General features: G+C 47.6%; 3 protein-coding genes, 3 long non-coding RNA genes and 1 pseudogene across 12 annotated transcripts in view; 3 read left to right on the top strand and 4 right to left on the bottom strand.

Annotated features, from left to right (window-relative positions):
- The window catches only part of Tgfa (transforming growth factor alpha), an 83368-nt gene extending 36403 nt beyond the window's left edge, over window positions 1–46965 (bottom strand). For 3 of the 4 annotated variants that reach the window (XM_087656004.1, XM_087656003.1, XM_087656005.1), the window contains exons 1-2: window positions 46694–46965; window positions 11669–11722 (exon numbers count right to left, since the gene is read on the bottom strand). In XM_087656004.1, coding sequence (XP_087512130.1) covers window positions 11669–11722; window positions 46694–46733 — 94 coding nt within the window. In that variant the 5' untranslated portion in view covers window positions 46734–46965. 4 annotated transcript variants of the gene reach the window in all.
- Window positions 46966–111654: 64689 nt separating this feature from the next.
- Window positions 111655–116833, top strand: LOC147994939 (uncharacterized). The gene is made up of 3 exons (XR_015686057.1): window positions 111655–111795; window positions 115620–115727; window positions 116434–116833. It is a non-coding gene; the product is annotated as an uncharacterized LOC147994939 (long non-coding RNA).
- A 2615-nt stretch (window positions 116834–119448) lies between these two features.
- Window positions 119449–218980, bottom strand: Add2 (adducin 2). 3 transcript variants are annotated; one of them, XM_087655829.1, is made up of 16 exons: window positions 218762–218980; window positions 160653–160751; window positions 157466–157682; window positions 155379–155517; window positions 150083–150234; window positions 149592–149672; window positions 146600–146749; window positions 144714–144857; window positions 142139–142237; window positions 138528–138704; window positions 136344–136601; window positions 135448–135567; window positions 134935–135024; window positions 133060–133213; window positions 131952–132077; window positions 119449–125038 (listed from the first exon to the last, which is right to left on the bottom strand). In XM_087655829.1, exons 3-16 carry the CDS (start codon window positions 157646–157648, stop codon window positions 124734–124736), a joined length of 2178 nt encoding a protein of 725 aa, XP_087511955.1. In that variant the 5' UTR covers window positions 157649–157682; window positions 160653–160751; window positions 218762–218980; the 3' UTR covers window positions 119449–124733.
- Window positions 197095–198130, top strand: H3f3c (H3 histone, family 3C; annotated as a pseudogene).
- A 7666-nt stretch (window positions 218981–226646) lies between the features above and the next one.
- Figla (folliculogenesis specific bHLH transcription factor) lies at window positions 226647–230888 on the bottom strand. The gene is made up of 3 exons (XM_087659877.1): window positions 230607–230888; window positions 229030–229182; window positions 226647–227128 (listed from the first exon to the last, which is right to left on the bottom strand). The coding sequence occupies exons 1-3, from the start codon at window positions 230820–230822 to the stop codon at window positions 226910–226912; spliced, it is 588 nt and encodes a 195-aa protein (XP_087516003.1). The 5' UTR covers window positions 230823–230888; the 3' UTR covers window positions 226647–226909.
- An 8664-nt stretch (window positions 230889–239552) lies between these two features.
- On the bottom strand, window positions 239553–250244 carry LOC148006310 (uncharacterized). Of its 2 annotated transcripts, XR_015686732.1 has the most exons (4): window positions 250031–250244; window positions 247635–247816; window positions 245630–245734; window positions 239553–241135 (listed from the first exon to the last, which is right to left on the bottom strand). It is a non-coding gene; the product is annotated as an uncharacterized LOC148006310 (long non-coding RNA). The 2 variants fall into 2 exon arrangements; XR_015686733.1 differs by lacking the exons at window positions 247635–247816; window positions 250031–250244 and adding an exon at window positions 246571–246656.
- On the top strand, window positions 246693–262534 carry LOC102549328 (uncharacterized). Its single transcript, NR_185101.1, is given in 3 exon segments — window positions 246693–246830; window positions 254680–254891; window positions 257036–262534. It is a non-coding gene; the product is annotated as an uncharacterized LOC102549328 (long non-coding RNA).
- Window positions 262535–277921: the final 15387 nt, after the last annotated feature.

Genomic DNA, 277921 nt, shown 5'->3' with positions numbered 1-277921 from the left:
ACATGCTATCCATGTATGCACATACATTGGTGATTACACACATGGTTTGCTTTAAGATGAGTATTTAATTTTATTTTTATTACATTTTGATTCATTTATCATATGTGTGTGTGTGTGTGTGTGTGTGTGTGTGTGTGTGTGTGCATGTGAGTGTTCATGATGCTATGGGATGCACGTGAGGTCAGGAGACTTTTGGAAGTCAGTTTCTCTTTCATCATGTGGAACCCAGGGATCGAACTCAAGTAGTCAGGCTTGGTTGCAAGCACTTTTATCTTGAGCCATCTTACTGGCCCACGTTTAATTTTTCATGAAACAGAAAATAAACAACAACAGTAACAGCAACAAAACTCTAAGAGAGAGAGACTAGGAAACACACACACACACACACACACACACACACACACACACACACACACACACGCGCGCGCGCGCGCGCATGTGTAAGCAGAGGTTAAAATCACAGTGGTTAGGTACCCAGAAGCCTGCAGCCCATCATCACCTGAGTTTGAGTCCCACTTCCTAGTGACCTTGGGCACTTTTCACAGCTCCTCTGTGCCCAAGTTTTGTCAAATAAAAGATGCAGCTGCCTTCTCTGAGTTGCAGGAGTTAAATGATGCTGGACAGACTAGTATCCAGCACATAGTAAATTCTGTCAGTTCACGCTGGGAGTATGTGACTTTAACATGACCAATCAATACAAGTCTGTTGTGACATGTTGGACTCTCAGAGCAGTTTTGGACATTATATATGTTAATTTAATAAAATATAATTAATAAATACTCAACTACTACTTGTAGGGCTTATGCTTTTGATATTTGCTGAGACAGGAGGATTGCTACAAATTCAAAATCAGCCTAGGCTACATATGGGTTCCAGGCCATTTGAGCTATAGAGTAAAACCATGTGTGTGTGTGTGTGTGTGTGTGTGTGTGTATACATACATAGGAAATATATTTCTTACAAATATAATTATCTGTCTGCCTGTCTATCTAGGGGGGCTTATTCTGAAAAGGTTGGGAAGTACTCACTCAGTGATCCCTATGGTCAGGATTCAGGATTCTGCCTTCTCTGTGCTGGCTTTTATTTGTCTAGGTGCCAGTTGCAAAGTGCTGAAAACTGACTTTAATAGAAGATGCCAGACTTTTACAGAGGCACATCATAGCCTGTCACTGTATCAGGAAGATTCGTTGGTGGCAGATTTCAGAGTGACACATGTGACACCTTTCCTTTCTGAGACCTCAAAAACACCTTCCTACATCTACTGGGTAAAGTGCGGAGGGGAGCTTACCATAGTCCAAGCCCCTCAGGGTAGAGATGGGAAAAGGCTCATGGGAAAGGCTGCTGAGTGACAGAGGGGAAGGAAAAGACGTTGCTCCAGCTCCAGGCTACAGTTGCTGCACGAGGCCTCTGCTCTGCCCCCTCTCACTCCTTTTCTCCTAGGCTCACAGATTAGCCAAAGGTCACGGAAGGGTCAGGCGTTTGAGACATCTGGGAATTGGGCCATGACTTCAAGATAAGACACTAGACCTGCAATTCTCAACCTGTGGGTCGTGACCCCTTTGATTATCGAATGACCCTTCCACAGGGGTCACCTAAGACTTATCAGATAATTACATTATGATTAAGAATGATAGCAAAATTACAATTATGAAGTAGCAATGAAAATAATTTTATGGCTGGGGTCACACAACATAAGGCACTGTCTCAAAAGGTCACAGCTTAGGAAGGTCGAGAACCCCTGGGCTAGACTCAAGATGAATCTGTGAGTTGTAGGCTCTGAGGTTCCACAGCTTAGAAGTTGCCCACTCTGGCTTGAGACCCCAGGAAACAAAGCCACTGTGTACTTCCTGTCATCCCAGAGATGACACCTCAATGGGGAGAGGTGGCTTAGAGGTGAGGGTCCTAATTCACTGCAGACCCCATCCTGCTTCATTCCAGAACCCAACTGAGGGGAAGCAAGGGCTCCGGGGATAGGGGACTGTCACTCAAAGCCAAGAACATCTTAGCTTCTAGGGCAAGCACCATTCAGCCTCTGCTTCCTCCCAAACTCTAGCAAAATGTGACTAAGGCCTCAGAACGCAGCTCCGTGGGCCCCATACTAATGGGAAACTTGGTCTATGTTTTTCAGTGAGGTGACTGTCATGGCACTGAAAGGTCAGATCCGCTGCCTCTGTGCTCAACTGCTGGGGATAAAGTAGCCTCATAAAGACAGTCTTACTTCACAGGACCCGCTTCTCCAGCAAGGACACATAGCATGGAGAGCAGCAGGGGGCGGCAGGGGAGAATGTGGGAGGAAAGCTTCCGTGCCCAGGGAGGCTACACCATCCTCCCCTCCCATCGTCAACCAGTTGCCCACTGTCTGCTTCACAGATAAGAGACGCGCCTAGGGTTGGGGATGCAGAAAGACCTTCCACTTTTGTTAAAAGCAAGGGTTCTAGAGTATAATTCCCATGCCTGCAAGAAGGTGAGCACTTGGTCGGATGGTCCATGGGAAACATAAGTTGAAAATGTATTTAGTGTGCTCAGCCGTTGGACACCCGAGTTTGGATGTATTCAGAGCCCTTACCTTAGCATACCACCGAGCAAAGCCATCTAACAGAGGGCTGGGTGAGATGGGCTGGGTGAGACGGCTCAGCTGGCACAGAACTTAACAGGCAAAGCCTGAGGATTGGCATTTGACCCCTGGCTCCCATGTGAAGTTTATCATTGAGAACCAACCGTACTAAGTTGTCTTTGGACTTGAACATGTGTGCTGTAGCATGTCCAACCCCAAACACCATATGCATAATAAGTCAAATTCTTAAGAAGTGCTAAATATTTCGTGTGATTCATTTACTGCTCCTGAGCACAAAAATGCTGTAAGGCAAGAAGCTAGAAGAAGGACCATCACGATCTAGGAATGCCTGTGCTTAGTTTCTGCAAAGAGGATTGTGACTTGGGAGCCACAGGACCACTAAGGAAAGCTCACTGACAGGGAGACACTCAACTGGATGCCCAGGCCACAGGGAAGGCTGCTGTGTATCGACTGGGATCAGGACCTGGAGCCAGTAGGGGAGCTCAGGGCTTGGGCTAGCCTTGGCAACCACAGCAGCTGCTCAACACCAAGGACACAGGGAGCGGCAGGCTCATCTGCTGTAAATGTGCCTGTGCCTGCCCTTTAATTTTGCTTCTGGTCATGCATTTGTAAATCTCAGGTCCATCTTTCAATTCCACTGTTCCAATGTGGACATCACGCGTGTTTTCCTTTATTATTGTACATTTTATTTCTTCATCAGTAGAATTTTTAAAGGCACATTTGTATCCTTGGAATTTGGGAGGGAGAGGCAGGAAAATCATCCCCAACTATACAGTGAGCCTGAGGCTAGCCTGGGCTCCTTGAACGTTTGCCTGAAAACAACCAAGATGCTTTCTTTTCTATGTATAGCCCAGACTGGCCTCAAACTCCTGCCTCAGCTTCCCAAGTGCTAGAACTGCAGGCATGAATCATTCTGATTGGCTCATTAATATAATTAAAAATTAAAAAGAAAAAAATGTATGTGTATGGGTGTTTTGCCTGCATATATGTTTTGTGCACCACACGCATGAAGTGCCCTCAGAGGCCCTGGAACTGAAGTTACAGGGGTTTGTGAGCTGCCATGTGGGTACTAGAACTGAACTCTGGCTCTCCGAAGAGCAGCCAGTGATCTCAGCCAGAGTCATCACTCCACTCTCTCACCGACAGTTTTGAGGGCCACCTCGGAGCCCTCTGTCACCTGTTCTGGAGCTGCTTCCCCTTTTTGGACATTTGAAGACTCCCCTTTCCACTCCCATGGGGGAATATCCTAACTTCTCTCATTGTTTCTACAGTGCAGATTTCCTAGAAGGGCTAAGGTGGGCCACTCGCTGTGCACAGTGTTAAACGTCTTGTTTAACAGGTTAACACCAAGCTGCTCTTAAGGGCCAGGCTGGGCTACGTAGGAAGGCCCTGTCATGATCTGTCAAATCTCAGAATGGTCACTTTGTTTTCCTCACCCATCAGCAATAGATGCTACCATCCCATGACAAGTACATGGGATGTCCCAAACTCTGGTATCATTGTCGACAATATTTCGGCTTATAGAGTAAGATCCATGATGTCTGTCTCCTCATGGGAGTGGAAATTCTTGGGGGAAATGGCTCATTTCATTGTGTCCTTCCAGATCACCGTCCATCACTGAGGAAGTCAGGGCAGGAATGCAAACAGCAACGTGAAGTAGAGGCCATGGAGGAATACTGCTGGCTTGCTCAGTGGCCCCTGCTTAACTAGCTTCCTTATATAGCCCAGGACCACTGACCTAGGGATGGTGCTGCCTGCAGTAGGCTAGACCCTCCTATGTCAATTAATAATTAAGATAATCCCTCACAGACATGCCTACAGACCAACCGAATAAAGACAATTACCCAACTGGAGTTGTTTACAGGCAATGCTAGGTGGGGTCAATAGACAGTACTACGACAATCAGGACATTGAAGGCAGCTCAACAAACATCGGCTGTGAAGAACCATTCCCAGGTCATTTTGGACTTGGGATGCTGGGCTCTTCTTGTTCAGGAATAACTATGGAATCTGCTTTCTTTCTCAGCCTCACTGACCTCTTGTCCTTTGTCACCCTACAGGTTTCCTCTTCTGCTTCTGTCAATCGAATTCTTTACTAAGAATCAGACTTCACTAAGGCAGATGCAGAATGGCAGGCCTAGGATGTTCTCACAGAAGACAGAGTAATGGCCCAGCCTGTGCATGGCCCCCGGGTCTCTGCATGTGTCCCTATGTCTGTGTTCCTTGGGCCAGCTGGGGAACCCAGTATCTTCCCAGCAGGACGCTGAAGCCAACTCCTTAAGCATAGGCAGATGGCGGGAGGGTGCTGGGTTTTCTTGTTGTTGCTTTTCTTTTCTTTTTTTGTAGGACGTGGGCTCTGCTTGTGACAGGATTTCCACCGAAGATAGATGCTGTCCGGGGCCATGCCACAGCCACAGCTTGGGAGAGTGGCCAGTCAGATGGGAAATCTGCTTAGCACCCAGTTGTAGGAAGGTACAGTTTAGTGAACCGTATCAAAACTGTCCATTTGAGAACTGAGACTAGAGCACCGAGTCTTCACAGTGTGTAAGTATGGCTTTCTTGAGAGAAGTCTGTCGTGATCTGCCCTGGCTCTGTCAGCTTCTGGGATGTCACGATCATCGCCATCAGCCAGGCAGGTTGGCGTCACCCTGTAACAGCACTTGAGAGGCGGAGGCAGAAGGATCAGGAGTTCAAGGCTGTTGTCACCTACATATCAAGTCAAAGGCCAAGGCTAGTTTGGGCTACACATGACCCTGTCTCCAAAGACCAAACCAAAGCAGACCAAACCAACCATCATCCCTTCTTTGGCTAACACTTAGTTCTCCTCAGGGCCCTCTGCCCTCTGGAACAATGTTCTCAGCTGTGTGTGTAAAACGAAAGTCAAACTCTACAAACAACAATATAATAAGGCATCTACAGGCCTGGGTTTAAAATCCTATGAATTTTAGCACTCGCCCTGCTTCCCAAAGTCGATGGCTGCTCTACTATTCTAGCTCTACTAAAACTCGCCCTTAGGACACCCAGTATCAAGCACTCTCTTCCTCTGCTGGCATTGGATCAAGGCCCTCAGCCCATACAAGCTTAGGTAGGTGGCTTCCATAGTTGACAGCCTATTTATTTCTGTTCTTACCAGTCAGCTCAGATGTTTACCAAGTGGCCACTGTGTTGTGCTCAAACCTGTTTATGTGAGTTGAACTCATTATTGTATTTGCGTAATTTAATTATACATTATGTAAATTGGTGAAATATCTGCACAGAAGGAGAACTGTTCTTGTGTGTTTAGGGTTTTGAATGGCAAGCACATTCAAACTGATCTGCTGTCAGGGTCCCACATGGGGGGAAAGGAGGGGCAGAGATGGGAGAATCCTTGAGAGCACGTCGGCCAGTTAGCCTAACATACAGCAGAAAAAAAGTATACCCTTTCTCAGACAAGGTGACAGTCACGGATTGACACCGAGTCCTTGCACTGAGCACTGACTGCCTCTATTCCACGGGAGGCCATGAGTGCTTTTGAATGTCATTCATGTCCCTACTGGAGTCACTCTAACTCAGAGTTTGAAAAGCCACCGACTTAATCCCTTTCCTTTACTTCACTGAGAGGAAACCGAGGTGCAGGGAGAGTCAAGGGTTTTGTAAGTGTCTCTTAGCCAGCCCCGGGAGCAATTTCTTCCCGTGTTATGTGTTCTGTTTTCTCCTGGAGAAGGCTTTTTTTTGCAAAGCCACAGACGCAGCACAATTTCCTCCACAAAGAGTAACAGGCAGGGCTGTGGGGATGGCTCACTTGGTAAAGCGTTTGCCGGGAAAGCATGAAGGACTGCGCGCGCATCCTCAGCACCGGAGCGAAAGCCAGGTGCAGAGATACGAACCTGAAATCCCAGCCCCGGGGAGGCAGAGACAGGAAACCCCTGGTGCTTGCTGTCCAGCGGGCCCGACTGTATCAACAAACTCTTGGTTCAGTGAGAGACTTTGTCTCAAAAAGTGTGGATGGCTTAGCAGTTAGGAATGCTTCCGGTCTCACTAACACTGGGGTTTAAGTTAGGGTTCAGTTTCCAGCACCCACCTGGTGGCTTCCCAACCATTTGTAACTCTAGTTCCAGGGAATTCAACACCTTTTCTGGATTCTGCAAACTCCGGTACACACAAAGTCAACAAGCAAAGGTAGGCATATTCACAGAAACGGAGAGAAAAATCTTAGAACCAAACCCGGGAACAAAATGAGGTGGAAGCCATTGAGGACGACAGTGTATGTCTGTCAGCCTCTAGTCTCAACATGTGTGTACAAATACACAAGCACATAAGCACCTGTGCACACACGTGCATACAAACATGAACATGCACAGGCACGTATAACACACACACACACACACACACACACACAGAGCACACAATGAGGAAGTAGCTGACGAAGGAGTGTACCTCGGAAGGCAGGAAGGCTCATGCCATCCTGCTTCTCTATGCAAGCGCTGTGCAACCGCACATAGGTGTGTGGTTTTATCCCTCGCCGTGGCATAGCAGGCCTCTTGTTCGAGAGGCAGATTTGAAGCAGGTGAACCGTGTACCTGGGTCAAACACGTGAGCCTTCTAATTTTAGAATGACTTCAGCTTCCCATGTGGGAAAACTGCAGACAAAGGAACCGGGAGGCAGTTTGAAGTTCTGAAAAGCTTTTGTTGAAGGAGGTGAGCAATGAGGAGAGACCTGGCTGGCTGGCTAGCTGGCCGGCCCATGTTCCTTCTGCTTTGTAAACAAGCAGAACCTTCAAAGGCTTTCGCCTCTAATCTGACCTGCCCTCCTTCCGTGCAGCCCAGCCTGGATTCTCAACCGAAGTCCACAGTCCCCACTGATGCCTGACCTGGGCACCACCTCCCCAAGCAAGTAAGAATGGTGATAAGTCTCACCTACAAAGAACCCCACGGTGATGTTTCTATGTTCATCCATCATTTTTGAAAAGTCTTCCAGATACTAAATCCAACAGGCTAGTAAACACAGGGAGGCCAGAGTCCATAGACACTGGCCAGGGCGAAGCACAAGGAATCAGTACAGAGAGCCAATCTGAAGAGTGTGCAGGTGGGTAGGAACTTGGCTCCCCAGGGCCCAGAGGGGCCTTCGCCACACCTTCTTGGTCATTACAGGGAGTCTCATGAGAAAAGCACCAGATGAGTGGCCTGGGAATGTGCAGTCCTGCTGAGGGCGAGGCAAGCGACTGCCCCACATCTTTGCGACTGGGTGCATTCTGTTCTTTTAAGGGGGCATTGAAAAGGTGCTTTTTGAAGACAGGGTAGAGCTTTTCCTGGGGAGGGTGTAGCCGTGTTCTAAGCTGTGGGTGCCAACGCCCTCCCCTGCCTCCGGCTGATGTTTCTCTTTGACTTTTATAAACAGACGAGGATAAAAGTTTATGTTCCAAACTTGAGAACACTGATTTCACTCCTGTGGCATTTTATGGTCTAAATGACACAGTAAGCATTTAGTGACACTCCCAAGAAAGGTTCACGAGCTGTGTAGTTACCTGCCAGGTTGGCCCCTGGAGGGTCAGGGAAAGATGTCTGATTCTTTGTAGGATTCTAGCAAGCAGAGGGTTAGGGTCTGAAGATACAAGAGCACCCTAGAGATGCAACGTCCCAAGAGAATGCATCTGTCCTGTATGAAGCAAGGACCCAACTGTACTGAAACCCAGATGCTCAAGTCCTTACAGGAAATGGTGTAGATTATACATGGACATTACACTCATGTTCCTATACATTTATTTTGTGCATGCACATGTGTGTGTGTATGTGTGTATGTGTGTGTATGTGTGTATATGTGTATGTGTGTGTATGTATGTGTGTGTGAGTATGTGTTTATGTGTATGTATGTGTGTGTGTGTGTGTGTGTGTGTGTGTGTGTGTGTCTGTGTGTGCATGGAGGCCCAAAGTTGCTATCAGGTATCTTCCTGTATTCTTCTTCACTGTATTTTTTGAGGCAGGGACTCTCACTGTTTCAGCTCATCTAGCTTAGCTTGCCCTAAGCTTTCTCACTTCCTATGTGCTGGGATCACAGGGAACCGTGCCTGTCCATTTCATATGTGGGTTCTGAGGAGCTGCACCACCCCATCTCCCTAGCCCCTCCTGTGCATTTAGAACAGCTTCTTCGTTACTCTATACATGAACAGTACAGAAAGAGTGGCCATCCTGTTACTTTTGTAAGCAGTTTGGGGAAGAAAGTCTATAGTGTTCCCTATGCTTGTCGTTTTTCCAGGTATTGTTGATTAGTTTACCCTGTGGCTTTAAGATGTGGCACTGTAGATATAGAGGGCCAACTCTGCATGACAGTTAGACCACCCCTTCCCTACCTGGCTGTGTGCAGGCATCACCAATTGATCCCTGACACAATGCTCCCTAAAAATGTGAAAGCATCCTCAGGACCTCCCTCCTAGGCCTCCAAGGCCTCTTTCCCTTGTCCATCAGGAGAGCATGTGGAGATTCTCAGGCCACTGCTCAGCCCAGTCCCACAGACGAGGGAACTAATCTAAGCAGATCCTTGAGGACTAACATACTAGGAACATGGAAAGTCTGAAAGCAAGTGGGCCCCACCACAGGATCCTGGCCTCCTCCCCAAGGCTCCGTGCTCTTCCCTGTCCCACCCAAAGTAAATGCCTGAGAAGTGTTCGATGATGCAACCCAGTTTCCCACACCTCTGGGCCCCTCCACCCTCTGTATTTGGGGATCTAAGAAAAGGGAACAAAGTAAGATCTTACCAAGGAAGGCCCAGGGCAACTGTGTGCTCTAATGGCAGCCATGCTTCCCCCAATGCATAAAAAAAGCTCCTGGTCAGACCCTGGGCTCCTCTGAGCCCGTGCCCCACCCTGGGTTGGCACATGGAGCCTGCAATTTCCTCTCCCCAATGCTCTGTGATGCTGGGTTTCACCCTATGAGTGCCAGAGGCCCTTCGCTGCACAGCGGCCATTTGGGGATTTATAAAAATTGAAGGTAGACCCATTTGCTTCTACTTCTGGCCAATGGAGTGGAGATCCATGCCCATTTGCTACAGTTCTGAAATTCCTTGCCTTAACACCTAATGGAAGCTTCTGGAATTTAGTATATGAGCCCACCAATACCCAGGGCACAGAAGGAGGGGAGCTCAGTTACTGAAGTCACTCAGTATATAAATAAATACATTTCCCCAAAACAGTGTTTACCTGAAAAGAAATACAAGTATCGGACGACATAAGAAAACTCCAAAATATTCACAAATTAAAACTGAGGGCTGGGGAGATGGCCTAGTCAGTAGAGTGCCTGCTGTTCAAGTGTAGGGATCTGAGTTCAATCCCCAGAACTGCTTTTAATTCAAGTGCCCAGAGGCAGAGACAGAAGGACTTGGCTGGCCAGCTGGTCTAATCCAATCAGAGTGCTCCAAACCACTGAGAGACCCTCTCTCAGAAAAGATGGATAGCGTTTCTAAGGATGATATTGAGAGCTGTCATCTGGCCTCCACATGCATGTGAACACGTGCATACTTACGCACACATGAACCCGAACATGCCCAGGGACATGTGAGCTACCCCCACCTCAGGAGTTCAGCCCTAGGGAAGGCAGATTGGGGTGGGACAGACTAAGCAGTCCTATTGTTAAAGTCACTTAAAAGAAGAGAAAGTGAGACAGGCAAGCCCTGCTTAGCCAGCCAGCCTTTGGTGAGTTCACTATGACCCAGTCACCACTGTTTGAACTTGAATGCTGCCCCCACCCCCCACCCCGAGTCCCAGGACCCAGGTTATAAAGTGTGCAAAACCAGAGAGAACCAGTCTCACATCTAAATCGTCCACCCAACTGAGAGCAGCCAGAGACTGGACAGGTAGCCACCTTGCTTATCCCCAAGAGAAGTGGCTTGGTGGCATCTGTAAAGCACACAGTGTGGCCTCTGTTCTGGCCTGCCACCCTGTGCCTTCAGGAGTGCTCAGCCATGACAGTCTCAGACAGCAGAGCAGGAGACTGAGCAGATTTCGGGGGCCTCTGTGTGAGGGGCTAAACCCTAAATACATTCTGGTGTTGGGCACATTCCCTCAGGAGGAAATCCAGAAGGGAAAGAAGGAACTGAGGCATCTGGTGGGGAAGGCACTGCCATTTTTGTCTGCCAGGAGGGGCTGCAGCGCTTCGAAGAGGCTCAGCATGAGCCACTCCCAGGCCCCAAGGGAGTAGACTCAAGAGGGATATCCCCAGACCCTGTGTATCTATGTGAACAGATAGAGACTTGACGGGGCAATGTTGTCAAGAATGCCTTTACAACTGACGGCTACATTAGCATTTGCCACCATTCCAGGACTCAGTAGCCAGCAGGTCCTCCCTGGCTGCCCCCCCCCCCCAGAGCCTGCATGCTTGAAGTGCACAGTTGGGTCTAGAAGGGTGTAAGGCAGAGCAGGGTCACACATACACAGCATCTCAGCTCCCCAGAGCGGCCTGGTTATATTCCCATCGGGTACCAGAACAAGTGGCCTCGTGTCCTGCCTGGCCTCATGTTCCCTCACACCCAGGCTGTAAGTATTGCTATGGCATCTGGTACTTGCCAGATGGCTCAGTGGTAAGTGCCTGTCATACAACCGTGAGCATCTGAGCGCATGCCCACAATCCTGTCCCGACACACAGAAAAGCAGGAATCAAAATCATTAAGACCGACACTACTATGCACAAACAGAAACCAGAGAGAGAGAGAGAGAGAGAGAGAGAGAGAGAGAGAGAGAGAGAGAGAGAGAGAATATAACTTAGCCTAAACAACAACAACAAAATAAACCTAAACATAGTGTCACTGGACAGAATCAGGCAGGAGCTTCAGAAATCTAATCATCACACAAGCTGGTCAAGTATGAACAGCTTCAAGCTCTTCCTGCAGGGACCATTTCACTTGCTCACACTGGGCGTCTAGACAGGCAAAGGACTCTGAATAGGTGGCCCCTGAGGCAAGCATGCACCAGCCCCCTTGGGCCACGAAGGCCTCCTACTAGTCTCTCCTCTGCCTGCTCAGAGGAGATAGATAGGGTTCAAGGTCAGGGGAGTGACCCAGGGAGGGAGCTCTCCAGAGAAGAGGCAGGATCTGCACCCTATCCATACCCAGGGAAGATGGACTCACCACTCAGGGGGGACGTGCTGTTCTCCAGAGCCTGACACACAGCTACCAGGATACCTGTGGGGGAAGCAGAGAGGGTGCGTAAGTATCTCCTCAGAAATGGACTTTTCTTTGAAAGGCAAAGACTTCAGAATTTTATGAAGGGGTCGATAATTGTGTCTGACTACCTTCTTTGAGGGACTAGGTGCAAAGGAAAGCAGAGGGTCCTTGTGCCGAGACCGGGGATATATGCTCATGGGAGGGAGCAGAGGGGACTGTCCTTGTCTTTCTCTGCCTTAGTCTCTCTCCACCTGTTGTGGAGTTTCCCCTTTGCTGGGTATGTTGTTGCTGCCTTTTGGGTGTGAGGATACAGGTTGGGTACAGCACCTTCATACTCACACAGGGGCCGCTGTATGACGGTTAGACTCCCCTCTAGCTGAAGCAATGTGCTGAGACATAGCTGGGGGCTAGTAAGGTACCCATGCTTCTCTGAGACTGCCTGTCCCTAGCCATGGAGAGTGGTGACCTCAGAGCATTGCACCATCACAAACAGATGTATGAGGAACCTGGTTGAGGACAGATGACGAGAACTGTCACCACACTCTTCCTTGAGAGGTCATGGGGTATATTCAGGCATGTCCAGACCCTATTAGGTGCTGAGCACTGTAGGGACAATGACCCATGAATGGAAGCCCAATGATGGCACTAGGCAGAACCCTGGGAACTAAGTCTCCTTCCTATTGGCTTCTATCATGAGACACAGACTCTAATATAGTCATGAGAACTCCAAGACAGCACAGCGTCAAACACACACACATGACCCGTAAGGCCACCTCTGCCAACAGGTGACCTGTACATGTCCTCATGTTACAGTAGTGGAAGTTTCTGGGAACAGAGTGGTAAGTTTCCATAAAAAGGAAGCTCTTACAAATCTTGAAGGCAGAGATATGCCTCGGGCTGCCCTGCAAAGGAGGCTGTCCCTCAGGCAGATCATTCTAGAAGGCTGATTCCCTAAGCCACTGCAGAAATCAAGATAGGTCTTGTCTGCTTCCTACCACACGATCTTTGAGGGTCCAACAGTGGGCTCCTGTTTCTCAGAGAAAGTGTTTCCTTCCCACAGCCCACTTGTTCATAGGCTCTAATATATATATCGTCATACAGTCACATTTCAAAGGGACATCTGCCATGCATACACCCAGTTCCGTTCCTGTCAGAGCCAGGAAAAGTTGGAGGTTGTGCCTTTAGAGCTGTGGGACAGTCACGTCTTGATGCTGTGGGCCCTGCCAAGAACCACTGTGGGCTGAAGTCAGCCAGTGACCCATCATCAGTCAAAGCTGACATGGAGGTGGCTGGCATATCTCAGGACAGGGAGTATGACCAGCCTGTCAACAACTGTCCCCAACCACTGAGTGACCCCGATGGCACTTCTCTGCCTGAACCCTTCCTGTCAGGGCAAATTGCATAAACCCTGCACCTAGCCTGGCTGTACCAGCTTCGGGACCAGAGACAGGAGATTGCGTGTGTGCTGGGACCAGTCCCTGCCTGGCACAAAACTCCTTCATCCCTCTGCTTCTTTCTCACCTGTCAGCTGCCAATTACCAAACTCATGAAGGCATTTCAGGAATTAATTAATGACTACAGAGAACACATGTTCCTCTGAGGAACGAACAACACTTTGCTTTTATTTATGATTCTAGAGAGGCGACAATAATAGTTCCCTTCTGTACTCTCATCTGTACTCTCTGTTCCCATGATGCCCTAGTTCCACTCTAGCTGCTATGGGCCTTGGGCCAGGCAGAATGAGGCCGAGCCTCTCTTTGCAGGTGGGGTTCCACCATTCTGCAACCTGCCCAGGTTCCTGCATTCTTGCCCTGTCCATTTCACTGCCCTAGATGTAGGTTCTTCCCAGCCTCCCTACCCTTGGGGATGTCCAGGAAACAGAACCTTAGAAACATTCAGAAATCTGCCCAGGCTCCAACACAAAGTTGAGGCTTGAGTCTGACCACTTGCAATGTGCAAGACACTGGTAAGTGACTGTGCCCTGACTGGTCTGACACACCAACAGGTGTGTTTCCACCGGGTATGACCCTCCTGGCTTAATCCAGAGACCTAGAGGTCTTCCAGAGGCTGCAACCTCTCCTCTTGAGATTTTTTCTCTGTGCCCTCAGTTTCCCCATGAACCAGGCCTGAAGGTTGCTCTATCTGTATGTGCTGGGGACCCTGCAATCTCCACATGTGGCCTGGTGTCTGAAGGCCTTCTAGGAACAAGTGGCCTTGGCAGACACGAGGCTCTGAGAAGCCAAGGGGCCACCACAGCACTGGCTGTCACCACCAGGGCTCAGAAAGATATAGTGTAGGCTCAGATTCAGCAGCAGGAAGGAGCCATTAGTCCCTCTAGGCTGAGTGTCAAAGCCACCTGGCACTGGTCCTGAGGATGGGAAGGCAGGCTGTAGGGCCACCCAGCCAGCTCTCCTCCCTCGAGGACAGGCATCCTTTCAAGGCTGTCCTGCCAGGGTTTCATTCTCATGCCTAAGTATCTACAAAGTGGGAAATCCCAACTGCAGACTTCAAAAAGAAAAGGAGGCCAGCGGGTAGTGCTGAGGGAAAAGCCCACGCAACGGAAATGTATCTTTAGGGAAGCCTGGTCTCTGCTCCCAACACACACCGGGACCTGGGCTTCGAGGCAAGGTGAACTCTCCACACTTATAATATTGCTGTTTGCCACTCAGAAACTCTTGATAGGCTGACCCAGGTGTTGTGGGGTTGCAGAAGTGGAGCCGACTCCACGTCTATCCATGATGGAGTTTTAGGAAATGACATTTTGAGAGGCTGGGCATTCCTGTTCCCCTAGGTCTTAAGGAGGGGCATCCATGCTTTAGTCCCACGCCTGAGATTGACAGTTCCGCACAGGGACCCAAGCTGTTCTTTCAGTCTGGGACAGGATCCTCTAATCGTCTGGCAATTACCTCTTCTGGGGATACTCAGCTGTAATACCCAGTTCTGAGATGGGCATCTTCAGGCTCCTGGCTGCCCCAGCAGAGGTGTGTCCTAACCTGTCCTCTGTTGCAGCCTGTGTTTGCTCCTGGACTCTCACCTCCTCAACTGAATGGCTCAGTGGGAACCCAGCAAGAGCTCCACACCACTCCTGTGTTTGTACTTCTGTGCTTGGCTTCAGAGGGAAGGACTGGGTTGGGTGAGGTTCTGGGATCAAAGAAAGATGGGGAAGTGGATCACGGTCACAGCAGGTACCTTTGGGTGCAGATGTTCTGGGTTCAAGAACAGCATCGGGTGGGGGTGGACAGGAGCTGGGCTAGAGTGGGATGGAAGGATACATGCGCCCTTGGGGGGTGGTTGCTAGCCTTTTCTTCTTCCTGTCTCTCATTTGAGGTGAAGAGCAACTAGGAACAGAGGGGAAGCCACCGAAGATATGGACGCCCCCGCCCCAGTGGGGCCCTGTAGCTTAGCACAAGGTCACCCAGGCTCCCAGTGGCACAAGAATTCTTGTGAATGGGTGACCCAGATCTGCCAACACAGACCAGTGAGCATCTTTCTTGCCTTACAAATTCCAGAGTGGAGAAGAGCCTCCCCATCTCTCCTGGGAGGAGGTGTCAGTCTGCACTTGGCCCTGCGCCCAGGGGTGCTGTGCACCAGCTCCTCGAGGAAGTCAGGCAAAGCCGCAGAGGAACCTTAGAGGAACTGGCCAAACAGGACAGAGAGAACGCCGGGGACCGTGAGGCAAGGTGTTTGGAAAGACAAGAGACCCAAGAGTGAGTCACTTAGACAGATGGCCTCATGAGACAGAGGGCTCTTTCCATAGCCACCCAATCTCCAGAGCAGCCCTCCAACTCATAGGAAGGACCTTGACATCGAGAAGGAGAATTTGGTGGGAACTCACGGGCAAAGGCCAGCACCGCGTCATGAGGTGGGTGGGTCCTGATACGGTGTGGAACTGGAGTTAAGGATGGTTGTGACCTGCCAAAAAGGCTCTGAACTGCTGAGTCATCTTTCCAGTCCTTTGTTAGTTTGTAGGGACACAGGGCATTTGCCTGGCCTGGATCTCCAGTGAGCCCCAGGGAGCTGTCTTTGGCAACCACCTTAACGATCAAACAATCTTCCTGGACCAGTGATTTTTTTAAATTTTTTGGAATTTTATTTTGGAATATTTGTATGCAGATATTGAGAAATCTTGGGGACAGGAGCAAAGTCACAAATAGAAAGTTAATTTGTTTCATATGTATGTCCTATGAAGAGACTCAGTGTCATTTGGTTCAGTAACTTTAGGGTGCCGGCCTGGTGACTGTGACCCATTCCAAACGGTCAGATGTAGACTCTTCCCCTTGAAGCCCCATGTGAGCACTTAAATCCTTTCAGGCTCTGGGCCTCAGGTTTTCAGACTAGGGATGCACAGCTTGCTTGGTGCCTTATTCTGTAGGTAAGAAGGTGCCACACAGCGTCAGGCTGTAGACTCCTTCCCAAGCACTATGTAAACCAGGTGTGGCCGTGCCTTCTCTAACCCCAGATGGGAAGTAGAGATGAGAGTATCATAGGTTCAAGGCCATCCTCAGCTACATAGGGAGTGTGAGGACAGATCTGCTACTTGAGTCCTTGTCTCAAAAGGAAAGAACCAAAACCAACCCCCTCCAAAGCCAAATACTCCTTTTCCCTTTGGCTGAGGTAAGACATGCTCAGTAGAATGGGGAGTCTGGGCAAACAGGAGGTTTCTTTAGGAGGTCCTCCTCCTCTCCCTCTCCTCTCCTTCCTTCTTCCTCCTCCTTTTCTGCCACAATGTCCAGGCAGGTCTTGAATTCACAGCAATCCTCCTGTCTCAGTCTCCTAAGAGCTAGGATTAGAAGCATGTGCCACCATGCATGGGCCAGTTTCTTTTTTCTAATATAAGGTCTGTCTTTAGGTGGCCGAGCTGGTTGAGACTGGCCAAGTCTCCAGATTATAGGCAGCTAAGAAGACAGAGGGCTGTCCACCTTCTTAGCCAGCTGGTGGGGACAACCAACCTTGTTTTGACCCCTTCTGAGTAAGTCCTCTGCCTGGAATTAGGGGTCAGGCAATGGTCACTGTGGACACATAGTCTTAGCAAGGGGTGCTTCTATGATAATTTTATCTTCCATTTTTACATGGAATAATGCAAACTAGCAGGCTCTGGGTGAGACATCAAATCGGGGTTCTCCCCACTTCTCTGTCTTTGGTACAGACTCGCTGGTTTACTCGTCCATCTGGAAGTCACAACCCATAAGAGGCAGTGAGCTTGGATGCCTCAGTTGCCTGTCCTACCAACCTCTGGGGTCCCTTAAGCAGCTAATATCATATTGGCAAGTCGAAGGCAGTATCTTCTGGTGAGCTGGTGATTGTATGTCAATGGTCCTCAGCCTACCCTCCAGCATCACTTGAAAGCTCAAAGGAATTTTCCACATCCTTCTAGGTCTAGGAGAGATTCTCAGGGACAGAGAGGTGAAGAGGCAAAGGGGTTGGGCATCTCAGCGTCTGCCAGTTTCTGAATTCTGATTTCCGTATACCCTGACTTTGCCACAGTCCTGGGTTCATGCACATCATGCCCTTATCAGTCAGTAAGCGGGAAGCTTTGACACACTCTAAGTAGGCTAAGCCTTGAAATCCCTCTGCCAAACAAGAAAAGGATCTCCTCAGAGGACTGCGGCAAAGGCCAAGTGAAATGGTACGTTGCCTCCTTAGAGCACTGTAGCCCTTAGCCCTGGCAGCTGACTGGATTGCCCCTGAGGTTGCTTCTTCATGCTCCAGAACTCCCCAGAATCCAGGGGAGCAGCAACAAAGACCACATGAGCTCCAGGGTCATAGTGCTGAAGCCCACTGGTATGCCAGGACACTGACCTTCTTTAGGATGTTAAAAAGTCACTATTTATCCCAATAAAATCAAACATTGAGCAAACATCTACACAACAAGAAAAGGAGGGTCAGACTGGGAGGAAGATGTGAGGCAGCAGGAAGGAGAGGGGGAAAGCAAGAAAAAGAAGGGGAGGAGGAAAGGGTGTGGGTCTGGAGATGGCACAGCGGTTGGCAGCAGGTACTGCTGTCTGAGGCACTGTGTGTGGGTCCCAACACCCACATCCTGTGGCTCACAGTCTCCTTTAACTCCAGGGGATCCAGCAGCACCTTAGTACCTGAGCTCAGGTGTGTACACAGACACACAGACATACTCGTGCACATGCACACATGCAAACACACTCACACACACACATACACACACTTAAGAATTAAAATGTCTTTTTTTTTAAAGTAAAAAAGCAAGCAAGAAATCTGAGATCTGTGATCTTTCCTCTAAATATTCAAGACACTTGGGCCAGTGGTGTCCCCAACTATTACACTGAAGCAGAGGCAGACAGTAAAAGCAGCTGAGTTAACTAAGACCTTCCCAGATGCTTGTCCTGACTCCCTCCCCAAACACCAGCATCACCCTCCAACAGGGCCTGCTCCCCAAGTCACAAGGTCAAAAATAAACTCATGCCCTCCTCCGCCTCCTCCTGTTTCGGGCAGGGCTGAAGACCAGGTCAGCCCCTCCCTCTACATTGCAATCCAAGCCAAGCCCTCCTACACAGCCAGCCCCCACACGGACACTTCATCCATACCAGATCCCAGCCTCCCCAGTCTAGGCCTCAGTGCCTCTCAGGGAAGCACAGCAGTTGCCAAACCGGTTCTTCTGAGGCCTTCCCGCCTTGCCTTTTTGATGGCTGCTGAGATGAGGGAAGAGGGTTGGGGAGAGGGGGAGGAAGAGACACAGAGACAGGGAGGAGGGAGACAGAGACACAGAGGCTTAGAGAGACAGAGAGACACAGAGAGACAGAGAGCACAGAAGAGCCAGCACTCTGGACCAGGTTCCTTCCCAACTCATAACCCAGGCTGGAGTCCTGAACAAGATTTAAAGCACATAGCCTAAGAGCCAGGCATGGAGGTGCTGGACCATGGTCTTAGTACAGGTGATTGCGATTGAAGAAGGAGGGTCAACCTCCTTCAAGATCATCCTCTGCTACATTGTGAGTTTGAGACCAGCCTCTCCCCAAATTTCCACACACACACACACACACATAAACACACACACACACACACAAACACACACACACACACACACACACACACACACACACACACACACACACACACACCCATCAGTCCCCAGATGTACTCTCTCTAGTGCTTAGACTCTCACTGCCTACCCCATTTGCAGTCAGACATCCAAGGCCCTCTCTCAGCCCACTACTTGGGGTCCTTGCAACTCTGACCTGTGTGTAACTGTTGGGGGCTCTTTTCCTTCATTGTAAAAGGTCACAGAACCCATCTCCTGGACAAAGTCATTGTAACACAGGAAATAGGGCATTTGTGAGAAACCTGCAGGCACGGAGTGAGCATTTCTTCTCATTTATTTTATTTTAGAGACAGGATTCGATTATCAAAGCCTGGGCTGACCTTCAATGTCCTATGTAGTCAAGGTTAACCCTGGATTCCTGATCCTGCCTCCATACCCCTAGTGCTGGGCCTCAGGCTTGTGCCCACCACACTTGCCTGCTCTTATCAATAGCTGTTTAGGGCAGTGGATTGCTAATCTCCTCAATCACAGCCATACTTTAAAACATCACAGTGTGCTTGGAAATACATGTGACTTGTGTATGCACACGGGCCAGTAATACTGTCTCTAAAATGTTCTCTCACATACTGGCACCTCACTCCCCCACACCTCACTCCCTGAGGAGGCCATGTCTGACACCCCAAGGTCAGCTCACCCATGGGAAATGATCTTGTCCTTTTCAGCTCCCCCTTCCTCTACTCCGCCCTGAGATTTGTCCCACTTATCCATCTGTCCCTGGAGTGTGGTATTTCCTGCATCCACTATCCCCATACTTGGCCTAATATCTGGTACCCACTTTGGTTTGACTGAGTGTCTCTAAGAAGTCTCCCCGTTGGGAAGAGAGCCGGAGTTGATAATGGGGAACCTGAGAGGGAATCCCAGAAACCCACCCTTACCCAGAATTCCTGCTTAGACTCCTTGCCTTCTACGTCTCTGGGTTTTCTTTCTTATTCAGATTTCATGGGAAATGAAGCATACTTGAATCTCTCTCTCTCTCTCTCTCTCTCTCTCTCTCTCTCTCTCTCTCTCTCTCTCTCATTCTTTCATTCAAGTAGTAACTGAGTATTTATTACCATGGCCAAATAGGTGTTGGAGAGATGGGGGACATAGAGGCCCATCACTCACAGCCCACACAGTCCTTTTCCTGTAAGCCACCTTCTAGTTTAAAACAACCCCAACTGAGGAGCTCAAAGTGGAGTGAGGTGATTCGCCTGCCCTAGTGGAGCCAGAGCGCTCCTGCCTCTGTCAGCCCATCCCACAGTGCCATATCCATCTGTCCGTGTCTGTCTCTCTGACCCTTTGCTCAAGTCCAAATCATTGGGTCGGAGGCAGGAAGCTGGCCTGTTGAATGACTAGTCTGAGCAGCCGCAGATAAAACCTACCCTTGGGTAGAAATTCAAATAGTTGTATCTGTTTCTTGGCAGTGTTACATTGTCTCCCTCGATATGGAAAATCATGACTCAGAGGTTCTCCTCTAGGGTGGGCTGTGGAACTGGCCTGCCCAGTGACCCCTGATCTTCCCCAGGGAAGTTTTTGTTTCCTCAATCTTGGCTCTCTCAGACCGCTCCAAGGAGACCAGAGTGTATTACATGGAAGCCAGTGTGACTAGTGTGCGCTCAGGCTCTTTTGTCACTGCTGGAGGCGGAAGCAGTTCCTGATACCAAGAGGCACCCCACAGACAGGAGCTGCAGTTAGAGCATCTGAGGGGCTCCTGTCAGGTGTACTTCATAGTCTTTCTTCCCAGGTCCAGGGACTTGTTCCCCATGACACTCTGCCCCGTTTCCTAAGCCCAGCTAATGCCCCCACTTCTTGCCACCTGCCCATCACTCCTGCGAGCAGGGCCTTTGACTTCCCTGAGCTACCGGATGCCCATTTGTGGCACACATTTGGCTCACATTTGGCTCACATCCAGAGACCATCTGGGGTTCCCAGTTTCTCTCTCCCTCTCACAGCCCAGACCCTGTTCCCCATAGTCTCAGATTTATAAAAGCTACCTAGGAATCGTCTTTCCCTGTGTCAAAGGTCGCCGATGCTTACAGTGTACTTTGAGCTGTTAGAGTTTAGGTCCGATCCTATAGATGCCTAAAACTGATGACATCACAGACCCGAGGTTGGCAGAGCCCACCTGATTGCAAAAAGAGGTGGTGCATCCTGACCGGCTGGAAAGCCCCCCGAGGTAAATCAAACAGCAGAAACCCAGCTAATGGGAAAAGTTGGAGAGGTGCTTGCAGGAGACCTACCCTGTCCCACTGAGACGCTTCCATTCGGAAGGACACGTGAGAGGCCAGAGATAGTGCATGTCACAAAGACCCCAGTCCTTGCTCCGACCCCTCACCCGCTCAGCAGCCCAGCTCACTGTGCTGCTTGCTGAGGCTTGCCCACACACACCGTGTACACGCCTCACAACAGAGCTCTGGCTCAGTCAGTTACTCGCCAGGTCGCAGAGCTGCCTGTGTGTCCTGGGGCAAGGAAGGCCCTTGGCAAGGTCTATCTATAAGATCTGTGCCGTGCCCTTCTCTGCCAGGAGGGAGCCCATCTCTAGATCTCTTCCGTACAGTCAGGTTTATCAAAGGACTGGGCTGGGTCCTGAGTCAGGCTTCCTCTTCCTCGGGGGCCTCTCCAGCCACCCCCATCTGGGTTCCTGGAACTTCGAGGTAGCCATGTTGGCTGGAGTCCCCAGGTGCTGAGTCACCAACAAGATTTACCTGGGCTCAGCTCGGAAATGGCAAAGACAGTGTACCAAGGTGAGTGCTCCAAACACCAGTGCCAGCTGACTGCTGTTGATTCAGATCTGAAAGTGTCTCTGGAAGAGGCCCAAGAAGGGTGAAGACTAGGGTTCAAGTGGCCAAGGCTATAGTATCAGCTACAGAGCCCAGGGCCTTGGAGTGTGAAACAGGCAAAGAAAGAGGCAGGCTAGAAAGACAGGGGAAATAATAGGGACCTTCGAAGGGAAAGGAGCCCCTTGCTCCAGAGCCAAAAGCTTCTGGCCGGGGAAGAGGCAAGCTTTATGATGCGGTGGGAAGGTTTGTAACATAAGCAATAGAGTGAGGGGGCAGGCTTAAGGCCTGTACATGGACGACTTTGTGCAGGGCCGACTATGCTTCCATTTCCTGGGACTCTCAAAAGAGACATCGGTTTACAGTGGCGATAGTCTACCTTCCAGCAGCCCTGTGATCTAGACTTTTCCTGGCAATAGCCTACCTTGCTGAAGCCCTGTGAGCTAGACTTTTCCTTTATCAAGTGTGATCTTGTCTTCGGGAACCACCGGTGATCTCACTGTGGTTCCTTCGACATCCTTTGAAGATAACAACTTCAAAACCACCCAAATCCTACATACGACTACTGTAATGACCCTGGTTTTTTTAAAGACGTATTTGTGTATTATACGTAAGTACACTGTAGCTGTCTTCACACACACACCAGAAGAGGGCATCAGATCCCGTTACAGATGGTTATGAGCCACCATGTGGTTGCTGGGAATTGAACTCAGGACCTCTGGAAGAGCAGTCAGGTGCTCTTAACCGCTGAGCCATCTCTCCAGCCCACGACTACTGTAAAAACGGTGAAGGAGGCTCTCTCTCTCTCTCAGAGAAGCTCACACACTCATCTCTGAGTGTCTTAACTGTATCACTTCAAAGTCTATATTTTAAAATACCTCTAAAAATATTGGTTCTGCTTTATCTTAGCTCACCCAGAAATCCTTTCCTGTGCCAACAGCAAGGATCTGCTTCACCTGAACTGAAAAATGAAGGAACTGTCCCTGGCTGCTACTGTGACAAGTGAAGTTGTTCTTATGTCCTTGCTGCTACGAATAGAGTACACTTGCTGTCAGCAAATGTGGAAGCCATTGCTAGTCTCTGAGGTCCACAGAGATATGAGTCCTTTCCCCCGTTTGTGTGGTCCACTGGGACATCTCAGTCTTCCTGGCCTGTTATGGTCCAAATCATCCTTTGAGCCCGACACTGACCAACACAGTTAGCCTATGTTAGCCTATTGGTAGCTTCATGCTTGCTGGGTATACTCCCCTCTTGGTGGCTAGCCCATGTTCTGATAGCTCACCTGCCCAGGGGCTTAGCAGTCCTCAGGAATGTGCAAACAGTCCCTGAACTCTGCTCCATTTCCCAAGTGAGTGACAACTCCCCAAGACTCAGGACACCCTGGCACCGCCCTGCAGAGGGTGTTTCTCGGGCCAACACAGATGCAAGTATAACTTGGCAGGATTAAAGTCAATGCAGTATTAGGCTGGGTATGAAAGCAAGTGGGAGGAAGGGACAGTAGCTAAACGGGTGGTCAGGAAGCACGATCATAGAGAGGAAGAAGCAATGCCTAGAAGGCCCCCTAAGCTCAGCGGGTCCATTTTACACTGCAGACTGACAGGGTACCAGAAGTGGGAAGTGGGAGTGACCCAGAGGAAGACAGGAAAGGACGGGTAAGAAAAGGTAAGGGCTGGAAGGAAGAAGGATATGCCCATGTGCGTGTGTGCGCGTGTGTGTGTCCATGTCTTGCTGCCTTTCACCAGGAGACCCTAACCAGCAACCCCCTCCTTTTCCTGCCAAGGCTTCTTCCCACTGGCAGTGCGCTTACAGGGTTATCTGAACTCCACAGGGATTTCATTACTGTACCAATGACAAAGGCCACTCTTGATAGTCAGTGGGGTAGGCCAAGGATACTACATTTCCATAATGCATGGGGCTTTGCTCCTCGTAGGATGCAGTTGTAGTCTCTAGCTAAGATACTCTAGACCTTAAAGGGGAAAATCCCTTCACCCCAGGCCCGTCAGCCCCCAACTGTGCCTGAGCAGAAGTAGCCAAGAGGCAGGGGAAAGGAGCTAGGGACAATCACACAAGCTGACACGTCCCTCATCAGAGACTGGCAAGTGGTCTTCTAGAGGCTAGACTGGGACTGACTCCATCCTGGAGGGTGTGGGATGCTCTTATTCCTGCCAGCTCTGACCCCGTTCCATGTCCATCTGCATTTGTATGTCTGTCTTTTTTTTCATGAACCAGAGGCACCTCAGCTGAACAGCACAAAGCCTGCCTGGATAGTATGGAGGCTGACAAAGGCCACTCTGGAGCACTGTCCCTTAGGGTCTTGAGGGACAGAGCATTCTGCTCTCCTGGTCCACAGCCTAGTTTGGGGGGCCCTGATGTCCTCAGGCCACGTGCTACATGGCCACATGTAGCAATGCTGTTCGGTGCCTTACATTCTCTGAGTCTCCAAGACTCATCTGTGAGTCCTGATGACACTGGTAGGGAATTAGGCACGCTGCCCACTCAGTTTGGGGACAGATGATTATGTGACTTTTGTTAATGTCAGTTTAGAACATCAAAAAGAAAAAAATAGAGCTACAGTTAGAATCCCTCAGGTTTATGGGAGACATCATGGAGGGTGTGGTGGGAGCACCTTCTAGCCCCCCATCTTCTCTATAGTCACCCCCTTGTTGGGAAAGAACAGAGAGAGAAGGAGGAAAAGGAAGGTGGGATATTTGCTGCTAGGCTGGTTCAAATCTCACGATAGCAGGGAGCTCATGGGAACAAGGAGGGACGGAGACAGGACTCCATGTTGAAACTGCAGAGGAAGGTTCATGGGATAAGGGTCTTGCATCATCCCTGTTTGGGGTGCTCTTCAGGACAGCCTAATGGCCAGACCTCATTTCAGAGAAGCTGACGAGGTGAGGCCACTTCAAGCTTGAGTACCTGAGTCCTGCTAGGGGGTCAAGCCATAACGCCTCTTGCTGTGTATCAAAGAGAGGAAAAGGTACCTTCCTCAAAGTGTCTGTAGATGCTGTCCATTAATTGTTGAAACCTAGACACCATTAAGATGTCTTCCACAGGTAAATGATAAATGGTGTTATGCTTACACAGTGGGTATTATGTAGCAATGAACAGGTCTCTCTCATACATGTCTGTCTGTTTATCTATCTATCTATCTATCTATCTATCTATCTATCTATCTATCTATCTATGAATGTATATAATATCCATATGCCACCATACATACACATACACACACACACACACACACACACATACACATACACATACACATACACATACACATACACATACACATACACATACACATACACATACACATACATCAACAAATAGAAAGCTATCAAGAGACAGGAGAGTATGAACACCATAAGGTTCCAGAAGTAAATGAAGCTGAGCTGGAATGGCTGGGAATTCCCTATGGGAACTGAAAAAGACACACGTGTAGAGGTCTGAAGAGGTCCATGGTGGCTAAGAAGTTAGGAGAGGGATGAGCAGCCGGAGACAAGGAATGTTGAGACCTTGAAACCACATTGAGTGATGCTCTAATGGCAGACTGTAATCAACATTACAAGTCTTTCCAGGCCCCTGCAATGTACACCACCATACATAAACCTTAATGTCAAGTAGAGCCGTTGCCTATATTTAATTGTAGTAAAATTGTGTGTGTGTGTGTGTGTGTGTGTGTGTGTGTGTGTGTGTGTGTGTTGGGGTGACTTAGTGCACATAGCTCTATCAGAGGACCTGAGTCTGTTTCTCAGCACCCTCATGAGGCAGCTTACAACTGTCTATAATTCCAGCTCCAGGGGAACCAACACCCTCTTCAGGCCTCTGAAGGCACTTCAGTCATACATGCATACACACACACACACACACACACACACACACACACACACACACTTAAAGTAAAATAGATCTTTAAAGCAGTTTTAGGTAAATATTATTAACTTAGTAGTAACATATCAGCATTGGCATGTCAACTGTAACAGACATAACAACCAATGAGAGGTCCTGGTAGCAGAAAAGGCAAGAGAGCGTGTGGAAGCTCTGGGATTCTTGATCCATTTCTTTTGAAACCCAAAACTGCTCTAAAAAAATAGCCTATTCAGTTATAAACCAGACCGAAAAAGACATCCATTGGTAATGATGTCATGGTAAGGGCATTCCCCTGTCTTCTGTCTAGTTGCTCTAATGTCCTATCTTCAGGTAAAATGTCCCCCTCCGAAGAAGGCTACATCCTGAACAGTTGGATGGGCTCTTCCAGACATGCAGAGACCCTACTGAGATTAAGGGGAGGTCCTTAACCATCCAGGTCCATTGGCTCCCTGACTATGAAAGTGGAGACATATCAGCTATGCCTAGAGTCCACTTGGCATCCAACAATGAGCAGTGATCAAGACTTGGCCATCTCCTGTCAGTCCTGGGTCACTATGGAGTCTGTGTTCAACAAGCTGCTGCTGTGGAGGATTTCTGGCAACAAACAATGGCCAGCTTCAGTTGGGGACTCATCTCCATTGGCAGGACCACCTATCCCCACCCTTGATCTTAACCATAGAACATGTTGGAAGAGAGGGAGCAGAGGAAAACCCCAATCTCTAGAACAGAGGGCACAGAAAAGGTGTCAGAGAGGATGGGGAAATGGGCAGATCTATATGCAAGGAGTCTTCCAGAGAAGCCTTCCAGTGTGGAGGCGGACAGGCATCCTAGCAGCCTTGGACACAGCAAGATAATCCAGCATCCTGGTTCAGGGCCATAGGCCTTGCTCCTGTGGCCTCTCCTATCACACAGTGGTGCATACTAGAGACATTCCTTCTCAGGACCTGGTCAATGCTTTTATATTAGTTGTCATCACACCGTGACAGGGAACGGTGGCTAATTAACCTCTTGGTCTTCCAGGTATATGTGAGTGGGGCTCCTGAGTGGGCATCCCACACAGTCTTCATCATAATATGAACCATAGCTATGGAGACTTTTGCTACCTTCTCTGCCCTCTGAGATCCCCAGGGACACCTAGGCCATCTTATCTCTGGAAGAAAATACCAACCCAAAGGCCTTTTGGAAGCTCACCCAGAGTACCATCCTGCTTGGTGGTGACCTCAGCACCACCAGGGGCTGGCACCTGAGACTCAGATGGGAGGACACAGCAAGTAAGCTCAGTCAGCAGCAAACCCACAGACTCGAAGACTACACTCTGCTCTGCGTGTCCCTGTGCTAAAGACACCAGCTTGGAAGCAGCTTTAGGTCCATGTGTGGGTCACAAGTTCCTTCCATCTCCTGTGACATTTTCATATGGAGAGAACTGGACAGACAATTGTCCCCACTGATGGAGTGCTACGTGTCTTCAAGGGAAAGGAATTGTCCTCTCTAGAAATGGTAGAGTCCAGAGTTCCTTCTGGTAGGAAGCCATTGGAACACCCTTAGGGGTACTTCTGGAAGACCTAAGAACTTATCAATCCAATCTTCATACCCAGCACCTCTGCCCCTTTCTGTTCTTGACTTTGAGGACAGCAAATGCCTGAGACTATCATGAAGGTGACAGGCCAGACCATCCCCTCACAGGCTCTTTGCCCTGTTGGGATGCCAGTCCTGTGTTCTCAGGAGTTCTTCTATATGGCTCACGCCCTTTTAAAGAATCCAAGCACTGTTAAAAAATTTCCTAACAAGGCAGGTGTCATAGTTTTGTCAACTTGTCACAAATCTAGATCTCCGGTAAGAGGTAATATTTGTTTTTTTGTGAGTTAGGGTTTCTCTGTGTAGTCCTGGCTTTCCTGGAACTCAGTCTGTAGACCAAGTTGGCCTCAAACTCACTGAATTTGCCTCTGCCTCCCAAGTGCTGAGATTAAAGGTTTTGTGCCACCACTACCTGGCTAAGAGGTAATCTTAATTGAGGAATTGTCACCATCAGATTGGCCTGTAGGAATGTCTGGGGGAATTTTCTTGATTGCTAATTGATGTGGGAGGGCCCATATCACTGTGAACTATGCCATTCCTGGGCAGTGGGGTCTGGACTATAGTAGAAAGGTATCTGAACAAGCCTTGAGGAGTAAGCCAGTAAGAAATATTCCTTTGTGGTTTCTGTTTTGGCCTTGCCTTCTTTCTGTGATAGACTGTAATCAGGAGTTGTAGAGAGAAAAAAATCTCTTCTCCTTAAGTTTGTTTTGGTCAGCATTTAATCACTGCAACCAAGGAACAAACAAGAAATGCATCAAAAATAAGAAGCATAAGTAAGAATACTTCCAGGCCTAGGAAATACATCTTTTTTTCTCATTCTAAGAAAAATGGACCAACATCTTGACCAATGATACAAATAGGTTACATACATAGAGATACCTCCATGCTGGATCCCCAGCAGACATTACTAATCAATCACAGAATTCCCATTGAATTCAACTACAGCTCCCAGAACCTTCTAAGCAGTCATATCCAAGAGATCATAGTTGGCCTAGAAGATGAAACTGTTTCCCAAGTGTGCTAAGGCAATAACTATCTGCTGCCATGATGGCATGGGAGTCAGATATGGAGGGGGAAGGGAAGAGGAAGATTGGAGAAAGCCTCTGGGGGTAAATGCTGGCCAATTGTGCAGAATTACCATGAAAGTTGAGCATAAAAACAGAAGAAAGTCACCTGTCCCTTATATCATCAGACAGACTGGGTCATCCAGATACCCATCAATTTAACTATAAACTGAAAGAGGAATTTACTAACCCCGCCCCAACACGGGAGCTGCTGGGACCAAATAGCGATAGTGATTCATGCAAATTTCCTCATCTCCCCAAAGAAAAGGTTTTTATAGAATGAGATTTTCAGAAAACTCCTGACATCTCTGAAAATAGCTCCTCAGGTGACAACCAGCACAGGTGAAACATCCCCTGAAATCTTTGTGCACAGAACTGAAGCAGCCACGAGTTAAGGGAGCAAGAGCATTGCTCTGCACTTTCAAATGATCTTTCGGAGTTTGTGCACGCTTTTCCACACAAAAAGCAAATGACCTTATCTTCAAGGCCATTCATCCACTTTTTGTCTACTCTCTGCTGAGTCAGAGGTCACCACGGCCCCAGAAAGCATCTTTGGCTAGGTTATTCCCAGCCTGTGTGTGTGTGTGTGTGTGTGTGTGTGTGTGTGTGTGTGTGTGTGTGTGTGATTGGTAACTCCAGAGACGAGTGCCAGTCTAGTCAAGATGGGGTGAACCGTCGTGTAGACACCAGGCCCACTCACAAGGGAAGACATATGTCACATCTCATATTTGGGATGGGAATTGAGCCCCCACCTGACAGCAATCCTGTTCTCAAGGCTGAGGTTCAGATAAAGCCTGTCCTTGGACAGTCTGTCTCTATCCTTGGCCTACAGACTATGTCTGGCTGCGGGCTGCTCTCTGGCCTCTTGGGCATTCTCCACAGAGGACGGGAGCCAACAGGGAAGCTGTGTTCTCGGTCTTTCAAGCATCTCAGCTATGAAGCCTCTGGCTTTTCTCCCTGTTGGAAGTGAGACTTATCTTGTCCTGTCTTCTTCCTGTTCTAGCAGTTGCCAGCCCTGTACTGTTTGGGTTCAAAGGAACAGGCTGAAATGACAGAAGGCTTCAACTAATGGGAGCTGTTCTATTCCTAAAAGTCAAGCCTCTTCCTCCCTTCAGGAAGATGCATCAATCAGGCCAAGAAGAAGTGACAGGAAGTAGGTCATAGAGAAACACAGACCCTAATAAAGACCACAGATGTTGGCAGAATCATGGGGCAAACCTGCAGATTTGGAGGGGTGGGGCAGACCCCTGCTGTGGCGGAGTGGCATTTGTAGAAGGAGCATGCACATCTTCCAGAGGCTGGTGTCCTCTCCTGACAATGGCTCCTCTCTCCCCACTGAGCCACCAGAGTGGGATCTGTCCACAGCCACCAGCAAGCCAACTTCTTACCTTTGCAGTAGACACAGCCTATCTTAAGCAAATGTTTAACTTAAGGGAGATTGTTCCAGAGAATGACTCCCTGGTAAGGTCCTTTAAATATGATGTAGACCTTTTCTTTTATGAGATGGAAGGACTTACTGTGTAGCCCAGGTTAGCCTTAAGCTGTTAGTGCTCCCACCTTGGCCTCCTCAGAATTATAAGCAGGTATAAGACTCGAATCTTAAAGGTTTGTTTATTCATTTATGTATTTATTTAGTGTGCATGTGTGTATATGACCAAGTGCATACATGCATATAATTACTGGCAAGTTTTTATTATATTCCTATAGATAAATCTCCAGAAATGGATTACTAGACCCAATAATCGATACTTTTAAAAAATGATTTATTTTTATTATTTTTAAATTTGGTGGTGTGTGTGTGTGTGTGTGTGTGTGTGTGTGTGTGCGTGTGAGAGAGAGAGAGACAGTACACTGCCTGTGGAAGCCAGAAGAGGGCGTCAGATGCCCCTGCAACTGAAGTTACAGGGTCTCATAGCCATCTCTATGGATACTTAGTAATCTGAACATCCACACATGCTCTCACCTGGTGAGCCATCTCTCCTATCCCAAGAATCCTATTCTTTTTAAGATGCTCACTCATTGTGAAGAGGTCCATCCTCTTCATGATTTGCCAACATGTGCTTAAAGAAACAAACAAGAAATAAAAACAAAATCAAGAATAACCAAAGACCAAAGCAAAAACCCTGATCGGCTTTAACAAATATTTGTAGGATGCCCATATGTGGCGCCGACATGAATCACATACTACACTGTCTGTCTATTCTGAGGACACAGCATGTCCAAAAAAAAAAAGGAAAGAAAAGGCACCACCTGGACGACGCTCCCGTGTAGGCGTGAGTAGCACATGTTCCTTTGTTCTCATCTGCTGCTCAAGGCAACAGCAGTGCCTGTGCTTTCCCTGGGCACAGGGCGTCACAAGGGTTGGGGGTGAAGAGGCTAAAAGAGAGGCAGCCTTTGGCAAACCCGCTAATACAGGTTCTATCTTTAGTTGGACTGTGAGGAACTACGAGTGTTCACGTGAAGGCGTTAGAGTTGCTTCCGCTATGATTGACTAAAGGTTTAGGGGTTGGGCGAGGAGAGGGGTAGGGGATTGGGGGGCTGGGGAGGGGAGGGTGGTGATGGCAGATTGTAGAAGCCAGTGAAAGAGAACATCCTTCCAAGCAAACACCTTTGGAAGGATTCAGGGTAGAAGGATAAACAGGATCCTACTAACGGATTTACTATATGTTTCCTCTGCAAAATACACACTTCAAATGGGACCTTAGGTGAGCTTCTGTCATCTGAGCCTGAACCCCACACAGGAGGAGAAAGCTTCTGCTGTGCCTCTTTATGGTACTCACTTGTCTGAGTAGCAGCAGCCGCAGCCGCAGCCTCTGCCACCGCTGCCGCCGCCACCACCACCACCACCACCACCACCACCACCACCACCACCACCACCACCACCACCACTGTCCTTCATATCTAGCATGGCGACCCACAGGATGATCTGCGTGATGCAAATGCAGGGAATGGCAGTCTGAGAGCCTGACAACACCGACCAAAGTCAGCCAAACGATGGCCCCTCGTACACGACCGACACCTTACATATGACCAGGGCCTGGGCTCCCACAGGCCTCATGGCAGATCCTCAGCCCCCACAGCCTTCAGTGCACTCTAAGACATGGCCTCAGCCCTCACCACATTCCACAACAAGGCCTCAGCCTTTATAGCCCTCAGTACCTAGTGCCTCAGCCTGCATGGCCCTCTGCGACCTGATGCAGACAACTGAAACAGTGGGGTGGGGACAGGACAGCGTACAATGGCCCACATCCTGGTTCTGGCACTTGCTGGTTACAGTAGCTTGAGAAAATTTCCGTGTGTGTGTGTGTGTGTGTGTGTGTGTGTGTGTGAATTCATGTGTGTATGTGTGTATGTGTGTATGTATGTGTGTGTATGTGTGTGTGTATGTGTGTGTGTATGTGTGTGTATGTATGTGTGTGTGTATATATGTGTGTGTGCATGTGTGTATGTATGTATGTGTATATATGTGTGTGTATGTATGTGTGTATATGTGTGTGTGCGTGTGTATATATGTGTGTGTATGTGTGTATATATGTGTGTGTATGTGTGTATATGTGTGTGTATGTGTGTATGTGTGTGTATATGTGTGTGTATGTGTGTATGTGTGTATGTGTGTGTGTGTGAGAATGCATGTGTGTGCATGTGTATGTGTATGTATGTATGTGTGTATGTGTGTGTATGTGTTTGTATGTGTGTATATATGTGTATGTGTGTGTATGTGTGTATGTGTGTGAATGCATGTGTGTGCATGTGTATGTGTGTATGTGTGTGTATGTATGTATGTATGTATGTGCATGTATGTATGTATGTGTGCATGTGTATGTGTGTGTATGTATGTGTGTATATGTGTGTGTATGTGTGTATGTATGTATGTGTTTGTATGTGTGTATATGTGTGTGTGTGTGCCTCAGTTTCCTCATCTATGAAAATGGGAGAGCTGCCATGTCTCACAGAACGGCTAGGTGGGGCCGGTGAGTTTGTATAACAGGTGGAGCACTTGGAGGACTTAAGGAATGCCAGCCCCTTCTAAGAGTGGGTGTTGTCTCCTCAGCACTCTCACGACTCCTCTGGGCCTGGTCCCTATGTCCTTTTGTAAAAGCCCCTGTACTCACATGTGCCATTTTTTGGGAGCCAGGGTTAGGTCATCCTTCTCTTTGCAATGTCATCAAGCCCAGCCCAATACACAGTTATACGCCAAGGGCAGTGATAATCCGTGAGACGCCTCTCTGCTTTATGCTGGCCAACTTTATGTTTGTGATCATGTCACTGGCTCTATAATACACCATGGCTGAAATAGCTATGTTGGGTAAGTTAAGTACCAAATGGCACATTAGAATTGGGCCACAGAAATCACAGAGGCTGCTTGGTCACGTAGATGCATCCTATGTGGGATGGGAGCTCCGAGAGCTCATTGCTTCCCTTTAATCTGAAGTCCAGAAAATCCAATTTAGTTGAAAGGGCTGTTTTGCTTATTTCCACTCATTGCACACTATGGGAAAGAGGCTGTTCAGAGGAAACCGAGCTCACGTTACATAATGAGTTGATGTTGTTTTCCTAAGGGTGCGTCTCTTAGCTTTCAAGTGGTTCACCCGTGCAGAACTGGTCCGTTATCCCACAACCTTCACCTGAATAGAGCCTCAGTCCAGGAAGCTGGGATAAGACCTTTTACCTCTTTCTTTCTCTCTTTCTTTCTTTCTTTCTTTCTTTCTTTCTTTCTTTCTTTCTTTCTTTCTCTCTTTCTTTCTCTCTCTCTCTCTCTCTCTTTCTTTCTTTCTTTCTTTCTTTCTTTCTCTCTTTCCAAAGAACATAAAAATAGAGGAGGGAACTGGACTCACTGAACCCCCCTCACAGGTGACCGTGGAAACGTCCATCCTGGGTAGGACTCAGCACTGGTAAACCCTGAAATAGCCCCTCAGGCTCCAGAGATGAAATGTGTACCCAGCAGCAGGGTCAGAGTCCATATACCAAAAATTAGTGAATCGAAAGGAGACGTCGAAGTCACTGTGGCAGTTAGACACTTTGAAGATCCTAGACCAGAAACCAACAAAGACAGTGTTGATCTAAAAAGATTACCAGTCAGGCTGGTGATGCAGCTTTGTTGACAGAGGGCTTGCCTAACACGGGTGAATCCTTGACTTTGTTCCCAGTTCTGAATAAACTTGCTGTGGTGGTGCACACTGCAGTCTCTGCACTTAGGAGGGAGAGAGGGGCAAGAGGATCAGAAGTTCAAGGCCAGCCTCAGCTACATAACAAATTCAATGCTAGCCTGGGCTACATGAGACATTGTCTCAGAAGAAATTGCCATCAATCAATTGATCTAAGAACATCTATTGATGATTCTGAAAACAAGAGCCAAATACACGACTTTCCCACACCCACGTGGAGCGCCCACCAGGATGGACCACATTCCGAGACATTAGATAAAACCAATGGAATCAGAAATCAACACAAGGCAAATGACTAGAGGACTGGAGAGATGGCTCAGCAAGTAGGAGGCCTTGCTGCTCTTGCAGAGGACCTGAGTTCAGCTCCCATCACCTATAACTTTAGCCCTAGAAGACGCTACACCTCTGGCCTCTGTGGACAGTGCACGAGAGTGCACACCACCGGTGCCTCACATGCACATAATTAAAAAGTGATAAAAGTGTTTGAGAGATAGCTGGAAATCCCCAAAGTCCTGGGGATTGGGACAACATGTTTCCTAAACAAAGCATGGATCAAAGCAGTAATGCTGAGAGGAGCCAAGTGTATTTTGAAGCAAGTGAAGATTCGGCTCATTGAAGTGTGTAGGATTCCAAGAGAGCAGTACTCAGAGGGAGAGCTGTAGAACGGACTGACACCCCACACAGGCTCTGCGGGCTTTCATCTCAAGAGATGAGGGAAGGGATGAGGAGAGGTGAGGGGAGGGGATGGGAGGGAGGGAGAGAGGGAGAGGGAGGGGGAGGGGGAGAGATGCAAAATCCCAAATGAGCAGAAGAATCATAACTTCGTTTTGGTTAGTGTTTCCCTCTAGGTGTCCGAAAGTTAGTCATTCATGTAGCAGATGAGATGTCTCCAAAATTTCTGCCAGCACTCCCTGAATTGCAAAGAGTTGAGCCCCATGTCTATCCTGAGTCTTGTAACTAACCTGGCTGGGGCAGGAGATGATATTTTTCCTGAAGTCTTGTTTTAACCTAAAAGCCAACTTTAGTGTTTTCAGTCTTGCCCTCCTTTCACTAATGTCTGAATTTGTTTTAACATAGAAAACAGTGTCATGGCTTAAGCTGCTTACATTCCCTTCCTTTGAATGCCCAACTAAACCCATGTTCCAGCAAGATGTACCAGGTTGGGCTGAGGTCTCAAGTATGCCGGGGCAGATGCTGCGTGCTCTCAGCTGAGGAGAAAATGGGAAGGAAGACAGTTTCAGTCCTCCAGAATGTCCCATAGAGGATGGCAGGCCTGGCACATGGCTTTCAATTCCCAGAAAGCCCATCATTAAGAAAGGCTAGCAGGGATGTCCCCTTGGTCGTTCAGGGCAGTGAGACCCGGTGTCCACCAGATTCTAGCTAAACAACAGGGTGAAGTGATTCTGCTCTCTCCAGGAGAAGTACGGGAGGCCCCCCTGCAGCACCATGGAGGTGGCAGGAGATGGAACTCTCATCACAAGGGTGTGCAGGGGAGGGCATCCTCTGTGATGCACAGTTACCTTCCAGTTCTCGGTCATGACCCAGTTCCCGGGAGCAATCATGCACTCCAGTCCCTACAAGGGTGGTATATTATAACCTCAGTCCTCAGAATTGTGGGACAGAACAAACCCCACAGTTCTGTCCCACAGACAGACCCACATCTCCTACGGATGAATTGGCAAAATGGAATTTGAAACCAATAAACGCAGAAGAAATCATCCAGCGGCCGGCGAACAGCAGAGGCATTATTTGACAAAAATGAAAAACATTCGACTTTGACCTCAAACCCAAACACATTTTCCAAAAGAATGAAGATTCAGACCAGCAAATGAAAAAGCCCAAAAGAAAATAACACTTGGCATTGCTGTAGAAAACCCCTTCATACCCTCTGCTCTGGGCTTCACCACAGCAGAAAGCACCCAGGAGTTATGAGCAGATTCCAAGCCCTCGTAAACCAAAACAAAGATGATGCTACAGATTTGTAGGTCTAAAAAACAACACACACATCTACAAGACAGGATGGAAAATATACTTGATGGGCAGTGTAGAAAACTGTCTGCAGGTCAATAAGAAAACAGCCAACCCCAACACAGACACAAGAAAATCAGCTCAGCCGTGCTGAAATCCTGAGCGAGGAAGGAAACAGTTTGGTCACATTTCGTGTGACTTAGAAATGACCGTAATCACCACAGACCACTCTGCCGCCCGAGACGTGGGCATTCACACACGGGTGGTGGAAAGGCGAGTGTGTTCAGCTTTTCTGGAAGCCAGGTTGTCAGATCACATTAAGAGGAACGACTGTGACTCTTGGGGGCCGGAGAGAGGGCTGAGTAGTTACGAAGTTGGCTGCTCTGGCAGTGGACCTGGGTTGGCTTTCAAGTGCCTGTCTTGGGGGGCTCACAACTTAACTCCAGGTATTCTCAGGTTTGCATATTTAAAAGCTTCAAAAATCCCCGTGTCCATGTCAATAGGGGGCAGATAATAAATGATGGACGTGACAGAACACCTAATGGCCATCGGGTGGACGTTTAGCCGTATCTGTACATTTGCAGGAGAAGTGTCCTTGTGCACTGTGAGTGGCGGATTTTATAACACAATCTCCTAAGTGGCACTTTTGATGGAAAACAGGTCAATTTACAAATATCTATGTTCACTGTCCAGGAAAGGGGCGGGTAGTAAAACTCAGTAAGCTGAGGGTGTCTGAGAGTCATGTTGGAGTGCTTTTAGATTCCCTTGTTTGTAGATTTCTGTTTCTGTTTCCTTTTGGAAAAAGACTCAGCAGGTCTTAATGAGGATGGCAGAGGAGAGGTCCTGGCCAGCCCACCTGGGAGGTGACAGCCACAGGGACACAAGTACCTGGAAGTGGCCTATACCTCACCTAGCACCGGGGATGTGTGTATTGAGGGTTTCCTTTAGAGGGCAGGGAAGCGGAGGGTGAGGCCGAGAGAGAGTCTAAATCCAGAGGGAGTCTTCACCTGCATGATCTATGAGCTGACCTCACATCCCTGAAAAAATGATCAGGCTCCAGGCCAGCTTTCATCCCAGTGTGGGGACCCATGACTCATCCCCCTGCACCTCAATTATAACACCCAGGTCTGCAATGCGCCTAAAACATCTGTCACTGTTTCAATCTGCTGCAAGTATAGCTCACAGACAGGCCTGAGGACACCTTTCCATGGTTCAAAACCAGTCGGTCAGACACCCGTGCCAGCCAGAAGGGTTCAAACCTCAAGCTCGGTGGCAGGTCAGTGGACAGGTCCTGTTCCGCTATCACACAAGGACAGCTCCTTGGCTTTCTTTAAAGCCAACAAAAGTCTCCTGAGTCTGAGAGTTTCTGGTCAACTGCCAAGGCTGCCAGCCTCTCATTCATCATTGGTGGCGGGTCCTGTGTCACTGTGTTCTGAATCCCATGTAGCCAGCTAATCCTTGGAACCTCTCATGGGTACAGGAATGACACAGAAAATGCTTTAGCTTGGCTACAATGACCTGGTGAAGACATGGCTGCCCTCTTGGTGCCCAGAGAACTGCTGGTTTACCTCATTCAGACTCTTATGAAAGGCCCCAAAGAACCCAAGCTGAAGACAGGCTCTCGCTTCAAGGGCCTAATATCTGTGCCTGGAAGTGCCAATCACAAAAATAAAAGAAATTAAACAGAAAAACAAAGCTAACAATAACCCCGCATCCCAACCCTGGCTGTGCTATGGTGGCATCTCATAGGCACAGCAGCGTTTGGAGACAACAGGAAGCCTTTTAAAGCTTAAGGTGGGACTGAGACGATGGCTTGGTTGGCAAAGGTTCTGCCTTGCAGGCCTGAAGACTTCAATTCACTCCAGAACCCCCGTGTAAAAACAGCCAGGCTTGGTAATGCACACACGTGATTTCTGTGATGGGGAGGTAGAAGCAGGAGGATTCCTGGGGCTTATTGGCCAGCCAGCCCAGCCCAATGGGTGAACATCAGGACAGTAAGAGAAACCCTGTCTCAAAACACAAGCTAGAGAGATGGCTCAGTAAGAAGAGCTTCACTGTCTTCCAGAAGATCCAGGTTCAGTTTCCAGCACCAAAATGGCAGTTCCTGAGCATCTGGTAACTCTAGTTCCAGGGGGAGAGGACACCCCTTTCTGGTCTTGACAGGCACTGCCCACACATACATAAAAGCAGGTGCACACTCACACATAAAATAAAAATAAAATCTAGAATAACTTGAAAGAATTCAAGGTAGATTGGCTCCTAGCAAATGACACCAAAGGTGACCTCTGACCTCCACATGTAACAGCACATAGACACTCAGGCTTAAAGCATACATGTGTTATTTATCGGTCTCTGCTGGACACCATCTTGCCAGGCGCCCTTCAAATCAGTAGATGGATAACAACTCCATTAAGTACTCTGTATAAAGAAAACGGTTGCTTACCTGGACTTATGGGAAGAACATCAGCTATGAAAACTTCCCTTGAATTTTACTTAATGATTTAAAAGACATTTCTTCCCTCAATATAAAGAGAAACAAATTTTAAAATCCATTTTATTCAGGGGTCCTAGTGTTCACTTTGTTTTACTTTATTCTAAGGGCAGTTTCTATTCCTAAATCCATTCTAAAGTTTTAGAAATTCGAGTTGAATAGAGTCTAAACAAAAGTCATAATTATAAAAGCTGGCTTAAGAAATAGTGTCTTAGTCTGTGTTCTATTGCTGTGGAGAGACACAATGACCAAGGAAACTCTTGCAAAAGAAAGTATTTAATTGGGGAATGGTGGGAGGATGGTAACACTGCTCATGGTGTTGGAGCAGTAGCTGAGAGCTATAGCCTGCTCCATGGGGGGAGGGTAGGGAGAGAGAGAGAGAGAGAGAGAGAGAGAGAGAGAGAGAGAGAGAGAGAAAGAGGAAGAGGAGGAGGAGGAGGAGGAGGAGGAGGAGGAAGAGGAGGAGGAGGAGGAGGAAAGGCAGTAGGGAGAGGGAGAGACAGGCATGGGCTTTTGAAACCTCAAAGCCCACCCCTAATGACACACTTCCTCCACAAGGCCACACCTCTTAATCCTTCTAATCCTTTCAAACAATTCCACTCCCTGGTGACTAACATTCAAATATATGAGCTTATGGGGGCCATTCTTACAAATAGGAACCTGGAACCAACTACAGAAGAAGGATCTGGAGCCACATGGATTGGCCATTCACTTTACTCTTCCATGGGATTTCCAGTTTCTATTATTACTTCAACCTTCAGCCTAAAAACATGGGATCCTTAAAATCTGTTTTATAAAGTATACTTAAAGCTGATGCCAAAACCTGAGAACAGAAACGAGGAAGGAGTGGTAGGGTTAGAGATGGTCCAGCAGCTAAGAGTACTGGCTGCTTAACTGCAGCACATGCATACACAACCCCCTGTAATTTCTGGTGTCAGGGGGTCTGACGCCCTCTACTGGTCTCTGTGGGTACCCACATATATGGCATATGGGACCACACATACACATACAAATAAATCTTAAAAAACAAATGCAGAGACACTTCACAGTGGATGTATTTATATATTTATATATTACATTTATATAGCAATATTCACAGAGAGTAATGTTATACTGATGATGACATTTATTTCAAGATTTGAAAGATTGTTTTAACATAATGGAGTCAAACATTTGAACTTCAGCTCACATTATCTCTTCTTGCTTTGTAAACCAAGAGACGAAAAATGCTGGATCCTAGTGAGTTATAAAACACGCACTCTATAGATATGCCAAACATATATAAAACCAAAAACTCTTTCCCATACTTAACTGTTAAATGCATAAATGTAAACCTATAAAAAATACCCAAGAATATCTACTGCTCTTTAAAAAAAATGTTTTTCAGGGGCAAAGAGATGGGTTGACGGGGTATTTGCTACCACACCTGCAAGCCTGATTTTGAGCTGCAGGACCCACACAGTGGGGAAAGCTGACACCCACAAATTGTCCTTTAATCTCCACATCCACAGGTGGTTGTAACTTCCTATGTGTATGCATGTGCTGTATATGTGGGTACCCATAGAGACCAGTAGAGGGCGTCAGATCCCGACTCCACGTTCACACTGTGTCAGGTGAGCATTGATTAATTAACTAATCAAAAGCAACTAAACCTTTTAAATCTTGTTCTTAAAATCCCAGTTGGCACCATAGAGTAAAAGGAAGATAGAAGCAACAGCTAAGAATTCGGAAAGCCAATGGTGGGTTTTATTAATCAAGAATACATAATCATCTACCTGAAACTCTAAAGGAATCCACTGAAAGCCTCTTAGAGTTGGCAAAGTCTGTTACAACATAGAACAGAAGCTCATTTGTGTCACACACATCCAGATGCCCTAAACAGAATAGTACGAGGTGGGGATGAAGAAGAGTCTTGGAATACGTGGCTGTGAGGGGAAATGCTTTCTCCTAAAGAGCCATGAAAAGAATGAGCGATCGATTCAAAGCCACTATAAAAATGTTAATACTGATACTTGGAGGCAACAAAGAGCCAGTGTGCGAGTGTGTGCATGGACTCGCCCCACTAAATGGCAAATCCGAGGACTTGGCTGAGATCTTTTCCTCCAACAAATGTTTAATCTGTGATGTTCTAGAAGACCAAAGAAAGCGGGCCTCTGGGAACGAGGCAGAAGCACAGTCAGTTTCTGGGAATTTATCTTAAAAATCAAAGATGAATCCAGCATTTCTGTGGAAATATGCCTGTTGTCTGGGCTGTCTTTCTTGACTTTAATTATTATTTGTTTATGCATATGTGTGTTTCCATGTGGATATATGAACAGAGGCCGGAAAAGGATGTCAGAGTCCCTTCATCTGGGGTTATAGAGCTGGGATTGTTGGTGGCAGTGATCTGTGAGCTGTGGTGGTGCTGGGAACTGAACTTGGGTTCCTTGTAAGAGCAGCAGATGAACCACTGAGTCACCTCTCCAGCTCTGACTTTCTAGACTTCAGACATTACAAATTTAATAAATTTAATATGATTATTATTAAAAGTTAACCAGTGCCTGAGGATGTACGCATGAGGCCCTGAGTCCAATCCTTATTACCACAAAAATTTTCAAAAGACTATTTTGAACCAAGGCACAGCACCATACATTCAGCTCAGGAACTCACCTTTCAAGTCTGAGCGTATTGTGAAAACCCTCATTAAGCAGCTGCCCAGTGAGTCACAGCCGTGACGACAAAGAGGAGGATAACTCACTTAATAACTCCTGCATCCCAACAGTTCAGCAAGCAGCATCTTCGCCTTTCTCTCCCTGCTGGTTTACAAGCACGGGAGAGAACAGTGGGGTGGGGTGCATTCTCAAGTTATGCCCACTTGTAACTGATCAGATACTATGACCACAGTGACCTCAAAAAAGTGTGTGTGTGTGTGTGTGCGCGTGTGTGTGTGTGTGCGTGCGTGCGTGAGAGAGAGAGAGAGACTACACATTAGTATACATCACTTGAGAGTCATATCAAAGTGTATAAACGATCAACCTACTCAAACAAATAAAAATATCATGAGCCCATTGGGTTTTGTATACTCTCTTAACACTGACCCAGACTCCTGCAGTGAGCTTGAATGCAGTGTTAATTGTGGTTATGTTGTGGTGGTTATCCAAATACCTCTCATACTCCTCTTAATTTTCCAAATAGTCCAGAGGAAAAAAACAGTTTTTGCAATCATAAAGACATGCCAGAATTTTTTTATGTATGTGTAAGTGCACACACACACACACACTCACACATACATACACACACATACACAGACACACACTTACGCATACACACACTCACACATACACACACATACACATACACACATACACATACACACACACTCACACATACACACACATACACACACATACACACACACTCACACATACACACACACTCACACATACACTAACACTCACACATACACACAAACTCACACACACACACACACACACACACACACACACACACACCCTCCATGTGGCATCGTCATGGAGGTCAGAGGACAACTTTTAGAAGACTCTCCAGCTCTCCCATCTTTTGTGAGTTTGGGGAATTGAACTCAGTTCATCAAGCTTTTATGGCAACCCCCTTTACCCACAGATTCATCTCACTGGCCCCATAATCTGTTTTTTAAGACAGCAGGAAAACAACATCCCAAAGAAGAGTGGCACTAGTGACATGGGATTTGCACGCAGCCACCCCGCCCTTGATTATCAAATAAAGAGCTGTCTGGGATGAATGTTGACAACTGGGCTGGTGTTTGGCAACCGAGATCTATTTGAGTGTCCTGGGTAGACATTCCATGAGGTCATGCTGACAGGTATGAGATGAAGAGCATGGAGCCCGAGATCATCAGAGAAGAGGAACGAGACCCTGGCTAACATGATCCAAGGCAGACTGTCTGTCAGGCTGAGGCTCCTGCCATTGGTTTTCCAGGCAGAAAAGGTGAACAAGGGGAGATTAAAATCAACAGCCAAGCACCAGCAGGCTAAAGCGGCCTCATCCAATTTCTCTTTGAGGAAGTCTCGACCATCGTGGTGTAATTGGAAGGCCAAAGGCTCAAGTGGTGTGAACTGAAAGCCCTTTGTGGTGAGAGGTTTCCAAGCAATGGAATGCAAAACCAGCCAAGGCAGCACACATCTGTGATCCCAGCTCCCAGGAAGCAGAGGCAGGAGATGGCACATCCCTGGGTTCCACAGAAGAGCCTGTCAATCTACCCCTCCAAAAATACTAGATGCAGTAGAGTGCAGAATTCACTAGACTAAGACATGACTCCATAATTAAAAAAATGTTTTTTCAGGTTTAAAACAAGCAAACCAGTATTAAGTAGAATACAGTTAGGTTTTAGTAACTTTCTGGCTTTTCCTAGTCCCAGGGAACAGTTTTTATTTCCTTTCTTTCTTTTTTAAATTATTTTTATTGTTATCGGTTTCCTTGCATGAATGTCTGTAAGACTGTCAGATCCCCTGGAACTGGAGTTACAGACAGTTGTGAGCTGCTCTGTGGATGCTAGGAATTGAACCTGGGTCCTACCGAAGAGCAGCCAGTACTCTTAACCACTGAGCTAAATCTCCAGCTTCAGTTTTTATTTCTCAAGTTGTATTTAATATAACACATTCATAATGCTTGAAAGAATTAGCCAGGGTGGTGGCGCCTGCCTTTAAGCAGGCAGATGTCTGTGAGTTCAAGGCCACCCAAGTCTACATAGTGAGTTGTACCCTAAAGAGAGAGGTGGGATACCTAGACATGAATGTGTGGGTCAAGGGAGCATGTGTGTGTGTGTGTGTATCACTCTTTATAACAGAATAAAGTTTATATCTTACAACAATATGATCAGAAATATTTGAAAAGGCTGTATAGTAAGTCATTTTTGCAATTAACAAGGAAGCTAACATGAGCTGCTAGATGCTCTTGATAGAATGTGGGTTCAATTCTCAACACCCCTATGGTGGCTCACAATCCTCTGTAACTCCAGTTCCAGGGAGTATGACACCCTTGCGGCCTCCTCGGGTCCTGCACGCACGCGGTGCTCAGGCATACATGCAAGCAAAACACCGTACACATAAAAATAAATAAAACTTTGAAACTGGAAAGAGTGAAATGGCTGGTGTTGCAAGCTGACGTTTAACAGCACAGGCTGAAGGCAAAGCAGAACTGGGAACTCTCGGTGAGGTTCCAACTCTGCCCCGGCTGGCAGTACAGGCCAGAGCAGCTCTAATGAGAGCTTCGGAGTCAGCAGCAGCCTCGCTTACAGCCATGAGGAAGGCTTGGAGGCAGAAGGTCCCCAAAGCACATGAGGAGCAGGGGTTCTTGAAGAGTCCCTCCAGCCACACGGGTCACACCTGGGAACTTGCTGAGCACGCAGGCCCCTCCACCTGTGCTCACCAGGCCTCCAGATGGTTCTGACATAAGCATACCGGTGTAGAAGATGTTAGTAAGGTTTCTAGTGTGGGATGACCTGATGCCTGCCTGCTTTAGAGGGCAGTGTGGTGACTAGGGCCTCGTTCCAAACACATATTGCAAAGGTCCTTGGAGATCAGGCCAATGGAAAAGTCATCTGTTTGTCATGTGTTACCATAGCAACAATAGCGCAAAGCATCATTTACTCCTATAAGAAAAGTCTCCCTTGTAGGAGACATTACTTAGAGAAAGATCACCTTGTCCTGAGGAGACCAAATGTTGGAAGAGCAAAACGGGGTCAGCAGGCTTGCCAACATCTATCCACACCTCTCCAGCCCTCACTGCTGGTGAGCACACCCTAACTGCCCATTACGGAAGGCATGAGTTTGCCTCAGGCAGACAGTGGAAGCCTGAAAGACAGACATTTCCACATAAGGAAAACCCCCCTAAAACACCTCAGCATAAACCTCAACGATTACCCCTCTGTCCACGACAGCCTTCCCTGAGGTCTACAGGCAGCCTTCATCTATGGGAAGCTAAACAAGCCTTATCTCTACACTACAGAGCCCATCTCTGTCACCAAAATCAATTTTATTTTCAGCATGACCTTATTTCCTTTGCAGTGGTGGGGCTTTGTGATGCCAGGCAAATGGCTTTACCAGAGCCACACCCCCCCCAGCCCGATTATCTTTATGGTTTGTAAATCTGTTGACCATCTCATCTGATTTCCTAGCAGCCTGGGAGGCGGGGCTGGCTTTGTCATTCCCATTTTACAGGAGAGAAAACAGCCGGCCACTCAGGACTTCAGAGTAGGCATAAATGCTTGACATAAAAAGGATTTGCAATGTACCTAAGAATGCCTAGGTTTGCTTGAATCTGTTGTCTCCCAGGTGACACTGACTAGAAATCACTCAGGTAGGGTTCCTGGCAGAGAAAGGTCGAGGAGCTTGAGGCTCAGCTGGTGATCTGTGGGTCATAGAACCCACATAACCTGCCGTGACATCTAGAATTCTCTGGGGCTCCCGACAACCAACAACAAAGGGAGGGGTGGCATTAAGGTTAATTAAGCTCTGACTACATACCAGACATTAATCTGCAGGTATCAAATCTACCCAAGATTCCTTTTAACATACCCATTTCACAGACAAAAACAAGGCACAGAAAGGTGATCTAATGCCAGGAACCTAACCTCTTGTTCCCTTGGCACAGAGGAGGTACCATGCACAGGAGAGCCCCGCCTGGGGAGGCTGCCACGAAGGAACCTGGATAAGATTTCCAAAGTTTGCACTAGGGCCACATTCTCCACATTGTCCCCCAGAACAGGAAAAAGTGTCAGGATCCAATCCTAAGCCTCTACAGACAGCCAGGTCGCTCTCAGATTAGCCTAGGTTGGATTTTTTTTTTTTTTTTTTTTGGACTGTGTTTATCGATGTAACACTGGCTGATTTGCCTGGAGCTGTCTAAGAAAAATCAGAGAGGCAAAGAGCTTCAGAGGAAATACCGCAAATTAAAGACGTGTGGGAGGCAGCCGTTTGAGTAAAGGCACAAACCTAACGGCTGTGATTTGTCTTTTAAAGAATATTGAATGAAACGGGATCCTCACTGCTGTGAATTGATCCCCTCCCCCACTTTAAACTACCCTTTCTGGGATGGTACAGGTCAGCTTTTAGAGATTGGTCGATCATACGGTTATCTTTTTTTTCCCCTCTGTGTTCTTTCAAGGAAGGGTGCACAGAAGAAGCTGGATGAAGCACTCAGGCAGGGAGAAAATGACAGTGTGACAGTGTGGGGTCTGCTCCATACTGCGAGCTAAAGGGGCTGGGAGAGCACCGCTGTCAACAGCCGCCTGGAGAAACCACTTATCTCATTCACACTGAATAAACCATCTCATCACCATAGAGCTCAACCACAAGAAATCGAACAGTGAGTTCTAGGGTTTCTCACACCGTCTCTCCTCAAAGTCACATCCCCAACCCCAGAGATGGGACTAATATGTTGACCACACGTGTTGTGACCTTCCACATCTGCACTCCTTGGTCTTTAATAAGGCCGGCCCGCCTAGGACAGTGGCTCTTTGCACCGTTCTTTGTCTGTGAAATGGGGACAGGATGGCTTCCTCATGAAGTGAGCGTGCAAGCCAAATGGGTGAATGAACTGCTTGGCAACACCCGGCAAGCATTCCCAGGGTTCTAGTTAGTAATACTATTCGGAAAAAAAATAAACATTTGGGTGGGGAAACAACCTGCAGGCTTCCCACCATCTGCACGTTCCACAGCTTTGAATTATGAAGCTGTTGTATGTGAAGTGAAAACCAACGACAGAATACACTTGAAAGGCAGTTCTTACAAAAGGTGGGGAAATCTGCTTCTAACTCACTTCGGGTGAGGGCAAAGCCGGGAGGATCTCACTGTGTCCCCTTCTGCTGCAGAGGGAACCTTTCTAATGCAGGATTGCCAGAGACCTGTGAACCCTTCCTCACCTTGGCTATGACAGGCTGCTCTGGGCATATTTTGGGGAGGCAAGGTCCAAACATCCTCTGGGGTCTTTTGATCCCGTAGCAAGCATCTTACTTTATAAGGCTTTAATTATTAATAAATAATTAGAACCAGGTTCTCATATAGCCCAGGCTGGTTTCAAACTCCCTATAAAGCTGAGGATTGTACTATGATTCTATTTCCTCTACCTTCTGAGCACCGGGGTCACCAGCACAGCTTTACATGGTGCTGGGGATTCTTTTCAGGATTTAGTGCCTGGAGTTCGCTGGCCACTGACCTACAGTCTCAGCCTCCTTACAGGGTTTTAAATGCTGAAATATCAGACAGAAAGATTCACAAGGAGGCAGCAGTGTCCGGGACACCTGGGTACTTCGGTCCGCTCTGTCAAACAGACTGCACCCGGTAGCTGGGAGTAGACGCTGCGAGTGGAAACACACACACACACACACACACACACACACACACACACACACACTCACGCACACCTGCGAGCTTCACGGCGGCAATTCTCTCCCACCACCCAGACACCGGGAGTGGGGGAGGGGACACTCGTCCCCTCCCCCCAACCCGCGCTTATGTCCAAGAATCTACTCAGGAAACTGGTTACACTCAGGTGTCACTCCCGCCTTCTCTGACAGGGACACCAAGACTCCCAGGGAAGCTCATTAACAGAACAATTAATCCGCACAAAAAAATCACAAACCCACCCAACACCGAGGAGAGCTTCAAGTCGAAGGCGAAGGGTGCGGGCGCGCAACGTGGGCTCCCGCCCCCGGGACACGAAATATGCTAAGGCTAGGACCACCAGGGGACAACCGGCGCTCAGGAGGCTTTGGAGAAGCCGGATCGGCGACCGGCAGGTAGGCAGGAGGGCGTGGGCACCGGCGAGCAAACGCCGCGCAGAGTAAAGTTCAAGCCGGATCTCATGGCCGGGCGGCCACCTCGCTAAGACTGTCCCCCCCTCGCTTCACAGTTCTCGGTGACTCCGGGTGGCTCGTACACTCCCACCCACTCCAAGCACCCGCCTCTCTTCTGCTCTCCCAAGCGGACTCAAGAGCACCACAGAAATCTTTCTAGAGCGGGCCCGGGGACATCGAGTGTTGCCTACGTACCCAGCGCTAGCAGAGCGAGCTGTCCGGCCGCGGGGACCATCTTCCGAGCGCAGGGCGCTGCAGCCACCGCGCTCTTTGCGGTTGGCGAGTGGCCGCGCGCCGCCGCGGTGTGCGCGGGGGAAAAAGGCGCAGGCGACAGGGCCGGCCCCCGGCGCGCGGGCGGAGGGACGACCGCGCCTCCCGGTGGCACTGGCCAGCGCGCTGCCCGCGGCGGAAACGGGAAAGAGGTGGAGGTTCCCGCCACCTCTCTGCCTTAGGCGACCGGGGCGAGGCGGACCACCCTCCCGCGTTGGGGCGCCCCCGAAGGCGCAGGGGTGGGGACTGGGAGCCGGGGGCGGGGACCTGCGCCCCGATCGCGACAGCCAGTCACCACCCTGGGCCAAGGGCCAGGCAGGAAGCGCCGGGCTTCAGACACCTCCCTGCAGTGCTCGCGCCCAGGGTCGCCGCCCGAGTCCCCTGCGCAGTAGCCGCGTCCAGGCTGTAGGCGGCAGAGCGGAGTCGCCCAGGTTAGTCACCTGTGCTAGGGGCTTCTCCACGACACTCTTGAGCAGGAGCCTGGAGACCCACGAGCTTAGCCAGCCACCTGGGAAGACTTGACCAAGAAAAGCTTTCTCCATAGTCAGCCAAATACTCATTTAAGTCGAATTTCCACCTGTGTCCCCATCCATGCCAGCCCCGGGACACCTGCCACCAACTAGGGGCAAAGCCACTCTGCGTCCCCAGATACATTGTGAAGATCAGGGAATCTCTGTCTACCATGAACTTAATCACGCATCAACCCTTCTGTCCCACTGCTTCGGGGATACAGGAGTCGGAATAAGAACTGGCTTTGATACAATTAAGTGCGGAACAAAAGAGGAGCGGGCGGTGGGGGTCAGCTAGCTGGCCTGTTCAGAGGTTGTGTCTTTGAGATGGCCCCTGAATCTGAACTAGGCAGAGGAACACAAGAAGGGGGAAGGCTTCTTTGGGTAGAGAAAGGATGGTTCGTGGGTATTGGGGGATGGGGCATACATAGGGGACAGTAACCCCAGAGAGACCACGACTAGCCAGAGTCTAGCCTCTCCTGCTTCCTGACATCTAACTGCTCCAGAGAAGACCCACTCTCTCCTAGCAGGCGGAGCCTTGGTGGTAGGGTGTGTTGGCCTTGGGATTCTCTTGCCGACTTCTTAGATGGATGCTCAAAGTCTCAGGGATGAAAATCTCAGTTTATTGTAAGAACAGAGGACCTTAATTCCAAAAGAAAGCCCAAGCCATTGGCCCAACGTGTGGGTACTGGGTTAATTAATCATCTTTCTGTTGCTGAGACAAAATGCACACAGAAATCAACTTAAAAGCAGCTTTGGTTTTCTGTTCTAGTTCATGTTCACTTGGACGGCCCTGTAGCTTTGGGTCTGTGATGAGGAAGGACAAAATAGGGGGGAGCATATATCTGAGCTCAAAAGCAGGGAAGGGGGGGGGTCCCAATATCCCCTTGAAGGATACACTCTCAGCGTTCTAACTTTCTCCAGGGCCCCACCGACTGAAGTCTCCACCATCTCTCTCTAGCGCCACCCACTGGGGGCTCAACCGAACAACAAATGAGCTTTTATGGGAAAAGCAAAAACCAAAGCCAAAAACCAAACCAAACCAAACCAAACCAAACAATAACAAAATGGTGTTAAATCCAAGCATCTTTTTGTCGTAATTAATTAATTTTATTTTGGAGACATGGTCTCACTACATAGTCTTGTCTGGCCTTGAACTCACAGAAATCTACTTAATTCTACTTCCAGAGAACTGAGGTTAAAGGCCTGCAGAGCCACACCAAGCTCCAAGCGCCCTTTTTGGAAAAAAAAAATTATATTGCTTGTGTAAGTGTTTTTTTTTCTTTTCTTTTTTTCGGAGCTGGGGACCGAACCCAGGGCCTTGTGCTTGCTAGGCAAGTGCTCTACCACTGAGCTAAATCCCCAACCCGTGTAAGTATTTTGACTGCATGTAGTACATGTATATCTGGAGTCTGATCCTCTGGAATTCTATAGTACATGATCGTCTGGCATCTGACCCCCTGAAACTGGAGTTACAGACAGTTACATATTCCTATGTGCTGAGATCCTTTGCACGGTAACAGGGGCTCTTACCCACCGAGCCATCTCTCGGGTCCCACATAAGAGGAACATTTAAGATCTGCACCATAACATGGGGTGGTCCATTATAAAGAGAATAATTTGAAAGCGGTGTGAGTTTACATAGAAAACCATCACCGATTAGAAACTATTGTACTCCCTTCTCCCGATGCTAGTGAGGTTTCCCTGACAGTCATTTTCTCCATCCACTGCATAGAACTTTCCTATGGCCTTCAGCACGTGGGCTCACTTCCTTCATTTTGGTCTGGTCCTGTCCTGGGACTTGCCTTTTCCCTTAGCTACAAGAGGCAAGGAATCAGGGCCGGGGACTGAACACGTGTGGAGCAGCAAGGCCGTGGTTGGCTGCCAGCTGTCTGGGAATCAGACGGTCCTGGTTCTGCCCACTGCCCACACACTGTTGGGGCTGGCAGAATCAAGCAAGTGGGCTGGTCCGCTGAAGGACTGGAAAATATTTTTAATCAGAAGATAATTTGTGGGGCTGTAGAGATGGCTTGGAGGTTAAGAGCACTTGCTACTTTTACAGAGGACAAAATATGCACCCTGGGAATTCCAGCATTCACGTGGTGGTTTGAAAGCATCCATAACTCCAGTTCCAGAAAACCCAGTACTGTCTTCTGACTTCCATGAGCACTAAGCACGCCCATGATATGCATACACAGATGCAGGTAAACACACACATATTCGACGAATAAATCTAATTAAAAAAAAACTAACAGGGAAAAAGATATTTTGCCAGCTCGAAAACTAAAAAGTACACAACTCCAGTATGCTCTTTCTTTCTGTCTCCATTCCTTCCTTGCCTCTGTCCTCACCCCCCCCCCATCCCGTACCTTCTTCTCTTTCCCTCTCTCTCTGTATTTCTTTTTTGAGGCTGGGTCTTGTTATACAGCTGGGAACTTTCTATTCTTCTGCCCTTGCCTCTGGGACAACAGAAGTGAGCCACCACACCTGACTTAGTGTACCCCCTAATACTTGAAAATCATTCGTTATTCCCCAAGATTTTCTTGAGCTGGTGTAATACGGTTTTAGAACATTCCAGTTTTTTTTTACTTTTATGTGCATATGTGTGGTATGCTTATGCGTATATGCATGTTTGTATGTGTGTGGGTGCCTGTGCACATTTGTGCATACATGTGGAGGCGAGAGGTTGAGTCATCATCGCCTTTTTCCTTCTACCTCATTCATTCATTAAGGCAAGGTCCCTCAGTCAAACCCAGAGCTCACTGATCAGGTTAGTTGGCTAGCCATCTTTGTGATCCCCTGTCTCTACTTCCCAAGGCTGGAGTTTCAGGAAGGCTATTATTCCACCCAGTATTTATGTGGATTCTGGGGCTCTGGACTCTACTTCTCATGCTTGCCTGCCAAATACTTTAACCACTGAGCCATCTCTCCAGATTCCTCCCAGTTAATTCTAGTGAACAGATAAGCAGGTTTGGGAAGCAAATAGCAAGAATGATGTTGAGAGCAAAGTTTGTTCCAAGGTTACTCTGCTCCACTGCCTCAGATTCTCACATTTTATTAAAGATAAGACTTAACTCATTGAGATTATAGGAGAATTAAGTGCCAGAGTTTGTCCGCTTAACAGTGTTTCATCTGAACAAAGCTGCCTATTAAAGTTCCCCTGGTGGGCTTGCCTCTCCGCTCCACGTTCCCTACTCTTCCGTTGCTTAATCCATGTCAATGTCCTTGCTCATGGGTGTACATACATGCATGGCCACACCTATATACCTATACACATCTGCATGTGCACACGACCACACTCATATGTTTCAGCTGTACAGAATCTGTTGCTCTATGAGCTAAGTAAGTCCCAGTGGTGTCCTTGAGACTGCAAGGGGACTCGGTGCCCTCCTTCCCCTGCAGACTCGGCTATGCCTGTCCCCTGCATTCCTGAGACTCTCCCTGTGTGCATGCAGAGCCCTCTTTACAAGAATAGACCCTGGATCGAGCAGGGGGGATTCACTCTGTAGAGCCAATCATGCCTGCCCCTGAGCAAACAGAACACTGGCAGAACTGAGGCAGAGGCCATCAAGCCTCAGCTCAGGTGCCTTCCATCCTCAGTCTGAGGAGTGTTTAGGGGGTTCTTTGCCCAATTCCCCAGCCTCCCCTCATTCCTGATGATGGGGAGTCACAGATCCTAGTGCTTTCACCTGGCATTCAGCCAGCCAAGCTGGCCTTGAGTAAATGGTGCCAGATGTTTCTAGAAGGTCTTGAGGAGGAAACAGCCATGGGTGTGAGAGGGAAGATGGCTCTCATAAGCCAAGTCTCAGAGCCAGTGGCCTGCTGGCTTCAGCATGTACAAGGCCTTCACTTAGGAAGCAACACATAGCAAGGGGAGAGGGGGATAGAGAGGCACTTGCCAGATGGTAAAGGTCGGAGGTTATTGGTCATGGGGGACCCTTTTGGAGGACTCTGGTAATAGAGTTTTGGTGCTATGAGGAGATTCCACCATGACAAGGGATTTAGGGAGAGAAATGGATGCAAAGGGAGTAGATTGTCTAAGTTTCAGCACCGTGGAGGCCTCAGCTGTCAGCATGTCCCCTGCTCTAGAGGAGGACAAAGAAGGCGCACACGCTGGGCTCGTTTTGAGTCTTCATTGCTGTGTGCAGCTCAGCCATTGGGCACCTGGGTGATTTTCATTGCCGGTGCTGTTCAGCACTGATGTGGTTTCTGCTTCCCATCTCCTGCCTGGTGCTCCCGCTGGCCTCAGATGTAAACACTGGACAAGTCCTGCTATCCTAGACTACAATGTCCCCAAAGCCTGGGGTGGAAGCTTGGTGTCCATGAATATGTAGGTGGCGTATGCTGGAAGGCACTGGTTTAGAGAGATTCTCATGGACTTTGAAACACCTCCAGCTGCCACAGCAGGGGCATTGCCATCTAACACAGTTTGAGAACGTCTTAGGGTCTTGAAGGCAATGCAGACAAACCTACTCTGGACTCAGCACATCATGTGGCAGCCCCCCTCAGTCCCCACATGCTCAGAGGCAGGAGAGTAATTCATCTGGCCATCCAGCTATGGGTCCGTTGTCTTTGCTGCTGTGCCCTAGTAGTCTGCTACACCTTTCTGGAGCGTGAGAAGACGGCCTCTGGAATTCTCAGCAGTTCCTATGGGAAAGTCCCAAATCCAGTACCCAGAAACCCTTAACAGGTTCAGCTCAGGACACGCATAGAAATAGTGGTGCTCAGAAGTAAGAAGGTAGGATAGTGGAAGGAGAAAAAAGGCAGGGGAGGTGGTTCAGTCATCGAAGTACTTGCTATGGAAGTTTGAAGATCTTCCATCTCTAGAACCCATAACGTGTGTGTGTGTGTGTGTGTGTGTGTGTGTGTAAAATGTACGCAAATGTGTAAAAATATATATGTGAGTATGTATGTAAAGTTTGTGTGTACATTTTACATATGTAATATATATGTGAGTATGTATGTAAAGTGTGTGTGTGTGTGTGTGTGTGTGAAGTCAGGTGTGGTGGCTTGCACCTGTAACTGCAGGACAGTGGAGATAGAGAGAGCTGTGTCCCTGGGGCTCTCCGGTCAGCCATGGAGGCCTATTTGTCAAATTCCAAACCAATAAGAGACCCTGCTGTCTTAATTAACAAGATGAACAGCCCATCAGGAACCAAGGTTGTCCTGTGGTTGCCTCACAAAATTATGTGCATGGACACACACACACACACACACACACACACACACACACACCCCTAAAGAATAAAGGAAAGAAAAATCAAGCCAAACGGGACTTGCTCATTTGCTTTTCAATGATGAATCTGTCTACCTGATGAACTCAATAAATTCTCCCCAAGGTCAGAGGAAAGGGGAAATGAAAAAAAAAAAAAAGAAAAAGAAAACCAGGTCAGATAAGACAGAGAAAGACAGCAACAGTCAAAATATTTTTAACAGGATGCTCAGGATGACAGCAGAGGGTGACAGGAGAATCTGGTCTTCTGTCCCAAACCAGAGGTAGCAGGAAGGAGGGAAGAGTTGCATCCCAGATCTCCATGGGAGATGGAGACTTTGTTCAAAGAGACTGCAAATGTAAGGCCATATGTCCACTCTGACGGGCAAGTGTGTCCTCATGGCCAACATTTGAGCTGCAAAAGGAGTATGTGCAAAGTAAGGACAGAGTGGAACCTGTGGCACTGACCAAAGTTGAGAGTGGAGAGATCTGACCAGCACATCAGACACCAGCGGGATAAGGGCAGCTGGAGGGGAGGCTTGGCAGCCTTCAAGTTTATGAGGAGAGAACCCAGGGTGTTTGGAGTCCCTGTGGCAGGAGTCTATGCAGACAATGGCTCCTTCACTGGGTCCTCTCACCTTTGTGATACAGCTTTCACTGGCAGTCTGTTGTGTCCCAGGCTCCTGACATTGGGCAAGCCCTTCTGCTCTGTGGGAGACTACGAGGAAGAGTCAGGATGCTTCCAAATGAAACTTACATTGACGTTTGTCAGATAATGCCAAAGACCACAAGGACATTGCCAAGGAATTTTGAGAGGATATGCCTGGGATTCAAAATTCGGTTTCTTATCAAGACAGTTCAGATAAAAAACTATAAAAATGTCAACCACCTGTGTTCCGCCCTGACTGAAAAATATTCTGCAGAAAAGACCCCAGCCAAGTCAACAAAACAGACTGAACAATGGGGAAGAATCAAGAGCCAGTGTTGATGGATGGTGACCAATGCGAACTTGATGTTGACCCAACTCACATTTTTAATGTTTGTCATGCCCGCTGCTGTTGCCAGAAGCACAGTCAGGTTCCTTCCTTTCCCACAAGATTGGCAGCAGGTCTTGAACCACAAGATGAAACAAGACAGTCCCTGGATCACTGCTGAGGATTGGCTTAGGGGTGGGCCTGGCCAGTGAAGCATCAGGGAGTCTCGGGAAGCTTCTGGGGAAGAAAATGTCCCTTTTGATAAAGAGAATCCCGAGGTAGCCTTTTCTCCTTCCCTGCCTCTGGATGAGAAGTATGTAGTTTCACTGTTTTGTGACCATGAGGAGGGGACTGTCAGATTTGGGGTGGAGGATGGACTCAAGAGGGTACTGAGCTGAATTACTGGGGTGTATGGAGCTCATTAGAAGAATTATTAACACTGTGAGCAGCTAGAGAGACAACAAACAGCACGGCAGGAACTCTCAGACGAGTCCAGGCCTATCACTGAGACAGCCAGCGTGGCAGGAGCTCTAGAAGGAGGAACTCAGAGTCCATGTAGCAGAAGCAGAGGCTAGCCTTACAGCTTCCTGAAGATGGGGACGTTTCACAGCCAGGCGCTCGCTGGGACTTCCAGGCTGGAGGCAGGAACAATGGAGAGCAGAAGTGTGGTCTGACACCCCTTCAATGTTCAATCATTTCCCCAGGTGACAGCTGCTGACCCTGTTAGCTATGGGCTCACTCCTGATGCCTCAGTAGGGTGCCCGTGAAATGGGAGGGGAGCCTAGATCTTTTTTTTAATTACATTTTTACAACCAGGAGACTCAGAGAGCTGTCCACCCTGTACTGGGCATTGGATTACTGCTGAACTATCCCTCATCTTCTCTTCTCTCTCTCTCTCTCTCTCTCTCTCTCTCTCTCTCTCTCTCTCTCTCTCTCTCTCTTTGTGTGTGTGTATGTGTCTGTCTATCTGTCTGTCTCTCTCTTTGTTCTCTCTCTCTTTGTTCCTCTCTCTGTGTGTCTGTCTATCTGTCTGTCTGTCTCTCTTTGTTCCTCTCTCTTTGTCTCTCTCTCTCTCTCTCTCTCTCTCTCTCTCTCTCTCTCTCTCTCTCTCTCGCGCGCGCGCTCTCTGTTGATATGATTGTGCGGAGAATAGGGTGCATTTTTGCACACATGTGGAGGCCACCTTGGTGTCTTCCTCAATCTTCTCTTCAAGGTCTCCCATTAAGGCTGGGACTTTATCAATCCCAGGAGACCACTGGCCAGTGAGCTCCAGGCTTCCTCTGTCTTCATCTTCCCAGTGCTGGGCTTACATTGGGCAGACGCCACCGTGCCTGACTTTCTATGATGCTGGAGATCAAACTCGAGTCTTCATGCTTTTCCAATGAGCATCTTACCCATGGAGCCATCTCCTCAGCCTATTCTTGCCTTCTTTCCTGTGTGGTGTGGTTAAATGCCCTTAATGCCCGAGACACTGAAGAAAACTCTCAGAAGAAAACATATGATAAGCCATGGGTAGTGGCACACACCTGCATTCCACAGGACATGTAATCTCCTGTGAGTTTCAGGAGAGCCCAGAGTCTGTGGTGTTGGGATTAAATCTAGGGCCTCATGCATGGTAGGCAGGGACTCTACCAACTGAGCTACATCCCCAGTCCCTAGGTCCCCTTTTCTAAAAGCTTAATATTATTGTGTTTGTGTGTGCGCATGCATGGCTGTGGAGGTCAGAGAACGACTCTGTGGAGCTCCCTCTGTCCCTCCGCTCTGGGAATCAAGCTCAGGTCATCAGGCTTATGCAGCCCCTTTATTCTCTGAGCCAACTTGCAGGCTCCAGCACTCTTTTTAATGTGAAAATCTAACCAGAGGATTTTAAGAAATATGCCAAGTGAAAATTGTAACAGACAAAAGCAGATATCTCATAAAGTCACCTGGGGGAGGGGTTATGGGAACTGCGAAGAAAATTTGCAGCAAACCAGAAAATGACACCTCCCTTCCTTTGTAGTATTGAGCTGAATTGCCAGCCCTAGGAAGCAATCCTTAAATAAGATTAGTTTGGTTAAAACTGCTAGAAAATAGGAAAACCGTAGAGACACACTATGCCACTCTTCCCGGTGCCTTGTGGCCCACTAAAGAACACTTCCTGTTTCCTGTGCCCTCCTCATTCTCCTCCCTTAGGAAGTTAGGTCTGACCCTGTGGCTTTCTTTGAACATATTAGAGCCATATTAGAGCCTGCCACGTTGGATTTTGTCTAGCAGAGCATGAGAGCGCGGGGATCAGAGACAAGCCCCCACTCCTGAGCGCAGCCTACCCATGGAATTGGGCTTCAAGCTTGCCGATCTCAGAGCTGTGAGAAGCCGTAGAAACGTCAGTTCCAAAGTCGTAATTCCCCGTGTGATGTACAGCAGCAAGTGAGGGACAGACTGAGACTTCAGTGTTCCTCACTCTGGGTGACCCCACAAAGGGATGGAAACAACAAGGGCACCACGAAGTTCAACAATCCAACCCCACTAACTTAATACACACGGCTCAAACCTTTCCGTTCTTTAAATACACGCTCATTTTTTCGAAGACTTTTTTTAGAAGATTCAAGAGAAGTAAATGCTCATGGCCCATTGAGTGAAGACATTTGGCTACCACCTGAGTTTAATTTCTGGAAGCCACATGACGAAAAAGGAGGATTTTCTGCTGAGCCCCATGTCCGCCTGCATCAGAACATAAGAATCACACACGGAGGCAAACAAAGAAATAAATAACAAACAATCAAATAAAATCCAAAGCTAAATTTGGATTATTGCTAGACAAGTTCTCAGTTAATGGATTTTATTTTATTAGAACACTGGGAGAGGCTGTGGTAGAGGCCAGCATGAGTGCTGACTTAGTCACTGTTACACTACGTTTTCCAAATAATTTGATTCGTTGATGACACCGTTTCTCTTAATCTACCTTCCTCCTTCCTTTCCCCAGTGATTTGAAATAATCTCTTTATCACACTGTCACCCTCCCTTTATAGTTTATGTTTGCTTTTTTTTTCTAACTCACACCAAACTTCTACTGTCTTAGACTGTTTTAACTTCATAATTTGGTTACAGTTATTTTTCCCCTACAGAGAACTTTTCCTAATTAATATTCTAACAGTGGTCCACATTCATTGAAATTATTTCTTCTTTGGGTCATGCACATTGTAGTGATTAGCCTTAATTATCAGTGTAACAGAGATAGAATTACCTGGAAAGAAATCCCTTAATGAGGGATTGTCTAGATCTGTGCTTGTCTGTAGGGAACTGCCTTGATTACATTGAGATGATGACTGTCCACTGTGGGTGGCACCATTCTCTAGGCAGGGAATCCTGGATTGTATAAGAGTAGAGAAAGTGAGCTGAGCACCAGCATGCATGTATTTGTTGCTCTTTTCTCCTGACTGCCAATGTCATGTGACCAGCTGTTCCTGATGCCTTGACTTGGTTGCCTCAAAGATGGAGTGCCTCAAACTGTGAGTTACAGTGAACCTTTCTTTCTTAACTTGTCTTTGTCAGGCTATTTTATTACAGCAGTAGTAGAGAAACTAAGACACATATCCTAGAGAATATGAAAAAGACTATGAATTGTTGTCCTTGTTTCTCTAGATCTGCATTTAGATGCGTGTCCTAATCTCTATAAAAATACAGATTATTTCATCAGTGCTGAAAGACTCTTTGAAGTTCATAGTAACAACTCTTAAAATTACCCCAGAACCTTTACTTTTCTTGTGGAGGCTAGAGGGAAAGGCTTCACTCTGTGGCCCAGGCTGTTACTCACATTGTAACCCAGGCTTGCCTCAAACTTACTATTCTCTGTCCTCTGCTTCCCAAGTGAGAGGGAATGTGGCCATACCCAATCATAGCTTTATATTTCACTCTCTAATACAAAAGAAATTAAACTCAGACTATGATACATGTCTGAACAATGTATCTTGTGGTCACATTCTGTCCTTCCCATAAGTGTATTAATGCATGGACACAGACAAATACAAGGTTATAAATATACCAAAAAATGTGGACAGATTGCAGGACTGGATTCCTCATCTTGATTTTCCTTGTTTAATTTTCTGTGGTAAGCATCTCTTCTTTTGCAAGAATTTTTGTTTCAGAAGAAGGGTGTTGAGGGTCATGGCTGGGTTTGGGTTTCAGGGAATAATGGGGGAGAGGGTTTCTTCTTTTGTAGACTTACAGAGGGTCCTGAGCTCAGGGGCAAGTGAAGCTTGGGTGTCAGCTGTTGGCACTGCTGGGCAGGGATTTGAGGCTGCTGAGGCCACCTCACTCCTACACACAGGCGCCTCAGTGTGAGCTTGGGCTAGGATAGCCAGTCATGCTGAAAGCTGGAACAAGAGTCCTGTGTCTGCCAGTGTCCGGCACAAAGGACAGAGGTCTCTTGTTTACTTTGGATTAGAAACGTTAAAATGAAAGACAGAAAAAACATTTGAGTTTCCCCTCTTTTTGGTTTTCTACAAAACAAATTGTCATGAGTTGGGGAAGTTTTTGGCATCTTGTGGAAATAAAAATCAATCAGACCGATGGCCGAGGGAGCCGTAGAGAGCCTCCCTTGTTTATGGTTTGCTTTAGATTTAAGGCTTAAAGGTTAAGAAGTAAAAAGGACCAAAGAGGCCCCTGAATTGTTCATTCATTTCCCAGGAAGTGGGGCATTCTCAGCTCATTGGTCAGTTGGGCCAAGTAACATTTGACCTTTTGCAATGAGCTCGCTGAAGGCTGAAGCAACACATTATCATGGTCGCCCCTCATGCTCTCTCTTTGTCTCCACTCCAGGTTCCCACACACTGGGATGGAAGGGTATTGTCAATCAAATACCCTCTTAGATGATTGGGCTGGCCGTGGGACAGGTTACTTCAGACACAGCAGTTCATAAAGCATGAAGCTCAAAATAGTCCTATGTTGAAAGACTGCCTGAGACTCAGGGGAATGAGTCCTTGAAGACCTTTGCAGCATGAACCAACAGTGGATGAGAGCCTGAAATAAGACCACAATTCTGCACTAATGGCCAGGAAAACATTCTGAACCTTTCTTTGGGCCATTCACTGACCTGCAGAATGAGGGCTACTGTTCTAACCAGCAGAGTCACCATGAAGACTCCAGGAGATGGTGGGAGTTAAAGGTTCTAAGTTCGAGCCTGTCACAGGAAACAGTGCTTGGTGGACAGAGAGTGCTTAATTTAGGAAGATGGGCTAGCTCATGGTACACATAGGCACTGCACTATGGGAGCTCACCGGGCAGACTTCTGTCTTGTGTTGGCTTGTTCTTGAGCTGTTCTCAAGACATCAGGGGCTTCTGTGGCGTTAGCCCCCAGGATTAATCCTCCATGTCTGATGATGCCCAGCGTCTGACACACCTACTGAGGTGTGGCTACCTGCGATGAGAGAGGGATGCCCTCGGCAGGGGGCATGGTGTGCGCATCAGTGGGCAAGAAAAGGAGAGCTGGGACATTGATTTACATCCATTTTGTTCTTTCTGTCGCTCTAACTGATGCTGACCCATTGCGGACAATATGTAGAGAGGTAGGTATCTCAGATTGAAAATTAATTTCTTGTGTGCCCTTGTCTGGATGAAGGGGTGTCCAGAGAGTCAGTGTGATGCTTAGGGCTGTCAGCTGAACAGTCTAGAATCACTTGGAGAGATGGGCTTCTGGGCATGCCCATGGGGAATGATCTTGTGTTAAATGAGATGGGAAGATCTTACCCACTGTGGACGGAACCTAGAGGGGAGCAAGGGAGCAACAGACATTTACTGCTTCAGGCTGCTGCTGCTTTGACTTTCCATCATGATGGATTGAATCCTTGCATTGTGAGCTGATTTAAACTTCTCCTTGCTTAAGTTGCTTTTGTCAGAGTATTTTTATCAGAACAACAGAAAAATAAACTCTAAGGCAACTGGTGAAGCAGTTGAGGAACAACCCCCCATGTGTGCACTGAGAAGGTGCGTGTTGAAGAGTATAGCATTGGAAGGGGGAAAGTGAGTTGAGATCAACTTATGCAGTGTGGGTGAAATTAACCCAATGAGGGTCTGGTTAGAGTAAAAAAAGTGGGGGAATCTGGGGAGGCAGCACAGGTGGTAGAGCACTTGCAGGAAGCCGGGGTGGGGGTGGTAATCACCAGCACTTCGTAAACTAGGTGTGGTGCTACACGCCTGGAATTTTGGGGTTAGGTAGGTAGTGCAGGAGGATCAGAAGTTCCAGGTCATCCTTGATGACTTAGTAAGTCTGAAGCCAGCCTGGGCTTCATGAGACCAAAGACAGCTCTCTGAAGAGATGGCTCAGAGGTTAAGAGTGCTTGCTGCTCTTACAGAGGACCCAAGGTCAATTCCCAGCACTCAAGTAGATAGAGTAGCTCACATCCACCCACAATTCCCCCTGTAGGGCTTTTGACACCTTCTTCTAGCCTCTGAGGTTACTTCTAGGCATGGGCATACACACACACACACACACGCGCGCGCGCGCGCGCGCACACACATCCTTAAAACAACAAAAACAGGAACTGGAGAGATGGCTTTAAGAGCACGTGCTGTTCTTCCAGAGGACCTGTGTTTGGTTTCTAGCACCCACATGGCAGTTCACAACCATCTATAATTCCACTATCCAGCGCCTTCTTCTCTTCTGTCTTCTAGGGACACTGCACACTGCAAACACATGGTACACTGACATCTGTGCAGGAAAAACACTCATGCAAAATTTTAAGAAAGCAAACAACGAAAGGTAAAGGATGCTTCCACCAGAGCTGGCAGGCCCGTCTCCCGCCCTTGGACATCGCTGCACCTGGTTCTCAGGTTCAAAATGTCTTACAGTGACATTTTGCCGACTTTCTCTTCTTTCTCTTCTTCTTTTCTCCCTCCTTCCTCCCTCCTCTTCCTCCCTTCATCTTCCTCCTCCTCTTATATTAAAGGCAGGTTTATTGAGACTGTACTGGTGGCAGGGGGTGGGGCAGGTTCACTGGCCCCAAGGACCTAGGCCAGGGAAGTTGCCATGGGGAAAGGAGGCAAGGGTAGAGGAAAGAAAGGGGTGTGTGGAGAGAGAGAGAGAGAGAGAGAGAGAGAGAGAGAGAGAGAGAGAGAGAGAGAGAGAGGGAGGGAGGGAGAGAGAGAGAGAGAGAGAGAGAGAGAGAGAGAGAGAGAGAGAGAGAGAAACAGGGGGGAGAGGAGAAGAGAGGAAAGAGAAGACGGGGTGGAGAGGAGAAAAGAAGAGAATAGAGGGGAGAGAGAGGAGAAGAAAGGAGGTGAGGGAGGGAGAAAGAGAGAGGAGAGAGAGAGAAACAGAGACAGAGAGACAGAGTGACAGAGTGACGAGTGACAGAGAGAGAGGATCAGACATCAATTTCAGCTGTTACTCAGGAGCTCCCCACCTTGTTTTTTCTTGTTTTTTGAGCTAGGCCCCTGGGTCTGGAGCTTGCTGGTTCAGATAACCGGGCTGGTTGGCAAACTCTAGAGATCCACGTGTCTCCACGTCCTCAGTGATGGGCTTACTGACTCAGGCCACTACACCGAGCTTCATAAAGTGGGATGGAGAATTGACTTGTGGTCTTCATTTAACCACTGGTCTGACTCTAGTCCAGCCCTTTGAACCTTTGGCTGTTCCAAAGATATTTTAGGGTGCCTTTTATTTCTCGCCTTCAGATGCCTGGGCTTTGGGGTCTTCAGGAATTTTTCCTTGTGAACATTTGTACAAACTTGGTTGGGTCTGTTTGCGAATCTAGCAGGAAGCTACTCGGCATAATCCAGTTTTTGTCATGACACAGCATCCACCAATGGCCTGGAACTGCACCTGAGAGCTGTGAAAAATGTGTCTGCCCAGGCTCCATTTAAATATCCCTAGAGATCTGGCAGCTGGTGGTCACAGCCATGTGTCCATGCCAACCTCTATCAGTTAAGTAACCTGTTTCTCCAGTTGGGCAGGACTGAATGCTGGAATTCCCCTGGAAGGGGACAGTCCCTCAGGATGGCCGCTGGATCACACTGAGGAAGATAACCCAAATTCCCCTCCCCTGCTTACAAAGAGCTTCCGAAGACTCACTGGCCTCACGGGATTTCACGTCAGTGCAGTGGGAGGAAGCCATTGTGATTCCCGTCTTACAGATGTGAACTGAGATCTGGATGAGTTGCCTAAGGACCCACAGCTGGAAAGTGTCAGAGCAAGGTCTGGAAACCTGGGATTACAGGGACTCACGTAGTGTGGGTTCAGGAAACATCTCACCCTCGCGCCATATCTGCCTCAAGCTCACCAAAAGGCTCTACTCAGGGGAGGGAGACTCACCAGGATGAGAAGGGATGGAAACACCGTGCTTCTGTGGTATCTCATCTCAGAGCCTCCTGGGCTCTGTGCAGTCCCAAGCCCCTGAAGCAGCAGATGAACCTGATGTGTTCTATTCTTTCTCCAACAGAGAAGAATCCCCACCACTTACAGAGGATAGCAGGCAGGAGGCACGGCCGCGGTTTAATGGAAACATCAGGAAACAAGTTAGCCAGGCGTGGTGGCTTCTGCCTGTGATGTAGGCATTCAGGAGTTAGGGGCAAACAATGGGACTGGCAGAGAGCGAGTGGATCTTGGAACAAGTTAAAAAAGATGTCACAGTGACCGTTGTAAACCACGTAGAGCCTGTGGTACCGTTGGTTAGGCTTAAGCTTGTTATGTGCTGGAAGTTTCTTGTTTTAAAAGAATGGTGTATACATGTGTGCATGTGTGTGTGTGTGTGTGTGTGTGTGTGTGTGTGTGTGTGTGTGTGTGTGTGTGTTGGAGGCATGGAGGTCTTTGTGCTCACAGAACAACATGAGACGAGCCTGGAGTGTTAAGCACTAAGGATTGTTCCTTCAAGGGAAGGAATGCAAAACCTGTCATTACCCAGAAAGCTGGTGGAGGACAGCATTCTTATTAGCATGGTGACCTTTGCATTATCTGTGTGGCCAGAGACTTTTCCTGCATTGAACCTTCCCCAAGAATCTAATCATGAAGCTGTTTTTCTCAGTGTATAGAAGCTCTCTGTGTGGACCTAGCAAAGAGTTTCAACCGAGTCCTGTCTGACCTGTATTTAGATTACTTTATCCCCCCCATTGATGTGTGTATTTATTTATATAAAGGATTGAGTTATCATCAGGGATGTTTTCACCCAACTGTGCTGTGCTTAAATATGCCTAAGATACATTACTCAGGGTTGGACTCCCAAGTTTGCACCAACACTCACTGCTAAATCTCGCTGAACTGAAATGCCTTCTTGCCTCGCACATGTCATCTCTCTGCAGGACTATGTGCATGTATGTGTGTTCACCTGTGTATACACACATGTGCATCTGTTTGTGTTTGTGGAGGCTTCACCCTGCCTGTGGATCCTCCAGAGCCTTCCTCCTTTGAGTCTGGATACTGCAACCTGGAGCTCACCAAGTAGGCTGGCTCACTAGCAAGCCCCAGGGACCCAGCAGCCTCCACCTCCCCAGTGCTGCGATTTAATGTTGGTCTGGGAATTGAACTCAGGTCCCCCAGAACACGAAGGAAGCATTTTACCCATTTAACTTCTTTCCCACCCCAAGCTTTCTGTTTGTTTTGTAATTTTATTGTGAAATGAAATCTGGTTTTGTCCACATATTATTTTAAAAACTTGGAGGAGAGAATGGGGGAGGAGGAGCACTGAGAGAAGGGGTGAGGAGGAAGGGGAGGAAGAGGGAGTGAGAGAGTGAGTAGACCAGATGGTTTTCCTGTAAACGTGATAAGAGGAAAAAAGCAAGAGTAAGGCTGGGCAGAGCTGGTGACTAAGGGATCAGGAATGGGGAGAATTCTCTGGAAGGTTCTGTGTGTGCTCACCAGGGGATGGCAACACCGGGCATGTTCTTGCGAGTTCAATGTTAATGACTGATTTGAAAGAATTCAACACAGAGGATTCTAGAACATGCTTACTGGTTTATGCTTGGATTCAGTCTGAATGACAGGGTTCTCCGTGGAGTTGGTGAGGGTACCCAGTCACGGCATCTCTTGCTAGGTCCTTTCATCCTTTCAAGCATCCTGAACTATTAGGAAAAAAGTCCCCTGAGGCCATGGGGGTTGTGGGCTTCTTGAGAAGAAGAGAGCTATGGCTGAGACCACAGAGAGAGTTGCTCATCCTGGGATCTCAACTACACAGTGCCTTCTTTCCCACAGTGACCTGGACAGATGGTGGCAGCTGTACTGTGAGTGCAGACATGAAGCCTACAATGGGGTCCTTCAATGGGGGTCACTGTGGCTAAGCTTGGAATGAGGGAGAGGGGCTCCTGAAGACTAGACAGAAGGGAGAATGGCACAGGTAAGAGCCAAAGTGAAAACCACACAGCCAGAGAGAAAGTCCCATGGACCCTTTAAGCCAAGGATAATACCAACCACCTGAGACAACTTTTCATTTGACTTTGGGAGAATAAAACACCACTTCTCTCATCTAGATCCATGGCTGCCATTGACACAATTAAAATGTCCAGAGCATTTCCAAGATGGCTGGGCCTTATGTCTACTCCATCCTGTTCAAAATTTTATATCTACCAAAGAAGTCTAGAAGGTGCTTGATTCTTAATAAACACTCATCGAATGAGGGAATTAATATTTGGAAAGATCCTTGCACCTCCCAACATCCCCAAATCCACCCTAAAAGCTTTTGTCAGATCAAAATCATGAATCCACATCATCCGGTCAAGTCTGAACCTACAGCTAACTTTGCCTCTTTGTGTTGTCTCTAGACAGAATCTTCTAGCTCAGAATGCAGCTCAGGGTGGCCTTGAACTTGATACGTAGGCAGAGATCATCTTGGACTTCTGAACTTCCTACCTATACAATGCCTGGTTTCATGTGGTCAAGCCCAGACGAGCCTCCACCAATTGAGTTACATTCCCAGTTCCAAAAAGGAAAAAAAAAGAAATGGTAAAAAATTGCTTTAAAAATAAACACATAGGCAGAAGACATGGTCCAGCAAGCTAACACACTTGGGGTCAAAGCTGATGGCCTGAATTTAATCCTTGGACCTACATGGTGAGAAGAAAAAACCAACTCTGAGGGCTGTGTTCGCATGAGCACTGTGGCATGTGTGTGCTTGTGAGGATATTCATGTACACACTTGTACACACACAGACGCATACATACACAGGCATGAATACGCATATGCAGGCACACAGATACACATACATACAGACACAACATTGAAAACATAAATAAATCAGGAAGAAAGGTATTTTTTGTTTGAACCCAGCCTCCAGCTGCTGTGGTTCTGTGGCCTAGAAGTTCAGCCCCCGTCCCTGGTGTTCTGCTAGAGTGATGCGACTGTCTGATCGAATGGCTCTACAAAAACACACGGAGGATTGAACCTTGAGAGATAAGTGGCTGAGATTAGAGTCTCAGGAGAAAACGTCCTGAGTGGAGTTTTACTGATGGAAGGAACAGGAGCTGTGTTCTGAAATCTAAAGCAAACGTGACCACAAGACCAGAGATGGGGGACGGGAGGGGTCCCTACACACTTGTCCCTGAATAGTGAGGTCAGTATGTGGCATCTGGTGTACAGAGAGAAGCAGCATCTCAGACCTCAGCTACACCCCCTCCTGGGGGCAACAAGGCAAGAACATTCTCAGACATATGGACTACTTCCTTCTGCCCAACTCAGATTTCCAGCATGTTACCTCCCCTAGTGCTGGATCTAAATACATATCTACACAGACGTGCCAGTGGGGAAGGAGGGGTAAAGACTGCTTTCTGCAGTCATGACGACCACCGCTGGGATCCATGTAACAAGCAGGGCATCCTGAAAATTCCTGTAACTCTAGCTCTGAGAGAGCTATAGCTATCTTCAGGGTCTGAGCATACATAGGCAAATGCACACACTCGTGCATGTGCACACGCGCACACACACACACACACACACACTCACCCATTCACACACATTCAAACACTTGCACACATACACTAACACACACTCACATACACATACACATACACACACTTACACATACAAAACACACACACATTCATACACTAGTACATATACACACATACTCATTTATACACACATTCACATTCACACATTCACAATACTCACACACATTTATACACACATTCACATTCACACACACTCACACATTCACAATACACACTCACATACACATACACACACATTCACACATACAACATATTCACACACAAACACACTCACACACACACACACACACCTACATACAGTCACACACACACTCACAGAGGAACATCCAACACACATAAGTAAATGAATGACTGAATAAATGGAAGTTTAGGTCATCACAAATAAACGACTTCTGTCCTTAAAGGTCATTTGCCCAGGAGACTCTCATAGCAATCTCTCGAACCTTCCTCATGACATTTATGTAAATGTCAAATATGGCGGCTCATGCCTGTAAGGAGCATTCTCTCTTATTTTTTTTTCCCGGAGCTGGGGATCGAACCCAGGGCCTTGCGTTTGCTAGGCAAGCGCTCTACCACTGAGCTAAATCCCCAACCCCGTAAGGAGCATTCTCAAGGCTGAGGCATCCTGCCTTAAAAGACTGGGATATAAGCTTACCCCGGACCGTATTGTGAGTTTGATATAGGAGACAGTGGTTCAAACAAAGAAGGAAAAAGGGAATGAGGACTCGGCCCTGGGAGCTTGGACCCTGTGGATAGCTTACCCAGAGTCCCATAAGCGCATTTACTGCTAACAGGTGGGACGCATCAGATTGGTACAAACCTATCCTGTTCATGCCTCCTCATACAATAGAGGTCAGTGGGAAGCCAGGTGCTCTCTCTGTGATTACAGATGGTCTAAGGCATAGGCAGACTGGAACTCCAGGAGCAATCAGCATCCCAGCCAGTCCCACCTTTAATGGGTACTAACACTGTGTCTGACGGGTGCCAGAGCTGCCAGGAAGTAACTGGCCAGAAAGTGTGTGTGTAGGGGGAAGGGCGGAAGGGAGGAGGACCAGCAATTTTGTACTGTATCCTGGGATCTATGATATTTACAAGACAAACACCACAGGCCAGGGCGTGGGCAGGAAGATTCCCCGATGGTAACACAATCAGCTGCAGGTTTGCAGGTGACTGGGGGTCAGAGGAACAGAGAACCAGGTAGGGAATGTGCTGCTTCCATAGCCCTCCCGTCCTACGTGTTAGCTGTTTGCCTGCTGTCAGATACAAAACTTGTCTTCATTCATGCATGTGCACTCAGACACTGTGTTGGAAAATGGGGTGAAGAAAAGCTGACCAGATGTGAAAGATTTATTCTCTCTCTCTCTCTCTCTCTCTCTCTCTCTCTCTCTCTCTCTTTCTCTCTCTCTGTGTGTGTGTGCACGCGCGTGAGTGCACACGTGCTTGTACATGCATATAGGTGTCCAAAGCAGTTAGAAGAAGGCATCATAGCCCTTGAAGCTGGAGTATCAGGCATTAAGTAGTGAACTGAAGACCAGGCTGGTCTCAAATTCACAGAGATCTACCTGTCTCTGCCTCCTGAATGCTGGGATCAAAGGCAGGTGCCATCAACTCGCAAATAAAGATTTTAAAATGAAGTATAAATACTATATTAGGTAGCGCAAGGTCGTTAAATACTCAAGATAAATACAACAAAGTAGGTTGAGGATCTCTACATTGTAAACTAAAATATGTTGATAAGAAAAATACCTAAAGACCAATATAAGCAGAAACCTAACATTTTAGGGTGTCCCAATTCAAATTGCACTGTTCTTTTCTGCCTTTGCCTATCATCAGGAGTCCTATGTTTTTCTCTGCATCTGTGTGGGTTAGAGAGTTGCAGCCATAACTGGCCATCCGGTAGTAGTGTGACTCTGTAGAAGTATGAGGCTTCGAAAAGGTCCAATTAGCTTATGTGGAGAGAGTATAGGAACCCTGCCTGGTGCCTAGACAGTCCTTGATGCTCTGTTCTATGATGTTCCAGCACCACCCACCCAGCTGTAATTGTCTGGGAGATCCCGATGCACAGAGAAGGCCCAGTCTACAGGCACAGTGAGGTGTGGTAAGCAATAACTGATGATGTAAAGTGCCCACCACACACACACACACACACACACGCGCGCACGCATGTATCACTTCTGTGGAGATCAGAGGACAACTGTGGGCTCCAGGATTCAAACTCAGGTTGTCAGGCATGGCAGCAAGCCCCTCTGCTTGCCGAGCCATCTCTCTGCTCCTAGTTATTGAAATAACATGTAGTCTCCAGGCTATTGTCGTTAAAAAGTCCTTATGTCCTCCCGTGAAGCTGGAGGTGAACTTAGAAGCCACAACAGGTTCGATCCGCCCTGATCCAGGAACGCTAGTGCAGCACAGCTTTTCCTGAGTCCCGCTATAAACTACAGCCATCATATTTAGACCCTTACTTTGGGCCAAGTTACTGGAATCTGAGGATTTGCTTGCTTTAGGGACGGCAAGGCAGAGGGAATACTCATGGACAAGATCGGAGGCTCGCTACACTGCAGAGCTGCTGTGGTTACCCAGCAAAGGTGACCATGAGGTTTATGAGCCTGCGCTCCAGCCTCTGCTCACATAGCCTGAGTGCAGTGAACATTTGCCACAGCAGCCTTAAGAGGCTAAAGCACTAAACTGTCATTAGAGGGAAGGTGGTGAGTTAAGGCATGGGCTCAGCAAACCACCGTGAAAACAAGTGGATTAAAGTCACAAACAGCAATGTGTGTGGATATCAAAAGCCAGATGGAGAGCCAAGCAGGTGAGTCCTGTGAGTCCTGGCAAATACGGGAGTCCGAGTCCATTCCTAAAACATGTGAAGGTTGGGTGAGACCAAATGAGATGCACCTCCTCCCATCTAACAGCTGACCCCATTCTTCAAACTGGAAGTAAAAGGCAGTACATGGCGTTTTCACCAACTCTAACTGGAAAAACTACAGCACCACCACAACCTGAGACACAGATGTGTCAGAGCAAGGAAATACATTAACCAAGCAGCAGCAACAACAATAAAAACAAGTTCTCAAAGGAGGGAAAGCCCACGTTCCCTAACTGCCATGTAACTGAAGCCAGTCAGGACTGTTACTGTTTAAATCGTCTTCAAACAAGAACCATTGGAACACTCGTCCTGTACCTTCTCAAAGCTGGCAGAACCCTGAAAGCGAACATGGCATGATGTTCAAGCAACAACCAACCAATGCCACCGGCATTGCAGCCAGCACAATCCTGCGACCCCAGCATTCCAGAGGACCAGGAACTCAAGTTTCTTTTCTGCTAAAGTTCACGAGCAGCCCAGGCTGTGCGAAACTCTATCGCAAACCAGCATCAAGCACATGGATAGGATCTAAACCGTTCTCATCCTTGATTATAGATGCTTTAAAAATTACATCAGGTCAAAACAAAGAAGGACGAAACTCTCAGATACCAAAAGTAATTCCCCAGAAGCCCAGTGTATGTGGGGGTGGACCAATGGCTAAGTGGCAAAGAAAGCTTTGCTGTTTAGAAAACCCAAGTACAGCGTTGGTACTGGGACACTCACAAGAGCCTGTAACTCCAGTCTCAGGAGTTCCAATTCATTTTTTTAGCCTCTGTAGGCACCTGAATACTTGTGTACAGACACATACAAACACACACACAATAATAAATTAAATAATAATAAATTAAATAATAAAAATTAAATAATAAAAACTCAAAGTAGATATATACTTTTGATTAATCTCATCTATATCTATATCTATATCTATCTATCTATCTATATATGTATATATATATATATATATATCTCCAACTGGAGGGTATTCATCCGAACTATAACTTCATGGTTCATTCCTTTGACTTTCCTGAATATTTTACTTAGTATAATATTTAGAAAAGTAGACGCCTGGGTTGGAAAGGCAGAGAAAAATGTTATCAATTTAAAGTGTATGATCAGCCAGGCCTGGTGGCACACACTTTTAATCCCAGCACTAGGGAGGCAGAGGCTGGCAGATCTCTGTGAGTCTGACGGTCTTGTTTACATAGTGAGTTCTAGGCCAGGCAGTACTGTATAAGGAGACCCTGCATCAAAAATATAAAATAAAATAAACCAAAAAGATGTAATGCATTTTTCTACCTAGACAAGTTTCAGTTGGGTGAACGGTGAATGGCTTCTGTATAGACTTTAAACCCCTGATAAATGGAATAAAAATCCATTGTTTAAAAAACTCTCCCTTTAAAAATTTATTTCCTTAATATTTTAATTCTTTTTGAGACAGGGTCTCATGTAGCCCAACCTGGTCTAGTTTTGAACCCATAATCCTCCTGCCTCCACTTCTCTCATCACAGGGCCACAGAGGTGAAAACACCCCACTGTGCCTGCTGCATTTTATTTTAACACATGCGCACAAGCAAACAAAAAACAAAAGCCAAAAACAAGGTAAAATCCAAACCAGGTTTTTCTAAAGTAACCCAGTCTGGCCTAGAGTTCTTGATTTTCTGCCTCAGCCTCCTGAATTCTGAAACAACAGGCAGGTCCGCACCAGGCCCACTGGTTGTTATTATTTTCACTAACAATTCTAGATGACTTCAGCGATAAAATGTTCTTCTCTGAAAACATAACACAATGGAAATGCAAACATTTTGTCTAACTTCTTTTTTTCTTTCTTTTTTTTTGGTTCTTTTTTCCGGAGCTGGGGACCGAACCCAGGGCCTTGCGCTTCCTAGGCAAGCGCTCTACCGCTGAGCTAAATCCCCAACCCCACATTTTGTCTAACTTCTAAGCAACTGTTACAAGTCCTTTTGGACAATGCAAGCTTCAAATCAGCAGGTTTCCCTTTGATTTGGACCCTAGAGCACTGTATCCTAAGTGGAGAGTCAGGAGAGGTCCCTTAGCCTGATGACAGGAGCCCCTGGGTCCCACCCCAGCACCACGAAAGATAAACAACAAGCCCACCAGTAGACACAGTGAGAGGAAGGTCACAGGGACTGACACAATTTAAGTGAAGTCAAATTGGCCACGTGACTACTGTGAGACCCTGAAGGAGCTAGGCTGAAACATACCTGTCATTTCATCAAGAGCTAGGCTTCTGTTCACATAGCACTATATTTTTCATTCATTTACTAATTTATCCACTTTACATCCCCTTCGAACCTCCCTCCTCTCCTCCCAGTTTTGCCCTCACAAATCCTTTCCCCTATTACCCACTCCCCTTCTCTGAGAAAGGAAACCACTCTTGGCTAACGCCCCCCACCCCCACATACATTCTGCCTTTGGAGATTTAGTCCCAGCAGGACCAAGCACTTGCTCTCCCGCTGAGGCTCACTCAGTCAGTCTGGCTAGGGGAAGGGGATCTAAAGGCAGACCACAGAGTCAGAGACAGCCCCTGCTCCAGTTGTGAGGGGACCCACATGAGGACCAAGCTGCTACAAATGTGTAAGGGGCCTAAATCCAGCCCCTGCATGCTCTTTGGTTCGGTTTCTGTGAGCCCCCACGGGCCCAGGTTAGTTGACTGTAGGTCTTCTGTGCTGTCCTTGACTCCTCCAGCCTGCTCGATCCTATTCCCCAATCTTCCACAGGACTCCCTGAGCTTCACCTGGCCTTTGGCTGTGGGTCTCCGCATCTGTTTCCATCGACAGCTGGATCAAGCCTCTTAAGAGACAGTTATGCTAGGCTCCTGTCTGCAAGCTTAGAGGAGTATCATTATTTGTGTCAGGGCTTGGCTGTCTACCATGGGATGGGTCTCGAGTTGCGCGGTTCACTCAAGCTCTGCTCCATTTTCACCTCAGCGCGTCTCGTAGACAGAACAAATTTTGGGTCCCAGGTTTTGTGGGTAGATTGATGTTTCCTCTCTCCACTGAAAGTTCCCCTGGCTACAGGAGGTGGCCCCTTTGATCTCTATATCCCCTACTGCTAGGAGTCTCAACTAGGGTCATCCCCACAGACTACAGGAAGCCTCCTCTGTCTCAGGTCTGAAGCTAGTCCCAGAGATGCCCCCTTCTCAGATTTCCATTCTCTCTCCCAGCCTACTTCTGTCCCCCTTCCTCAACCCCTCTCTCACTCAGCTTCCCATCTCCATACATCTCTGATGTCTATTTTATTTCTGCTTCTGGGTGGGATTCACATATCGTCCTTTGAGCCCTCCTTATTACTCAGCTTCTTTGAGTCTGTGGATTATATCACGGTTATCCTGTACTTTATGGCTAATGTCCACTTAAAAATGAGTACATACCATGCCTGTCTTTCTAGGTCTGGTTTACCTCACCCAGGATGGTATTTTCTAGTTCCATCCATTGGCCTGAAAATTTCATGATGTCTTTGCTTTTAATAGCTGAGTAGTATTCCATTGTGTAAACAAACCACATTTTCTGTATCAGTTCCTCAGTTGAGGGACATCTAGGCTGTTTCTAGTTTCTGACCATTATGAATAAAGTTGCTGTGAACATAGTTAAGTGAGTAAGTGTCCTTGTGGTACAGCGCGGCTTCTTTTGGGTATATCCCCAGGAGTTGTGTAGCTGTGTTTTGAGGTAGAACTATTTCCACCTTTCGGAGAAATGGCCAAGTTGATTTCCAGAGTGGTTGTTCTGCAATGGAGGAGTGTTCATGTGCTGTCACCTGAGCGTTTGATCTTAGCCATTCTGACAGACGTAAGACGGGATCTGAGCCATTTTGATTTGCATTTCTCTGATGACTAAGTATGTCGAACATTTCTTTAAGCGTGTCTCTGCCATTAGAGATTCCTCTGTTGAGGCTTCTGTTTAGCTCTGTCCCCCATTTTTAAAATAGGGTTATTTGGTTTGTTGGTGTCTCATTTCTTGAGTTCTTTATTAGTCTTCAGTCAAATGTAGTTGGTGAAGATCTTTTCCCATTCTCAGGCTGCCATTTTGTCCTATTGGCTGTGCCATTAGCTTTGCAGAAACCTTTTGAGGTACCATTTATTAATTGTTGATCTTAGTGCCTGAGATATTGGTGCTGTGGTAAGGAATTTGACTCCTGTGCTAATGAGTTCAAGGCAGTTCCCCACTTTCTCTTCTATTGGATTCAGTGTGTCCAGTTTTATGTTAAAGTCTTTGATCCACTTGGACGTGGGTTTTGTGCAGGATGATAACAAGCATGGGTCTATTTGCATTCTTCTACATGCAGACATCCAATTAGACCAGCACCATTTGTTAAAGATGTTTTCTCTTTCCATTGTAATATTTTGGCTTCTTTGTCAAAAATCAAGTGTCCACAGGCTTGTGGGCTTATTTCTGGGTCTTTGGTTCTATCTCATTGATTAACCTGTCTGTTTCATGCCAGTACCATGTGGTTTTTATTACTACTGCTCTGTAGTACAGCTTGAAGTCAGGGATGGTGATACTTTCCAGACATTGTCTTACTGTACAGGATTGTCTTAGCTATCCTGGTTCGCTTTGCTTTGGTTTTGTTTTGTTTTGTTTTGTTTTGTTTGTTTTTTTTGGTCTTTCCATATGAAGTTGAGAATTGTGCTTTCAAGGTCTGTAAAGGATTGTGTTGGAATTTTGATGGTAATTGAATTGAATCTGTAGATTGCTTTTGGTAAGATGGTCTTTTTTTTCCCCCTATTTATCCATGATCATGAGAGATCTTTCCATCTTCTGATTTCTTCCTCAATTTCTTTCCTCAGAGACTTGAAGTTCATACAGGTCTTTCACTTGCTGGGTTAGAGTTATACCAAGATATTTTTTTATATAATTTATGGATATTAAAAGGGTGTTATTTCTCTAATTTTCTTCTCAGCTTGTTTATCATTTGTATAAAGGAGGACTACTGTTTTTGTTTGTTTTTCGTTAATTAGTTAATTTTGTATTCGGCCACTTTGCTGAAGGTGTTTATTAGCTGTTCTCTGGTACTTAGGGTACATAAGCAACTTAGGGAGTTGCTTATGTATGCTATCATATCATCCAACAAGAGCAATACTTTGACTTCTTCCTTTCCAATTTATATCCCTTTGCTCTCCTTTAGATGTCTAATTGCTCTAGCTAAAACTTCAAGTACTATATTGAATAGACAGGGAGACAATGGGCAGCCTTGTCTTGTCCTTGATTTTAGTGGGATTGCTTTAAGTTTCTCTCCATTTAATTTGATGTTGGCAGTTGGCTTGCTGTATATTGCCTTTATTGTGTTTAGTTATGCACCTTGTATCCCTGATCTCTCCAAGACTTTTAACATGAAGGGGTGTTGGAATTTGTCAAAGGCTTTTTCAGCATCTAATAAGATGATCATGTGATTTTTTTTGTTTGTTTATATGGTTTATATATGTTTATATAGATTTCCGTATATTGAACCATCTCTGTATCCCTAGGATGAAGTCTACTCGATCACTGTGAATGATGTTGGTGAGTATTTTATTGAGTATTTTTTAGCATCAATGTTCACAAGAGAAATTTGTCTGAAATTCTTTTTCTTTGTTGAGCTTTTGTGTGGGTTAGGTATCAGTGTGACTGTGACTTCATAGAATGAGTTTGATAGTGTTTCTTCTGTTTGAATTTTGTGGAACTGTTTGAGGAATATTGGTAGTAGCTCTTCTTTGAAAGTCTGGTAGAATTCTGTGCTAAAATCATCTGGTCCTGGGTTTTTGGGGGAGGGCAGTTGGGAAACTTCTAATGACTGCCTAATATTTCCTTAGGGGTTACAGAACTATTTAAATTGTTTACCTGGTTTTGGTAACTTTGGTAAGTGGTATCTATCAAGAAAATCATCCATTTCATTTAGACATTTACAAGTTTGTGGAGAATAGGTTTTTAAAGTAAGAGCTAATGATTCTCTGGATTCCCTCAGTGTTTGTTGTTATGTTGTTTCTGATTTTGTTGATTTGGACGCTGTCTCTCTGCCTTTTAGTTAGCTTGGCTAAGGGTTTGTCTATCCTGTTGATTCTCAAAGAGCCAGCTCTTGGTGTCATTGATTCTTTACATTATTCTATTTGTTTCTAATTTATTGATCTCAGCCCTGAGAGTTATTATTTCCTGCCATCTACTCTAGAACAAAAAGAAACAAGCACACCCAAGAGGAGTAGATGGCAGGAACTAATACAACTCACTACTCTGTGCTAACGTCTGTGATCTCTTAGAGTCTGTAAGACATCTGCCCAGGCCTTTCCGGCTTTTAGAGTCTCTGTTGGGTGGAATTCTCATAGTTCTGCCTTTATATGTCCTTGGCCTTATTCCCTTGCAACTTTTAATATTCCTTCTTTGCTATGTACATTTAGTGTTTTGATTACTATGTGGCAGGAGGGTTTTCTTTTCTGGTCCAATATATTTGGTGTTCTGTATGCTTCTTATATGTATATAGGCATATCTTTCTTTAAGTTGGGGAAATTTTCTTCTATGATTTTTTTGATAAATATTTTCTGGGTTTTGTAGCTGGGAATCTTCGCCTTCCTCTTTTCCTATTATTTTCAGGCTTGTTCTTTCTGTAGTGTCTCAGATTTCTTAGATGTTCGTGTCAGAAACTTTTTAGAGTGAGCCTTGTCTTTGACTGATGTATCAGTTTCTTCAACCTCATCTTCTACGCCTGAGAGTCTCTCTCCTATCTCTTTTATTTGGTTGGTGATTCTTGCCTCTGTAGCTCCTGTTCTCTTCCCTAGGTTTTCCACCTCCAAGATTCCCTCAGTTTGTGTTTTATTTATTGCTTTCATTTTCATTTTCAGTTCTTAGACAGTTTTATTCATTTTCTTCACCTGTTTGATTGTATTTTCCTGGATTTCTTTAAGGATGTTATTCATTTTCTTCTTCCTCAAAGGAGGCCTCTGCCATCTTTAAAAGATTGGCTTTAAGGTCATCTTCTTGGGCTTCGGCTGTGTTGGGATACCCAGGGCTTGCTGTAGCAGGACAGCTGGGCTCTGCTGGTGCCACATCACCCTCGCTCATGTGGATTGTGATTATACACTGTTCTTTAGCCATCTGGTTGACCTTGGTGTTAGCTGGATGTTTCTGATGCCAGCAGGACACCTTTGGGAAGCAAGTAGAGCCTGGCAAAGGAAGGCTGCTGCTCACCTCTGCTGGCTATGGCCCAGGTGGAACCCAAATGCAGGGCATAGGTTGGGGAAGGGTCTAGGGTGTATGCTCCTGAGACCCTAAAAGGCCTCTGGTGAAGGCAGGGAGCTCGCTGGGCCAGACAATGGAGGTCAGGGGACCACATGCAACTCACCTCTGTGCTGGCTTTTGCCAGCTATATTTTTTAAAAGATTAATTTAATTTTCAATTTTGTGTTCGTGTGTGTGTGTGTGTGTGTGTGTGTGTGTGTGTGTGTGTGTAGTATGTGCACCTAAGTCAGTGCCCATAGAGGTCAGAAGAGGGCATCGGATCTCTTGGAGCTGGAATTAGGTCATTGTGAGCTACTTGATGTGGGTAGACACACATCTATACAGGCAAAAACCAAGCAAATGCACACATAAACACACATATGTATACACGCACCTGTTCCCATACATACACACTTATGCCTGAGCACATGGGTGCACACACACACAAGAACATAAACAGGGGAAAACCTGCAAATGAACACACACAAAACACACTCTCTCTCTCTCTCTCTCTCTCTCTCTCTCTCTCTCTCTCTCTCTCTCTCTCTCTCTCATGCACACCTACAACCTAATCTGGAAACACCTCTGTGTCTGGTAACTGCAAGGATTTAGTGTACTGCCAGAGTCACACTGGTACAAGTGAAGCTGAAGAACACCCCCAAGCCAGCATGTTCTGGTGTCTCTTAAAGACTGTAGCCCTTGCTACAGGATGTGGACTCATCAGAGAAACAAGCGGGAAGGTTTTTAATAGTATCCACCTATACTAGGATTTTGTTTTGCTTTCCTTTTTAAGAAAAAATATCACAAGGGCCAAGGTCAGGGCCAGGACCCTCCCGCAGCCTGTGGTAGTAGTGATGGATGTGCGTGTGGTGACAGCCTCAGCCCTGAGCTCTCTGGCCTGGAGAGCCTGCAGTGGGAACTAAGGCAGAGACTCAGGTTTCCAGGACACAATGGTAGCTTATAATTTAGAGCAACCCGGACAGCAGCTTGGCATCGAGGGGGTGAAATGGGCACTTAAGACTCAGGACTGCAACCACTTCCCACATTCCTGCCGCTGTTCTATGTGTCCAGCTTTAATTTGCTGGAGAGAGGGGTGAGGGCAAAACCCAAAACAAATAACTGATTAAGAAACAGTGTAGCTGACAAGCCCCTCGGTGTACCCACTGGCGGTCTTGTTTCTTCTTTAGGTCATGTTCCTAAGAGGCTGTCCCTGAAGCTTAGGCAGCTAGTTTTGTCTCTGGACAGGGTGGGTACCTCAGGTTCCTCTACTCTGTTACATACATGTTCTTAGTGTTTAAAGTTCTGAACCGTGAAATCTGGTCTCTGGCTGTTTCATGTCCCCCTGTCCCTTTATTCTTTAAGCCAATATATCAAAAGCCATCTGCCCTGAGGCAGCAACTGGGGTGTGTTGGCCAGGGCATGCACCTCGATTTCAGAACTCAATCCACAGGCTGTGCCCCTCTAGGATTCTTCCTGCCTCCCCTGAATCTCTAAACGACCTGGACACAAACTTGGGAAGATTCAACAAATGCTACACTATGGACTTCTGTTAGAGCCACACAGCTCCCTCCTGGCCCAGGGTGACCTGGACCTGAGGAACTACAGATTCATCAAATCATCTCTGAGTACAGTGATAGAGTGTGAAGTAGGGGTTTGCTAAAATGCACACACACACAAACAAAGCCCAGAACTGTCAGCCATGTTCAAAGATGGATCCTGTCCTCCTTTGGGCTCTGGTGATCCCTGGGAAACTGAGCTGTCACGTGAGACACTGTGCTGAGAAGTCTCTCATAAGGGTGTCAGAAGATGGAGCCCCTACGCAGTGGCTTCTCCTCGTGGGGTGGGATGGCAGCCTTCCATCTTTACACTGGGTACTTCAAGTTTGGCCCTGACAGGAGAGGACGCTGGAACAGTGAAAGGGATGGGCAAAAATGGTCATGAGGGCTGGTGAGACAGTTTAGTCTCAGTGACCCAGAGCCAGGATGAGGACCTGCATTTAATTTCTCAGGCTCAGGCACAGTGAGTGTGAACAGTAACCTCGGTGCCGGGAAGCAGCAACACAGGGATCCGGGTTTTTTGAGAGATTCTGTCTCAGAAAACAAAGGAGATTGTGACTGAGGAAGACGCCCAGTGTTAACACTGGCCACCACAAGAATTTTCATACATTCATACATGTGTGCTTACACATGTGCGCCTATACTCCATCCACAAACATAATCTCTCTCTCTCTCTCTCTCTCTCTCTCTCTCTCTCTCTCTCTCTCTCTCTCTCTCCCCCGCCCCCCTGTAGTTGTAGCTCCACAATAGGGAGGAGAGGGACAGATTGGGGGAAGACATCTGGATGGTGGAAGGATCCTTTGGGGGTGAGGAGAACACTTTAAATTAGATTATGGGTTGCAGATCTATTAAAATTACTAAAATGATTAATAATCATGTCCACAGATTAATTATGCTTTGATAAAGCTGTTAATTTGGTGATTGTGGGATCTGAATACTATCAGATTATAGGCTTCGGCTAGCCTGGATGGGCTTAGAGCATGTTAGTGCATGTTAGAGCATGTTAGGAAAGACTTTTGTCTCCGGTGACAATGGTCCAGGGAGTCGGAAGCTGCCTGTGCTCTTTGCTTAGGTTCAAGCTGTGTGGTCTACCAGGGACAGCACCGAGGTCTCTGCACTGAGCAGAGGCCAGGCCTCAGAGGTGACTCTGCCCATTCCAGTTTCTGCCTTCAGGATGTGTCAAGTCCCTGTGCCCATATAGAAACCCCAGTGGCCTTGCCACATTACAGGATGGGGATGTTTGTGGGACTCTGAGAGATCTGCTGATCAAGGGGCCCCATGCTCAGACTCCCAAAGACTGTGGAAGAAGAATAACAGAAACTCAGTGGCAGACTACAATTGCTCCTTGACAGCAGTAATTAACGTGCACATAATAACTGTCCACGCACTTCCTATCACCTCTTCTGCTTGCAACTACTTCGCAAGGCCAACAGAAAAGAATCCAGACACTTCTAGGGCGAAACGTCACAGTGGTGTTTTGAGGTTATATTGTTTAGCATCTATGATGTGTTTTAATGATAAGTGTCACATTGCCTGTATGAAACTTACACAAGGCCAAAAGCAACGAACGAACGATAGATAATGCAGAGGAAAAGCCATCCACACACCAGTGACAGCCATTGTACAAGCCTCTCACGGTGTGTGCTGGACTATGGTTGCTGTAAATCTCTCCAGGCTTCATTTGCAATCACATTGAAATATGTCGTCTTGGAAAAAGACAAAAATAACTTTTGAATCCAGTTCATTTCGGTGCGTGCTGTCTTTTCTTTGCAAATTCTTTTTTTACTCAAGTTGTAATATTTTTCCAAAATATTAAAAAGAAAGAAAGCATTGACACTCTAATCTGTAACTTAGCAGTAGTCCCTGGTCTTTTCAAGTCACTAAGCACACTTTGAAAATGTGTCTTCACGGTCATGTAGGATGGCAGTGTGCAATATGTAGATGATACGAAATTAATGTATTATCTCAAAACCGATTTGTGTGGTAGTTAATGCATTAAACATTAGCACATATAATTAATGTGCTATACATTAATATGGTTGTAGGTTTAGGCTATTTCTAGTTATTGTTTACTACCTCCTTGGTAATTCTGGGGCTTGAGCCCAGAGCATTATGGGTGGCTGATGAACACTCCATCACATACCACACTCCCAGCCTGTGGCTTCTTCTAAGCCTTTCTCCTATTGACAGTGGAATTATTGAAACCAGCACTTTTTACATATTTAAAATAGAATTTGTTCAACCCTAAATATAAGATTTCTGTTTTATGTAAATTTTGTTTTTGTTTGTTTGTTTGTTTTTGTTTTCTCTTTTGAGACAGAACCTCACTTCGAGGACACTTCTGAAGTACGACCCACAAGTGTGGTGTGCATGTTATTCTCCACAGCAAAGACTTGGAGACGAGTCGACAACTTGACTTTCTCCTTCCACCATGTGGGTCCTAGGCACCAAATTCATGTTGTCAGAATTGGTGACAAGTGCCACCTCACCAGCTCCATTGCTTGCTTTTACACCGTAAGCCAGATGTTGAAAGTTTATTTGGTTGTTTGTTTTGAGACAAGTAGCCTTGGCTGCTTGAACTGAAGATACAGACCAGGACGGCCTGGAGCTCCCGATCACCCTGCCTCCACCTCCCAAGCTCTGGGATTACAGGACGCGCTACCAATCCCGTTCATGCTATGCTGGGGACTAAATCCAGGGCTCCCGTGTACACTAGACAAGCGGTCTGCAAATCAAGCTGTACCCACGGACCCAAACCTAATTCTTCCTTAATTAGTCTCAAGGGCCACCTTCATCACTTTGTAAAATCTTATGTAAATTTTTATCTGTCGGTAGACTTCATTTCTTATTCCTCAGTCTGTGGCCTTGGCCAATGTTGCTCCTGAGTTACCTTGACTAACGTCATGCACCATATGCATCCTGGTATGGACTGTCTTATTAAAATTCTCTTAGTTCGCTTCTTTGTGGCTTTGACAAAATACAGCGACGGGAAGCAATCTATGGGAGAGCTTAGGCTAAGATTCCAGAGGGAAGAGACAACATGGCAGGAGATACGGCAGCAGTTGGACATGACTACTGACTGAACGCTCACCTCGCCATCCACAGCACCAACCGGAGAGAGTGAAGCGGAAGTGGAATGAGGCTGCGCACTTCCAGTGACGCACATCTCCAGTGAGGCTGCACCGTATAAACCGTGATAATCATGCCACCAGCTGGGGACCAAGGGTTCGAATGCCTGAGCCTGGTGAGGGGTACGTTTCTCATTCAAACCACCACACCAGGTACTAATGTCTGAAAGAGCACATTGGGCTTGTTCAGAGAAGTTATAAACATGTCTATTCCTGTAGGTGTGATCATTGTAAACCCTTTTAAAACATTGTATTACTCACATGTATGCATGTATGATTGCACACACATAGGTACCCAGAGGTGTCAGGAGAGAGTGTCTGCTCCTTTGAAACACAAGTTACAGGCAGTTGTGGTTGTGTGTTGGCTTCTGTTGGAACCCAGGTCCTTTGCAAGAGCAAGTGCTGGTGGATGCTGAGCTATTTCTCTAGTCCCAGGAGTTCCACAAGCCCTTGTTAGCCTGTGCTCATACCCCAGCGCACATGAATAAAACAATAGATCTTAAAGAAAAAGATTGCTCCATATCTTTTTGTCATTTTTCTGAAGTACTTTTGTAAAAATCCTAATGGCTACTCATTGTTGAACTTGAGTCACATTTTGGAATAAGACCTCAAAATATGCACTATATGGTGTGTGTGTGTGTGTGTGTGTGTGTGTGTGTGTGTGTGTGTGTGTGTGTGTGTGTGTGTGTGCAATATATACAGTCACTAAGTGTTTCCTCTCTCTCTCTCTCTCTCTCTCTCTCTCTCTCTCTCTCTCTCTCTCTCTCTCTCTCTCAGGTCTCAAGTAGCCTAGACTGGCTGTGAACTCACTAGGTAGCCCAGAGTGACAATTAACCCCTGATTTTCCTGCCTCCGCTGCCTCAGTGTTGTGAAAAGATTTCTATTTTTATGTTTTTGGGTGATTTTTATTTAATCTTAACTTTAGCTTATGCATATCTATTTATAAAGAGTACCACAGCGGTCCTGGGTCTGGGAAAAGCCGGTTGTGCCAGTGGGCACCACTGAGGCTGCTCCAGGGCTGAGCAGAAGCCTTGGCAGTGACTGTGGGAGGAGAAAGTGAGGAGAGCTCTGCCTGCTGCCCAAGTGGCATCCCGTACACCACACAAAGGCCAGACATTTTCTTTGTCTTTATGGTGCCCTTACAGGGCTTGGTTAGGGTTTTTGCTGCCCCACTGAATTTGGTTTGATAACTTACTTGTTCTTTGAGAATCAGCTCATCTCACCAAAAGCCTCAAAAACAGGAATGCGGACCCCACTGCCTCTGTTTTTACGGGTTTTTTGTTTGCTTGCTTGTTTGTTTGCTTGTTTAGATACTGTTTTGAAGACAGGGTGTCAGGTAGCCTAGGTAGCCGACCTGGAACTTCCTATGTAGCCAAGAATGACATTAAACTTCTCCTCCTGGATCTACTTTCATAGTGCTGGGATTATCAGAGTATACCCCTATAATCCACTCATGGGGTGCTGGGGATGGAACCAGGGTCTCCTGCACACCACAGAAGCATTCTAACCGCCTAAGTACAGCCCTAGCTGAGTCTAGACTTTTAGGGGCTGTAATTGATCCTACTGTTTTATTTTGTTTATTTAATAAAAAACAGTTTAGATGGCATCATTAACGGTGTTTTCTGTTTTTAAAGGGTCAATCAGCTTTTGGTTTTATTGGACCAATGCATTTTACCAACTTTATCTTACAATTTTTTCATATTTAAAATTTTTATTTTTGAGATAAATAATTAGCTCATTTCTATTTTTCCTTTAAAATAATACTATATCTCAGAGTGTGGCTTCTCTTCGGGAGTGTGGCTGTCACCACCAGAGGTTTTGAAATCTGCGTTGTCATTATTGTTATTTTTGAAATAGCATCTAACCACAGTTCCCACTTCCTCTCTTACCCAAGAGTTATACTGAGGGATATTGCCCAACTTCCTGGCATTAAAATTCTACTATTTAAATTTTTTCTCACTGATTCTTTGTGTCACTAGATGACGGTTAAAGGTAATTTACAATTAAGATGTCACTGATATTTTGTTTTATGCTTCATGTTTTAAATCTTTGTCAATGATTCAAAGTTTTTGTTTTTTGTTTTGTTTTTTATTTTTTTTCAGACAGTGTCTCACTATGTCGCTCTAATTGTCTTGGAACTCTCTATGTAGACCAGGCCTCAGACTTACTGAGCTCAAGCCTCTCCCTCCCGAGTGCTGGGATCAAATGTGTGCTCCACTATGCTTGGTTCCCCCAAGTCATTTTAAAGGAATGTGAGTTGGGAGTTCTTAGGAAGCTGTTGTGTGGCTCTTCTGTTTATGATAGGTTCATCCATTTTTTCTTGGGTTCTTTTACAAATATTTTACCGTTTATTATTTTATTATTGGTGTGTGTGTGTGTGTGTGTGTCTGTGTCTGTGTGTGTGCATGCTCCCATGCTGCCTATATGTGTGTGCTCACATGTATATGTGTTAACCTCAGGAGGGGTTCCTTGGGTGCCATCCATTTTTTTTCTTTTTGAGACAGGGACTCTCACTGGTCTGGAATGTTGCAAACGGGCAAAGGTGGCCAGGGAGCCCCAGAGACTTTCCTGCTTCCACCTCCCCAGCGCAGGGCTACCACCATGCATCAAGTCAACTCTTTTGGATGTGGTTCTAGGGATCAGATTGAGGTCCTAGTGCTCTCAAGGCCAACATTTCCCCTCTTTAGCCATCTCTTTAACCCTTGTGTCTCTTTTTAAAGAACTGTTTTGGGATATCACTTTATTTCCTAGTTCCTCTACAGGAAGCATCCAGTGAATCTCAAGTGGATAGAGATTTAGCACAGGATCCTACTGACTGAAGAGGCCAGAGGAGATGGGAGCCTGTTCTGCATTGGAGGGAATGAATCTGCTACCCAAAGTCAGGAAGCTGCTGTGACAGCTTCCTGCCCCTCAGAGCTGGGACCACACCCTAACACAGACACAGACGGTCCCTTCTGTCCAACCTTGTCCCAGCAGGAGGAATGCAGCCCCCACTCATTTCCACCTGCCGAAGCTTATAGCCTGTAGGTCCAACTTAACTCTACCCAAAGTGTCACATGGTGCTGCATTCAACCTGAACTCTGAGGGCCTTTCTGCTGCACACTGTGGGTGTAGTCACACCTATCACAGTCGGCGGACGGTGCCGGCTGACGTCTTTCCTCCTCTGCTCAAGCTCGCGTCTTCTTTCTCCCCTTGCTATCGATTGGTGCGCAGGCCAATTGTTATTTAATCATTTTATAGTTTGTAAGTTTTAAATATGATTTTATTCTACTATTGATTAACTTTAATGGAATATATAAATATATCTAGACTATGTAGGTAAAATATGAACATTTACAAATTTACACCTACACACACTATACAGTCATACACTCACATATATCATATACACACTGTATACTCTTGCATGTCCAACCACAATACATACTCTGTAAACACACACACACACACACACGCACGCACACACATGCATGTACACACACATATGTCTTTCTCAAGGGCATTTATCAACAAATGCCTTAGATGTCTTGTGCAGGGCTTTTGTGGGCCAGTTAAAAGGCTCCCCTAATTTTAGTGAAAGGGGTTTTGAGGAGGAAGCTTAAAATAGTGCATAAAAGAACTGCTGGCCTGTCTAGAGGACCAGGCAGGTATACAAGTAGGCAGGTAGCAGGAAATCGATCAAGGTGACACCCAAGACTCCTATAGTACCAGGACACAGGCCACTCTCCTCCCCTGACTGCAGCACTGTGTGGGGCTTCCCTCTACCTGACCCTCTGAGCTTGGGGGATTCTCGGACCAGTGTTTATTGCATGGGTGACCTTCTCTCCTGGAAAGACAGCCTCATTCTCACTAAGACTCCCATAGCAGGCTCACTCCTTGAGCCCAGAACACTGTCAATTCTGGAGTCCTAAGTGAGTGCCTGTCTCCCAGATCCCTTTGCTGCAAAGTGTGAGACTGAATCTCTTCTCCCTTGGTCTCATTAGCAAATGTGAATCCAGTGGCCTCTTCAAGTCAGATGCTGCTGTAGATACAGCAGAGGGAGACTGAAGAATGGAGTCAGAAGAGAGCTGGCCGCACATGCAGGCTGCATTTGAGGAGAGAGACACATGCTGGGGCTGAGCGCTTGCAAGACTGGGCTGGAGCAGAGAGCAGAGCAAATGTCTCTTGAGTTGATGAGTGGGAAAAAGATCTCAAAATGGAAGCATGTTCCTGGAGTCTGGTAAAGAGACACAGGGAGTATACACACTGAATCCAGTCCTCAAGAGCTAGTAGGACCCATGGGGGTGGTGGTCCGAATGGAGAGGTGCATGGGGTCACCCTCAGGCAGAGAAGATCAACAGAGGTGACTAAGGAGAGCATGAAACATCCCAGGTCCACCAAGTCACCCTGAAATCAGGAGTGGGAGAGTTCCTAAGCTTGCTGGTGTCTGGAGAAGTGGCAGGGGAGATGGCTGGGCTTGAAGAAGGGACCCCCAAAGAGTAGCTGCCTCCTTGACTCAGAAAGATAAGAGCATGTCTGTATTTAAATAGTGTATCCCCTAGCCCAGCAGATGTGTGCCTTGGCGGCCTCACCGACCCAAGACAGGGCATACAGCATTTGGATGTCCACTGGGAGCCAATTGGTTTAAGCCATGAAGAGGTCACAGCTTAAAGAGTGGCCATGAGGTTGGGGATTTAGCTCAGTGGTAGAGTGCTTGCCTAGCAAGCATAAGGCCCTGGGTTCAGTCCTCAGCTCCAGAAAAAAAATGGCCATGGATGGGACCCCTGTCTCTTCCAGCTGGGGCTGAGAATGGGGAGGGGCAAAGGGGAAGGTGGCCTCAGCTCTAGAAATTAGGATCCAGGTGCCAGAGAAAAGACAGCTTCCCAGTTCCAGCAACCCAGTCACAGATGGCCACACTTATGCAGGCCTCCTGATCTTTGTTCTCTCCCTCCCTCCTTCCTTCCTTTCTTCTTTCCTTTCTTCCTTTTTTTATTTCTTTCTGGAGATTATAATTCTATTCTGGGCAAGGTGGAGATAGATCAAGTCTTCTTCTCTCCCTGTTTTTGGTTAAAATGGCAGTTTTCTCACACTTACATTGACTATAGACAGAGGAGCCATTTCTCTTACTAAAGATGAATATTTGAACACAGGGCCAGTTATGGCTGGGGACTGCAGTCACGGCAGCCCACCTCTCTGCAGATTTTGGCCTGCTCTGGAGTTTTCAATACTTAAGAGGTACGGTTCCAACACTTATAAGTAAGTAGAGAGTTCTGGAACCTCGATAAGTTGTCAGTAAGGGAGCTACCACTCGCAGGAAGCTGGAGTTTGGCCAGTAGAGCTGGGAAGTGGTTACTGGAAAAAAATAGAAATGCTTTCAGCTTAGGGGCTGAGGGGATGGCTCAGTCTGTAAAGTGCTTGCCTAGCAGGTGTGAGGATCTGGGTTTGAATCCCCAGAATCCATGTCAAAAGACTTTGTGGTGTGCACTGGGGAAAAAGAGGTTGGCAGATCCTCTCTGGCCAGCCAGCTCAGCCTATCCAGTGAGCTCCAGGTCAGCAAGAGACTCTCAGAAAAATAAGAGGGATGACACCCTAGGTTGCCCTCTGACCTCTGTGTACACACACACACACACACACACACACACACACACACACACGAACACATAAAATACTTTGTTTAAGCCTCCAATGAGCTGAGCCTTCTTTTTAAATTTTTTTTTTATTCCACATATATTGGAGTTTTGCCTGTATGTATGTGCACCTTGTGCATGCAGTGTTCAAGAAGTCCAGAAGAGGGCGCTAGGCCCTCTGGGACTGGAGGCACAGAAAAGTGAGACACCATGTGGGTGCCGGAAATTGAATTCCAGTTCTCGTAATCTCTAAGCTCTCTAGCCCTGAGCTGAGCCTTCTTCATGCCACTGACTTTTCATGGTAGAGGATCCAGGAGAATCACACAGGAGGGAGTCCTACTCCAGATAGAACGAGGCTTAACTTCTCTTCCAACAGTTGTTCAAATGCTCACCCTCTTCCAGAACTACTAGAATGTTCTCTTGTAAAAGGATCTCTCCCTTCCCTTCCTTCAAGTCAGCCCCGCCCACCAGAACCTGTCTGGCCAGGCCCTGACCTCAGTAGGCTGATTCACACCTGCATCATCTCAGTGAGGCCAGCTCGACATCCTGCTTCCGGCCCCACCCCACTGTTTGCTTCCCTAAGTCTTCTGGGTACTGTCTTCCCTCCTTCCTTCTGATTGACAGTCCCCAGCCAGAACAAATTTGGCTTCTAAGCTCATAAACATGACCATTCCTGGATCTCAATTCAGAGCCAGCTTTTCCTGCCTCTCCACACTGCTGTGAGCGGTGCCCTGGAATGAACTGGCATCGTGGTCCCTAGTCCTGACCACACACGCTGTTGTCCCTCTGCCCCGCCTTCTCTGTAGTGGTAAGCTCTGAATTCCAGTAGGTACCCACTCAGCTGTGGGCCGGGCATTCTGTTGCTGAGCTGCTCTTGCTGGCTCTGTGCCCACAGTAATTACAGGGGCTGGGCCTTGGACATCATCTCTCTTTCCTTGACTTCCAGCCTCTGGGATCTTCTGCAGAACTTGGAGCGGATTCTAACCACAGGTTGGACGTGCGTGGTCACAGGTTTCTGCAGTTAGACAGGGATTTGGAACGTGCCTCAGCACATCCACTCTGCCTGCCTCGTGGCGGAGGCTCCCACTGTCCGCAGGAGCTCTGCATCCATCTACACAGGGCGATTCTGCAGGGCACCTGTTCCTACCTGCACTCACGCCAGGCCTCTTTAGCCTCCCCTAGTTAGCTTATGTAAGGTCCTATTAAAGACTTGAGGTCACAGCCGCTTCTCAACACACCAGACTTGGCCACCCATCTCAATAAGATAATTTTAAAGTCAAGTAGTCAAGTTAAGAATGAAAGCAAAAAAAAAAAAAAGAGGTTTACTGAATGTTGCTGCACTGGGGAAATTGGCACATGTACAGATGCATGGGTGCATGTGTGGGTGGGTGTGCGATAAATTGTTACAATCCGTTTTTCAGTATGAGGTGGGCTTAGAGTTCATCCAAGTTACAGACAAGCAGGGGGTGCTTGGTTCAGGGTGTCTCTAGATCTCTGTCCCAGTGTGGCCTCATGGAAATATTCACAGGGCATGGTAGTTCAATGCTTAATTTTGAAAGAAAACATCCAACACCTTTCCTAGGTAGTTGAATCTCTGTCCTTCCATCACCCATGCCTGAGCAATAAATGCTATTCATTGACATAATAGCAAGTACTTGGTGTTGCCGGCATTTATTTAGCCATTGTGCAAGGCATGTGTGACAGTCTCTGTGGTTTTGACTTGTGTGGCAGCAAACACTTTCCATGTGCTCATTTGCTTCTATGCATTCTCTTCAGGGACCCATTTCTCTGTGGCTTTTGCACATTTTCCCCCTACACTCCCCTTCTGTCTCCTGTGTGCTATAAGCATGTATACTTGTGTGTGGGCACGCTCACCTCTGAATGCACACGTGGAGGTCAGAGGTCAACACTAGGTATCTTCCTTTATTTCTACCCACCTTAGTTTGGGTGACAGCATTGCTCCTGAACCTGGGGTCCCTGTTCATTTAGACTGACTAGCCAGCAGGCCCACAGGATCCGACCATCTCTGCCTTATAGTACTGTAGTCACAAGTGTGTTCCACCATGCCTGGCTTTTATGTGCGTGTTGGTGACCCCAACTCTCATGCTCACACATCAAACACATGACTCACTAAGCCAACTCCTCAGCCTGGTTTTTGCTGATTTTCTAGTTGAACTGTTCGCTTCATTGCTGTTCAGTATCCAAAGTGTTTTATTCTAAGTAAGCACAGTCCCTTCCCACATGCGTAGTGTGACAATTTTTCTCCCATTTTGTTTCTAGTTTTTTGAGTCCAAGAACAGAGGATTGTTTCCCCTCACTACTTATCTTTAGACTTTTTCTTCAAATACTGACCTCTGAGGAGTGAGAAGCAGAAGGCAGGTACATCGTTCAAAGCTTCACACACATAACCACTGTGACTGTCCCTGCCACACAGAAGTGTCACAAGATTCCAGGAGCAATATGGCCAGTGGTTTTGAGCATGACCCAAATGGAATCCAATATACTTAAACATCACTGATGGAAATAAAAAGGCAGAGTGCAGGAAAGGCCACCTTCTAAAATATTTAGGAACAAAAGCAATAGGACCAGAAGCCGGTCTTGGGTTTGCTTTTATGTATGGCGAATGAGGAAGAGGAGATTTTCCACTGAAGTGGCCCATGGCTTTGGACGATCATGGTGAGCATGGTAGGCTGTGGATGCAGGAGGGGGTGAGGGGGTATGAAGGGAAGAGTCACAGTGAGCTTTAGAGACAGTAACTGCTAGTACCTGGGGGAGGGCCAGGGCTGGCTCTAAATGTCCCCAGTAGAATATGGCAGAGAGTGGGGTGGGGAAGAGAGATAGAAAGTCGAGATCAGTGTTCAAAGCAAGGAATCCTAAAGAGACGCTGGTCTCCTTACAAACAAGGAGAGTCTGAGGCGATTCGTGCATCAAATCCTGAAGAGGTCACCTCAGTGGACCTGGATCCCCAAGCATCTGCCTTCCTGACACTTGGCAAAATTGTCTAGAGACACTGGAGAATGTATGGTCTGAATGCTGAGGGAGACTCGGAGGGGCAGAAGTAGAGAGATGTTGCATGGGCTGTGTCTTAGGGCTCTGTGTCCAAAGGAGAAAGCTGGGCAAGGAAGGCGCATGTGTGCGTGCGTGCGTGCGTGCGTGCGTGTGCGCAAGCTACCTTTTGCACTTGTTTGGGGTTTGAGAGACTTTGATATGCTATGATGAAGAAAAAGAGCCTAAAGAGAGAGGCAGTTTGAAGATATAGAAGTATAAGAGGAGTTGAGTGTAGAGCCGTGGCCAGTGTGGATCGTGGGGGAAGGGGCTTCCCCATAAGTGCAGCCTCTTAGTACAAGCCCTTAGACTTGAAAGGGAATGGTCCAGAAATACATCACAATGGACCACTTTTCATATGAAGTAAGCTCAGAGCTCATCAGAGGATTACAGAGAGCAGGCGGCACTGCCTCCCTGTCTGTCCCCCCAAGACCCCCGCAGCTGGAGTCAGTGTCTGTCTTGGGTGTTCTCAGTTCATCCTAGGGTTGCCAGGTTACAGGCAGTCTGCCATGTGACTGAGCTCTCCTATCAGAAGAGAGTGTTCTCGAGTCCCAGGAGGATGAGGAATTTGGGATGGGGACCATGCTAGAGACAAGGAAGATTGAACCTCCCTGAAGAACTTGGACAGTGGGGAATTCAGGGGACATGGGGACATGACTAGAAACTATAAAAAGCTGTAAACAAACAAACAAACAAAACCCCACAAGGCTCCAAATCAGGTGCCAACCACTATCGCCTTTCCTCTAGGCTGACAGTCAGCCAGCTTTGCATGTCTATGACACAAACTGCTTCGCTTTTGCTAAGTCCCAGTGCTCTCACTATTAATTAAGGACCGGTGTCTCACAGTAGGAAGGTTTTCAGGCCTCTGTTGGCTGGCCACTGGCCTCTGGCCTCTCCTGGGTAGAGCTCAGTGTTGAGTTGGAGGGCAAGTGATGGGGACTCTGGAGAGAGGCTGATGGTGGACAAGCTGCAGGGCTGTCAGTCAGGTCTAAGCACCCAGCTGAGCCTGGATCCAAGGGCTTTCCAGCTTTCTCCATGTGATTGATAAGTCAGCCTCACCCATGTTCCCACAGGTGACATGGGGAGTCAGAAGAGGTAAAAGACAGCAAGGAGAGGACATCTTTGTGATGGCACAGAGGGAATGGTTTTAATATGGAACCCTTTCTGGGAATAACTTGTTTGCAAACACCAGGGCAGGCTTACATGACTTGAGAGCTGTAAGTGCTGTGGAAAGAAAGGAAGGAATTCCGTGAATTGCCTGTAGTTCACTGCTTGGGCACAAAATCAATTGAGGTCCTGTGACAATAAGCAGTCGGGCTAGTAACCTTCCCCAGCAAAACATCGCTCATGCTGCCCAGACAATGGCCTCTTTGTGTGGCGCGCAGTCCTGGCCTCTGCGACTGTAAGAACTTCAGCCAGCTCAGCACTTGGCTTGGTGACCCAAGCGTCTTTGGGCCACATCACCAGAGACACACAGTACTGCAGATACATCCGTTGTTTGCTCCCATACACCACAACCACTGATGATTCCAGGCTGTGGGACCTTCAGGGAGGGCAAGGCTGACGTCAGCCCAGGAGGGGAGAGTCCAGGCCCAGAGAAGACGGGCTGTGTTCAAGGCATGACAGTTTCTGTGGAGGCAAGATGGATGGCCCACTCTCTGTTGAGTGGGGTTGAGTCTAGAGGGGAAAGAGAAAGCCAAACTTCATTCATTTGTTTGTGAGGAGGTTGCCAAGAAAGGCTGAGCACCACAATGAGCCGACATGGCCAGGTCGCCTTGACCATTGTCCAAGTAGACATTTGGCCTCCAAGAACTGCTGAGAAATGTAGATCTACAAGCCTTTTCTACTAGCAATCACGAACTACAGAGAGATGAGGGAATGGAACAGATTGTATATTCAAAGCTAGGTGGCTGCAATGTACCACCCTGTTCTGTTTTAAAGAAGGCCCGAGCCGGCTTGTGATGGTCAGCCTGGTGGGACTTAGAACTGCCACAGAGACAAGCTTCTGGACTCTTCTGTAGGAGGGTCTCTAGATTGGCTTAAGTGAGGAGAGGGAAACCCACCCTGAGTGTGAATGGCATCTTCTTGTGGGTTGAGTCCTGGACTGAATGAAAAGGAGGTAGTGAGTTGGGGGCACCAGCATCAATTTCTCTCCGCCTTCTCATGCCAAATGCAATGGGATCAGCTGCCACATGCTGTTGCCACCATGATGGTATGTCATGCTGTTGCCACCATGATGGTGACAACAAATGTGACCCAAATGACCTTTCCTTCATCAGGTTGCTTCTTATTAGGTATTTGGTCACAACAATAAGAACAGTTAACTAATTTACTGTTTATCCAGGCAAACCCAAGAGCCCAGCAAGGTCTGAAGGTCCAGGCTGCGCAAGAATCTGCCGTCGACGTCATAACAGCCTGAGCCGGCTCCTTCCTCTGCTAAAGAGGGATCAGGAAGGTTCTGCCTCCCGAGTGCTGGGATCAAATGTGTGCTCCACTATGCTTGACAACCCGAAGTCATGGTGTTCCTTAGGAAGCTGTTGTGTGGCTCTTCTGTTTACACTGGGTTCATCCATTTCCTCTTGGTTTCTTTTACAACTATTTTACTTTGTATTACTCCTGTTGTGTGTGTGTGTGTGTGTGTGTGTGTGCGTGTGCGTGTGCGTGTGCGTGTGTGTGTGTGTGTGTGTGTGTGCGCGCACGCATGCGTGTTTGCTTATATGTGTTTACTAGTTTCCTGAGTAATACATTGATTCCCTAAGATCCTAAGGAATTTTAGCATTATTTTATTTTACTTTATTTTAATATCATTATGAACTTATGGATTTAAAGCTTCACTGAGATTTTCTAGGTGTCCTGGGGAAGATTTAGGTCTGAATCACACCATTTTGTTCTTATTCAAAATGAAAGATTTATATTTTTTTATTGAAGATGCATCTGTTTATTATCTCTTTGTGACAAATTCTCACCCTGATAATTCTTTGACATGGGTAGGCTTGGTTAGGAGATCAGAAAGCACATAGAAGTAAAAATCTGGATAGCTCTTGTGACCTGACTTTTTCTGTAAGTGTCCCCCACCCCATGGGAGCTTTGTCCCTCATGAAACCAAGCTAGTCTCCTGTGAGGCTTCGTGTAAGATCTCCATCTCAGTCATTCCAAGGCAGAGAGGAGGGGAGTCCCAAAACCTGTAGGTGGATAGGTCACCAAATGAGGGATGCCAAGTAAGACTTCTAACCTCTCCAGTCTTCAGTGTCACCTGTGTACCCAGAGGTGTGTCTCCCAAAGTGATTCTAAAACCAGCAAGATGGCAATCAGGATTCACCGTCACGGTGATGAGCAGGGATTATGGCGCATGGTAAGCACCCAACTCCTTTGTCCAAAACATCTAATTCTAGTTTGAAGATTTGTTGTTTCTTTGGGATGTTTCAATAGGAAATCCTACTAGGGGTCAGGCATTGCACAATGCCTAGGAATTTCCCTCAGGAAGGGCAGAGAAAACAATCATTAATGTTTTGTTTTCAGGATGACAAAACACAAATTCTTACTGGGGGAGAGAATGCGTATAGTGCATCCCGGAAGCTGATAGGATTCTAGGATAGAGTGCCCCGCCCCCCAACCGGCTCATGTGTTGGACACTTGATTCCCAGAACATGATGCTATCTTAGAAGGTAGAGGGGAAATCTTGGTGACAGGAGAGGCTCTCCCAGCTGTGGCAGCAGGTACGAGGCTCTCTCAGCAGGTATGAAGCTGCCTGCTCAACTCTCTCTGGGATAGGGTGTGGATAGGAAGCAGGCCCCACTATAAGCTTCAGCATCCTATCTACCCAGCAACTTGCTTTTTCTAACTAGTCTGTGCTTCCCAGAGGTTCCACAACCTTCTAAATAGCATCAGGATCTGGAAACCATGCGTCCAACACATGAGCTGAGGTGTGGGTCGGGGGGGGGGGGGTACAGGTGTGTGTGCCCACACTCTGTGTGGCTCTTGGGAACACAAACTCCAGTCTTTGTGCTTATGTTCCAGACTCCCTTACCCTCTTCTCTCCTGAGCCACCTCCCTAGCCTGGGCTTTTTAAGTTGGAAAAGGACTTTCCATCCCCAGGAAAGTGTTTTCAATCCTGCATCTGATGCTCTTCCTGTTTCCTTGCTGAGGAACATCTTAGCTGGATAACTGACTTTCTGACTGATCCTTGAGCTGCTCATCTGTTGCCGACGGTCCCCTGGGCCTTGTGTTCTGGAATATCCTTTTGACTTAATCTGTTAGCTGTTCTTTGAATCTTTCTTAGTAATTTCCTTGTTGTCCCGTCTATGGAGGCTTGGGTCTTGTTTTTGTTCATATCTTCGCAACATCTCAGAAAGATCCTAATTAAAGACTTGGGTTTCAGGTGCTTTTGCTTCTGTGTTGAGACAATAAGGGATTTACTGCTCACAGTTCTGAATGCTGGAAAACTGACTCATGCCATTAGATTCCTGATTCATTCACAGCTATCTTTTGGCTGTGTCTTAATTGGTTGATAGACCCAGTGAGAGAGCCCTGTGCACTCTTTTGTGTAAGAACATTAATTCTAGGATGGGGAATGTCTCAGTTAATAAAGAATTTGCTGTGCATGCATGAGGACCTGGAAAGGCTTCGCATGGTGGCTCATGGCTGTAATCCCAGCGATGGGGAGGCAGAGCCAGGAGGATCTCTGGGGCCAAACCAATGAGCGTCAGGTTAAGTGAGAGACCCTGCCTCAAAACATAAGGTGGAGACCAACTGAAGACACCTGAAGCTAATCTCGGTCTACACACACACGTACACACACACACACACACACACACACACACACACGCGCGCGCGCACACATAGGGGGACAAATATTCAGTGTCTCATCTATGAATGAGTCTCAGTCATTCCCCAGAGCTTCTACAACCTGCCTGTGTGCTGAGGACCCAGGAAATGGCGTCTATTGATACAGCTGCTTTAGTTGAGCCTACCCCTGCATTAGTGGAGATCCTGAGACTCAGCTTGTGAAGGGTTAATTACAAGTGGGGGTTCTGCTCTGCCTTGAGTAAAGAAAGCAAGGGAAAGGCAAGAAGCCAGGAAGCCCTTATGCAGCCCCCAGCAGTACGTCTTGCTTCCCCAGAGGTTGCAGAATTGCTCCTTGTTCAGCTCTCCAGAGGCTGAGGGGCTTCCAGTGAGCACTGTCCTAGCATTAAAGCCAGGTGTGAGGGAAACGCAACCACATCCTGGGCTCAGGTGATTCATATACCATGAAACCGCTTCTGGGAATATTCTGCTGACTCAGCAGAGAGGAGTGATTAGCTTGGTCTCCCTGGTGCTTGTCAGAGCTGGACAGGTCAGCCTGATGTCACTTGTGGAAGCTGGGAGGAAAACCACAAACATTCCAGGACCTGGTGTACACAGTAGCATGTGTGTGGGGTTGGGGGTGGGGGTAGGGTGCACATGTGCTCAGGCCTGGGGTTCTGAGGGGCTTGCCTGACAGCTGGCAGGGGGAGTTTTCTGTACCTTGCATATACATGAGGTCTGGACTGCTGTGAGCCACTGCCTCATGGGTAAGGCAGAGCAGGAGGCTTGCCCCTGGCACACCAGCAGGGAATACTTGAGGGGTCTCCTGGCATCTGTGTGCTTTGTTCTGGTTTTTTTGTGGGGTGGGGATCTGAAAATATAAAGGGAAGAAAACTACTTTTCCTCCCAGTTTCTTCCCACATCCATACCCAACCCAGCCCTGTGACCTCAGACCAGGGTGTCATGGTGATAGAAAGACGAGATTTCCTTTTACCATAGGGGATGATGTGAGGAAGACACTTTCAGTTCAATAGCTACTGAGAGATGGTGACGTGATGATTGAGGGATGGGGACATTGATGACGTGACCCGGAAGATCATATCTTCTCAAATGGAAATTAGTAGACAGGGAGATGACTGTCAATTAGGATGTCTCAACATGGCCGGAAGTGCAGTTGCTGGGGTTGATGACAGAGGGGCAGAGCAGGTGACCGCAGACTGACCGTGGTCTGGGGATAAGGTGACTTGCTTGAGAGACTTAAGGAAGGCTGATCCTGGCCTTCAGTAAGTCATGAACTGTCAAGTCTAAAGCAAACGTGCTTTCTGAGTCTTGGGAAAGGTTTGATGGTGCCCAGTATTTGGATGTGCACTGGGGGTTAATGAGTGTTTATAGAGTGCTTCGAGATGCAGTTATATGGCACACAGCCAAAGCAAGGCTGGCCTGGAGCCCATGGATCAATCAAAACACAGCCACCAGGGACACAGCAGCAGCCAGGCATTCAATTAATAGTAGTAATTATAGTTTATGGCCCTAACCAACATGTTGTCAGCAAAGGAGACTGGGTTGTCCACCTCAGTAAATGCTGGTGGGCCTGCTCCCCACACTGTATCAGTATTAATTTTTGCACTGTTCTGAATGGAGGTAGAAGAAAACTGTCTCTCAAGAGATCCTCAAGCGCTTCTGGGAGGACTTTCAGGAGAAGCTGAAGGCAAGGAGTCAGAGACGCTCCCATTTCACACCCCCCCCCCAAAAAGCTTTCTTCTGAGAGATGAGGAACTGAGGTTCCCAGGAGCTTGGTCCACAAAGTCATCCGCTCTGAAATAGTCTCCTAATATGGCTTCCAAATAAAGATCCACAGGAAGAGGCAGCAGAGTCTGGCAGGCAGCATTTTACTTCTCAGAAGGAAGAGTCAGCATTTTCCCAGCAGGAGTCACTACTGCTACTTAAACATTTCCTGGGATGGGGGCTGGGGATTTAGCTCAGTGGTAGAGCGCTTACCTAGGAAGCGCAAGGCCCTGGGTTCGGTCCCCAGCTCCGAAAAAAAGAACAAAAAAACAAACAAACAAAAATTTCCTGGGATGAAGCGCTGAAGGCCGATTTCTGCCATGATCAGTCCAGGGAGAGGGTACAATGACATCTTAAATAAAGAAATAGTCTTCAATGGCTTTTTGTCTCTTGTCTTCCACATCTTTATCTATTCAAGAACATGTTGTCAGCAGTAGGAAGTCTGATGATGAATCTCCTCTGGGTCTATGTCTTAGCTGGGGTTTTACTGCTGTGAGCAGACACCATGACCAAGGCAACTCTTAAAAAGACAACGTTTAATTGGGGCTGCCTTGCAGGGTCAGAGGTTCAGTCAGTCCATCATCATCAAGGCGGGGACATGGCAGCATCCAGGCAGGCATGGTGCAGGAGGAGCTGAGAGTTCTACATCTTCATCTGAAGGCTGCTAGCAGAATACTGACTTCCAGGCAGCTAGGATGAGGGTATTAAGCCCATGCCTACAGTGACACACCTACTCCAACAAGGCCACAACTCCTAATAGTGCCCCTCCCTGAGCCAAGCACATACAGACCATCACAGTCTAGTCTACAGGATGTATTCCAGCTGATCAATAGACCACCTAAAATCCCCCTGGAGTTGGTAGTTTTGTGGATGGAAAGACAGAAGGACTGGCAAGGGTTTGTTCACAGAGAGTATAACAATCGCTGGAACTTTCAAAGAGATTTTAAACAGGGAGCCTTCCTAGAGTTTCTGGTGCTGTTTGCATTTTTAATTTGCTGACATCTCCCATAGCCCAGGAAGAAAATTTCGGAAGTCAAAGTTGAGCAGGCTCTTTCAGTAACAGCAGAGCAGGTCACTTCCAGTGACCATTCAATTTCCAGGCACCCTCTGTCTCCGCCCCTTCTCAGGCGAGAGCTAGGAAACCAGAGCCCTCTGACTCCAGACAGGAGCTTCCCTTGGCCAGTCAGGAGGTACCAAGCAGGCAAGAAAATTAAGTATTTCTGATCTAATCCATGCTATGGAAGGAAGTGTAGCTTTGGATCTGGCCACAGACAACTCTTTTACATTATCTCCAAAAGTTGAACGTTATAAGTTAACCATTGCTGTGTATGGTCCCTTACCTTCAGGGACAGTCTGAATAATCTTGGGAAGAAGTGAATTAACTCCTCAAGAATTTATTGTGCATCCAGGAGTAGTAAATGGGGATGGCAAGGAAGAAATAAAAATCATGGTAACGTGAAAAGGGAGATGCACATTGAAGCAGGGGATAGAATTGCTCCATTGTTGTTATTTCCTTGTATAGGGCAATGTCCCTCCCACTGAATGAACAGGGCCTTGGGGAGCACTGGGAAGTGTGTTCTGGCAAAGAATGGTCAATGATCAGAGACCCAAATTAATCGTACAAATGAAGAGTGTGGACATAGAAGGGTTGGTAGTTACAGGAGCCGATGTTAGTATACTTTCCCAAAAGTCTTGGAATCCAGATTGGCCACTTCAGAAAGTTTACACAGAGTTTATAGGAATTGGTGAATTATCAAGGATAAGACAAAGTGTCCAATGGATTACCTGTGTGGGACCAGAAGGGCAAACAGGGAAGTTGAAGCCTTACGTGGCTGACATATGCATGAACTTATGGGGAAGGATATTTTTACCACAATGGGGTACTCAAATTAATATTCCTGCAATTTCTAGGGACAGCAAATAAGGAGACTAGAGGTGATGTGGTAGATGATTCTGGAGAAGGTATTGCCCCAAGTGACGTAGAACGATCGCAATCTGTGCCCATGGTCAAATCACAGGACAAGCAGCTGTAGAAAGAGCCAACCATGCCTTAAAAGAGATGCTTATTAAAACAGGAGAGTAAAGACCCCAGGGACAGACTGCATAATGCATTGTTAGCTCTCAACTTTCTTAATGTTGGTGAGAAAGGAACAACAGTAGCTGAGAGACACTGGGTTACTGAAAAAACTGAGGAACTGGGCCAACCGATATTCTGTAGGGATGTGTTGGGATTGAAATACAAACCTGCAACAGTTTTAAGATGGGGATGTGGTTATGTTTATGTATCTACAGAAAATGACAAAATACGGCTACAAACAAAGCTTATAAAGATTAGCTCTGACCAGAAAAACCCTCTTATCAGCTGAGACATGAAAGTCTTCGCAAAGCGAATAGCACAGGTGATTCACAGACTGTCTCAGTTACTGACTTCTCCAAAATATGCAGGCAAACCGACTTCAAAAGGACCAGCCCCAGTGATCGACCATAGAGAGACTGAACAATACAGAGACTGGACATACAATGCAGAGGCTGCAGAAACACGGGGGTTTGACAACAAATGCTACAGCTAGCTTTCTGCAAATGATCCATTTTTTCCCCTTGGGGCCCATACAGGAATTCTTCACCCCAATTCAGCAGGAAGCAATTTTTACAAAGATCGTAGCCCTAGTCCCTTAAGTTGGGTTGGAGAGGTTTGGTCTTTTGATGTGTTGTAATTGTTAGCATCTAGGATGGAAGGTTATTATTGGTTATGATCAGAGACTGGTAAAAATTTAAAGTCATTTTGTTTGAATTACTGTACACTGATAGAAATTTGAGGTTGTTTTCTTAGCTTGTTTGACTGTGTTATACACATGGCGTTTATTGAAAATGTGATGGCTCTTACAATTATTTCTATTGTGTGTAGATTGCTAATGGCAGTCTTAAGGACAATTCTTAAACAGAAAGGGGAATGTGGAGTGGGAACTTCTAATTCCTTTGGAAAGTTAGCTTTGTCAAGTGTTGTTTGGCTGGGGCACGCAGGTGAAAGGAGGTCTGGCTAAAGCAAACTCGTGGGAGGACCTGGGATGGGGTATAACTGTGACCCCCCCCAGACAGTGAGAGTCGAGCACTGAGCATTGGTTTGGTTTGCTCCACCTCACTATTTTTCCCTAACAACACACATGTATTGGTTCACCTTACATAGTGTTGTTGAGCTTAACTTACAATAACGCTGCCGTTGAGAGAAACTCGCCCAAGGGCTGCTTGTGAGGTTCCTTGCTGCTTCCAAGGTCTCGCCTCAGGCTGGTCGTCGAGCCTAATGGTTTCTTCAGGATTGGACAACAGCTGCTGGCTCGTTCCTGGCGTCTGCCTGCAGAAAGGACTGGTCAGTAGCTGCTGAGTCATATTTGGTGTTCGCTATGGGACTGAACTGATGCCAAAGAAGATGGAGCTCATCCCCAAAGAACTACTGTTGAACGGGTCCACTTCCCCCGTATCCTAATAACTTTTCTCTTCCACTACCGCTGTTGGGTTGTGGTCTAGAGGAGAGGTTGAACCCTTATTAAAAGTAGGTTGCAAAAAAATGTCCGCCTACGCTGGCCTGTTTGGGTTGGCATGAAAAAGTTAAGTGCGCCTTACTAATTAACACTCTATTAGTCCGAGTTGCTCAAGAGCCTGTTTTCACCCTTCTCTCCTCCGAGCTAAGACCCAGCATACCTGACTGTGAAGCAACAAGCCTCCCTTTAATCCAAACTCAGACAACAAAGAAAGAGGCTGCCATGGGTGCACACCAGGAAATGCCAGCCCAACAGGTACCTGTTGGAGAATCAGGATCACCAGAGCCCAGGACAAAGGATTCCCAGTTCTCAGATGAGAGCTCACCAGACTCCAGAGCTTTCTTCCCCAAGGAGCCTGGCGGAAGGAGGGCATCAGCTGCTGCCAGGAGACTGCAGGGATAGAATTTAAGAGACTAAGTGAATCTCAAAGGGTCTGGGGATGACGGTCACTTGGTAGAACACTTGGCTGGAGTGAGTCCCCAGGTTCAATCCCTAGTCTGGGGAGCTGAAGAAAAGCACGAAGGAGATTTATGAGGTCCACCTTCATTTCTTTAGATAATTTGGAACTTTTCATTTTTTATTTTATGTATACAAGTGTTTTGCCTGGGTGCATGTAAATGCACTGAGTGTGTGCTTGGTGCACTGAGATGGCATCAGATTCTCTAGACCTGGAGTTACAGACAGTTTGAGCTACCATGGGGTTGCTGGGACTCAAACCCGAGTCCTTTGGACGAGCAGCAAATGCTCCTATCTGTGAGCCATCGCTTCAGCCCTGACCTCCATTTCTATAATGGCCATCTAGAATTAAATGTCATTATCAGGAGGATATAAATTATACAAATCAAAAGTTGTTTAAATGTGTGTGTGTGTGTGTGTGTGTGCGCGCGCGCGCGCGCACATGCATGTATGTCTGTGCATCATGGCATTCGTGTAAGTGAGAGAACAACTCGTGGGTGTGGATTCTGGGTTCCAGGGACCTAACAGCATTGGGCTTGGCAGAAGTCCATCCACCTGCTGGGCTTGCTCCTCAGCACAAAACGTAGACCTGTGCAGGCCTCTGACACAGAGTCTCCCTGGAAGAGTTGGGAAAGAGAGCGCAGAGGAAGCTCCTGCAGCTTCCTGTCAGCAGATCCTGCTGCCCCTCGGCTAGCGGCTCCATTTTTATCTCTTCCACCTAACAGACAAATAGTTCTTTACAGAGAGAAGTTAATGGAGAATCTCTACCTTGGATGCTTGCCTTAATTTTCACCACAATTTGATTTAGTGATTTGATTTCAAAAGTTGATTTGAAAACATTTGGGGGAGTACATTGTCACCCCTAAGACATTGTCACCCCTGAGAAGTCATCAGTGTAATTTGTAAACACAGGTATAATCCACTATGTAAGGAACTGGCCATATGTATAGATCTATATATAGACAATATATAGATAATAGTCAACTATCAATATTAGCCAAACTGTGCACAAAGAAATTAGCCCCTGAACCGGACTGTCAACGTTGGGTGTGAAAAGCCCCCACGTTGTGTAACATTTGAGCGTGTGGTGCTGTTTTGTAGAGCCTTTGGGACAGGAGGTCTGGTTGCTGGGTCATTGAAGGTGAGCCTTAAGGTTACAGGTCAGTCCCACTTCTGGTCTGATCTTTGTTCCTTATCTGCACGATTCCAGCATCCACAGCCTGGCATAGCTCTCACCACCCTTTCTGTGATTTCTCTGCCATGATGGACTGTGCTCTCTGGACTGTGATTCAAAATCAATCTTTTCTCCTTTAAGTTCCTTATCTAAAGTACTTTGTCAAGGAAGACAGCTGGTACACAACTTGTCCTCACCTAATCAGTGAAGGGGCGTGGAGGTGGGTCACACGGGCGTCTGTGTGAGTGGGATGCACATTAGAGAGTAAAGCAGAGCACAGGTTCACAGTGCTACGACCCGCTGAGGGAGAACCTGGAGACTAATGCATGCAAAGCAGTGTGAGCAAAGACCATCCATCCTGGGACGCACAGGGCAGCGTCTGTGCCCAAGCTGTGTCTGCACACTGACCTGCTTAGCCTGCTCAGTTTTCCCAGCATGCAGAGCAAACTTCTGTGGTTCTAAGTCAAGGGAATTCTAAGTCTCTTTGCTGTGTATGGCTATTGTGGTGACAGTCGGTAAATACATTAATCAGGCAATCACAGAACTAAACATAGTAGTGAATGGCACCCAACCGGTGAGGCTGGAGGAGACACGTCCTGTGCCATCAGTCTCTATGGTTTTACAGTGATGAGGAAAAGATAAGGAAGAGGTGTCCAGAGGCCAAATGGCGGGTGATGAAGTGTCAAGGGAGAGAGAGCTGCGTGGGTAAGATGGTTCAGTGGGTAGAGGGTGCTCCCACTGAGCCTTAGTTCCATTCCTTGGTCACAAATGGTGGAAGGAATGAACCAATTCCCCCAAGTGTTTTTGTGACCTCCACACACATGCTGTGACATATATGCACCCCAACATGCACAACGAGTCAGTCGAGTGCGTCACCCGCTAGGGACAGTGGGTAACAATATACCTTGTGTGACACTGTTGCTATGAAAAGAAAGCACTCTTAATTCTGCAAAGACATGGGTATGAAGTAGGGCTGTCTAGGCAAATGAAGGTGTGTGACCAACTAGAGTGAGGACTGAGAACTCAATTCAGACCTAGTGACTCAGGGACCATTGTCTGACTGCTGAGTCAGAGGGCTGAGTTTAGCCAGGTCTGATTGAATCCAAGAAAAATGGAAGGACTCTGGACAGGCAGCTCTTAGTAGCTAAGGAAGATAAAAATGCAACATTTAGTATTTTTGATTGAATATATTTTATAAATATTAACTGATGTGAGTGATCCAGAAAACATGAGAGAGTGACAATAAGGTTGGGGGTTGCTGAGCAGCGAGCGTCCTGGGGAAGGTGGGGGACCAGAACCTGATGGACAAACAAGGCTGTCAGCCCTCCTCTGATGGCAGCCACTCATCCCAGCTCAGGGAGGGAGGAGGCAGGTGCACACAGATGGAGAGGTGTTATGGGGGGGGGATAAAGGGTTCTTTTGATCTGTCTGCTGACAGTAAGCTTGAGCAGGAGAAAGGGTGTTGCAACTACTGTCCAGGAGGTCCAGAAAATGATCATTCAGGCATCCTGAATGTAAAGTGGTGTCAGCAGGGGAGGTGCCATTTCCACTTACAGAGTGGGGAAATGGGAGCCAGGGATGCCCACTCAGTTGGTCAAGTGCTTGGCTAGCACAGGTGGTACCCTGGTCTAAACCCAGCATCAGGAAACCTGGGGTGGTGGTGCATGTCACTTGGGAGGAAGAGGCAGCAAGATCAGAAGTTCAAGGGCCTGCACAGTTACTTAGGGTATGGGAAGTCAGCCTGGGTAACCCAAATCCCTGTCTCAAGACAAAAACTCAAATCGACAAAACAACAACACAGAGAGAGAGAGAGAGAGAGAGAGAGAGAGAGAGAGAGAGAGAGAGAGAGAGAGAGAGGAAAAAGAAAGAAAAGGGGAAAGAAAAAGATCATCATACCCTCAACTGCTCTGTAACCACAGGCTTTTCTTGAAACAGAGGGTTGACACCGCAAAGCAATTAGCTGCCTGAATTCCAAAAAGAGAGAAGACTTTGTGAGCAGAGCTGGGACTCATTAACCCTATCACCTGTGGCACAGCAGGGGCACGGGACAAAATGGCAGGTGCAAGTGGTTAAGAAGAAACTGGCAAAATGCATAACCGACTGCCAGCAGCCACTGTGGGCTTGGATCTGGGAGAGCAGGGGTCTGACACCAGGGGCAGGGCACTCTCAGGCTTTCCCCACAGGCTCTCACGGAAGAGGGGAGCTGGAGAAACGCCCCCTGGTGGTGCAGGGGTGGAAAAGGTTATAGGTGAACAGGAAGAACTGGACAGGGGAAATATTTTCAGAGATGGAGGTCAAGAGTTCCATAAAAATAATAATAAATTATAAATGTATATTATAGAATAATAAAATTATAAAATAATATATCAAAGTATACGTCCAAATATTTTAGAAACCCCCAAATGATAAACCACTATCTAAATATGAACAAGCCCAAGAGAAAAAACAAAACCAAAAATTAAATTAAATTAAATTAACTACCAGATCTTAGCAGGCCTAACTGATAAAACCGAGATTAAACCTTAAAGGGAGCTGTTAGGGAGGAAGGCAGGGCAGGGGGCATCACAGCAGAGGGATCTGGAAAGAGCCACAGAGGACTCTCTTCTTGAGCCATTCACATGGGAGGCAGTGACTTGGCACCGTTCAAGTCCCGGAAGAAAGTGCCTGACCCAGAATTCAGAAAAAAGTGACCTTGCAAAATGGGGGTGAAGTGGGGACATAAGGTAAAAGAGTGGTAGAGCAAGACACCTGATTCCCTCCTCTGGCCTCTGGGCACGAGTGCACCGTACACATGCACACAAACACTAGATATCTTCTCAAACATTACAAATAAAATACATTATCAACTGTGTGCCACTCAACAAGAAACCTACTTGTTCCATTTTTAAAGAGATTTGTTTGTGTGTGTGTGTGTGTGTGTGTGTGTGTGTGTGTGTGTGTGTGTGGTGTATACAGGTGGCCATGGAGGCCACAAGAGGATATCAGATCCACTGGAACCTGTTAGTCACAAGATGTGAATGTTGGGAACTTGGGATCTCTTCAAGAGCAGAGCCCCCTTAATCCTGGAACCACCTTTCCAGCTCCAAAGAAACCCACTTTTAAAAAATGATCGTATACAATGGGACAGGTAAAAGGACAAAAAGAGATGCACAAAGCAGATAATCCTGAGCCGGACTTACACAGTGTTCAGCTCCAGACAGAAAAAACCACTGAACGTCCATGCACCCGACACTATGCTCCTGAGAGCGCCAACACTGAAGGAGAACCAGGCAGATCCAGGCAGAGTCTTTACAGCCCACTTTCCTTAGTGACAGATAGACCTGATGAGCAGGAGCTGTCACCTTGACCTCATTAGCACAGAACCTGGAGAACGCACACCTGACTCTTTTGAGTGTTCAAGAAACACTGAGGTGCTGCTGTCACACGCCAGCTGTGGACCAAACCAACAAAGGTAAGCATCAGATCCGCGACATTCCGTTGGTGTGCTCTCACACCTAGAGCCTCCCTGCTCAAATATTTTTGTGTGAGACGAACAATTGAACTAGGTGGGTTTTGGTTTTGGTTTTCCCCTTTCTGGTGATGAAGAGAGAAAGAGAATGAGGGCATTCAAAGCAAGTTGTAAGATAGGGTCATGGACTTTACACTGTTAGGTTTTGATTTTGCCATGTCTCTCGCAGGCTCATACACCTGAACATTGGATCTCCAGCTGCTGGCGGAGCTGTTTTGGAAGGTCAAGGAAACTATACAAGCCTTGCTGGATGGTCACCGGTGAGTGGGCCTTGAGGTCTATAGTCCACTTCTTGCTCAGTTTCTACGTCCTGCTCCGTCTGATCCCTACTTTCTATTCTGCAGAGGAGTGGGGGAAAGTCCCTGCCACAGCCCCACACTATCATGGATCCCCTGCTGCCGTGCCTTGCCCTGCATGGTAGACTGTGTCCCTCACATCATGAACCGAGACAAACTCTTCCCAGCAGTATTGTTGGGCCAGGTGTTTGGTCACAGTACTTAGGAAAGTCACCAATGCCCCAGATAAGACACAAAGTGAGAACAAAAGCTGCAGGAATGTTGTAGAGCCAATGGACTGGAAGAGCTGGTCAGAACTGCTAGTGTTTGGGTCCCAGAGGCAAGGTGATTATTTACAAGGGTGGTAGGAAGGAGTACTTGAAATTGGTACTGTTGGTAATGACAAGGCCAAGGGTATGGCCCCAGAAATGATTAACCATGAAGGCCATGATCACAGGAAAAGACAAGGTGAAGTCCCGAGTTACGGGGTGCTGGAGACGGTGAGACCTGGCAGCTAAGGTCTTGCAGTGATGGAGTGATCAGCTCAGGTGGGAGATCATGCCACAGAGGGATGGAGGGGCACAGTCTGATGATGTGAGATTCGATGAATGCAGAGGGAAGGCCAGTCTGAAACCAGTGTTCCAGAGCATGAAGACTCCTAATATGTGAGCTACATGGTGTCAGATGAGAGGATGGAGGAAACAGTGTTTATGGGGTGTGAGGCATGAGATGCTGCAGGATTCTTACTCTATCTGTGCTTGTGGATGGAGCTGGCTATCAGTTCAATGTGTCAGACTGGATTCCAGAAAAATCACAGCAAAGATAAACTTGTACCACAGAAGAGCTGGGAAAGAGGTCCTTGGTAGGGGAGAACGTTCAATGCATTTCTTTTGGCTGGTTTTCCTTTATCTCAGTTTTTTGTTTGTTTGTTTTTGTTTTGTTTTGTTTTTTCAGACAGTGACTCATGAAGCTTAGGTAAGCCCTGGACTTGCTATGAACCTAAAGATGATCTTGAACTCTCGCTCCCCCTTGCCTCCACCTCCCGAGTGCTGAGATAAGAGATATGTGCTTTCGTGCCCGCTTTCAAGATATTTCTTTAAAAAAAAAAAAGATTTATTTATTTTATGCATGTGAGTACACTGTAGCTATCCTCAGATACACCATAAGAGGGCATCGGATTCCATTACAGATGGTTGTGAGCCAGCGGCTGGGAATTGAACTCTGGAAGAGCAGCCAGTGCTCTTAACTGCTGAGCCATCTTTCCAGTCCTCAAAATATTTATTAGAGAGTAAGAGAAGGTGTCAGATGGTCAGTGAGTAGGGAGCTGAGAAGGTGGCTCAGTGGGTGAAGACCCAGGCTCAGATCCCAGAACCTGGGGCATTATTTTATTCTGGATGAAAACCAGGTGTGGTAGCATGTGTTTGTAACCCAAGTTCTAAAACGTTGGAGATGGGTGGATCTCAGAAACTTGTTGGCTGGCCAAAGTAGCCAATCAGTGAGCGCCAGGCTCAGTGAGAGACCACGTTCTCCAAAATAAGATGAAAAGTGAGAGGTAGACTTTCAATGTCAACTTGTAGCCTCCATGTGTACATACATGGGTGAGCATGCATGGGTGAGCATGCATGGGTGAGCATGCATGGGTGAGCATACATGGGTGAGCATGCATGGGTGAGCATGCATGGGTGAGCATACATGGGTGAGCATGCATGGGTGAGCAACCTCTCCTCCACCCCCCACATGTTAGATGAGTAAACAGGGAGAAACAAAATATCCCAGAATATGCAGGAGAAAGCCACAGCAAAGGAGGAAGCCAGTCCCCCCTCCCCTGACTCCAGCCACCCCCACCCCCCTGCCCCTGTCTCAAGCCACTGTCACAGTTGGTAGGGAGGAAGGAGAACAGGTATAAGAAAGAGTCTGATTGAAGCGATTAATCCAAAGTTCCCTCCCCTTTGCACTGTCACTAGAAACTTGTCTACAGGAAGCCCAGGTCTTCCCCTGCACACCAAGGCCCTCCTCATGAGATGCTGAACTTACATCTGAGGCCAAGAGGATTTCCAGAGGAAGGGCCCTTGGGGAGGAAAGGTCTGTGTACACACGTGGGGAGCCCCAACCTCAAGCTGACAATCTATGTGCGAGTTCCCAAGAGCTACTTCGCAGCATTGCAGGCCTCTGGCCAGCATACCCACCCCAAGAGAGCCTGGGGGAGAAAAACAGATACGCCCTGGGAGGGAACCCCGTGATGGCTCTGGAAGAAGACCAAAACCATTCTCTGTCATTAAGGATGATGGGACAATCCCCAGGGAGGAGTCAAACATCCCGTGAGTGAAACGAAAGAGGTTGCAAACAGCTCCTGGGAGAGTTGTCTCAACACAGAAGCAAAAACACCTGAAACCCAAGTCTTTAATTAGGATCTTTCTGAGATGTTGCGAAGATATGAACAAAAACAAGACCTGAGCCTCCATAGACGGGACAACAAGGAAATTACTAAGAAAGATTCAAAGAACAGCTAACAGATTAAGTCAAAGGATATTCCAGAACACAAGGCCCAGGGGGGACCATCAGCAACAGATGAGCAGCTCAAGGATCAGTCAGAAAGTCAGTTATCTAAGATGTTCCCCAGCAAGGAAACAGGAAGAGCATCAGATGCAGGATTGAAAACACTTTCCTGGGGATGGAAAGTCCTTTTCCAACTTAAAAAGCCCAGGCTGGGGAGGTGGCTCAGGAGATAAGAGGGTAAGGGCGTCTGAAACATAAACACAAAGACTGGAGTTTGCATTCCCAAGAACCACGCAGAGTGTGGGCACACACACACCTATACCCACTGTTGGGGGAGGTGGAAGCTGGAAAATCTTGGAGGCTTGTTTCTTGCTCACTGAGCCAAAGGGCGGAAAGCTCCAAGTTGGGTGAGAGGCCTTGTCTCAAGGGGGTGATGTGAAGAATGATAAAGCAGCCACCCTCAGTGTTGTCCTCTGGCTTCCACATGTGTCACTTACACATCTGTCACCTACACACACACATGCCCTCACATGCATACACCTCACACACATGAAGTTCATATAGCACTGTCAGTCATACACATCCTTAACACATTTCTACAGTTCCAAGGTAGAGTATAACTAAAAGCAGAGATATGGATTTTTAAAAAAAGATAGAAATAGAGACAGAACTACAGACACATTCTTTGAAACTCAGAAGTCAGATTGATATCAGATCTCTCATCAGAAACTGGATTCTAGAAGACAATGGATTTAAATTTTATTTTTATTTATTATATGAGTATCTATATGTCTATGCACACCTGTAATAGAATAGAGAGAGTGTGGCTCCTATGAGAAGCACTCTTTGGATCTTTGATCACAGACAGTGTGATGGAACAGGGGCCCAACTTTGTTCCCAAAACCCATCAACACATTTGTTTCATAGCAACTCCCAGCCAGTGACTGAATGAATGCAGCCGGTGCTCTTGGGGAGGACCCAAGTTTGTTTCCCAGAACTTATGTTGGGGAGCTCACAGCTATCTTCACTCTTTCTCCAGGGGATCCAACACCCTCTTCTGGCCTCCAAGAGCACTTGCACACACATGGCATTAAGTCACACACACACATACTCACACACAGGCACAAACCTACACATACACACACAGACACACATACAGAACTTTTAAAAAGACATAACTGAAGTGAAGAAAAGTAGACACTACTAGAAAATTAGTGAGGGTGACAGATTAACACAAGGGAATACCAGCACTAAATTAAAATGGTAAAATGGTAAAATCTAAAGAGAAGATTATCTATACAGACACAGAGAAAGGAGATTCCTCCAACATGGATCCCTGAAGATGACAACTAGAGTGAAGAGTCACAAAATGTTTACGTTGCTAAGTATTTGGACAGGGAGTGGAGGCCCACTTTGTTCTACCTTCCCACAGACAGTCCCCCAAATTCCAAGCATAGCTTACCATCTCCCTGGCTTTGAAGTCACATGAACCTTGGGCAAATTCCTTAAGGCTTCTGAGCCTCAGTTGTAATATGCCCATTTTAAACAGTTTTTATTTATCATGTGTGATGTGGAGTGAGGGGATGTGCACCACAGCATGAACGCAGAGGTCAGAAAACAGTTTTTGAGAGTCTGTCCTCTCTACTCACCAGGTGGGTATTAGGGATTGAACTCACGCTGTTAGGCTTGGTGGCAAGCACCTTTCTCCATTGAGCCATCTTGCCAGACCATTAGTAACTACCACTTAAGAATGCTGAGGGCTGGATGGGAATTGGGCAGAGCCTGATACACAGCAGCTCTGTTAAACATTGGTATTGACTAGATGAAAGGTGAGGGAATCCTTTCCTGTTCTTTGTCTTCGGTAACCAAACTTTAGATGAAAAGAAAGGATTGTAACACCTCCTAGATGGTATAGACGGCAGGCATGGGGCTAAATTCTAGGTCTCACCCTCAATGGTTTCTCCTTCCTTCCTCGATGGGAGACCTTGTATGAGGTGTATTTCCTCTGCATTCCTTAGCTTCCCTGATGAATCACACTGACACTTTCCTCCTGTGATTGGCATGGGGACTGAAGGAGTTAAGATCGTGGGTGGATGACTACTTGGATCATAATCAATAATTAAGGTGCCTGGCTGAATATATCTAATGTCTCAATGTATAGAAGATTAAAAATATACTCACAGGCAGGGGATGAATAAGAAGATACAAAAGCTACAAAACATTGAATGGGGAGTGGAAAATAAAAATTCGAAGTCTGGACAATGCTGAATATTTTGTACAGAAAATTTTATTTTCATTTTTAGTGTGTGTGAAAGTGTGCATTTAATAAAATTAAAATATGATGTCAGAAATGAGAACTCAATAGAAACACTTGAAGCTACATTGGATGAAATCTGAGAAATACAATAAAAAGAAACAGAAAGCAAGAGAGATAATGTACAAACTTCGGAGGGTAACTAGAAGAATTCAGAGATCCAAAATATAACCAGAAGCAATTTAAAAAAGAGCAGAAGAGGTTGACAAGAACAAGCCATCAACGACAGCTTAAAAGAATTTCCCAGAACCACAGGATATGGCTCTTCAGACTCAAAGGGTCTTCTGGGACTCAGCAAATTGATTAAATTGATGAAAGTACCCTATTATACATTTTCAGAACTGTGAGGGCAACAGGACAATTTCAGAGAGAAAGCATATTGGATAAAAAAAGATGAATTTGATTTGCTTTGGGTTTTTCAGTAGCAACAGTAGAGACCCACAGGTTGTGTCAATCAGCTTTCAAACACTATAGCGAAATACCTGGGGGAGATTATAAAGAGGAAAGGTTCATGTTTCTTATAGTGTTTTTTGTTTTGTTTTGTTTTTACAGAAAATCATCCTGAGTAACTTCTAGAAGGTAAAAATAAGTACAAAAAAAAGTCAATAAAAAGAAGGCAATTATTAACTATAGATAAAAACAAAAGGTAAAGAAGGAAACCTCACCATTTGGCAAGGCTTGGTTCTGAGTAATATTTGTCCAGGCATGACAACATAAACTGATTTGGCCTAGGACTATAATAATTATATGGAGGGGAGGGGACAGGAAAGTGGTGGAAGAGAGACAGATTCTCATCTATCACCACAGGAAGTCTGTGTGGCTCAAGTACAACACACAAGCTAGAAACACAGAGATGTGTAGTCTCATGAAGACAACAGTTCACAGTGGCAATCACTAGGACCAGGTACATGCAGAGTTGGGAGAGGTGGGAAGAAAGCAGTATTTTATTCTATCAAATCAATTTGATGTTTGAAACAATGTGCCCCAATAAAACAAAAATTATAGAAAGGATTAAAAGATTAATTTCCTCTAAGGAGAGGGTGTTTAGTATCTACTTCTGAGGCTGTGCTGCCTTTTATGATGACCTTGGCCCAATGTATGGCTCAGAAAACACAGGCAACTCTTCATAAGCTAGCCTCTAGTTTTCTATAGAGGTATTAAAGCATGCCATTATATTGTATACTAGTATATATATGACCTGTACTAGCTAAACATTGGGGCAAACAAATGATAAGCAAGTAGAAAGCATTTAAATGCAAGTTAGACGACGTCTTAAAGGTCAATGGCATTAGTCAGCTTTCTGCTGTATTGACAAAACACCCAAGATAATGAACTTAAGGGAAGAAGCTTCCTGTGTCAGCTTCCGAGTCATGTTTGCTCGTCCACGTTGCTTCGGATGGTTGGTGTCACAGTACATCATGGTGAGAGTGCAGGGCAGCAAAGGACAAGGTATTTACTTCACGATGGTCCAAAGCAGAGACAGGAAGAGGATGGCCTGGGTACCAGTATCTCTGTCAACAACACGCCCCAATGATGTAACTTTCTCTAATGAGCCCCCACTTAGAGGTGCTACCACTGTGCAATGGCACCATGGGCTATTCTGCATGGGCCTCTGGGGAACACTCAAGACACCCAACCGTTGTAATTGTTCATTACATTGAAACTACATTGGAAGAAATCTTCTGGGAAATGCAATACAAAGAAACAGAAAGCAGGAAGGATTTCTTTTTTGACTTTGTAAGATACCTGTAGACTTTGAAGTCTGGCTCTCAGTCCAAAGGTGGTCTTGAAATCTGCTCTGGGAGGCCAGACAGAGACCAGTTAGCCCAGGCTTCCGGCTATATCCATCTTGCCTTTGAGATATGAAGACCCCTCCCTGAGAGGGGATTCCTACTCCAACCCCGGCACAGGATGCATCCTACAGCTATTAACTGGATGTACACATTGTTCCCGTGCCCTTAGAACCATCCACACATGGATGGATGAGAGGGAGAGGGTCCCGCTTTATTTCATCTGTGTCACTCGGGGGACTCCAAAATGGAAGCTAGCACTTGCACAGTGTATGGAGGGGTGTGTGTGTGTGTGCGCGAGGGCACTCACACATATACATGAAACTAAAAAAATAGCCTTAAAACACAGATTTCATTGAGAGTCAAATGAATGGAATAAATGATACATAGTGAATGGAGATGGAATTTTAAAATTGGCATAAGAACAGATACATTGCTGAGAATTCTGGGTGTCAGTCTACATCCCACTGTTGAAAAGGCACAGACGGGGCTGGGGATTTAGCTCAGTGGTTAGAGCGCTTACCTAGGAAGCGCAAGGCCCTGGGTTCGGTCCCCAGCTCCGAAAAAAAGAACCAAAAAAAAAAAAAAAGAAGAAAAGAAAAGGCACAGACAAGGGCATTTTGGGTGGCAGTGTTCATCACCTTTGAGAACACAGAGTCGTAGTGCCCTTCTGTGTAGCTACACCCACCCTGCCGCAGAAAGAGTCAGAGTGCATTCTGGGTAGCCACACCCACCCTGCCGCTGAAAGAGTCAGAGTGCATTCTGGGTAGCCACACCCACCCTGCCGCTGAAAGAGTCAGAGTGCATTCTGGGTAGCCACACTCATCACCTGAGAAGACCTTGTGTTTGTGAAGCTCTTCTCACACCTCAGCTTCCTTCGTACCCCAGAGCTCTCACCATGACTAGAAGGTTGGGGGCTACGGTTGGCCCAGGGTGCTCAGTTTCTGTCTATCAGGCTGGGTCTAGCTTTTCCCTGAAACCCAATGACTGACTCCCCTCCTCTTGCTGACCCACTCCAGCCCACAGTGACTCAGAGATAGGCACTCATAGTCATGGATGTCTTTCCTGCCACAGAAGAAAGAGACAGTGTTTGGATGACACGGTCTTCTAGACGGGAATGTGCTGGGGTTTCTTGTTGTGGTTGTTGTTTGTTTGTTTTGGGTTTTCTGTTTGTTTGTTTTTGAGCCCAGAGGCTTTAGGGATAAGAGCAGGAGGTCACCTTGGCCCTGGGTATTTGAAAGCCATTGGGATAATTGTGAATCATTCCTTAGTGACTCACTGTGCCCTGTAATTGTGAGAGAGAAGTTTGTCTTGACATCCTCCCCCACTCCCCTCCCCAACTCCCCCACTCCTCCACCCCACCCCCACCCCAGCTCTCAGTTCTCTTCTCAGTTGTGACAAGATACACCAGTTCTTCCAAAAACAATGGTTCACTCCCTGTGTGCTATCTGGTGTCACCTTGCCTGGGAGTCTTTATTCTCAAGGAACAAGCAATAGAGGGCACCTAAGACAGATTTGATCAAGGAAGTCTTGGAGGAGTCTAGACTCACCAGAACTTCCCAGAATGTATTCAGACAGCTGGCCTCCTCCTAGAGACATCCCCCCAAAGTCTACCAGGAAGCACAAGGGGCTCCCCAAGGTGAAGGCAGCCACCATCATGTCTTACCAAAATAGGCTTTAAAAGCCATGATAAGGGGAAGGCTTGTAATGACAGCCTGAGCCTCCTTTCATCCAAGTATCTAGATTCTCCTAGACACACTAATTACATCTTCCTGCCCTGGAAGGAGGAACTGTGCTTGTTACCCTAGCAGGACATCTCAGCTCCCTAAGAACCAACACTGACCTAAAACCAGGAATGTCATGGGTCCACCCTCAACCCTGTCTGTGTGGTTCTTATGATGGACCCTTACTCTGAATTCACTATGTGAAAAATGACAGAAGTCAGGCTGGCAAGATGGCCCAGTGGGTACAGGCGCTTTGCCTCCACGTCTAACGACCCGAGTCTTATCTCCAGGACCCACAGGGTGAAAGGAGAGAGTCAGCAGGCTGTCCTCTCTGACCTCCACACATACCGAGGCACATGCTCCCTGCCCCAAGTAAAGAAAGTGCAGTAAGTTTTTTTTTTTTTAAATGGGAGAAGTGAGGGCTGGAGAAACAGTTCAGCAGTTAAGGTCTCTTGCTCTGCAATCGTGAAGATTGGGGTTCAGATCCCAGCACCTACATAACAAGCTAGGCATCCCCCAGAAGCCCGAACCCCCGCTCTGAGTAGAGCCAGAGGATAGCTGGGGTTCACTGGCTTCCAGCCTAGCTGAGGTTTAGAGAGCCCAGCCAGGCCTCACAGGGACAGGCAGGCGATGTCCTAGGAACTCACAGATGTCTCTTCCAGCCTCCAGGAATGTACAGGCACACACACCAGCACACACTCAGACACACATGTGCCATGAACACACATGAATAAAATAGAATTTTTTAAAAAGACAAATGGGCATAAACAGTAATAAATAGTGCTGTAAGGTGCCAGATGTTGAAGATGTGGCATGAGGGTTGCGTCTGCCTCAGGAAGACTCTGCTCCCATTTTTGCAAGCCAGCTGCTTGGCATTGTGGGGTAGGAGGGAAGCTGCTTGGCCTTCAGGCTGCTAGCCAGAGCTCCTGAACTTGTAAAAACATCTAATGCCACAGATTTCAGGAGTCCCTCGGAGAGTTCCCTCACACAGAAGTAGAATGTAAGGTGGTATGGGGACAACAACAAAATTTCTGTCCCTGGAAGCCGTCCTACCTTCCTGGCCAGCCCTCAGGCCATGTCACCATAGGCCCCTCTCCCTGGTCACTGGTGCTTGCTCAGGCTCAGTCAAGATTTCTGGAGCCTTGATAGCATAGGAGGAACACCATAGTTCATCCTAGGTTAAAATGCTATCTTTTTGAAACCCCCACAGTGGCTTCTGAGACCTGTCTGGAAATCCAACTTGTTCTAACCTCAGTCTGGTCAAGGGCAATGACAGTCACTCAAAAATATTATTCTGCATGTGTTGCTTGTAGCTACTACCTTGGCTCGAGGGCTATTATTCAGGAGAGGAAAACTAGGACGGGAAGTCTTTTTAATTTGCTATTAGAAAGATTGACAGTAACCTGCGGCAGGCATCACTCTGCAGGTCAGCCTGTGAATGAACTTGTTCTTGGAGCTTCCTCACTCATTCCAAGGAAGAGGCAGATCCAAAAGAAACTGTTGTACTGGTGGATCAGGCAAAGGATAGGTTAATGGGACATTTAGGACCCAGCATGGTGTTCTGAGACCAGCATGGGGATGACTAGGTAGTTAAGGCCAGATCCAAAAGATACCCTTGCAAGGTTTGTCCCGGGAGAGGTGAGTGGAAACAGTCCTTTGCCGGTATTTCTGCATTGGTGGATGAGTGCGCCCCCTGGAGGCAGTGCAGTGAGTCCTCAAAGGACATGAGTGCTTCCCCCATACACGGTGGCAAAGGGCCTGAGAGGTACCTGTAAATTTTACCCATTATGTCAATTTTCTGCAAGACGAACTGCTGTCTGTTGAGCATTCTGTGTAGCTGGTGGGAGATGCAGATGGAAAGCAAGAATTTTCAAAAGTCCTTTTGTGGTTAATCCGCAGGGCCGGAGCCAGGCTTGCACAGATTACGCAGGGCCGGAGCCAGGCTTGCACAGATTACGCAGGGCCGGAGCCAGGTTTGCACAGATTACGCAGGGCCGGAGCCAGGCTTGCACAGATTACGCAGGGCCGGAGCCAGGCTTGCACAGATTACGCAGGGCCAGAGCCAGGCTTGGACAGATTCAATTTAATGCTCAGCAGGGGTCCCAGACTCCGTTTTCCTTTTAAGCCTTTGTTGATATACGCCCAGGGGTGCTTGCGGTATGATAATAACAATAACTAACACAGATTTTCCTCTTCCCCTGTATTCCGTGGGCTCAGAATAGCCCGGCGTGTTCCATGTAGCAGAATCCCGATGAGATGGGAACCATTGCTAGCTTTGTTTTACAGGGAAGACAGTGGTTGGTCTGGGTGATATTCACAGATAGGAAAGGAAGTCTGCAGGAGGCCAAAGTAAGAGGCCATGCCAGCACACCCCTCTACACACAGTGGGAGAGACAAAAACTGCCACAGTGATCTCCAACAGGCTCCCAGAAGCAACCACAGTGTCCGGGGCATGCCCAACCTACACGAGGCGGGGACCATCATAAATAGTATTCTCAAATGCAATCTGTGGGGAGAAAAAGTGTATCCAACAATTGTGTCACCCTGGCTGACATGACCAGCACTGTTGTGGCTCTCTAGGAAGGAGCAAGAGAAGGACGGTGACAACACAGTCGGGATCAGCACTGCTTCTCACTTGTGCAGTCACCCACCCTCAGCCAGCCCTGGGAAGATCTAGATGGCTCGCCATGAAGACTGTGACCAGGATCCAGGTCCACTGCTGCTTTTAGTATCATTGTGCTGACTCCTGGTATATGCAGATCAATTTAATCACCAGGCTCTGAGCTTTCTCAGCCGATTGATCTGTCCTACATCAGATAGGGCAGGGGCCGACATTGTCTTCTTCCCTCCTTACAACAAAGCACTTCCCATGCAAGTGTGTGGTCAAGCTTCGGAAAGACTCTTGCCTTCTCCTGACCTGGCCTCCTCCAAGGCTTTGGGCAGCGTAGGGTCTCTGCCCAGGGTCCCCCATGTTCTGATTACCCCAGGTATTGTTTTTCTGTTGTACAGATGAAGAAGCTAAGGCCCAACCCAGGTGACCTAAAGGCTCATCCCATACCAGAGACACCCTGCACCCTGTCTAGAGCGAGCTGAAGCCATTGGGGTGGCTACCCTCAGGTGGGTACCAGGTAGTGTGGGGTGCTCAGATTTGTTCTGACAAGAATGAGGAAGCCCAGTTAGTCCTTTTGCTAGTGAGGAAAAAAAAGAGAGAGCTTAGCTGGAAGCTACTGAGTAAAAAGGAAAATCAAAAACAAAACAAAACAAAACAAAAACCAACAAAAAACAGAAGGCAAGGAGCTGCTGCCATCTGGTGGAGATGTTGAGGAGTGGTAGTGAATTGACTGGTCCTTTCATTTTCCTGTTTCCTTTTTTAATCTCTTTTCTTCTCTTCTCTTCTCTTCTTCCTCTCTCTCTCTCTCTCCCTCCCTCCCTCCCCCCCTCTCTCTCCTTCTGTCTTTTAAAACTATTCCACAGTCATTTGAAAGAAATGTACATTCTGGTTTATAGACTATTTGCATATCCATTAAGCCAATGTGTTTTATTGTTAGTCAAACCTGCTCTATCCACACATACACATGTATGTATATATTTATGAATAATTTTATTTACTTGAGATAAAGAAACATGAAACCTCTCATCTAAAGTTGTGATTTCTCTTTTTTCTTCACATTCCCGTTTAGTTTACCTTCATTACTAAAAAAAAAAAAAAAATCCATTAACTTTTTTAAAATTTATTTTGTGGGTGGGAGTGCTACAGTGTACACATGGATGCCAGAGGACATCTTGCCTCAAAGTCTGTTCTCTCCTCACCATGTGGTCCCAGGGGTAGAACTCATTTCACCAGTCTCAGCCTCTGCCCACTGAGCCTCTGGGCCTCCCCTTCATTCTGAGAGCGCCTACACTGCCACAAACATCTGGGTTGGTGGCTTTTCTCCAGTCCTTTAAAGACGTCACTCCGCTCTTCTTCCTGTCTTTATTCCCAAAAAGAAATTGTCCCGTGTCCGCGAGACTGTGGTTTGTCCATTCGTTGTACTTCCACATTCTCTGATGAGTTCTTTGCACTTTGTACTCTGTGTTGTCAATGTCATGAACCCAACAATAAAGATCTGTGTATGAATGTAGCCACCTTTACAAAGTGTGCATTACCAAGCAGTCTTGGAGACTTGCTTTATTAAACAGTAAAATTTTCAGACAAAAAAAAGAAAAGAAAAGAAAAGAAAAGAAATTGTCCCGTGTCTTCTTTGTTCTCTACCTACATTCCGGAGGTTTGTGTGTTTGTGCATATGTGTGTGCACATGTGTGCTGGTGTGCATGCATGTGTGTATGTACCTGTGTGTATGTGTGTGTATATGTGCATGTGTGTATGACTGAGTATGTGCCCGTGTGCATGTATGTGTGTGTTGTACATATGTTGTGCGCATGTGTGTAGATGTGTGTGGGATGTGTATACATTCTCATGCAGGGAGGGCAGCAGCTGGCCCTGGGTTTCTTCTTTGGTCAGGCTCCATCTTTCTGAGACAGTGTCTCTCACTGATTGGAAGCTCGGTGGCCCAGTGACACCAGAGGAGCCTGCCTCCACCTCCCAGCCCTGGGTCAGATGCGCAGTCACCCTTGGCTTTTAATGTGCGGTGGTGTTGAGTTCAGGTCCTAATGCTCACCTGGCAAGCATTTCACCAACGGAGTCGCACGCATCCCCAGCACACTGCTTCATTTTTATGGTAATTTTTCTTTTGTGATTGGAAGCTATATAGCCTTTTAGAAAAGATCGACTTTATATCTTTAGGTCATGTCTAAGCTAACAATTATCATGGACTAAAAGTTGGTACCTTCTAAATTTATAACTTAAGATGAGTTAGCCCAATGCTTTTCTAACAGTCGAAAAGCTGAATTAATATGTTGAGCCTTTCTCAATGAGAAATTTAGCGTGTTTTACCTCTGTTCTCCTCCAAGTTACCATTTATGTTTATTCTAAGAACTACTCTGAAAATGTTTGCCTTTGGTTTGTAAATGAGGCATTAGACTTAGCTGTATATTTAATCGCTCACTAACTAGTTTCTATTTCGGGTTGTTTATACTGATTTTTTCAGTTATGTGAGTTCCAGTCGCAGGTGGCCCTGAGGCCCAAGTCTAGACATACCTTATGGTTTCCGGATTCATGAACAACTGCCTGTGCCCTGCTTTAAACAAATATTTTAATCAAAGGTTGCAGTAAGAAGCCTGTAGACTCTGGCTCCTCCCTTGCATTGGACATGCCCCTTTACCTTCTGTATTTTCAGTCAGTAGGGGGCGCTCTGTACCCCTTCTGTATCCATCAGAAACATGAAGGAAACAGAAGAAACATGAGGAGGAAGCTGTTCCTGTTACCACCTTTAGATAGCTTGTTATTTTTAAATCCTATGTGTGGGTACAGGCACATGAACGCAGGTACCCACAGAGGCCAGGAAAAGCTGTCAGCTCCCCTGCAGCTGGAGTTACAGGCACTGTGAGCAGCCTGATATGGGTGCTGGGAACCAAATTTGAGGCCTCTGGAGGAGGAGCAAGCGCTCTTAATCACACAGCCACCTCTCTAGATCTGCTGTCACCATCTTAAGTCACAGCAAACTCTACAAAGCAGAGTGAACTACCTAATCAATGGACGTAGCTATGGGAACAGAAGTGCCCACCTGTGCTACCTGCTCAGGGTGGTCCATACAGGCCCATGGATGGGGAGCCTCAGGATATCCAGATGGGAATAGAGGGAGAAGGGACTGAGACTGTGGGTGCTTTAGAACAGACCTGTCTAGAGCAGAGGCTTGGGCTGAGGACAGAGGCATCCTTTGTGGAGCATGGCTTGGGGTCCTGGGACCATGGGTGTAGTGGAGAGAGCAAGGTTTCTTTCTGTTTGGATCTGGGCTTTACCAGGTGTGAATTTGAGGCCTAGCAAGTCCTCTTGTGCAGAGCCCATGGCCTCATCTGTGGAGTAACTATGACAGCCTTGCCCTTGGGCTTAAGGGCTAAAACGAGATGCTATGCACAATATGCTCAGATAGTACCTGACCTGTGTGTGTGGGTGTTCCATAAGGGCTGGGCATCCCCCACCCCTGGTGTTCGCGTAGGTGTGCACACACACGTGTTGCATGTGCACAAGTGCACATGTGTAGTTTGGAGGTTGGCATTAGGCGTAGCTCACAACCATCTTTCACCTTAGTTTTGAGACATTGCCTCTCACTGAACCTGGAACTCACTGATTCAGACAAACTGGCTGGCCAGCAACCCCCCCAAAAATCCATCTCTACCTTCCTGATGCTAGGGTTACAGGCACACCCGGCCATACTGTTTCTTATGTAGGTGCTGGGAATTGAACTCAGGTCCTCACTCTTGTATGCCAGACCCTTCACCGACTGAGCCATCTTTCCAGGCCCTCTTCTGTATATTTTTGGTAGGGGTGGGAAAGGGCAAAATGAGGTTTTCTCTCTTCCACTATCCACCCCACCTTCACACCTTCCCTCTTTTAGAGGGACTCCATCTCCCCTTCACCCTCTGCTACTGGGCTGATGTCTTCCTCCATTCTGGCCTTCTCACCTGTACATGCAGGGTCAGCTGTCTCTGCCGCTCCCCACCTCATCCACTGCAACACAGCCCTTGCAGCTGTGTCAGATCTGTCTGGTCTCCTCCTCAGAGGACACTGTGTCACGACCTCCCCTCCCTCATCAGAACTCGGCAATACCTGTGTTCAGCTTTCTATGTGTGAAAAGGGTTTAAGTTCCCAGTGTGACCTGCATACATGAGCCCCCTTTTAACTTCCACCTCCCCGGGAGCCCCCAAGGAGCCGACAGAGATGGGTCACACACACTGGGAAGCCGAGCACATCTGGTTTACTAGGGTAAGATCTGCAGGTGAAATAACGGCACACACACAGAGAAACCCACAAGCAGAGTCCACCCCAAACACAGTCAGACACCAAAGCAGCAAAAGGCCTTTGGAAAGTTCTCATCGAAATCAAAGGGAAGCTTTGTTGCTCATAGATTCAAACAGAAAAACCATATAAAACCAACCCATAAATATATATTATATATGTATATATATAAAATTGCAAAATAAAATCCAAGAGCCTGACCATCCAACTGCATATCAGCGGCTCGATGTGTTAGCATAAAGGCAGAACCATTTGTGGGGTGATGTGTGATCTTAGGGGAGAGTGGCATTGTCACAGCATAGAATATTACATGGAATCCATCTGGGACTAGAAAAAGTCAAACACAGACAGCCTATGTACAAGGGAAGACAGTAAGTCAGACGCTCATGTGACGATTGTCAGACAGACATTTCACCAAAACCACCCATGGCATTACTTACACTGCACACCCTGGCCAGCCTGGGTTCCTGTGACCCTGCATCCCATGGGTCCTGTTAGGTACCTGCTTCATCCACCCCACCTCACCTCTTCTCAGAAAGGGAGGACCCTGGGGGACTCATCGCTTTCAGCAGTTCAAATAACTTACAGAGAGGACAATCTTGTGATATGATTCACCAACATAGTAAGACCCACAGGAACCAGGTAGCATTGAAAGGAGGGTCTGGGGCTTCTCTAAATGTATTGCCATCCTACAAGGGTTCATGCTGTTTCTCAAGTGTGACCCCTGGGTTTAGGTCCAACTGCCACCCCGATTCATATTAAAGGGGCCTTTAAAAGATAGACAGAATGGTTTGCTGGAGGAGAGGGGAGTTTAGACCCTTCTCACCACCCTCTGAGCTCCTGAGATGTCATTTCTACCCGAGATAGGAAAGAGCTCTCAGGGTCCAGGCTTGCCCTGGATGCTTGAGAGGTGTGTGAGGGAGGGGCTGAGGACTTGACTCCCATGGAAGACCACCTTCTCAGGCTAACCTGTGCCAGAGTCTTCCTGGCACCCAAAGCCTCTTCTATCTCTGGCCCTGCATCCTCAAACTGATCACCCAAATTGTGGGAGAATCCGGAGACGAGCGGTACAAAAGTCAATTTGGCAAAAGTCTAATGTCACATGTGAATGAGGCAGAATGTGACTTCTGTACTTTCTAGGGTCACCCAAATAATGTATCTTGCTCATTGTTCCTACGAAAAGCAGCCCGCCTTCTCCAGGGCACTATCAGTGCAAAGACAACGAAAGGCACTTTGTCCACTGCAGTAAGAGATCCCCCGCAGTGTGAGATCCCCACAGACTTCTGGACAAGGTGGCTTCCCTAGTGAGGGGCATTTGGGTGCCTTGGGAACAGAGCTTTATACCTGGCCTCTGAATTCTGACAGGGAGAGCACTGCGTCCTGGTTAGCTAGTGCTCTAGGAAGCAATCACAGTACTGTGGGTGCCTCTTCCCGTCGGAGAAAGAGGACATGCATGCAAAAACCAAATACACTGTTTCGTGAGTCTCAGTTGCCTCTGGGCCCTTCCTTCTCATATTAGACCACCCACCTCAGGCAGGAGTTCCTATTACATTTTAGCTGTAAGGTGCCTTGTCTTTCCCATGGGAAGTGAGAGCAGGTATCTAGCATTTTATTCATTTCTTGGTCCTGCGGAATTATATGGGATCATAGAGAGTTCAATTGGACAAGAAAGGACATAAGCCTCATGGCCCCTCTGCCCTCAGTGGATGGCAAGTACTCCAGGAGCCCATGGATATTGGTAGAGCATCACGTGTAAAATGAGCAAAGGGATGTGTGTTTCAATAGTCCCGCTCGGCTGTCAAGAACTCACGACATTTGGCCCAGAACTAGATATAAAATTCACATTTATGAAACAGCCTGGCACACTAGTCTACCTAGGTCAGGCTGTGTCCTGTCCTTATGCAAACCTTCCTTACTGTGTCCAAACTTAGGTCTAACCATTCACACTCTCAGGGGCAAATGTTTCTTTCAGATCCGTTACAGCATTTCTGCTCACATCGGCCAGAGCGGAGGTCCTGTTAGCACAAGGCCAGACATCTGTCATCTGGTCACACTGCCATCCCACAGGGGCTAGGCTCAGGCACTGTCTCATGATTGGGTGCCTCAGAGCAGTGCCTTAAAAGGGGGAATGTGAGAGACTTAAGGTCCTCACCCATGTCCCTCATGCCCCCGTCCACAGAGCAAGGACTTCACACTCAGTACCAAGTGTCACCTGGTTCTTCCCATGGTTTAAGAAGGACCAGACCTTGGGTCAGCTGATAACGGGCCAGATTCAGACTGTGGTACAGAGCATCTCTGGGCAGGGTTGTTTTGGTTTTTGTTTTCCAGTTTGGGGGATAGTCACAGATCGAAACCACCCCCGGTGTATGACATCACGGGAGCCAGGACTGCCTCTCTCTGCACGACTCTACAGTGTGTAAAAACAGGCTGGGAAGCCACTTCGCCTTCCCAACCAGCTGGTCACAGTAGCACCAGTTCAACCTTCTGACCCTGCTCTGTAGCAAGCACAGTGACTCAGTGAGAAACAGGCCTGTGACCAGTAAATCCTTAGCTTTCACAATCCCTCCTCACTGGTCAAACCCCGAATCAACATTTACAGAGCCAAAGAAATGTTCTGTGTGGGACACACAGCCTTTTCTACAGTCCTCAGGGCTGTGCTCATAGCATCCTTTATGTGCAAGGGAAGAAGGAAATTGTAAAATGTCTTTACACTTCTCCTGTGAGCTTATGCCAAAGCAGAATAGGGTCTGAGGCTGTGAACCCAGCATTATTAGCTTGGTAAACACTCCAGATGGTTTTACCGTGCAGTAGGGGAGAACACAGCCTGTGAGATCAGCCAACAGCCTTACCTGTACTCTCCCTCAGCCACCAAAGGGACCCTACCACACTTCTATTTGTGACTCTACCCTAACTAACAGTCCTCAGTGTCCAGAATACGGTAAAATTCAGATCTCTCACACTGTCTGCAAGTGTTCTTAAGACCCAGGCCTGCCCACCTGGGATGTGAACCACTCCTTGTCACCTTTCACATAACACTCTGGCATGGCCCAGAGGGACACAGTGTGGAGTTTCACGTTTCCACATCTGTCCATCTCTGCTGACTTTTGTTTTTCCCAGATGTTCCTCTTTGTTTTAAAAACCAAATCAGCCATCAATTATCTGGAAGGATAATGTTCAGGGAAAGCTCTGACATCTTAACCTAAGCAAGCTCCAGTGTTATAATGAGGATGGATAAAGAGAGCTCATTGGACAGAGTCCACAGACCTCATCACTCAGCACCGACTCACACAAATGCTGCCTCCGCAAGGTCAACTCTTCTTATCTTTTTAAAAATGTCTGATACAAGTGGATGCCTAGTGAATATTAAGAGAGAATGAATGAATGAATGAATGAATGAATGTGAAATCTTATTTTTAAGAAGGCATTTCCTATAAGAGGAAGTCTCTGGGCATTCGTACACAGGGACATTGGGTTGTCTGTCATTAGACTTGACCCAACCAAAACGCAAAGAAAAACAGGGCCTGGGCAGCAGCTCCACATCAACACTAGGTCCTCAGCTCTGTTCAAGAGACAGCCAACTGTGGTGGGGTTTCCTGCTTCAGCCAGAGGGCTCAGATCTCCAGTGACAGAGGCATAGACATCCCACCATCCACAGCTGACTGCATCACTGACAGTGACCTTCATCTCAAGTGCTAACACTACACAGCCAAGACCAACTGTAGGGATGGCTAATGGGTCAAGGCCATTGTCCATTCACCACAGCTGGGAAGAGGCAGGACTCGGCTCAGACAGCCCTGGGTTCAAACCCAGCCTTCGCACCCTGCTCAGCAAGTCAGTTGTCCCTGAAAGGGTTCAGTCTGTGGAGGGTTGAGAGAGCAGAGGGGAGGCCTGTGGCGTGCTTGTAATCACACGTGTGCAAAGTGAAAACCGATGAGTCAAGAAACTTCAAAAACACTTTTACAATAACCAGGGCAAAAAGAGAGAAATACTCTTTGAAGACGCTGTGCTTTCAGGAAGATGGATTGTCTTGGAGCCAGAAGTGTTCATTAACCAACACTACTTGTTGGGAGGATATGGGGGGAAACCAGTGTTGGCATTTAAAACAACAGCTCTGCCTAATGCCAAGGCCCAGGGTGCAAGAGGGTGATGGGGTTGGGAATGTCAGCCATGTCTTTGAAAGTTGGTGAGAGAGAATTAACCCCAAAGGACTCATTTCTGACCATCCTCTGCTAGACCCTCTGACTCAGAGTTGGGACCCAAAGAGCCAAGGTTGAGATGCCAAGAGCATCTTCTGGTCTGTGGGCAAGAGCTCTTGGGGATGTGGGAAGGCCAGGGGACACTTGGCTGCCAAGCAAGAGTGAGGCAGGTACAGCCCTGCATAGCATGCAAAGCCAAAGGGGTGTCTGACCTCCTGGCACAACTCAATGCCAGCAACAGATTTCAATGTCCCAGGACTTCTTCCCTGAGCATAAGACTTTTTCTTAAGCTACAGTTGGGTTTAATTTTTCAGCCTGTGAGATGCACAGTACAGACAGGTCAGGCTCCTGGGCTCATAGATCGGTGCCCCCCGGCCCTGCCCACTCACCAGGCTGACTTACTTCACCCTCTATTTGTTGGCTCTTAGAGTTTTTCCATCCATCACTCAATGGGTTCCATGGAGAAAGCTCAGGTTTAGTGTTTGGGAGAGTGCAAGCTAAGCCATCAGCCCAGGGATCAAAGATTAATTTCTATTGGCGGGGACAGATCAGTCTCTCTGGTTACTTTGAGCAGGGGTGGGGGGGGAGGGACCCAAGAGAGAAGCATGGCTTCTTGCTGTGGAGACAGCTCCATCAGCAGGAGGCAGGGTTCCTGGGAAGAGATGGACCTTACTCAGAAGAAGCCTTGGTCTGTGAGCATCCGTGACAGTGCCTGGTGTTTGGCCTTCCTACCCTGGGCTCAGGTGGGCAGGTGGTGTCCTAACATAGGCAGCCCAGGACTAGGCAGTGTTGAACAGAGGGCAGAGGATGACCACGGGAGTCAGGAAGCTCAAATCTAGGGCAGGCTTTGCTGCCAACTAACTGTGACTGTGGACAAGACACCTGGCTGCTCTGGGAAGGCAGGCTCTAAGTTCCCCTCTGAGTGTGATCCCAGGATCTCCTCTTGCCCTCCTTGGCCCTGGCTTCAGGGTCAGAGTTGGGAGAAGGTAAGGAAGGAGGGCAGGGATGCATCAGGACCCACTGAGCCACTAATCAGGATTCCACCTTCTCCTTCTTCTTGCTCTTCTTCAGGAAGGAGGGGGTTCGGAATTTCTTTTTCTTTTTGGAGGGTGACTTAGAGGGCGAGCCCTCTGGGGACAAGGGGCCACTGGTAACTGACTCGGTTTTGTCCTTGTAACTGTCGCCATCAGTGTCAGCATTGGTAGTCATCTGGCCCGGTCCTTTGCTGAGGACCTCTTCCACACTCGGCTCCTCCTCCTTCCCATTCACCACCACCCCTTCTGGTTTCTCTGGCTCAGGCTCTGTGTTGGCTTCGCTGACTTCTGTCTTCTTGGCATCTAGGAAAAGACCAGAAGACCCAGCCTGTGAGATTTCATGAAGGTGAGTGTTCAAGGGGTCAACAGAACCACTTCTAGGGAGACCTGGAGCTAGGGAAGTACAGGCTGGCATGGGGTGGGGGAGGATCCTGGAACAGAGGAGGGATGGCGGTCTCACCTCTCACCACTGCCCAGGAAACACCCACTGCACTCTGGGTTCTTGTCTACATATTGAAGCGGATGTTGGTTTGCTTCTGAACAAGCACTTAATTCAGCGTGAATGAAGGAACCCACCCAAGAGAGGAGAGCAGCTGAGGGCAGCCCATGGTTGTCTCAGTGGAAGCACTGTGATAAGCAGCCCAGTTGCACCAATCTAGACATGGTGATCACAGGTCTTCAGCCCTAAACAGCAGCAGGGAGCTTAGCGACCCAATGTCTTCCCAGGGGGCAGAGAGGAGGAACAGGAAGGACGCAACATTTCCATGTTAGGATCATGAATCGAAGGAGGTTCTTTCATTGTAGTGGCTGCCAGGGCTCAGGTCTCTATTCTACCTGGGATCACCAGGTCCCACACTTAAGGGAAGCATGCTCAGACCCCAGGCACTAAAGTCCCCAGCTGTCCCCTCTTCCCATCTATGCAGAGGATGGAAGGGACTATAATGCCACAGACTCAGAAACACAGAAAGTGAACTAAAGACCGGCTGGCTCCCTTCTCCCCATTACACAGCCAGAGCAGAGAGCTGCACAGTGCAGACTCAGGTCTGGGCTTCTCCCTCCACATGCTTCTCATCCAGGGGTTGAGTGGCCTGCTGGTGTGTGAGAGGTGAGCATCGTGTGGTATAGATGATGTATGTGTGTATGTATGTAATCCGTGAGAGGGGTGTGTGTGTGTGTGTGTGTGTGTGTGTATGTGTGTATGTGTGTGTATGTATGTATGTGTGTGTATGTGTGTATATGTGTGTGTATATGTGTGTGTATGTGTGTGTATGTGTGTATGTGTGTATATGTGTGTATGTGTGTGTATGTATGTGTGTGTATGTGTGTATATGTGTGTGTATGTGTGTGTATGTGTGTATGTGTGTGTGTGTGTGTGTGTGTGTGTGTGATGTGATATGATCGTGGGCACCTTTGAGTGGGAGTATCACCACCAGGACTGGCACATGCTCTGCTATCTGGGAATGTGAGCCACAGGAGAAGGTGAAGCCAATGCTGCAGAAATGGGTGAAGAAAAAATCCTAGAGTTCCCGCCACAGAGGGATCCTGGGACTACAATCTGTGTGGATGGGGATGAGTATAAAGCAGTCAGAATGGGATGGGTTAACAACCTGGAAAGACCTTATGGTGAGGCTTTTCCTTCCTCCTTGAGGTGACATGCCAAAGTTCTTTTAGACCCCCCCCGGAGGTGTGTTCCCTTTTAGTATCAGAGACTGGCTGCCACCTCTCATTCATCCAACTTTCCAGACTAGAGCCTGTCAAAATTTATAGTCCGGATTCCCACCGCCTGAGCTCTAGTCCCCTCACCTCCGGGTACATTCCCGAGGCTGTCATCTGGCAGTGTACCCCAATGCCATATCTGTTAGGGCACGATCCTCTCTGTTCTCTCTCCTGTTTTCCCCCAACCTTCGACTTGGTCTCCTCAACTGTCCCTTGTCCCCTCCCTGTCACCCCGGGTTGTGCTATCTGGAGGAGGCCCTTCTTGTCTCTCCATTCCCCAAGTGTCACCTTATATAACAGATGTGTTTGAGTACTTTGTCTCCTCAGTGTCTTTCTTGACCTTCCTGCACCCACCACAGAAACATCTGTCCCCAACCGAGTCTATTTGAGGACACCACCTCTCCATTCTAAATGGAAAGAGGGTGAAGCTGTGCCACGTACATGTCTAGCCCCTGGAAGGCACCGGGGAAGGCCCATGAAAGCCAGATGGCAGAATGTATGAGCGGCCAGGTGAACGTGGTAACGGAATCCCTCGAACACTGTCACCCCCACCCGTCATGTCCATCCGTGGTGACTCATGTCCTTGCTGTAGTTCAGTCCTTCTCCCAGGTCCCTGTTCAGGTCTCTTCACCTATATCAAGCAGGTCCACAGCCCCTGGTGTCTGTGCTGTCTTGAGAAAGCAATATTAAACCGAGCACAGTCAGTGTACCCACCCCCATCGGTACAGAGACTGCTGGAGAGTTGGCAGGTACGAGCACCTGGGAAACACCAAGGACTGGCTCAGAGCCAACTCTCTCCCCTGAGAGCAGCTCCAGAAAATGAAGTTAAAGAGTATCTGGGAGAGACCCCAAGAGATGAGTGCAGTGGGACTCATGTTTGCTTGAATAGGGGGTGCTTGGAGGTGCTCATGGAACTGGGGACACTTGGTAGAAGGGACAGAGACTGTAAAGTTGCAAGTTCTGTCTCCTAGGAAACTGGGAGAGGAAGAGGAGAAATAGGGAAAGTGGATGATTCAGGGAAAATCCGGGCTCAGGACAGCTGAGGCCACTCCCCCAGCTTCCTGGTCTCCACCCCAGTACGACACAACCCAGACCACTCCTGCCCACCCATCCAAGTACACATCTCCCCAATGTTGGGTTCAGTTACACTCTGTGCAGCTTCCACTGAGATTAACAACAAACTAGCGTTCTCTAAGCCCACCGCAACGTGCTCATGTTACATTGGCTGTCTTTGTTCTCCACTCGAAACACAAATCCCTCTCACTTAAGTGCAGACGTCTCCCAATCAGGAACTACCCGCTTGAGCCTCTCTCTGAGCAAGGTCAGGTACAGGTTCCACAGAGGATACCTGGCCTCTCCTCACTGCTGGCATGTCTGTGGAGGAGACCACATCTAACCTCAGGAATATACTCATGACTAAAGGCATGTGACTTTACCTAACACATGACAGATAAGTAGTCTGACCTGCCACTTAGCAACAGGAAGGGGGATAAGGGGAGGACCTGGACGTGGGTTTGCTGAACGCAGGTCAACCAGATTAACCCTGGTCTATGTCCCAGTGCATGCAGGACTGGTGACCACCATGCACTGTTCTTTCCCCAGTGAAGAGGGCTCTTCACCTTTGCATGCAGAAGCAAAGAAAAGGCTCATTAAAGGTTGGGGGAAGTATCACTCATGATAGGCACCAACACAGGGCTGGGGTACCATGCTGCAAGGATCGCAAAGGTCCACGAGGCACTCAGACCACACAGCAGGGAGCAGAAGGCCAGCCCAGCACAAACAACTGCCTCTGAAGCTCTGTGAGCAGGAGGCTGGTCCACAGAACCCTGAACCAGTTTCTGTCCTCCTTTAAATTCCTGAATAGCAGTGTCTGAAAGAATGATCCAGATTCAACTTGTGCAAATGCAGTCTTTCTCCATGTTAGGTCCCTAAGGCAGTGGGTGGGTCCCAAAGTGTGTGTGTGTGTGTGTGTGTGTGTGTGTGTGTGTGTGTGTGTGTGTGTGTGTGTTATTGTGTGTGTTATTTTGTCTCACACATTCTCGGCAAGTGCTCTACCATTGAGCTACATCTCTACCTCTCTAAGTTCCTGTTGTTGTTGTTTTTTTAATCAAGTCATCAGTCCATTTTGACATAAAAAGGACCATTGGCTGCACAATGGGACATTTGTGTTCAGAATATGCCCCTCCTTGGCTGAGAATCAAAGTTCCCGTAAGTAATGGGTATACTAATGACATGTGCAACAGCTCAGGTCCTAGTGTGCAAAACCTCAGTGTCATGTTGTCCCCGTTGGGTCCAAGGCTTCTGGTAGCAGCCAGAATGCAGGGGAGTGCTGCAGAGCTGCAGGCCAAAGACCTAGAAGGTCTAGACACTTTTGCCTAACAGCTTTGGGAGACCTAGGCCACCACGGATAAAGACCAATGACACTAATGAAAATGTAGAGAGACCACATGAGAGGGGAAGGGTGAACAAAGAGAGAGAGGGTGAGGCACAGACAGAGACTAATAAGCTACCCCAGTGTCCCAGTTGAGCCTGCTTCTTCCTGTCTCTGCCAAGGAGTCAGCCATATGTGTGCACCACCTTGGAAGTCCTGACCTAGTCATGCTCATAGCTGACTGTGGCCTTGGTTGATAGCACACAGGGAAGAAGACCCCCTGGGCTAAGCCCAGTCAACTCCAGCCAATCCACAGAACTCACTGTGGACCATGGTTGGACAGTGACTGATGCTACTGAGCTAACTTGCCTAAGTGTTGGAGGCTGGCAGCATCGAGGACTAGTAATTCACAATTCAAAGAACACAGTCTATAGGAAGAATGGATTTATGTGAGCACATTGAAATTTTGGTCATTTTCTCCTCTCACCTCTGTTCCCTGTGGAGACCCACAGCTGATGTCAGCTGTGGTCCTTGATGGGTCTCCATTTTACTTATTGAGTCAGGGTCTCTCAATTGAACCCAGAGCTCATTGATTGGCTAGACCGACTAGCCAGTTTATCCTGGGGCTCCTCTGCCTCTGCATCTTGAGTTCTGGGATGACAGGGACTGCCATGCCTGGTTGGATTTCACATGTTTGTGCAGCAAGCACTTATATCCATTGGACCATTTCCCAGCCCACTCTGAAGTGCTTTGAGTGGCTCGTTTTAAATAATGGATTCATCAGCGATTATCTAACAGGAAACATGAACTATTTCTTTGCCGCTCAGTCTGTAGTCCTGGGTATTCCCTGTGGGGCAGGTCAGTAGGGAGAACATCAGTCAGGACTTAGTCAAAGAGAAGGAAGTATCCTGGTGAACAGATGTGAAGGGAGTTGGAAAGGTTGACAGTGCAAGGTTAAGATTGGGAACATAGGCAGGGAGTGATATTATGGAGACTCAGCAGGAGAGGACCTGGAGCGCAGTAACAGATGGCTGGAAACAGTCACCCTTGATCTCACGGGTAGGACACATGTGGGCACATAGCTACCGTGTAGGAGTCCATCCTGCATACCCCAAGGAGCTGGTCCAGGCCACCCAGCCACACCACACTATAGCTCACATCTCATCACATTCTGTCAAGTGGCCATGTTCCAAGCTGTCTGTGGTACAGAAAGCATTTTTAGAGAAAACCATAACTTTTGTTATTCTACAACTCAAGAACAGTGGTAGATTTGCACCAGAGAGAACCGGAACTCTGGCCACAGTGAATGTGATGCCCAGTAATGGGTGATTGACACTTCCATCCTTCCACTCTCACCCCTCTCAGGAACAGAATCTCCTGATTTGTCCCGTCTATCACGAGCCCTTCTCGGCTCTCCTTATAATTCTCTCCTGCAGCCTACACTCCTGTGCTAATGGACAGACAGCCCAGACCCTCTGCACACCACTAGGAGACATATGGGGTCCGGAAAGATAGAATCCAGGCTCCTCCCAAAGTTCTAGAAGAAGTTCCCTAGAGGTGTCAAAGCAGGGCCAATGATTAATTTGTGTTGACCATGACACTCTTCTGACATCTCCTACCCATCCTTATGGGACGTGTGTGAGTGAATGAGTGTGTGTGTGTGTGTGTGTGTGTGTGTGTGTGTGTGTGTGTGTGTGTCTATGTCTCTTTCAGGAAGCCTAGTCCATGCACAGCACAGGTGGAATTGGTCATGAATTTTACATCTAAGAGACTTTCCAAAGGCAGAGCTGTGAGATGCAAGATGAAAACCTTGGAAGAGACAGATTTCTTTTAAAAAGTTCTTCCCTCCATGTTTCGAGTGCCAGGTGAGTTGGGAAGCGAGCAGCCTCTCTATACTTACTACAGAGACAAGTATTCAGACTCGGAAGAAAACCCTTTGATGAAAGCACAAATGGGAAGAGAAAGGAAGACATTGTGGACAGGTTGACAACACACCATGGTGAGACACAATGAACACGTACAGCCAGTGGAGAGGAGGGGGGGACATCCACTTGGAGCACTGGCCTCAAGTAGATTGGTTTTCTCCAGCAAGCCTAGGTCTGTACTTGAGGCAGTGGTTGGCTTGGGGAAGAAGCTCAGGGTGGAGGTGCTATCAGAATCACACATGTGACCATTCATCAAGGAAGGGGATCCCAGCAGCCCAGCAGAGACTGTTCTCTGGGTCACAGGGTGCCATCTTTGGTGGAGTTTCTCAGGGGACCCAGTGGAGCAGCCTGGAGGTGGTGAGGGGCCACACAATATTGTCAGTATGTGTGTCTCAATAATAATCAGGGCCTATGATCAAATTATGCTCTTAGTCCGTCAAAGTATGCTGTCATTCATCAACACTCCCTTAGACACAGAAGGACTGTGACAAAGAAAAGCATTAATAATTCCATTAGACACACAGGGAAACTGAGGCACAGATGGGAGTCTCTGAATTGCTAAAACTAGCAGTTTGGTTGGGCCTGGAATTCTAATATCTAAACTAGTGCCTCTCTAAATGACGCTGTTTTCAACTGGTTCACATTTTAGATTGCCCTAGAGAAAGGATGAAAGATGGGTTCCAGGCAGCAGAGCCGCCTAAGTTCACCAAGGGGTTCCAATACACAGTCAAGACTGATGGTGACGCCATTAGGTGTCACTCCCTGAGAAATGCAGAGTCTCAGGCCCCATCTCAGACCCGACAGAGCAGAGCCTTCATCTTTATAGAGATCCTCCTAGCATCAGCACCTGAGGACCACTAACCAGCTGGGGGAGGGGGACAACAGGCCAGCTGGGGGAGGGGGACAACAGGCCAGCTGGGGGAGGGGGACAACAGGCCAGCTGGGGGAGGGGAACAACTGGCCAGCTGGGGCAGGGAGGCTATGGGTCAGTCCTTTACCTCTGCTTGACAGGGCTTTGGCTGCATCAGCATAGCTCACTAGTAAGACAACGGGAATCTTGCTCAGATTACCTAGAACTGTCCAAGAGGGGGTGTTTCCCCATGCGAGTGAGGCTGTTCTTCCAACCAACAGCAGTTCTCTCCAGTGTGCAGACCACCCTGTCTCACACACAGGCATCTATTAAAGCCTGCTCAGCTCCACTCACCCTCTGAAGCCTTGGAAGGAGAGACCGCTGGACTCTTGGTCCCTGCCCTCGTTGGGCTCTGCACAGGAGACGCAGGTGTGGACTTTACAGGTGAACCAGGCTCCTCTGTGGCTGCGTCCTTCTCCCCTGAAGACAACAAGCCCACCTTAGCACACAAGTCACAGAGAGGCAAGAGGGGCGGGGCGGATGTGAGACCCAGTGCTGTTCTACTTAGTTACTTCTGGCGGGAGAGCTGCAGGCCCTCCGTAGCTCAGGTTTGCCTCTGCTCCTTCCTGGGGGACCAAAAGGGGGCAATCAGAGTAATAGTGTGTCTTGTCTACCACATGGCTGCCCCCATGGGAAAGTAAGGTGTCAGGAGGGTGCCCTGTGCTGGACAAGATGGTGCTGCTGTAATACACGCACAGATAGAAGCAGACCCAGCCGCTGGCTCTCGGGTTTGCTTGCAGTAGCTACATTACCAGTTAACTCAGTTAGTTCACACCTTCCTGAGACAAGGGGAGGGTGGAGAGCCCTAACCCTGCCCCTGGTAAATTACAGCTCAGTCTAAGTGGATTTCAGGTCCTGGGTGCTCTTAAAGCAAGGAGAGAAGACAGTTCCTTTGGGCAGAGTGAAAAGAGCGAGAGGTGGCCTTCCTAGGCAGAGAGAGATTTGAGGTAGAGCCTGAGTGTAGATGACTTGGTTCAGGTTAGCCCAGAAGGGAACAAAGCATGGACCAGCACATCAAGATGCTAGGAGTTTCACCACAGAGGAACGGGCTGGATGCAAGACTCTGAAGCAAGGAGAGAAGTGTCAGCTAATAGAATCCTGATAGACTCACTCTAGACTTTATGTGACTGTCACACCAGTCTCATTGCAGCCATTGACCTGTTTTACTGAGCTTTGTCATGATCAAAGGCACAAGTCCAAATATTTTACTAGCACTAACTCCTTCATAGCCAGTGAGTAGGTCACTGAGATCACGAAGGTGCCTGCCCGTGTCACTAGGAGGTGCTGGATCATGCTATATTCCTCTAGCAGGGGTGCTATTTGGTGATGGGGCAAGAAGGTCCTCACTGGGGTCTGAGTTCTACTCTCTAGGCTGGGAGAGCTATGGCTCACACAGGTTTACCTTCTTGCTCCTGTTCTAGCTTCTTCCTTTCCACCTCCTTCTTGTACTCCTCCAGCTCCTGGTCAGTGAGTTGGCTGAAGGGGTTGGGCACCGTCTCCTCCAATTCATCTTTGGTATCTGCATCGCCCTTGGACGCCAGCTGGCTCTCTGTAGACTGAAAGTTAACCAAAGTGTGTGTTGCTCTCTGACCGCTAAGCTGGGGCCCAAGCTGGAGCTTCTCTCAAGTGGCAGTCAGCTGTCTTGCTAGAGAAGTGACATGTGCTCCTCGGAACCAAGCTTGGGGCCTTGGGGTAGGGCTTGTTCCTTCTCTCCATTGCTATATCCTCCCAACACTTAGGCTCTGTACCTTTCCTGGTGAATATAGGGGTCCACCCTTTGCCCTTGAAATGAAATCAAAAGATGCTCCCAAGCAGAAGACATACCTTTATTGCATTCCCATCTACGGACACTTCCAAGCCATGACTGTGCATACATTTGGTGGCCCAAATTTAGTCAGACAAAGTCTAGCAAGCATAGCATTGGCTAGAGCAAGCAGCATGCCAGCCCTCTCCCCTGCTGCCCCTCCCCAGCCCTCTCCCCCACTGCCTTCCCCCAGGTCCCTCAAGAGCAGCCTCAGCACACAGCATTAAAACAATAAGATACAGGGCCTTCAGCATTCTCAGTCCAAGCAGTGAATCCTGGAGTCATGGTGACCAAGAGGCCAGGCCCTGAGGCCCTGGCAGGGGCACTGACAGAACCTCTGCTCTGCACCTCAGTTGAATCCCTGGCTCTGAATCATCTGGTCCCTCTTGCTCAAGAGAGGACTGAACCCAGACCCTTCTGTCCTTTCCCTAAGTCAGTTTCCTCACTGTGGCCTATCAGAAGGCATCACTTACTATCGGAGGAGGAGAACAGAGTGAGATCTCAGGGAGGTGAGCCCAGAGCAACCATGGTTTCTGGTCACCACTTATGGGCTGCACTCATACAGAAGCAACAATAGGCTTATTTCAACGGGTTTCAGAGTCAAAGGGGAGTCTAAGATAGACCCCAAGGAGGATGAGGGACTCCACTGAGAACTCCTGCTGTGAAGGACAGAGCTGCTGAACGACAGTCCTGCCCTGTGCTCATCTCTCATCCCCCTGGGATCACGGGTCATTTCTAACCTTGATTCTATGGCATGCTCAGAGTTCACTGACTTGGCTGAGCTGGGGGAGGTCAGGAAGCAGATGTGAGGGTGCAGCCTGCAGCTGCCTGATCTGCAGCCATATCACGTTAACATGCTCTGCAGAGAGTGATGGGCCCTGGCACGTCCCATTAGCCATTGTCTAGGAAAGTGTCACACCCTTTGCCACAAGCCATGAACAGCCATGATGCCACGCAAGGCAGAATTGCAATGCCATCTGCTCCTAAGCCCTAGACAAGATGCCATCCCCTCAAACACAGAAACAGTGACGTCATGCTTTCTAATGCTAACTACGTTTGTATGGCTACTTTTTACCCTTCCCACCCCATAGCACAGCAGTCCTAGCCACAACCCCCTCCCTGTATCCTGATGATGCTACATCCAAACCAGGGGTCAGAAACACTTGGGCCACCAGAATTCAGCAGGACACTGAGAGAGGGCCTCGTGGAGTCTCATGGCGGGAGGTGTGGGGCTGGCCAGAAGCCTTCCTATGAACAGATGCTCCTTGTTGCTCCCTATCTGGTGCACCCAGGAGTGAGCCAACATTGTCCTCCCTGGACCTCACAGCCACCTGTGTGGTGGCCCTTCACTGTGCAGCAAGAGCCCAGCACCTAAGGTCATGGGGTGAGTGGGCCTGAGGACTCAGGGGTCCCCTGCCCAGCCCCAGGAGTCTGATAAGCTTCCCCTTCAGTTGGGGGCAGTCTCTGCTGTACCGGACTCCGGCTCTTCTCGGCGATGACGCTGGCCAAGAGCTGAGACTGAGGCCCGGCTGACTTTATATCTTGTCGGTTTTGTTCTCGAATCTGCATAGAAAGAGGAGAAGAAGGGGTCAGAGCACGGAGGGGCCCTCTGGTGTCCAGTGAGGCCTGTGATGGATCTGACAAGGTCCTCCATGGTCTTGTCCATAGAGTCTATCCTCTCTGCTCCAACCCAATCTGCCATTCTGAGGGCTGCCTCTGTACCTGGCCTTGAGCAACTCTGAGCTCACAAATGGCCACTCTGTGGACATGTCTTTTAGACACACCTAACGTGTAAAGTAAGTGTGCTGCTACGTAAGTGGGTTACAGAGGACCGCCTTGTAAGTCCTGCAGGGGCTCTGAGCCCAGGATGTAGTCCATACCCAGTCTCACACCAGGGGTACCAATGAGTTCCTCAATCCAGGAACTTGGCTTGCACTTCTGGGACTGCAGATTCCTTCAGAAAAGCAGGTAGAAGGGCAGACTCACCTTGTTCCTCATGTCCAGCACTTCTTGGGGGTCAGTGTAGAGAGGCACAAATTGGTTTGGGTTTTCAATCCGTATGGGCATGCCGCTGCTGGACTTTTCCACTTCATCAGCCTTCATCCACTGACAAGGCAAGTAGGGAGTTGGGTGTGGGCCACCCGGTGCTCCTCCCACTGGGGTGCCCCACCCACTAGCACGGAAGGTCCACAAGTCACCCAGAGTTGTTCTCTCTTTTTGGGTCAGAGCCAAGATGAGTAATAGATAACATAGACAGCAAGGAAGGCCAGTGGGCCATAAAAAAAAGCAAAACAAAAACAAAAACGAAACACCAGAGAGCAGGTCCAATGGTTACAGCACCTGCCCTTCAAGCACAAGGACCTGTGTGGATCCCCAGGAACCTGGATGGTGCAGTGGTTCACCCATAACTCAGAAAGCATGGATGGGATTTCCAGAGCAAGTGAATCTAACCATATCAGCAAGGTATAGGCTTATTCTCAAAGAATACCATAGAAGATTATTCCATACATCAATCTGAGTCACATACATGTGAACCTGTGCACTTGCCAAGAAAAAAAGCACATTTATCTGTGAAGAACAGGAAAGAAAAAAATGAAATAGAGATGTGTGTGAGTGAGGAGAAAGGGAGAGAGGAAAACGATCGGCCTGTCCTTCTCCTGGGTTTGTGTCAGACCCCAGGCCCAGGGTTCGACATGTTTCCCAGGAATTTCCCAAAGCCCCCTGTAGGTGCAGGGTGAAACCCAGACCCCAGTCTCTCCTGAATCTGTGCTGATAGAAGTGCCCAGTTCTGTCTCCCTCCGGAGAAATCTGCTCCTTGTGCCCCAAACCTCAATACAGACTTGCTTCCCACCCCATCCAGGCCGGCCCGACATCCCTCTCACCGTGGTCTTCGGTCGGGGACTGCCCATGTTCCTCTGCACCTCGTCGGCCACATTCACCCTCAGGTAGGTGTTGGGAGTGTTAAGCCAGCGGGTCTTTTCCTTCTGCTGCTTTTGGGCGTGCTGGCGCAGAGCAGGGACTGGGACACCATCCTCTTCGAACACAAAGGCAGTGACCGTGGCTGGGATCTCCACTTCACTTTTGTGTTTGGTTTTCTCTTGGACGAAGGGGTGGCGGTACGTATAGCCTGTTCTGTAGCCCTGAGAGGACAGAACCAGAGCCAGGTGTTGTGGGGGATAGAGGTCCACACCAGGACTTGGTTCAACCCCAAATATCCACCGGGTTACAGGCCTTTCAAGTTAAGATGGGCTTAGTCACTCAGGTTTGTCCATCCAATTGTTCAGGAAGCTGAGGCAGGAGCATGACAAGTTCAAGGTCTGCCTGGACTACAAAGCAAGCCAAGACTATCTGGGTAACTTAGTGAGCCTATGTCTCAAAATAAAGTGTGAACAGAAAGTCTGGGCAGTATAGCTCCTTGGGAGAATGCTTGCTTGTACACGTGAAACCTTGAGTTTAATCTCCAGCACATAAAATTTAACAAGAAATGAGGCCTGCTTAATGCTCATGATTTTGATGAATTTGTAAGTAGTGTTGCTTTCAGTGATGATGGCAGTGTATAATTTTGCAGTGCGGGGCCTGGCATATCATGCCATATCAGACAGTCTATATACTGAGCTATACCCCCAGTAGCTAATATGTTTTTAAGATAGCTAACATTAAGGTAAAATAACAAATTTAAAATCGTAAGTGTGCGTCCTTATATACATGTGCATGTGTGCACACATGTATGTGCATTTGCAAGTCATTAAACTGGAAAGGGGATCATGAGCGAGGGAGGAAGAGCTCTTTAAGGAGCACGATACAGAGAGTAACGTATAATGCCGCGTGAAAGCAGAAGCGGGGACTGAGGGATGGATGAGGAATAGCTAGAGGGTCAATGGGTGGGCTCAGTAGCCAGATGGGAGGAATGAGAACAGTGTAGAATGCTATATATCTATATCTGTATCTATATCAGTATATATATATCTATACAGTATATATAGATATAGATACAGATATAGATAGATATAGATAGATATGAATGACATTGCCATGAGGAAATCCACGTGTTACACATTAGTTTTTAAATATCAAAATACTTGTGACAGTAAAATGCCCTTGAATTGTAGGAGCAAACCCTGATGTTATATAGAGCTGGCACCTGTCATCAACATTCCCAGTGAAATCTGATTGTGTTAGAACCCTCCTCTCTCTCTCTTCTCTGAAACTTTAAGTAGAATTATCTGCTTCCCTCAAAGCTTTGAAACGATTCCTGTAGGAAGCTACCCGCAAAGGCCTGGTGCTTCATTTGGGTGCAGTGACTCAGCACACGGTGTCCAGAGTCCCCTCTCACCACTAAAGGCACATTTCATCATTGCAAAGCCATCATGGTCCTCCTAGCAACAGGGCGAGCAATGACTTGGAGGCGCTGAAGGAGGGAAAGTATTAATTATTGTAGTGGCCTTGACATGATTAGGTCAGGTGGCCTTGAGGGTGAGGGAAGGGAACCAAGCAGGACTGTTCTGAAGGCAGGTTTCATGTCTCACCCCTCTGAACTCGCTCCTCACTGCATCCCTCCCCTACCTCCTGTGCCTGAAGCGTCTCCTCTGATTCCCCAAGTTATCAACCCAATCATTAGCTCCATGAAGAAGGAGGCTGTCCTTTTGTATCTGTTAATGAACCATCCCGTCTAATTCCTTGTGAACTGGTTCATTCATTCACTGCAATAGAATAGAGTAACGTTGATGTTTGGAACAGGGAGCTAGTTGTGTGGATTAAAGCTGTGACATTAGGGATGATCAGGGCCAACTGCTGAGGCAGTGTGGGCTAATGGATATAGGATGATGGGGAGGGGCTGTGGACAGGAGGACTATGATTCCCATGGAGAGCATAGGCAGACGTGAGGATGTCTCAGCACTTGGCAGAGGAAGGAAAAGCAAGCGCTGGAGAAAGTGCAGCTAAAACTTGGAGGCCTTCACTAAGTAAACCATGACAGAGGTGGTTTTTGTCCCCAGCACTTTAAGATATCTGGTTCTGGGTGCTCAGCCTCTACAGAGTGGTCTGAAGTACAGTACCGAGACACTCACTAAGTTGTCGAGCATCCTCATGAGGGCTTCAAATTCATGCTCTCCCAGCCGGCTCTTCTGCATGGGCCCAAAGGTGCTGCCGGCCCACTGCACAGAGCCCACCTCATGCGGACGGTGTTTCTCTTGCTCCAGGAGGATGAGGTTCTCGGTCCCCCCAGCGCTGGACAGAGCCGACACCTGCAGAGAATCAGCACACGGGTGGGTGGGTGGAGTCCTTGGAACTGCTGCGGTGTGAACCAGAGGGCAGTGGGCTCACAGAGAACTTGGGATCCAGAAAGGCTTAGGGAACCTAAGGAAAATATCCGAAGACTTATGGAGCCGGCATTCATCGTCATGGAGCACAGTATCAGTAATTCTTCCTTGGGCTCAAATCCCAGAGAACACAGAGAGGAAGAAATAACAAGTGTTAAAACCCAGGAATGAAACAGCACAGAGGACTGAATGTTCATTATCTGGGATACAAGACTCCAGAGAAGAAAAATGGTGCCTAGGATGTAGCACCCCAGAGAACCAAACAGTACCGAGGTCACAATGCCTCAGAGAAGAGGGGGCAGTGCAGATGGATTCAGGCAACACACTTAATGATTCGGTCAGAGGTATGTGTACAGTGTGGGCCATTTAGGTTAACCTTAAAAGCACTCACACATCTGTTCCCAGTTTGCATCCCTACCATTCAGATGTCCTTAGTCGGGTTTGGATTTCAGGGAGAAATCCTTGAAATGAGAGGCATTGGTGCTTTTCTGGTTGGCTGCCAGAGGGACATGAGAGGGCAAAAACACGTCAAGGCGGTCCTGAGCAGGAAGTGACAGCAGCCAGGAGGCTGTTATGGACCAGAACTAACAGCTCTGCCCTGTGGCTGCAGGTCAGAGGGTTAAACTGCCCAGGGGTCACTTCTGAGGCCTGAAATGGGAGAGGTCTCTTCACCATGGACCTGTAGAGGACACAGCAGTGTGTTCGCACCCTCACATCCGAGAAGACTGATGTCCTCACAGAAGCTCATTCATCAGAGTTGTGCTCTGATAATCGAATCTGCAGTGCCTGGTGTCTCAGGATGGGTTGGGAGTTTGGGTTGTGGCTTTGGTGGTGTTTGTTTCCACCATAGATTAAAGGATCCATTTAGTTTACCGACAGATGCAGGCATCTAGGCAGCACCTTCAGTGCATGGCATTCTCCTGCACCAACAACGGCCCTAACCCTGCTTCTTGGAGGTCAGCCCCTCAGACTTCCTCAGGTGAGTCCCATCACCCTGGGACAGGCGGACACCACAACACTTCCCAGTGCCTTTGTACTCAGGATATATGTACACATGTCTTTAACTGTCCCCACTGTCCCCTGATGCCCCGGAGAGACAGTGCGTGGGTGAGTGTAAGGGGCGGACCTGGGTACCAGGGTGGCCTAGCTTGTCACACCACCTCCTCGCCCTCTGACTTTGGGCAGCCGTTTAGCACCTTTGGGTTCAGTTTCCACATCCGACAAGAAAAAATGGCGATGCCCTACCTCGTGAGGAACCACTGAAGGTGATATGGCAAAGCATCTAGAATGTTCTGGAGCCTCGGGAGCACCACAGGATGCTGCTGCTACTTTAACACTCACAGAAGGAGAGGCGGCCTCCCTGGGACTATTTGTTAATGGAGAAGAAGGGAGAGAGCACCCACGGCCTCACCCAAGCTGCCTCCTTTCATCTCTTCCTCCAGCAGTTTCCATGGTGATGGGTAGCAGATGGGGAAGAACTGCCTGTGCCTCCCATCTGCCTCTCAGTGAGGGATGACCCAATTTTCCCAGAACTCCAAACCGATAGGCAAAGAAATCACTGTGCCCCAGAGAGCAGAGCAGGCGCCTGGGCTTGGGTCACAGACTTATCCACAGTCACATTTGCCTGTCCACCAAGGTCAGGGAGGAAGCAGAGCCCATGGTAGACATGGAGCTTCAGAGCGGCCCGCCAGAGCGAAATCCTGACAGTAGCTGTAGGCCATGACCCCGGTGTTCATTTATGCCGTAGTCCTCCCTTCTGCTCTTCCATGTCCTCTAGACCATCCCCTCCCTCTAGAAGCCTCTCCATCTGTAAAACTGATGGAGCCTCTGGTGCTTTCCGGGATTGGTTGCCAGAGGGATGTGAGAGGGCAAAACCACATCAAGCCAGTCCTGAGCAGAAAGCGACAGCAGCCAGGAGGCTGTTACGGACCAGAACTAACAGCTCTGCCCTGTGGCTGCAGGTCAGAGGGTTAAGCTGCCCAGGGGTCACTTCTGAGGTCTGAAATGGGAGAGGACTCTTCGCTGTGGACCTCTAGGGGACACAGCAGCAACTCTCTGTCTGTGCAGAGAGCTGAGGTGTCTCTGCAGAGAAGAGCTTTTCCTGTGTGCTGTTTTCTCAGGAGAGCTTCTGCAAAGGTGTGTTAGGGAACTCTCTGCAATTCAGTGTGAGGAAAGGAAGAGTCTGCCCTTGAGAGTGAAGGCTCGGCCAGTTCTGAGGCCAGTCAGTAGCTAGATCAGTCAGCTGTCTCAGTTGAGGGAGAAGGTACCACATCAGATATGGCCTGGCTCCAGGTCTCAGAGTCTAATTCTGACCACTGCTGTTCCTTGGGAGCCTCACACCCTTCCACATAACATTATCCATCTCCAGATTTACAACTGTCTCTGCAGCACTCCACTGTAAGGGTACCTCAGGGCTCCCCCACACTGCAGGGCTGATCTCACCCCAAGTGACTGAGAGAGGGAGCAACCTTCCTTCAATGCCATTCTCCCAGGCCAGCCAGAGTGAGGCAGGAGGGCACCATGTAGGTAGGACTTGTAGAGAGCTAGCTTGTCCTAGAACTGCAGCCACTATAGTGTCACTACCTCTCCTACCCTGGAGAGACATTCCTCCCAGCCAATTCTGATCCGTGCCAACACAAAGACTAATGGGCTTGTAGAGGCACATCTCTGCCCCAAAGAGCTGGAGATGGTGGAGCTAAGAGAACTGGGTTACGAATCTATTCAGGGCTGGATAGCGTACCCCATATCCCACCAACTTGAACACCACAGAATGCATGCCCTTGGCTGACCCTCACCACGGAGCTGCCTATAAACCAGCATTCCTGGAGCTCTAGGGGCTCCATGGTACTGGCACTCCTTCCCAACGAGGGGACTTGGAGATGAGCTGGCTCCCTGTATACCTTTGAAGGCTGGCTGTTCTGGTTGCCATGACAACCCTGACTGGCTCACTGTCATCTCTCTTTCTGTGCTTGGCCACACTCCCTACCCATGTACAGCCTGCCTTCATTCCACCCCATTCCTTGGCAAAATGAGAGCAACCTTTCTCTGTGCCCCTAGTACAGCTTGACCAGATGACACAGGAGCAGTAGGGCTTCTGTGTGCCTTGTGATGGTTTCCTCCAGTCTTACCTCAGGTCCCCTAGATCTAGGTAATACCAGTCAGTTACTGTGATGGATTCTTCCAGAGCATGGATCCCATTGTAATCAGGAAATGGCAGGAGTATAAGGGAAGTAGTGATGGACAGGGTGGTAAAGCAGTTTAGGAGGTCAGGATCCCATCTGACAACTAGTGGGGCCCACAGTCCCTGGGGCCCCATCAAAACGAGCGCCCAAGCTCACTTCCCAGGCCATCTTGCATACCTGTACCTCACACGCAGCCTGCAGGTGGAAGACCTTGTAGAAAGCTTCCTCCACGGTGTCACCCAGGGCGACCATACCATGGTTTCTTAGCACCAGAATCTGTGGAGGAGGAAAGAACCAGTCAAACCCAAGTCTTTGAAACCCACCCCCAGCTCCCTGGGCCAGCAAGATGGCTCTGTGGAGGAAGGTGCCAGCCACCAAGTCTGAAAAACTGAGTTCAATCCCTGGAACCCACATGGTGGAAGGAAAGAAATGACTCCTGCAGATTGTCCTCTGAACTCCAAGTGAACCATGGCAGCTTAAACTAACTCCCCACCCTAACGCCCCCATGCATAAAAACTAAATAAACAAATAAATAAAACTGTATAATAAAATCAACCTTAAAAAAGTCTTACTCCTAAGAGACTTTCCTCTTACTAAGACCAGCTCCATACCACAGCCTGGAGCCCCTCCACAAACTTACTGCTCTTTCTCTACTCAAGAACCCCACCACTAACCCAGGAGTGGTTTGAGGCCAGTGCACCCAACTGCAGGAGATGGAAAAGGCGTTTAAAGCTGAGTCAGTGCAGTGAGTGACTGTTTTGGGCAATCCTTTGGTGCCTTAGAGAACTCAGAAGTCTGAAGAGGCCTGTGAGTGTTAGGTGAGCATAGTCTGTCGAGCTTAGACCCCAAAAGCAACTTCTGCAAGTGATTCAGTTGACTTCAGTCACATCCAGGAGGATGCGCTCTGAGAGGAGGCCCTGCAGAAACAGGCAGCCATATTATCATCTCTTTGGACCTCTGAGTTTTTGCTCCACAGACTTGGCTCCGACATCCACAGTCTACTTCGAATTGGCTTTTCAAATGAGGAAAGAGAAATGAGGAGAACTGGAGGCAGATTCTGGACCAGACCTGAGGTTCTCAGGGGAAACGGCTTCTGATTTGGCAGGGGCAGTGAGTAAAAAGGGTGAAGAGATCAGAAAGATGTTTAGATCAAGATTCCCCCAGGGTCGAGTTCTACTTCCTTCCCTGAAAGAAATATTCACGATTGGTTTTACCCTTAGCAAGTTTGAAACCAGGTGAAGCCCAAGTGGAAACTGAGGCAAAGATCTATGCTTCCAAGCTTCCCCCACAGAGGGCTGAGGGTCAGGCTCAGAGCGCCACATCCTCTCTAAGAATAGATGAAGTTCTTTCCTCTCCAATGCCCGAGACTTAGGAGTTCAGAGTTCAAGAGCATAAACGGAAGCACCCAGAACATCCTCCCTTGGATTGTCATAGGTGTGCTATTAACTAACACTGCTGAGGACTCCCTGGGGTTTGCGGGGCAGAAGTAGCAGCAGGGTTCCTCCTTCAAAGCAGAGCCGCAGAGGCTCAGGAGAAGTGAGGCTCTGTCCCAAAGTTCTTTTCCCCTCAGATGTGCTAGTAGAAGTGTTCAGACTTAAGCAGCACTGCAGCTCTGCCCTCTAACTAGTTGGTAACTAAAAAGTGGAATTAGTTGACTAACTAATATAGTGCTCGGATTTGGGGAAACTGAAGAGAAATAGCCCATCTATTAGACATGGGGGAGAAAGCAGAAGGTACAACATTTGCAGTAGGCAATTGGGCAAAAACGAAGTCATATTTAAAAAGTTTGTCTCCTAGAAATGTCTAAGGGAGCCTCCTCCATCCCCGAGGATTAGCTGGAAGGATTCTGCCTGGTGGTGTGAGGTGGGGTGGGAAGCAACCCCTGGAAGGTTCAACTGTGTGGGCTAAATTACAGCTACTCATAAATGAGGTATGATTTAGTAATCTGAGTGATGGAGAAAACAGTGACATACCAAGTCATTTAGTGTGCATTGCTAGGGGAGGGAGAACTGACTTTCTGATTTTATAAATATATGTGAAAAGCCTCAGAGAATGCATCAACATCTCAGAGCAGTGTGGGAGAAATGGCTTTTAAAAAAGTTGTCTTTCTTAAAAAAAAAATCATCTAGGAAATTTGGAGGCGAGAGAGGTGGCTCAGCGGTTAAGGGTGCTTTCTGCTCTTGTAGAGGACCCAGGTTTGAGTCTGAGCGTTAACATCAGGCTGCTGGCAATCACCTGCAACTCCAGCTCCAGGGGATATGATGCCCCCTTCTGGTCTCCACATGCATTGCACATATACAAATAAATCTTTAAAAAATGTCTACAAAATAAATAGTCTCAATAAATACATGTTGCTTTGTGATGTTAATTCTCTTTCCCTCACTCCCTCCTTCCCTCCCTCCTTCCCTCTCTCTCTCCTCTTTCTCTCCCCCCCCCGTGTGTGTGTGTGTGTGTGTGTGTGTGTGTGATGAACCAGATCACCTGATTTTTGAGTTGTGGTCTTTCCTTAAACCTGGAGCTCACTGATGTACACTCAAGCTGATTGGCCACACAAACCCCAGAGATACAGCTCCCAGCACTGGGGTTATAGGTATGTAACTGCCATACCCATTAGTTTTTAATGTGTGTACTGGAGATGGAACTAAGGCCCTGTATAGCAAGCTCTTTGCCCCTTGAGCTGTCTCCCCTAGTCCTGTGACACTGGCATTTGACAGTACCACTCCACAGTACCATCCCACCCCCAGAAACAAACCTTGCAGGTGGGTCCAAGGCACTTCTGCAAGTTGATTCGATCAGCTTCCTGCTCCATTTCCCCGTTGAAGTCATAGTAGGCCATGTCCCCCACCAGCAGGGCATTATGGGAGACAGGCAGGAGGCCACACTTCATAGCTGACACCTACAGGGAAACAATAGTTGCCTAGAAACTGCAGCCCAGGCCCAGGGGTGCACTGGCCCTCTCTCCTCAGAGCACAGCAGGCCAGCCCTGTTTTGAGGCTAGAGAGTGTGGGGTGGTCATAGGGAGGAAGAAGCCCGCACCACCCAGGCCTTTCTCACTGAGGGGTCTGAGGGCTTCTCCTTACTCTTGCCCATCACTTTGAGGCCGTGAGGACTGCTGGGCAGAGCACACCAAAGAGGGTCCTGGCCCGGTCCCAGCTTTGTCCTCATCTGTGACTCTGGGAGGAGGCGGGATTGGCAGAAATGTTTTCCTCCTTAGAATGGCCCTGGCACAGGATGACTGCAAGGACCTAGGGCTAAAACTTCATGTCAACTCTTGACATAAGCTTGAGCCATTGTGGAAGAGGGAACATCAATTAAGAAAGTGCTCCCACCAGGTTGGCTCTTGGGCAAGCCTGTGGGCCTGTTTTCTTTTTTTGATGATTGACGTGGGAGGGCCCAGCTCACTGTAGGCAGTGCCACTCTGAGATTGGTGGCCCTGGATGCTATAAAGAAAACAGGCTGAGCAAGTTATGGGGACCAAGCCAGTAAGCAGAGTTCCTCTGTGGCCTCTGCATCCGTCTGCCTCCAGACTCCTGCGATGGGTTCTTGCCCTGACTTCTCTGAATGATGGATTACAAGTTGTAAGGTGAAACAAGCTCTTGGCTCCCTGTTGAGTCGGCCATGGTGTCACCAACATACCAGACTAGTAAACCAATGGAGAGTCCTCCTTCACCTCTCACCAAAAACAAATCGCCTTCCTGATCTTGCCTCACTGCCCCAAAGCAGCCTGAGACTGTAGAGACCCTCAACACAAACACACCACTGTGTCGTGGTCCCAGTTCAGGGATATCTGTACACCATGGCCTGTGTGTTTCCCTCGGAATCAATAGGCTGATGCCATGTGCTCACCCCTAAAGCTATGTGGTCTGTGCCAGCAGAGGATGATGGCCAAGGTGATGCCCAGTGTCACAAGTGACTCTGCAGCGTCCTCCACACATGGAGACGTGGCTCGGGTACTACCTGTGACCTGTGATCATTCCCTCGTCTCGTCCCCAGTGTTACTGTACCCTTCCCCAGATCGCAGCTGCCCGGAACTGTGGAAAAGTCTGTAGTCACTTCCCACCTCTCCTCTGGGTCGCGCAGAGGCAGGGTAGCCTGAAGCCCAACCACATTGACTTGGGTGGACACTGGGGAGGTGCGGTTGCCTGGCTGAGTTCCCAGCTGTGGCCACAGCAGAGGGGAGTCTGTGAAATAAACGTTTCCCTCCTTCATGCTTCATCAAGACCTTGGTGCATGAAAAGAGGGCTGGACTAGAGTCCTAAGCTGAGCATTCACTCTCTTGGTCTGAGTTCCAGATCTTTCCACAGTTTTTATCTTTTATTGTTATTTTATTTTTTATTTTATGTGTGTGGTATTATGCCTTCATGTTTGTCTGGACATTACATGAATACAGTACCCGGAAAGGCCAGAACGGAGGGTGTCAAATTTTCTGGAACTAGGGTTACAGATGGCTGAGAGGCCATGTGGCTGCTGAGAATGAAACCAAGGTCCTCTGGAAGAGCAGCTCTTAACTACGGAGCCATCTCTCTGTCCCCTTCCCAGAAATCTTAAATGATGACATTGCTATACTCCAGATGGTATCTGCTCAGGGAGAAACAGGAATTCTGGGCTGGCAGCCACAGGAAGCCTGGCACTACTCACCGCTGCTGTGGCAGGCGTGTGCAGGTGGATGGCACACCGCACGTCCGGCCTGGCCGCATAGATGGCTGAGTGCAGACTGAAGCCGGTGGTGTCCACTGGGAAGCAACTGCTGCCCTTCTCCACGACCTCTCCTAGAATGTTCACCTTAATCTAGGCAGTAAAGAAGAGACCAGACTCAGGGCTCCTGCCCTCTTCCACACATGAGCCCAGTGCCTTCCCCAGTTCATGTCCACCACTCCAGACCACAGGAGTAATGGCTGGCCTCGGTGTGGGGGCACAGCAATGGGGAGTCTTGTCTGTGGGGAGTCTTAAGGGGTGGCAGGTGAATTTACAGGGTAAGTGGTGAAGCCGTTTCTCAGACTTTGTTACGCATTGTTTCAGAAGCTGTCAAAATAGGTTCTAAACAGAGAAAACAACACTTCTAACCATTTCCCAAATGATGGCCAGGCTGTGGTCCACATACCCCACTGTGGGTAATGAGCTAGAAGACAGTGATAGAATCCTCCAGAAGCAGCTAAGAGGAATCGTGAACGCCAGCAGAAACCTTCCCCGAGGAAGCCATGTCAAAGCTGAGCCGTCTCATTTGTGAAACATCTTCGTACACAAAGGTAAAGAGAATGAGGTTCAACACCTTTCACTGGTCACAGAAAAGGGACCGAGAAAAAGATGTCCCTTTCTTAGCCTGTTTCCTACTCCAAGAGACAAGCAGGTGGCTTGGCTAAGAAATGTCACACACAATATGTGCGTAAGGAACAGCAAGGGAGAAAGGAGGGGAAGAGGAGGGGGTGGGGGGTGGGTAGACCAGAGTGGGAGAAAGGAAGAGGAGAGTGGGAGATCATGAGAGAGCGAGAAAGAGAGAAAGAGACAGACACACACGCACAGTGAGTGCTGGTGGGAGAAAGAGCACATACATGTATGCATGTGTGTTTGTGCGCACACAGGCATGCGCAAACACACACACACACACACACACACACAGAGAGAGAGAGAGAGAGAGAGAGAGAGAGAGAGAGAGAGAGAGAGAGAGAGGGAGAGGATGTTGCTACTGGCTGCCTATGGTGTTCCTACTTAACAAACGGATTCACAGAGCACCAGTGTCACAGAAGGGCTTTCGATGACTGGTACAAGACAAGTGACCTTCTGCATGGAAATTTCATCCTCAAGATGCCCTCACCAACCCTCCAGCACACTGCAAGGTCCACCCCTCAAAGGCCCAAATCACCCAACACAAACCTGAATTCAGAGGCGAGATCTTCCTAACCCCTGTATGTGTGACATTTCTTAGCCCCCATGGTTCTCAAGCTTCCTGACGCTGTGACCCTTTAATGCAGTTTTTCATGTTGTTGTGACCCAACCAGAACATTATTTTGTTGCTACTTCATAAATGTAACTGTGCTGCTGTTACATGACCCCCAAAGGGGTTGTGACGCACAGGTTGAGAACTGATATCCTGACACTTTAGTGAGCATGTGCTCTGGTCCTCAGGCAGTCCTGAGCTCACATGAATACAATTATACCCTACACACTAACAAGTTAGGTTTTAGTTTCTTAAAAAGGAAGGAAGGAAGGAAGGAAGGAAGGAAGGAAGGAAAAGAAAGAAAGAAAGAAAGAAAGAAAGAAAGAAAGAGAAAGAAAGAGAGAGGGGGGTAAGGAAGGAAGGAAGAGAGAGAGAGAGAGAGAGAGAGAGAGAGATCACTATTAAGTTGTCCCTCAAAACAGGAAGCCCCTATGACATCCAGACTAACGCTCAAGGAAGCTCCACGAATGGTGTCACACCTCATTCCCAAAAGCCCACAGACAAAAGAGGGACTACAGGGCAGTGACATCGTGGTATGGGAGGGACCCACAATTGTACTGTGTGCTAATAGCACAAGAGTAGCATCCAAGAGGCCCCACTGCCAACCTCTCTATGGACTATGTTTCCTGGGTTAGCAGTGGCCTGGCGCTGGCTGGGTGTGACAGCAACTCCTCCAGCTCTCGCCCCATAAAACAAATGCATGTGCTCAGCCTGGTTCCCCAGTTCCTCCGAGTGGCCCAGTCAGAGTCCCCTCTGGCTCACATGTTCCTTATCTCATCATTGGGCCTGTGACTTGCGTCATTCAAGATCTCCACAACCTAGTGGCCAGTACATCTGGTGCCTCTGACTAGAAGAGAACTCTGAGGACTTCCCCAGAGGCTCGGGCTTGGCTTTGGGTTCTGCTGCTGTGCAAATTTACAAAAGAAGCCCATTGTTAGGACATTGCAGGGAGTGACACCGCGTGATTTCACCTGCTCCTCTCTTCCTCATCAACCACATTCCCCCTTTGAGCTGAACATCCACGCACAGCAGCCCAGGGTCTGTCCACACCCCACACTACCTCCTGCTGGAGATTTCCACAAGCCTGCAGAGTCTTGCCCATACCTCAGAGCACCTCCTGCTTGTGATTCCTCTCAAGTCTGCAATGTGGGGTCAGAACCCACTGCAGCCAAATACCAACTGCCGCTGCCCCAGGGACCCCTCTCCAGCTCTTCACACTCGACCTCAGCTGCCAGCCCAGCTGATCAGCAGGCCCACCTAGCAAGCACACAAGCCCAGAATTGCAATTGTCCTGATGTCTGCTGGCCTCCACACCTCTGTTAGGACAAACCGTGAGCAAAGGAAACAGATTGTCTTGCTCTTACCTCCACATTCCAAGTGCTGAGTCACATTTGCAAGGCTCTTGTTCTCCTGCTCTAGTCATCCCCATCCAAGGAAGCTTTCCTCTGACATGTGGTCTAACCTCAAGCCGGGAGTCTACGGGACCCCAGGCCCATTCCGTCCTCCCTCCCACTGTGTTTGTGGCCTGCATCCTGGCCGCATCACGATCTAGGCACCCACGTGGCCATTTATCTTCTCTGCCCAGGAAGAGTGTGAACCTCTCAAGGAACAGAGCTCTAACGTGGAGATGCGCTGCCCCTCCTTGGTCAGATGAGTATTTAATAAGGGTTGGCACTGATGCTGGGGCATACTTACCAGGCTGGATGCCGTGACCTCACTGCAGGAAACCCCTTTGGGGCTGATCAGGAAGTGGTCCTGCTCCTTGCTCACTCTCAGCTAAGAAGACAAACAAGAAACTCAGTGCTAAGCAGACAGGGAACAGGGATTCTTCTACAATACTGTTAAATCCTTTTCTCCTTGAACTCACTGCACCAAGGCTTCCTCTAGTGAACCCTCCTCCACAGAGAGATGAGTCTTTCTTTAAACTGAAAATGGAGCTTCCAGAGGAATCTCACAAAAGTTAGGCACAGCCCTAAATATAGGAGCTGGTTCCCATCCAAAGAGGTACCAATGGGGTGTGTGTGTGTGTGGGGGGGGGAATCTCTTCTGATGACCACAGAAGAGGTGAGTGGATTTTAACCAAGGGCCACTAACAGTGATTGACCATGCTAAGAGTCGGAACTTTTCCCTTCAGGTTTTGTGGGAATAGGAGGATGGGGAATGGGCACAGGGCATCTGCCCCTCACCGTGACATAGGTGTCGCTGAGCTGCGCCCAGCCATAGAGGTCCAGAAGACGGTAGACACTGCTGATCTTGCACCGCATAAGCCTCTCCCCCTTGGCCAGGTTCAGGGAGTCGGCAGTGTGGAGGTCATTGATGGGTGTCATCATGGAGAAGTCTGTAGGGGTGGGAGGGGACAGTGCATCTCCCTGAGTCCCTACCAGCCAGTCTGGTCCTTGTCCTGTGCCCCACTAGCTCTCACTGACTGATGCTACCATGGTATAAGAAATGCCACCAGCCAGAGGATCGAACAGCTCTTGACTCACACCTAGAGGAAGAAAGGCTATAGAGTGACCATGTGTGGCTCAAAGCCCTCTCTCTGCTTGACTGAGTGAGACTGGTGCTGCTTTTAGAGGAAAGCCAGTAGCTCGGGTGGTTCATTACTCCACCAGCCTGCACTCATCTACAGGTTTGACCCTAGCACTAAATAAAGTCTTGGTGATGATGCATGTCTGTAATCTCAGCACTCACTCAGGAGATGAAGGCAGTGGAACCAGAAGTTTGGGACTATCCTGGACTACAGAGCAAGTCTGAGACTAGCCTGGGCTACAGGAGCCTCTCTCTCAAGGAAACAAAATAAACAAAGCCACATCACATCTCAAAGCCATGAACAAAGAGTTCTCAGAATGCCAAGGTTCCAGAAACCCTCAACCGGAGCATTGGTCAGGTAAGTGCAGAATGGCTTCTGAGTTGGAATGTATGGAGGTGACATTGGCGTTGGGCAGAAGGGCTGCTGTCATTGTGTTTTGAGTGACCATGCAACAGAACTTACTCTGTGGCTGGGAAACATGGCACATAGAAAGCCATATCAACCAGGAAGACACTTCTTCAATTTCTCCCCAACGCATCATTGAGAGACACAGACTCCAAAAGCCAAGGTTGACTAGAGAGCCGCAGTGTCTGGTGGCATGTGTCTGTTTCTGTTGGGACAGGTAGCCAGGCAGTCACGTGCTGCTTTTCTCTAGGGATTTGAGGGAAAGTCTGAGAGATTTGGAAATGGGCCCCAGGGGGAGGGGAGTAGCAATCTTGTCCCCAGGGCACCCAGATGCCAGAAGCTGATGGGTAGTCTGTTCCCTTAACAATGATGTCACTGCCTATGAGCTTCAGGGGAGCAGAGGAAGGCGTACAAGTTAAGGGCTAGAGAAATGTCAGCGATCAAGAACATTCATTGCTCTTGCAGAGGCTGAGCTCAGTTCCCAGCACATTCCCTATGTCAGGGACATACATTTACACACACACACACACACACACACACTCACACACACACATACACACACACACTCACACACACACATGCACGCACACACACAGACACACACACATACACACACATACACACATGTGTGCACACATACTACATTTTCCTTTAAAAAGTACATTGGTTAAATAAAAAATTAAAGGTCATGTTATCATTATCAAAGTGTTATTTTGTCAGGACTGGCTAGGTATGGTAGCACATTTCTGTGATTCCAGCACTCAGGATGTCAAAGTGGGCGAATGAAAGCCACTCTGGGCTACCCAGTGAGACCCCCATCTCAAAACAAACAAAACATAAAGAAAACATAGCCTAAGTACAAAGAGAAATGAGCAAAAATGAAATGGATGGGCCAACCTTTACTTTTGACAAAATCCAATGAAAATGGAAATATAAATTAAATTAAGTGTCTTGGAGACTGCCTTCAACTACAAGTCATTTAAAAATAATAATATTAGGTTGCAAAAAGCTTTCACTAAATCATTGACATGGAACTTAAGAACTTCTAATTCTATGTAGCCTGACATTGACGGATCTGTAGAAGAATGATCACCCAACAGCTTGGCAATGAGAAAAGACAGCTCATGGAACAAAAGCCAGACCAAGTGGGGCTGCTGCTCAGTGAGTGCCTGACGTGTGTGCAGCTGTGGTTCATGGATATAAACATAGACATATCTAGGAAGAGGGAATCTTATCTGGGGAATTGTGCCCATCAGACTGACCTCTAATCAAGTCTGTAGACACATTTTCTTGCTTAATGATTGATGTGGGAGGGCCCAGCCCATTGTGGGTGGGGTCACCCTTGGGCCGGTGGTCCCGGGTTATTCAAAAAGCAAGCTAAGCAAATCAGTAAGCAGCCCTCCTCCATGACTTCTGCTTTAGTTCCTGCTTCCAGGTTCCTGCCCTTCATGATGAGTTTCTGCCTGGACTTCCCTCAGTGATATTCTGACATGTAAACAAAATAAACCCTTTCCTCTCGATGCTTCTGGTTTGAGGTGTTTGTCGTAGCAATAGGAAACAAACTAGAACATAAATAGTATGGCAAATAGTGAGTACAAAACCAAAGTCAGTCAGATGTGGTGAGGTCCACCCATAATCCCAGTCCTAGTGAGGTGAAGGCAAGAGGGTTGAGAGTCTTGGCCACTCAGAACTATGTGACTAGACTCTGCTCCCATTTCCTCCCACAAAAGGCTAGGATGTAGCTTCGGTGAGCAGTGCTTGTCTGGCATGTACAAAGCTCTGGGCTTGATCCCTGTTGTTGGAAAAGAAATTAGTAATAGGGAAAAAATTTAGAACTAATAACCAAATACAAGAATCAGAATAAAGACCTCTGAATAAACAAATATGACTTATTCAATAAGGGAAACTGAGAACACAGTGCAGCAGAAGCCAGCACAAAACCCAGCCACCAATCAGCACAAGACCTAACAATAAAAGGAGTATTGTAAGTCACTTCATCTTAAAGAGAGTCCATCAAACTAGATAACTTCATACAAAACATATGATCAAAATTTGCTGACACAGCACAAAATAAAAATTTAAATGCCGAAAGAGGTAAGCAACAGGAGTTTCTGAAAATGTTCTTGATCTCTCAAAATCTGTGGTGGGTTGCTTCCAAGGATCAGCTGGTTAAGGTTGAACTCTGGTTTCCACATGCATGTGTGCTTATATATGAACATGAGTGTACACCCATGTATGTGTGCACGCACGCACGTGCACGCACGCACACACACACACACACACACACACACACACACACACACAAACGAGACCAGAGATAATTTAGAGCCTTGTATTTAGAAGTCTGCTACTATAACTCATTGTGACAATTGCTCGAAGGGACAAAAAGGAATCAGTGTCCCCAATGCATCATGTTATAAAGCTCAAAAATCTATTTCTGCAGAGAGAGCTATGATGAGCTAGAAAAAAAAAGATATTTTATCAACATGAAAAAGAATAATGATCTCAAGTTCTGTGGTGACAGAATTTCCATTAAGGTCAGATGCAAGACAAGGATGACCACTCTCTAAATTATTAAATACCATCCCAAAGCCTGAGGGGACAAAACCAGAAAACTAGAAAAAATAAGCCCAAAGGCAAAACGCTGGCAGACAAAGGCAAAACGTCAATGTTTGCAGACTATGTGATTCTCTATATACAAAAAGACAAGGCCAGAAAGATGGCTCAGAGGGGGAAAGTGCTTTGCTGCCAAGGGGCTCCCATGGTGGGAGGAGAGAACTAACTCCTGTGGGCTGTCTGCTGACCTCCATAAACATATTGTGATATATATACACACTCACAAGCACACGTATGATTATACACACACATGCACACACACACACACGTATATAAATAAATAAAATAGTAAAATGGTTTTAAAACTCAAGATAATATGTGCACATATATTCATGAAGAAGTTGAATAAAGATTCATTTATGACAGCTAAGCCCCTGGATTAAGACGTAGTCAGATCATATGAAAACAACTAGAAGCATTCTGGGTGGGAATCACAGAGCTAGCATAAAGCATACCTTGTTTCTGTATATTCAAAATCAGTTCTTGAAAATATTTTTTAAACTATCTCCTACACACTGGGTAGAGTATTCCAGAGCCAACCATGCACACTTCCCCCATGGAAGCTATATTCTAAAATAAAAATAAAGAATTCCAACTCCTCTACCAAATCAATACCAATGCAATTCCAATCACAATCCTAAAAGGATGATTTTAAAGTGGAGGAGAATAGAGCTTGACAAAATAACTCCAAAATTACTTTATAGAATAAATTTGCACAGAGATTAAGATGAATTGGTGACTACAGTCCTTTGACCTATTGTCTAGGCACGTGGCCAACATGGAAATCACAAAGGAAAAACAACAGAGGCTCTGTTCTGTAACAATGTGTTCTACAACATAACAAGTGCTATGAACAAAGTTAAAAGACAAAAGAGAAATTGAAAAATGACTGTAATATTTTTGACAGATCGTAGGGAAATAGCATTAATTTATAAAGATTGAATAAGCCTACTCACAACATACTAATAGAAAAATTGGCCAAGTATGGGGACAAGCATTTTGCTATAAAGAAAAGCACAGATGAAGGCTTAGGTAGAGTCTGTTTCAGGGGGCAGGGGGGAGCAGTAACCAACAGACTGAGACAAGATGGAGGAAGGGTCACATCCACCTCACTCTGTTGAGAGCAAGCTGGCAAATCTTCCTCCAGGATGGTGAAGGGACAGAATCTACACTATGCACGATGCCTCCAAACTCATATTTGCATCCTCCCAGCCATTCTTACAATTTATCTTCAGAAGACAGTTGTGCATGTAGCATCAAATTAATTTACCAGGATGCCTACCACACTGTGATTCATAATAGTGAAGACATGAGCACAATCTAAAACTCCAGTAAGGAATGATTGATTCATCAGCACGCGTCCACAAACATTAATGCAGAACCCTATTTATGATGCAAAAATTTGTTTGATATACCATTAAAATATGTCTTATTCTTACTTTCCATAATCTGTCTATATCAAACAAAAAAGTTTAAAAGATACATCAAAATATTGCTGAGAGTGATCTTGGAGTTCTCAAAATACAACCAAGTGGGTTTTGGCTTCTCTTTCTCAAATGTTTCCTTAGTTGTGGCCATCACCCTATACACATGAGTCACGTGCAGCTTCCAGGCTGTGGGCATGGCTGCACAGTCCGGGAAGGGAGCCCACACATAGTCGTAGCTCCTCTCACTGCTCAGAGGTGATCACCCTGGCTGGTCCCCTGAATTACCTCCACCCTCCCCATCCCTGGCATCATGAACGATTCTCCCTCGGGCCTTTAATTCACAACAACATCAGAAGTAGACCAGGCATCTCTTTGCTCAGACCTGCTAATGCAACTGCAGCTTGGCCATTGCCTAGCAACCAAGCTGCTTCTGGTGCTTTCTCCTCCCTTCCCTACCACAGCCCCCTTCCTCTGCTCCTGGCAGACACCCAGGCACCCACGTACTCATGGAGGAAGCTGGGAAGACTGCGTGGGAGGTGCTGGCCATGAAGTCCGCGATCTGTCGGAGGGCCCAGATGTTGGAGGAGTTGTTACCCTTCTTCATCTGTTCCTGGATGAGGCCTTCCAGCTCCTCCCTGAAAGACTGCAGCAGAAGGGGTTGGTGCTCCTGGTTCTCATGGAGGGCCGAGGGCCCAGCAGACCCTCACAAAAGGGTGAGGCCCCACAGGTCCCCAGGGATTGGTGCCCAGCTCCTTGCAAAACTGAGGACTGTGTAGGTCCCTAGGAGCTGAGTGCACAGCAAGTCCCAAGGGGCTGGTTGCTGAGCTCTGCACAGGGCACGATCTCCACCCACTCCCTTCCTTCAGCTCCTTCACAGGAACACTGCTCCTGCAAGGGTCCAGGGGGCTGCTCTTCCAGCTCTTCAGTAAGGGCCCAGGACCCTGAGGGATCCCCAGATGCAGATTCACTAGGGCCCCAGGTGCCTCCCCAGTTTGCTGGGTAAGTATTCAGGAAGACTCTTGTAGAGAACCTAGAGCCCCCTTTCCTGTGGAGCTAGCCCAGATTCCAGCTCCCTCCTATATAAGCAATGGCCAAGGCTATACCAGTCATGGGCAGGACTTGACTTTAGAGGGAATTAACTGAATGAGCGAGTATGCCCCTCCCTCCCCGTTAGCACACCCAGGGCCCTTCTCACACATCTGTATTCTTACTGATAGATTAGGAGGAGAGGGAGAAGGAGTGGAGGACCTCTGCAGTGCCTGACACTGTGTCCTATGCTAAGCTCAGGTTTTCATCCTACTTGGAGCTGAATTTCTGGTCTTGCTGGCCAAGTGGCAAGAGGAAGCGTGAGAGGAACAGGGAACTGAGGAGCCTAGGAATGGCGGGAAAGAACCAGGGGTCCTGCATCCCCATATCCTGCCTCACTCACTACCCATGGCTGGAGATGCTCTATTCTGCCACCCCTCCCTCTGGGTGTCTAAGGTTACCTGACCCTAAGGCCTTTAAGTATTTGCTGTGTTCCTCTAGGCCCCTGACGTGTGCCAGGAAGGCCCGAGGCTCATTCCTGTCCTTCTGAGCAGTCTGCTTGCTCCTGGTGAAAACTGCCCACAGACCATGGGATGTGCTGTTCCAAAGGCCCCTGAGAAGCCACTTCCCTCCCTGGACTTCCCAGCCTGTGTCCTACAGAGCCCCAAGTGCTATCCTCCTTTTTCTCACTGCTTCTCCCTTGTTCTTCTTCCCCACACAAGGGTCAGCAGCACTCTTACCTCCTCAGCCATCCATCTTTTCAGTGCACTGCCTACCTGGGAATGAGCTCTGAGATCCTGTGAGACAGGCCCGAACCCACCCTGGTCTGGAGACTCAGGAGCATCTAGTTCAGGCTGGCCCCTGTCCCCCTTCCTCAACCCTGGCTGGACATTCAGGTGCTACTCACTCTACAGTGAGCAGATACTCCATGCTACTCAGCAAAGGGAACCCTAGGCCAGCCCCATGGCAACCCTTCCTCCAGCTCACATGGTCCTATCTGTTGCCTGTTGCAGGAAAAGAGGACTGATAACCAAAGCCTAAATGGAGCACAGGAAACCAGGTCAGCGGGCGTGTCTCTCTGCCACTTTCAGAATTCGTGCATATTCCTGGGCTTGCCCTTGACCAGTATTAGAGAGTGTGGTGGTTTGTGCATGATAGTCGTAGGGAGTGGCACTAATGATGGTGTGGTCCTGTTGGAGTAGGTGTGTCACTGTGGGTGTGGGCTTTAAGACCCCCATCCTAGCTGCCTGGAAGTCGGTCTTTGCTAGCAGCCTTCAGATGAAGATGTAGAACCCTCCTGCACCATGCCTGCCTGGATGCTGCCATGTTCCCACCTGGATGATAATGGACTGAACCTCTGAGCCTGTAAGCCAGCCCCAATTAAATATCATTTATAAGAATTGCCTTGGTCATAGTGTCTGCTCACAGCAGTAAAACCCTAAGACAGGGAGGGAATCAAACACCCACACAGCCTAAACTGCCAAGACCCTGGTGAGGGATGAGAGCCAGAGCCACTGGTCTTTTGAGTCTCTGGGAAACCAGCCCTCCCTGCCCTGCCCACTCACAGGGCTCTGCAGGATCATGGTGACCCGTTTCTTCTGCTCCATCAGGTTGAAGTCTTGTCGCAGGTCAGCTGCACGGTTGCGAAGTCGCAAGTATTCAGGGTCATCCTCAGAGAACCGGTCAAAGTAGTGCTGCCCCTGAGAGGGTGGCGGTGAGGCTGCCTCGGGGACCGTGTCCTCACTCATGCTCCTGCTAAGGCTTCAGTCCACTCCCGGAACCCTGTAGAAGAAGGACAGGGTGAGCTCCCAGTGGGCCAGCTGCTTGCTAAGGCAAAGGGTGGTGTGATTCACCATGTCCTGTGGCTATTTCCAAGTGGGAAGGCAGGCTGATGACCCATAGGGACTGCTAATGCACCATCAGGTTCTGTGCGGCAGGTGTCCAGTCTAATTGGTCCCACTGGCACGTCAGGGGAGACTTCCTAGGTGGAGTATAAACATGGCCTGCAGACCTTCCCGGCTCTTTCTGTGTTGAGCCCTCACAGAGTCAGGCAGGAGCTATTCTGATCCATGAGTACTTTAGTAGAATGGTGTAGTGGGCTGTAATGGGCTGGGGTGTAGTTAAGAGCAAAAAGTACTTGCCTAGCACATCTAGGCCATGTCTGGCATCTGTGTCCAGCATCCCAAACAAATCATATAAATACCCTTTTCTTTTTGTAGGCCTCCTCAAAAGCTTATGGTCCAGAAATTCACAGAAGAACACTTCCGCCAGGAACAGGGGACACAGCTCAGTTAGTAGAGTACTTGCCTGGCCTGCTCCACACCACATAAAACAGGGTATGGTGGCACATGCCTGCAATCCCAGCACTCAGGAGAGAGAAACAGGAGACTCAGGAATCAAAGTCATTGGCTACATACAGAGTTCAGGTCCAGCCTGTGCTAAGTGATACTCTGTCCTCAAAAGTAGCAGGCGCCACCTGGCGGTCCTGTTGAGCAGATGTCTGACAACATTAAAGATGGAGGACAAGAGGCTGGAGGTCAAGAAAGAATGAGGAGGAGGAGGAGGGGGGGGAGGAGGAGGAAGAGGAGGAGGAGGGGGAGGAGGAGGAGGAGGGGGAGAGAGGAGGAGGAGGGGGAGAGAGGAGGAGGAGGGGGAGGAGGAGGGAGGAGGGAGGAGGGAGGAGGGAGGAGGGAGGAGGGAGGAGGGAGGAGGGAGGAGGGAGGAGGGAAAAATCTCTTAAAGTTCTAAAGCAGATTTGGCAGTGTGCAGGTCAAATGAGGAGTACTTGGGGACATTCAAATACAGGGTCCCTTCCATCTAAGTCAAGGGTATCTGCCTTTGGGCTTCTCTAAGCCAAGTTCATCTACAAAGTTCAAGCTTGAGACTCTCACAGTTGAGTTACGGAAAAAAGTAAAAAGAAAACAAAAAACGCCCAAACCAAAAAAACTCAGCACTTTAAATAAGTTTATGATCTTGTATGGGGCCTGTGCATAGCTGTCCAGGGCCTCACATATATTCTAAATGGAGAAGAGAGGTCTGCAGCTGGGGGCCATTTCGGGTGAGCAGGTCTCGACTGGAAGTCAGGGCCTGTACTTTGAACAGCTCTGTCCCTTGACACCTGCGTGTGTTCAGTGGCTCTCTTTCCCTCTCTGCCTCATCTCATCCATCTCTCATTGAGCGGTGAGCAGAACGACCTCTGGGCTCCCTTCTAGCCCAGACCATTCATGGTTGTGAAAGTTGGAGGCAGATAGATCCACATAGATCTGGGTGTCATGGTGGAAGGGGACTTCCTGGCTCCCCATCCCTAGGAGTTAGTGATGAACACTGTGCCTCCACTCTGCTCCCGTCCAGCTCATCCTGGAACTTTGTGGTAAGAAAGAATGGGAAGACAGGTGCAGAGGACACAGCCATGAAGACACGGATGGGGCAGCCCTGTTTCATGTGGCCAGAAGTCCTCCCATGGCTCCTCCCCATTCTGCTGCCACTGCTCTACCTGGTACCAATCTCCACAGCACCTTCAAAGCCCCAAACCTTGGGTGTTTTTGAAATAGAACCAAGCAGCCCCACCCTGTGCATACCCTGGTGTGAGCATGGATATATGACTACCTATATCCTAACACACATCCTTGTAGAACTCTAAGTCACCAGTTCCAGAAGCACCAAGCTTTCTGCATCCCTGGGCTGGAGATGATGTGGCCCAGCACAGCAGGTCCTGAGGCCTCCTGACTTCAGTCCATTCTGTTCAACAGAAAAGCACTGGCCCATAACTGCCCTGCCACAACTGGCTGCCCTCTGGTTCTAGATGTGCGTCCATAAGGGTGGCTAACTCTGCCCCCACGGGACAGAGACTCTGTGAAGTAAGGCATCCCTTGTGCTGCTCCCTTCCACAGTACTGGTGATGACCAGTTGCCTGCAGATGGCTTAGTGGGTAAGGCAGCAATGTTGAAACAAAACCCCCTGGGTTCAAACTCAGCAATACCGCTTAGAAGCCCTGTGGTCTTTGGCCAATTCACTTAACTGTACCAAGCCAACAGTTAAAGGATAGCAAACTCTGTGTGTGTGTGTGTGTGTGTGTGTGTGTGTGTGTGTGTGTGTGTGTGTGTGTGTGTGTACTTAAGACAGGGCCTGGTTCATGGCAGCTGTGATCAAGTCTTCGTCCCACCCATAGATGTCCACAGGACAGTCTTGTTACCTTTGGCATGTGATTCTTTGGCAAAATGAGATTGTGGTTCCAGGCAACTTCTATTCTCCATCATGATTTTTATACCCAGGCCCTCTCTATTGGTGGGTATTCACTGAGAAGCCACCTAACCTACATACGACCTCATGGGCAGCATTTACTCACCTGGAACCCTGTCTAGCTCAGGCCCTCACTCCTCTGCTCCTTCCTACTGCCCCCAAACACATAGCAAGCCACCTTGTAGGAAGAGAGCTTAGGCTAGTTTTCTGGTCTGGGAGCCAATTGGCAGAGGGGGACTGCAGACAGGCCTAAGAAAGGACTTCCCACCAACGGGAACAGCTGGTAAAGGGGGATAGAGCACTGGTTGTCTGACAGATGGTTCTTCTGGAGTCAGTGTCTCTGGTGCTGCAGAGGGCTCCAGCACACCTAAGGATGGGACTGGGTGGGTCGTACTAACAATAGTCTGTATATCTCCAAGTCAGATACAGGAGTTCAGAGCAAAACCATTAACGTCTAGACTATCGCCCTCAGTAAACTTCCTTCATGGCCTCCAAAAGTCATCCATCACTTACCAGTAGGATGAACCAGGCCTGTCCAGTCTCTGTCCTCAGTGCCAGGTCTTCACAACTAGGAGGGCTGGCACAGCCACGCTTCACACAGCCGGGTGGGAACTGCCAAACGAAAGTGCAGACATCAGTACCTCAGCCACACTGATTACCTGCGAAGTCAGGTGAGGCTCTTCACCTGGCTTGTCCATGGATGCCGGGACCCACTTAGAAATGATCTGGAAAAGAGTGTTTAAGGCTAATCATGACTACTAACAGGCTAAGAAGACTCTAGCCTTTATAGCTGGAATCAAGATTATTTTAAGACAGCACTGCTGGTTGCAGGCTAAGGAAGGAGGGAGGAAAGGAAGGAGACAAGGAAGTCCGAGAAGAAGGAGGGGAAAAGGGAAGGCCTGAGGTGAAGAGGAGAGAGGTGGAGGGAGAAGGAAGTGGGGAGGAGGAAGAGATGAGGAAGATAGTAGGAGGAGAAAAGGAAGAGGTGAGAAAATCCGGGAAACCGAAGAGGGGAGGGAGAGAGGGAAGGGAGGAAGAGGAAGAGGAAGATGAGGAGGAGGAGGAACCTGTGGCAGCCACTACAGTTGTTCTGAGAGTGGGAGAAGCAGAGTACGATACCAGGAAATAGAACTCCTGCCCAGGTCCCCTCAAAGCACCCTACTGACGGCCACTGTACTCACTGGTGCTAGTGTGAGAAATCTGAGGATCACTCCCCAGAGACAGAAACAGCCTGAAGGATACCACACCCCAGGAAGATGGGAGAGCCTTGCACTGGAAAGAACTTCACATAGAATTCAAGGAAGGAATGGACCCAGCTAGGACTGGGTGGGTGGGATCATCTAGAGGGGAAAGTCACTGACATTCAATAGACATGGGGAAGACACTGTAAAACTCAGGGGTCAATGAAGATTGGTAAGCAGTGTGTGTGTGTGTGTGTGTGTGTGTGTGTGTGTGGTGGGTGTGTGTTTGTGTGTGTTTGTGTGTGTTTGTGTGTGTTTGTGTGTGTTTGTGTGTGTTTGTGTGGGGGGGGTGTGTGTATGTGTGTGTGTTTGTGTGTGTGGTGTGTGTGTACGTGTGTCTGTGTGTGTTTGTGTATGTGTGTGGTGTGTGTATGTGTGTGTATGTGTGTGTTTGTGTGTGTATGTGTGTGTGAATGTGTGTCTGTTTGTGTGTGTGTTTGTGTGTGTGAATGTGTGTCTGTTTGTGTGTGTGTTTGTGTGTGTATGTGTGTGTATGTGTATGTGTGTGTATGTGCATGTGTGTGTGGTGTGTGCATGTGTGGTGTGTGTGGTGTGTGTGTGTTTGTGTGTGTGGTGTGTGTGTATGTGTGTGTATGTGTATGTGTGTGTTATGTGTGTGTATGTGTTTGTGTGTGTATGTGTGTATGTGTATGTGTGTGTTATGTGTGTGTATGTGTTTGTGTGTGTATGTGTTTGTGTGTGTATGTGTGTATATGTGTGTATGTGTTTGTGTGTGTGTATGTGTGTGTGTGTATGTGTGTGTATGTGTATGTGTGGTATGTGTATGTGTGTGTATGTGTGTGTATGTGTATGTGTGTGTGTGGTGTGTGTGTGTGTGTGTGTGTGTGTGTGTGTGTGTGTGTCTGAGAGCTTTTACTTTCACCTGGATGTCCTGTTACCCAGTCCCCAGGTGCTTTGGTGTCTCATCCAGAGTCAACCTCCCCTATGTGCCCCACTCATGGCTGAAGTTCATGTCTCTTCATTCCCTGTCCTGATGGTGGAGAACGGGCTATCTGGAGCTTGGCCTCTCAATGAGGAGTAAGGAGAATGGATTTGGGGGTTCACATGCCTGTGCTCACTGAGACAGGCCCCTCTGCAGCCCACTTAGTGGGCCTGGAGTTTTACATCTCAGTACTCTGCAGCCTTTAAGGCCAGACTTGAAGTTCATCTTGCTACCTCAGGGACTAGGAGTGTTTCCAAAGCCAGGTTGTGTTTAGCATGTCTAGTACCTGCTGGTGACTGCTAAACAGCTTTCATTTACTAATTATTTTAGCTACAACAGGATCATAGCCACCATTGTGCCCTCCATGACCCTGACTTCATGGCTGACCCCATGATGGAGCTGCTGAAATTCCTCAGAGGTCAGAACTCACAAGATTTGAAATGCTGGGGTCTGAATAATATCCTATACACAGTGAAGAATTCACCCCAGAACTGACAAGGAGGCAGTCCTCTGTCTCTCGTGTGAACAGCATAACCCCTGTCTCATCGGCCCAGCTCTGTGCCTGGGGTCATAGTGTCACCCCTGATTGGAGTGACATGGCCCTACAGTTCTTACTAGTTACCTGTAAACAACTACCCTGGGGTGACAACTCTGCTTAAGCACAAACTACAGAGTCAGGCTGCACTGGGCTGGAGCAGGCAGGAGATCGGCACAGTTTAAAGATGGCTTTGCCTGGGCCAGGGCACTCTGGGCAGCACCAGCTCTCGTGGTTTTCCAGTACATGCCTCACCTCAAGAGCTCCCCTGTCTCATCTGGGATTTCTACTGCTGTGACAAAAACACCAAGTCCAAAAGCAACTGAGGGAAGTCACTGCAGGAACTCAAGGCAGGAACCTGGAAGCAGGAACCTGACAGAGGCCATGGAGGGACACTGCTCAGTAGCTTGCTTAATGGCTTGTTCAGCCTTATACAACCCAGAGCCACCAGCCCAGGGCTAACAATGCTGGGCCCTCCCACATTAGTCATTAATCAAGAAAATGCCCTATCGACTTGGCTGCAGGCAATGTGGAAGGGCTATCGCACTCAAGTTGGGGAGAAGGGACATTTGACACCCCAAGAGTTCTAGATGACTCAGAGAGCCAACGCATGGTACCCAGGGCCACCCACTTTAAGTATGCCACTGGGCCCTCATGAAGGTACCGAGAGTCTCACAGGAGATTCCAGTCTGTGCACTCAGACACAAAAATGCTAAAAAGCCTTTGCAGTTTTAACGTTAATGTCAGCCTGCTCAATGGAGTGTGGCTTTGGTTAGCTCATACCATGGCATGGCTGTGCCTATGCTAGGCCCCTTTCTCTCTGCCCCCAAGTATACCAGAGCCAACCTTGACTCCTGCCTCTCCTCACCCTGTGGATTTCAGCCACAGAGACCTTCTAGTTTTATGTCTCTTTGTCTTAGCCTTCAGTGGGGGTGGTAGGTGGGGTGGGGAGTGGCCTGTATAACCCTTCTTGTTTCCTAACCACTGTCCAACTGCCTAATGGAGTCTCTGTCCCAAAATTGCAAACTGGCCCCTGCCTGCCATGGTCCTGCTGAAACCCAGTGCTCTTCCACAGGGGCACCAAACTGGCATCTTTAATTCCTGTTCTTTCAGTCAAAACTTAGTCAAATTGGGATCCTGCTACAAAAATGGCAGACGTTCCTTTCTCTCACCCTTGCCAAGTATCAAACTATAATTACGCACTTGCTTTTTAAAACCAATTGCATCGCTTCTCGGCCTTTTGGCTAAGATCAAGTGTTAAAACCAATTGCATGCCCCCTCTGTGTTGAACTCAAACTCATTGACAGGCCCCCAACTAAGCGTGGTATGGCCAGTTTCTCTCCCCTCTCTCAACTCCTCCCCCTTTAGGGAGGCCACCAATATAATAAAATCACACCGTGAGGTGACATTCAGTGCCTGCCCCACCCCCTTCCCATCATGCTCTGAGCTTCTCACAATTCATTGACAGACTCTCTGGGGACAGTGGAGCCTTCCAGGAACACCCCTTCCTCTTTACCCCCTCCTGACACCCAGGGACCATCTCTCAGGGGAGTCTGTCCAACCTTTAGCTGTCACTCATTTTCTCTTAGCTTTTTTCATTCTTCTTTTAACCCAACAGCAACAGCTTTTACCCAGAGCTCCTAGCAAGCAGAAGGAGTTGATTTTGGTGACTTTTCTGTTTAAGGAGTTGCACGGGGCTGGTCTAAGGTAGGTGCTGAATAAAAGCTAACTAACTAAGCAGACATGGGACAAACGATGTACTGAGAAGTAGGGTCAGGTCAACAAAGTAGATCCAAGTTGACCAGGCCAGAGGGGAGCTCACTGCACAGACGCTCCTTACAGGGAAAGGCAACAGATGCCCTGAGGATAGGTCACAGCCTCCTAAACTACAACCCAGGGGATGGCCCCTAAGGCCAGTCTGGGACAAACTCCAGCAGATCTCCTGCCACTTCGGTGGGGTATCTCTGGACCAGAGCATCCAGTCAGTCTTATGTTGGGTACACACAGCCTGAATAGTCATGATCTGTCCTTCTGCTGGGTACCACTGCCATAGGCTCAGCTACCTTAGAGCCCTGCCCTGCCTCTTCCCAGATCAGCTCTGAGCAAGACTGGCCACGGGCACTTACTGAAAGTCTCAGACATAGCATCGGAGCTCACACCCAGATAGCCTACATTCTGCCAAACAAGTCCAAGTCACGTGCAACACTGACCCCGGGAGCCCAAGGAGCAGGTGATACCCACACCACTCTCCACAACCCTCTCACTTTTTAAAAGCCCCTTTACCCCAACTTGTCTCCCTCAGGAAGCCCTGGACTCCTGCACGCCCCTCCCTGTGTAGCCAGGACTTTCTTCCACCCTCCACTCTAGGCTCTAGGAGGCTGGGGGTAGAGCTGTGCTGCAAGTCACTGCCGAGGGCGTTTTCCTCTCTGGCTCACTAAGAGCCATGGTCCCTGGAGGGTGCACTGGCTCCCTGAGGCTGGAAAGAACTGAGCAGCCACAAGAAAAACAGATAGGAGCCCACATAGTCAGACATTGCTAAAACCTAACGATTAAGTTCGGTGTGGCTTGAAAGGTGGGCGACCGTCTCCTGCCACTTCACGGGCGTCTCCACATAGGACAGATGGTTATCTCCCTGGCATGCAGAGCCTGAACAGCCATGAGCTGCCCTCACGCTCCAGGTCACCACTACCATTGGCTCAGCTGCTTGCAATCCCAGCCTTGCCCCACCCTCCAGGTCAGCTATGGGCAAGGCCAACCACAGGCACAGGCTGCAAGCCTTGCGCCCACCATCAGAGCCCACACTCACCTATCCTCCATCCTTGTAGACTCCCACAAATGAAGGAGGCAGTGCCTGTGGCCTTGCTGCTGTTACCCAGAATAGAGGTGGGCAGAGAATAAGAGACTCAGCCACACCCTGCCTGCCATGTTCAGATAAAGGCAGGATCTCGGGGGACACTTATCACAGTCTCACACCGCATGACTCTTCACTCTTCACGTTCCACCTCGCATAACAGCCACTGTGGTCATTTAGGACCAAAGTACTTTTAAAAAGAAGAAAAGAGGAGGGACGGAAGAGGCGGTAAAACCAATGTCGGCCTCTTGAAATCTTGATGACCGGAAGCTCTTCACTGCTGCCTGCCTTGATGCACCTGAGTACTGACTTCTGGGTGCTCCTGACCCACGCTCTTCTGGAGAGGCCCAGGGGATGCTAAAAGCATCCGGCTCAGGGCCTCACACCTGAGGGGCTAATAGACAATTTCCCATCCACCTGTCAGTGTGGATAGCCAGCGCTGCTTCCCACAGGGCTGGACTCACTTGGTTTCCTTTCCTCTCACTGTGCAGCAATGAGTCTGGTCAGGAGCTTCAAAAGCCAGGAGTGACCAGGAACCGGACCTAGATACCAGAGAAAGATTCCGGGAGAGGTAGACATCTTCATCCAGAGAGCCATAGACAGCCTCTGCTCATTGAACATGAGGGTGCGTATAAGACTCAGAAACACAAACGCATGTATGCTAACATGTAGTCAGCTGGTCATCTCAATCCGGGGTCTGGAAATGAAGGCCAGGCCTGACCAGAACAGACCTTGTTCAGTGCTTCTGTGGACATTTATGAGAATCAAAGTCTTGACTTAGACCTTAATGAGAGATATTATTCGGGGGCTGGAGAGATGGCTCAGCGGTTGAGAGCCCTGGCTGCTCTTCCAGAGGTTCTGAGTTCAAGTCCCAGCAACCACATGGTGGCTCACAACCATCTGTAATGGGATCTGATGCCCTCTTCTGGCCTGCAGGCATATATGCAGAACACATAAATAAATCTTTTTAAAAATGAGAGGTATTATTCAGTGCATGGAGGTTCTGGAGATGTGAAACCCAGAGGCTGCTGGGGCTAAGCCTATTCTCCAAGCCCTACAATGAAGAACCAGTGTCTTGGTTTTCCAGGTGGGGAGCTGAGCCTTGGGTACCTGAACGTCTAGATCTGCAGTTCTGAACTAACTGGTTGAGAGCACAGCCTGGGTCTGAACACATCTAGCTGACAGCTTGTTTCTTTGCTTTACCAAGCCCTACCCCACTCAAATGAAGAGCCACAGCCAAGTAGAATGGTGGTGGTGTGGTGAGGTGGGTGGCCATAGGTCACCCAACACATACTACCATGGCTTCCGGGTCACTAAGGTAGATGGAGTCACCTCTGGGCTCTGCTGGACCTGGACTCAAAGACAGTCCTCTCATTGCCAGGTTCTGCCCAACTGCTGGTAATGTAAGCAGCAGAATCCCCTGTCCCTGTTCTCAAAAGGCTTTCTCAGGGGTGGGGCCAACGGCATCTTTGGTGGAGTGTAAGTGGACAGTTCTCAGCATGGAAGCTATGCAGTTCCTGCCACTGAGGCACCAGCAATGGACTTTAATCCACACCATAGGTACCTCTGCTAGTGATCCCCAAACCAGTGGCTGTCAAGCCTTTGTGAGGGGGAGGAGAGGCACGTAGGAAGCTCTGAGTTTGCTGAGGCTAAGCAGAACTAGCAGACTGGCTGGCTGGGCCTGGCTCTCCACCCATGATGGTTCCAGGGAGCCGGTCTCCAACCTTGGAACTAAGCAGATAACTACAGAGGCAGACTGCCCTCTGAGTCACCATTTCTCACCTCTGCTGTCTTGGATCCGTCAAGGCCCTAGGAGGCAGTTACCTTGTCTACCCTTTGTCTTCAGGGAAACAAACATTGAAAGTGACCCACCTGACTGAGTACAAACACCACAGTGTCCTTATGTTGGCCCAGGGTGACATCTCTGCTTGAGGTGCTATCTCATGGTCCTCCCTACTTCCAACCAAGAGCTCCAGAGAGCAACTGCCCAGGACACCTCTGCCACTAACACAGCAAACACCCCCAGTCCCCAGAGGTGGAAAGAAACACTCTTTTAATATACAGAGGTCAAAATTTTCAAGATGCCCTTGCTTTATTAAGGTTTGCAATGTTTTTTATTTGTTTTTTGCTTGTTTGTTTGTTTGTTTGTTTGTTTTCACAGGAGAATTGCACTGACACCTTTAAGAGGTGAGAGGTTTTAAGATTATGAGGACTGCTATTAAAAGGGATTGTTGGATGTCAGGTATGTCCTTTCTCTTGTACCCAACCATGAGGCCAGCAGTCATCTTTGTCACAGCTCATATGCTGGAGTGTACTATGCTGTTACAGACCCAAGGCAATAGGACCATTCAGCCATGGTCTGAATCTCTGACAGCTCTGGCCAAAATAAGCTTTCCTTTTTTAATCTGCTTGATCTCAAGTGTTTAGTCACAGTTACAGATGCAGGCTAACAGTGACTGAGAGTCCAGGTGCAGATGCTCATTCTTTCTCAAGTGCCATCTTCCTTGCAGGAAGCAGAGGACAGAGGAAACAGTCCAGGCAGTGGAGTCACCACCAAATGAAAGACAGACAGCGGAGCAACCGATTGGAGTTCCTGAGCCTGTTCTAGCAGGTATCCTAGCCTACCAGTGCTCTCACACATTCCCTTTTCTCTGTGAGACTACTCCTATGAACGCCAGGCTTCTGCTTCCTTCCCACAGACCCCGTTGGGGTCCAGGTATCCATGCGTGGAATCTCTGTCCTTATTTTTCTCTCCCTGGCTGTGGCATTGATATTTTTCTTGCCATCCCGGGGCTCTTCAAGATACGTTTGTTTTTCTTTTACTATAATTTCAGGTAAGGTGAAATCCATGAGGATACAGCCTTAAGGGGAAATAGCTTCTAGCAAAAGTTATCAGGAAGCCACATGCTTTCTGGGAATGACTGTGGTGTCTACATAATCATCTCAACCTTTTATACCTCAGGTCAATTCAATTTCTGCTCTAACAAGGCCATAGCAATTACTTCATGACCAATCCACTTCGGAGTGGAGACAAAAAAAGTACAAGAATTAAGGAGCCAGCCCACCCCACTCCCAGCTTAGAAATGGGAGCTCCATTTGTGCAGACCTTAAATTAGGCTGAGCTCATCTGAAGTGATGGGGGGGATTAGACTCCTAGCGGCAGACTCAAGGGAATAAATAACTAGCTGAAGCCACAAATCTTAAAACATAATCTTCCATCTTAACTCCCAAGAGGCCATAAGATTATTGATAAGATAAGAAGAAGAAGAAGAAGAAGAAGAAGAAGAAGAAGAAGAAGAAGAAGAAGAAGAAGAAGAAGAAGAAGAAGAAGAAGAAGAAACGAGAGGTCATACTAGGGAGAACAAGCTGAGGGCTGCAGATACTGTGACTCAAGTCAGCCTCACTTTTGGGATACTCCTGTCTGAGAAAATGACACAGGAGGTGAGTCACACAGGCCAGCACAGATGCTGGTCTCAGAAGAGAGGATGCAGGGGTGAGATGTAGGGGAGGTAGCAAATCTGGTATGAGGGTGAGCTGTAAAAATAACCATTAGCCCAACCCAGTTGATCTACATCACAGCTTGAAAGAAGAAACACCCTTGGTTATATGTTACCTTTGGTTAGAAGACACGTCCTAGTTTCAGAGATTATTTAAATGTGGGGGAAATGTGTCTCAGAATAGATAAAGCATGGAAACTCATGTTACAAGTCAGTGTCACTTGCCTCCCAAGTATGAGGATCAACATTCAGACTCCTGGATCCCAACATATTCTGCGTGTTTGTGGGGATGGCAGTCCGTGTACGACTCAAGCCTTGAAAGGCAAAGGCAAGATCCTCCGAGCAGGCTGGCTACTGAGATGAGCCAGAAGGGGGACTCGACATCTGACTGAGAGGCCCTGTTTCGCCAAATGAGGTGAAGGGTGGCTAAGGATCGTTCCCAACATCAGCCTTGGGCCTCTGAGCGTGCCCACAATAGCTAAACACGTGCAAGCACACACTGTAAAGAAATCGGTGTCAGCATATTCCCATGGGAGGACGCATGTCATTACCAGGTGAAGGACAGATGGATGGATGGATGGACGGATGGATGGATGGACGGACGGATGGATGGATGGAGAGATGCCAAAAGAGAAAGACCAGGAAGGCTTAACAGGCATGGGTGCCTGTCTGTCAATATCTGCCTCTGCCCCATGCTGCGTCCTGAGGTCAAGGGCAAGGGCAGGCTTAATGTCCCAGCTTCCACACAGGTTTTATCTGCTTTCTAATGAGGAGGCCACTTCCTCTTCTGTGAAACAGCAGTACAATGTCACAGGTGAGGAGAGCCTAGTACGGGATGAAAGAGGAGACTCACCCATCACCTGGACCTCTGACCCGCTGAGCTGATGAAAACACAGGAGGATTAAGAGATACAGCTGCCGGCATGCATAAGGCCACGAACACACATGTACACACATGCACACACACACACACACACACACCCCACATGCATGAACACACACACATACACACACACCCCACATGCATGAACACACACACACACAAACACACTCACGCACAGGGAGGAAGGAGGAAGGGAGGAGAGAAGGACAAGGAGAGGGAGAGAAGGGAGGAGATCAACATGTGTCAGAGGCTCCATGGAGGGCAGTTTCCATTCCAAATCCCTCTGGGAACTGCCATTCATCTCTGGCCTGCACATTCCCAACTTTGGGATAGAACAAAGAAAATGAGGGTCTCCAGAGGGTGATAAACAATCCTGGAATACTCTACAACTTTCTACAGGAAGACCCAGAGACTGGGTCTACCCATCAGCCACCCAGATGATATTCTTGTGCCTGTCTCTGGCTATAAGACTATTGACACATTGGTCCCCAAGAACTTCGCATTTTCTCCTGGAGTCTCATTCTGAGAAGAAAAGGCTGGTGCCAGGCAGAAGTGAAACTCATCATCTGGAAAGAGAGTTTGCACAGTTCTTACAGCTTGTCAGACTACCTTGTAGGAGGAATTGAGACAGAGATTATGATGGGTCAATATTAGGACAGACAACTCATCTGAGATTGGTTACTTATGCATACCTGTGGCCTCTTAATTCATCTCGACGTGGCCACATTGACAAACCTGTTTTCTGCTTTACATCATTAATGTGTCTCTTAAAATGGCTTCCTGAAGCCAAGTGGCAAGCCTAGACTGTTAGGGCAGCCAGGGCCTAGGCGCTAATCCCAATAACCTGTGTTGAATCTCACCTCCCTCTCTCTCTCTCTCTCTCTCTCTCTCTCTCTCTCTCTCTCTCTCTCTCTCTCTGTGTGTGTGTGTGTGTGTGTGTGTGTGTGTGTGTGTGTGTGTGTGTGCCATGAGTGGCAGTCAGAGGAAAGCTTGCGTTGAAGAGTAAGTTCTCTCCTTCCACTATATGGATTCTGGGGTTTGAAGTCAGGTCACTAGGGGGACTTCATTTTCCATCAGGTGGCAAAGCTTTTACCCACTGAGACATCTCACTGGTCCAGTGGTTTACTTTTTCTAACCTCTGTTTCTTCTTTCATATACTGTGGACAGGACGCCAGGTACGATTATACAAGGTAGCATACAGAAAGCTCTGGCTTTGTGCAGGGCCTATAGCATATTATTAAATCACCCCTAGTGTAGCTTACTGATAATCTAACAATTTAAAGTACAAATCACTGCCCAGACTCCTTCTTGCCAGTAAGCATTGATCTGGGCTGGCTGCCCCATCCCACGTCCTCAAGGGAAAGTCAGCAATGCTGAGTCTGAGCTCAGTGAAATTAGGCAGGTAGTGTCTGTGGCCGGATTCTGTTCTACGGTGTGTTTTAATGCTCTTCCACCTTCCCTTCTGAGGTGTGTCGTCAGAATGTTCCTTTCTCGTGTTAAGACAACAGCCATGACAGCCGTGCTAAGAGGGGTGACCTTCAGGAGATCGTTGGATCAGGAGGACAAGATGCTTGCGACTGGCTTAGATTAGGTCATAATCTCCAGAGTCGGCACAAATCCAAAGGATGTAGTTGGCTGACCTCTCCGCCTGTGCCTGCTTCCTTGGTCCAGGATGTCCCTAGACTTCAGGTCTAGAACCATCAGCTAGATAAGCCTCTGTTGTAGTCACTCTCCTGTTGCTGTGATAAATACCCTTCAGACGCTCCGAAGAAAGGGTGGGTATCATTGAAGCATCTGTGTCTTCCCCTTCCCTGACCCTTACATCCACACAAAACACTCGTGGGTTTTCCAGAGCTGTGAACATTACCTCACAGGGTAAAGTCTTAGCAGGTGCAATTAAGGATCTCATGATGAGATTATCCTGGATTACTGAGCTGGAGGCTAAAAATACCATCACCAGAGTCCTCAGTGGAGAACTGATTTATTCAGAGAGGAAAAGGTTATAAGACCACAGAGGCTATGATCATTAGTATTGATTACCAACTTGACTGGATTTATCATCTATGAGGGGAAATGGCTTAGATTAAGTTAACTGAGCTGGAACACGCACTCTAACTGTGGGTGGGTGGCATCATTCTCTGCCCTGTAGCCCTGGGTTGAACAAAAAGGAGAGAGTGGGTGAGCACTAGCACCAGCACCAGCACTCAGCTCTCCACTCCTGCTGTGGACAGAGTGACCAGCAACCTCAGCTTCCTGCCACCATGAGTGCCCCGACTATGACAGACTGTGAGTCACAATAAACGTTCCCTTCCCTAAGCTGCTTTTGTTATAGCAAAGAGGAAAGTATCAGACACAGCGGTAGAGTGCTAGAGTGACCTGCACATGTGCAGAGCTCTGGGTACACTTCCTAGCACAGAGAAACAAGCCCGAAGTGCCCCGATAGCAGAGGATATGAAGACTAAGGAGCACTGTGGACCCAGTCAGCCTTGGTTCTAGGCCAGGGTTTCAGCATGTGGAAGCTCTGCCTTTAGCAGGAGATGACCTTTGGTGGCACTTGTCCCTGGGCTCAGTTGATACTTCTGAATTGAACATCAGCTCACTGGGGAAGTACTAATGGACCCTGACGGCTCTAGTTCATCGCCCTTGAGCAAGTCTATCAAGAGGCAGCTTCTTCTTTTCCTTTCTTTTATATAAAATCAGTTTGTTGTAATGAACTCCCAAATGAAAATATTACACAGCTGGAAGGAAGCCACTCAAGCACGTGCCCACCCAAAACTTTATACACCTCAGACCATGTCTGCTCAGTTAGCATGTCCGTTCCATGGGCACACGTCTATGCCATTCGATGGCCGTCCTGAAGCAGTGGCACCCTGCTCAGGCTTTCTTACTTCCACTACACTTGGTTTGTTTTTGATAGAAAGGATTTAAAATAACTTTTGTTCCCCTGGTTCCTGGACACCTGAAGAATTTCCGGGAAAATAGAGCCTACATTCCTAATTCTGATGAACTTGATTTGACCCATAAATGATTATTAAATCAACCGCCTTAATGTTTTTGTAAAGTGAGTGCACTTGGGCCACTGAGATGGCTCAGCAGGTCAAGGCACTTACCACCTGATGACCTGAATCCGGTCCCCAAGATCCACATGGCGGAAGGAGAAAACTGAGTCCAGCAGGTCGTCCTCTGATCCCACACATGCCCATACACCCCACAAGAACACACACAAATAAACAAATATAACTTTTGAAAAGAAAAGAAATAGCCTGGGCACTGAACTTTAAGTGTGGCAACCGGGGTGGGTGGGGAGAACAACTGATACAAGCTTGCAGGTTGAGATTGAGTGAGTGAATGGACGGGAGAACCAGCGATACAAGGTTGCAGGTTGAGATGGAGTGAGTAAGGAGTGGGTGGATGGGGTGGGGACCAATACAAGGTTGCAGGTTAGGATAGAGTGAGTGGCTTCAGCTGCCATAGCCTGGGCTTTACTCTCCCAAAGTGGGAACAAGAATGCACAGATGGTTCAGATGTGCATGGCTTACTCCCCCCACCTCCACTGTTTCCCACTCCTCCCAACCCCCAACTGTTTCTTCCAATCCTCCTAGGACATCCCATACACATGGTGTTATCTCTAAAATGCTTCACAAATGTCATGCCCATAGCCATCAGGTACCAGCTTTCATGCACTGGGTAGTTCTCGGCCTAGAGAGAGGGAATACATGCCTCGTGTTTTAAACATGATTAAAACAACAGCCAAGGAAGCACGGGCCCTAGGACAGAACCTACCGATGTCTTTTGCTAAACAGTCATGATGTCGAGCTGCCTTCTGAGTATTTATGGTTTATGTATCTCCCCTACCCCACCCCTCAGTGCAGAGAGCTTCTGTGGAGACTCTCAGCTGTCAAGACTGCCAAGACTTGGACTTGAGACTGTGGAGTGCTCAGCCATAGACGGGTTATCTACATCAATTCCTACACCACAGCTCACGTGTGGCCGATGTAAGCCTGTAAGAGCCGGGGAGCAGGGAGGAGAGCTGGGAGATGTCGTCTTCTGGACACGACATGGATGCCGCACACATCAGCTCACAGCAGCTGTGGCTACCTGCACACGATCAACCCAACACAGACCAGTGAACCAGTGGACGGCTCTCCAGGCCCCACACTATCGGACGAGCTACTGGCAAAAGATGGCTTCTGGGGGAGGGGGACTCACTTTTCGTTGTGGGGTGGCCTCTGGTACGTTGCCCATACCCCACACCTGTGGGCATATGAGCAGCAGCAAATAGGATCTGGTGTGTTACTACCAAAAGCAAAATAAACAAGAAAACCCCAAAAACAAAAACACAAATATGAAAATGAAGTTGTGAGAGTTGTGTGAGGGAGATATGCTGGGGGTGGGCTAAGGGGAGTTGGAGGAAGGGAGAGGGAGTAGGGATGGATATAGTCAAGGTACATTTTATCTATGTAATACATTTTGAAAATAACAAAGAAAGTCGATGTCTAAGGAGTCTTGCTGTGGCCTACACACGTTTCCATTTCCTAGTCAAGAAAGATAAAACCTTAACTTGCCACCATGAGTTTCTCTGGCCACTCATGCCCATCTTTAAAGCCACAGCAGTGCCATCAGTGTGGCTTCATAGGACATAGCCTCTTGGGCCAGCATCATGCTAATCCCTCATACGCAGTCTCAGCCTTGTCATTTAATCCTCTAAACAGGCTTCCAGACACAAGGAGCCATCCAAGCCTGCCAGGCCTAACCATTGCCAGTTCATGGCATGCTTCCAAGCCTGCTTCCACATCCAGGGAACTAAAAACTGCTACAAAACAACCATTTCCAGAAGGCCCCAAACATGTTTCTTAATATATGCAGCAAAATTTAAGTCCTCAGATTTTCAGACCAGATGGTTTTACAACGTTGCAAAGTAGGTTTGATCCCATAGTTATTTAAACGGGCCGTGCATTTTAAATACACAGTGCTTCTGCTAATTAACACTTCGTAATTTCTCAAGAGTCCTACAGGCAATTTCTATCATTTGTAACCACTGCAAGATAGTGTCAAAAAAAAATCCTATTTCTTTTGTGAAAAGCTGCCCTGGGATGGAAAATGTGAATTATCTCAGTGTTGCCTGTTGTGTGAATGAAGTAATGTGAAAAGTCAAGTGTGACTCCCTGAAGTTGGGGTGACTCGTAAGCACAACATCACATCAGGTCCTTGGACACTGATGCTCTTCAAGTCAGACCCCTACTGTGGTCCCTTAGCCAAGACAATCACAAGAATGCAAGTAAGTTAATCAGCCACTAACGTACATACATGCATGCGTGTACACACACACTCACAGGTACACACACATGTGCACTGAAGGCAGCAGGCGTCATGGCTCAGCCAGGCAAACTGACCACAGGCGTAGAAGGCAGTAGTGAGCATTCTTTCCAGATCTCACTGAATGTCTTAGTTATAATTCCAGAGGGCTAAGAGTCCGTCATGGCAGGGGATGGCAGCAAGTAGCTGGCATGATGGCTAGCATGAGAACCAGATAACTCTCATCTTCAAACGCAAGCACAAGCAGAGAGTGGATGGAAAGTACCAGCACCGTGAGGCTCCCAAAGCCTCCTCATCACCAGTGACACTTCCTTCAGTGAGGTGGCACCTCCTAAGCCTACACAAACAGCACCATCAACTGGGGATCAAGTACAGGAGACATTTCTCATCCAGTCACCATATAGAGGTCAGACTAAAGGCCTGGGAAAGTAAGGGAACATGGGAAGGGAAAGAAGTCCTTGACCCTAAAATCCAGATGAAACACTCTCTCCACAGAGCCAATGATTCCAGTACAATTAACAAGCTTTGCTATGAACGACTCCTACACAGAGACAGTATTTCTATCAGAGAAAGATATTTTAGATAAAAATGTTAAAACAGCATTGAGCCAGGCTTAAGGCCCAAGCATCTATGACAGTCTTACAAGCAAGATGAACATTTCTATTTATAACAAAAGACCCCCATGTAGCCTTGTGAGCCTTTACCCGTTCAGAGTTCCATCAGAGGCACTTCAGAAACCACTCTGTGATATCATTTACCAAAAGAAGGAAGTGGAGATAAAGGTGGAGGAGATAATGGAGGAGGAAGAGGAGAAGGAAGAGGAGGAGGAGGAAGAGAAAGAAGAAGAGGAGGAGGGGGGAGGAAGAAGGGGAGGAAGAAGAGGAGGTGAATGTGAGGGTGAAAAGTTGAAAAAGGTGGTGTTGGAGAAAAACTCCTGAGACACACTTTGAACTCTGAAACATTGAAAAACCATCAAAATAGTCTCCAGGGCTACTGTTAGGCTATCACGGAGGATATGCTCTTGAGAAGACACACCCACATCCTAATCATCTCTCTAAATACCCCATGTGCTTAAGTTTCTGTTAAAAATCTCTTCTTAACGAGCTAAAATTTGCCTCATGCTGACTCCTCCCAAAATTCTTTTCAGGAGGAAGGCAAGGTCAAACATGCCTGCTTCACTCTCGTGAAAGTCTCTGAACAAAATTCCCCAGGGTGGTGAAGCATAGAACTATGTCCGTCTCAGGCCCTACTGCTGAGGACATAATCAAGCCAGCTCTACAACCCCTTCTCCCTCTGCCTGAGGTTTGAGCAAGAGGAGGTTTATTTGGCTAACATGCCTCTTCTTTATAGCAGCCAGTGCCCCAGGGAGACTTGGCTAGACATTTGCTCATCCATCTGACATCAATGTGACCCAATGATAGAGTTCTTCCTAATGTTGTGATGATGTCAAGGTGACAGGGGAACAAGCAGCATGTTATAGCTAGGGAGTCCCATGGAGGGGGATACAGGCCACCTTACTGTAATGGTACAGGAGGCCTTGGGGAGAATGGGCTTATTAGAAGAGGATAAGCGTCAGAGATGAAGGATCTGTCCTGTCGGACTACTGGGACATGCTGTGGCCACCTACTCTCATGTCACAGAGCTCCTCGTTGTGGGAGGAGGTGTGGGCAGATGGCAGGAAAGAGCTGCAACCCTGAGAATGTGGCAGAAGCATTTGCACTGAAGCTCCTAAAAGCAGCTGAGAACAAGAAGGAGCTGTCGCTGACGTTAGACGAGAAGTTCTCAGGGGGCAGGGCTCCCTTGACATTGATCCCCTTGGTGTCTTCTGGTATATTGGCACCTAGAGTGGAGTCACTGGGAACTGTCTTGATGAAAAGGAAGGTGCTGGTGAGGAGAGGATGTCTCACGGTCCCTCTAATCACACTGCTGCATGCCGCTAATCACCGTCCCACACATTCATGGACCATCCTTTGCAGGAAGACCCCACAGACAGGCTCTGCTGAACTGACTCTGCTGTCCTGAATGGCTTTCTTTCTTAGGTAGTGTCTGGTCGGTGGCCTGCTGATGTGTCTTCCCTAGGTACACAAGCCTTAAGCTTTAGAGATTCCACACTGGAAGACACAGCATAAGCCTCCACAGAAGGTTCTCAGCTCCTCGTTTTTGAACGACCACAGGCAAAATGAAACTGCCAATATTACCTCAGACCCAATACCCTGAGCTGATATTTTCCATCATGTCCCCAGGTCTCACAGGGCTCAGAGCTTGGCAAGACACAAGCTGCAGTGAGAAGCAGCAACAGATCTGTAGGACAGGAGAACAGGGTCCTGCATATAACCTTGTTCTGAAGCAGTACATACACACACATACAAAATGAGGCCTTTGGGTCTTTACAGTTTGCAAAAACATTTGTCCTGCAGGCTTAGCCAGGGACCACCAGCATGCAAACCCACACAGCTTCCTAGCATCACTGACTGACGGACTAACTTCTGTCCAACTGGGAGTCATTAGACCCAGGTATACATATGTCTCATAGATCCAGGGTGCCAAGCAGGCACTTGGAAGCTTTTGTGTCAAGGGGAAAGGCATGGGACATACAGACAACAGGGAGCCAGGTCCCTGACTCCCAGATAGAGCCATCTTCAGGTGGCCCTGAGGGAGGTAGAAGGTCAGTTAGGGAGCAGGGTCCTGTCTAGTAAGAGCAGCAGAGCCCTGGGGTAAGCGTCTCTTCCAGACCAAATAATTGCCAACTTAAGCCCCATCTAGACTCATAAGTCCAATATTTTTCTTGGGCAGTCAATGGCTTTCTGGAATGTGAAGGGACAAAGGAATTGTGTAAAGGGTTTTAGATGCCTCGGTCATCCAACCCCCAGTAATGAGTCAGACACACTAGAGCCCTGGAGCTGTGACTATCACAAGAAGCAGGACTCCCTGAGGGGCCTGTTAGAGAAGGTTCTGGTTTGGTGTGTACATTGCAGGTGACACATTTGTCTGAAGCCACTGTCCCCTGCTAATTATTTCCACTCTCATCACAGCCACTCGTTCACAGTTCCCATCTGTGTCACTTGGCATTCAGATATCCAGTGCACCGACACAGAAGAAACGTGGCACACATATGACAAATGGTAGTTCTCTGAACCTGAGGTCTGAAGTCATCTCCTTGAGCCTTGCCACGGGCTCTGAGTCTGCAGAATATTTCCCTGAAGCAGATGTTGCTCTTGCAGGCAATGTGAAATCTCTGCTGATTGCCTCTTCCTGTGATCCATGAATGCTTCCAGAAGAGGCTTTTATTAATGCCTAGGAAGGGAAGCACCTATGAATTAAATACCAAACCACTTCCCAAGATGTGTCACCGCCATGGTGCCCTACCTCCACACTAAGCTAATGGGGCAGTACTGTGCCTGAAACTTCTGGTTTGTACCAAGAAGGAGGGTTTGCCCCCTAAGCCTTGTCTGAGGATGCCACCTGATAAGCACAGGTGTGAGGCCGGGCCAGCTTGCCGAATGTCGTTTGTCATACACAGTTGTCAGCTGAGGAAGGAAAAGATGCTTTTGGTAAGTGACATTGTAAAGCATAGTATCAAAGAGCTGTGACTGGCATGGTTAAAAAAAAAATAAGATTAAGGATCAGGGGCAATATGGTAGAAAGATTCTATGCCTAGATTCCCAATGCACAGATTACATAACGGATGTCCCCAGGCCACCTGGGAAGGTTTTAAGTATTGTTAATACAAAAGGCTTGGCACATCTCCAGAAATGGCTGCTTCTTGTCCCCAAGTCCAAGAGCTTTCGGTAGATACACAAAAGCTCATCCCAAGCAGCAGACAAGCAGACTTTAGCTCGGTTGTCAAGGAAACCAGTCTGCTCTTAGCTCTAGAATTAGAAAGCCTCAGATTTGCCTCCATGGAGCCTCTGCCCACCCTTCCTGGGAGCCCGCCATCTCTTCACCACCACTCCCCTGCACTCTGAGACCCTTTTGCTAGCAAAAGGCCTAGCATATTGCAGGAACAGCAGCTCCTGGGACAGCCCAGCAGGCGTGTACATGGGCTGCACACAGATAACCCTCGGGGAAATGAACGTCTTTACACAGAAAGGCAAGAGTCTGGAACCAAGGACAGCAGTTTTACCAGCGCAGGAACCGGGACCTGCATTACCAAGAGTGACCTAAAGAAGCAGGATTTACCATTCAGTGCTCTCTCTCCAAAACACCCAGCCTAACACTCCCTAAATGGGAGCCTTAGCCACGGCATCCACCAATGGGCTGAAGCCACTGCTTTGTAGGGGGGAGGGTGTGGCCAGGAGAGATCTTTGAGATCAAAACACTGATCCATGAGGTTCTCAGAGACTCAGGAGTCGTGGAAGATGTAATAGGAAAGGAGAGGAAAGCCAGTGTTACTAATAACAACGGAGGAGGAGGGGGTGGATGGAAAGGAGTAGAAGGCAGGGCAGTGGTAAGATGGCTGCTGGCAGCCAGCCAGGAGTGGGAATGTGTTCATGCAATGTAGGTGCAGGGGAGGAGGTAAAGGAGGCTGTGAGGGGGTCTTTGCTTGATTCTGAATCCCAGTGGTGTACCTTCTGATCATATTTCTACCAGTGACCAACTTCAGGTCTACGCTATGGTCTAGATACACAGATATTCAGCACTGTGTGTTCAGTACTGTGGCGTCTCCATGTTGTGCGGGTTGGCTGCTTTGAGAGGCCGGATATTGGCAGTGTGTACTGTCCAGGAGTGCATATGTGTGCTGTCTGATGCTGGCACATGATAAACATGTCAAACACACATTTCTGGGATCATTTCCCATCACTAGGTGGCATGTATGTACTTGCCCTCTGAACATCCTGGGCGGGCCAGTGTTTGACTCTTTCTTTACCATTCACTTTAATGTCCACTAAAGGGTCTCCTTTTCAGACCCCAGCCCTGTGTTAGCCCCATTGTGATACACATTACATCTATCCTTTTATGCCAAGAGCCCTGAAAAATCCCATGCTGACCCATCTTCCCATACTACACAACTTTGGAAGAGTAAGCACTGAGGCTGACTGGATGTACTGAGTCTTTATGAGTTTATCAACTCTTATTCTGGGCAATGAGACAACGTTGCCTGCAGACGTGTTCAGAATTTGGAGTTAGGATTGTAATTCAGTTGGCAGAGTGCTTGCCTAGCATGCATGAAGTGCTGGGTTCAGTCTCCAGCACTGCATATACTGTGTGTGGTGGGTCACGTCTGTAATACCAGTACCAGAGAAGCGGAAGCAGGAGGATCTGAAGATCATTACCAGCTACATTAAGAAAGTTTAGACATAGCCTGGCATAGCAGCATGGTGGCATGGGGGCCTGGGGACATGGGGGGGATGGTGGCATGGTGGCAGGAATTCCAGCACTTTGGAGGCAGAGGCAGGAATATGAAAAGGGGGTGGGGATAGCCTGGGCTCCATTAGATACTATAAAAAGGAAGGGAGGGAGGGAAGCAGAGAGGGAAGGAGGAAGAAGTGATGCAGAATTTGGAAGTGATCCTGAGAAATGACTTGAGGAAGATTTCGTCTCCGGAATCCTAAGCATGTCTATGTGGCTTTCTCCAGTGCACCATGCAGCTTTCCCAGTATCGTCTCATACCATGGCTGCTTCGTGATTTTTTCCTAATAAAGACAATACCCATCATTTTTTGTCAGCGCCAAGAAGTCAGAGAGACACCTGAGCAGGGAAGGGAAGGGTCTTCCTGCTGGCAGCAGGGCTTTGGGAGGAAATTTGCATAATGATTAATGGAAAAGAAAACGACTCTTTGCCTAGAAGGGCTAGCCTTTAATTAGGCAGACATGCACCTGGATTGGTCCTGAGAGGATGCCGTTGTCATGGGAACACAGTTGCTGCAGCCCCAAAATTTAAAAGTCTGACTCCTTTGCTAGAACAGTTACAATACTCCAAGGAACAGAAGGCAGGCAGGGCTTTTGACAATCTCCTTTCCACTTCCCACTCGAGCGAGGCATTCCACAGCCAGCTACCCATGGGCCTTGTCCTGGCTGTAACCCTCCTCCAATCCCTGTCCACCCGGGGGCCCATCCACACTTTCGTTCTTCTCCTTTTCTCGGTTGCTCCTACTGGAACCTCAGAATAGGGAAGCAAATGTCAAGAACTCATCCGGTTTCTCATTTTCCTCGTGGCCCCGTCCCCCCCTTCTCTCCATTCCTCCACTTTCCAAACCCAAGACAGGCCTGGCCCTCCTCCTCCAGGACATGGAACCTGCACAGGGCACAGGGCACAGGGCACAAAGCCAAGTGGATGTCAAAACAGCCAGGGTAGCGAGTGGAGAGGCAGAGAGTGGTCAAACAGATGCTGAGGGCCTCTGGTGGGAAGGAAGTGGACATGAATGAAACAGAGGATCCGAGGGCAGAGGTCCAGGCGGAGCTGGACTGGTGTGGGGCAGAGCGGCTGAATAAATACAACAGCAGCCATTTCCCTGGGGGCTACTCACACTCTGCATTATGTATTGTGCCAGCCAAGAGGACAGGAAGGGCCAGTTGCCTAGGCAACCTGAGGATCTTTAAGCATCTTTGTAAAATTTCTCTCCCGCTTTATGATGGCAGTTTTTTGATGTCTGCCACCACCACGTAGACAGGTCAGTAATTTCGCCTACTGTATAACTTCCAGAGTTACTCAGTCCTGAAGATCTTATTACTGTATTCCTTAACTTAGAAAAACCTTTTTTTATACTTTTATTTATTTATTTTAAAGTAAGAGCTGGGGACGTCTCTGTAGATAATGCATTAGCACTGCATGCATGAGGACTGGTTTCAGATCCCAGAACTGTGGTGACCTCTTTAATCCCAGAACCTGGGGAGCAGAGACAGGGGTTCGATCTCTGGGAAAACTGGCTAGCTAACCTAGCTGCAACTGGGAGCTCCAGGTTCAGCAAGAGGACCTGCCACAATAAAACGTGGGAAGTGAATGAGGAAGACTCCTGGTGGCAACCTACGGCCTACACACACACACACACACACACACACACACACACACACACACACACGAGTAACTACTTAAACAATGTGACTTTGAAGATACACAGGGTCATAGTCTCCTAGAATCCCTTAGTTAGGGTTATTATTGCTGTGATGAAACACCATGACCAAAAGCAGGTTGGGCAGAAAAGGAATTATTTAACTCACAGTTCATGATCAAAAGCAGTCAGGGCAGGAACCTGGAGGCAGGAGCTGATGCAGAGGCCGTGGAGGGGTCCTGCTTACAGGCTTGCTCTCATGGCTTGCTCAGCCTGCCTTCTTATAGGACCAAGGACCACCAGCCCAGAGATGGCACCACCCACCATGGGCTGGGCCCTCCCCCACCAATCACTACTCATGTAAACCCCTTACAGGCTGTGTGAAGCCCTAACTCATGGAGGCATTTTCTTTTTTAAAGATTTATTTTATTCATATGAGTACACTGTAGCTGTCTTCAGACACACCAGAAGAGGGCATCAGATCTCATTACAGATGACTGTGAGCCACCATGTGGTTGCTGGAATTGAACTCAGGACCTCTGGAAGAGCAGTCAGTGCTCTTAACTGCTAAGCCATCTCTCCACCCCTGAAGGCATTTTCTTAATTGAGTTTCCCTCCTCTCAGATGATCCTCTCGATGATTTTATAGCTTGTGTCAAGTTGACATAAAACTATCCATCAAAATGCGTATAGACATATAATTCAGGAGAGGAGACTTGAAATGGTCAAAGCCCTCAAAATCCCCTGCTCTGGCCCTGTCTCCCTGAGGAGACTGCTCCCCTCTTCTCCCTGACAATGCTGGCTACAGTTCCTCTCTTCTGTAGACCCAGAGAGATCAGATCCCAGTTAGCCAGCCCCAGGTGGTTTCTGCCCTCACTGCCGTCCGTATCGTTCCTCCATGTTGTCCTTTGTGTTTATAGAGGTATGTTCCTGTGGGGCAGACAGAGAGATGGGGAGACTACTAAGGGGACAAGAGGAGAGAAAGGAGCCCCTCAGTCACCAGCTGAGTGTCAACAACTCTTACACAATTGACACCTGCTGTGACAATTGCTAACATGGAGAAAACATGCCGTCTCCATACAGATGTTTCAAATAAGAATGTTTGAACAGGGCCTAAGTGCATATGATCTTCCAGTAGTATGACCTCCACCTCTCTCTCTCTCTCTCTCTCTCTCTCTCTCTCTCTCTCTCTCTCTCTCTCACACACACACACACACACACACACACACACACACACACACACTGAACAGGGCCTAAGTGCATATGATCTTCCAGTAGTATGACCTCCACCCCTCTCTCTCTCTCTCTCTCTCTCTCTCTCTCTCTCTCTCTCTCTCACACACACACACACACACACACACACACACACACCTCCAATACACACACACACACCTCCAACACACACACACACCTCCAACACACACACACCTCACACACACACCTCCAACACACACACACCTCACACACACACCTCCAACACACACACACACACACACACACACACACACACACACACACACACAAAACACACACACTCCAGTTTAGTCTCACAGGAATCCATTGGCAGTAAATGACACATCTTACCCCTTGTAGGGAATCCATGTGAACCATGACATCTTTATTTTTGAAAAAAATTCATTTTGAATTATGTGTATGTGTGGTGTGGTGTGGGGTGTGTGTGTGTGTGTGTGTGTGTGTGTGCGTGCGCGCGCGCGCGCAGATACCCATGGAGGCCAGAGGCTTCAGCTCTCCCTGGACCTGAGGATACAGGCAGCTGTGAGCTGTCCAGCATGAGTGCTGGGTTCTGTCCTCTGCAAGAGCAGTACATGCTCTGAACCGGGGGACTTCTCCAGCTCTGTGGCCCATGGTTTTGCCTTATGGAGTTGCAGTCTTCTCCACGGTATCTCTGCTCTAAAACCTCATATCTGGTTCTGACCTGAAATGGTTATAGCCCTCAAAATCCACTGCTCTGACCCTGTCTCCCTGAGGAGGCTGCTCCCCTCTTCTCCCTGAGAATGCTGGCCACCAGCACTGAGAGGATAGAAAAGGAGATAAAATTAGGACGAGGACCTTAGAAGCCCTCTGATGATATGATGTGCTTCCAGAGCCTCTGAAATTACTGCTAAGACTCAGAATCTTGAGAAGCCCACACCCACACTACAGTGTGCAACGCTCTTTTTTCAAAGGGCCTCGCTCCCCCTCACACCTCTATTTAAATCCATGTTGAGAATCTCTTAATAAACTCCAACTCTATTCATAATAGTTCATCCTGATTTTTTTTCCTGTGACAAAGCCGAGAATCCCAGCTTCATTGGAATACAGGTGTCTGAGCAGAACTCCGGCGAACTGAGACCCATGCCCAGGCTTTTAGGGCTTGATCAGAACCACAGCAGTGGAGCTGAGCCCCCAGGCTTGACACATCTAGTGCAAAGCTTGGTTTCTAGCCCAGTTGTTTCTGTAACTTAACTTCTGAAGCCTTTAAAAGACAAGTACTTCTGGGGCTGGAGAGATGGCTCAGTGGTTCTCGCCGAGTTCAGTTCCTGGCATCCATATCAGGCTGACCAATCACCTACAACTCCAGCTCCAGGGGAATCTGACAGCTCTGGCCTCCAGTGGCACCAGGACACACGGGCATATATCCATACACAGACATACACATAATAAAAACTGGAGTAAAATTAAAAAATAAAAACAATACTGCTTAGAGACATTCCCAATAAGTGTAAACAAAGAGAGAATCTTTCAAATGCTCCCAGTTAGGATGGGGTCTGAATGATAGTCTATGACCCACCTCTACACATACAGATTTTTCAGTTAAAACCCGATGTCAACTCACACGTTGAAAGCACAGCTCATGGTAACTCCAGGAATAAGGGCTAGTATTATATACCTCAGAGCCAAAAGGCAAACAAAGGATGATACTACAAGAGTCATTAGAAAGGAGGAGGGGCAGGAACAGCATCTGAAAAGGCACTCATCCTTCTCCACTCAGCAAAGAGGCAGCTCCTGGCTGGAGGGGAAGCTGTGCTGTCCCCACTCCCACCTCCACCCTCCCCCACCCCAGGCTGCCTCCCAGCTCAGACAAAGCCTCCACCACCAGAAAGCTTAGCCACCTTCCCACTATGAGGAGGCAGCTGTTCATTTAAAAGCCAGAGCACTTTGTGCCATATTATCTCTGAGCCCATCTCTCACACCCCTTTCTGTCAGGACAGCGGGGTCTGTCATGCCACGTCTGACGACTTTAATGAGAACAGACTCTGACAAGAGGGATGGGGGGGGAGATAAAGTTCACGTGGAGCACAGTGAAGTCACAGGATGTGATTACAAATGATCAGCTGGATAAATAGGAAGCTAAACTCTGCGTTACAGCATTTCTACTGGAGCACAGATTAGATCCTGTGGTTGGATGTGCTGCTACATGCCTGTCCTATAGCACTTGGGAGGCACAGGCAGTAGGTTCTAGTTCAAAGCCAGCCTGGGACATATAGTAGAAATTCCTTTTCAAAAAAAGAGAAAAGGAGCCAAATGGTCCATACCTCTAATCCTTGGAATATGGAGGCTGAGACAGGAGGACTGCTGTGAGTTCAAGGCTAGTCTATGCTACAAAGTGTAACCCTGCCCCCAAAAGTAAATCCTATAATAAAAATTGAATAATTGCATACCAGATAATTTTTAATGTTTGACTGTGTATACAAACCCACATTGGAAATCAGATAAAAATCACAGATAATAGACCTCATTAATATGCTTGTCAGCCCTTCAAGGATTACAGAGCTTGGGGGAAGAGGGCAGGCAGTACAGAGTCTGACTAACCACTAAAGCCCCTCCCCATCACATCCATTCTCACAGGACAACATCAAACAGCTGACAGATGGCTTAGCAAGATACATAGTGAATGTTGGCATTATAGTAATAAATTTCAACACACAACCCAGGAAAATGTCAGCTAAACGAACAGAACACTTTATCAATGCTTTTTCATTCTAGAAAAGGTATTGTCCATGGGGAGAATGGGGATTTTGTTTGACCCCCCTCCTTTTTTGTCTATTTTTGTCTAAGGTTTTTGTTCGTTTGTGTGTTTTTTCTTGTTTGTGTGTTTTTTCTTGTTTGTGTGTTTTTTCTTGTTTGTGTGTTTTTGTTTGTGTGTTTTTGCTTGATTGTGGGTTTTTGGCTGTTTGTATGTTTTTGCTTGTTTGTGTGTTTTTGTTTGTTTGTGTGTTTTTGTTTGTGTGCTTTGATTGTGGGTTTTTGGCTGTTTGTGGGTGTTTGTTTGTTTGTGTGCTTTTAAATATAAACATAGTGAGTTCCTGCCTCCTTTGCAAGCCATCCCCAGCCTTAACATAGAAGGGGTTAACAAAGGAATGGGTTCCATTCCAGCACTGCATAAACCAGGGGTGCTGGGCAATCCTGGAGTCCCAGCATTTGGGAGGTGACGAAAGATCACGGTTCGAGGTCACCTTAGACTATATAGAAAGTTGGAGGCTAGCTCCTGTCACATGAGAGCCTGCCTCAAATAACAACAGCATCAAAGGAACTTCGTCCTTCAGAAAAAGCAACAAAAAATGTTAACTAATGACCTAACTGCAGGCAGAAAAGTAGCAGATGTGTAAGGGCAGGGAGGGTCACCAAGAAAGCTCCCCGGCCACAGAAAGGAAGCTGGTGCCATCACTCTTCTGGGACCAAGATCAGAATCAACTAGAGACTCAAATATTTGACGCTGAATTTAAACACCATGGTCCTACGCCATAAGCACCTTCTGAGATACTCAAGGCTTTGATTAAAATTCCACCACGCAGAAGAACCTAGCTGAGGAGGAGCGCGGCCAGAGTATGGTTGAAGAGGGTGTACGTCCAGCCCAGTGTGTATCCATCCACCTTCAAAGTCCCATCCTTTCCAGTTTCTGACCCATAAAATACGAACATGAAGGATGGAGAGATTTGTTCAGTAGTTAGGAACACTCCAGAGGGTCAGGGGTTTGGTTCCCAGCACCTACATGACATCTCACAACTGTGCCAGAGGACCTAAGGCCTCCTCTGACCCCCATGGGCTCTGCACACACATCATGCCCATACATGTCCTAAAACTGAATGGATAAATAAATCTTTATCCCCACCCTCACTCGCTGAGCCCCAACACCATAGAGATCCCAGGGTGGCAGGAAACTGCTACCCTTGCCAGAGGCTTTAATGGGGTCACGGTTAGCAAGACTAATCACACACAGTAAGACACACAGGCCAGCCATCTTGCCAGATTTGTAGTCCCAGCTATGCCACTGAAGGCTGAGGAAGGAAGGAATACCTGAACCTAGGAATTCAGGGCCAGGTTGGAAGAGATTCTGTCTTAAAATTAAAAAGTAAAACGAGACCGGGGACATAGCTTAGTGGTGGCACCATTCCTTGGCTGAGATTCTGACTGCGTAAGTGGAGAAAAGGAGCAGGGAAGCTGCATGCATTCATCTCTGCCTCTAATTGTGGATGGAAGCTACAGTACCGATTACAAACACATCTTTGCAACATAGTAACAAAGCAGCAGCCCTAAAACAGGAAGCAGGAATCTCTGTCCAGCTGCTGAAGCTAAAACAGACAAGCACATGTTTACCACCGGTGTCTCCCCAGCTTCCACTTCCTCCAGGCTGTAACACTGCAGCCTCATGTCTGAGGAAAGCTGGCTAAAAATTCCTGTGTGTCCCACCACCACACATCACCTGAACTGCTCTAGAGAACCCAAAAAGGAGGTTTTTGGCTGCAGTTGGAACCAAACATTATATTCAAGTCACACACTATTGTTCAGGTTTGCTAATGTTACCGTGAACTTAGCCCACGTGGGGAACCATGCGTTCTCTTGTCTCACAGGCATGGTAACAGTGTGATAAAGAAACACACTGCCAGGGCTGGAGAGATGGCTCAGAGACCAGGAGCATGCGTTGCTCTTGCAGAGGACCCAAGTTCAATTCCCGGCTTCCATACGATGGCTCATAACCCAGGTCCAGGAGGTCCAACAAGCACACACATGGCCACACACATGCATGCAGGCAAAACGGTCATACATCAAAAGTGAAACAAATATGTAAAGTATTTTAAGAAGCAAATTCCTGAATGCTATGACGGCCTGTAGGCAGCACAATCCAATAAGAGACAAGGGTGTGGCTCTACTGACTGGTGGCTAAGCAGATCAAAACGTCACAGCAAAATCACACCTTAAGACAAGAATGAGACCTGCACCCAGCAAACAATTCAGAGCCATCCTTCAACAGTCTTAACAGTGCGCCATCGAGGTGTGGGTTTGCATGTAACCACAAGATGCTCTAGAATGCCTGATGCACGGAGGGAGAGAGGCTGCCCCTGAACCTTTATTCCATCTTCTAAATGTGCGCCCTCAGGTGCGTGTGACAAAGGCAGCTACTTCACACACAAGGATCAGTCATTCACTAGGGAGAAAGTGGCTTCAGTAAGTATGTGACATTTAAAAAAAAAAAAAAGCTGTTAACTCTCTGAACGATTTGCTGGGTTTAAATTAAAACAACCCAGAGTGTCAGCCTCCAAGAAGTTGTGTTTGCATGGCACTTAAAGGAGGACTCTCGGGAGGTTTGCAAGGCTCTTCAAAGTAAGGTTTCATTTTCCAAACAAATTAATAGATTAACTTTAAATGGCACATCCTACTTTAGGTGATGAATTCTAGAATTTGGGGTTGTTTTTTTTTTTGAGAGCAGTACTCGTTTATATACATGAATAAATACATTTATTCATTTAGTGTGTATATGTGTACAATGGTATACACATGTGGAGGTCAGTGGTCACCTTGCAGGGATTAGTTTCCTCCTTCCACCAAGTGGATACCTCTGAATCCAGGTCAGCAGCCTTGGTAGCAGGTGCCTTTACCATTTGAGCCATCTTGCCAGCCCCTATCTCTGATTTTTTAGTAAAAATTATTAGCTGTTCCAAAGTAAAGTGTTCAGATAATTTTTTTTCAATGAGACAAGAAGACTCTTGTTTTTCTGATGAGAAAATCTTAACTAAATACCTATGGGACATAACAAGAGTGACTTAATTTGTATAACTTTGGGGTATTTTTAATACATCAAACAATTCCTAATTTGGGCAATTTAGGACATAATATTCATGCTCATAAGTTCATGGAGCATCAAAAATTAAAACACTCACAGTAACAGTCTAAGCAAAACTACTTGAGGTGATTACGGAGCCCTGGTGGCTGACAGTGGGGAGAGCAGAGGAAAAGCTTTAACACTGCAGTTGAACAGTTCATAGGATCAAAAATACATTGAGAAGAACCTTCTTTCAAACACAATTTAATTGGCATAGGTGCTTGTTCAATCTGCAACAGAATACTTATATTAAAGAAACAAACTCCATTACCAGATGTTGGCAGTTACTTACTGAGAAGGGAAAAAATTCAGTTGGCAAAGCTAGCATGGTGGTAGGCAATATCCCAGCAGATGTGGGAGTTCGTTTAGTTTGGGGAACAGTGCTTAAAACACCAACACAGTTACACAACTGTCAACAGGACAGGTGAGTATGTTCCTTATTCTCTCTCCCTGTCCTTTCTCCTCTCCTCTCCATGTGTGTGTGTGTGTGTGTGTGTGTGTGTGTATGTGTGTGTGTGTGTGTGTGTGTGTGTGTACTCAAGCATGTGTGCATGAGTGTGCTGTGACTATGTCACAGTGCTTGTGTAGAGGTCAGAGGACAGCTTACAGGACTTGGTTCCCTTGTTCTACCAGGCAAGCCTTGGGGCTCAAACACACATTGTAAGGCTTGGTGGCAAACGCCTTTGCCTGCTGAGCCATCTCACTACCCTTATGGGTTTTGGAGGAGGGTCTCAGCAGTTACCTCAGGTTGGCCTCAAACTCATGATCCTCAGGTGGGCTGGGGTCCACAGGCATGTGCCACCACCATGCCTGAATCCTGCGGTGGAGTCTTGGTCTGAACAGTGTGTCTCTAGGTGATTACATCATTGTGCAAACACCACAGAGTATATAAACATGAAGGCACTAATGCAGCCTGGTGCACACCCAGGCTTTGTCCCAGTTCCTCGAACATGGGCTATCTAGCCATCAAAGCGTCTTGTCAGTTGGAGAACCAGGCCTCTTCCTGAAAGCAGGTAGACCGTTTCTTTGAGGAAGGGGCAGGTGAGCTGATTTTGTAGGAAGAGTAAGTAGGGAAGCAGAGAGAAGTGCTGGGCAAAGCACCAGCACATGCAAAGGCCCTGTGGACAGGAGCATCCAAAGGAAGAAGCCTAGGCAGCATTGATTTGCAACTTGGCACAGCCTAGAGTCATCTGAGAGATAAACCTCTACTGAGGCATTGTCAGACCAGATTGGTCTGTCGGGGATGGATTTGATCGTTCATGGATGCAGGAGGGCCCTGCCCCCTATGAGTGGCACTATTCTAGGGGCAGATGGTTCTGAGCTGCATAAGAAAGTAAGCTAAGAGTCTAAGAGTGAGACAGCAAATGGAATTCCAGTTCCCCCTTGACTTTCTTCAGGGATAGGGTATAACCTAGATGGGTAAACCAAGTAAATCTTTTCCTCCTCTAAGTTGCTTTTAGTCAGTGTTTTATCACAGCAATGAAAGGGAACCAGAAGAGAAAGCTATAGTAAGGACAGCAGAGCCTGAAAAAGCCAGCAGTGGTGACATGGAGGGCCAAGTGAGTGGGGTCACTCTCAGTCAGGCACCCACCCATATCCGTGTGTCCAGCACTGCTCCAGGGGCTAGCACGAAGCGTTATCAGTATGAACCTAACTAAGCCTCAGAGCTGTTCCCCAGATCTTACATCCAAATCAGGATAAACATCTCTTGCCTAAGAGCTAGACAGGAGCCAGGGATGGTAGTGTATGTCTTTAATCCTAGCACTGAGGATGCAGAGACAGATGGATCTCTCTGAGTTGGAGGCCAGGCTGGTTTACATAGCAAGTCCCAAGCCAGTCATGATTATGCAGTGAGACCTTGCCTCAAAATTAATTTATCAATTAAATTTAAAAACCGCAAATTTCAAAGTGAACTGCGTGAGACATCACATCCCGCCCCTACCCCTGTTGTATGTAAGGTTGTTGATTTGCTCTTGTATTTTCTTTGCTTCACAAAGAACAGAACTAAAGACCTGTGTCTTATGTGAGAGAGGCGCTTTATGTCTAAGACCTAGCATAAAGCCTCACACTGGGGTGAGGGAAAAAGGGCAGCCAGACAGTCCCCCAGTCCCCCAGGGAGAGCAGCTGTTACCGTTTGCTGCTCCTTCTCTGAGAATGCACAGCAAACACTTTCCATAAAGACCAGATACATCATGTGAGTCTCTCTTGCTGATTACTGTTGTTAAGAAAGGTCTGTTTTAATCTTAATTCATTGTGATACAAACTATATAAAATGTATAAACTATATGTGTAAAATGTAATTGTTGGGAGGAAAACTGTAAATAAGACATATTCCCTTGTCACACCATAAGGAGCTAGAGAGCGGGCAGGTATGACAGTCACCTTGTCACGTCTTGCCAATTAGAATAAAGGCTTTTGCACTTGAAAGGCATCTTTGGGAAGGGAGAGACATTCATCTAGGTTTCTATGGGCCTGTTTCAGTGCCCTCCCTCTTGAGGCATTTTCTCTGATCTTTGGGGCAGAATTGATAAGCCTTTCCCGTGTGTTCTGCAGCCCTTGATGAGGGAGCACTTTGTAGAGGTGACTTTGGTGGGCGTCCTGGTTGCAGCACAAGCTCCTCAGCTCAGCCTCCCTCACTCTGGAGTTTATAGAGAATATGCATTGGCAGGGCTGTAGCAGCAGCTGCTGACACTCACAAGCCTGTGAATGGGGCAGGCATCTCAAATGTGGACCATTAATCCTCGTCATCCCTTTGAGGAAATAGGCCACTGAGAAGAAAGAAGAGCTTGAGAGCTGAGAACAGTGTCCAGTCACACCACTAGTAACTAGGAACAATATAGATTTTGACTCGAGTGGCTTGGCTCTGTCACCTTCAGAGGACAAGGATGGTGACCAGTGACCAGGAGGCCAAGACCCTGCAGTCGGCTTTCTATTGGTGGATGATTCCCCTAGGACACTTGCCAAATCCCTTGGCCTTTAGCACCCTCATTCCTCACCGAGCCCTACTCTTATGCACCTTCACTCAGGCCAGTCCTCCCCACTCCCCACCTCACCCCACCCCCGGGCTCCCAACCACTGCCTGCAGCTGTGAGCCAAGCCTTTAGATGGACTTACACAGGCATCTTGTTCTCATCCTGTCTTTGTCTTCTACTGAGCCACACCCTCCCTGTCCATCTTCTGCACACAACTTGGACTCCTGATCAGTAACTGTCTGTGGGTCAGTGGCTTGGGAATGACTCACAATTCAGAATGGCATTTTGACATACTACTCGGTGATGACATTTCCTTTGCGTTCGGTGGTATTCTGTTCAATGTTTCTATAGTAAGTATCCAGATGGGTGGAGACAGCTCCCTGCAACAGCCTCCTTTAGGAGGGAGTCTGGGGGCCCTGTGCTTTCTTGGAAATGCACAATGAGATTGGAGTGGCTCCTTAGAAACCGTAACCTGATATTCCTGACAGAAAAACCACTGGATCTCGGGAAAAGCTTATGTTTATTCCCTGCAGCTATAGAAATGGCATCAGGTTTCACTTGTAAAGAGTGTCTCTGATCCTGTTTGATGACATAATGAGCTTATCAGAGTAGTTCCAAGTCCTTCAATTACTGAGGGAAGAGTTTAAACTTGGTCAAACACTGATTTCAAAAAAGGAGCCTCTCTTGGAATCTATGATTTCTCCATATGATCCCTGACAGTATGGCTGTTTGGAGTGAAATCGGGTATACTGCAATCCCTGCTGTCCTCCTGCCTGGTGTGTGTGTGTCTGTGTGTGTGTCTGTGTGTCGGTGTGTGTGTGTGTGTGTGTCTGTGTGTGTGTCTGTGTGTCTGTGTGTCGGTGTGTGTGTGTGTGTGTGTCTGTGTGTGTGTGTCTGTATCTCTGTGTGTGTATGTGTGTCTCTGTGTGTGTCTGTGTGTGTGTCTGTGTGTGTGTCTATGTGTGTCTGTGTATGTGTCTGTGTGTGTCTGTGTGTGTCTGTGTGTGTGTCTATGTGTGTCTGTGTGTGTGTGTCTGTGTGTGTGTGTGTTTAAACAAAGGAGAGGGACCAAAAGTCAGGGAGCTTCCTGTCCACTGACTTTATTACAACAGGCTCTTGCAGCAGGCCACTCTGGATACAGGACTGGGTATTTCCTGCCTGGGAACGAGGATTTGCTCCTCAGCCCCTCTGGGGTGACTGACTGCTGAAGACCCCCTCATTAGCAAGATTTGAAGTCACTCTGTATCGACTGTTGTCTGAGCAAGTGACATTGATGTCTTTTCAATGCATTAAATGCTATCCTGAATAGACAGCCTAGCTCTTCAAGATGTATTCTGAGCGGACCACGTCCAACATAGTGGCAGCATGTTTAGGAGCTATGGTGGGGGGAGGTGTGTGTGTATCTGGAGAGGTAAGTTCCAAATTCCATTAGCCCACATTAGATACACTTCAGAGCATAAGCACACATTGAATAATTCAGAGTGCTCTCAGAGAAGCACTCAGACTGCCTGAGTTGTATTCAGTTAAAATGTTTGGCAGGGTCAGACCTGGCAGTTGGTGCTAGGAATCTGCAAGCCATGAGGATGTATGCTCTTGAGAAGGGTGGCTATTAGCACCCACTTCTGCTGGCCAGGGAAATATCTACCTGTGTGCTTTACCTCAGAGATGTCCTCCCTCGCTTATGGCTCTCCAGTAGAATCCTGTCTTGTCAGACCAAAGACAAATGCGTCCATTTAGAAACTGTATATGTCATGTACCCTGGAAGCAACTACTTGCTATATATAGTGCTGGTTCAATAATGTACAAACAGAAGTCTGAATCCGATTTCCTGATGGGAATACCACTGGCTTTCTCTCACACAGCTTCTCCTCCTTATCTGGAAGGCAGACAAAAGGCAGGAGATGGCTTAGTTTGATGGAGTAGGCGGGAAAGGCTATTACACACTAATTAGGGCTGAGTTTGGCGTGGCATGTTAGTGCCATTGTGAGATGATGGGCCTGTTTCCTAAGTTCTATCCTCATAGGTCAGAGAAGAAGCCCCTGTTTGGCTAAGCCTCAGTGGCTGAGTTTCTCTTCCATGTCCTGGAGACAAACCTTAGTCAATGTAGAGTAAGTACAGATTAATAAGAGTAGACATGGGAGGGGGGGTTGGGGATTTAGCTCAGTGGTAGAGCGCTTGCCTAGCAAGCGCAAGGCCCTGGGTTCGGTCCCCAGCTCCGAAAAAAAGAAAAAAAAAAGAAAAAAAAAAGAGTAGACATGGGGCTCCCTGAGCTGCGTCTACTCCAGCTAAGTGGCAGAGAGCGGTCAAGTGTGGTCTCTCACATTCTAATGACCTCGGAGCCTTTCATTGCTCCTGTCCTCTCTGGGGAACAGTGCTAAACCAATGTGTCCCAGTGTCCCAAATGGGTTTTCAGTACTCTACTTCCTACCTCAATCCTGAACTAAGGGAACAGCACAGCCTCCCGGGATATGCAAACATAAATCCTTAGCAAAAGTTGAGATGTAAACCCACTGTAACTTGGCATACTAGCTTAACTCAGGTCTATCAAGAATCCATGTCCATCTGAAACTGTTAAATGTGTCTTTACTTAGAAATAAGGTAGGTTCCTTCCAGCTTAGAGGTCAATGCTAGCAGCAAACCACCAAACTGAGAATAGGACCCCCTTGGGGAGAATTAGAGGAAGTATTGAAAGAGTTGAAGGAGCTTGCAACCCATAAAAACAACAATGCCAACCAACCAGAGCTTCCAGGGACTAAACCACTACCGAAAATCTATACATGGACTGACCCAGGGCTCCAACTGCATATGTAGCAGAGAATAGCTTTGTTGGGGCACCAGTGGAAGGGGAAGCCCTTGGTCTTGCCAATGTTGGACCCCAGTGCAGGGGAATATGGGGGGGGCAATAAGAGGGATATATGGGGGGAACACCTATATGGGGGAGGGTGGGGAGGGGGAGGGGAGGGAATGGGGGCTTATGGACAGGAAATTGGGAAGGGGAATAACCTCTGAAATGTAAGTAAAGAAATATATCTAATAAAAAATTTAAGAAAAAAAAAGAAATAAGGTAGGTACATACACTCTCAGGTACGATGAGGCCATCATGAGTAACTCCTAAGTCAAAAGGCCAAAGTCACAGAGATGTCCACAGAGGAAGAAGAATGTGTGATGATGGTGGTACAGATGGGTACGACTCAGGGGAAAGGTGAGAAAGGACAGGGTCACTGGCCAGGTAGCAAAGCAGGAAGACAGGGGAGGGTCTTCCCCACAGAGCCCCTGAAAGAGCGTGGTACTGCAACAACTTCACCTTGGACCTGGATGCCAACAGGCTGCTCTTGTCTTGAGTCTGCCCATAGTTGCTACCCAGTTGATGAGACTCTGGGAAACAAATTGCCTAGGCAACACTGTCAGCAAGGCTAAATCACTATTACATTTTTCCTGTTTCCAGGGAGGAGCACTGAGAATCAGCATCAAAACCCAGAAGACTAGAGAGCCCACCTCCCCACACAGGCTTCTCTACTGCAGTTCAGTTTCTTGTAAGAAATGTATGTATATTCTGGCTGCCAATCTTCCTTGAGATCAAATAGCATCTTGAGGACTCACATTAAGAAAGGAAAGTTAGGGAGGCTTGGAGGCACACACTAGGAGGCAGAGGCAGAAGAACTATGCGAGTCTGAAGTCAGTCTGGTCTACACAGAGTTCCAGGCCAGCCAGGGCAACACAATGAGAGTCTGTCAGAAAGAAAGGGAGTGGAGAGAAAGACAGATGAGTACAGGGGAGGAGAGAGGGAAGGGAGAAAGGGAGAGGTGGAGGGGAGGGGAGATGGTGGGTGAAGGAGGGTGGAGGAGGAAAAGCTGCTTATTTAAATAGGTGCTATGAACTGTGCCTTACTTGGCCGGGGCAGGGCCTCCTTACACTCTTGTCAGCCACATCATCTTGGTAAGGACTGGAATGGCCCTGCTGTGGTCCCTCTCACTTGGAGGGACCCACATAATTCCCTCTCATGGTGTCCTAGTGGGAATGTGTCATGCAAATGACAACTGGCACATATTGCTTTGACCATGAAGATGGGCAGGGCTGGCTGTGACGAAGCATCCTTGGCTGATGCTGCTCCACCGAGCTTCCCTGGGTTCACTTGCACAGGCTTGCCTCAGCTTGCACAGCTGTGTCCCCTGATAGATCCATTCTATGTCAAAAATATCACTAAGATAAAATTGTTTGAATCCACCTAACAGCTGAGCTATACACACACACACATGCACACACGCACACACACACACATATACACCACACACATGCACACACACATGCACACACACACACATACACACACATACTACACACACATACACACACACACACATACATACTACACACACATACACACACCTGCCAGCATTCTCAGAACACTTACATTAGCCAGAGTTGGAGCAATAAGTTCACACATGAAGTTCATTTTATGACAGAGCATTAGCCAGCTCGAGTCTCTGACTGGACCTCACATACTAGAGGGGAGAGTGGGCTGTTGGCTGCAGTGAGGAACTTCTGCTCACTGCCACTGTCCAATGTCTTAGGAGAATGTAGAATTGCCTCTACTCTGGGAAAAGATCAAAATTTAAAGTATGGTTCCTGGTGTTCGCAGCCTTCGCCGCGCCGCCGCCGCTCTCTAACGCCAGCGCCGCCTCTTGCTTGCTGAGCTCCAGCCGAAGGAGAAGGGGGGTAAGTAAGGAGGTGCTCATACCATGGCTCGTACAAAGCAGACTGCCCGCAAATCCACTGGTGGTAAAGCACCCAGGAAACAACTGGCTACAAAAGCCGCTCGCAAGAGTGCGCCCTCTACTGGAGGGGTGAAGAAACCTCATCGTTACAGGCCTGGTACTGTAGCACTCCGAGAAATCAGACGCTATCAGAAGTCCACTGAACTTCTGATTCGCAAGCTCCCCTTTCAGCGTCTGGTGCGAGAAATTGCTCAGGACTTCAAAACAGACCTGCGCTTCCAGAGTGCAGCTATTGGTGCTTTGCAGGAGGCAAGTGAGGCCTATCTGGTTGGCCTTTTTGAAGATACCAACCTGTGTGCTATCCATGCCAAACGTGTAACAATTATGCCAAAAGACATCCAGCTAGCACGCCGCATACGCGGAGAACGTGCTTAAGAGTCCACTATGAGGGGAAACATTTCATTCTCAAAAAAAAAAATTTTTTTTCCTCTTCTTCCTGTTATCAGTAGTTCTGAATGTTAGATATTTTTTCCATGGGGGTCAAAGGTACCTAAGTATATGATTGCGAGTGGAAACAGGGGACAGAATCAGGTATTGGCAGTTTCTCCACGTTCATTTGTGTGTGAATTTTTAATATAAATGCAAGATGTAAAGCATTAATGCAAGCAAAATGTTTCAGTGAACACATTTCAACAGTTCAACTTTATAACAATTATAAATAAACCTGTTAAAATTTTCTGGACAATGCCAGCATTTGGATTTTTTTAAAATAAGTAAATTTCTTATTGACAGCAACTAAATGGTGTTTGTAGCATTTTATCATACAGTAGATTCCATCCATTCACTATACTTTTCTAACGGAGTTGTCCTACATGCAAGTACATGTTTTTAATGTTGTCTGTCTTCTGTGCTGTTCCTGTAAGTTTGCTATTAAAATACATTAAACTATAAAAAAAAAAAAAAAAGTATGGTTCCTGCCAAACTGCAGTATCCTAAAGTTACAAACCACACTGACACGTTGTTAGGTCATAGAGTCTGGCTCCTAGGGATGGGTCTTAGAACTGCACTGGGGGAGGGAAGGCGGTGGTGTTTGCAGATGTTTGCCATAGCATAATAAAAGTTCAGAGAGGGGCGTGATTCTTTACAGAGCACTCCACAGGCAGGGCAAAGGTGAGTGTGTCTTCCTCCCCCATTCTTAAGAAAATGTTCACTTATAAAACCATCACTTTAATATTTGCAAGATACCTGGATTTTATGAACAAGTTTACTAATGATTTCCTTTAAAGCAAGTTCTCCAATCTGAATAACCCAAGTTCGTTGAGATGTTTCTTGGTGTCATAATTAGACCATGCACTGTGACCATGTTGGTTGCTTTGGTTTGAGCCTAACCATTTCCTAACATACTCTGTGTCGTAGCTTCAGTTAGCGACATGACATAAATTTAGACATATCTAAGAAGGGGGAATTGCAACTAAGAACTACCCCCATCAGATTGGCCTGTGGACTCGTCTGGGAGCCATTTTATTAATTGCTAATTGATTGATATGGGACAGACCCACCCTTGGCGGGTGTCCTGGGTTGTATAAGAAGTCCTGTGAGGAAGCCTGTAAACAATGTTCCTCCATGGCTTCCGCTTCAGTTCTTGGCTGGTGTCCCTCTATGATGGTCTGTAATGTATAAGATGAAGTAAGTCCTTTCCAACCAGAGTTGCCCTATTCTGGTATCACAGCGATAGAGAGCAAACCACAGAGGGGAAATCGTAATCTTGCCGACCACTCTCAAACTCATCCGTACGAGGGAAACTGGAGGGAGGAACAGTGTTCTGGGGCCCAGGTGTGCCTCTTCTACCCCACCCCTGCTCCCCACTCCTCCCAAAGATGCCTGAGGCACCAGGCCTCCGTTGGGTGAGTCACAGTAATTATCACACAAATAGCTCTCAAGCCTTAAATGCATGCAATCAAAAGCCAAAGAAACTATCAGTCCTGTCCTGCTCAAACCCCTTGGACAGGCACATCTGAGCATTCTCGATATAATTAGTGCCCAGCAAGGACACAGAATGCTTACAATAGCATGCTGTCTCCCTAATTCCCTAAGTGCCCCCATAGTGCTATTGACTGCTACAAGTGAGAGAAAGAAAACAAGGCGCTGGGGTTTGGTTCTTTAAGATTTGGGGGGATGAGGTGCCTGCGTGCAACCCAGCAGCACACGCATGTGGATTGGAGGACAACCCATGGGACTCAGTTCTCCCATGGTATAGGTTCAGGGAATTGAACTCAGCCTTTACCCCCCTTCTTCCCCCTCTCCCCGGCTTTTCTCCCCAGACTAAATTTGTTTTTTAAAGTTATAAACTTAAAGGTTCAAATGAAGCTCCTTAGCATCTGTGTTTATTCATTTACCCAGTATGGACACTTTTTTATTTTTTGGTCCAAAAACTAAGATATTCCCTGTAGAGCTGTGCTGTGATGATTATATTTTCAGATGCATATAAATGTAAGCACATAGTGTGAGCAGAGTCCAGCATGTGGGCCGTACCTCCAGAGCATCCAGCCCCTGCTGTCATCATGGCGCTGAGTGGGAGGACTCGGGGTGTGTTTGGGAGGATGGAGGCCACAGCTCTGCTGGCTGAGTGGGAGGACTCGGGGTGTGTTTGGGAAGACAGAGGCCACAGCATTGCTGTCAGATTGGATGAAAAGAAAAGAAACAGAAACCAAGAGCAGCCCCAACCTTTTCAGCTCTAGCAACTGGGAGGGTGATAAGAGAAAACACAAGAGAAACTGGCTAAGAAGTCAGTCATGTACCGTACCAGGACAGTGTGGTTTTTGTCTGAGATCAGTGTAGAGAGGTCCAGGAAGGGGCTAGTACACAGCACAACAGCCCTGTATGAAACACTGTGAGAGCTTCAGGGACACATGGGGCCTCAAGCCATAGCTTAGACTCATGGAATCAGAATCTACATTAGAACAATTTCCCTACATGAGCCATAGGCAACAGCGGGCTAGCCTTTAGAGGATATGAAGACTGTGAACTTCATGGCCTTGTAGATAGAGCCTAAAGTCAAGGCCTGGATGAGCTCTTGGCAGGGAAGACTGGGTACCAGGCACAGCCTGAGAGCTCGCTTGCATTTAAACTTCCTCAGGATGGTGGAACAGGGAAGAGGGAAGTCCACCGAGGTAAAGGGGAACATAGGGAGCAGTTGCCCCTGGTGACCACATGAGAGACTATTCTAGAAAGAGGGCAGCTGTGCTAGTGCCGCCAGCTGGTCTAGTAAGATGAAGCAGGGAATTTTCATCATGTTGATCAGTGAGGACATCGTCGTCATGGTACCCTTGATCGGAGCAGCCGCGATAGCACAGAGACGACAAATGTGTGGTGCTGTTGATGAGACTCAGAGAACATAGGAAAGTGGCGTGCTGCCATGATGGAAGGAAGAGCTGCTGTGGCGGTGCTTCTGAGGTAAGGGAATGGTGTCTGGCTCAGAAGAAGGGCAGACCTGCTGTCAGGGCCACTCAACCATAGCAGTAGGCAGGGTGGTGGGAGAGCCTGGAGCTCCTAGACCGTGATTCTAGTACTAAATGAAGCTAGGACACCCAGAAGGTGGGTGGGAGTGGGGTAAGAGGAAGATTCAGAAAGAAGAAGAGGCACCTGTCACTTGTGGCCACAGATCACCAGGCAGTACAAGGAGATTTGGGGGAGATTTTTGTCTGTCATGTTGTTAATCCCCACAATGCCCAATGGAGTGCTTCCTTTCTCAATGCTCTGCACTGATGCTCCAAGGCTTGAGTGACAGACAGTGAGTGCGTCCTCCCCATCAGCGCCTATCACTCCCTATGATTTCATTAAGGGACACCATTGGGTAGAACAAGGCTCAGCAGAGAAGTCACCACAGACCAAGATGGAAACAGGACTTACAGGAGGTTTCTCTCCCAAATTACAGGGAAGACACAAGTAGCTGCCTTTCCTCCTCTCCTGCACTTCACAAGGATCACGAGGAGATCCTTAGAGACAGTTTAGGTAACAAAACCAGATACTGTTTGTCAGTCACCTTTTAACCAAGCTTTGAACAAGCATAAAGCCCAGAATGTCCCCTTAGTCACCCTCCATGGTGGATTGCTGAGAATGGCTCATATGTTTAAATGCTTGGTCCCTAGTTAGTGAACTGTTTGGGAAGGATTAGGAGGCGTGGTCTTGCTGGAGTAGGTGTGTCACTGGAAATTTTGCCTTGAGGTTTCAAAAGTCTATGCCAAACCCAATTAGCACCCTCCACCTCCCCTCCACCACCACCACCTCCTCTCCCTCCTCTTCCTCCTCCTCCTCTCCTTCTTCCTCCTCCTCCTTCTTCCTCCTCCTCCTTCTGCTTCTTCCACTTCTGCTTCTTCTTTCCCCTCTTCCCTCTCTCTTTCTCTCCCTCTCCCTCTTCTCCCTCCCTCTCGCTCTCTCTGCCTCATAGTTGTGGGTCAACTGTGTGCTCTCTTCTACTTCTCCAGGCATCTCCAGAGCCTTCTGATGTCATGCTTCCTGCTACAGTGGTCATGGACTCACCTCTGGAACTGTAAGCAAGCCTCTAATTCAATGCTTTCTTACTTGTTATAAGTTGCCTTGGTCATGGTGTCTCTTCACAGCAGGAGAGAAGTAACTAAGACTCTTCCTGCATGGCTGCTAAGCTAACTCACAACATACCTGTCCGTGCTCCCTAATGTAGCTACATAATGTCCCTTCTGGTGATGTATGAATCTGGAAGTTAAAGGCCTGATCTTCCCAGCAAACTACTGTCCATAGCTCCCCCCACCCCACCCCCGATCCTAGGGACCTGGGAGCTGCCAGGGTTCCTTGAAGATGTCCTTTGCACCAGAGAGCTACATCCCTCTATTTCCGCTCCCTTCAATACCCTATTGCATTCTGGGGATGTAACTCAGATGGTAGAGAGGCCGCCTAGCACTTACGAAGTTCTGGATTTGACTCCCAGCACTCAGGAAGTGGAGGCAGGAGGATCAGAAACTCACGGTAATTCTTGGTTACATAACAGATTTGAAGCCAGCTTAGTATATATGAGACTATGGTGTTTGAATGAGATGCCACCCCCATAGGCTCTGATGTTTAGTACTTGGTCCCCAGTTGCTAGTGCTGTTTGAAAAGGTTTAAGATGTGTGGCCTTGCTGGAGGAAGTATGTCCCTGGGTGTGGGCTTTGAGGTTTCTAGCCATTCCCAATATGTTCTACGAGCTGCTTGCAATTAATTCAAGGTGTAAGCTCTTAGCTACTACTCCAACCACAGGGCAACCTGAATCTCACATCACCAGTCAGCACGGAGGCTGGTGTCCTATTCCTTTACTGCCCCTGCTCTATTCTTCCCATGTGGGTCAACTCCCCTGCCCAGGCACAGCACCTCTAAAGGCCACTCTTCTCACCTTCCTCCTGACCTTTCCCTGAGCAGCTGGCCCTTGTCCCCAACCGCACAGTGGAGGCTTCAGAAGCCCCTCCATCCCCTTCTGTTGCTGCATTACCATGCAGTCGGTCTTTCCAGCATAGACTCTGCTAAAGACTCAGTTTCCCCTGCTTATCTCCCCAGGTCCCCACAACTGTCCTCACCCCACTCTAAGCCTATGAAGTCACCCAAATGATACAATAAGAATGTGGCCACCCCTGTTCCTCTAACCACCTGAGTTGACCCCTGACCCCCTTAGCATGGGGCATCCTGGCTACTTAGCCAAGAGCAGCTTCCCACTGTCACTCCCCTGTCCCACCTCAGTCTCTCTTCTGCAGAATAGGTGGATGCTGGCGCTGTCCATCTGCTGTTTCCAGACTAGCTTCCTCTTCCTGACTCAGTGTGAAGTCTGGTTCTGCCAGACAGTCCCACACCCGGGTCAACAGCTACATGCAGGTGTCCAGCGAACACACAGCCAGGCCACAGTGACAAGTCATTTATTAATGTTAGCACATCACAAGCTGTGATGAGCAAGTGTTCATTTTCCTGGACCTCTTTCAGGCATGCCTTCTTTCTGCTCTCTTCAAAACCCTAAAGGTCAGTTAAGGGGTGCTCTCAGAGGCAAAGATGCCCCTTTCACCTTCTTTCTTCATATTTATTTTCATGAGTATGTGTGAATTTCTACACACGTGTTATGTACCACACATGTGCCTGGTGGCCTCAGAAGTCAGAAGGTGGAACCCGATCCCCTGTAGCTGGAATTACTGATGGTTGTGAATGAGTAGGGGATGGGAGTAGAACCTGGCTCCTCTGTAAGAGCAGCCAGCGCTATTTAATTCTGAGCTATGTAGACCAGGCTAGGCCCAAATGCAGAGATAGGGTTAAAAGTGTGCACTACCCTACTCAGCCATGACACGTTTCTAAAGAAACCTACTCAGCTAAAGCTATAAAAAACAGAACTTGGAGGGGACTAGTAAAGCAGAGTACATTGTCAGAGTGAGGACCCGGCCACCAGCAGCCTGCACAGAGGAAGGGTCCAAAGACCCTGGGTCAGCTCCTGGCTGGGTCTGAATGCCACTCTCATCTGAGGCCGCTCCCTGTGTACTCCATGGCACCCCCTGCCAAGCTCATGCTGCCCCTCTGAAGCCAAGAGACTCGCCTGCTTGCCTGAGAATGGTAGAGCCAGCTGACCTATTGAGATCAGCAAACCATGAAGAGAGTGTCCTGCTTAAACATTCAGAAAGACACTCAGCATTGCTGATCTTTAGGACATGAATTAAAGCCAAATTGAGAGAGAAAGAAAGAGGCAGAGACAGACAGAGAGAACAATACCAGGTGGAGAGAGACCAGGAGTGTCAGAAGGCACAGCCATTTTGGAAAGCATTTGGCAGTAAGAGTAGAGAATGCATGCCTCCGTCATGGTGTTGACTCAGATAGCTGAAGTCTCAGATTCCCATGAATACCCACACAGACATCAGCTTCCTTCCTACCTCAAAATGAAGCTCACCCAAATGCCTTTTATTGTTTTGTTTTTGAGATAGTTTCTCACCCTGTAGCCCAAGCTGGTCTGAAATGAACTATCTTCCTGCCTCAGCTCACAAGTACTGGAAGTACGGCACACACCTCTCTGCCCAGGCCATGTGACCTTTAGTGGGTGCCTATCTAAGAAATAATGGTATTGCTTCTAAAGGCCTATTTCAGAGCAATTAATAACTGTCAGTGGGCTGAGGAGATGGCACAGTATATACAGAGCTTGCCACACATGCCTGAGGCCTGAGTTCGGATCCCCCGGACCTACATAAAGCTGGACACGATAGTTATGCATGTAATTCCAGTGTTGATGATATGGGAGGAGGAGACTGGAGAATTCCTGAAGCTTAACTGAAGTGGCAGTTCCGTGATCCTGTGTATTTGTAAAATTCTCAGAACCACATATCCAAAGAAGATAAAATCTGATGTAGGCGTATTAAGCCTAACCATGTAAATTACCAAGCGTGTTTCTATGACACAGGGGTGACCATTAGCAATAGAGCAGAGGAACAAATTACCTTAGGAGTGCAAGCATCTGAGCCCACAGCAGCTACACATCACCTCTGAAGAACCAGAGTCAGCAAGTGTCACAGAGCCGGGCTAGCAGCCCAGCCTCAGGTCCAGAAGTCATGTGATCCATCTATTCCTGCCACCCAGAGCTCCACCTTGAATGGCACTCACAGAACCACATGCCAAATCCACAACCACCTGGGCCCTTTGATTGGTAGACTCAAATGACTGACATCTTGACAAGGTGGGTCACATGCTTGGAGCACCATCCAAGTGCCTCCTCCAGAAACCCTGCGACGTGGTAGTTACGGAGTGGGGATATAACCTTCCTTTCTCAGAGTCAAAATCACATTCGAAAAGAAGATCCCAGCAGAGGAGAAGTGTAGGAGGGTTAAACAGGGATTCGCTGGGTAGCAGCTTCATGGCCCTGAAACAGTAAGCCCTCCCCTGCTCACTTCCCTGCAGACCTGGGTCTGTCTCAGGATGCCTCTGCTCTGGATAAAACCCCCAGGACCCACGCCCTCAGCAGAGGCAGAGCTCCTCCTCATAGGCTGCAGCACCTGATCCCCCACATCATCCACTTAATTGAACTGTGCGCACTGAATGCCCCAGCTGCAGAAGCTATGGATTTTATCTCATTATAAATCAACTTAATAGATTTATCCAGTGATGACATTCTCGAGCTGCTTTCTCATTGTGTTTAAAGTTGGCAGTGCTGAACATCACAGCTCAATGTCAAAAGCTCATGTTTATAAAACAGAAAATGACACTTAAAATTTATAGAACTTAGATGAAATTAAAGAGCTACTCTAAGTAGTTGTTCTTTAACTGGAGCCCAAAGGCCTGTCAATTAGCATCTTGGAAGATGGCAGTTTACCCTGGAGCTCCAGCTATGTCCCCTGTTCTGATGACCTATGGACTGCACCTTAGGTGATGAGATCTATTCAGCCTCAACAACCCACTGCCCGTTGTAATCCACACAAAATATTGCTTTGAAACAAGTCCTAGATATTATCCTAGATATTACCATTTCATTCATAACTATAATAGACATGCCAGGTGGAGTTTCAATCCCTTGATGTCTTCAATCCTGATATGTCCACGGCCTGGAACAGAATGTGATAAATACAGTCTTCAGAACAGACAGTCTCACTGCGTGAGACTTAAGCAGACTCAAGCTGTGTGGTGGAATTCCAAAGCCTGTGTCCAGCCTTAAGAACCTGGCTAATGTATTGGAAATCTAGATTTTAAAATATTTTTAAGAAAGGGTACGCATAGCCTTGGTTGGTCTGGAACTACACAGAAGTAAAAAATGATCTGCCTTCCAAATGCTGGGATTAAAGGTATGCACACACAAGGTAGCCATACTTAGATAAAATTATTATTTTTTTTGTTGGCATAAACGTATTAGATTGCATTATGGAGATTTTTCCAGACAAGTCTTTCGTCTCTGTTCTTTTCTTTTACTTGTGCCCCATCACCCCGGTAGCCTCCTCCCCGTTTTCATGCCACATATGACCTTTTGCTCCCCACCCACTCTCACGTGCACACAAATGTTAAAGGTAGAATCTGCATGTGAGAGAAATCATGTGATCCTTGTCGGAGTCTGTGGCGTCTCCATTAATAGAACACTGTCGGAGCCATTCATTTTCTTGAAAGTTCCATGATGCCGTTTTCCGTACAGCTGGGTCTGTGCACCACATGCTCAGCCTCCATTTATCAGCTGGACATCTAGGCTGCTTCCACTCCCTGGCTGCTTCAAATAGAGCGGACTTGGCCGAGCAAATGTCTCTGTGCTAGGATACAGGGTCCCTCAGGCTTACACCTCAGGTGGACAGCCGGCTATATGGTGCTTCAGTTCAACTTTTGAGGTTTCACTGATGGCTGCACTAGTTTGCACTCCCAACCCGCAGTGAGTGCTGGCTCCTCCTTTCCTACATCCTAGCCAGGTTTACTGCCATTTTTTTAAACTTCAGATGTCTCTGACTAGAGTGATATAAAATGCTGTCTAAGTTGGGATTACTATTGTGGTGATAAAACGCCATGGCCAAAAGCAAGTTGGGGAGGAAAGGGTTACACCCATTTTGTAGCTTCCATTGAAGGGACAGGAACTCCAGTAGGACAGGGACCTGAGGGCAGAAGCTGGTGCAGAGGCCATGGAAGAAGGCTGCTAACTGGCTCACTCACACTGGTTTCCTATATAAAGTCCAGGACTACCGACCCGACGGTCTGGGCCCTCCCCCACCAGTAACTAGTTAAGAAAATATCCTAAGGACTTGTTTGTAGCCATGTGGATCTGAGGAGAGACACAGATAAAAAGCTTCACTCTGGACATTCATGGAAAGGGCTACTCTCTAACTGTGTAAAGAGGGAAATCCAAAAGTAGAAGTATATTATATGTGGATCGTTTTCAGATACTAACAGCAGACTTAGAAACACATCGAACGGTTCCTTAACGATTCGGTGTGAGCGGGGACAGCTGGTCCATATTACAACTCCACCACTCCCATCTTGTATTATGTTCGACACAGTAAGGCATGCCTGTAATCCCAGCCCTCGGGAGGTAGAAGGATTGGGTGTTTGAGGCCGGCCAGGGCTACAGAGTTAGTCTTTCTCTAAATACAAACCAAAACAAAACATAGAGAAGACAGGCGAAAAAGAAAGAAAATGTCTAGTTTTATTTTTTATTTTATTTTATTTTATTTTATTTTTTTTATTATCTTGAGTATTTCTTATATACATTTCAAGTGTTATTCCCTTTCCCGGTTTCCGGACAGACATCACCCTCCCCCCAAATGTCTAGTTTTAAAGTAGCAGAAAGGAAACTTGGCATGGAAGGGTTAAAGTGCTGCTGTGTAGTGTAGCTATGGCAACAGATGCAGCTGATTTAGCACACAAGAGGGTGTTGGGAAGAGCAAAGGGAAAGAAGGGAAATGTGGTGCCAGGAGAGAAGAATCTAAATAAAGGGTTACTGAGATCTCCAGCATAGATGCTCTGTAGCAGACAGTGTGGAAGAAGGCCCAGCCACACGGAGGGTCCTGGGATCTTTCTCTGCAATGTACTTTTCCTTTTCCTTTTTTTTTTTCCTTCTCTGAGACAGGGTTTTACTGTGTAACTCTCACTGGTCTGGAACTTGCTATGTAAACCTCGCTGTCCTTGAACTCACAGACAGCTACTGGCCCCTGCCTTCTGAGTGCTGGCATTAAAGGCATGTGCTACCATCCCCAGCTTCAGAGATTTAAAGTGTTTTTAGTTTTCTTAAACAGTCATACAAGATAATAGACACCACACCATGTGATATTGTTGAGCCAAGTTTTTTTGTGGGTCTCCTTCCCCATCTCTTCCACCCACTGCTACTGTGCCCTGCTACACACACATACACACACACGCACACACACATACATACACACACATACATACATACACATACATACATACATACACACATACATACACATACATACATACACATACACACATACACACACATACACATACACATACATACACACATACATACACATACACACACATACATACACATACACACACATACACATACATACACACACATACACACACACATACATACACACACATACACACACATATACACACATACATACACACACATACACACACATACATATATATACACACACACATACACACATACATACACACACATACATACACACATACATACACACACATACATACACACATATACACACACATACATACATACACACATACATATACACACATACATACACACATACATACACACACATACATACACATACATACACACACACATATACACACACACATACATACATACACACACACACACACACACACTTCCTCTTTCATGTCCCATGCATTCCACTGCCCTGCCCCATTCTTCCTCATCACTCTTGATCTCCTTTCTGGGTTTTTTGACTTCACTTATATTCATAATTGTTTCCATATATACATGTGTACATTAAAGGCTAGGATCTACAGATGAGGGAAAACAATTTTTGCCTTCCTGAGTTTGGGCCATCTTGCTTATTTTATACCTATCAGATCCACCCATTGCCCTGTGTTTTCATTTCTCTTCACTGCTGAATAACACCCTATTATATACATGTACCACACGTCATTGTCCGTTCCTCTGTTGACAGACATCTGGGTCGCGTCCATTTCCTGGCCATTGTGAGTAGAGCAGCGGTAATCGCAGACATGCAAACCTCTCTATGGTGGGATACAGAGTCCTCTGGTTATCTGCCCAGATCCCTGTAGATTTTCTAAATCAAGATTCAGTTCTTTCTGGGGCCCCATGCTGAATAAAAAGTGCTGAAAATTACACTCATAAAATAACAAGTGGAAAAACACACCTACAGTTAAATGAAATTATCTTCATGAAGTCTCCATATACCTCAATGCTTAAGAATTCTGTTCTTCAAGAGAAACAATTTATTGGTGACATTCAAATGGATTTTTCTCTTCAATAGAAAGATTCACAATTGAGCATAGGCATTTAACTCCCCTTTCTGAGCACCACAGAAAATTGCCAAAGGAATGTAAAAATAGGAACAAATTCCAATCCCTTTGGGTTACCAGGAAGCGTGGCCGGAACTGTGGGGGATTGACATCTTGAAACGTGGTTCCTCCCATCCAGGAACACCACATTCTATTTCTTAAGTCAATATTGGTGGTTCACATTTTTTTTTGTGAAAACTGTCTATTTTGTCAAGCGCTTGCACATGTGGGATTAGGTAACTTGCCTGCTATTTTAAATCTTCTCCCTTTTGTTCCATATGTTGCCTCCAGCATTCTGAATCTGCACCCTTTTTGTCTTCATTAGCCTTGCCAGAAGTTTGTCTATTTTACTGACTTTCTAAAAGAACTTGCTAGACACAAAGTGAGGGAGGGGCTGCTAGGGGGAGGGCAGAACTCAGGAAAGGTGGAGGTGGAGTCAGGAACATACCCTAGATATGGGAATGAAGAGATTGCATTTCTGTTCCAAAAGATCAACTGTGGACCTAGGGGGGTTGAACTGGAGTGGGGGTAAGCCTAGGGAATATCCCATGTGCTCCATGCTCTAGCTAATGGCAGCGTGAGCCAACGAGACCCAAGAGACACCAGCCAGCATGCTGAGGGAGATGGAGGCAACCTTGTTGGCATAGAAACTAGAATCTAGCTAGGTTTCTTGGGACCTAGATACAGTCACTTCTGGGAGCCAAGTCTTCCCTATGGACCAGCGACCATGGGAGAGGAAGGAACCCTATCTGTGATCTCTCTGTCCAGGCTGCAACATGTTTTCTCTTCTCCCTTGAACTATTTCCTCTTCATGCAAGGCTCAAGGTGACCGGCCACTGTGTGCATAAGAGATGGGGTGCAGGGCAGCAAACAGTCCTCAGAGCTGCCACAAAGAAAAGTCACAGGGATTTGCCACCTAGCATGGTAAGATTTTCTAGTCATTTCCAGGCTGGGCCAAGGTTAAGACCATCCAGGTTATTACATGAAATTTGCTTTGGGGCAGACACATTCTAAATGTGGTGGGAAGCATGAAGCCTGTGGGACAAAGGGCCATGTCAGACCCAGATGTCAGCCATATTTACTCCTGTACCAAGCAGCATTTGTTAATGAATATTGCTCTTTCAGCTTCCCCAGCTGAAATGATAATCATTGACCTTGCTCACAGCTTCTAGCTTACAACCCAGCATGGTATAGTTCTCTGATCATCAAAACCTGGGTCTACCATGCCACCCAAAAGAGCTAGAAGAGTTTCATTGGCTTCTACCCTCCTCCTTGACCCTCTATCATGCCACACAGAGCACTGAGCCTGTGGATAACTACAGAACTCAACTAGACTCATCCACTGTCCCAGGTAAGCAGGAGGACCTGGGTTAAATCCCAGAACTCATATGAAAACTGGGTGTAAGGGAACATGTTTGCAATCCCTGCACTCAGGAGCCAGAGACAAGAGGATGGTACTGAGGCTCACTGGCCAGTTAGCCCAGCCTACTTGGTGAGCACCAGGCCAGTAACACATCTTGTCTCCAAAGACAAGATGAGAAGGTTATGCATAACAACATCTCAGGCTGACTCCTGGCCTTGGTATGATTGAATACACACATGTAACATTCACAAAAACCATGGAACTGGAGAAACATCTCAGTATGAGAGCACTTGCCTAACAGGCCCAAGGACCAGAGGTTAATAACCTCATGCCACGATATAGGGAGGAGCCATCCCAGTGATGTCGTAGGTGCCCCAGTTTAGGAAGACAAAAATGGTACGCCTGTGAAAGCTTAAGAGTTTGAGCTGCTTTGGTCAAGGATCCCAAAGAAGAAAGCAAGTAAGTATCCCTATAAAAGTCAGGGAGCAGTTACCTCTAGGCGGGAGGAAATGGGATGGGTAGGAGCACAGGACTCGTGGCTACCATCACCATTTCTTGCTGATCTGCACAGTGGCCACTCAGGCATTAATTTTAGGACTCCATTAAATTGTACCTTAGTCCACGTACTTTGCTATGCTTTCTATTTTGTGAAGCTTGTTTTTATTTTATAATTTTGTGTATGTGTGTCTGTGCATGTATGAAGAACCACGTCCTTGGAGGCCAGTAGAGGGCGTCAGAGTCCCTGAGGATGGGAATCACCCTATGTAGGTGCTGGGAACTGATCTTGGGTCTTCTTCAAGAGCAGTATAAACTCTCAACTCCTAAGCCATCTCTCCAGCTCCCATGTTTTCCAATTTTTAAATCTTTTGTAGAATAAATAAATAAAAATCATTGAAGAGCTATGGCTATAGCTGTGGTAGAATGAGTGTTTAGTGTGTGCAATGCAAAAATAATCAGCTAATTAGTCACTGCATGAGGAAAAGAGCTAACAACGTTCTGTGCTTCCAGCACAGTTATTTTTTTTTTCCTTTTGCATGTGAGTATGTGGTGTTTTCAAGTGTGTGGGCACACATGTGTGTGCAGGTATGTGTGCACAAGGCTAATGTTGGGAATCTTTTTCCATGGCTCTCCACTTTGTTAACTGAGGCATGATCTTTCAGTTGAAACCAGAGTTCCCTGATGCAGTTAGCCTAGCTAGCCAGCTTGTGCTTCAAATCCCTTTTGCAGTTCTGTATTTACAGGTGGGTCACACCCACCTGGCATTTATGTGGGTTCTCGGGATCTGAACCCAACTCTCATCCTTATGTGGGAAGTGCTTTGTCCACCAATCTATCTCCCCACCCTGAGTTGTTTCTTTATTTTTTAAATGCAGACAACAAATATATATATACATATATATATATATCTTTCATAACTTGGAAGTTTCTAACTATTAGAAGATAATGAATAATATATAGAGTGTTAAGATGAAAAGAGTTTGACAAGGAATTACAAAAGTATTGGGTGAAAGGAGTATTAATTCTTATACAAGCAAGAACCAAAAAGACATGACATTCTCTGGAGAAAAAAAAACCCAAGAAAGAAGTAAAATGAAAGACTGAATATCGGAAAGAAGAGTGAGCACAGACACCTGTATAACTCGGAATTTCACCACTGTGAGCACAGTTAGGAGCCCAATAGGAATAGAAGCACGGGTGTTAGAAATCAAACAGGTTGGTGGGAGGGGGTTACTGAGAGGGGGGAAGTGAGCAGGATAAAAAGTGAATAAGTAAAAATAAATAAAGTTAAATTAAAAAAATCAAACAGATACCAACTGGCTGTAAAGGCAAGAAATGCCTTAGGTGAGAGATTAAATGGGTGTGAGAGGAGAAGGAAAGACATTAAGGTAGTAAGTCTTCCATTATTTGGTAAAGAATGGAACAAATATATATTATTATATATAATTTTATTAAATACATAGGCAAATTTCAAGTAAGACTAGTAGCCAAATAACCACAGAGAATGCAACCCCTTTGAGTCCAAGAGCAAGACGGCCTTGGGCTGCATTTAGAGAACTGCTAGTGAGGAAATTAGTCTACAATTTTTTAATGTAAAGCAAAAGTCTAGAACAACAAATCTGCCATGTACAATATTAATGTTTATTAATATTGGCTAGAAAAATCCAGTTGTGTTGTTTTGAAATAAACGAAGCAAAGGTGCAGCTCAGTGCAAGCAAAAGGCAAAAACCGAAATAACGTGGGCGAGTTGGGTGCGGCTCCCACACCTATCATCTCAGCATTCAGAAAGCAAGGTGGAAAGTATGCTAGCTCAAAGCCAGCCTGGGCTAACAAAACTAAAACCAACCCCAAAAATAGCATGGAAGAAGGAAGTTTTAAAATTTAAAACTGGGTTAAAGATTATTTAAGGCAAGGTCTTGGTTTCATTGTCACACTGTGAAATTTAAAGCAGACAATGAAACAAGGATACTTGGGATAACAATTCAGTCTATGCTGAAGACATGAAAATCACAAGTTTTGTGTCAAGATTATGTTCCCTGGAGTTGTCCCAGACTTAGTCCTAAAAACCTTCCAGGAAATCCCAGGCTGTGTGGCCAGTGCCCCACACAGCATCCCAGCCTTGGCAGCTAATGCCCCACAGAGCATAGTACCAGCAGTGTTGTCCAGCACTGTGTGTGTTGTTCAAGATAACCCACGAGCCCACTGTTCTGCATCCAGATTCAACCAACCTCACACTGAAATAGTTTGTATAGAGGAAGTGGGGCTGGAGAGATAGCGTTTGACAGTCTTATGAAGGACCCAAGTTTGGTTCCCAGCACCCACATTAGGCAGCTCATACCTGCATTAACTCTATCTCCAGGAAATCCAATAACCTCTTCTTGCCTCCCAGGGCACTTGTATATTTGTGGTGCACATAAACTCATGCATGCACACAGAGATATAAATAAATGATTCCATTTTAAAAAATGTGCCTCTACCATGCAACCCAGCTGTCTTGCTCTTGTATAGGTTCAAAGTAAATAGCAGTAGCATATCGTTCATTTCAAAAGACACCTCACACCCACACCTACCATAGCACCATCACAAAGGCCAACATATGGAGCCAACCTAGGTACCCAACCACAGATGACTGGCTAAAGAAAATGCTGTATGTACACTCTATAGGGTGCTATTCAGCTGTAAAAAAAAAATGACATCCTGTCTGCTGCTGCTAAATTGACAGAACTAAAGACATTATATTGAATAAAAGCCAGATTCAGGGAAGCCTGCATGTCCTCTCTTATGTATCTCACATGAATGTCTTCATTTTTCCTTCTGCTTTTGTTCTTGTTATTTTGAGACAGTGCCTCATGTAGCCTAAACTGGCTTTAGTCTCAGACTCACTATATAGCTAAGGGTGGCCTTGAACTACTGACCCTCCTCTATCTGCCAGTGCTGAGATAACAGGCACGGATCACTCCACACCGGATGATCAAACATAAGGCTCCGTACGAGTTAGGTAAGGAATCTGCCAACTGAGCCCCTTCCCCAGGCCTGAGGGCCTCTTCAACAAGACAAGTAGAATACACAATAGTGACTTTCAGAGGCTTGGCTGTGTGGACTGGAGAGTGTTAGAAGGAAGTTAGGAATAGATACTCGAGCACAACTGATAAAAGGAGGAAGTTCTGGTTTCCATGGCAGCATGAGGGATGACTGACAGCTTGCAATTGCCTATTCCAAGTTTCATGAATAACTGAAAGACGGGGGCTAGAGGGCTGCGAATGTGAAGTCATGAGAGAGTGGAAGCAATAATTACCTTTGTTTCATCAGAACACATTGTAGACGTGTATAGGAATATCACAGTGATCCCACAAAGAAACATCAAAAATCAAAGGGCATCTCAGGAGGTGAACACATCAACTGCCTTGACTCACTAATGGTTCATTTCATTATATAGAAACTCATGGCGCCATACCCCATAACCATTATATAGAGCAACTCACAGCACCATGGCCTGTAACTTAATATATAACTAATACATAAATACATATATATATTATAACTAAAATAATGACTTTAAAGACTGGGTAGGTAAGAATAAGATTATCAATGGATTAGTTTTAATTGATACCACTGAGCTTTGCGTGTTGTTTCCAGTGCACTCAATATCTGCACGCCATTCCCATGTGTTTCACCTGGGAACCAAGGCCAGGGTAACTGGCCTTTCATTCCATGGGTACCATCTGAATAAGAGGGACTAGGGTGTGGTGGTTAAACATAGAAGTCATTTTTGGTGCTACAGCCTTAAAATCCTTTCAAACCAATCCTTCAGTAGACAGGTTGAATACCAGCATTGTAATCTCTTTTAGAGATTCAGAATTGTACCTCAGCAATCCTGGCCATGTCCTACAACATAGTTTAGGAGCTTTCAATAGGACAGAAATTCATCCTGAAGGGAAACAAACTTCTCATGGACCCAAGGAACGGCCCGTTTGCTTTCAGTAAAATGTACTTGAGTATACATATGTTCTCCTAAGCCCTACATTGCTGAAATGCCAACAGGGTTATCGAGGTGGCTCAGTGGGTAAGGACACTCACCAAGGAACATGTTCGATGGTCTGAAGTCCATCCTTGGCCCCCCATGTTGGAAAGAGAGAACTGACTCCCACCAGCTGTTCTCTGACCTACACATGTGCACTGTGGCACCTGTGCACACTGACACACACACAAACACATGGACACACTAAATATTTGTAATGAAAATGTTAATGCCCAAACAAGCCAGGCATGGAGGTTCATGCCTATAGTCTCTGCTTTGGGAAAGTGGAAGCAGGAGGATTGCCGTGAGTTTGAATACTACAAAAGGTCTCAAAAAAAAAATGGAAAATGATGCCTCAGGTCATTTCTGCCCTTACCATCACTTTCTGCACTTTACTATGGCAATGGCAGTTCGGGCATGGCTCTCAGCATGCCTGCAAAACAATGCTAACAGCCCCAGAACACACAGCTACTTGAAGATAATCAGATATAATTTAAAATTCTGCCCCCAAGCCACCCCCAGAGTGCCTACATAAACTGGCTGCCGGTTCATTTTACAGTAACAATAGTCAGTGCTAACGTATAAAGAATGCCAGTCTGTGTCCCAAGACTCTCACATGTAAACCGCATCAGTTCTTAGGGAAGCAGCACCTTACGCTTAGTCTCTAGATATCAGAGGGTTCTGGAGAACAAAGAGGCGGATTAACTGGCCTAAGTCTTACACCAGTAAGTCCAGCCACCAAGTAGTTGGGTTCCACTTCACCGAGGCACCCCCTTGGCTGAGTGTAAGGCAGTTAACAGAAGTCAGTCCATCTGCAGTAGTGGATAGCTAGTCCAGGTTTTTGAGAATCAACAGGTACATCACACTCTTACTGCATGTGGCAGCTGCTGCTACTGACAAGCGCTTCCAAGTTGGTCCATGGGGAGGTGCGTTTGGCATAACCCTCTCATTCCTTACTATTGGCAGTCGTCATCAGGAGCTGATCCTCTGAGCTCGGCCAGCCATTCCCTGTGCAGGGCAGCCTCTTTCTCCCCCGTACATTCTATTCGAACTCCCCTTCCTTCGCCCATGCTCTGACTCATCAGGCCTGCGCCTCGCTCAGACAGGGCAACATAGAACCGAAGCCCAGCCCTAAAACAATCCGGAGCACATTCTTCATTATTCCTTAGTTAAAATTATCACTAGGGTAAAGTGATTCATCTTAGAGACTACTCAGGTCCCCGGGCGTGTACATTACCTCAGAACACCAGGGGCATGAGAGACGGGGAGACCAAATCAAGCCTACTAAGCTCACCCTGTGTCTGACAAGGAGAGAATGGAAGGCTTCACCCCACATGCTGTGTCTGATAATGGGGTCTTCCTGGTCCCCTGCCTCCCTTTGGAAGCTGTCCTGTTTTATATTCTGGGTGAATGGTGATTCCTCTTTTTCTAAGACGATGCTCATCACAGCTTGTAAAGATGCATTTGAGAACATCCTTTGTGACCATGGCTTCTTGCATGACATGAAATGCTAACAGGGTGGAGCCCTTGGCCATCTATGTCACACATCTTTGTTTCCAGAACTTCCTATCAAACCAGGCATCTAGTAGCTTCTTATGAATATTCACTGAATAATCAATGAGTGTTTACAAATAAAACACAGACAAGTGGGCTGGGCAGCTACCTTCCCGGAGTTTCTGGAAGGTCCCTCCGCTGCCATTAATTCTATCCTGCTTCCTTTTTTCTACACTAGGTTACCTTGTTATATTTTATGAATCCTTGTAAACCGACTCAAATCCCTTGTGAAACAAGGTAGGAGTTAAATAAATATACTTTTCCATGTCACATATATATTTAAAAACTTAACATAAATCCTCTGCCAACACACACACACACACACACACACACACACACACACATTTGACCATCTGCACACTTTTAAAAGAGCTGTGGTTTATCACTGGGAAAACTAAGGCAGGAGGATGGTGAGTTTGAGGCCATCCTAGGATGCATGTTGAGAACTTATCCAAGAAAAAAAAATTTAAGAAGCTGAGTTTTGCTGTCTCCAACAATATAGTAATGTTTAAAGTGAGTTCTACCCCAGGCCCAGAACCTGTGAACTAACAGCATCCACACAGTTTGGTAATGTGTCTGGGACAAGCTCACTTCTAATGAGACTGGGTGACTGGATGGACAAAAAGGAACATGGGCTGGCAATGAAACTGTTGTAGATTCTGGATCAAAAAAAAAAAAAAAAAGATTAGTCTGTGGGCTTTCCAAAAGTAATGTGCCCCTTTCACAGTGAAGAGTTTGTCATGCTAGGCAAGGTCCTGGTCCACAGGTACTGAGACATCTGTCCACTTTATATAACAAAGGACAGAAGGCAGACACACCGTGGGTACAGCTCAGTGGTAGTGCACCTGCATAGTGTGCTGGAGGGTTCCATCTCCAGCACCACAAAGTAACATTTTGAAAAGAGCAAAAATACTCAATAGTCGAACCCCCTGTTGCCAGCTACAGTTTCTGACACGTTACCCTCATGCTAGTAGGAAGGGGTATTGAAAGTCTGACATTTGGGTTGTTTTCGACGTCCATATTCATTTCGAGCACCTTTATTCCGAGCGTTGGGCTCACAGTTCGAAGCACAAGTTAAACACATGACAGGCTCAGCCAGCCCCAATGCGGTGAAAGGAACTGAGCCACTCTCTCCCTGTCCTTAGCTCTAGCGAGGATGGAGAACCAGCCCTTTCTTACCCCTTAGTCAGAAATCTCCGCACAGAAACCTGAGACTCGATTTCTATTATTTATTTGAGACACTTAGCTCTTCATGACAAACTGCCAGAGGAGGAGTGGGCATGAAGAGAGGTGGTAATGATTTGTATGTCATGAAGACAATTTTTTAAAGAATTTGACAGGGTGTGGGTGAAACTTGTTTTTTATGTTTATCTATTCACTGCTGGCAGAGGATGGAGATGGAGGGTAGAAAAGGAAGGAGCCTGAAGAGCCAGACAATAGGCCGGTTGCAGGCCTGACTGGCATCCTAAAGCAGCCTGCCCTGCCCTGCCCTGCTGTGTTCTCCCTTCCCCCAACACCTGGCAGACTGTGGTTATGATTTCAAAACAAGAAACTGCTGGACTCCTGCCTTCTGGACCCCCGGACCCAGAATGGTCTTCTCTGCTCCTCCCTGGGGTGCAGAACGGGAGGGGAGGAGACACGAGAGAAAGAAAAGGTGGGCGCTAAAAATGAACTAGCTAGTAGCACCTCCTCAGGGACAGCGGCCTCCACTACTCCATCCCCAAAGCTTTGGGATAACATAAAAACCCAAGCCCTGGGTGCTCAGGTATCAATTCCCCATCCTGCGCATCTGCCCTGCCAGCCCCATTGCACTCAGCCAGGCAGGCGCATCTTGTGAATCTAGACCCCAGTGCTCCTAGCTGGGCAGGCGCACATCCCGCGTGGATTCCGCAGGGCGTCGGCCGGGCCGGCCCTCCGAGAAGGCTACACCTTCTGGGTGTAGCAGGCACACTGGACCTGGAATGCCCCATGTCCGCGTGCAGGCCCATCTCCAGAGCTCAATATGACAGAGCCGCAGAGCCGCAGGTGTACCCAGGCGTCCGCTCCTGCGCGGGCGCAGCCACTCCCAGGCTGAAACTGAGCTCGCGGTCATTCTGTGGCTCCAGTACCCTAGGGATCTGCCTGCTGTGGCGCCCACCCTACTCCTTCTTTGATGCCCTACCTTGTACTCGGCGGTCTCGCATCCATCCCCAAATTCACCCAGCACGGCTGGGCAGCGCTCCTCTACTCTGAGATCCGCTTCCTGGACTCACGGCTATTCCGCTGCGTGGCGCTTCCCGCGCGTCCCGCAGCTCGGGACAAAGGCCCTAGATCTGCGTCCCTGAGGCAGGCGCTGCAGTCAGAGTCAAGTCCAGAGCCCGCGGGAGACTGGAAGAAGTGTGAGCTCCCAGCAGTGCGCGATGACAAAGGGCCGGGCTAGTGCGCAGCGCCCCCTCCAGAGCCCGGCTTGCTGCAGCGTCCCCGCCCGCGCCCTGCAGCAGCCTGGGCCAAAGACAGGAGGACCTGCCCCTCAGGAGAACCCCCAGTTAGACACGCTCCGCTCTGAGTTTACACTCCGGATATATTTTATTTTTATTTAGAGTCTCAGGGCATCTTGGCTTTGGGAGGTAACTTTCAGTGCTGCTAGCTAGTGACAACCGGACGACTAAACTCCAAACCTGATTGATCCTGATTCTAATTCTGACCCCATCTTCAACCAGGCTGGGGGCTCACTCCTGTAACCTACACTGCCTCTGCTTCCTCTGGGCTCTTGTACTTCTCTACCTCCCACCGCCTGGAGAGACCCCAGTGGCTGAGTGGGGAATCAGAATCAATCTTCAGATCTGTTACTGCCCAGCTTTGTGACCTTGAGGATCCCACCTAACTCTGTGAGCCTGTCCTCTACTGGAAAATGACCTGGATCTAATGCGTTTGTCACCTGCACCTTTTCTAATAGTTATGACAGGATTCTTCAAGGCCTACCCCTCGGAAAGGAGACCTCCACCCTGCTTCCTCCAACTCCATGCTAGTCACTCCCAAAACTCAGAAATATGCCTGTCAAAATGCTCAGCTGCCAGAAAAACCTCAGGCCATTGAGGAAGAGCCCTGCTCTTCTGACATTCTCATCAGCAACCTTTTGGATTCCAACGCAGTCAGGCAGTACCCAAATCTCTGAAAGTAGCCCAGGAATGGACATGTATATACATGTTCATGGGGGAGTGTGTACATGTGCACATGAGTACATGCATGTACAGAGGCCAGAAGTTGACTTCAGGTACTTAACACATTGTCTTAGTCAGGGTTCCTATTCCTGCACAAACATCATGACCAAGAAGTAAGCTGGGGAGGAAAGGGTTTATTCAGCTCACACTTCCACATTGCTGTTCATCACCAAAGGAAGTCAGGACTGGAACTCAAGCAGGTCAGGAAGCAGGAGCTGAGGCAGAGGCCGTGGAGAGATGCTACAAACTGGCTTGCTTCCCCTGGCTTGCTCAGCTTGCTCTCTTATAGAACCCAGGACCACCACCCAGGGATGGCACCACCCACATTGGGCTGGGGCCTCCCACTTTGATCAGTAGTTGAGGAAATGCCTTACAGCTGGGTCTCAGGGAGGCATTTCCTCACCTGAGGCTCCTTCCTCTGTGATAACTCCAGCTTGTGTCAAGTTGAGACACAAATCCAGCCAGTACGCACATTACTTCACAGCCTCTTTCACTGAATGTGGAAGTGCTGCCTGCTAGGCTGACCGGCCATCCAGTAGGACAGATGGAAACACACGCTGCTGTGCTTGGCTTTTACATCCTGCTGGGGATCAGGACTCAGTTTCTCATGCTTGCCCAGCAAGCATCCTACCTACCCACTGTCCTAGTGAGCTTTGACACAATCTGAAACAATGATTCTCAAGCATCCTAATGCTGCGTGACCCTTTAATACAGTTCTTCATGTCATGGTGACCCCCAACCATGAAATCATTTTGTTATTACTTCATAACTGTAATTTTGCTATTGTTATGAACCATAATGTAAATATCAGATATACAACTCCTGTGGGGGCTGCAACCCACAGGTTGAGAACCACAGATCTAGAGTCATCGGAAAAGAAGGCCTCAATTGAAGATTTGCTCAGATCGGATTGGCCTCTGGGCATGCCCGTGGGACGATTGTCTTGACTGTTAATTAGAGTGGGAAGGCCCAGCCCACTGTAACCAGCATATGTCCCTAGACAGGTGACCCTGACCTGTAGAATAAAGTTAGCTATTAAATAGGAACCTGACTGAAGCATCCAGCAACCTTTCTCCATGGTTTCTCCTTCAGGTTCCTGCTTGAGTTCCTCCCCTAACTTCTCTCATGGATTGTGATCTGCGAGATCCTTTCCTCCTTCCCAAGTTGCTTTTGGTCATGGTGCTTTTGTCATAGAACTACAGTGAAACAGAACATTCACCAAGCTATCTCCTTCAAATATTTTAAACAAGTACTCTGATAATTCCTTTGCAAACAGGCTTGTGAGAATGGCCATTCTAGGGCTAGCCCAGTGGTAGAGTGCTTGCTTGGCCTACGTAAGGTCCAAGTACTCAGAAGTAGAGAAGTGGTGGGCGGAGACTATTAACATGAATAGTCTCTCGGCAAAAGCGGCTACTGGTGCCATGTGGGAGGCTTCACCACGACAGCCCCAGAACAGCCCACGGGCATGCTGCTCAGATGCTAAGGATGACTATTTCTCAGCAGTTCTCCCCAAACCCACACCTCCTCCGCCTCCACAGCTTCTCACGCACTTCCATGTCTTCCTCAGATGCAGTCATGGTCTCTCTCACTCTGACATCACAAGTCACAAGGGTGAACTCTCCCCTCTCCTGTACCTATGTCCAAGGTTCCACTACCAAGGAAATAATATGAAGCAGTGTTCCCTGTCAGAACCCCAGGGAATCTGGGAGCCCCTTTTAGAGTTCCATTAAATGGTAGGTAAGGCAGGCTCCTTTCCTAAACAGAATCTCAACAGGAATCAAGAACCATTTCCTAAACCCTCTCAAGCCAACTCTGTTACATTGAAATATCTCTCTGTAGGGTGCTGGTTTCCCCCAAACTAACAGCAAACCTTGCTTGGCCCCCAGCACTGTCTGAAGGCTTCATGCAACATCTTCCTCACCCAGTCTTAAAAGGCCTCTTCACTGGAGAAACTGAGACAGAGTAGAAAGGTAATTTACCCAAGACCACACCGCTAGTACAGGGCAGACCAGGGTTCTAAGCGTGTGACAGCCTCTACTCTGCAGAGGAACGAGAACAGGGGTTCTGAAGCAGAACTGAAGTTGTAGATCACGTCTGTAATCCAAGCACTCAGGAGGCAGAGGCAGGTGGATTGCTGAAGGTTTGAAACCACAGGTTTGAGACAAGCCGGAGCTGCATATCAAGTGCAAGGCCACACCTCTTCCAAAAGCAGAACTGGTACAAAGTGAAGACTAGGACTCCTTAACTCACTCAAAGTGCCCCCCTCCTCCCAGCCCGCCACAGCATTTTCAAAGCAGAAAAAAAACATCAAATGTGGCCCTCTTCTCTTAAGCCTTTAGGACTTGTTCAGATGTCTGCTAGGAGGCAGGATTACACCAATTTTGCACTGGCAGCCTGTGAAATCCCACTGATGTTGTAGGCACTTCACTCAATTCCAAACTCATGTTGAAACCCAATCACATGTAAATATTGGTGGTGTTGCCAGATGTCACCCTGAAAGCCCAACAATGTGTGGCCCTTCTTGGCCAGGGACAGAAGGATTCTGGGAACCCCAGTCAGAACTGGACACTGCAGTCAGGTAACCCCCGGGGGACAGATGTAATTTAAAAGTTGATTTTCTGATCTTCAGATTTTTGATAAGATAATTTTTCAGCTCCGAGTCTTTTGAGTATCTCTGTCAGCAGTGGATGTAGGGAGAGGAGGCAGCAGGTGCACAGCACTTTGTTTTGGGGCTTCTACGATGGCCTCAAGCGTCCCTATCCTCCTGGGATTCATCCTGAGATGTTTGTTGGCAGTAGTGATTTGCCTCTAACCAAACTTTTCAGCTAAGATGGTGGAATGTTGTCTGTCTTAGGGTTTCTATTGCTAAAAAAACAAACAAACAAACAAACAAAACAACAACAACAACAACAACAACAAAAACCCACCATGACCAAAAAGCAAGTTGGAGAGAAAAGGGTTTATTTATTTGGCTTACACTTCCATATTGCTGCTCCTCATTGAAGGAAGTCAGGACAGGGACTCAATCTGGCAGGAACCTGGAGGCAGGAGCCTTGGAGGGGTGCTGCTTACTGGCTTGTTTCTGATGGCTTGCTCAGTCTGTTTGCTTATAAAACCCAGGGCTATCAGCCCAGGGATGACACCACCCAGCATGGGCTGAGCCCTTCCCCCGCTGATCACCAGTTGAGAAAACTCGTTACAGCTGGATCTCATGGAGGCATTTCTTCAGCTGAGGTTTTTCCTCTCTCATGACTCTAGCTTATGTCAGGTTGACACACAAAACCAGCTAGCAGTGCACCGTCCTAGGGTTTCTGTTGCTGTATGAATCACCTTGACCAAAAGCAACCTGAGAAGGAAAGGGCTTGTTTTGTCTTACAGCTTGTAGTCTACCATCCAAGGAAGTCAGGGCAGGAACCTGGAGGCAGGGAGCAACACAAAGGAGGAGTGCTTACCTACTTGCTCCCCGTGGCTTGCTCAGCCTGCTTTCTTATACCACCCCAGACTGCCTGCCCAGACTCGCACTGGGCCCTCCCACATTACTTACTAATTAAAATAAAAAAAGCCCACAGGCCAATCTGGTGGGGGCCTTTCTCAAAGAGGGTACCTCTTCCCAAATAACTCTAAGGTGTCACGTTGACAGAATACCAGTCATAGGAGACTTCTCTCGTGGCAGACTCTTTTGGTTGCCTTCCTAGCATGTGCACTTCTGTTAGGTGCAAATATCAGGAAGGCCTGCATGACATCAGGCATGGGGGTGACATCAGCCAATCACCAGCTATTAGCAGAATCCCTCGCTTCAAAAGTCCTAGAGGAAACTAATTCTGCCAACAACTATGTGTGTGTGAAGTCAGGTCCCTGGCTAATGCCATGAGACCTGGAAACAGAGGACAAGGTAACGCCACATCCACACTCAATCCCTGACCCATGGAAACTGTGAGGAATTGAATGTGTTGCTCTAGGGTTGCTCTAAAGCTTATCACTCACATGAAACAGATACCCACTCTGGACTCCACATCCACTGTTCCCCCGACTTGGGGTCCAGCAGCCATCCCCAGGGCATGCTGGGATCAGCTTCTCACCCCTGAACATCAGAAAGGCTCCGAGAGGCACCTTCTACACTGCCTCCCAGCCACTTGTCTCATAGCCGTCACCTGCTTGGCACACATCTCTCAGAGCTTGCTCCTGTTCTCTAGGTCTCTCCTGTTCTCCTGTGGGTGCCTCCTGAGCTTGTCCCAGTTTATGCTCAGACACAACTCTCCACTGTTATGGCTACAGCACACCAAAACTGAAAATGGGAATTCTCCTGAGATACAGTCTCCGCAGTTACATAAGCCAAGTCTGACTATGATTTGGAGCCATGTATGCTGCTAAGATTCTCGACCACTATCACCAATGACAAACAGCAGCAAGACAGATGCCACTCTGCCACCAGTGTGATGTCAACCTTCACACACCAGAAACCCTGTAAATAAATCTCTCCCGGACCTTGAAATCAGCCCAATTCCTACTAAGACCATGGCTTCTCATGGCTCGTGCCCTGCTCTGTCCACACATGAGTGGCTTTAGTCCCCAGGAAACCTGCTCCAGTCTCAGAGGCTGGAAAATGCTACGCATTCCCACCCCCACCTCAGCAGATGCTCATGTGCTTCACTCTGGATCCTGCCTCCCAGGAATGTTGCTGACCATGCACAGCCCTTTCCAACCCCATCTCTAAATCCCCTCAATGCCATTACTGCCAGCCTCAGGAATTCCGTTCTCCAGATCCTCTCTAAAGGCAAGAAGAGGGGTGCTACCTACACAAAGCATAACTGGCAAGGCCACAACCTACATTCTGAGCCCTCTGAAAGACTACTTCGGGCTAGAGAGCCTTGAGAGCTGCCAGAGAGTTTGTTCTGTCAGGGTATCTGAGTAATATTCTAGACCTTTGTGTAGTCGCCTCTTTGAATAACCTGGGCTGAAACCTTCTAAGCATCCTATGGTCAAAGAAAAGCTGGCTTTGGGGGCTGGAAAGGTGACCCAGTAGGCAAAAGTGCTTGCTTTGCAAACATGAGAACTTGATTTAGAGTCCCCAGCAGGGCCAGCACTAGGAGGTGGGGACACACAGACTGTGGGGAGCTCACAGTCTGTGCCTGCCTACCATGCCCCCAGCTTGACTTCTTGCACTGTATAAGCTGGATGTGCTGCACATGTCTGTAATGCCCAGGCTCAGGAAGTGAAGGAGGCTATCAGAAGTTCAAGGCCAACCTGGGCTGCATGCGATCCTGTCTATAAATAAATACCTCTTTTTAAATGCCAGTGGATAATAAGTTCTTAATAAGGTGAATGAATCCTAAGAGTGTACCTTCACAAAAGCAGTCATACTTACAAGCTGCCTTAGAAGTCAGCCCTGACAGAAGCCACGAGCCCAATGAATCGAAATCTCAATTATGTGGTATGGTCTTTGTTTGCAGAAGTGGCATGTTCATGGTTAGGTTAGAATACCTAACAGGTCTGGGCATGACGGCATGCATCTGAACCCTCAGAACTCAGGAGGCTGAGACATGAGGATAGAGAGTCTGAGGCCAGCCTGGGCTACACTAGAAGATCTTATCTCAAACAAAACCAAACAAAAACCAACAAGTAAACCCAGAAAAATAAGTCTTGTTCCTTTTTCTGAAGAGAATTCAGGACCTGTTATCCTTTGAAAATAAAGACCCCTAATAATAGGAGACCTCACGGAGAGGGTAGCTAAAGGGGAGATAGCTGGGAGTGACCAGCTTACGGACCATGTGGCAGAGTAGCAGCGGGATCCAGCGGATCCAGCTTGTGGGAACTGATAGAAAACATTCCTTTTTTATTATTAGGAAGAGCGACCAGTGCTCTAACCACTGAACAACCTCTCCAGTTCCAAGAGAATGTTTCTATTTCAAGTGGCCATACTAGGAACACCAAGGCTACGCATCCATCCACTCAGGAAGTCTTTAGAAAGCCAATCAGAATGGAAGCCATGATCAGCTGATCAGTCAGGAGGCACAGGGCACTTTTAGAGCAGAGCCCTGGCTCTTTCTGTAGAGGTGAGCTTCCTGCGTCTTGGTGGAGCAAGCAAAGGCCTTGCTAAGCGGACACTAACCTACCAAGTACTGTGCCAGACACATTACATCTCCTGAATCTCCCTGTTAGCCTAAATACAAGACGGATACAATTATTACTTCTGTTCTACGCGTAGAGCAACTAGGGATCCGTTCAGCAGCTCCTGCGAGATCACGCAGCTAGCAAATGACACATTTGCGGCTCAGCAGTCTGCCTCCAGGCGTACTTTTAATTGGCGTTTAGCTGCTTCCCAAGATCCCCACTGCACCTCTGCAGCCCTGCATGTCAGTGAGCAGCATGCTGGTGCTGGTAGTCTCGGCTCAGTCAGTGATAAGCCTTTCTTATTTCGGTAGTATTTGCTACAGGGCTTGGGTTAGAAGGTCTGTAGCACAGGCAAACAAAAACAAAGCAACCTACCAATATCACCTAAAGGGGCTCGGATCCAGAAAGCCTTCTGATGTGCTAAATAAGAGCATGAAAGAAGCTGGAGAGGTTGCTGAGCAGTAAAAAGCATTTGCTCCTCTTCCCGATGACCCAAGCTCAGATTTCAGCACTCACTTTGGACCGCTAACAACCCCTGTAATCCTAGCTCAAGGAGATCTGATGCCCTCTTCTGGTCTCTGTGGGCAGTGCACACAGGTACACACGTGTAAATCTTTTTTTTTTTTTTTTTTTTTTTCTTCTTCTTCTTCTTTTCTTTTCTCTTTCTTTTTTTCGGAGCTGGGGACGGAACCCAGGGCCTTGTGCTTCCTAGGCAAGCGCTCTACCACTGAGCTAAATCCCCAACCCCACACGTGTAAATCTTTAAGAGGAGGAGGAGCAAGCCTTCTGTGTGGGCTGTGTGGCTCTGTGGGAAACCCCTCCCCCCATGTGCCTCTGATTGGCTAGGGAACACAGTCATCTCCAAGTAAGTAAACTCCTTTCCCGTACCATCTCATTTTAATCATATTTTACATGAAGAAAAATACTCATCTTGGCGATGCTCTGTGAGCTTTTCAACTTATACATGACTGTTTTAGAAGGAATCCTTTATCAAACTCCTAGTGAATGAAGTAACTCCTAGTCTCAGGTACTGCGCTCTGATGATAGCTGTACAGCTCACTATGGCCACCATACGCCCAAGGCCCCTCCTCTTCTTTCTTCAAGCCACTTGCACAGCCGGTAGGTTGGGTAGCATTTCCCAAGAGCTCTCTAGTCGAGGACACGTGAGGGTCAGAGGGTCTGCTACTGTGGACCTGCTGCTCCTCAGGGCCTTGTTTCTAGAGAGCATAGTGATTGTCAAACAATATGGCATGTCAGTCAGGAATTTTAAGATTTAAAGCAGCACATGCTACACTCCTAAATCTGAAGGTCTCATTTCATGGATAAAAATAATGCTCACGCTGAGAGAAGAGGCCCGTCAGACCACTGTTGGAGGTTGTTCTCTAACCTCCAACGCTATGCAAGGGCAAAGTGCATGTAGCACAATGTATGGACAGAACCCATAGTTTGCAGGGAATGCAGCACAGAGCACAGCATTTCAGTTGCGCAGTTAACATGCACGGGAGAGCTAGTCTCTGCTCCTGCCTGTTATCCCAGCATGACAGGGGCTGAGGAAGAAAAACAAATCACAAAACGAAACAAAACACACCAATAAAAATTAAGATAGCCAGCTGTGTGAGCCTGTCTTAGGGTTGCAGTTGCTGTATGATAAAATGCCGTAATCAAAGGCAGGAAAGAGTCTATAACTTTCAAGTCACACTCCCTCACTGAGGGAATTCAGGGCAGGAACTGAAGTAGAAGCCATGGAGGATCACTGACTAATCAGCTCGCTCAGTCCAGAACACTGCTCACAGTGGGCTGAGCCTCCCATATAAATCGTCAATCAAGAAAAAAATGCCCCGCAGACTTGCCTATAGTATGCTCTTATGGAAACCCTTTCTTAAATAGAGTCCCTCCTCTCAGAGGACTCTGACTTGTATCAATGGCAAAAACTAACCAGTACAGGGCGCAAACACTCTCACTGTGCTTTCTCCATTGTGGGAATAATAACCCATGCCCACAGTGTCAAAGTATCCCCTTTCCCAGCAAACACCTGAGCAGGACTTGTAGACCCCCCTAAAACACTCCCCCACCAAAACCTTCTACTACACTTAAATTTCCAGAATGTTCCTCCCACCTATAAGCCTCCCCTCTTCTGCAATTTGAAAATGTTTCCACTCTATCTGCTTGCTTTAACCCTTTGACCTCTTCTTTCCATCCTCAAACCGCCAGGATAGAGGGACTTTTGAAGTTTGCTTGAACCCACATACTTACTGACCACGGCCCCTCCACCTCCCAAGAACTGAGATGCAGCTCACTTCCTTCCCACCTTCCAAGGGCTGAGCCTGGCTTCTCCCCACCATCACCTTCTCGATCTCTGTAGTATCTTTGATGCCCACCACTCCTATTTTTCAAGATTCTCTCCTCAGTTTTATGGCCCCATCTTGTGCTCCTGGGTTCTTTTCCTCCCTGCTGACTTTCCTATCTAATAGCATTACTTCAGGCTTTGATGTAAAGCCCTTTGTCTCAGCATAGCTTACCTTCCCTGGTGACAGATCCACCTTCAGGCCTATGCACGAGACAGACCACAAACCAGCCAGAGCCACCTTCTGCCTGCAGGATGTTTCTGAGCTGACTGACCCTTCTGATGTTAGTGGCACTCTGGGGCCTCCCAGTTATTAAGCATGGTCAGCAGATACTTACATAGCCCCTTTCTATCCTGTCTAGTGGCTAATCTGGCAGGAAACAGTGACCTGGTGTTCCAGCCATCAGAGTCCTTACAGATCTAGCAGTAGGCAGGCAGGGGTCCTACTCAGTGCCAGGAAGGCCACGGATAGATGATCAGGCCTGGGTAAAAAGCCAGACCTGACACGTCTGATCTAAGTGACTGTGACCTATATTTTGATTTCTCCAAGTATGGATCAAATAAAATAAATGTCAATCCTTTTCTGTAAATTGCCTAGCATGGCACCTGGCATATAGAAGTGGCTGAGAAAATGGTGGCCACCACTGCTCTAAATTACTGTTTTTTGAGACAAGGTAGTAGAAAAGCTTTGATCTAATAGTAGTACCCCTGCCTCAGGCTCCTGGGTGTAAGACCCCACACCCAGCTTTATTATTTAAATTCTTAACTGTTTACCTCTGAGGCCTTTGCCCCTTCCAGAACACAGCCAAGTATCCGTATATATTCCGTGGCACCTTTAAGGATATCAACTTTACTGGGCTTCCTGCTCTGTGGTAGAAATGGCACCAGAGCCTTCAGCTTTGCAAAGCCGCGGTTGAGATTTTTTATCTAGAAAACAAATACATGGTGAGTCACTGATTCACTTTCAGACGTTTCTCCAAACCACAGAAGAGGGTGATGGGGCTGCACTGTGTTTTTTAAATAAAAGTTTAAAAAAATATATGGGGCTGGAGAGATGCTCAGTGGTTAAGAGCACTGACTGCTCTTCCAGAGGTCCTGAGTTCAATTCCCAGCAACCACATGGTGGCTCACAGCCATCTGTAATGGGGTCTGATGCCCTCTTCTGGTGTGTGTGAAGACAGCTAAAGTATACTTATATGTAATAAATAAACAAATCATATATACATATGATATATATCATATGGTATCTATCAGCCTTGACATCACAGCAGTGTTCTTTTTCCAGTGCCTACTAACTAGCAAAAGAACCTTCTCCATTCTTAGCCATTCTCTCCCCTACTTCCATTAAGTCTTCAGCCCCACAGTCTTTTCCTGCTGCATTTCTGGACCATTATTCCTGAGGTGCTTGCCTGAGAGGTTTGGGAGAAAGTACTAGGCCTAAAGGTGCTCTTCGTTCTCTCCCTCTTCAGTTCCTGTTCCAGGGTCACCCCAAAGGGCAGAGCCAAGGAGCCCAAGCCTTCTCCTTGACTTCTTGGCGGTCACGTTTTGGACCAGATACTAAAACCGACCAGCAGATGGCGCTCTAACCACAACCCACCATAAATCCCAGTTCTGCTGTGGGGGAGATTAAGAGACATTACAATTTTTTTTGCAAATTATGGGGTAGGGGAAGATGGCTCCGTGGATAAAAGTGCTCTCTGTAAACTCTAGCGGTGAGTTTGATCACCAAATCTCATATAAGATTGAAGGAAAGAATCTACTCAATGAGGTTGTCCTCCATACTTCATACTCATATTCCCCCATAAGAACAGACAGACAGGGGCTAGGGATCTAGCTCAGTGGTAGAGCGCTTACCTAGGAAGCGCAAGGCCCTGGGTTCGGTCCCCAGCTCCGGGGGAAAAAAAAAAAAGAACCAAAAAAAAAAAGAAAAAAGAACAGACAGACAACCTTTAAGTAGCTTCCATGAGGTCTGGAGAGGTGGCTCAGTAATTAAGAGCCTGCATCGCTCTTGCGGAAGACCTGAGCTTAGTTTCTAGCACCCACATCAGCCAGCTCACAACTGTTTGAAACTCCCGCTCCAAGGCCCTCTCCCAGCCCCTGTACTCAGGTGCGCATATCCACATGAGACACACACATAGCACGGTCCAGGAGGGCCAGCAGGTGAGACAGCCACTCCCATAGCCCTTAATGTGCAGCCGCATGAAGGTGCAGCATTAACAAGGTCACTGGGGACCTGGGCCAAGCCTCGCGAAGACGAAGTCACCCAGGAGGGCAGAAAGGGAATGCATGGGTGTCGGATATTCATCACCCTCTGGCACGGCAGTGGGAGTAAGGTGGCCCTGGATCCTCACCCGCTCACGCTCTTTGGCGTTGGCCACGCGCCTGCGCTCCAGGACCAGATGCAGGTCGTCTGTGGTGGAGTAGCCACCTGAGGGCAGCCGCTTGAGTCTACAGATGGCGGCAAGTCGGGGCAGGGGCCCCAGCTGTGTCTGAAGCAGCTCCTCCAACACCTCAGCTTGCGGGGTGGCCAGGAAGGGCTCTGGAGATGCAGGCGACGACGTGTCCATGATGGCACGTCAAGGCCACGGGCCGAGGGTTTTGCACCTGCTCCGCTTCAGGTGTTCCAAGCCTCCGTGGGGGTGGGCACTCGGAGGGCATGAGGTGAGAGGAGAGGGCGGGGCACGTGAGGGCACGAGGAGAGAGGAGGCAGGGCATGCAGAGGGCATGAGGTGAGAGGGGCGGGGCATGTGAAGACCTGAGGCAAGGAGGGGGCAGGGGATGTGAAGGCATGAGGTGAGAAGGGGCGGGGCATGTGAGGGCCTGAGTTAAGAGGAGGCGGGGCATGTGAGGCCCTGAGGTGGAGGGGGCGGGGCATGTGAGGGCATGAGGTGAAAGGGGGCGGGACATTGAGGAAATGAGTTTGAGGAGGGGTGGGGCATTCTGAGGGCATGAGGTGAGGAGGGGTAGGCCATGTGGAGGCCTTACTCTTGACACCTGGGTGTGTGAGGTGGGTTGTGGAGGGGGTGGTTGTAGAGGGCCTGGGCCTTGGGAAGGCAAGAGGCTGAAGGAGGCTCTGGAGTTGCCAAGGCAACTCAGCATATGGCCCAAAGGTTTTACACCTGTCCCTCGAGGCTGCAGAAGAGGGGTCAGGGTATGGTTGCAGGGAGCAGGTGGAGGTGAGAAACCATGATGAAAGGGTCTTACAAACTGGCCCACAAGGCCTGAACGAGGGCTGGAAGCGCCAGGGCTGGCAATCAAAGTTGGCAATCAAGAAGCTTTCCACACCTGAGCCTGGAAAGTTGCCTCTGAATTCCCTCCCTGGAGCCCACCTAGTGGAAGTCGAGAATTGGTTCCCAAGAGTTCCCTGACCTCTGCCCATGGGGGGCACATGCACCCCACCACCACCACACACACATACATACACGTTCAGACAAAATAAATAAAGGGGGGGGAGCCTACTCTGTCACACCTTGAGCTCTGGGTATGCGCAAGAGCAAGGATGAGTGACAGAGCACACGGAGGGCCACCATGGTCTGCGGGCCTTGTTCCTGGTTCACTAGGAAGCATGAGGCAGGAGCGGATTTGGGGGTGGGGGAGGACACTAGGAGAGGTGGAGCCTGTGAAGGGTCAGCCCTGTGTGGGTCCTGCAGAGATTTCTGACCCAGGGGTCTTTCACCTGTGTGGAGCAGGATGGGGCATCTAAAAACCAGGAGGAGGGGTGTTAGCCTCAAGCTAGTGGTGAAGGGCCTTAATCTGACTCACCTGGGAAAGGCAAGGATATAAGGGACAGAGCAGTCCCATGGAACTCTGAACCATCAAGAGGTCTTATGCCATTAACATCTGGGGTACTGGACTCTAGGACAGGAGGAGAGGAAGGTGGTACCACAAAGGGAGCAGTGGTCCTTCAAAGGTGTTTGATCAGTGGGTCCTACATTTTCTCTGCTTCCTCCATATGCAGCATGAAGGGGCAGGACTAGGTTGGTACACGGAGGACCATAGTAGAAGATCCTTTTCCCTGCCTCACCTCACAAGTCCATCCCCAGGATGAGTGGAAGTCCATGGTTAAGGGACTTTAACTTGGATGCACTTAGGGGAGGTGTGGAGGATGAGGAGAAATGATGCCTTATGGCCTGCCTGCACTGCCTGAAGTGCTGTGGTCCTGAGCAGTCTGGACTCTCAGAGGGGACCCTCTAATACCCGCCAGGTGCTGACTGTGAACACTGGGTCACTGCAGCAGTTCTCGGGTTATCTCACAAGCTGGAATCACCAAGGAAGTCTGTTTCCTTTCTTACACAGGCACATGCATGCACACACACATGCACACACACTCTGAGGTGCCTGTGTCCAGGGTTCTGATTTCATGGGTCTGAGTTTCTGAATGCATGCAAATGTTTGCACATACGTACATGTGTGCTCATTCTAAAGCTCCAAAGTATCGTCTCCCCACCTACTGAGGCTAGAGAGAACTCTGTGGAGTGAGTAGGAGTCAGAAAGCCCATCTTCAGCACAGTGAGCACAGGACACGTGAGTGATGGGGGTCTATATGAGAGTTTGATTCTAAATCCATCCTATATGTGACTTGTCTTTACAGAGAGGGTCTCATGTAGTCCAGGCTGGCCTTGAACTTGCTGCCATGAAGGATGACTTCAAACTCCTGATTCTTCTGCCTCCAACTCCCAAGATGGGAATCACATTCATGTACCCCCAGGCAGGGTTCTATGCAGCGTCTCCAATTCCCACAGCGGCCCCCACAAGGGTCTTCTCCAGCTCCTGCCATCCCACAGAGGAGTAAACAAACAGGAGAAGCTGGCTCTCCCAGCTACAGAGACTCAGGTGGAGCTGCACCCAGCCCCCTTGCCCCATGAGGTAAATTGACTCTGATGGCAAAGATGGTCTCTAAACAGATAATGCAGGAGCTCTGCTGTTGTCCAGATGAACACCGCCTGGGCAGAAGGTGGCCAGAGCACCTGTGAGAAGGATCTCAGAGCTGGGCGAGCCATGGCTGAGGGGCACGACTGTGCAGGTGACTTTTCCAGAGGTGCAATGAAGGGTGCATGGAGACAGGGTGAGGAGGACCTAGACTGCTACCCTGAGATCTGCAGAAGATCTGAGAGGGAAGATTGCAAGAAAGGCAGGACTTGGGGGAGGCTCAGAAGGCAACAGGGGGCTGAGGAAAAGGCTCAATCAGTAAAGTGCTCAGCCTCAGGAGCCTGAAGACAGAGTCTGGATCTCTGAGTGCCACGGAAAAGCCAGGCACCATGTCTAACCTGGCCCACGTGGCAACATTTCTGGCCATGGAGAGACCTTGTCTCAGAAATTGGAAGGTGCCTGAAAAGCAACATCCAAGTTTGTCCTCTGACCTCCACGGCTGCATGCTGGGCACATGTGCTCCCATGCCCACAACAATGCACACCTCCAAATGGTAAAGAGCACAACTGCTTGGGTCACACAGAGGAGTGAGGGGAGAAGCGACTGGGAAGTAGACACTGCAGTGCTCAGCCTTGTGCTGCAGAATGAACCCACAGAGTCATCCCTCTGGGGCATGGACCTTCCCTCCTCCCACCTGCAGCCCAGCCTCCTCACCCCTCTCTCCTGTAAGAGGCTGTGGTGAGAGGCTCGAAGGCTGTGCAGCAGTATAGCCAGTGACTACTGGTTCTTGGGAGGACTTTATAAGAGGATCCCTCTGTTGGGTGTGGTGAGGGTACAGAGGCAGGGAAGGATGGTCAAGAACTGTGGCACCAAATTAGAGTATGGAGGATTCTAGTGATGAGGAGACTAGCTTGTGGGACCATGAAAGGCAGCCTGGTTCCTGGTTGAGGAGGCTTGAACCCCAGTGACTCTGAAAGGGATGGTAGGCATTTCACCTGACTTCCAGCAAACCAGGCCCCATCACTAGCCGCAGCCCTCCATAGATATGTGGCCATCAGGCACAGAAAGACAACATCCCAAGCCCCTCCACAGGTAGAGGATGTGACAATAGGTCACAAAGACTCTAGGTCACAAAGGCTCGAGACAGATCTCCATTATAATGAGGTACCTAAAGGCCTGGAGGCCTTTGAACTTTCCTTCCCAGACACTCCTCCCTGCAAAAGGCATTTAAACTCAGGCCCACCCTGAGAAGTGGGGTATGGTTTTACTCATCCACTTCCTGCCTTGACAATATGTCTTAAAGCCATGGACTGTCTCTTTTCATTGGGATCCGAAGTGGGGAGCCACGGAGAAGGCCTTCACCTACAGAGCCACCATCTAATCTCCTGTAGAAGGCCTTTCTGCCCTCCCAGTGGTGGCCACCAAGCTCAAGGGTACTGCCATCAAGCCAAATACTTTCCCCTCCCCAGCACCCCACTGCAGGAACAGCTCCCAGGACCCCCCTCTGTTCTCAGATCTTCTGCAGCAACCTAGCAGCTCCTGGATGCCCAGTAGCCTGAGAACCAGTCAGCCCCAGCCTCCTTGCAGGCCCCAGGGGACTCCTGAGCCAGCTCTAGCTGTGTCCCATGCCACAGACTATGTTTCTTCACCCCTGGAGCACTGTCCTGAGGCTTCCCACAGCCTGCCCGGTGACAGCATGGGGTAAGTGCAGTCAACTTTCCGCATCCTGCCTCCCCAGTGGCCGAGCCCTGTGGTGGAGCAAACACTCGACCCATATCTCTCTAACTGGTGCCAGTTTTAATCCTACACTGGCCGGGGACAGAATACTGAACAGGGATGTAGTTGGTCTTTGCTGCTTTGTGAGTTCTTCTTTTCTCACCCTTTAGCCCCACCCCCACCCCAGCTTCACCACCTAACACTAGATAGGACAGAAACAAAGCGGGGAGAGGTGAATTAGGAAAATCCCTGACTCTAATTTCTTTATTTTTGTTTCATCTTTGAGCACAATCGCTAATGAACTGCAGCCAGCCCCTCTAAATATCCAACAGACCCTGGCATCCTTGCATTTATGTACCCTGTGAAAGGGTCCCAGAATTCCAAACGTCACAGAATTGCAGAAATTATCTGCAGCTGGAAAAACACACTTTTAGAGCCCGAGGCAAATCATGGTCAGCTGCTGCAGACAGTCCAAAGCAGCCCCACACCCCTACACCTGGGGTTACAATGAAAACACATTCTTCTCTCTCTCTCTCTCTCTCTCTCTCTCTCTCTCTCTCTCTCTCTCTCTCTCTCTCTCTGTGTGTGTGTGTGTGTGTGTGTGTGTGTGTGTGCGTGCGTGCGTGCGTGTGTGTGTGTGTGTGTGTGTGTGTTTAAAGAGACCAAAATTCCAGAACTCTCACTACACACTTCTAATCTGCCAACTGTCTCCATCCCTAATAATGATGTTCGTGGATCAGGAAAATTGTTAAAGTGTGTAGAGGCACTTTCTGTGTGAGCCTAATAACTTGCGGTCAATTCCTGAGCCCACGCTAAGCGGGATGAAGAGAACCAACTCCAAACATGCCCTCTGACATGAGCACATACCCACAGACATCCACACATAAAGACACGAATTCACCAACGCTCATACCTACAATTACATGCTCACACTCGAAAAGAGCCTGCAACACACTCATATATTCACACACAAATGCAGAAACCTTCTGTAAATGTGAAGCTGTGTACAGGCTTTTCTGTAATGGTATGAGCAGTTCCTCCAGTGTGTACTCTTCTGCTGGAGAAACTGCCCCTTGTCCCCAGGAAAACAGGCCTGGATGTCACTTCATGTGTGATCTATGGCTTCTTCTTTGTCTTGGGTCCCATCATGATGTGTGTGATCCCAAAACCTGTCCACTCATTTTCTCACCTTCAGAAATCTCCGGATGAGAACGCTGCGGCACCCAGAATGTCAACAGCACAAACTATGTGGTGGTCAGTGTTACAGCCTGCTCCTGCTATCAATCCATCCATCCATGTCACAGACATGGAGTTCCTGCAGGGCAGACAGGGGTAGACACTCAAGGGTGGGAGACAGGAATGCTCACTTCCCCCGGTCAGCTAAAGAACCTCTGTCTCCTCAGATGGCTGCAGTCAGTCTGTGGAGAACTTTATCCCTCTGGTCCTTCTAAATCTCTGTCAACCATCGAAGAAGTAGCCAGAGAGACCGGAGCACTGACCACGTTTTGTGAGCAATAAGGAGTCCTTTATGGCTACCTGCACCCTATACCCAGTGTCTTTTGGCTCCTGGGAGCTACAGTGATAATTTGTGGCTCCGTGCTACTCCAGAATATGAACATCCTATATCTCTAGCTTTGGTCTAAACAAGGCATCAATATCACTGCTGTTCAAAGCTCTGAGAAGCTGAAGCAGGAGAATCACCAAATATCTGAGACCAGCCTGCCTTCTATAGAAATCCTACCCACCCCACCCCAAAAAAGATGACTAAGATGACTACTCAGAAACGCCATCACACTCCAGCCCTCAGAGAGTACAAATACCACTTACTAACAGGACAATGTCACAGCGCAGGGCAGAGAAGCAGCTCCACAGTCACCTGAGTTAAGGAGAGCACCTGAGAAGTTCTCTGCCCTGGCTGATGGAGAAGCACCAGCATCTCAGGAGGTGTCTCCTCTCCTCTCTAGAACTGGCTTTGTTTGGAACAGTCTCACTATGTAATTCAAACAGGCTAAACGTGATGATAACACTAACACCTCTCTTTCTGAGTGTCATATCAGGATGTGAGCCAGCATACCCAGCAAGCTTTTGGTTTTTTGCCTTCTGAATGAGTTACCTGATTGCCTTGGGCCTCAGTGAACAGTGTGGGCATACACAAAGTTCTTCCCAGAACTGATAAGCGAGGCCTGAGGGGGCTGTGCCCCAGGACAACAAACAATTCCTGTGTCCTACCTCCTTCCTTAGGCCCCCTGCCTGCTGCCCCAGGACTGCAGGGCCCACAGAATGGGTGCCATTGGGCTTTGTCTGGTGCCAGCCTGGAACAGCTGAAAGCTGAGGGGGAAATCCCACATGCACTTAGAGAAAATTTCCACTTGTTGCACTGTCTTGCTGCCTCAGGCTAGCCAGGCACATCCAACTTCCACTAGAACTCCAGATTCTCCAGGTCTCCTTCCTGGAGTTGCTGGGAAACTCCAGTGCTGGGAAATCCAGAGGAGGGATCTGCCTCAAGCCGGAGCACACCTAGCAAGACCTGTGCGCAGAAACGTTTCCAGAGTCCTGTGCTTATGGGTCTCTATTTTTCTTGTTTTTGTTTTTGTAAGACTATTTTCTGTGTATGTTCTGCCTGCATGTAGGTATGTGCATTCCTGGTGACAGCTGAGGGCCCCAGAGGGAGTTAGAACCCCGGGAACCAGGAAGTTCAGGGCAGTGTGAGTTCTTAGATCCAAACTCAGGTCCTCACAAGTGAGCCCAATTGTCAACACCGAGCCTTCCTTAGAGGCCACACGCACACTGTCTTCAAAGTAAATGGTGCTCTGGAGAGCACTGCAAAGCAAAAGGGTTTCTTTCTCCCGATCTGTTTATCTGGGAGCATGGACAAGTGATGACCTTGGATGCTCAGCCCAGTCCTGTACCAACAGAGCGACCGCTCCTGAAGCTCTGCACTGGGCAGCAGCGTGGTGAGCAGCAGCAGGGGAGGGATATCTGTGTCTCCAGGGCCAGCTCTGATGTGAAGAGAGATCAGCTCTGTCTTCACCAAGGCCGGACCAGCCAGCAGCAGGGGAGAGCATGGTAGGGAAGGGCAGAATGGAAGAAGTGGAAAGAAGAGGGTTTCTGGGGCGGGAGCGGGTGGAATGGGAGTATGCGCAGAGAGGACACCTACTGCTGGACTTCCTGTACTCATGTGGTCGGAGACATCCACCGGGCCAGTGGTAAGAACACGGCGTGCTGTAGTTAGGGTTGGTTGTCAGGATGGCTCCCATGTAAGATCCATTTGTTGAGTGTTGACTGCCGAGATGGGTGAGAGCTCATCTTTCTCAGGCAGGAATGACTGACGACCTTGGAACACCAGCTCGGTTCATAAAGAAAAGTTCAGTGTTGACTTCAGCTTCGAACACCATCCTAGCTGTGGTCCTCGGGGAGTCAACAGGTGGCCTTAGCGGGGTGGATGTCTAGACACTGAACCATGAAGCTGGATGCCATCTGGAACTCTGAAAAGGATTCAAGGCCCAGGGAGGAACAAACTACCTCCTAAATATGTGTGCCCATAGATGAGTGCTGCTTTCCCAGATTGGAGAAGCTTCTTTTCCTTAATATGTGTGTCCATAGATGAGTGCTGCTTTCCCAGATCGGAGAAGCTGCTTCTGCTCAGGGAGTGGTTAATGTATAGATTGTCAAAGGGTTGAGAACAAGTATTGAGTGATAAGCCCCAAATGAGACATCTATATCACACACACACACACACACACACACACACACACACACACACACACACACACACACACACGGTGTATGTTGAAAAATGGCACAGAAACAATGTAAGAGATGGATGCTGGGGAGGAGTGCTGTAACAGCCTCTCTTCTGCGCAGGTAGAGGCCATTGCACTCATGAAAGCCCAGCAGCTGTGGTTACTTCCACTAACGCCCCACAAGGTGGAGCCCTTCAGCATCCCAGCAATGCACGGAGCTATTGATCGTTAAATATTTGAGAGGGAGGAATCATTTTCCTTTAGGGGTGTAGAGAATGGGAAGTTGCTAGGATCTAAAGGACCCCACAAGCATGCACAAGCAAGAAATCCCAATTAAACTCAGTGGATTGTTCAAACACAGAAAATGGGGCCAGCAACTTGGTTTCACGGAACCCTTGCCACCAAGCCAGACAAGCAGAGTTTAATCCCGGGATCCCATATGGTGGAAGAAGAGAACTGGATTGCTGCAAGCTATCGTGAACCTCACAGAGCCTCTAACATACACATACATGCACAGAGAGACAAAGTAAATAAATGTTCATTTAAATAAGACTTGATAGTAGGAGTGTTTAGAAGAGAGGCTTCGAAAAGGCTTGGAGGAGCGTGCAAGAGGGCAGTGAGGAGTAAATATTATCAAGAATCGTTATACGATATCAAGGATAAAGTTTAAAATTTATAACCATAGTAATTAAAAGTCTTTAATCCCAGTCTTGGGAGGCAGGAGCAAGTGAATCTTTGTTAAGTTCCAGGCCAGCCTGTGCTAGCTAGCTGCAGGCCAGAAATTGCTTCACATTGAGATCCAGTCACAATAAACAACAAAGACAATAAAGACAGAAAAGGGGAAAATGAGGTAAGGGGAAATAGATGAGCAACTAGGACAAGGTCGCCCCCAACACCTCGCTAATCCTCACTGCTGTCAATCACACCTCTCAGTTAATGTCTATGACGCCGGATCAGAGCGAAGACTCAGGAGCACAACACACCAGGCAACTTTTATTGTAGAATTAGATGGCGTTGTTAAGAAACTGCGAGTCTGTTTCAAAGTACACTTAGTAAATAAGAGTTTCTGTGAACTTTATGGAGAATGGCTGTGTTCTGGGCAGCTTCACTTCTAGGCAGGGCTGTCATTAGCAGAAGCGGTGAAGAGACTGCACCCACTCAGAGCCCACAGTGAGCTTCTTACTGTAGTCCGCCGCTGACACTGAATTTGTCGTCATCCCCTTGCAGGGCACCAACTTTGTTGCTGGGCGGAAGCAAGCACTGCCTTCAGCAGTGAGGTCGTTACAACTTCAAAGCAACCCCAGACTTCCGGGAAACATGTTCAGGAAGCAGACCCTCTCTAGGCCACACAGATTTTCATGGTGTACTGTGTTGTGATCAGCGGTCACAGTGCTCAGTCAGGATGATGGTCATCAGGACAACATGGTTGCAGGACTGGACAATCTGAAGGGCTGATGTGGAGTTCGAGGAGGGGAGGAGGGCTGCCTCATGCAGTTTTACATAAGACAACCCTGATGCAGACCACAGAGCTGCAGTCCTCTTGTCTCACAGAGCTTGTGAGGGGGTCCCCTCTGTTCCGGAAATCCTTATCATACCTGTGATACTCTGGAGCTTCAATAGTCAGTCCATGATCACCAAAGTGCAAAGGTCAACACTTTAAGGGCTTAAGCCCCAAACAGCATCCTCAAAGGTTCTTCTGGGAGCCCAGCAGAGCATACCCATCAACAGGATATTCTCTGACAAACACTGATCTCTTTCCTAGTTTCCGTGGTGCTGGGGTACCGGGCTACTGTCAAGCATCTTACCTATGGAGACGCCATCCTGAAACTGCGGTTTGTGGAACATCAGTGAAGCTCACCTGAGTCAGGAACTTCACTTTACGTGTTTGTCAGTTGGCTTTAAGTTCTGCGCCTTACTTTTTAGGTAAGACTTTGTCTCTCACAGAAACCCTCTGAGCAGAGTCAGACTATGGTCGATGTCTGGGATCTATTGAGTCCTCTGTCCTTCTTCAGTTGGTTGCGAGCATCCTCAGGCATCCTGAGGCAGACAAGGCAGCCCAGCAGTGGGTGCACTGGGCCCTTAGGTCCTTACTGGTTCCCAGACACAAAATCCCATCTTAACCTCTTAGCAAAAATACCATCTACCAATATCAACTTCAAGTTGCTATGAGCTCCTAACACCCTGTTCTACTCTGAAGTAAGGTTCATCAATAGAGGACAATAAGTGTCTTCCTGGACTCTGTGAATGAGCACATGTGCCATTCATACACACCAGTGAACATACATGACACAGATGTGACACATATGACATAGGTTGGACATATACATAGATATCTACACTATCCCCCACACACACATACACCAAACTCACATACACACAAAGTCTGCACACACGCGCACACACACGCACACACACACACACACACGCACACGCACACGCACACGCACACGCACACACACACACACTGATGAAGGTGTGTGGGATTCCACTCATCACAAAGCTGAGACGGTCCCCATGCTGCTCAGGGTGGGGACATGGCCGCAGTCCTGCAACTAGAAAAAAGGAAATGTGGTTAAGGCATGGAAAACTCCCTTTTGAAACAACACATACTTTATATAGTATACCAAAAGAGAGACTCATGTGACCCAGGCTAGACCACGTAACCTAGGCAGCCCTGGAGGATCCTGAACTTATGCTCCTGCCACTAGCTCACAGTGCAGGCAAACACCAGGACAGAGTTCAGTAGTGCTAGGAACTGAAGCCCGGCTCTAGTGCTTGAAACAGGAGCACTCTCTCAGCTGACCCACATCCCCATACACAAGCCTCTGGTGTAAGAAGCTCACTGAAGGCCGATAGTCCTCAGCCTAGAGGTGAGGTCAATGACAGCATGGCAATGGGTCCGGGACCCGCCACCCCCATCCAGTCCCCCCATGGTCTTAGTGTCTCCCCATTATCTCTGCACATATTTTCCAGAGTCACTCGTGAAATATTCTTTATGAAAAGGGATCCTTGACTTCACTGTAGTGTTGGAGTCATAAGGTGACCTAATAGTTCCTGAGGGGATGCTCAGACTTGACAGGCACTTGTAGGATTTAGAAACCTGACACAGAATGGCTATGTACCTGGTCTGGCCTCAAACTGATGATCCTCCTGCTGCAGCATTACAGATGTGTTTCACCATAGCCAGGTTTGGAAGGGTTCCTTATATTGGGAATCTTGGCACTGGTGTTCCAGGCTTTGTGTGTGTGTGTGTGTGTGTGTGTGTGTGTGTGTGTGTGTGTGTGTGTGTAATCTCTATTTAATACCCTGGTACCTAAACATTACATCCAAACCAGAGCTTGGTGAACAGATCTGTTCTTCCCCACAGTCGTCTGGAAACCCTATCTGCATTTGATGCCTGAGGCTGCACAGTGGGGCTGCAGAGACCGCACAGTAACAGCACCCACTGCTCTTTGGGGAGCAGGCGGTGCTCAACAAGTGACCCAGATCTAGGGCCTCCAACCACCTCTTCTAACCACAGCAGGCGCTGAACCCACATGCACAAATCCACAGACACACAGAAATAAGGTGAAATCATCTGATTTTAAAGACTACACAATGAAGTTACAGAAATAAACAAAAATAATGAATTATATGTTTTACAAAGGAAAGCAGAGATTTTATTAGGTTTTACTTATTGTTAGGATCAGCAGTGTGGTGCAAACTATATATAAATATATACACATTTATTATGATACATCTAAAACATCATTTCTTTGATGTATTATGTTCATTGGCTTGGGCATACTGAAATTTCATCTCTGGAATGAATCCATCTTCAGCATATGAAATTACTGTTTTGATGTTTCTTTGAAATCCATTTGATAGTGTTCTGTGGTGATTTTTATTTATCAGTCCATCAAAAAAGTCTGGATTTTCTTGGGTCGATTTAGTGTGAGCATGTTCTCAAATTAGCTTTATGTGTTCTGGAAGACTTGATGTAAAAGATCCATTTGGGGTTTTAGATGACTGATAAACTCACACCACATTTGCATATTTTGTGCCCATGTCTTCTTGGGGCCACATACTATTTTCTATACATTTCAAAGAATTATTTCATAAGTTAATGTCAATTTGGAATGTGCCTAATATATGTTTACAGTCTCTTCAATGGCAAACAAACCTTGTTCTGTTCACTTATGCCTTTTACCTTTCCAATTAGCAATGTATATTGATCTGTTTTTCATTGTGGTTGAATTTTCAAGATTAAAAATACATGTGGGTTGAAATATGGCTGTCACCCAAAGTTTAACTACCAGCCACATGCCCATTTATTCACTCATGTTTAAAAAATAATTGTGAGTGTCCCTTCAGTCTGTGCAGTGGGTTATCACTGTGAGTGTCCCTTCAGTCTGTGCAGTGGATTATCACTGTGAGTGTCCCTTCAGTCTGTGCAGTGGGTTATCACTGTGAGTGTCCCTTCAGTCTGTGCAGTGGATTATCACTGTGAGTTTCCCTTCAGTCTGGGCAGTGGGTTATAACTGTGAGTTTCCCTTCAGTCTGGGCAGTGGGTTATAACTGTGAGTTTCCCTTCAGTCTGGGCAGTGGGTTATAACTGTGAGTTTCCCTTCAGTCTGGGCAGTGGGTTATAACTGTGAGTTTCCCTTCAGTCTGGGCAGTGGGTTATCACTATGAGTGTTGTGAGGTACTTTCAGAAATTATGAACTAAGTCAAAGATTTTTATTAGTGGTGACCACGATTTTCTACAGTCTTCCCCGGGACTTAGTCCACTACTCTGACTTCAGATGTCCTGTCCTTTAGTTCCACGATAGGTGAACTCAGAGACTTCCTAGGAGACACAGACCCTCTACTCAGCGCTGTAGAAGTCTTGCCCTTGAGTCCCTCTCTGTTTTCTGTGTTTACTAAAACATAAAACCACGCTATACATGTAAGCGTTACATCTCTGCTCCAAGAGGGGAAGGTTTCCCCATTGAAAACGTTACAGCTCTGTTCCTGCAGGGGAAAATTTCCCCAGTGAAAGTGGTACAGCTGGCAATCGGGAACCAAGGAACACCACAAAGTCACACTGCACAACAAACCTCACACAAGAGATTTACTGGGAGGGGGAAATCAGGTGTACGCCTCTGCTCAAGGGAGAAGCAGCAGGCCGCTGAGCAAAAGGAGGGTTTGTACAGGGTTTATGGTGGGGGGTAGGGGACAAAGCTTTCCAGGGTGGCCTGTCATTGAGGGGATTTTTGTGGTAGAGACATTTAGCTTAGAGCAATTAACAAGCAGCAAATTGAGAGAATCTAGTAAGACAATGGGTGAGGTCAAAGAAGATGGGCCTTTCTCTAGATGTTTAAGTTTGGCCCCAACGTCAGGGAAAACTCTGGAATAGGTTGTAAGGAGTTGATTATCTGGAATCTCAGGATCCAGATTGGTATACTGTAAGAAGGCCTTTGTAAGGTGGTCTAAAAATTAAGATGGGTTTTCGTATTTGTCCTGGATGACCTCTTGGTGCTCGTTTGGGTGTTTTGTTCTTGTTGTTGTTGTTTTTGTAATTTTAAAAAAGTGGCCTTGTAGAGACTGGCCAACAGGCAATTTATAAGTTGGTCTCTAGCTAGAATGCCCCCTGGAATATTGTCATTCCATTCAAAATCCTTGCAGGGTACTGTGTCAGCCCAGACTGAGGGGGCAGCATTAGTTCGGTGAATTTTGTCCATATGCGTTCTAGTCTGACCCAGACTTGTCTGTGCTCAAGGGAGAGAAGGTTGCTGGTGAGAATCCTGTAAATGTCATGGAAGGTGAGATTGTAAGGTTGTGTGATAACACTGGGGCTCTTTAATGAAAGTGGAGGGATTAGTGACGTGAGACCCCAATCTCTCCTCTACCTGAGAGAGATCACTTAATAAAAAAGAGACGCATGCCCTGACCATAACATCCACTATGGCAACCCCACCTCCCACAAAGGAAGAACTGGGACCAGGTTAGGTTGGGTATGGGAGCTAAGGGAGTCCATGACAGAGCAGGAACAATAGTGGAGGGAGGGCCTAAGCGCTGTTGTGGGCTGAAAGGAAGTGCTGGGAGATTTGATGAGGGTGGCACTGGAAAGGAAGAAGGAGAGACTGGGGGGGGGGAGCTGGAAGAGAAAGAGCTGTGGGTTTAGACCAATAGGGGAGGGGCTCACTAGCCTGATACAAAGTAATGGTTGTGGTTTCATAGCTAGGAAGAGTTAGGTGGGGGAAGGGGTCAGGGCTTAGAGCAGGAATAAGACAAAGCTGGGACGTAGGGAATGGGGAATCTCTTTCCATTTCCCTGATTGCTTGCAGTATTTGTAAAGGTCCTAAATAATATTAGGATCTAGGGTGCCATTAGGCAGCCATTTGGATTGATTATCTAAGGGATATTAAGGTCAAGTTCCATTGTAAAAGTGAATAAATTTAGGTCCTTTCAGGTCAGGTGCAAGGTGTAGAGGCTGGAGATTTTCTAGAGGCATCCCAAGGGAGAATGAGAAAATATGGAAGACACCATTCCCATGGCTAGGAGAGAGGAAGGAAAATGTCAATGCGGGTGTCCCCAGGACTCAGGGAGGACTGAAAGAGGACCAACCCACTCTGTGGGTCGTCACCACACTCAACCGGGGGTCAGGAGCTTAGCCTGCCAGCCACAGGAGACTCAGGGCCTGGTACCAGGTCTTCTTAGAGGCCAGAAGGCAAAGGCTAAAACTGAATAGGGTCTCATCCATAGGAAAGGGTTGGGGAATGGAGTCGCAAAAGCCATGAGGGCCTAGAGGGCCTAGAGGCTGTGGGGTTTACGGGCAGTTCCGATGTGAAAGTGGGAGAGGAGAGCAGGGAGGGGTGCAACAGGCCAGTGGGGCCTAAAGAAGCTGCAGGACCGCAGCCCTAAGGGTGGTGGGGTAGCAGCAGGTGAAGAGGGCCAGCCATAGCCTTAAAGACAGTGGCTGGGGTTACCTCTGCCTGCAAGAGTACCAGAGAGGTGCTGGACACCCAGTGGTCACTTTGTTGGACTCAGGGAAATATCTACACCAAATAAAGGGGGAAGCTTACCTAACTGCAGCTGGTGGATGGGTACTGAGTCATAGGTGAGCTGGAAGTGAGTCTGTTGTGGGTGGACTGGAGGTGAGAGGTAGCGTCCTACTGCGGCTCAGACCACTAGGGGAAGCAAGGCATCAGACAGTCACAGCAAACACACATTACAGCTCTGCTCCAGTGGGGAACGTTTCCCCAGTACAAGTGTAGCAGCGGGAAGGGCTGCTCTGGCGGAGAGATGGCAGAGGTTTCCCTGCTCCTTTTACCCTACAATGCACAACTCTCACCGGCGCCCGGTTTGTGAAAACAGTGAAACTAGCTCTCAACAGAATAGAAGAAGGGTGGTTTAATACCATTTTTGACTGTTCAGTGAGATTGTTAAAAACATTCATGTTCACCTCTCATGATGTTCAAGGCGGAGCATTTTCTATAAGAGAAGATGAAAACCCCAACCAAACCGACACAAACACCTCCCAATTTTGCAGACAGAAATATGCCTGCAGGGGTTGGGGATTTAGCTAAGTGGTAGAGCGCTTGCCTAGCAAGCGCAAGGCCCTGGGTTCGGTCCCCAGCTCCGGAAAAAAAGAAAAAAAGAAAAAAAGAAAAAAAGAAATATGCCTGCAAAATTGAAGTTAAATAAATGGCGTCACTTTTAGTTACACTGACCATAAAATGGGTGAACTTCTCTGAGACCTTTATAACAAGAATATGAATATATGCATATATACATCTATGTGTATATATGCACATCATGTGGGGACATGCTTCAAAATGTATGTTTCCTTTGTCAGGAAAGAGAACATACATGTGTGAAAGTAAATACTATGAACAATGTTCAAAATGTACATAAAGAACACGGAAACATGTGGGGCAGTGCGGGAGGAGAATTGAACTTTTGTTCCTGGTCTGAGAAAATTGAAGTTCTGAGGTGGAAGAGCCACCTAGCACATCCGCACTACCTGCCTCAAACTGCAGAGGGCGCGGCGGATACAAACTACAGTTGGAGAGTGACGCTCTCCTGCGGGTTTTTCACCGTCCTCAGTGCAGGCCAATGCGCACGCGCATACGGAAGGCTCGCGCCCAACAGTCTTCAGGTCGGTTTTTTTTTAGGGGGGTGAGGCGTAGGGGGTGCTGATGGTGTGAGAGGTCCGGTCTGACTTGAAGACACCCTGCCCTAGGTACCAGCTGGAGATGTTCTGTCACTTCCAGGACGTTGAAGGTAGAGGGAGTCACTTGAGGGAGTTTCTGCTGTCCTTGCCACCGGATGATTTTGCTACTTTGCTTACAGGTGTTGGCGCTTTACTTCTTGCAACTGTCTGCTTGTTTCCTTCCTGAGATTTCCAAAGCCTGTAGTTTTATCTTCATAAATAAGGAGTCGCTGAAGCTGGTGTGGCCAGACTGGGCTCTACCGGTTCCAGAATCCAAGTCCTTAGTTTTATATCTAAACAAATACCTAAAACCCCCTTCCCAGGCTTCGGTTAGCACTTCCTTTTAGATTCACAAATGAGCGATACACAGAAGCAGACACAACGCTACTGTCCTCGCTCCCTAGACTTCACTCGTTTATCTCCTGGATATCCTTGGGGTCTGGCAGCTTCCCTCGGGCTTCAGTATCCCAGTACAGAACTTGCCTGACTGTAGCTCAAAAGAGCCCGACATCTGTCCAATTATCTACTCTCATTTTCCTCCAAGGCATTTTTTTTTTTTACACAAGAAACCCTAAATATAGAGAACTCTTAAAATCTGGACTAGAGTGGGGAGACAGAACAAAGACCTTAAAAACTATTAAAAACAAAAAAGCCCGCTCATCTCAGACTCCCCACCCTCAAGCCTGGCATGACTGAGGTTCAGGTTGCCTAATCACATAAGAACGTGGGGCTTTCTCCTAATGGAGTTGATATCAGTTGTGTGAAGGATGAAAACACTGAGGTGTAAGTGTTGAATTTGAGCACTTTAGCTAGTGTGTTCTATCATGTTTTCCTTAACATTAATGGTTGGTATAGAAAACACAGGGTTCCCTTACCTTTTCATGCACAGAATCATTCCACATGACCCAACCTCCTTCAGATATAATCCCTGTTCTGCTTCCTTGCCGCTTATGTCGCCTTAGTATTTGAAGCCAGGCTGAATTTTGTCAGGGATACAGAAGGTCTGTCCATTCCCAGTTTGGGGCATTGCTTATTGGTGGAGACTGCTGCCTTGTATCTGTTTCAGGTGTGGGAATGGGGAGAAGGAAAATAGAGGTAGTAATTAGGAGGAGGAGTAGAGGTTGAACAGCAAAAGGCAGAGCAGAGAGACAGGACGTGCCATGTGGACTTGGCTTCCACTTAAAGCCGCCTTCATTCTCTGAAGAGAAGAAGGGTAACATGCAACTAAGCTAACCATACTCCATGTAACAGGTCAAAACTTAGCTCTGGTGGACAGCGACACCTGGGACTCATTTGCTGTTTTCAAAATTCTTTTCTGAAAGGTAAGCGAAAGTTCAGAATTCTTTTAGACATCTAAATTCCCCTTGTAGGACGTTCTCAACCAGGTCATTACTCCCTTACCCTTCTTACAGTAAAATGACTGTGAGACATTACTACCAGAAACGAAACTCACATGTCAATAGGATCTTCCTTCACGTAGACCTAGGAAAGACATCAGGGTAATGCCCTAACTGTAACATCAGGACTACACTAAATTTGTGCTGAGGTCTTTCAGTGTGTGAATGCATAGGCTTGACAACACTAGAAACATATGTAGGACAAGTACTCTCTGAACCCGAAAAGGGAGTTTACTACAGGAAATCCATTGAAAAGTCAAAGTGTGAGGAAGAATGGCCACTTATAAAGATAGTTTAGGTTCTAAGGTGTACATAATGGGACAGTTTTAATGTTGATATTCAAAACATTTAGGTGTGGGACACAAGCAACACACACTAGTCTAGTTCCTCTAGAAGAACAGAACATATAGAATCAGTGCATGCGTGTGTGTGTGTATGTGTGTGTGTGTGTGTGTGTATATTTATTAGAATGGCTTTCTGGCTGTGTTCCAGCCAGTCCAACAATGTGGTCCACCAGGCTGGAGGTCTCAGGTGGTTTTCGGCGAGCATTGGAATCTTGAAGACGTAGGCTCTAATGCTTGTAAAGGACTTTCTAGACAAGGCAAGATGGAACAGGAGGAAAGAGAGCTTCCTCCTTCCGTGTCCTTTATAAAGATGGCAGCAGATGTGGCTTAGATGAGAGGTGGGTCTTTGCATCTCAAAAGATCTGAGGTATGGTGTATATTCCCACTTCAAAGATTTGGATTTGAATTGTGTCTTCCTTGTCAAAGTAATTAAGAAGATGTCCTGAAAGATCCCACGCAGAGAGACCCTTACTCAAGTCTTGGGAAATCGAGGACCCCAGACACAGAGAGACCATTTTGGATGTAATAAGCAAAGGCGAGGTTTATTACGGAGACCTATTACAGAGATCTCCGGGCCGACACGTATCCCACGCAGGAGACAGAGGTGTCGACCACGAAACTCAAAAGTCAGAGGGTTATATAGAGAAGGCTAGGGGTTACATACAATTGGCTCATTCAAACATAGCAGTGAGAACAAAGCAGAAAGAGTACGTGCTAGAAGTCAGGGGCTTATCAGGGTCTGGAGGACACCTAGTTGAAATATGGCCCTGAGTGAGCTGGGGGGAGATGTCTTCCTGCCAGACGTCCCATGAATCAGTCCCATTAACTCAGGCTGGTTCCTGCATTCCTTTTCTTTATGGCTTGCCAGTCCTGTCTGGACAGTGTTTCCTGTGCTCCTTTATCTTTATGGCCTGTTAGTCCTGGCTGCAGGGCTTAGCCCAGGGTCTGTGGCCTTTTGGGGTTTATTCTTTTAATTTTGTATCTCTAAACCTAGAATTCGTATAATTCTCCTTTCAGTCCATCACCAGTGTGCCCATCCATTTAAGTTTTAGTTAATTCCAGATGTAATCAACTTGACAACCAAGAAGTGCCATTACAAGTGTCAACTTGACACACAATCATATCCCCTTATGTCCTACTTCCAAATGAAAATAGCAGCCAGGACATAATTATACCTAACATGATATAACTATACCTTGTATGACCATAGTACATTACAAATTTAGAATAGGGGACAATGTCCATTGAAGGACATTCTTTTAGTGTCTCAAGTAAGATAATCACTGGCAGTCTCTTAATTGATGTTACATGACACGACAAAGAAATCAAGTGAAGAAAACACAAACATCTGCACAAACACATCTTAACCAAATAAGGTGCCTGTCAATTATAATCCTCATTCCTGCAACTGGTCAGTGCCCCCAGCTGGTATTTCTAACTCCCTTCCCCTACTACCCAGTCCGTATTACCTCCACCCTCTGCAAGCCCCTCAGCACATCTTGGCTCTTTTCCTGGAGGAGTGATCCCTACCTTCATTCCTGAAGCATCCCTCTGCGTCCTTTGTCCTCCTGCCTGGATTAGGTCATAGTAGTTTCCAATTGACTTTAATCTCAGGGCATGGCAGCACCAAGAGGTGCCCCAAAGGATCCCCTGCACTCCAGACATAATCTTTCCTACCCCATTGTGGAGAGGCAATCCAACCATCATCCCTATGTCCTGCCTGCAATCGTGGCCTTTAATTTTCTCTGTTGTACGTACAGAGAAGAAAGGTGTGCATGCCATGTTTATGCTGATGGAACACTTCACGGGCAGAACAATATTTCCTTAAAGCCACAAGTTAATTTAAAAGTCCATTTAAAATAAGAACATGAGAAAATGCTAAGTCATTGGGTTCCTCAAGTGATACTCTCTTGTCCAATGACATTAGGTCTCTTCTCCAACATCTGGCCACAGCTGTCTAGAGGTCATGATCATGGAATTTAGTGTCAACATGACTGGGTGGACATTTCTAGATATAACCATGAGGTATTTCTAAGGAAACTCATATGTGGGTACCTGGACTCTATGGTCAAGGTCCTCTCTCAACACAAGTGGACAGCATGCAGCTAGCAGGAGCTACGTGGGGAAAACAGGGGAAAAAATGAGATTTTTCTGTGTCTCCCCTGGGACATGCACGTTCTTTCTCTGTCTTTTGATTCCAGGCCTGCTAGGCTGTGGACTCTGGTTGTGAACTTGTGTTCCTACATCCTCAGGTCTCCTCAGGCTTCAGCCTGAGACTCACACAAGTAGCTCCCCTGTTCTGTGTTTTTCAGACAAGCACCATTATTTCAGCGTTTCTACCTTGTAGAAAGCCTGTTGTGGAAATGCCCTGCCACATGGACCAGTTCTCCTAAGAGGTCCTCAGGAGCTTCACTTAGATTCAAAGGATGCTGAGGTCAACAGGGAACATAACAGAGAAACTTTTCTCAAGAGCAGGCCTCCACAGAGGCTCTCCCCTAAGGCAAAGTGTGGAGTACGGCAGCTCCTTGAGAACCTGTAACTGTAGAATCACATGAAAACTGCAGTCCTGAGATGGCCTGGGAGAGCATCTGGTAGACTGACCCACAAAAGTCATAGTGGACAGAGCTCCTTTTGGACCAGCCACTCCTTTTATATTTATTCTTAGCAGAACTGAGCATTTTCTCCTGGACTTCCACTGTATTTTACAAGCGAGCAGATTGCCCCAGTACACAGCCTCAGAACTGGAGAAGAGTGGCTCTCTCACCTGTATCTGGAAGTGTGGAGATTGCTCACTGCACAGGCTCATAGACACAATGAGGAGCACCCGGCTTTCTAAGTCTGGCATCAGTGGTGACTTATTTCGTCTTAGTTTGGATTCATTGCTTCAGACATCATGACCGTGGCAACTCTTATGAACATTTCATCGGGGCTAGTTTACAGTTTCAGAGGATCAGTCCATTGTCATGGTAGGTGGACAAAACCTGAGCATAGGAGGAGATCTCAAAGCCCATCCCCACCGTGACACACTTCCTCCAGCAAGGCCACGCCTACTAATAGGGTCATGGCCCCACTACCGCATTGTACTCCCTGGCCCCCACAGGTTTGTTCAAACACATGAATCTATATGAGTCTCAACAATGTTTAAAAACCCAAAGTTCAAAGTCTCTTCTGAGATTCATGCACTCTCTTAACTGTAATCCCATAGAAAATCAAAAGCAGATCACGTACCTCCAGTATCACAGGATATACATTACTGTTCCAAAATGCCATTGTGAGGGAATATTGGACCAAAGCAAGACTAAACACCAGCTGGGCAAACTCCAAACTCTGCATCTCCATGTCTGACGTAAAGGGCTTTTCCAATTTCCTACTCCTTTCATCTTCGTTGACTGTGATAAGCTTCGTCGTCTTGGCCTGCTTAGCGGCTTTCTTTGGCAAGTACCCCATGGCTCTGGGATTCCCAAGGCAACTTCAGCTTCACAACTTCTTGATCCACAGGTGATCCTTCAGGCTCCTCCAAAGGGCTTGGGGTCACTTCTCCAGCTCTGCCCTCTGTAGCATTCCAGGCTCAGGTTGATCCACTCCACTGCTGCTGCTGTTCTTGGTGGTCATCCCATGGTACTGGCATCTCCAATATGCTGGAGTCCTCCACTGCAACTAGGCTTCAACAATAGCCTCTTATAAGCTCTCTTCATGGTACCAATCCTCAACTTCTTTGCATGACCCCTTCAGTCTTGGGCTGTTAACTGCAACTGAGGCTACACCTTCACCAGTGGCCTTTCCTGGCCTCTCACAGTTCCAAGCCTCAGCTGCTCTCCATGACCCCTTTATGCCTTCAAAACTTTACCAAGTCCAGCTGCAGTATGAGGTACAACCTTGGTTATCTCTGGAAAACAGCTTCTCTGTTCTCTCAGAAAACATTCCCGGAAGATTTCACTTCAGTGATGCTAGTGTCTTCTTAATCACTGCTAATTTCTTAGCTCCAGCCAAACAGCATCAATTGTCTGTATAAACCCTTCTCTTCTTGACTCTAACGCCAGAGACACATGGCCAAAGCTGCCAAGTTCTGCTGTTTGTGGAAACTGGAACAAGACCCCCTTGTTCTATTATATACTTTACTGCTTAAGCTTGGCTGTCCTGTAACTTGCTCTGTAAACTAACCTTGAACTTGAGGATCTGCATGGCTCTGCCTCCTGAATGCTGGGATTAAAGGCATGTACCACCATACCTGGACCTAAGCTTTTTTCTACTTGGAAATGCTCTGTACCAAGCTGGTCTTAAACTTAGAGATCTGCTTGCCTCTGTCTCCTGGGATTAAAGGCCTGTGCCACCATGACTGAGACTGAGCTGAAGCTTTTGTCTTAGTAGCTCTATGCTGCTCTAGAGACTTTAGGTCAACCCACAGAGACGGTGAAGACCTACACTGAGGATGTTCTTTCTTGTCCCAGTGCAGACAGATGTCTGATATTTGATGTGCTTTTGCATTTTCCCCACAAAGAGTCTAAGGGAACAGACCAGAGTGACTAAAATGTACAGAAATGTGCAGATGTCCACATGAGTCCTTGACGAGATGTGGCCTCTGCATGCAAGGTTCTGGGCATGCCTGGGGTGAGAAGAGGCACACCCTGAAAGCCCTGTCTCCCTCTATCTCCATGCTGGAGAGAGAAATGCTTGTGACTTTTTCAATAGCAGACATTTGGTTTTGATGGCCAATAATATGTGAGGGGGCAGGAAGTGAGAGGAGAAGGCTTGGAACAAAAACAGAAGAAGGTGGAGACACGGAACGTGCGGAGAAGGAAGGCGAGGGACCGTAGTAAGAGGGAATCTCCCTCCATCTTCATGCCCACAAAATTAAAAACGGCTGCCACTTGCATCATCTAGGGGTGAAGGACCATTCTTGAGAGCTAAGATGCACCAGAAATGTTGGTGTGAATTGGAGTCACCTGCAAGTCTTATGAGAGGCATCCAGAGGCAACTTGATGGGGCCTGAGGAGTGGATCCCATGGCTACTAGGCTCAGCCATAGACAAGAGCCCAGGTCTCCAGTGGTAAATAGGGAGGTCTCTGGGAGGGAGGGGTTATCACCTAAACTCCATCACCAAGAGAAGAATACAATGGTTTGAGGAGATATTAGGGGACCTGCTGACAGGATTTTTGGATGATTAAGGACAGACACTAGATTTTGACAGAAAGACCACCAAAAGCAAAAAGAAGGAAAAATTACCAACCAAGCCAAATTGAACAAAATATGAAGCAGATCTGCCCTGGCAACAGGAGGCCATGGCAAGGTTCACTCTCCCAACTCCCCACAAGACAGCTGGAATGCCAGATGAATAGTGGTCATCAGCCCATGTCCTGAGGAATATTTAGGATGCTTAGAAATGGGAAAGTCACCAATTGACCGCTGTTGGATGAAGGGAGTAGGCTCCGGATTGTCTAGAAAGTTCACAAACTTGATGGGAGTTGGGGGTGGAAATCCTGCAGACCCATCTGAGTTAAGGTTCCAATGAAGGGTTCTGGGAATTGGCACAGAACACACCCAGACACCAAATTCTCAGCACAAAGGAGATTTTATTTGACAAGCAGAGGGGTGGGAATGGGCTGTCTCCGGATTGGCCAAGGACAGCGGCAGGTGGCTCTTCAGGAGAGGCTTGTAAGGAACAGAAAGGGAAGTCTGGGTTAGGTGAGTTGGTAAGTCCTGATTGGACCTGTTAGCCAGTGTAGCAGATAATGAATTTTGATCTCTGGACCTTGGTGGTCAGCCTCAGGCTTGAGTTAGGCATAAGGAAGTGGCCAAATGAGGGAAGGCCCTTGGTGGCTAGCTTTAGGAATTGGAAGTGGGGGAGGGAAGATCTGTTGGTACTGTGTTTGTAATGCTTGGGCCTGTTAGAAACCCTCTAGAATAATCTTGCCATCCATAATATAAATAAATGGCACTCAGATAGTGTCTGGTGGACAGCTGCTGGTGCTCAAAGTCCCTTCATTTGCACCAAATAGTTGGGATTTCTTGGAGGCTTAGATAACCAGTATTGATGTCTCCACATTTTCTCAGAGCAGATGGTGTTAGACCATGCACCTTACAGGAAGGCTGTTATAGCAACCACATAAGACACTTTGAGAATATCACTGAGCACTTCAATAGATTGAAGCTGTAGATCATTTTGTTCTTGTTCTTGCCAGACCTGAATCCAGCATACTCACCGTTTGTATTTGGAGGAACACGTGGCTGGAACGGATTCTGGAATCATCCTTTGATACCTAAAATGGGTGTGCAAGTTGACAGTGGACAAGAAGGCGTCTGGGATTGATGGATCAGATGATGGGTCTGTGAAGACAATGAAGCCAGGAATTCCCAGTGAGCCCAGCCAGCCATGCCTGATCCATCAAGGGAGGTAGGCCAAGGGAGCTTCATGAACTGGCCCCCGCCATGGATCCCCAGATCATGCCAGGGAAACACTGGTCTGCCAGGTGGAGAAGAAGGGACGATCTGCTTTGTCCTCCTGATTCATGGCGGTCAAAATAAGCTGAGCTTCTCTCAGTTTCTTCCTAGCTGGGCCCTCACTGAGGACAAGACTCGAGTCATCCATGTTCTACGTGATGTCTAAACCATTCCGACCTTTGCTCTCCACCTCTAACCCCGCTGCTTCCCTCCTCAACGTCTGACTCTGATTCCATCTTCACCCTGGGTTACCATGACTACCCCAAACATGAGCTCCACAATCTCTCGGGGTCCTCAGCTGCCCACCTTCAGTCTTGGGACCTGTGTGACTTCTCCCTGTGTGAAGAGGAGCTCCTCTGCCCTCCCGGTGTGGTACTGCACTGCTGTCACACTTTCTTACCCCTCATCCCTTCCCTCCCCTCCGCCACTGGCTCAACTGCACGGCTGAGTGGGGATGAACCTCGAGGACGTTAGGGCAAGGAAGCCATGGCGGTGTAAAGTTACACACCCAACCACTGCATTTCAAGGTGTGATCCACGCAGTGCTGAGGTACATCATGGCAGGAGGCACACTAAGGGGGTGAACTCTAAAGAAATGGAGGAAGGGATGGTGGGAGCAGGGGGTTCAGTCTCAGTGGAAGGAAGTGGGAAAGTGTTCCTGGCAGGGTCCTGTTTCCTCCCTACGTGGTGTATGCACATGGCTGCTTAGAGAATCAGCAAACTACATCAGTCCCTGTACACTCACAAGTAACTGTACTTTAAAACAGTGAGCTTTTGCATAACTAAAGTCAAGTCAAAGAAAAAACAAAGAGCAAGGAAAGGAATGACTCAAACCATGATCACAGCATTTCACAGTTGCCAGCACGGTTAGCCCAGCTCTGTCCCTCGCAGCCTCATCGCTCTCCCAACACCCAGATGGCAGCCTCAGAATGACAGTCCGGACAGACTCCCCCATAACCGTAACTCTCATCCAGTGACTTTTTTCTTGAGAGAGGGTCTTCCTGTGTAGCATAGGTTGGTAACAATGTCACCATGCAGCAGTGTCACCCTCCTGAGCTAGGATTCCAGGAGTGTACCAGTGCACACAGCATCCTATGACTCCTTTAAACCTTGCATTCTCTGCACACCATGGCCTAAACTCAGGAAGCCGACATTCTCCATGAGCCCAACTCCATCAGCAGATCTGAGGCTCTTCCTGCTGGAGCCTGTCCCTGGGTCCCATCCTGAGTTCCTTCCCCACTGTCCCTGCTGCGTGGCTCTTGTGAGACTCAGAACCAGTTCTTCTGCAGCCTTGGTCCTCTGTCACCCCCACTGTTCCCTGCTTGTCTTTGTAGACCTCCTCCTCAAATGAGGGAATCACTTCTCCTGCAGTCAGTTGTCCCCATTCCTTGGCCTCATGGGCTAGCTCCATGTGGAAGCCTTCCAGGTCCCTCTCCTACTTTCACCTGGCTTCCTGGAACCTGCTTCCAATGGCCAACAATGGCTCCACGGATCTGATATTGCACAGTGCCTTAAGTTCCACACAGGGACTGAAGCCCCCTTCCAAAGGCCGTCCTCCTCTGGACACCCTGACATGCTGCTGAGAGGATCGTTGCCATCCCCGCGAGCCCAGCTCCAAGCCTGCCTTGTCTCAGGCCTGTCACCTTCTATCATTTCCTGGATCTCTGAAATCCCACAATCCCCCACACTCAGCCATCACCCTCTCATCATACCATGTTAGCAGCTCCCAAACCTTCGCTGACCTCCCCACCTCACCCAGCCTTGCAGCTCCTTCCTCTCAACATCTGCACTGGCTTTGGTCACAGCACTGCTCTGCCTGCAGTCCCTGAAGAGTTGTCCCTCTACTCTAAAGCACCACTGTTCTTCCTTCCCCGTGGGACAGTGGGGAGCATGGCTCTGATGGGTCATACCGCTGACCCCTCCCCATGAAACTCTTCTTTGGCCCCTCTCGTTCACAAGTCCTCATAAGTCACCTCAGGGTGACCCTCTTGCTCTTAAACCCACGGTGCCCTGTTTTTGCCTCCTGGAGCACACAGTGCACTCTGCCTCCTGTGACCAGGCACTCATTTTCTGTGTCATGTCCCATTTGTGTCCCCAGGCACAACATGCAAACCAATAAAGATCTTTCTACACAATTGAAAGAGAAGAAGGAATCACAGGAGAACGCCGTGTGCACAGGTCGGCCCTTCCCGAGATCTGAGTTTGGTGACTGGGATCTCTCCGGATCTAGAAATAAGCCACCTGGTTGTGGCCTACCAGACTGTTGTGTGAGTCTCAGGTCCTGTAACAAGAAGAGAATACGCACACGGGAGCGCTTGGATGTGCACAAAGGCAAGTGCTGCTCCATAGAGAGAAATGCAGTCATTAGAATGAACGCCCTTGGCTTGTTTAATGTTTAATATGTACAGCTTTTAGGTATGATCTCTATAGCCTGTTCACATATGATCTTGACTCTCAATCACCATCCAGATTCAAAAGGAACTGGAAGTTTGAAAAATAGCTTTTAATAACAAAGTTTACAAAAAGCTCTCAAGGTTGGAACACATCACTAACATGTGCTCAGAGACCAAAGAGATCGAATGGCTTGACTCTGCTGAGAGAGAGACTTGGCCAGTGTGCTTCTAAGAGGCAGAGAGGAGGAGGCCCACCCTCGGGGAGGACATATTTGCTTACATGAATCCAGCCTATAGTGAGCAGCCCCAGTTCCTCCTGAATCATAAACAGCTCTCCTCATTCTTCGTGTGACAATAATCAGGGCCTCTGTCTTGCTCTGGGATAATCACATGTCTTATGAGGTACACTTCTCTCACCTGCCATGAGAAAACTTGTCACAATTTCCTGGGGGCCATAATGACCCACAGTGGACAGAAATTTTCTTCTCCAAGTCGGGCCAGGGCTGACTGGGAGCTGTGACTGTGGACTTTGCTCTCAGCTTGAGTGGATGGAGTGATATTTCTGGATTTGACTGTGAAGTGATTCTGAAGAAACTTATGTGTGGTTCACAGACTCGGTAGGCAAGGCCCACCCTTCACTCAGGCAGCAATGTGAAGCCATCTGAGAGCCGCACTGGGAGAAGCAGTGTGGAGCAGACACTTCCTCTGCGTCTCCTGGGATAGACATGCTTGCTTTAGCTTTCTTCATCAGATATCCAAGTCTGTTCACTCTGAGGAGTGAGCGTGTGGTTCTCTAGTCTCTTCAGATTCTCAGACTGAGACTCACAAAAGTGGCTTCCCTGGTCTGTGCCTTTCAGACATGGGCTGCGCCAAGCTACAGTATTCCAGAGTGTCCGCCTGAAGAAAGCCTGCTGTGGGGATGCTCAGGCATATTGCCACAGAATGTCCCCAGTAGAGCGATGCTGTAGGGACGGGGCAGCCCCTCGAGGCCCTGGAACTGCAGGGCGATCATGCGCTCATGCAGCCTGGCAAAGCTGCAGCCCGAGACTCCAACTGTGAAAGCGAATGTGCACTGAGCCCAGCACAGCCACAGCGGCAGGTCCTCAGCTTAGCTGGAGTCAGTCACCCCTCTCCCGATTATTTCTCCCAGATGAACAGGAACTGAACAGCTGGCTCCTGCTCCTTCATCACATTTTGCCAGTGTGTGCTCTTCTGACTGCACAGGCTCACGGCTGCAGAAGGCTAACTCATCATCAGGAAGCCTGGTGGTTACAGCCAGGCAAGGCTGATCATCTCACCTGTGTCTAATTGAGACAGCACTACAGTTAGAAGACTGTCCTCATCCAAGATGAAGTTTTTGACTCATTCAAGTCAAAGGCCATTTTTATAAATTAGGGTGGCAGGACACAAAAGGACAGCACTCATCACACGAGGTTCTGCACCACAGCAGAATAAGCAGGACCATGGAAGCAGAGGAGACTGAGGACGTGGATGGGGGACGCAGCCTTCTCTGTGGTGCTCAGTGCCCCAGACTTCAGACACATGTCCACCAGCACTGCCTGGCCTTACCAGTGAGCCCCAGTCTCACGCTGTGTGGCTGACCCAGACGCATTGGGGACCACTTCTGCACAAGGCTTTTCCAAGGCAGGAACCTGTGGTAACTTACCTGGCCTTGTTTTCATCACACTCCCCCAGGCTGAGTGGCTGATGTGGGACTAAGTCGTCGTCAGAGGCTTCCTCTGGGCCACACCCCAGTGGTGGCTTGAAAGGTGCGGTTCCTGCTGAAGAGGCTTCAGCCTTTGTAGATGACCATGCTGCACCAGGGCGCACGCCCGCGCGCGCACACACACACACACACACATACACACTTTCTTCCTCACTACCCACTAGCCCAGCTGTGTGAGAGCCCCCTTTGGCAAATCCTTCTAAGGTTTTTGTAGAACAGTTTTGATATCTTCCCAGAAAGCAGCATTCTATGCCACTTCCTATCTAATACAGAAAGAGAAAAGGATTTAGGCTAACACTTCAAATCTCGGAAGAAAAAGCATAGTCAGCACAGAGATGACCAAAACATAGTCCAGGCCCGACATCACAGCATAGAATCTGTGCTCCCCTCTGTAACCATAAGCATAATGGCGCCGTGGTACACAGATGCTACCCATGTACTCAGTGGCTATATGGCTGTCTTCTGTAACAGCTAAGTCTCAATTTTCTCAGGAATCTACTTCGCTCTGTGTGTGCACACTTGTGCCTGTGTGTGTGTGATCACGTGCACGTACATATGTGCAAGCGAGAGCGGAGGTTAGACATAGATTTTTTTGGTATGTACTTCCAATGTGGTCTACCTTATTTTCTCTGGGAAAGGGTCTTTAATTAATCTGAAACTCTCACAGTCGGCCTGGCTGGCTGGCCAGTGAGCCCCAGGAGTTGACCCAACCTGTAATTGCCTCCTTAGTATTGTGGCTATCAGCACTTATAACTCTGCACGTGTTTTTATTATCATTATCCTCGTTAATTCTTGAACTCTTGGGTCCTCATGCTTGCCTGACTAGCCCTTTATGGACTGAATGTCTCCAGCCTTCATTTAAAGCTTCACTCTAATCTTGGTGCACCTTCGCTGTCTGTCCCCTGAAACCCGTCATCTACAGTTCCGTTCTGTAGCTGTGCTGATATGTGTATTCTGTATCCTAAGCAAGACTGACTAGTCAAACCAACTCTACAGTTGGTTTTAGCCATCTCAGCTAAATTCCGATTGGAAACAAAGACTCCAATTTTCCTCCCCAAGGTCACTTGAATTCAGTGACATGTAAAAAACACTAAATGTCAAAAGATACACACCTTTTGCTTGGTTCTTTAGACGTGTTAGGATGAGAGCAGCTTACCCTGCCAACCATTAACACAGGCACACAGAACAGCCAAGCAGATACATACACAGCAGGGATAGGTGACTCCAGTGTGCATTCCTGCCCAACACCTAAGCACTGCAGAGTGCTGGGATCACCTCCAGGAGCCGGAACTAACGGTCCCCAACAAGACCCACTGCATATCCCTGGGAAGATCAGTGGCTACAAAAAGCTTTAGGGCAATGGTCCTCAAAGGTCCTAATGTTAGAACACTTTAATACAGTCCCTCATATTGTGGTGATCCCAGCCACAGAATTATTTTGTTACTTCATTACTGTAATTTTGCTACTGTTGTGAATCGTAATATAAATATTTTTGAAGATAGAGCTTTGCCAGAAGGGTCTCGACCCACAGGTCACAGGCACTGAATCCAAACTTCCCATACCTGTGATCTGAAATGCCTTGTGTTCTGGTAAGAATCTTCACCATGTCCAAATTTCTTGCTGTAGATATGGCAGAAAGTTCACAGATGTATGTCCTCAAGTCGCCCTCTTGGGGACATGAGTCAAATGTGAGATTTTTCATATTACCTTTGGAAGTTTATTGAGTCACTAGTCTTTATGCCCCTAAAACAAACTAGCACATTAAAGTCGCTCGGTCCGAAGGCACCAGCTGAGTAGCTGACACACACTACACTGTCTCTGTGACCTTCACTGTCTGTCCCCTGTAACCTGTAGTAGAAGGTGACTTCAGGTTCTCAGACCTGGAAAAAAAATGGCATTGACAGTCTGCGATAGAAACCAAAATGGAAACGTGGAGCAGTTCTAATGTCAGAAAAGAGGGAAAGAGGACAGGCGGGGAGAGGCAGCAGTATCTTGTGACTTCACCCCTGCCCTGCCGTCCTGCTCCTCTCTTGTTGCTCTGCTGCACCAGCTCCTGTCCTGCCCAGTGCTGAGGAGCTGAGGCCCTGAACCCTGCCAGCCTGTTCTCTCTAAACATCACATGCCCTCTATGGGTCTCTACTCAGCATGTGTCTTGCCTCAGCAAAACCCCATCCAGCCAACTTTGCAAAGAACCCTTAAGTTTCCACTTCCCACGTATCAGTAGGATACGTCCTGTAATTTTAGAAGGCAGGGTAACGCCCTAACTGTAATATAAGGAATAAACCAAACACATGCTAGTGCCTTTCAGTGTATGAAGGTGTAGGCTTGACTACACTAGATACAAGGATAGGTCAGTACTCCCTGTGTCAAAAAATTAAATTGTGTCTTACTGGGCTGGAGAGATGGTTCAGCGGTTAAGAGCACTGGCTGCTCTTCCAGAGGTCCTGAGTTCAACCCATCTGTAATGGGTTCTGATGCCCTCTTCTGGCCTGCAGGTGTACATGCAGATAGAGCACTCATATACATAAATCATTTAAAATTTGTGTCTTACTGTTCTAATGCTATGAAGAGACACCATGAAGAAGGCAAGTCTTATATAAGGAAGTATTTAAATGGGGGTGTGTTTACAGTTTTAGAGGGTTAGTCTGGCACAGCCATATCTAATGGGAACACAGCTGTTTGATAAGAATTCCGCAAAGCCAAGCCACTATGATTGCCATCTCACCATCTTTTTTTTTTTTTTTTCTTTTTTTTCGGAGCTGGGGAACGAACCCAGGGCCTTGCGCTTCCTAGGTAAGCGCTCTACCACTGAGCTAAATCCCCAGCCCCGCCATCTCACCATCTTTAACTTTTGGGTTTGACCTCTGTGTGTTGCATGCCTGGGGGCTTTTACTATTTGTACAACTTGGAGATATTGAATTTACAGGAAATTTCTTGTAGTCTTTTGTACCTTCTCACAGGAGTACTGCTCCTAAGCTTCTCCAGGGAAGTCCTGAGCATACAACCTCTCCTGCTTTTAGAGAGATATTCTTATATGGCCATACTTGAAGGTCTTCCTTGTGCCCTGGAGGTTGTCCTGCACATAAAAATGCCAGAGATCTCCTTATGAGGCCCTGGCTCCAAGATATCCTTGGAACATCTGCCCTGTACTTACTCAGGAACAAGATATCACTGCTGGTTCAGCAGACAATGAAGGATTTATTTCTTCAGTCAAAGGCAGAAAAGGCAGTTTTAGGGGTGGGGATGGAAGTACATCTTCTGCTGATGGTGAAGAGACGACTTTCTCAGGTGAGAGAAACCCTTGAAGAGTTCAAAGTTCTCAACTTTGATAGATAGGATCCTCCCACACATCACCTGTACTGGCTGGTTTTATGTGTCAACTGACACAAGCTAGAGTTATCACAGAGAAAGGAGCTTTCCTTGAGGAAATGCCTCCATGAGATCCAGCTGTAAGGCATTTTCTTAACTAGTGATCAAGGGGGGAAGGCCCAGCCCATTGTGGGTGGTGCCGTCCCTGGGCTGGTAGTCCTGGGTTCTGTAAGAAAGCAAGCTGAGCAAGCCAGGGGAAGCAAGCCAGTAAGAAACATCCCTCCATGGCCTCTGCATCAGCTCCTGCCTCCAGGTTCCTGCCCTGTGTGAGTTCCTGTCCTGACTTCCTTTGGTGATGAACAGCAATGTGGAATTGTAAGCTGAATAAACCCTTTCCTCCCCAACTTGCTTCTTGCAGGAATGCAAACCCTGACTAAGACATCTCCAAAACAAGTCAGCATGAAGACCCCCCTCTTTACCCATTAATGCCTTTTAACTGCTGACACCCTCTGAAGCTGGGACTTGAATTTCACTGTAATTCAGTCAACCCTATAATGGGGGGCTTCAGTTTGATTTTCCACATCTTGAGCCCTGTTGCTGCTGGAGAGAAGACTCACTTCCGGAGCACATAGAAACCTTGAGACTGGGGGGAGGGTTGGGAGGGGAACACCCGTAAGGAAGGGGAGGGGGGAGGGGGATGTTTGCCCGGAAACCAAAGAATTGTTAAGTATTAAATTAAAAAAAAAGAAACCTTGAGACTTTGATGTGCATCTGGAGCCATTCTCTTTTATCACCGAGTTCACTGTTGCCCTTCAACATATTCTGAGATACTAGAAGTTGGTTAATTTTATCACAGAATTCATCCATTTAATTTGTCAGTTTACTCAGAGATGTGAGGAGTAACCAACCAGCATCATTGTTTTCCTTATTTTTCCACAAATTGTCAAAAATTTTATATACAGATCACTAAATCCATTGCCTCTTGAAATTGGTGAGCCAGGATAATAAAGCGTGTTTGACTCATTAAGTTTGTAAAACAGTTCATACCATGGGCTTTCAGTAATCTCTGAACATTTACACAAGGTTTCAGGAGCTGTAGGTGCCGGCAAATTGGAAAGCCTATTCCAGATACTTAAAATATTCATCATTTGCAGGCAAATGGATGGAAGTAGGAAATATCATCCTGAGTGAGGTAACCCAGACCCAAAAGGACTTGCATGGTATGCACTCAGAAGTGAATAGCAGCCACACAGTATATCCATGTTGTGGTAAATCTCCAACCCCAATAAGCCCATGCAAGGAAAACACGACTCAGTTGTATATTTATAAACTGCACGCCTATAGTGGGCAGATCTGCCTCTACCCCACTTTTTTCCCCAGCTATGAAATCCATGGTACTCGCCATTTCTCCAGGCCTTGTGATTCTTCCAACAACTCTTCCTCAGCCCTCCATTCACTGTCTCCTGAAACAACTCCTCTCCCCTCCCCTTCCTGTCTTGCCTGGAAAACCCGCCTCCTCATTTCCTCCCAATGATTAGCTATTTTTCATCTTTATTAGCCAATCAGATAATTAAGGGAATTCTTCTACATATCCATGCTATAATTCACGGACCCAAAGAAGCTAAAAGACAAGGAGTGTACAAGTCCAAGGTATTTATACACACTTCAAAACATGTTAGAGTCACATTAGTAGGTATGATTTTTGTAAAAAGGAAATAAAATATGTACCTGACGCCCTAAGCTCTAGAAAACATGGAATAAAATTAGTTTGAAAAGATCAGAGAAATATGTAGGTCCCTGAAGCCAAGTTCAGAAAACCATTAGAGAAACATTCTAGACCGTGATGTAGAGAAGGAAGAGGTGACACTTTGCTTTGTCCTGATTCATGGAAGGAAAAGGTGTCTCTCAATGTGTTCTTAGCTGGGAGCTTCCTGGCAAGTAGATGCTTTTGTTCATGCATGCTTAGGTCTGTCTGCTGTCTCAACATAAACTCTTCTAAGCTTTCTTCTCCAGGTTCTAAACCCCACTTTGTATCCTTGCCTGCCTACAGCAGACCCTCATCCAACCTCACTGAGATGAAGGCTGCATGAGGAGAGGCTGTATGACTCCAACAACAGTTGAACAATCTCTGAGTCTGCAGCTCTCTGACGTCAGCCCTGACTCAGAGGGCTATGTGCTTTCTTGCTGTGCAAGTACAAGTCCCTGTGCCCTTCTGATGTGGTACTGTCCTAAACTTTATCCCACCTATCTTCCCCCCTCTTCCACTGCACCCAGGGTGTACACACACACACACACACACACACACACACACACACACACACCAGACAACTACATGCCAGAGTGTCTATAATTCTTGAAGGGGTTAAGAAGAGGAAGCTGAATGTAAAACTTACATATCTTACAATTGTATTTCAACAAAGTTAGAGAAAAGCAGAGCTGAGGAACAGCATGAAGGAATGTGGATCTAGGAGATAAACTCAAAAGACAGGGAGGAAAGGATGGGAGGAGCCAAAGAGGCTCACTCTTGGAGCTAAGGAGTTGGGGGATAGAGCAGGCTCCTAGCTGCTTTCAGTTTCCTTCAGTAGTATATGCCATAGATGCTTGCTTAAGGATTCATGGAGCTGCAGTTGGTCCATGGACGCTCATACTCATAACTAGGCCATGTTAACATATAAAAGATTTTGGGTAACCAAAGCCAAGTCAAAACAAAACATGACCAAGTCAATGCCCAACAAACAGGTAATCAGTCTGTCAGCCTAGCACCACCAAGAGCTGACTCATTGCTCTCCTCACCCCAAGAGCCAACCTTCAAGGTGGCAGGGACTACCATAACTATAACATTCATCCCCTGACTAAAGCAACATCCAAACTCAGCTTCAACTTCTGAAGATCTGAGTGCCACCGTGCTCTCCACCCCTCTCAGTAGCAAGGCCTGAAAGGTCTGTGATCCAGGACTAAAAGCACTGGCAAGCATGGGCTCTTCCGGCTGACTCTATAAAGCCACAGATGCTGAGATGAATCACATCTCTCCTGCTTGGCGCAAGTGAGCCTAGGCTCATCCCTGCAACAGCAGACCGGTCTTTCCAGGATTCTTGGGATGCTCTGTGGAGAGGCCCATCCCTCTCTGCACATGTCTGCAGCAGGCCTCCTCCTCTACTGTCATGGTTGGATCTTTTCTACATCACTTCCGGGTTTGTTGGGCAATGAGGAAGGAGTTCACATTCTCTGGTCAGGGGCCTCGCCTTCACGGTCCCAGAGCTCTTCCTTCACAGGTTTCTCAGCATTGCTCTGTATTCGTAGGGGCTTCCGTCTCCGAAAATGACCACACATTTTGTGGACACATGCCAAGACTTTCCCTAATTTATATTCCCAGGTTCACCACTAAGTGGGTGCTCAGAGTGTTACATACGGGGATTTAAGTCTTCCTACTCAGTCTAGAATTAAGTTAGTCAAACAGCCTGCTTTTCCTTCAAGACAATGTCTCACTCTGTATTAGAGGCTACCCTTGAACTTATAGGAAGCCCCCTGCCTCATATTCCCAATGGCTGGCATTATTGCTGTGAGATACCAGCCTGAATCAGAACAAAATGTTCCTAACTATAGCATTATAGCAAATAGTTTAATTCAAAGGGCTTATCTAAATCTGAAGACATTCAAATATGAATTCATTAATTTCAATGTGACCAGTGATCTGGGCAAAGCCAGATGCTGAGTATCTTTTCTGAGAGTCAAAGAAGTCCAAGAAAGAAGAATCCATCTCAACTGAGAAAGAAATTCTCGCTTCTTTACCTGTGTTCCCCAGAGGTTTCAATGCTTTCTGCGGTGTTCTTATGGGCAGCAGAAAAAGTGGGAGCAAGTCAATGAGGAGCAGCAGAGAACTCAAGCCTCAGATACTATGAGCTTCAGTGACCAAGAGGGAAAAGCCTGAAGCCACAGGGCAGGGCCAGGTTTCCCCAAGCAGAACTCAGAGGTAGGCCCCTGAGAGTCAAAAGTTAAGCCATTGGGACATCCCTCTGTGAGCCATTCTCATGAAGGCACCACAAAGGGAGCACAGAATCTTCCCTTCCAACTCTGGCCACAGCTAACTGAGAGCTATAACCATGGAATTTAGTGTCAATCTGATTGGATGGAACATTATTTCTGGATGAGACCATGAAGTGTTTCTAAGGAAATTATTTGGACCCAAGGAAGTTGTGGGCCAGGTCCACTCTCAACCTGGGTTGGGTACAGTGTAGCCAGCTGAGAACAGCACAGGACAAACAGGCTGAGGAAATTTCCTCTGTGCCTCTCCTGGGACTGGCATGCTCTCTTCTGTCCTTAGATAGCAGAACTCCAGGTCACCTGGACTCCAGGTTGTGGTCTTGTGTTTCCCTGAATCTTCTGATCCCTGGCCTCAGAATGATACTCACACAAGTGTCTCTCCTGGCCTCTAGTTTACAGAAGTAGACTGAAACAAGCTACCAGCATTCCAGCGTCTGCACCTTGGAGAAAGCCTGCTGTGGGAACACTCATCCATATAGGCCAACACCCCCTAAGTGCAGTCCTAAAGAACTGAGCTTAGATATCAAAAGATGTCATGCCCCGGACCCATGCAGAGACTTGTTCCGCAGAGAGTCCCCTCTATGGAAATGTAGGCATAGGATGACCTCTTGAGTACCTGGGACTCTAGGGTGATCAGTGAATACCTTCAGCCTTGAAAGGCTGCAGCTTTGGGACCACCACTCTGAACAGCTTGTGCAATGAGCCCAACATGGACATAGCAACAAGGTTCTAGACATAGTTGGGGTCAGTCACCCCTTCCATGGTTTCTTTCCTCCCTTCTCAACTACCATAGTAGCCTATGCTATTTTCCCATTGTACTTTAGAAACGGATGGATCACTGACTGCACAGGCTACAGCTGGAGAAGGCGGACTGTGAAAATGTGGGCTTTTCTATGCCTACCATTGCCTTGTGTACTGAGACACAGAGATCTTTATATTTATTAATATAAATATACTTTAGGCACTACAGCTGGGCAAATTCTGATCTATTCTAGCTGGATAATGCTGGCCTTGGACTACTTCTCACCCATGTGACCTGTTATCTGTCATCTTAGTCTCCTGTGGTGCCTCCTTCCTCATCCGTGTCTGATGGTGACTCCTCTGGTCCCGCTTGAGACCCCCATCTCTATCTGGGCCAGGAAGTCCCGCCTTTTCCTCTCCTGCCCAGCTATAGGCTGTTCAGGCCTTTATTTTAACCAACCAGAAGGTGACGGAGTGCAATGTTTTACAAAATACTAAGTCAGGAGATGCTTCATAACAATGACCATACCAAAGTCCTGGACTACATACATACAGAAATCAGCATTCGAATACACAGTGCACAAAAACAACCCCACAGCTGTCTGTTTCCCCAGTGTCTGGAAGTGTGCAGATTGCTGACTGCACAGCCCTGCAGACATACTGAGAACTACCTCCACACATTCCTTTCCGACTCAGGAACCAGAGGTGGCTTACCTGACCTTGTGAGCATCACATGCTTCCTCCCTGAGCAAATGATGCTTGTATACTGAAGGCCGTTTAGCACACAATATTTTAAAATAATACTTCTCTACCCTGAACAGCTGATGCTGATATATGGGTCACATCTTTTTAAGTGGTACTTTCTACAGCATGAGCGGGTGATGCTGATATATGGGGCCATGTCTTTTTGACTATTACATTCCCCCAGCATGAGTCACATCTTCACAGGCATCTTCTAGGTCCTGTGCCTGCAGTAGCTTGGTAGGTGGGGTTTCTACTTAATAGGCTTCAGTCTTAGTGAATGGTCACATTGTCATCTTCACAGGGGTTTTCTGCATCAGCCGCCACTAGCCCAGTCGGACCAGAGTCCACCTCAATGAAGTCTCTAGATAACTGTTTAAATTTATTTCAACTCACACCAGAAGGCAACATTCTGGGCCACCCACTTTTTCTTGCTTCTGAAGGACCAGGAAAAATTCAGACCCCCTAGCAAACAGAGTAGAGTCAAAAATGTAGGTTAGCCAGTTCAGTGACTCTGCTCCAGGAACTAGCTGACCATAAAGTTAGATTACAATCTTGAAAACAATCTTGAGAGAGAAACAGGGAGTGTCCCCTTGTGATTTTTCACTGGTATTATCGACATTTTCTAATGATGCCATTCCTACCCCCTTGGGTTGTGGTTTCTTCCTTTAAATACCCCTTCTCCCAGCTACTCGGGGTCAAACTCCTCTACCCCTGCATGGGATATGAGTCTCGACCCCAGTGCACTGGTTTCTGTCAATAAACCTCGTGTCATTACAGCAAGGACGGTCTCTCGTGAATTCTTGGGGGGTCGAGTCATCCCGAGGCTTGAGTGAGGGTCTCCCTACTCCGGGAGTCTTTCACTTCTTGTGCAGAAAGAGAAAACATTTAGGTTTCATGTCTTAGGGAAAAGTCTTTTCAGCATGGATATATCCAAAGTGTAGGTTTGTTCTGGTCTGATTTCCAGCAAAGAATCCATGCTCCCCTGAACAGCCCTGGGCCATGGAGCCACTGCCCCCTACTGAATTACCATACAGTGTCTTTAGGAAGAGTGAAGTCTAATATTCCCAATACCATCCCCCTGCACTTTTGTGTGTGTTCATATACTTGGGTGTGGGTGCGTGTATGCATGAGTGTGAACATAGCGATCAGCTTTAGGTGGCCATCTCCAGTTGTGGTCTACCTTAGTTTTTTGGGGGGAGAGAGTCTTTCAGTGGTGTTGAAATTCACCTTTTTTAAAATTTTTGATGGCCATCAAGCACCAAGGATCCGTCCATCTCTTTCTTCCCAGTGCTGGGATAAGCCTGTGACAGGCTGCCTGAGCAGCAAAAGGGCAGTCAAAATACACATCAATATTGGGGTTGGGGATTTAGCTCAGTGGTAGAGCGCTTGCCTAGCAAGCACAAGGCCCTGGGTTCGGTCCCCAGCTCTGAAAAAAAGAAGCAAAAAAAAAAAAAAATACGCATCAATATTGACACACCCTGCTTCCCTGCCAACTCTTGTCTACCATGAGGGCCATGTGGGCACAAACAGAACTAAGTCTCATATTCATGAAATTCCTGAATCATGGCACCACCACCTTAGGTCCCCATGTCTTTGAATAGCAAGGACAGGTATGTGTGTGAGCTGCCAAAAAACCCATTAAAGGTGAACAGGAGCAGGGTGAGTGAGGGGTTAGTCATGGGAAAGGAGACGAAACTGCAGGCTCTCACATCTAATATGTGTTATATAGACACAGAGCCCCCCCTTACCACCATGAAGCTCAGTGCAGGAGGAGGAAAACAGGCAGAGACCTGCTGAGCACCATGGCCAGCAAGGGCCAGGAAAGACTCCCGAGTTCCTGCTTCCAACCCCAGCATGGCCCTAGCAGGCTGTAGACAGTGCAGAATGGAGAGGGGAGAAGTGTCCACAGACCCACCTGCAGCCATCTCACACAGGTGGGCTGTAAACACCAAGAGGCCCACTAGCTACCGTGCATTGCAGACCTAGGAGGCCACTCAGAGCCCCTCCCCCTCCCCTGCCAGTCATATGGCCCTCCTGCAGTGGGAGCCACTACAATGTACAAGTATGTGGACAGATGGGAGAGAAAGAGAAGTGGAACAGCTTGAGCGTTGTGAAGAGAGAATGAAGTGGAGACTAAAGGATGGACAGTAATAGCCTATTGTGAGTAGCCAGCCCTCCCACCCAAGGCTGTGGTGAAGTCCTAACCTGTGCTGTGGCTGAGGGCCCATGTCTGGGCCCATGACTGTGCAGAGCAGGAGTCAGTGTCAACGTCTGTGGCACATATTACCACTCAAGATCACAGGGATGTCCCTAGTCTGGGCAGCCGCCAGGGCTCACATAGATGTCCAGAGACGGAGCGGAGCTGGCCCTACCCATCACTGGCTATGTTGCTCTGGAGAACTGGCCCCATCTCTTAACAGCAGCAGCACTTGGCAGGATGGGCCCTGTGCCTCCATGAACAGCCAAGCACAGAGCTGGCCCTGGTGGTGGTCCGCTTAGCCAACCCTGAGGGAGATCGCATGGGAATGCTGGCCCTGCCCGGTCACTGTCTATGTCACCATACGCAGTGACAGTGGCGTAGGTGCAGAGGTGATGCCCCAGCCCAACCCTCAGCACGTGCAGAAATAAGGTCATGAGGTCAGGAGAGCTGGCCCTGCCTCCATCAGCTGTAGCACTTGGGAGAATGGGTGCTGCATCTCTGCTGGGCAGCACAGTAGAGCTAGCTTTGGAGGAAGCTAGTCCCAAGGGGGAGAGAGAGAGAGAGAGAGAGAGAGAGAGAGAGAGAGAGAGAGCTGCCTCCCCACACTCATCTGCCTTGAGCTGGGGAGGGTATGAGACTGATGCCCTCGCTCACTTTTCCCCTCTCCATTTGTGGGGGTCAGGAGAGCTGGCCCTGCCTCTCACTGACTGAAGCACTCAGAAGGAGCCCTGAGCTTCCCCTGGGCAACACAACAGAAATGATCCTGATGCTGAAGGCACAGGTAAGCCGCCCCGAGGTTGTGAGAACAGCAGAGCTGGCCCAGCCCCTCACAGACTGCAGCACTTAACAGAGTGGGCCTTGTGTCTTGACTGAGCAGCACAGTGGAGCTGGCTCTGGAAGCTCGGGTGGGTGTGAGCTGGCCCGAGGGCATGAGAGCGGGAGAGATGGCCTTGCCTCCTGCAGAAGGCAGCATTGAGTGGCAGAGCCAGGACAGTGCTGGTGTGATGAGGGAGAGCCAGTGGGCTGACCAGCTCAGCTGCCACTCAAGCCCAGATCCAAAGCTTTGAATTGGCCCACCCCAGAATCTACATCATCTGCCAACTATTGGGCCAAGTGAAAAGGCTGGTTCGGATGATCCAAAACTGCAGGATCTCCATGACACAGCTCAACAATAGGATAACTAGGAGGAATCCCTGTGAGGATCCAATATTGATTGTGTTGCAAACCAATGACTCATCACGAGCAACAGTTGCAAGTGAAGCTGTGAGGTCAGAATGCTATACTGCGGGCCACACTGCGACTACAGCTTGCACAATGAGATGTTTTTCTATACTTTGTTTTGTTTGTTTGTTTGGTTAGTTGGCTGGTCTATGTATCTTTTTAAATTTCTGAGTGGGGGAGGTTGCATGGGGGAGGGCAGACACAGGGGGCAGGAGATGATGTGCATGGGGTGCATGATCCAAAATTCACAAAGAATCAATACAAAGTTAAGAACCAATAAATAAAGTGAAATGTGTTACATTAGGGGAAGTCCTTGTCTGTGCTGCCTTTTACTTTGGCTGGCATCATGCAGGTGACAGTGTTCCCACAGCTGACACTCGTCGCTCTGAGAGAGAAGGGGGAGAAGGGGGACAGAGATAACATTTAAGCCTGCTCCATCCAGGCCAGTGGCCAGCACAGAATGTGTGTACATCACAGACTGCTCTTCAGGATATCAGAGAAGATAAGCACCAATGCAGATGAAATTAGTGACCGAGTCCAGCCGGGACAGCAACATGAAGGAAGCAGAGTGATGCAGTTGGCACCAGGGACATCTGTGACCTGGGGACCATAATACAAAGTGGCTCTTGAAGAGAGTTTGACTTAAACAGCTTAGATATTGGGATCATCATAGAAGACTTTAGGTAGCTATGAGACAGACACTTATCAGAAGGCTGCGCGTAAACATAAACCCTGCAGTCACCACACACAGCCTTCTGATATCACTGAGGGAGAGAGGGAGCAAGTCGGCTAGGGAGGCGGGATCCCAGCGCAAGCCTTCTGCAATGCAATAGGAGCGAGAAGCAGAAGGCATCGAGGCCAGGTGCCCTCGTTAGTTTAGTAAGTATCTATCATATCCAAGGCTGTCTCAGCACTTGAGGGACAAAAAAGGAAAACTCAGATCCTGCTGTTTAAGGAAGTTGGGGTCTAGGGCTGAGAGGCAGCAGAAGGAAATAAACCTTGGAGAGCTGTGACCTCCGTATACCAGAGCACCTCACAAGCCTATCTTGACCTTTGCTGGGGATTTAGAGTGTTTGTGAGAAGTGTGATACATTCTGAAGCAAACTGGTCAGCACTGGTCAGCACACTGGGAATGCAAAAGACAAGGTGCGGCGACATGAACCCTTGGGGGAACTGTGACATTTTCAGGTAAGGGTGGGTGATATAATAAGATTGAGGAGAGGATGGCATGGTAGTGAGCCTTCTGTTGTGTAAAACAGCAAGGAGCTACTATAAAGAGAAAAGGCTAATTTCAGTCCACAGTAACATGGTCCTGTGGATTTTTGTCCACTGAATAAAACTGGTTTTTACCTTTGTAAGTGGTTTTCAGTTGGAGGCCACTTCTTGGGTAGGAATGAGAGACTGTGGCCACTTTCCCATCTGGTGCTAGGACCCCATCTGGATTGGACCTGCAGAGTCCCTGCACAGGCGGTCTGTGTTCGTGTGTGCATCAGGCCTGTTGTGTGTGGATGACAGTGTTTCCCTTGGTGTCCTCATCCTCCCTGGCTCTTGCAATTCTTCCTTCTCCTCTGCCAAGTTCCTCTCTGAGCCCTTGGGGCGGGGTGTGATGAAAACATCCCATTTAGGACTGAGTTTTCCAAAGTCTCACATTCCATGCACATTGCCAATAAACTATTTTATAAACTAATGTCAGTTTGGAATGTGCCTAATTTACATTTACAGTCTTTTCAATCATCCACAAACTTTGTTCCGTTAACTTATAGCTTTTCTTTTCAAATTAGCAAAATACTAACATTGACCTGTTTTTCACTGTGGGAAGATTTTCAGAATGATAAATACATATGGGTTTAAAATTGACTATAGTATGATTATCCACCAAAAGATTTAACTACTGATAGTTTGTCCATTTATTCAATAACTCTGACTTTTCTGTCAGCTTATGCTGATCTACCCTGCTGTGAATATCCTAACATGGATGTGAGGGCCCTTCAGAGATTACAAAACAGTGGATAACTTATTTCTTAATGACCGCTGTAATTATCCACAGTCTACACTGGGACTTAGTCTGCTACTCTGACTTCTGATGTGCTGTCCTTTGGTTCTACCTGTACACAATCAGAGATTTCCTAACTGGCACAGGAGCCTCTGAGTGATCTTTTCTCAGACAGTGCACAATCACGTGTAATTCCAGATCTAGGGGATCTGGCACTCTCTTCTGATATCCACAAGCACTGGATTCACATGCATAGATCCACACAGACACAAAATTAAAAATTAAAAATGAAATCAATTTTTAAGACCTACAAAATGAAATTACAGAAATAAATAAAATTAATAACTTGTATCAATGTTTTCAGAAGAAAGCTAAAATTTCATTGTTACTTTTAGTGCTAGGTGCAGTAGTGTGATGCAATCTATATAAGCACATATACACATTAGATGTGATACGTATGAAGCATACACATACACACACAATCATTGTTTTACCTTTAGTATCGATGCTCAGATGCAGGATCTTACCCTTTCTTGGGTCTCTGCATCCCTGGCTCTTATATATATTTGTGGGACGGTGTTCTGATCTTTTCACTGTGTTGCTCCATTTCCTCTGAATCCAAACTCAGTGGAAGAGTCTGGGTGTGGTGTGGAGTAAAGTGCCAGAATCTCATTGTTCCAAGGCTGATCTGACCTACTGAGATCTGAGCAGTTAAACCTGTTATCAGGGCTACATCTCGAGAGAAGAAACCATTTCCTAGACAAATGTGAACCCTAATCTCTATGCAAAATTCCAAAATGAAATATGCTTAGTTCACCTATCTGACATGGCTTTTCCCTTTGCATTCAGACTGCTGACTGAAACGTAGTCAAAGTGCTGAAGGATGAGGTAGCATTGAATAAGCGTTGAATAAGTTGATGGTTCCCATACTTGGTTACTCTCCCCCTCCCCACCTTACTGGGGATGGAATCCAGGGCCTCAAGCATGCTGAGTGCACACTCTGCCACTGAGCTACACCCCAGTCCTGCTTGCTTCATCCTCTCAACCTCCCTGTAAAGCACATAGAATTAATACCCCAGATATCAGGGAAATTGGGCAGGAAGGGCCACCATCCTGATGGACAATAAGTGACCAGGTTGCAAGTCAGAGAAAACCCATTCCCACAGCCCACTGCCTCCTTGGTACATGGCCATTATGGATTTCTGGAAGGTGAGTGATGGGGCTGAATAGCCAAGTGTGGTGATAAACCTCATCGGCTCTGTGTCCTGGCTGGGAACCTGGCCTTGGTTTCTTGTAGAGAAGTATGGATGCAGAAGAGAGGTGTATCCTGTTTACATGGATTGAACCCTCTAAGTGGGCAGAATGATATTTAATTAATACCATCAGTCGTAAGTTTAAAAATTCCAATTCTGAACCAATGAATATAACCCTAGCCTATAATCCTCTATGCCTATAATCTTAGCACCCAGGAGGCAGAGCCAGGCAGATCTCTGAGTTCAAAAGCCAGGCTGGTCTACAGAGCAACTTTCAGGACAGTCAGAGCTACACAGAGAAACTCTGTCTTAAAAAACAAATTCCAATTCTGAGATGGGGCTTACAGTCAAGTAGAGATGTCCCTTCATCCCCAAAGCCCCTCCCCCTTTCTGCTCTTCTCTCTCCTCAATCTTCTCCCCTTCCCTCACTCCCTCCTCTCCTCTCTTCTCCACATTGCCACTCTTCCTCCTCCTCCTCTTCCTGTTGGTGAGCTCCTCCTCCACCTCCTTTTCCTCTCCTTCCACCCCTTCTCTCCATCTGTCTCCCTCTCTGTCTCTGTATTTCTGAGTCTCTGTCTTGCATATTGGACAGAGGTAATTTGGAGACAGCTTTTTTTTAAAGACTCTCAGCTCTCTTCTATAGTGAATGAAGCAGAAATGATGAGTTGAGAAATCATGACGATCTAATACAAAGCAATAGACAATTCTAAGTGAATGAAAACTTCTCTAGACAAGCATTGTAGAAGAAAAAAGGAGTCAGGGAATGGATTAGACCTGCTTAAATTGCTCAATGCCAGGAACAGACAGGAGGGAAAGGGGAAATGTTTTAACAGAGTCCACTAAGCCCTGTGGAATAACATCCAAGAGAAAGAAAGAAATTTGGGGGGGGGAGCAAGCAGGAAGGCAAGTTTGTCACATTCCCCACTAGCTCTGCAGAGGAAATGAGACATGACTTCAAATGGATACTGCATTTGTTGTGGGAATTCTTTAATCTCTTACTCTAGAGGTCCTTACATTCACATTAAATTCAGACTTCTTGAGGTCTTTTCTTGGAAAACAGGCAAATTTTTTTCCATATCTTTTAAAGAGTAAATTCTGTTCATCGGAGTACAGGGCTTAAAGGAAGCCTTTGGAGAGTCAGGTGAGACAATATGTGGATTTTCTTTCATATATAAACAGGTCTCAAACAGTATCTTCCAGAACCACATCCTACACACTCACTATTTATATTTGGAGGAGCATACCACTGTGACTGATTCTGGCATCATGCCCAATATGGGTGTATAACAACGGTGGACAAGAAGGCTCTCTGGGTTGGATGGGTCTGAGAAGACAAAAGCCAAAAATTTCTAATGAACCCAGCCAGCCATGTCTGATCTAACAAGAAAGGTAGGTAGGCCGAGGAGATTCAGCAACTGGACCCTGTCGGGGATCGGACTGCCGGACTAGGCAAAGCTAGTGCCCTGCCCTGAGCAGATTCCTGAGAAGGGCTTGACCTTTTCAAAGAAAGAACATGTCCGGGGAAGACTGTTGCCTCTTTGTCTAAGGAGGATATCTTGCAGCTTAATGATTCACCTTATGTCCTTGGGCACTTCCCAGTTCTCCCCCTGCCCTAAGCTTCAATTCCTGCTTCAGAGCTTTAAATGCTGTACACTCCTCTCAATAAACAGACCTTGACAAGGACACTGCTTGGTCTCGCTCCTCTTTCTCGCCCGTTCTCCCGAAGGTATGGGTCCCCCTTGACCCCCACAAATAACTGGGTCCCCGCTGGCGGGGGCAGGCTGCCACCATGATTCCCCAAATTATGCCAGAGAAACACTCTAGTCTGCTAGTCTGAGAAGAAAGAGGGGATGATCTGCTTTGTCCTCCCTCCCTCCATCATGGAAGTCTAAAGCTGAGCTTCCCTGAATGTCATCCTAGCTGGGCTCTCACTGAGGATAAGGCTTCTTTGTTCATTCATGTTTAATTATTTTTTATGTCCAAACCATAAACTTCATTCTCTCTGCTTCCCCCCAGCAGGAAACGGCCAAGTCTGAATCCCCATGACGACTTCAAACCAATCTCCATGACTACTTCAAACATCAGTTCAACCATCTCTCTGGGTTTCAGCTCCCTGCTTTCCACCCTGACTCTGTGATTTTTTTTTCTTATACAGAGAGGAGCCCCTCCGCCCTTCTGGTGCGTTACTATATCGCTGTCAGTATCTTGCTCCTCTTGTATTTCTTCCCCTTCTCCACCGGCTTCTCTCCCATCAGAAGACTGTAAAAACCCATCAGTCAACTGCGTATGAGAATGTGGATACACTTTATACACCTTGAAGGCATTAGCACCCAGATGTAAAAGATATGTATCTTGCAATCACATTTTGACTTATCAAGTGTTATGATCAGAATACTCAGTTTGCAATGATAATAAATATTATGAAAAATGAATTATAAGCTACATTTAGAAATTTCAAACTAAAAGTTTAAACTTATTTTAAAAATTGCGATCATAAATTTCTATAGTCTAATCTGGGGACTTAGTCTACTATTCTGCAGATGCCCTGTACTTTGGTCTACCACTTGAATAATTCAGATATTCCCTAGGAAACACAGGGCCTGACATTGTGTGGAAATTTTGGACTGGAGTTCCTCTTTTATCTCTGGGTTATTTTTGGTGCTTGTTAAAACCCATGATGTCCACAGCTATTGTGACACCTGGCCTGTGGACACCATTTTTTTTGCAATTAGAATATATTGTTTTTAAAAAGTGTTAGCATGTGTTTCATTCCAGTAATCCCTTGTCTAGGAATTCAGATACAGTATACACCTATAGGGATGTTCACACCACCGTCTTTTCTGTAACAGACGATCAGAAACACAAACAAAACAAACAAAAAGTCCAATTGGGTTAAAGTGGCCCATAACCCTTAATTCTAGAACTGAAAAAGTAGGCGAAGGCCGATCTCTGTGATTTCAAGGTTAGATTACTCTATGAAGCAAGTTCCAGATCTCAGAGTGTTATATGATACCTTACCTTAAAACAAACAAAAAACTCCAAACAGGTGGAGGTATTTCAATATTGGAATGGTTAAAAGAAAAGTTGGTATTTTTAATTATGTTGACTATACTAAGTGTCCTGTGTCGTTCAAAATTAGGAATATATATATATATATATATATATATATATATATATTCTCCCGCCTGTGGCACCACACACACATATATGGATGAAGAAACGTTAAATATATCAAATAAGGAGAAATATGTTGTATAAAATTTTGGTATATTTCTTTTTGGCGGAAAAAAGGATACACATGTGTAAAAGCAAATCATGAATATACAAAATGTAAACAATTGACAACGTTCGCGAAGAATGCAG

The sequence above is a fragment of the Rattus norvegicus genome, chromosome 4 (genome assembly GCF_021556685.1).
Source record: "Rattus norvegicus strain SHRSP/BbbUtx chromosome 4, alternate assembly SHRSP_T2T, whole genome shotgun sequence".
NCBI classification, from domain to species: Eukaryota; Metazoa; Chordata; class Mammalia; order Rodentia; family Muridae; genus Rattus; species Rattus norvegicus.
Note: the sequence above shows the minus strand (reverse complement) of the source record. Positions and strands in the feature narration are given on the sequence as shown.

Excerpts from the sequence above, each read along its gene's own strand:
- Add2 (XM_087655829.1), bottom strand. The coding sequence starts at position 157,648 with ATGAGTGAGGACACGGTCCCCGAGGCAGCCTCACCGCCACCCTCTCAG. Across the intron at positions 135,568-136,343 it reads GTCCCCGACCGAAGACCACG|TGGATGAAGGCTGATGAAGT; the intron begins GTGAGAGGGATG and ends TTGCCTTGTCAG. Across the intron at positions 135,025-135,447 it reads TGCTGGACATGAGGAACAAG|ATTCGAGAACAAAACCGACA; the intron begins GTGAGTCTGCCC and ends CTTTCTATGCAG.
- Figla (XM_087659877.1), bottom strand. The coding sequence starts at position 230,822 with ATGGACACGTCGTCGCCTGCATCTCCAGAGCCCTTCCTGGCCACCCCG. Across the intron at positions 229,183-230,606 it reads ACGCCAAAGAGCGTGAGCGG|ATAAAAAATCTCAACCGCGG; the intron begins GTGAGGATCCAG and ends TTTGTTTTCTAG. Across the intron at positions 227,129-229,029 it reads AAGGGGCAAAGGCCTCAGAG|AAACAAGGCCCTGAGGAGCA; the intron begins GTAAACAGTTAA and ends TATGCTCTCTAG.